Source organism: Syngnathus acus, chromosome 15 (assembly GCF_901709675.1).
Source record: "Syngnathus acus chromosome 15, fSynAcu1.2, whole genome shotgun sequence".
Lineage (NCBI taxonomy): Eukaryota > Metazoa > Chordata > Actinopteri > Syngnathiformes > Syngnathidae > Syngnathus > Syngnathus acus.
This window is the reverse complement of record NC_051100.1, coordinates 3867701-4148828: the sequence shown is the minus strand read 5'-3', so window position 1 is coordinate 4148828 and position 281128 is coordinate 3867701. Positions and strand designations below refer to the sequence as shown.

At 43.5% G+C, this 281128-nt stretch overlaps 15 protein-coding genes, 1 long non-coding RNA gene and 1 other non-coding gene across 41 annotated transcripts in view; 7 read left to right on the top strand and 10 right to left on the bottom strand.

Annotated features, from left to right (window-relative positions):
- LOC119134490 (VPS10 domain-containing receptor SorCS1-like) overlaps positions 1-50304 on the top strand; it is a 61472-nt gene extending 11168 nt beyond the window's left edge. For 2 of the 3 annotated variants that reach the window (XM_037271187.1, XM_037271188.1), the window contains exons 4-28: positions 27102-27169; positions 27792-27891; positions 28149-28307; positions 30785-30858; positions 33116-33180; positions 33562-33680; positions 34001-34090; positions 35010-35189; positions 36556-36702; positions 36787-36889; positions 37249-37325; positions 37857-37948; positions 38066-38173; positions 38429-38546; positions 38683-38816; positions 40174-40287; positions 40390-40748; positions 41013-41146; positions 41211-41334; positions 41674-41786; positions 42164-42298; positions 45525-45624; positions 45726-45834; positions 47442-47596; positions 48504-50304. In XM_037271187.1, the coding sequence (XP_037127082.1) occupies positions 27111-27169; positions 27792-27891; positions 28149-28307; positions 30785-30858; positions 33116-33180; positions 33562-33680; positions 34001-34090; positions 35010-35189; positions 36556-36702; positions 36787-36889; positions 37249-37325; positions 37857-37948; positions 38066-38173; positions 38429-38546; positions 38683-38816; positions 40174-40287; positions 40390-40748; positions 41013-41146; positions 41211-41334; positions 41674-41786; positions 42164-42298; positions 45525-45624; positions 45726-45834; positions 47442-47596; positions 48504-48562 (3027 nt within the window). In that variant the 5' untranslated portion in view covers positions 27102-27110 and the 3' untranslated portion in view covers positions 48563-50304. Of the gene's footprint in view, positions 1-15876; positions 16551-27101; positions 27170-27791; positions 27892-28148; positions 28308-30784; positions 30859-33115; positions 33181-33561; positions 33681-34000; positions 34091-35009; positions 35190-36555; positions 36703-36786; positions 36890-37248; positions 37326-37856; positions 37949-38065; positions 38174-38428; positions 38547-38682; positions 38817-40173; positions 40288-40389; positions 40749-41012; positions 41147-41210; positions 41335-41673; positions 41787-42163; positions 42299-45524; positions 45625-45725; positions 45835-47441; positions 47597-48503 lie in introns of those variants that run through there. The other variant, XM_037271185.1, reaches the window with a different exon arrangement.
- Positions 50305-56823: 6519 nt separating this feature from the next.
- On the bottom strand, positions 56824-91988 carry sorcs3b (sortilin related VPS10 domain containing receptor 3b). 2 transcript variants are annotated; one of them, XM_037271992.1, is made up of 27 exons: positions 91880-91988; positions 77909-77976; positions 75174-75273; positions 74294-74452; positions 74125-74198; positions 73698-73762; positions 72996-73114; positions 70406-70495; positions 70034-70213; positions 69794-69940; positions 68474-68576; positions 67659-67735; positions 67479-67570; positions 66449-66556; positions 66036-66153; positions 65701-65834; positions 65133-65246; positions 64851-65022; positions 62095-62281; positions 61680-61813; positions 61337-61460; positions 61046-61158; positions 60270-60404; positions 60010-60109; positions 59108-59213; positions 58851-59011; positions 56824-57258 (listed from the first exon to the last, which is right to left on the bottom strand). In XM_037271992.1, the coding sequence occupies exons 4-27, from the start codon at positions 74447-74449 to the stop codon at positions 57194-57196; spliced, it is 2874 nt and encodes a 957-aa protein (XP_037127887.1). In that variant the 5' UTR covers positions 74450-74452; positions 75174-75273; positions 77909-77976; positions 91880-91988; the 3' UTR covers positions 56824-57193. The 2 variants fall into 2 exon arrangements, with proteins under 2 accessions (XP_037127887.1, XP_037127886.1); XM_037271991.1 differs by lacking the exon at positions 91880-91988 and adding an exon at positions 89141-89798.
- A 64-nt stretch (positions 91989-92052) lies between these two features.
- LOC119134855 lies at positions 92053-94446 on the bottom strand. 2 transcript variants are annotated; one of them, XR_005100408.1, is made up of 4 exons: positions 94317-94446; positions 92654-92844; positions 92469-92589; positions 92053-92378 (listed from the first exon to the last, which is right to left on the bottom strand). It is a non-coding gene; the product is annotated as an uncharacterized LOC119134855 (long non-coding RNA). The 2 variants fall into 2 exon arrangements; XR_005100409.1 differs by having other exon boundaries at positions 94227-94440.
- Positions 94447-131844: 37398 nt separating this feature from the next.
- On the top strand, positions 131845-145356 carry LOC119134586 (E3 ubiquitin-protein ligase NEURL1-like). 2 transcript variants are annotated; one of them, XM_037271406.1, is made up of 8 exons: positions 131845-132116; positions 133691-134055; positions 134717-135038; positions 141244-141915; positions 142948-143094; positions 143665-143766; positions 143881-143891; positions 143922-145356. In XM_037271406.1, the coding sequence occupies exons 1-8, from the start codon at positions 132089-132091 to the stop codon at positions 144135-144137; spliced, it is 1863 nt and encodes a 620-aa protein (XP_037127301.1). In that variant the 5' UTR covers positions 131845-132088; the 3' UTR covers positions 144138-145356. The 2 variants fall into 2 exon arrangements, with proteins under 2 accessions (XP_037127301.1, XP_037127299.1); XM_037271404.1 differs by having other exon boundaries at positions 143881-145356.
- Positions 145357-146938: 1582 nt separating this feature from the next.
- Positions 146939-178779, bottom strand: sh3pxd2ab (SH3 and PX domains 2Ab). 2 transcript variants are annotated; one of them, XM_037271359.1, is made up of 14 exons: positions 178538-178779; positions 177049-177129; positions 173282-173357; positions 172729-172805; positions 171062-171153; positions 167309-167340; positions 161356-161484; positions 154311-154424; positions 153143-153226; positions 151045-151162; positions 150639-150964; positions 150460-150509; positions 150077-150196; positions 146939-150000 (listed from the first exon to the last, which is right to left on the bottom strand). In XM_037271359.1, exons 1-14 carry the CDS (start codon positions 178607-178609, stop codon positions 148081-148083), a joined length of 3291 nt encoding a protein of 1096 aa, XP_037127254.1. In that variant the 5' UTR covers positions 178610-178779; the 3' UTR covers positions 146939-148080. The 2 variants fall into 2 exon arrangements, with proteins under 2 accessions (XP_037127254.1, XP_037127255.1); XM_037271360.1 differs by lacking the exon at positions 153143-153226.
- trnar-ccu lies at positions 159364-159436 on the top strand. Its single transcript has one exon. It is a non-coding gene; the product is annotated as a tRNA-Arg (tRNA).
- Positions 178780-179782: 1003 nt separating the features above from the next.
- On the top strand, positions 179783-192717 carry slka (STE20-like kinase a). 4 transcript variants are annotated; one of them, XM_037272412.1, is made up of 20 exons: positions 179783-180363; positions 182073-182237; positions 183250-183298; positions 183712-183861; positions 184674-184746; positions 185015-185209; positions 185401-185482; positions 185601-185732; positions 185799-186800; positions 186879-187009; positions 187195-187318; positions 187855-188034; positions 188807-188899; positions 189705-189776; positions 190576-190705; positions 190781-190905; positions 191023-191217; positions 191482-191607; positions 191708-191821; positions 191997-192717. In XM_037272412.1, the coding sequence occupies exons 1-20, from the start codon at positions 180214-180216 to the stop codon at positions 192141-192143; spliced, it is 3435 nt and encodes a 1144-aa protein (XP_037128307.1). In that variant the 5' UTR covers positions 179783-180213; the 3' UTR covers positions 192144-192717. The 4 variants fall into 4 exon arrangements, with proteins under 4 accessions (XP_037128307.1, XP_037128309.1, XP_037128308.1 ...); XM_037272414.1 differs by lacking the exon at positions 188807-188899; XM_037272413.1 differs by lacking the exon at positions 189705-189776.
- A 360-nt stretch (positions 192718-193077) lies between these two features.
- col17a1b (collagen, type XVII, alpha 1b) lies at positions 193078-209425 on the bottom strand. 13 transcript variants are annotated; one of them, XM_037272401.1, is made up of 52 exons: positions 209099-209425; positions 207737-207801; positions 205610-205660; positions 205359-205472; positions 204897-205175; positions 204768-204824; positions 204447-204482; positions 204302-204352; positions 202961-203116; positions 202042-202725; positions 201779-201856; positions 201617-201682; positions 201219-201353; positions 201051-201143; positions 200939-200983; positions 200719-200859; positions 200214-200567; positions 199623-200180; positions 199503-199553; positions 199411-199437; positions 199272-199334; positions 199104-199199; positions 198947-198982; positions 198837-198863; positions 198400-198444; positions 198268-198330; positions 198162-198188; positions 197968-198039; positions 197812-197847; positions 197714-197749; positions 197585-197647; positions 197491-197517; positions 197350-197424; positions 197049-197129; positions 196924-196983; positions 196777-196836; positions 196680-196706; positions 196498-196548; positions 196329-196415; positions 196224-196253; positions 196010-196114; positions 195820-195939; positions 195645-195758; positions 195429-195563; positions 195257-195367; positions 195015-195179; positions 194788-194928; positions 194487-194717; positions 194182-194346; positions 194030-194110; positions 193822-193905; positions 193078-193723 (listed from the first exon to the last, which is right to left on the bottom strand). In XM_037272401.1, exons 2-52 carry the CDS (start codon positions 207789-207791, stop codon positions 193680-193682), a joined length of 5589 nt encoding a protein of 1862 aa, XP_037128296.1. In that variant the 5' UTR covers positions 207792-207801; positions 209099-209425; the 3' UTR covers positions 193078-193679. The 13 variants fall into 13 exon arrangements, with proteins under 13 accessions (XP_037128296.1, XP_037128297.1, XP_037128298.1 ...); XM_037272402.1 differs by having other exon boundaries at positions 199623-200171; XM_037272403.1 differs by having other exon boundaries at positions 199623-200171; positions 200223-200567.
- A 2542-nt stretch (positions 209426-211967) lies between these two features.
- On the top strand, positions 211968-213456 carry sfr1 (SWI5-dependent homologous recombination repair protein 1). The gene is made up of 3 exons (XM_037272420.1): positions 211968-212150; positions 212518-212865; positions 212934-213456. The coding sequence occupies exons 1-3, from the start codon at positions 212070-212072 to the stop codon at positions 213120-213122; spliced, it is 618 nt and encodes a 205-aa protein (XP_037128315.1). The 5' UTR covers positions 211968-212069; the 3' UTR covers positions 213123-213456.
- On the bottom strand, positions 213167-219961 carry cfap43 (cilia and flagella associated protein 43). The gene is made up of 22 exons (XM_037272416.1): positions 219765-219961; positions 218892-218999; positions 218703-218783; positions 218511-218636; positions 218342-218446; positions 218175-218282; positions 217874-218038; positions 217424-217630; positions 217273-217359; positions 216530-216610; positions 216282-216410; positions 216096-216215; positions 215840-215947; positions 215673-215759; positions 215509-215597; positions 215319-215442; positions 214915-215027; positions 214669-214828; positions 214442-214606; positions 213766-213843; positions 213518-213671; positions 213167-213453 (listed from the first exon to the last, which is right to left on the bottom strand). The coding sequence occupies exons 2-22, from the start codon at positions 218946-218948 to the stop codon at positions 213278-213280; spliced, it is 2520 nt and encodes an 839-aa protein (XP_037128311.1). The 5' UTR covers positions 218949-218999; positions 219765-219961; the 3' UTR covers positions 213167-213277.
- A 1-nt stretch (position 219962) lies between these two features.
- LOC119135073 (glutathione S-transferase omega-1-like) lies at positions 219963-221792 on the top strand. Its single transcript, XM_037272418.1, has 6 exons — positions 219963-220101; positions 220675-220783; positions 220845-221067; positions 221153-221254; positions 221335-221441; positions 221514-221792. Exons 1-6 carry the CDS (start codon positions 220074-220076, stop codon positions 221662-221664), a joined length of 720 nt encoding a protein of 239 aa, XP_037128313.1. The 5' UTR covers positions 219963-220073; the 3' UTR covers positions 221665-221792.
- Positions 221793-221871: 79 nt separating this feature from the next.
- On the bottom strand, positions 221872-225233 carry LOC119135072 (inositol 1,4,5-trisphosphate receptor interacting protein). Its single transcript, XM_037272417.1, has 2 exons — positions 225087-225233; positions 221872-223886 (listed from the first exon to the last, which is right to left on the bottom strand). Exon 2 carries the CDS (start codon positions 223823-223825, stop codon positions 222248-222250), a length of 1578 nt encoding a protein of 525 aa, XP_037128312.1. The 5' UTR covers positions 223826-223886; positions 225087-225233; the 3' UTR covers positions 221872-222247.
- Positions 225234-225452: 219 nt separating this feature from the next.
- fas (Fas cell surface death receptor) lies at positions 225453-227746 on the bottom strand. 2 transcript variants are annotated; one of them, XM_037272438.1, is made up of 9 exons: positions 227643-227746; positions 227434-227534; positions 227099-227236; positions 226903-227023; positions 226761-226831; positions 226594-226686; positions 226462-226508; positions 226196-226214; positions 225453-226111 (listed from the first exon to the last, which is right to left on the bottom strand). In XM_037272438.1, the coding sequence occupies exons 1-9, from the start codon at positions 227720-227722 to the stop codon at positions 225831-225833; spliced, it is 951 nt and encodes a 316-aa protein (XP_037128333.1). In that variant the 5' UTR covers positions 227723-227746; the 3' UTR covers positions 225453-225830. The 2 variants fall into 2 exon arrangements, with proteins under 2 accessions (XP_037128333.1, XP_037128334.1); XM_037272439.1 differs by lacking the exon at positions 226196-226214 and having other exon boundaries at positions 226449-226508.
- A 9027-nt stretch (positions 227747-236773) lies between these two features.
- LOC119134598 (phosphatidylinositol 3,4,5-trisphosphate 3-phosphatase and dual-specificity protein phosphatase PTEN) lies at positions 236774-247263 on the bottom strand. 2 transcript variants are annotated; one of them, XM_037271424.1, is made up of 10 exons: positions 246531-247263; positions 241731-241815; positions 241612-241656; positions 241496-241539; positions 241110-241348; positions 240331-240472; positions 239160-239228; positions 238651-238817; positions 237961-238257; positions 236774-237874 (listed from the first exon to the last, which is right to left on the bottom strand). In XM_037271424.1, exons 1-10 carry the CDS (start codon positions 246607-246609, stop codon positions 237689-237691), a joined length of 1353 nt encoding a protein of 450 aa, XP_037127319.1. In that variant the 5' UTR covers positions 246610-247263; the 3' UTR covers positions 236774-237688. The 2 variants fall into 2 exon arrangements, with proteins under 2 accessions (XP_037127319.1, XP_037127320.1); XM_037271425.1 differs by lacking the exon at positions 239160-239228.
- A 1954-nt stretch (positions 247264-249217) lies between these two features.
- LOC119134465 (bifunctional 3'-phosphoadenosine 5'-phosphosulfate synthase 2-like) lies at positions 249218-257881 on the bottom strand. Its single transcript, XM_037271151.1, has 12 exons — positions 257188-257881; positions 254734-254848; positions 253981-254216; positions 253253-253391; positions 253017-253135; positions 252182-252295; positions 251955-252066; positions 251680-251885; positions 251480-251615; positions 251126-251394; positions 250724-250953; positions 249218-250229 (listed from the first exon to the last, which is right to left on the bottom strand). The coding sequence occupies exons 1-12, from the start codon at positions 257212-257214 to the stop codon at positions 250088-250090; spliced, it is 1845 nt and encodes a 614-aa protein (XP_037127046.1). The 5' UTR covers positions 257215-257881; the 3' UTR covers positions 249218-250087.
- A 402-nt stretch (positions 257882-258283) lies between these two features.
- LOC119134466 (multiple inositol polyphosphate phosphatase 1-like) lies at positions 258284-263769 on the bottom strand. 2 transcript variants are annotated; one of them, XM_037271153.1, is made up of 6 exons: positions 263624-263769; positions 260690-261472; positions 259705-259899; positions 259538-259635; positions 259024-259154; positions 258284-258920 (listed from the first exon to the last, which is right to left on the bottom strand). In XM_037271153.1, exons 2-6 carry the CDS (start codon positions 261321-261323, stop codon positions 258515-258517), a joined length of 1464 nt encoding a protein of 487 aa, XP_037127048.1. In that variant the 5' UTR covers positions 261324-261472; positions 263624-263769; the 3' UTR covers positions 258284-258514. The 2 variants fall into 2 exon arrangements, with proteins under 2 accessions (XP_037127048.1, XP_037127047.1); XM_037271152.1 differs by lacking the exon at positions 263624-263769 and adding an exon at positions 262005-262215.
- Positions 262917-274298, top strand: zgc:91976 (uncharacterized protein LOC492359 homolog). The gene is made up of 6 exons (XM_037271154.1): positions 262917-263056; positions 270093-270879; positions 271004-271121; positions 271238-271391; positions 271785-271951; positions 272036-274298. Exons 2-6 carry the CDS (start codon positions 270278-270280, stop codon positions 272210-272212), a joined length of 1218 nt encoding a protein of 405 aa, XP_037127049.1. The 5' UTR covers positions 262917-263056; positions 270093-270277; the 3' UTR covers positions 272213-274298.
- The last annotated feature ends 6830 nt before the right edge of the window (positions 274299-281128 follow it).

Here is a 281128-nt window from a genome sequence, read left to right as displayed (position 1 = left end):
AATAAAATGTCTACAAGTCACTTTTTCAAATATAATTTCTTTCACACCTACTTTGTAGGTCAAAGGATATATATTTTTTTCGGATTGCGTTTTAAAATTTAATCATCTCGTATTTATTTCCGGTAAAGTAACAAGAAAAAGCGTCATTAAAAGTTACTTTCCGTGACTTTTAATGACCGTGACAATAATGTTGGGGGTGGTCGTCCTTGAGAGATTCGAGTTCCTTTGAAATAACATCATTTCAATATTCTCGCGTATGAACAGAATTGATTTATAAGACTGTTTTGGCTTTGTTTTTTTTTTTATTCTCCCCACCAAGCGCAATTGTTTCATCTACCTTTCAGGGGCATTTTTATTCACTCTCGGAAATTGAATTCATATTTGCATGATCACACATGTTTTTTTGATGATGAGCCAGTGGGTGGGAACAGACTTCTCATCAACATTTAAACAGCCTTGTTAAAGTGGCGAGGCTTTTTTTTTTTTTTCCTCCCCATGCCAAACTTTCCAAAGCAAGCTCAGAATGTAAAATGTCACTGACCTCTTAGAATAAGGACACCGCTTTGCACTGGAAAAGCTTTGCGTTTTTTCTAAATTTGGATTTTTTTCTTTATTGAGTTCTTCAGAGCTTTTAGCGCTGAGGGTTGAAATTTTTAATCTTCTGAGATGACAGTTTTTCAATTGAAATACTCTACTGTTAAACTTGGAGAAGCTCGAAATGGGATTTCCATCGTGTGTTTGGGATCACTGACTTGAGATGATTACATATAGATGCAAATCATGCAGTCGTAATCTAAAATAAAGAGTTTTAAAATGTAAGGATTCCGCAAGTTAAAAAAAAAAAATGACTGGGCCAAAGCAATTACAAGACTTTTAAATTTTAATAGAGATTCATTGTGTACATGTTTAATTGCTTCAGAGCGCCTCATTGTCCGCCGCGAGTGTGCGCAAGTGTGGATGGAGAGGAGGCCATGCAAGGTCCAGGTCCTGGTGTGCTTTCGGGGGATATATGATCCTAGGTGGTATTTTTTTTCTTTTGCCGCAATGCCTGTAGGAGCTCGGCGGCCCGGGGTTTCTAATTAAATGCAGTGAGAGATGTGTAAGGCGAGCGGGAGTCACATAAAGCGGCGTGCCGGAGACCGTCAAAGTACAATGAAGTCGGGGACTCCTGAATTCAAAATTCGACTTAAGTCGCAGCTGGCAGTTTACATTTTTTAATCTCGGGGACAAAACTGCTCTGCGCACCCTTGCCAAGAGATGGATAGCAAGCCTTATTATGTGAAACTATTCAATATCATTCTTGGAGCTTTATTTCTAATCAAGTTTAATATTTTCCCACTTTTGAAATGAAATGCACTTACACAGCTCTGAGGAGCACTTTGCACAGCAATGATATCGTAGCTACATTGTAACAAAACCATGCAGAAGCCGAAGAGTCTAGCAGCAGTTTTTATGAGAAGCTCACAACATATAACAACACGGAACTGCAGTCAGAGCTTTATTAGCCTTTTTCCCTGCTAGCCATCCAAGATGGCGTTTTAACGCCTCTTACCCTGACTCGCTGTCTTGCCCGTAGGTACCAAAGTGGGAGGAGGGTGCTGAAATAAACCCTTTTCACTGAAAAACTGACCGATTCATATTTTTTCCCCGTATTGTGCTCTAAAATGCCCAAAGCTATGAAAGTAGTAGCTGCAGTGATAACCGCAAGATGAACATCTTTGCATGTTGCCCGAGGAGCTAAATATAGCCAGGCTAGCTTCATTTTGAAGTTTGAAATGATGTCCTACTATTTTATAGTGCAAGTAAAACTCAATTAATTATGTATACATTTTGATTATGTAATCAAGGTATACATTGAATCTCTTTATTGTAACGATACACTGAACATATTTGTAATCGTTTTTTGGAATATACAATGTAAATTGGAGACTTCACTTCTCGAAATTGAAACTCAGCAGTCAGCACGAGCCGACAAACAAACGTTTAACTCGTTCCCGGTTAAAATGGATGTTTGACGTCTATAGCCGTCACTGGCAGTGAATGAGTGGTCATTTTTTTATATTCATGCCATGCTCTGTCGTATGTTGCAGATTTTAGTGGGCGAGCCAATAAAAACATCATATTACTTCAGCCTTCACGCGGTCCCTTATTACCCCTCTCTGACGGGGTCCCTTATTACCTCTCTCTGTGTTATTCCCTCCGGAGAAAGAACAAATGTTAAAAGGAAACCTCCGATGGATCTTTCACCATAATTCACAGCTTACACGCGGACATTTTGTGATCTGGCGGTTCATGAAATATAACCAGCGCGTTGGAAGTCACAGTCATTATCGGCACGGAACACGATTAAATGACAGAATTCGGGTCACGACTTCACTCTCATGGCTTTGATTCATGTCAGCTCGCTGTCTTGGGTTTTGAACCGTGGACCAACTTCAATCACGTTAATGAATTCATCATAGGGCGGCTGACGGAGATGCCCACACGTAGTGCATTGTTGTGACCATTGATTTTTCCTTCAAGCCCTTCTTCTTCTTCGACAGATACGCTTTCCTTTTAATGGGCCCGGTTGTGTTGCTCCGCTGAGAGAATTAAAATCTCACATACGGTCCAATTCGCAGCGGTGCACCGCTGGGACTCGCTTCTCGTTGTTAAGACAGACAGATAGATGAATGGATAGTGTATAGAAGGGTAGAGAAACACTAAAAGTGGCTTAACTTCAATGATGGGGGGGCACAACGCCAATGCCGTTCCTTCAAGTCGTAAAAGGAAGTTATCGCCGCTGTTAATAGCCAAACAACAGCAAGTAGGCAAGCAAGCAACAACATGTAACACACGTGATGACTCGGCAGTGAGTTTGCTCACTTTTGTCTCGCCTCCGAGTTGAGGCCGCGCCTCCTTTTCGGAACGGAGTGCGAAAGGGGAAAAGCCAGAAAAATCCCCGCGAAATAAAGCAAAACACAGATCGAGTGCAGTCGGACACAACCCCTCGGCACTCTGCCAAGTTTCGCAGACTCTGCCGTCTATTTAGCTTTGATATGAGGTGGAAAGGTCAGCTCCATCCTGAGATAATGCCCTCCCCTATTTTCTGCCTCTATAGTGTGGAAGCGCTGTGTTTTCAGGCGCTCTGCCATTTCAGACAGGAAGCAATGACCTTCAACGGGCTGGAGGAAGAGGTCACAACGTAGCAAGAGTCGACATTTGAGCACTTTCCACTTGATTGCAACAATATAGCTCGCACCGCTAATGTCAAAGAGACAATCCCGTTTCGAGCAGAGTGAATTATATAACTGCTTCCACTCTTTGGGGGATGAATTTTTGCAAGACTTTTCATCCATATGAGAGGGTCTGGCTCACAAGCTCTGCACCCTCCCAAAAGTGTTTGACGCGGTTGTTAAGTCAGGTTCTTCCTCACCGAATCAACCAAGCATGCTATCATGGCCTGCTTGGTGTCATGCTGGAGAAGAAAAGCGGCTTCCCCAAATGATTCCACACAAAAGTTAGAAGAATACAATTGTTCAAAATGGTAGCAAAACCCTACTTTTATCCAGATAAAACTTCTCTTTTTTTTTTCATTTCACATAGTTCCTTGGCACCATGGAATATAATTATAATATAACATAATAATAATAATATGATATATGCATCATCTAATATAATATGATATGATATAATATAGTTTTAAAATCCTTGCATGATATTAAGATAGATACTATAAAAAATATTTATGGTTTAAATGCAATGGGTCTTGTATGATGAATGAATCCACAAAATTTCTCAATACTTTTGATCGTATATCTGAAAATATATGACTGTCAGAACATTTTAGTAAGCCGTGGTAATGCTCGTCTATTCCATATTAAGTCAGAGTCTTGTCAAAGCGGGCCACGCGTGACTCGATAATTTGACGTTTAATGGGCATCGAGCGTGCCTCATTAGAGCGTTGTTATTTCCTCTGTCGTGACATGCGGTGTGTGTGTGGCAGCGACAATACTTAGATGAGAGGATTTAATGGCTTCATGAAAACAACCACGACGTGGTCGGGCTGGCCTGCTTAATATGACATGAATCAATTTACCGCGCTTCACAAAGCACTTTCAGCTCGCAGCTTTCAGGAAAAAAAAAAAAAAATGCCGAGTGATTGACACGGCGGGCATCATGCAGGGAGATGGCGTGATCATCGAAAAGAGAAACAGCTTGCTTTGAATTTGACAATGAATTTTGTTTGTGGGTTTTTTTTCCCTCCCCCCAACCACCAACCCTTGCGAAAAGATCTGCTGGAAATCATTGTCGAACAACTCAGACATTGGTTCTTTTTGTTGCTTAAGCACGCCCATGCGAACATTATATTTTATTTATGACGTCTGAAAAGTGTGCCACAGAGACGGCTCTGCCCAAAAAAAAAAAAGATACCGCCTGTTAAAGTTTCACCTCAAAATACACAGCTGAGATGTGGTAACTGTAATTAATTCAAAATGAAAAGTAATCATTATTAAAAAGTTTTAACCCTGAAAAATGGGCCGACAACCCAGAAGGTCAAGAAATGTCTGCACCGTACTCCCCCCCCTCCCCTCTGGAAACGAGCTCAATACACGGCAGCGATATTTCCACTCTGCTGTCACATCAGAAATGTTCTAAGCATCGAGTGAGCTCTCTCCCACATTGCAAACATCCCCTTCAAAATCATTTTTTTTATTCCTTTTTTTTTGTTGTGAGCGACAAAGTGTCAGCGGCGGCCCGGGTGTGCAGTTACGCCGCATACTGATGCCGCCGCAAATAGACCGCTGGCGTCACAATGCGTCTCGCACGCAATCGTCTCAGCCGAAATAAATACATTTCTAATAGGCTTGACAGCTCGCGCGTTTCTCGCACCTCTGATAAAACACCAGCCCGCAGCCTGCAAAGCCTTTGTGTGCGCTTTTCACTAAGGCGGATCTTCACAAGAGCAACGGCGAGCTCTGCCATGACAGACGAGCGTCGTAGACATCTCACGCTGCTCTTGATTGATTTATTTCTCAATCTTGGCTCGGTATCGTCAGACTCTTGCTAATTAGCAGACTTCTGACAAGGTTTTTAGAAGACCGTTTACGGCAATGACATCTTATCTGAAGGCATCGTTTGTGGCGAATTCAGTGTGAATCGTGACGTTGACGAGTCGGCATCAAAGAATGCCTCAACTTGATGCGTGCACACCTTCAGATCTCGGCTGCCAGATAATAAAACACGCAAACATTTGTTTCTGACATTCCAGACTACAAAATAAAATAAAAACGTACGTACGATTCAGGCTGATATGGTATCGGATCATTATCGGTTATGATATCGAAATCTTATCGAAAGTGGAAAAGTTATATCGGGACATCCCTAATTGTTATAGGTTCTTACTTCATTTCTTATTTAGTGACAAATTTCTCATTGACAAGCAAAATATTCAAAACGATGCATCGAGCACGCAGACATACAGTGGGGATATAAAAAGTCTACACACCCCTGTTCGACTGCCCGATTTTGTTTTTGCTAGATTGAAAAAGGAGACCGTGATAAATTATTTCAAGACTTTTCCCATCACTTATGCGACCTATAACCTGTACAACTCAACTGAAAATTAATGAGGAGAATGCAAATCATAGATAATGTGGTTGCACAATTGTGCACACCCTCTTCGACTAGTCTTTTTCCTGGCATTTCTTTCCTCCTCTAACAGCACATGCTTCAAACGATTTAACTTGCTTCCATTTTTTTTTTTTTAAATACACATAGCGCAAAAAAACCTCTATAGCCACTGTAACTGACTAAACCTTCAGAAGAGAAGCAACTCGCAGAAGGCATTGGTCGAATATCGAAACGGCATATAATGAACACCAATATGAAGGCGATGTCATTGTGACCACATCAACATCTGGCGAGTTTCAAAGAAAATGAGCACCCGGCAAATGAAAAGAGTTCTTCCAAACGATGGCCTTACTGCAAAATGGCAGCTCGCTGTGAATGGCGCTTTCATGAAAGCTGCTCCGGCGAGGCTCATTGATTAATTTTCTCTTTTGAAATAGCAGTGGCCGTAGACATGAAAGTAGACTTCTTTTATGCTGATGCAGTCAATAAATGGCCTTCTTCACGATTGTTCTCAGCCCCCCCCCCCCCCCCCCCCCCCCCTCTCGATGATGATGATGCTACCACATAAAACGTTGTCTGTCTTGAGAATGCGCACTGACACGTTCTCATTAGAGACCTGGCCTCTGTCTGAGCCATCCGATTGATTTGTTACACTTCCCCCATCTCCTCATATGCCACTCATGACAGCCGCCAGCATTTCGTGACATTATTTGGGGGGGGGTTGCATGTCAAAGTAGGCACTGTCGCAGTGCAGGTCAACTCTTCATTAACATCGACAGTATATAATGAGCTGTGCAGTAAAATTAGTAAACAAGTGCCGTGTACGGCGGTGATAGGACAGAGGCAGACGCAATCACGCCGGCTTGATAAGTGGACAGAGAATCGAAACTTCGGCCAGACAAGCGAAATGAGATGGGAAGGACACTCGCCATTTAAATTGTCTGGGCTCCGTGCTGGACATTAGTGGCCACCTCATTTCTCCTTTATTTTTTAACCAGTTCAGGCTTCATAATTCAAATATAGTGAAACTTTTCAAGGGTTTGCAATTTCTTGGGTCAGATTTGTATAATTTACACCTCCTATCAAAAATAGTGATAATGTATGCACATTTTCTTGATTCCATGTTAGGTGAGTTGAGTCATATAATTAATCTACAAGAATAAATTTCTTATCAATTTTTATCAATTTTCTTAATTTCCGTAAAAGCCTTTGAAAGGCCTTTTCACATATTGAACAGGACTCACAAACCATAAATCCAAAATGAGAACACTTGCAAGGACCTGCTGTAAGCCACATCTCACACTCAGGCGCTCACACCGAAATAACCCTATTCCTGCACACTGATACTATTGTGCCTGCAGTCATTATAATGAACTAATTCTTCATATTCTATAAACGATGCAAAAGCGGCAGCTTGTTAAAAGCCTTTGTGTGAACCTCACTTTACGTTTTGGAGTGCGCGAGGTCACCCTGACGCCGCCGGAGCAGATGTGCAGGAGTTTAGATTGCAACGTGTGATGAGTGGCACTCTCGCTGACTCGGCATACCGGCAACAATACACGCAGGGTCTCTCCAGCTAATGAGCTCTCAATATAGACAGCCTCACATTGAGCCTATGCTTTCTATCACCTATCGCATATCTCGGGAGCATATTTTTTTTCCTCTCCACATGCCGGTTGGCGGCAGACCAAGGAAGCTGATAGAAAATGTAAATCACCACCGAGCAACTCATGTGGGTCCGGTCGGTTTGTGTCACCGGATGAGAGCGACACATTCCCCGAGGGGCTCGCCAACGTAGAGATGGCGGAGTTATTTCAGTATTTGACTTTCAAACAGTCTCAGATTTACAGGCAAGGCTTTTCACATCGCTGAGTGTGACTCTGTGTATGACATTGTTAAAATAGAAAGCGCCGAGCATGAGTGCAATTGTCATCCGAAGGAGTAAGCCTCAGAGTTGAGGATAACTTTGGGGATGGGCTGTCTTATTACTGGATGCAACTTGTACAAGATTTCTAATAATGTTGTTGGACAAAAAGTGAACTTTCCTAAGAAATGTACTCATCAGTACCTTTAGGGGGTAGCTTGGTACTTGACTTTCACATCTTAGCAATAACCTATACCCTTTAGGAATTTGTTGTCGGCTGCCAAGGTCATAACTCGAGATAACCTGACATTTTCCGCTGGGAGAGGATCGATACTGAGTGGAGAAGTGGCGATTGAAAAAGATAGAAAAGCCGACGACATTTCTTATAAAAGTGCATACGTCGAACAGTTTTTTGTTTTACATATCAGCTTGTAGCCTTGCTCTCATTCAGTCTTAACTTGCTCCTCGAATAGTGGTTCTCAAAACGTGAAAATAATTGGCAATAAATGACATATTGTATCTATAGATAGCAATATGCATGCCAATAAAAAATGAAATGTACTCCATATTATTGTATTTTGTAAAAACACACAGCGATGGTATAATTAAAGGAGTTAGTTGAATAATCAAGTTTTGCCACATTTTTTCCTTGGACATGGTACTGCTCCTTTTGCTATGTGCGCCTTGGCCACCGGGGGGGGCAGACATGAGCCACACATGAAGCGTTTCGCAATTTGCATTGTTTGTTAGCATTAAGCTAAAGGATGCGTGGAATACTGTAATTCTCTTTCTTTTATATTTAGTTGGACAGTAAACCTCAACTGGGAGTGGCAAAAACACCTTGAAGCCTCTTTTTTGTTTTTTTATCCGTGTTAATATTCCGAGGAGGTCCTTGCAGAAATGTCCAGATCCAAAAAGTTTGCGAAACGCTGCGCTATAAAAGTAAACTTTAACGACACGTGTGGACAAATTATTGGCAAAAAACTGGAGACTATTTTAAATATGATTTACATCACAATCTTCCGCTATATTCTTCACCTGTCTTGTCACATTCTTCTTCTGGCTTGTCTTTTAACAGGACATGTCACACAAAAAAGATTGAGAAATATGTTGGAAAAAAACATCTGCATGCTCAAAGTGCTCAAAGCAGAACAAGATCAGCACCTTGAGACGTTTCAACTACCTGAGAGAAGCTGACAAGAAAAATCTGATAAAGTTGCCTGAATTTCTAAAAATAGATGGTTCTTTTTTTTCTATGGAAGGAAGCGTGTGTCTCCTGACTTTTTGACGCGCCCACACAGAGAGGAAGAGTCTCGTTATCACCTCACATCATCTCGCAGCCCAATGAAACAAAGCTTGCGCTGACATCTAAATATAACTCTAATGAGTCAGCCAGTCTTAAGGTTATTACCCCAGGACATTTACCTGCTTTTTAATTATTATTTTATTATTACTCCCAAACAGATGAATCTTTTGCGACCCTTAAGTAACGCCCTCCTAAGTTTTGCCGATTCATTTTCTGCACAACAGGCAGTTTTGGAATGCAAATGCAATGCTACCGATGGTAGCCTGTTAGCAACGTCATAAAATATTCATTCACACAGGAACCCTTTTTCTGCGGCGGTGCGGCAACAGCAGCAGCAGCAGCAGCAGCCTTACGCATGTGATGGAGAGCTACAAAGATAGACTCCCTCCCTTAGCCTACAGTGCTCGTCTGCCACGTCGCGTTCCTGTCAGGGAAATCACAAAGGCTCGTGAGCTCACCGTCACTTTTCAAACGCCTAACCTCACTGTCTTCCGTTTACGTCTCTCTGGCAGCACTAAATATATGAGATGCCCTCAAGTAGCTTACAAGATTTCTGTTTTGATCTGCGTGAAGTTGTGATATAAGCTTTGGTTAATAATTGATGTCGGGAAGGATGTCTCTCCGTCTCGTTCGCACGACTCAAAAGTGACATTCTTGAAAATAAGAGGGGGTCCTCCGCAGGATGAGCAAGTGCACTTTGTGAATTCTTGATGCGCCGTGTAGGAATTCGCAAAGCCTCGCCAGCCCCTCCCCATCCACCTCTCGGCGTTCTTGTTGTTGTGGAGAAAGTTCGGGGCTTTTAAGTTTTGCCACGCGTGGCCTTTCCGCTCGTCGAGGGAAAGGCTGCGCTGACCTCATTAGCGCTGGCCGCTTCGCACCTGCAGCGTGTGATCTGGAAGTTTCTTTTCAGACGGCTAAATTACCTAAATGACCTTCTCTTATTCACGCCCTGGCTAATTAAGCCAAAAGGCGATGAGGGAAAGGGGGAAATATGACTGCTTTGTGTGGGGAAACATGGCAACTGCTCGGTGTAATCAAAAGTTAACATGCTGCGAAAGAGGATTGCATCATTTACATGTTTTTTTTTTACTTTTTTAAAATTTTTTATTGATGCAATCGCTTTCTTAATGGCTTTTCACAGGGTGCAGTACAGGAGCCTAACTTTCGAGTTCAATTCATTCTTTGGCCAAGCTAGTAAATCAGTCGTCCCCTTGGAAATGATTGTAAATGCCATTAATCTTTCCCAGTTCCCGGAAAGCCCATTTGAATTATGTTTTTAACAAAATGTAATAGCACGGCACTGCTAAATGTAAATTAAAATCATTATCAAAGAGAATGTAAGGCAATAAACTTTCCTTAGTTTGAAACTTTATCTAGGTTTTCCACGCAGGAGCCCAATTGCACCACAAGTTAGCTAGCTTGAAGCTATAGCTAGCAGTGCTAGGCTAAATTGAGATTTAGAACTATAACTAACTGTAATGGCCAAACGAGTTAAACAAAAATGGCTGTCAAAAAGTTTTCCTTGTAATTTTTCGCAATTTAAAAGTGCTGCACCATACCACGTCAGCTGTTGAATATTCAACCCCCTCATGTAGCCATGCTCGCTTAGCTTAGCATGCCAACGGGATGCGTGATGAAAGAAACTAGCCCAACTTTACCTGGAGGTGACTAAACACCTCTGACAAGTGCCTAGCCTTCCCCACCAAACACGCCATCTCATTTGTTAAATTCGAACTAACGCCAAAATGTATAAAATGACACGTTTTGACACATTTTGCCAACACCTCTTCCCCTTCATAACAAACTACTAGAGCTTCGACCATTTAGTTGTGAAAAGTTGGTTTACACAGAATCCTTGATGTATTAATGACTCTTCTGGTATTTTTTTTTTTTTTTAGGAAAGACATTTTATCCAGTCATGGCTTTTCTATTTGTTGAATTAAATTGCTGGCTTTAAAAAACAACAACCTTAATTAACTTTTGTGACAGTTGAAGAGGTTTCCAATAATTATTTTTTTTAACTCCTCGTGTTTTTAATTACACAATGTACCTGGGGCATGGATAGACACAAACACAAATCCAAACACATGCAAGCCACTGTAAGTGATTACAAAAATGTAATTTGAACAATAAAAAAGAGCAATCATTTTCTTGTCATGACCTCCAGTATTCAGTACATCCAGTAAAAGAAGCTAGCCCAAAAATCTTATAATTATTTTTTTTAATTTTTTTGCTCCCCATCAATTTTACATTCCAGTGCACAAGTCAAAGATTTGCTGTATTAAATGGATTCAGCCTGCAGCAACATTTGGCCGGCACATGAAGATTTAACCTGCTGCCTCCACTGCATTTCACTGAGGCTCAATAGCATGATTGAACTCATTAAGCGTCCTACACTTGTGTTCCTCACTGATTGAAGTGGCTGTCGTCCATTTTTCAATTGACTCTTTGACTAAGCACTTTGACGCATCTTTTGCATTTCTTCCAAGGAGCTTAACATGCAGATGAAATTAAAAACGTCCTGGGAAAATATTGGGGGGAAAAAAATAATGTTTATGCTGTATCTAGTCTCAGAATTTATATTATAGTCCATTTCTAAATATTGAACATTTTGCATGTGGTCCACTCTGTCATGATAGGTTAACTGCCCTCTTTAAGATTCTCTCTCATGTTTGGATTAACATCACAACCAACATTTTTTTTTCTTTCTTTAATAGCGACTGAAGCAGTGGTTAGTTGCAGAATAAATATTTACATGTATATTTCACAACTTTCATCATATCGGGTGTTGCTGAATGTTGTCAAGCCTGACATGTCCACTCTGTCACAAATTGATTCAAATAGAAATTGTAAATGTTTAACAGTGCACAGTTGGCTTGTTAACAAAATAATGCTGCTAAGTAAAGGTCATATGCTCATTAAAAACTGTCCACCCTGTCAGCAGGCTCACATACATTAACTCTGTGCAGTTAATTTAATTTTCTTTAAAAAATGTGGCCGCTTGATTCATGCATTTTAAACAGCATAACATCTACTTCATACAAAAATGATCTTTTGGTGAAATAGGTCATTGTCAAAGGCAGCATCTGATGACATTGAGAAAATATCAAAACAGTCCAACAATTAACTACTCGGGCTTCATATTAATAACGACAGACAAAGTAGAAGCTAGGGAAAAGATGCTCCTGTGGGTGAGGCAATGACTAATACGATCTGTGCCTTTTGTTGTGTATGATGGCTGCAAGCTGAAGGCCAGCAGTCGTTTTGTCGTGTAGGAGTAATTGGGACTTCCTTTTCTTCAGATTTGATGAAATCAACAAATACAGATAGATGAAACTATCCTTTGATTTCTTTGCATGATGTTTGTTTTGCGCGTGTCCCTCACTAACCGCTACCGTCATACCGTTTGCTCACAAGTTTGCCATCAGAGAAACGAGCTGTGGGGAGCAGCACACCGTTTGTATTCAGCCTGTGTGAGAGGCAGCAAAGCAGCAATCTTCTCTTTGGAGAGAGACAATGATTCCACAGCTGCCATGTTGTGCACACAAATGTGCTGCAGGCATCAGTCCTGAAATCTGTCACCTTGCTGTGGCGAGTTGAAAAATGCGAGAAGAATAAAATAAATTTAAAAAGAGATCGTACCGCGGCTGTTTGATTTTGAATGCACGCGATGTGAATGTAAAAGCCTGCTTGCACTTTTTCATCCTCCCAATGCGGCCGCAAGACAGACAGAACGCTAAATCAACAAACAAAGAGGTTGCGCCCGCTTGATTACGTATTTAATCATTTGATGTCGTGATGACAAAACTTGAATTCCCTGTGTAACTGTCATAACTCTGAATAATGTCTATTTGCATTATCTTTTCACCCATGCAGTCTTCAGGCTTCCCCTTCAGAATCATTTTTGTGGCATTCCAAATTGTGCATGTGTTATAATGACAATCACTTGGAATCTCTTTGAAGGAAAGAAAAAAAATCATCACGTCAATCGATGTTAGATTATCGTTGCAGATTTGTAAAATTCACGTCTACTGAAATTTTTCGTATTAAGTGCCCAAAAATGGCTGCAGATGGGTTTTGAAGGTTTACCGTAACTTCAGTAATCGCTAATACTCTCTTTCAGTACTATTTTTTTGTTTCTTTATTGATTTTTGGAGGGACTTCCAAGCAAGGCACGATATGATTGTCAGCGTTGCGCAAACAAGCCACCTTTTAAAATTAATTGTCTTTTTCTCCTTCTCAGTGAGCAGCGAGGGGAGGGGTGAGCAGTTGCGCACGGAGGAGGAGGGAGAGAGCAAACACAGATCTTTTTTTGCTCTATAATTAATGTGCATTGTCATAAAAATAAAAATAAAATGAGAAAACAAACGAAAAATGGTGCCAGCAAGGACAACATGAATGGTCCAAGGATCAGTTCTAAAAATAGTTCACTAGTGATAGGACACTGTCACAGTGTTTGTCTTTACCTTATGTGGTAAAACAATTTTTTTTTTTTTTTAAATTGGCTGAAAATCAAATAATAGGTCAAACTCTAAATATTATGATCATCATCAATTATTTTTTTCAATTTAATATATGTGCAAAACTTTTGCTTCAGCCGTGGTTGTTTTTTTTTTGTGCTCTATCAATAATTAAAAAAAGATGAGTTAAGATAGTGCTCAAATCGTCAAAACAGGTCACACGCGGCCAGCACGTGTACAACCATCCATGTCTAAGCTTCAACGACAGGCGAGACAGAAAGCCATCACGACCGGCGCAGGGTAAAAACACACGTAAAAAGTCATTATTTCCTGCACGCCACCATCTCCATTTTAATAGGCCAGCTCCGCCCCAGCGCCGCATTACAGTCAAGACTCCAGCTTTTTAGCTTAGTGTTCTCCGTGATTGAAATTCCAAGTCAGCCATCAATCTGCATTATAGACTGGTTTCCCCTTGTCTGGCGCGGGCTAACTGAAACAGATTGAGACAGCTCCCGCTCGCTGCATCGCTAATGGCTGCCAATGAAAGGCATCTCTGTGCCGGTGACCCCGAATGCCGACCGGGATCAGCGACGGGGAGAACGCGACTCAGTATAAGGAGTCTCCTCGGCGTCGCTCAGCAGTCAACAGCACAGCATCCTCTATCGACTTCACGTTGCCCAGAAATAGAATCTAATCACTAGATGCAAACGGGCCACACTTCTCCTAATGGTTTACCATTATGCGCCTGGAACTGAGCCCAAAGTCGAGAAATATATCGGCGCACGCCCGGGTCGGTATATTCTTTGGCCGTAATAACGTCCCAATTATCTTCCACGGTGGTGCCGACACAGGGACGCTTTACACAGAAACGCCTCGCCCAATAAATGATGCTCACCTCTGACTTCTCATTATTTTATGTCGGGTAATAACCTGAGTGCAGGGCGTAAAAAAAAACAAGCAGTGCTTTTCAAATGAGGCGGAGAAAAACGCAAACGTAACAAAACATAAAATGGGACCCGAGACATTCCAAGACTGTCTGACTGCACTCCAAAGCAACAAGATGACACTATAAACCTAAAGCAGTGATTCTCAACTCGTGGGTCCTGGATCCAAAAGTGAGCCATTTTGGGTGGTTCAGCGGACCGCGAGTAAAAAATGACACGATTCGTATTCAGATTTTTATTCACAAATAGAGGCTTTACATTTCCTCATGATTATCACGCTCGAACGCGAAGTCAAAACTATACATAGAAAATAGAACGCAGAGGCGGCAATATTACTCACACTCAGTGTAAGTGCTTAGTGTAAGCGCTGATACTTGTATGAAAAAAGATTCAAGTGGAGTTACTGATTTAATTTCATTGCTTAAGGAGAAATAAAAATATACTCTATGCTGTGTTTAAAAATAACGGTTGTTTTTGTCACCGTGGCCTCGAGTTCATTCATTACCTGGGTGGCATAATTGACAGTAAATTGATTACTTAAGACCCACACTAATGGAAAACAAACTCGGTGCGTCGACACCTGTGGGAGGCTCAGCGATATTTCCTCAAACATCTCAAAGGAAGATTGATTGATCGAAGGTCTTTCATTATTTTGTGTGACGATGATGATGTCACCCATGATATGCTGGGACACAGTGGATCGCGAGCAGGCCCTTCAAGAGGCTTTTGGGAAATTTCATGGAACACTTTTGAAAGCAGTTGTGGGAAATAAACCGCAAATTGTGACTGTGCTTCGGTTTGCTTAATGCTAACACACAATGCAAAACGTCATAGACAGGGTAATGAATAGCATCGATAGTCGTAGCCTTATAAGCAAACGGGTATTTGAACATAAACAGCGCATCGACATGTCTTGGCAGATAATATAACAATATTCACAGGCATGTATACTTTATCATTTGCGAAGAATGACTAATCTTACAGCAGTCGACTGAGTCCCTTATAGTATTTGTGTAAGTCTTCTCCATTTGTGTCACGATGAAGTTCTTATACTGCCCCTCGGTGGCCAAGTTGCATACAACAAAAGGATATGCAATGAATCAATTGTGATGGACAAACGGTTTGATTTTAATTATGTTCGGACAATATGTTTTATACGGAACTAGTGTGATTATTTTTATTAAAACTTTCTCGGTTTTTATGTAAGAGGCAGGCAATGAATTCATAGCATTTCAATTCATTTCCGTGGGGAAAACCCTGAAGTGTTTTGAGTCCCAAGTGTGGTCATGCAACAAATTAAATTCTAATGCCAAGGCACTTCTGTATAGGTCTAATTTCCATTTGCACTTATTAGCAAATTCAGCATCAGCTGGCATCATCAAAGATAATTATTTTGTGCAACCACTTGACGAAATGAAATTTACTAAATTCAACACCATGTTTTTCAGTGCACCTCTATACCCCCCCCCCCCCCCCTACTTTTAATTAGGTAAATTAGTTCAAGTATTTTTTTCACACGTATGTATCTGTAGTCTACTCATACGTGGGTGCAACCTGCCAGTACTTGTGTCACCTTTGTTTAAATAGATGATTTCATTAAAAAATCACGCTGGCTGATGCAGAATCCAGCCTCCAGCTCCTCCTCTCTCACATCAGGAGGGGAGCACTCGTCGCCCGCACCGCCCCTCCGCACATTCACCGGCTCCACTCCACCAGGTGGATGACACACAAACGCATCACTGTTGCGCACCTCCCCAAAAATGAAGCCTATCTAACATCGTTTTAGCATGGCGCCGCGATTCGCTTTTTGCCTTTTTCTGATTTTCTCCTCCGAGTGGACGCGTGTCTTCTCCTCCCCAACTTGCACGTCGGACGTGAGGTGCAGTCCCTCGGGTCATTTGGCGCACATCAGCGCGACCCCCCGGGAGTTCCTTGGGCAAGATTTGACGCATTTTGGAGAGATTCCAGTTGGGGACTTTGTCGGATATACCGAAGGCGAAGCCAGCCCCGAAGTCACCGCTGCGCTCGCAGAAAGTTCAGCTAAAGTCGAGCCACAAGCGGCGTGGCAAGAAGACGCATGTTGTCTCCAAGAAGAAGAACAGACTAAACTTTCCCTCCCTGACGACCGAAACGACTTGGACAGCGAGGAAAATGGGGATGATGTGGATTCAACCGCGGATGAGGACCCGAGGAGGAGAAGCGCGAGGGGCGCTGAGACTTGGGCCGATTTGGGAGACGATGGCGCGCACGAAGTTCCGTACGCCGACTCGGTGGAGGTCCAGCTGGCCAGCTCCACCTTCGCCCTGGCCGGGGACACCGCGCACAACCAGGCGATGGTGCACTGGTCGGGCCAGAACAGCAGCGTGAGTGTCCGTTCCAGACGCGCTCGGAATTTACGCACGGACGTGTTTTGTTTTGACGCAGTATTGGGTGCTCACTCATGGCTCGTCTTGACACTTTTAATGGAGAAAGAATCATGTGCGCTTGTCTTAAGAGGAATTAAACGTTCGGACGCTTCTGGATTGTATTTAAAATATCAGCACATGTTTGTCAACTAATGTTTCCCAGCCAAAACGTGTCATGGCGCAACACAGTAAAAAGAGTGTAAACACATATTTGAGCTCTAAGAAGGCAAAACTACAACAAATAAATGAATGCCTGTCTGACAGTGTCAATCAAACAGAGTTCTTAATTGGAGGTGTTCCTAATGATGTGGACCATGCGTATTAATTCTCCTAGGTGAAGACCCTTTGATAATTCAGTGACTTCCATTCAGCCCATGTGATTATGTGCTTTTAAAAATTCATCAGGCCACTTGAATGAAAGCGAGGCGTTTCAGTGATGTTGATGGCCCGAAAAGCTGCCCTGTAGCCTCTTGGAGATTTTCGCGCCAGTAGAGGAGCTCAGCTCAAATCAATTCAATAGATAAAGGGCTGCGCGTGACAGTCGGGCTCAGCGGAATAGGTTTCTGCTCTTTTCTTCCTCTTCTTCTTTTTTTCGGTGTCTTTCGTAAGGAAACCAAGCAGCAGAATCAGGGCAGCAGGTCCTGGTAACCCCCTTAATAGACTTTTCGTGTACGCTGGTGAAAAGGGCACTGGGTTATCGAGGCCTCTTCAAATATGCATGAATTTGTTTTAAGGCATCTTGCTCGCTTACAACTGACACGGCCTCGCTAGATACAATCTGAGACGGACCATGTTGGTTTAAAAGCGGAATCGAGTTGGAAGGCTATGTTCGGTGATTCTCAAAATGTTCCCGCCAATAGCCCAAGTATTAATGGAAAAATGAGGCAGCATAACAATATATTTTTTTCATCTGATGCTCTTGCTCTCAAGCTATTGTTATTTTAAGCAATTTTAAATACCTAAAAAAAAAAAAAACTCATTCACTACCATTGACGGCTATAGACGTCAAAGATCCATTTTAACTGGGCTGGCAGTGAATGAGTTATGCAAGACATTTCTTTACTGTAGCGCACCTTATTTGGGAGTCAGCCAGTCCTCCTTCAAGAGTTTGTAGTTATTTCAATCCATTGGAGGCAGAGAAGGTTCCCAACTAAATTCCATAAAAGTTGTTAGTATTAAAATAAATGGCAAACACACTTTATCATTTTATTCAGAGCACCATGTGAGTCTTCTTTTCATTTCCTTGAAGTGATGTTATCCGAGACAGAATTTTCGACTTGTATCGGATCTCATTAGAGTATGTATTATCTGGAGATTGGAGCAGTGCTAGCTTTGTTACTCGTCTATTAAAATACTATTTGCGTGTGCAAGTTCAATTTTCACCCCGCTGAAGGGATGATTGCTCTTGATTTTTTAATTCTCCTCTCATCATTTCAAGGTAGCGTTGCGTGTGCACATCTATCCTGTTGCTCGCATCCAGTGTTTCCGTTTAAATATATCCGATGAGATCATAGTCGCTGCGGTAATCAAACAACACGCTTGAAGGTTTCACAAGCGAGCTAGCAGAACACCGAGAAGACGCATTTTCTCTTTTTTTTTTTTTATTCAGAAGTGAAATGTTTAATGGAGGGTGGAGTGAGTGCGGTGGGTAGGTTGGTTGAGGCCCCGCCTTAAGCATAAATGATTTACCAGCAGCAGCGCATTTCATTGCCTCTCTTGCCAAAAGGGCGATTCTCATCTATCTCAATATTGAGCGGATCTCAAAAGCTTGTGGCTTCTTATAAACTTTCATGTCAGCATATTTTGATGGCTTTATCCATCTTTTGGCTTCTTTATCATGAAGGTACAAAAAAATAAAAAATCTTTTTGCCTGCCCCGAGCAACCCTGGAGGAATCTCTAGCCATATTTTAATAAGCTGCCTTCATCTTTCAGCCTTAAACATTCAGGAGCTCCTCAATTACTGTGCTGAATTTGAAATGGTCTGTATTAGAACCAATCTTGCCGGCTTCCTCCTCAGCACTGCTTGACGTCTTGTGATGTGATGGATTCAGTGTCACAAAGTGTAACACTAACAAGGCTGAGAATCCTAATTTGTTTTTGTTTTAGTGCCAACTAGCCGCGTTCTGAACGCCGTTCAGACCCATTCCCGCCTGTCTCGTTTGCTACGATAAGTCGGTTTGGTGCTGTTTCATCATCAAAAGCTGCAAAATTGCCCTTAAATAATGCAGCCTTTGTATTTTTTAGTAGCCTTCTTAAGGGGACTATTACATCTCATTATGACTCTGTTGTGCCATCATTTTGCTAAATGAAAGAATTAATTCCACTTTTGTCAATAAATTGGATGGCTTTATTTTATGGTATCGGTCTTCATAGAGACTGCTGATATCAGTCACCGATACTTAAAGGGATGCTTTTCTTAAGTTCATATTTTTCTATAATGAATTTGATAACTTTATTATTTTGAACAATTAATGCCTTTAAAAATGCATTTTGCATTCTGTCGATTCAAAATGTATTAATTGCACTGTTTTATAAAGAATCCATATTTCTAGTTTTTGGTGATTTGATTGAGTTTAAAAGTTCAATATTTTAATGCAAGGTAAGCCTTTTAGAGCCAAACTTTTATGGTCTCTACGGGTCTTGCACGGACGGAACGCTCCAAAACACATCATATCTTGACTTTAAATCAGTCAAAGGCCAAATGCTAAGCGATCGATTCTCATGGCTCAGCAACAAAGTTAACAGCTACTGTCCAACAAGGATGAACGATCACTTAAATGCTAGGCGGAAGGGATGTTTCCGAGCGGATGCAAATGTCAGGCGGCAGTTACCTCCATGTTGAACCCTTCGCACGTAGCCAACATTTGACTCTTCAAGAACATGCTTGAAAGGATGTCGAAAAGCAATCAGCTGGCTTGGGTGATATATGGCAGCGCGTGAACTTTAGTCTTACATCATCTCGGGAAGGCAACTTGGACGGTAATGAGGGCTGACATGGAGGAGAGTGACACTTGGCAAGAGGGGGAAGATGATTCTGCTGCACATTTGCCAGTTTACGTAAAAGGGAACTCACCGATTTGTTTCTAAATATATTAATTGAAGATAATTGCTGAAAATGTGAAAGGAGAGAACTCCATTATACTTAGTTTGGTGATTATTGCCATTTGGAGCATTTCTTCCACTTCAGTGTTTATTTAGCTAGCTAGCTGTGCGTACACCACACAAATACCCTAGGTCAGAATTTACAAAACAAGTCGGTGATTAAAAAAAGAACAGATTATGAAGTGTCGTTAATACCTGAAAAAGTAAAAATGAGTTTTAACTGTCTGTAAAAACAATCCCTGGTTTGATAACTTGGCAAACGTTATTTTAAACCGAGAACTTGCTAGCGTTAGCTGAAGCGTTGATGCTATAAAATCATGTTAGCTGACTAAGAGAAAATATTAAATTAGCCGTTGATAACAACAGAAAAAAAATACAGCTTACCTCTAGGCTCTTTGTAACGATTGAATAAACACCCGCCAAGCACGAGTTGAAGTATAGCCACTGACCGAGGAACTGGCCAACTCACACCATCGATTTGCGAGAAGAGTTTTTTTCCCCTCTCTCCTTCTCTTTGTCACAGCAAAGTTGGCTATTTTGTGTCGACTGGCAAAACTCCAGCTATAATAATATGCAAATCATGTGCAAAACCAGATTGAATTTTAGGCAAACAAATTCCGTTGGAATGTACGATATGTAAACTAGATGCCAAGCCTTGAAATGAATCAAGCCTCTGTGCCTTAAGTTATTTCTGCTTCCTTTGCTGCTCCTGCCCGAGACAGCAAGGCGCATAAAGCTTTATAGATACAGTGACAATGATATACATTCAGCTCTCTGCGCTAGACAAAGAAAAACACTACATGCGGAATATGATTAGTGCTAAACATATGCAATGTTAAGTCGATTTAAAGCACAATGAAGTGCAAGAGGCTACAAAGAACGTCTCAGCGTCGCGCCAAGAATCTTTTCAACAACACAGTATGGAAATGTACTTGTAGGGAAACAGTCATTTTTTTCCCCCTCTCATTAGCCAATTAATTGTAATATCCCAGCATGCTAAAAACAGCGCTACGACATAACCAGGTAAAGCCCGTTTATCTCCAAGTGCCTTTAGGGGGAGATGATGCATAGGTTTATCCAGTTAATTCTTAATCAGCTTCTTATTATTTTATGCTTCTCACCTTCCCTGCGGTGAGCAGATCCCTCAGACTAGTGGAAGCTCATGTATATATATGCACACAGTACAGACGGCCTCTCCAGGTGTCTTTGTGATGGACAGGCTGGAGAGGGTTCCGCATCAAAGACACCCGAAAAGGAACAAGTTTATTCATTGATTTCACAAAGTTAGGTAATCCGACTGGGCGGCCGCTGCGAAGACAACGGGGAAATAAAGGGTGTACTTTTGTCGGCGGGGATCTGCTTTGAATTAAACAAAAAAGCCGCTTTGGAAACAGCGGTCGGCCGAGCTCAGCTGCGGAAAGCCACCATCCCTTCCTGCGGCGGGGTTCCCGAGCATTTCGCCATCTTGCAGTGTGTGTTGTTTATTGGCAAGCTGTGTTACCCTCAAAGGGCCTCCCGCTTCTGTGCTGAAACCCGAGCAGATAAATTCCATAAAATCAGGTTTGGATGATTTGGCTAGCGCGTAAACTGTCAAGCATGTGCTGCAGTGCTACACTCAGCTCTGTGGGAAGTAAACTTGTCTTCTTGTTGTAGGTGTGCATTTTAATGATGCTCAGTGTTCTCCAATGTTTGTTGGGCCAAGGCACATGAAGTATTGCCTTGAGATGAGAGTGGGAATACTATGTCCCCATCGGAATGAATGGGAATGTCGTTAATCCGTTCCAGCCTCGCCCCAAAACAACAACAAAAATGACTGACTTAGTAAACTGCAGCAATATTTCAAGCTCGACCAGTCTGACTTTTTTGAGGCCAATGCTGATTAGGATATTTGGCAGAAAAAATATTCTGAATAATTGGACAAATAATTTAAAAAGCATATTATTAGTAATAACTTATTTTTGGGTCCTTGAATGCTTTAAATGTTATTGTTGTAATCTGAACTGTTTTAAAATACAGATTTTTTAAATGTCTAATTTAAGATAATCATAGCAGATGAATAGGCAAGTTATTTTTACCTTCTATAATTTTCACTATGTAGAGCTGATTCTTTTTAGTGAATGAATCATCATTTTCAAACCTAATGAACTCTTATGGCGCACTACTCAGGAATCACAGTCAGCATCTAAGTGTGCGTCAGAAGAGCCGCTGTATCAAAAACTGAAAAGTCCAAATTGTTTTTGTGGCACGCTAACTTCCAATTCATAGCTGTGTATTTGTGTGTCTGCTAGACAGGTGGTCCAGCCAGGTTAGCGAGAAGTTGCTGTTCGGCTTGTTTTTTAACGCTGCTGTAATGATGTTCATCAACGCCTTAACAAAATCTGCTCTCTCCGAGATCCAGATGCAACCAATTTAGCATACAGTAATTTCCATCCAGCTGACTTTGCAAACGTAGGCGCTGTGGGCAGCCCGCTTCAGTTTGTCTGTCTAATCTGGCCTGAACTGATCAAGCCTCCCTGGAGCAGGATAAAGTCTCCACACTCAGCAGGTTCCTTCATCAACTCGCCGAGGTCCTCATTTCGAGGCGAGAAGCAAACAGTTTCGGATGACTTCTCAAGCGTGTTTGCGTTTGGGGATGCTGCTTTCACTTCATTCGCCAATTGAAGCCAGACTATCAGTCACAAGCAGCCGTAGTGGCGTGGACTTCTTGTATTGCTGCTTATTATCTTGTTTGTGTGCAACCCACTGGGTGTGCTTTGTACTACACTCCCTTCCACAAGTAACTGGAACAGTGAGGCCAATTCATTTACTTTTGATGTCGATGAAAACAACAACAGCCAAAAAAGAAAAAAAAAAATGCGGGATTGACACCAAGTAAAATGAAGTCAGGAGTCAATAGAAACATTTTGCTTGCCAATTTAATGAATGAAACAACTGCCCTGTAGCAAGATAACACACTGCCAAAACAAGTGCCCATCTGGGGAATGAATGGAAGGTTCTACTATGGCCCGAGTTAATCAACAAACTTAAAGAGTATGGCTGGATAATTTTTTGTTAAATGTACTAGAGTGCAATTTTCAAAAAGCAAAGACTGGTTGGCTTGTATATTTGTATATTTAAAACCAAAACACTTATAATAAATCTGATTATGGTAATACAGATTGCTTGTATTTGTTTAAAAAAAATGGTGGGACTGCGGGAAGAGGATCTTGGGAAAAATAAAATCTCATTAAATTGCAATATTGAGAGAAAAATATATAATCTGATTATTTTTCAAAATCGTTCAGCCCTACAGAGCATGCATTTCCCTGAGTCCCTCTGAATGATCTCCGCAAAACAAAGCAAATACCCTCACTTACGTGCTGTAATAATCATCTGCTAGCTTAATGCTAACAAAAACCCTTGACATGCTAATATAAGAATGACAGTTTTAGAACCCTTAAAGTTTTAATCAAGTACAATATTATAAGTGCTTTTTTTTTAGCTGCCCTAAAGCGACCATATATAACAAAAAGCACACTAATGGTGTACGGCTCCAATGCAGAAGATATATTGCATATAAAAAAATATCAATAAAAATGTCTTCCTGTTAATTCTAATTTACAACTTGATTATGAAACCTATTTGCATGTTGGGCGTCATCGTGAAGCTGCACCCCGCATCGGCTTTTTATTGCCATATCAATACTTTATTTTCTACACTGCGACATTGTGAAGTGGCTTCATAATTCATGCTTGCGCTGACCCGCTAACAAAAAAAAAAGAAAAGCACAGCGGGAAAGCGTGCGAGATCAAAAGAGTGCTTCAATAGAGCGCCGTGTTGAAAATATCACCCTTTGCTAATGGTTGGATGTGGTAATGTGCTCGACAAAAGTCTCCAATGTTCCACTCAGGTGTTATTAAAGTGCATTAGGAAATGTGCTGCTGCTTGGGTCTTCATTTTGGGGACTGTGCTTTCATTTTCATGTGATCATTTGATTGGAGTTTCATTCAAATAGACAATGCGGTCCCCGGTGCTTCGTTGATGTTCACATCCTTTAAAATTGCATTTACTATGTAGTTAACGTTCAACGGCCAGCCATTACCAAGCAGGATGATGTTCCAATGTCCTGTATTGGCATTTCAAGTGTTCCGGTAATTATTTTGTTTAATCTTAGAATCATAACAAAACTTTAAAGTGCCAATAATTTAATTAAACCAAGCTGCTGCACGTTAACTATGGCTCAATACTGGATTGATCGTATCAAAGTCGGCCCAGGCTTGATAATTGATATTCCAGCTCTACACGTTTTGTCAATATTGTCTGTGATTTTATAGTTGCATCTTGCAGAATTGTCGTCTTAGGGTAATAAGAAGAAGCCACAGTAATATCTGTGGAACCTGTGCTTCTCAAACTTTTCATATAATGTACGTGTGTAGTAGGCGGAAATATTTATCAAAAATTAAACTGAAACGTTGAGAGGAGCCAGATGAGGTGGCTCGGGCATCTCATCAGGATGCCTCCTGGACGCCTCCCTGGGGAGGTGTTCCGGGCATGTCCCACCGGTAGGAGACCCCGGGGACGACCCAGGACGCGCTGGAGAGACTATGGGAACGCCTTGGGATCCCCCGGGATGAGCTGGATGAAGTGGCTGGGGAGAGGGAAGTCTGGGAGTCCCTCCTGAAGCTGCTGCCCCCGCGACCCAACCCCGGATAAGCGGAAGAAGATGGATGGATGGATGGATGGATGGATGGATGGATGGATGGAAACCGAAATTGTAGTCGCAAGAAATAAAAAAATTAAAAATCCTGGAAACAGATTAACTGTGAAAAACGAAAAAAAAAAAAGAAATTCATACTATTACAAGAATGTAAAAATATGAGAAAAGGCTGTGACAATATTCACAATGTTCACTCCCACAACGGCGCAATCGCCCATTTCAACCTGCGTCCACCTATTTAAATACTAATGGAAAGAAAACACCACCCACCCTCTTAGCTTTGCATTTGCAAAATAAGGCCCAAAAAGTTCCAAGTAAAAAAGCAGTCGTAGCGCATGCACCCCAACACGCAAGGCCCCGCTAAATATTTGTCTTTTTTATTAATATTCCCGTCATCAATGCCCGCTCTGATTGCTTTCGTGAACTCATCCATCTGTTTAATTTCACTTGCCAAACGCGATGCCACTTTTATTGATGAGCCAACTTCATTCCAATGGCTGATAAGAGCGGATCAGCGGCTTACTGGGAGTTGTAATGAATTTTAATAGGTTCACCATCTCCACTTTCATTTGTCACAGGTGTTCATACTCGACTAATAGAAGCGAGACCCCCATTCCCCCTCCGCCCCAACAACACCAACCACCCACCCACGCCTTGTGCTTTATTGATAACCAAACGTCGCTCATTCTTCTCCCCGCGCAACACCTTCATTTGACGCTAGTCATCACTCCAGCCTAATCCCTTCAAACCTCCATTAAGCCTCCATTCATTCCCGTGTAATGACTGCGGTCTTCCCCGTGCATTTCACCTCCGAGGTTTAAGATTTACAAAGGATTAGAGAGCAGCGAATGTATTTGCTTGCTCGTGGATGTTGGATAATCCAGCGGATATGTTGATGATAGCGCACTTGAAAGGGTGGCGTGCGTAACAGGGTCGCCAACGTGAAAATATGACACCTTTGTTGCAAGGCAAAGGGGAAAGATGAGCTCATAAATAAGACATCGGGTTTGAATGCGGTGCCGTGCCTGTTGTGTTGTGTCGTTCCATGTTGCCGAGCTGCTTCAAACACCTGCTACTCCCGCAAACATCCACAAAGTGAATAATGCATCGGCGCATTGATGTGTTTAACATCCCTACGCCTTCCCCCCCCCCCCGTGAAAGTTTCTGCTTATGACGCACACGAGTGACATTTGGCTGGATTGCGCCCTAATGAATGCAGAAAAATAAATGACACACTTGTGGGGGGGGGTTTGAATGATTTGTCCTAGCGCGTGACTTTTTTTTCAATGAGCGTGACTTGTCCATCAGGGAGCAACACAGGGGGAGGATGGAAAGGGCATTTTATTGGAAGTGGGTTCCCACAGTTTTTCATGTGTCGCTTGAAGCTTGGAAAAGGCTCCAGGCTTCGGTTCTGAATGCTTGAATTCTTGTGCTGTGCTAGACACATATAAATAATTCTACTCTTGATTTATACGTTCTCAAAACTGCGAAAAGTAGCCCAAATTGGGTGAGATGGCTAACCCAACGCTGGGGTCCAAAAATGTTCTCTCACAAATCAAGTTTTCAAACGCAATGATATAATATGTACTATATTTCATGTAGTTCGTATTTATGAATAAAGCAACAGGTGGAAATGTAATAGCTATAAACTACAATGCATAGGTAAAAAAAAAACTCTACAATCTTTAATTGGTCAAACCTATTTTCTGGGTTGTATTAAGATTTTGAAAAAATATTGTTTTGTGGCTGTAACCAATTATTGACATTTCAGTCCATTTCATATTGATTTAAAACGCAAATAAATTGAGTGAAAAATCTGGTCAACACTTTATAGACATCAAATATAGGCTTATAAATGTGTAAATGAAGTGCAAAAAAACAGCAACTGCACAAACAGACGCGTGTGCAAATGTGCAATGGAGGGTGTGAAAAGGTGTTGTTTGAGACGCTCGGCATATTATTTATGGGAATGAATAAATAAATACTGGCATCGCGAATGTGCTATACGTTCCAGAGATGATTCTTTAAAAGTTGAGCTTGCTTAAAGTTGAGCTTGCTTAAGTAAATAAAAAGAGTTACAAGCTTGTTTCTTTACACAATGACTCATTGGTCTCGAGTGGGACATCACACGCTCTCCAAACAGTCGTAACACTTGATAATCAGAAAAGAGGAACAAGAAAGGAAGCGGAGGAGGCACAATGGAAGGCAACCCAGGAGAGCGATGCCATCAGCAGATTTTATGATTGCTCCGCGCGAGAAGAGTCCCCGCTCCAGACGTTAATTTGTACGAAAAGGTGAAGGGCAGCGCGTCGACGCACCGCCTCCGTCTTACTTTTGAGACTGTCTAACGACTGGTGGAGGGAAACCGATGTCACCGTGTTAAGAATCGCACCGACTTTTTTAGCCTCTTCCTCCTCCCATGCCGACAAAGAAATGTCGGCCATTTGCAATTTATTCCCATTAATGTCGTAAGTAATGAACAAGGAAATGGACAGCTTTACGCGCCTATAAAATAAAGGCTTGTGCATCCCGTGACAGCTTTTATGATGCTTTACTAAAAAAGATGTCCCCGATATTTACGAGGCCCGCTGTCTATGGCGCTTGAATAATGGTGTCGTTGCGGTGACGACACCAATGGATGACATTGTAACATGTCCATTAAAAGAAAAAAAAGGGCCTCCACTCAAATATGTGTGTTGTGTGTTTCTAGGTGATCCTCATGTTAACTAAATACTACGACTTCAGCTCGGGCAGAGTGACGGAAAGTTCTTTATGGAGGTAAGACCGATTCCAAACAGACCGATCAATTGGGTCAAAGAGTTGGGTCCAAAAGGGACCGAACCAGTGGCGGGTTATAATGATTAGTTAGTTTTTAGATTGCCGTGACTTTTTTTCGTCAGTTAATTTGAATTAATTTCTCGAGCAAGTTTATAATTTGAATTTTTTTATGTTTGATTTATTAGATTTTTAAAATTTTATTTTTATTACCTTTATTACAGATTTGCACATTTGCTAATTTCTTTAAAGAAGAATTCAAAAATATCAATTTTTTCTTCAGATTTTTTTTACACGTAAATGGAGTGATGCAGGCATGCTGCTTTCTTTTTTTCTTTAACATTTTAAACTCTAAAGTCGAGTACAAAAATGTCCCCCCGCAAGCACAGTAATAATAATTGTAACAATAATGAGAAGTCATCCCCTCTCTATGCACGCTACACGGGATCGTCTTGTTTATTTTGATAATTAGAGAAATATCCATTCATCTAGCAAATTGCTTGCTGAATTCTGCCGTTGCAATTTTCCGCCTGCCTGACATGCTTAATGATAGCATCAGCATCCGAAGCGCTAGGTGTTGCTCCTTCTCTCTCCCCTTCACCGTTTCCTCTTAATTGAATTTTAGATCCACAGATTACGGCAGCACATACGAGAAACTTAATGAGAAAGCCGGGCCCAAGACCATCCTCAGCTATTTGTACGTCAGTCCCAACAACAAACGCAAGGTAAGTTTTCCCGCTCTTGTGAAGAAAAAGAGGTGGTGGGGGTTAAAAATAAAAATCCCGCCTGTCAGGGCTCATCATCACTGCGCGCGAGTTGCTATCATTTTCACTGCAAAGCAGCCCCGAGGGAGTCCGCGGCACGAGTGTGTACGTGCACGAGTCGGAGCAGCACACTGCGTGAGCACGAGCGAGCCCTCCAGCACGGTAGCTGTCAGGTCGGGCGGCTGATCTCCGCCGTCTCCTTTCTCCTCTCATTTCAGATCATGCTACTGACCGACCCGGAGGTGGAGAGCAGCCTGCTCATTAGCCTTGACGAGGGGGCGTCCTATCAGAAGCACAGCTTAGCCTTTGATATCCTCAGTCTTCTTTTCCACCCCGAGCAGGAGGACTGGATCCTGGCTTACAGCCACGACCAAAAGGTAGCACCCAAAGCTGTCAGATGGCGTCAAAACTGCAGGAGGAAAAAAAAAAAAAAAAGGCAGAGTTAACACAATCGCTGGATGGGAGTAAAAGGTGATGCTGATGGTGCGCTTGTTAGTTCCACGTGAATCTTCAGTCAGGGTTTACATCGCGGGTACTATGAGGACAGCGTCGAAACTGCCGTGCCTTGAAATTGCTCAACAATTCTTCAAAAAAAGGCCTCGAGATGTTTAGTGCTAGCTTAATGCTAATACTAACACATGATGTATATTTAAAATTAATACAGATCTTAGCCTTCAGCTCAATGCTAATGGCTCCAAAGCAAAACCTGTATTGCTTTGACCCGAGCTCAAAAGTTTCTCCCAGATATGTGACTCGGCGAATTTGCAAATGCCAAAGGGCCAAAACATTCCCCACATGATGCACCCCCCACCCCCAGAGACCCACTCATTTGTATACAAGCCATTAAAAAGTCAATTTTCCAATTTTTTTCCATTTAAATTTAACCGCCTGAGTGCAGATAGTAACGCCCCAATGCACACATCCCCAAGGTACGTTGTCATATTTTCACAACACGCCACAATCGCTTTGTGTCTGTTGACCCCGTTAATCCCAAATCAGGTCTTCATGCTCGGTGACATCACAAACAAAATAAACGAGGGCGGGCTTTACCGCATCGCGACCTTGCAAACGACGTGATGTGATATTGATGCGCGCAGCCTTCGTTAGTTGGCGCCAAGCCCGCTGTCGGCTTCGCTCAGCGCGGCGGACATCAAACTGCGGCCCCCCAGCCGGCTATTGCGCGACTTGATATTGAGAGAGCCGAGCAGGCGAGGTGTGAGAAGTGAGATAAATGGTGCGGTGAGGAGATGAAAGCCTCATGGACAAACCATCCACCGCCCCAATAAAGATGCACTCGACAAGTTTGCCCTGCAGTCATTCCGTATGTCTTTGTAAAGCTCAATTTCAGCGTTTCTTTCATCACACCCGCGGCACGATTACTCTTGGATTGGTTTCATTTTCCATTTATCGATTGTCTTTTTAAAAGTTGCAAGTGGTGAAATGAGACAAAAAATGATGTGAATCCTCGTAAGAGCCTTTTGGCGCTAACAGGCAAACTGTCTGAATCGTTAAACGGGTGCTTTCACACTCCCTTTGGTTTGCTTTAGTTTGTAGCGAGAAAGCTGTCCGACCTTCATCCGAGCCGCATGGCAAATGAACCATTTACATTTGTCCCTTTAGCATCATAATGATGATGTAACCACGTGGAAAGTGTCAGACTCGTAATTTAACATGCACATGTTCTGTTCGCTTAGTATCTCTTTTAAACAAGTGAAGAAGCATGTGTTCTTGTTTTCCGACATGGAAAATTAAACCACTTTGGCCCTGCAGTGTCATTTGTGTAACACAGAAACCCCCTTTGACAGAAACTAATTTTAATGAGGCTAGAAGCAGAAGGTGAAGTCTGTTAGTTGAAAAGGTGTGTATTGTGATTTATTATGCATTTGTAAATTCAGTTTAGCTTAATGCTAACAGCAAAATGCCACGTACGGGCTAAAGACTAAAACTTTTGAAGCAAAACATGTAGACAGATATACATATATTCTTTATCTTCTGTGAAGAATGACTCATTAGTCCATGAGCTGAGTTGGAATTGAAATGTCTCATCTGTCTGTCTTACTGTATACTGCCCCCAGGTGGTCAAGGTCAACATATGTGCCTGTTTAATTGAACTGTTGAATGCTTTGTCATTCTATTTAATTATATCATCACTGGATGTTTATGTAAAGTTCAAGACTGCAACTAAAAACGCATATTAGCGACACCTACAGGACTTAAATAGAACAACAACCAGCACAATGAATATTGTCAAGTCGTGACTTTCTTACTGTGCCAACTGTCAGCTCTGACATTGTGTCGCACAGTGTGGGTTGGAATTTAAAAGCAGACATTTTTCTTTGGCTTATCCTTTTAAGCGTCACAGGGACATTGGAGCCTTTCCCGGCCGACTGTGGGCGAAAGTCACCCCGGGATTGGTCGCCAGTTAATGCAGATGTAACGATAGACAACCATTCACAACCATATTGAGCAGGAATTAATTCAATGTGTTCTACCGCTGACCTCGGAATTGAAAAAGAACACTCCTGAAAATAGAACAGCGTGAGAGGCGCCGGGGAAAAAAAGCATCTCTCGGCTCGGGTGCGGGGAAAAAAAAGTTTACAATAACGGAGAAATAATGTATTCCCTCTTGCTAATTAAGCTAGAATGCCGCTGAGTCAGTGGAAGAAGACTTCTCAAATACTGAAGCAGATCTGCATATCAAAAAGCGCCGCTTGTCGGCCGAGCATTTCATCTTTCGTGTTAAACTTGCACTAACGGCACATTTCATCTTCTCGCAGGTCTTTCTTAAAGACGATGACTCAAACAAATTCGATTTTTGTCTTAAATGTGATCTTTGAATGTTCTTCTTTTCCAGCTGTACGTCTCGGTGGAATTCGGGAGGAGGTGGCAGCTTGTGCACGACAACGTCGTCCCCAACAGATTCTACTGGTGAGCCACAAATATCCGCACGTCAATGTGAACACCAACATGCAATATTTGTTACAATGGTAGGCAAACCTTTGGTTACTGTCTACTGATAACATTGTAATGTAATAACAAGTTTGACCACTAGGTGGCAAACATCACTTAGTAGCATTTCCGCCTACCCATTTCCATTAGAGAAGAAAAGTGTCAGTCGTGATTGATTGACTCTTGAAACTTGAGACTTTTAATCCGATGACATTTATCTGTTAAAAAACAAAAAAAAAGTACAAAAACACCGTTTAGGAAAAATTGTTCATGATGAGATAATGTGTGGGAGGCACCAGGATGGCAGATCTTGCTTTGAGTAAATTATGAATGTCTCCCTCTCTTTTTTCTATTTTATTTATTTTGCATAATGTACCAAGCGTCTATTTTACACACCGAGGTTAATATTTGATGCCGCGAAGGCATCCGACTCATGAAATATCGAGTAATCACGTCCATACGCTGGCCATCCCGTGCTTTGGGTTTGATAGCTGATGAATATTCATGGCTGACCCGAGGCGTTGTCTGCGCACGCCGACGCTTTTATCAGTGTAAATAGCCAGATTAAAAGGCCCGCGATGAATGTTTCATCGCAAACACCTTTTTATTGTTGGCGCTGGGAGAAATACTCAAGGGAGAAGCTGACGACTTGTGGATTTGCTGCTCGGCTAAGAAGAAAGACGGCGGCGGCGGCGGCGTGTTAAATGACGACGGCGGCAAACTGACATTTGAGCCCGATGTTGTAAAAGAGGGAAACAGTTAAGTGCTGTCTGAGAATGCTGTTTGCGTTCTCATCAGGTAAATAAGAGAAGACATTATTGACATTTGGGTTTGCAATTAGTCTGTTTGAATTGAAAACAAAATGGCGGTGTTTTTAAATGAGGCGCATATAGGGCTTCAAAATAAGGTTTTGAATCAAGATTTGAAATTTGGATTTGAAACCAGAATTTGCTTCCAAATGAAAGTCAGGGTCAGGGATCTAAAATAGTCTTTCACACCATTTGTTGCTCTTGCCGAAGTCGACCTTGACGAAGAGCCTCGTTTTCCTGTTACATTTGATTTCTCCTCGCCAAGTAAATTCAACGGGAACATTCCCATAAATTCTCTTTAACGTTGAAGTCCCTACGAAGGAATCACACGGCTGCATCTTACACTCCCCCCCCCGAGAGAACCCAACAGAGATGATTTACACAAACGTTTTTAACATACAGTAAGTGTGTCGCTGTGTGTGTATCGCAGGTGTGTATTAGTTGCCATCCTGGGGGCAGTTTAACATCGCCGGGGTTCCATCTCGGAGCAAGGGGCTGCTGTTTACTGATAGAATAGGATGAAGGATTGGACAGAAAGTCCATTAAAAGAGATGGAGCTGGGAAGCAATTACAGAGTGCTGAGGGAGGCAGGACGCCCGCTTGTTATATTAGAGGCGCCCGCCACGGAAAATGAGAAGAAGCCGAGCCGGCCGGCCGCTGCCGTGTCAAAACAGACGCTATTAATACAACAAGTGGACACCGCTGTCAGTCGCCACATTAGCGCCGGCAGGGGAAGAAAAAAATAATAATCTCGACTAAAAGCCCCGCCAAATGACGAAATACACCTCGGCCATAAAACGCACTTCAGGTCACACGTCGCTCATTTTTATAGAGCCGCCGTTCGGATTTGTGCTCCCTCGTTATCGAAGAGAATCATCAAGCGTGACGACTAAATATGGATCGCGTCGCCTTTCCGGATATTATTTATCTAACCATGGCAGATTGCTATTTACACATTATCCATAATACAATAGCACGTTATTATTACCACAGAAAACGAATGCTCGGTTTATTTACGGAGTGAGAGAAACTGGACAATCTATTAGGTACACCAACTCAACCAAGATATGTGGCTCATATTTATAATTTCCATGAATCTCATTTGTTGTGTGACGCTGCAGGAAATTGATCGGCTGTCACCTTTCTCTTTCGGGGTCATTTAAAGACTACTCCCAGTTGCCACGGTAACAGTGTCGTATGTTTGGCCTGTTCCCCATCTGGCCTTGCGCCCCTCAAGGATTTGTTGTCACTCAACTAACTTGACTCAGATATGAGCCACGTCCTGAAATGAAAGCTCTCAGACTCTTTTTGAATTAGTCATAAAGTGTTACGAGGGCGGAGCCTTGATCATGAAGCCATTATGTTTCTGTATGTTGTATTTTGTCGGTCAATGAATTGAACCAACCTGTTCTGTTGTTCTGTTCCAGGTCCAGGTTGGGCTTGGACAAGGAGCAAGGAATGATCCACTTGGAGATCAACGTCTCCGAAGGACGTCAGTCCATAAACCTTCATTTTCAATTCCTTTAAATATTCGACTCGCTCTACACCGAACTAAAAATGTTCACTGGCCGCTCGGAATGAGCTTTATTAATTTATTTTCCAAAGGCCAGGCTGCCACTTGGCTCTTTCCTGGGCCGCGTGTTAATGTCGTGTCCCCGGGGACGGCTCGTCGGGCTGACGCTAACGATCCGGGACAGCTCTCGCCACTTTCCACATGAGAACCGGGCTCGCTCGCTCGCCAAAATTCTGCATTTTCAAAATTTCGCCTAAGCGCCGCTAAAACCTTCATCGCAGCCCACACAAGCTTGTTTGTTTGTTTGTTTTTTTTTGTCTTTGTTGTATTTTTAGCTCTCTTGTTTGCCTTTGCCCACAGGTTCGCAGTACATCACTTGTAAGCTTCAAAATTGCTCAGAGGGAAACAAGGGCAAGCCTTTCCCCGGGTTGATCATCCCCAACTCCCTGGTGGTGCAGGACGAATACGTTTTCATCCAGGTGTTGTTTTTTTTTTTTTAAGCATTGTCTGGCTTCATTAAAAGTCAATTAAAAGCCGTAAAAAGCGTCGCATTCAATTGCGTCTTAATGCACACTTGTGTTTTTCATTAAGTAAAAGGGGGCCATTATCCTGCGAGGGGAGGGGGCGAGGAGGGGCTGAGATTGAGAATCACAGCGCTCATCTCCACTACATTGCGCAAAGTGCTAATCGGCCCACATTTTTAAGCACAGCGTGACTTGTTTGACACACGCCGGGAAACATTTATAGGGAGGTTTGTCAACACTTAGTGCAAATGTGATTACCTGTGTTCTGTTTGCAGGTGCCAACAGGAGGCCGATCCGTCCATTACGTGTCCTACAGAAGAAACTCGTTCTACCCGGTTAAGCTGCCAAAGTACACTCTACCCAAAGTAAGACGACACCACACGGCATCTGGAGTGCTGAGCCGTTGGCTTGCTTTGATGTTTGCGCTCTCGCCTCAGACCGGACTCGAAAGGATTTGGCCTTGATTTGCAAAATCCGTGAAAATTTCTTGTCGACCGGTTGCGATTCTCAACATGGAAGCTGCATAAAAACAAAAGCAGCATTAGCAGAGACATGCATATGAGGGAAGATTAGTCGAAAGCTCAACCTAGGATTACTTCTGTGTCAAGACCTCTTCTGCTTTTAGAAGTCGTCTGCACAAATTGGGTGACTACAAATGTGTTTAGCTTGAAAAATTTGTTTTGCTCTCATCAACCAATAAGAGGACAGAGCGGATGAATTTGAAAGCGGATTGGTTAAAGAACACTTGACTAATTTAGTATCACATCAATTCCGTAGGGCATCTAATCCAATATCCTTTTTATGTCGGAGCAAAGTTATCTTAGCTCAACAAGTTTTATTCCTGAACAAAATTACGCATAATTTACCTGCATGGTGGCAGTCCTCTTACAGTTTAATGAAATTCATTTTGACTTAATTGTTCTGCTCGTGTTTGTGTGGCCCCCGCAACTCCAAAGGAGACTTTTGAGGCAGAAAAGCTCATTTGCATTAGTGCCGTGTTCTTACACCATTTAGTGGAGAATAATGTTGTGCATTAAGAGGGAAGATGTAAGGCGAGCGGGGGGGTGAGGGTTGTCAAGAGGGATTTGCAGGCTATTATTGCGCATATCCATCCATCTTTGTCACAAAGTCGAGGACGCACATCACCGGGCAGTGTTATTCCCAATTATCATTAGTTATCGAATGAAAAATCACAAGCCACAGCGCACGTTAATGTACCTCTTCTTTTGATGCCTTGTTACTTAGCAACCTGCACCTACTACCCCCCCCCCTCTCCCCTTTTAGGACTTGCAGATTATTAGCACCGACGACAACCAGGTGGTGGCGGCTATCCAAGACTGGCACCAAAATGACTCGTACAACCTGTATATGTCCGAGTCTCGGGGTCTCTTCTTCACGCTGATGCTGGAGGACGTGGTGAGCAGCGGCGGACCGGAAGGCAACATCATGATCGACCTTTACGAGGTGGGCGCCAACATTGATGCTTTCATTGTAATATTTGTGCTCATGGTTAACTGTTAAAAAAAAAAATACCCCAAAACTTAGGACTAAAAATGGAGACCTGATTTTTTTAGTTGGGGACCTTCTCTGCCTCCTCTCGCTGCTTTTCTTCTTCCTCTATCACACTGCATCTCTTATAAGTCGGAAACAAAAGATCACTTAAAATCGGCGCTAAAGATGAACCGGAATACAGATATTCACTGTACAAAGAAGAAAAAAAACACTCTCAACCTTGTCCCAGTAGAGAAGTCAAATAACAGGAGAAGAAAATAACTTTCCTAAAATACATTCCGGTTGAAGCGGCAACAAAAACCAAGTCTGTCTTTGACAAAAGCCGAACATCAACAGCGTCGTTTCAATTCCACATCGTTTCCGCAATAATGGAACAGATGCCGATGCACCGCAAGATTTGACTTAAAGAAGAAGCAAAAAAAAAAAAAAAAAGTCTGTGTAAGCGAGCAGGCACCAGCAAAAGCGGCGACGCTTGTAGCCGGCAGGCTGGCAAACTGGATTTTGTGCGGATGTGTGTTGACAGATGTCGAGTGAGGTCGCGCATCACCGCGTGTGCTCTACGTGTGTGCGCGTGTGTTTAAGTAGCCCCGATTAATTCTTGTTTGCATTCAAACACTTAAAGTGCCTGGCTGGGCGCCATCAGCGTGTCTTTCATTGACCACTCCGCCCACATTCATTTAGCTGCCGTGACTCAGCAGCGTGAGTGTTAAAAGAAAAAGTAGCGAGTGTAGGGTTGTCGGACTCATTCTTATCACGGTGCTGCATTGTCGTTATGCTTTCCCTCAGAGGGCCGTTACGACTGAAATCCAACAAATTGATGACAGTGAACAAAATATAAATGCAAGTCTTGTTTCCACTCCCAATTTTTCCCCCCATGTACACCAAAGGCCTGTTTCTCTTCAATATTGTTCACAAAGATTTTATGGTTGGCAGTAAAGGTGTTAGCAGACCACATAAAATGATTTGGTGGGCCAGATCTGGCCCCTGCGCCTTGAGTTTGACAACGGTCTGTAAGGGCCAGCCGTCATCTCTTTGCACATAAATTGAAAAAAATAACACGTCTGGAAATCTCACGGCTGCGCCAGATGTTGTTTTGATTCTGCAGATGGTGCAAAATCGTGCTCCCTGTCAGGAAAACGTCTTGTCTAATTGTGACATGTCTTCCTCCCCAAACCCTAGCTCCAGCTTTGCTTTACTTTCAATAATGTATGCTTGTTTTTATCCTCCCCCTCCCCAACGCACTCTTTTTTTTTTTTTCTTTTTTCAAAGGGAGGTTATTTATTTTCACCCCATTGCGCTTATGTTTCATGTCTTGCAGGTTGCTGGGATTAAAGGGGTGTTTCTGTCAAATAAAGTTGTGGAGAACCAAGTGAAAACTTACATCACGTACAACAAAGGAAGAGACTGGCGGCTTCTGCAGGCTCCGGCGACGGATCTCCAAGGCAAGCGGGTGGATTGTGAGCAAGTAAGTTGCTTGCTGTCATTGGCTGCCAGCAAAATTTCGCTCTTAGTCAATCCGCTAACAAGACGTTAATGCGTTTCCTCGCAGCCGTACTGCTCGTTACATCTGCACCTCCACGTTTCGGAGAATCCTTACACCTCTGGAAACATTGTCAGCAAAGAGACGGCGCCTGGGGTTATCATCGCATCAGGTGAAGATGAATTTGAAATAAGCCGTTTTTGCGTCACTCTTTTCGCGTCGGGATTAATATTTGGAGCCTCATGACTATATCTTGCTAGGCAAAACTGTAGATGCAAACGCCAAGACATTACAGCCATCATAGCTCCATCTGCTGGATCTTTCTTATTTATTTATTTATTTATTTATTTACTTTTATTTATTTATGCACTTTTTTAATTTATTGATTTATTTATCTATTTATTCTTTTATGAATTGATTTATTTATTTATCCCCCTGCGAGTCGCTGTTTTTCTTTAGGTAAAAAAAAAAAAAAAGTCAACCTTTTTCTCTTGTTCTTGTGTTGAGTTTTCTCATCTTTTTGATTTGCAGGTGTCGTTGGACCCGAGCTCACCACTACAAATGTCAGCATCTTCATCACATCTGACGCTGGCAACACGTGGAGAGAGGTAGACTACGATGAGGATAAACGCTTACTCAACTAGTTAGCTTAGCTCTTTACTCTCTGCCAAATAAGGAAGGTTGAAATAGTAATGATCTGTTTCTTTACTTTTGTATTAGCTATCATGATGACGTGGCCTCGAGTGTATAGAAAATGCATCCCATCACCAGCAATGACTCATATTGTGGGTACTAATAAAAGATGGCTGATGCCCAAACAAACTGACAGTCAGTTTCCAAAAGTGAAGTTGCGTCGAAGCCTCCACTTTGTCACTCCTCGTTTATATTTAGAATAAGACGCTTTCAAAAAGCCAAGAAATAAAACACACAGCTTTTTTGCCACGGGCCAGAATCATCTGTTAAGTCAACCCATCTTGATGCTCTCGTTAGTTCAAACAAGCGAGAACGAGTCTGCGTCTTGTTGTTTCTTTCGTTTGTTTTATGTATGCGAGTCTGTTACGCCTTCCCCAGCTGCTGCATGAATTCAAAAGTAAGAAAGAAAAAGTAAGATAAAGATGGCGGTATGTGTGTGTGTGGAGGCTTTTCAGGAAGAGTACAGCGTGTTCTTCCTGAATCAAGGAGGATCTCTGGTCGCTATCCGACACACACCTCTGCCTATTCGACACATTTGGTAGGTGTCCCACTCAACCATCAATCTTCTGAGTAGAGACGCTCCTCTGGCGTCACGGCTCTATTTGTAGCCGGGCTGTTTGTGATCCATCCGTTGTTGTTCTTCTTCTTCCCTTAGGCTGAGTTTTGATGAAGGCAGAAACTGGGACAAATTTAGCTTCACCTCCTCGCCGCTCTATGTGGACGGGGTGCTGGGGGAGCCCGGGGAGGACACCCTCATCATGACGTAAGAGATGAAAGTCATTGGCGTGTTGGCGCGCTGTTAATGGAGGCACAATGACATATCGGCCTTTGAAGACTTTTCCGTTCGAGTGCCTTTGAACGCGTTTAATTTTGCCCTAGATATGTCTCTTTTTTTTTTTTCCATTCGCTCGCAATTGATTAAAAGCAGCCTGTTGGCCAAAATAATTATTTTTTTATCTTAAGTGCAGCAAAAGTTCTGACCTACTTTCCCCCACCGCCTTCCACTTTTGACTCGCAGGATCTTCGGTCACTTCAGTCACCGATCCGAGTGGCAGCTGGTCAAAATTGACTTCCGGTCCATTTTCCAACGCCGCTGCACTTCGGAAGATTACACGCCGTGGCAGTTGGACAACGAGGTACGTCGGTCTTTGGGCCGACAGGCGATGCTTCCTTTGATTTGCTCTCGCCTTGAAAAGCGGGCCAAAGAAGACGACAAAGACGCAAAGAGAAGAAGAAGGCTGTGAGATGGTTCTGATTCATTATTCATTGCAGGGAGAAGTCTGCATCATGGGGATGAAGAGAATCTTCCAGAAACTGCGAGTAAACGCTCGTTGCGTCAAGGCCAGAGAACAGTACATCTCTCAGATGTCAGAGTCCTGTCCGTGCACAGAGGCCGACTTTGAGTGGTGAGCCCCCCCCCCCCCCCCTTTTCAATAGAAAACACACTCGCACTCAACTACAACACATAATAACAACATGAAGGAGCCTTTGAAAACTTTTCACTTAGTAGTCAGGGCCTCCTGTTTTGTTTTTGTCAACTTCAAAACAACAACTGGGAACTTCACTTGTGAAAAACAATAGGAAAAAACGGAGGTTAGCACGTCAAGCGGCCAGCGATTATCATTCGCTCATTTAATGAGAGGACCCACTTTTGTTGTCACGTTGTTCTCGTCCCTCACAGAAATTGGTTGTGTTCACGCCCACAACGGCGCCCTTTTCAAAATAAGCCCGCCGCGTATGTCTGAAATTACAAACATCTTGCTTAATCCGCCGTGTCGTCGAGTCATGCCAGGCAGGCGTAGCGTTGGATGAAAATGTGTGCGTGAGAGAGAGAAACATTCTCTCATCTTCTGATAGCAGACGTGTGAAGAAAAAGCTCTTTTTGTACAGTGTCTATTGGTACAAACGATGGATTAGTAAATACCATCAAACTTCAACGTCCTGGTTCTGTCTCGGCAAAATGGTTTTGGGAGACAAAACTTGGCTTTGATGGGCAGTTCATAAACAGGCTACTGATTCGGCTCATCGAAAAATCTGTTCAATGTGCACTGATGTGACGTTGACCCCGTTATGCTCACTTTTCGTCTTGAAAAATTATGATGCAGTCTTAGCTAATTCTCCTCAAGCACTATTCAAAAGGAACGTCTTGATTTGCTTTGGATTTCTGATTACGTTTGTTACTTTCAAGTGATTTCCGGGAGCGTTGAACGGAGGTAACATTTGCCCGTGTACGGTCTTTCTTCACAACAGTAAAATTTTGCAGTCCTTACATTGCTCTGTTAATTTTTTTTTTGGGCTCAGCTACGGAACAATTCTCATCTTAAAATGGTGCGCCAAGAAGAAGCATGTAATCAGCTGATGAAAAGAAGCGCCGATCTTTTCAACTGATACAAAAGAGCTCGTTTGACAGCGCTGTATTGTGGCCTCCCTCGTGTATAGTTTAGAACTTGCTCCTTGACAAGACTTAATTAGGAGCTATTTCTTTTAATGTGTTAAGTAGAAATCATGTGACAGGTTCCCTCACGTCAAGACTGTCTTGTACTTGCTTTTTTTTTTTTACTCTCTTTGATCGGGAGCAAAATGAAAGGCGCTGGCGTGCGTAGTTAACAATCTTCAACGCCATTTTGTCAAGTTCTGCCATGAAAAGAAATGTGAAAGAAAATGTGAATCTGGCTTGGTAAAGTCTTAATTACTTGTCATTCTATTGCCCTGAGTTTAATCATTGAAGTATCAAAGTTCTTCTCTGTGTTCCGTACGTGACAGCGACTACGGATTTGAGCGGCAGGTCGACGGAAGCTGCTCTCCGGCGTTCTGGTTTGTTCCCTCGGCCACATCCAGAGATTGCATCACGGGGGAGAGTTTCCTCAATTCCACAGGGTACAATGTTACCTCATTCCGCTGTCACGTCAAACAAACCGTAGCAAGGGGAGCACCGATGGTAAAGATTCGCTTGGTCGGAAATCTATTTTTCACTCTCAGATACCGCCGAGCGTTGTCTAACAACTGCACGGAGGGGACTCTGCTCAAGTACAGCCCCAGGCGGCAGAAGTGTCCCCGTCAAGTCCCCAGGGGCCTGCAGCTCTTCACCAGCGAGGGCGTGCTGGTGGCGGCGCTCAACAAGAACGTCACCTTCTTGGTCTTTCTCGAAGAGGGCCTGAGCTCAACCACGAGCGTAACGGTGGACTTTGGCGACGGCACGACCATATCCTACGTCAACATCAGCTCCATAGAGGACGGCGTCAAGCATGTCTACGGCAAAGTTGGCATCTACCAAGTTTCTGCCATAGCGAGCAACGTTCTGGGATTTGATCGGGTGACGCTCTACCTCCACGTCACTTGTGAGTCACGAGCAGAACTTCATAATGAGGGAGGAGTGATTTGTGGGTTCTGTTGAATAGAACCGACATCTCTATTCCCTCAAATATAGTGTTTGGACTCTGTTGCTAACCAAAACAGTAGCACAATTTGCCCAAACACAATATCCAACTTCCAATTGACCACAAATCTTGGTTGCATTCCCTCAAATATAGCGTTTGAACTCTGTCGCTAACCAAAACATCAGCACAATTTGGGATCATCCATTTGTGTTTTCTTGCTCAAAGGTCAGCTCGAGCAGGTGCAGCTCTCCGCTCCGTCCGTGGCCATCAAGAACAAAGCCGTCAACTTCACGACGACGCTGCGACCCGCCAACGTAGGGACAGTCACGTACTACTGGTGGTTTGACAACAAAACAGAGGTGAGATTTACCTTTCAATGGACGCCAGTGACAGCCTTCATACACTTCCTCGTTGGCCTTTCAGCCTTTGCTGAGTTTGGATGGAGGGATGTCCTTCACCTTTACCCGGGAGGGAAGTCACGTGGTCACCGTTCAGGCTTCAGTCGGGAACACCGTCCATCAAGATCACATGACAGTGGCAGTTTATGGTAAATTGTTTTACGTCTTTCTGACAGGGAAGCTATTTCTATCACTTATGTCCAAGGTCATCTGTGAGGTGGTGTTTATACGAGCTGACTGCCGCCAGGAGAGACGGGGCTAATCCTGGACTGCACCCTTTAAGCAATGTAAACTGTGCAGCAATTCACATTCAGACAATATAACCACTCACAGGCCTCTGCAAAAAAAAAAAAAAAAAGTTGAGAAACTTTTCTATGGTATTTTTGTCCATCTGTATTACACTGCCCTCTGGTGGCCAAGATGCACACACCAGATGCACAAACCTTGATGCACAAACTGTTGAATTAATGTATTTATTTGCTTTACAGATTATTTCCAGTCACATATTCTGGCCTTTTCCTCCAATCTGGATGACGCCAATCCCAGCCTGTCTGAGTGGCGGACGGACATCGGAAGGGTGGTGAAGCGCTCCGTTGTCCAGGTCAGGAATCCCACAAATGTCTTTTTCTTTCCAACTTGGGTTGGAAATCTTTTTTCAGCGCTCGTTACACGAGTCCAAAAGACAGCTGCTTATGTAAAAGACCTGCTTTGCGAGCTCTAAATATATCTCCGTGTATAAAACATTCACTTTGACCTTCTGTCTTGTCAGACTGTGACAGCAGAAGCTTAAAGCATAAATGCACTAAAAGCTGCGTTTTTTTTCCCTTCTTTTTTTTTTTTTTCCAAGCAAAGTCTGTCAGATTGAACCTGCGTGTTTGCGCTGATTTGTGCGTCCGGACTTGACAGTGCTTAGGAAAATGAGAGATGAAGCCGAAAGACGACATCTGGATGAGTTTCCGTTGTTGTTTAAAAAAAAAGGTCACGGGGATCAGCGAGGACCAGTTGCTGGTCAACGTGTTCCCAGGTCTGCCGACCACGGCCGAGATCTTCATCGTTCCTGAGAGGAGGAACAGAGGTGACGCCAGGGGTGAAAAGCGCCAACACCTGGAACAGGTATTTCTTACCTATTTATTCTCAAGTCTGGCAGCTTCTCGAAAAGTCAAAACGTGTGTGAAGAGGTGAGAAAATCAAGCAGCTCTATTTCTTACTGATCACCATTATGCTTTTTTTTACATTTCACACACGTTTCTGTTCGCAGTGTTTCCGTGAAGAAAAAAAAAAGGTTTTTTTCTGAATAATTCTCTGTGAGCGTTTCTAAACATAGAAAGCCAATTTGGATCGGGATCATCTGCTTTGCACCAACAATGTGCTTAATTAGCAAACTCCAAGGTACCTGAATCGTAATGACTTCATCAACAATCATGCCTGTGTAAGTAGGCAGAACATATTAGTGGAAAAACATTGAGTTCTGGTGTGGATGACAGAACCAGAAGAAAATATTTCAATTGTATTCAATTTATAATCGCTTTAATTCAAAATGATCATCACATCGTGGTCATTCATCCTTGCGATATGAACAAGATTACGTTTGTCACACTGAAGCTTGTCATCTTACTTGCCACATTATTAGGTACACCTAATGACCGCTAACAGAAGCGAGAGCTATATAAGAAAAAAATGTGTTAAATATTTGTGGCGGACTCGAGGACAATTGCAGGACACCTGTAAATATGATTTCTTTTTTTAATCATTACTACACTCAGTATAACACATTTCTTCCGTTCATTCAATCTGTTGATTAATATTTCAACAGTATTTCAAAGGAACAGGTGTCCCTAATGTAATGACCTGGAATTGTCCATTCACATGTAATGCGCTTTCTTAACACTAGAGAGCAATGTCGTTCCATATAGAACCACAGGAGACGACGAATCTCAGCTCTGGCCCATTGAAACTGTCTAGAGGTGCAAATGAGTGTGAAATATTGTTTGGCTGTGTGTGCCCTGTAATAAATTGGCGACCATTCCAGGGTGTACCCAGCATCTCACCTCAAAGTCAGCTGCTGGGATAGACTCCAGATTGGCCGTGACCCCAATGAGGACAAGCGCCATGGAGAATGAACGGATGGATAGTAAAAGCAGTAATTCCAATCTTCTACAGACGTCCTCTGTTGTGAAAGCGATCAATAAAATGGCGACATAAGCTAATTTTTTACCCTGCGAGCAGGTTAGACGTCGGTGTGGCCTGAGTAAACACGACTGTCGGGGCTCACAGTCAGTCTCAAACGAAGTTAATAGGTATTTAATTACATTGATGCATCATATAATTGGCAGTAAGCGAGGAGGCAAACCGGGGCAGGAGGCCTGCATTGGGAATTAAAGTGATGGATTTATCCTAAGCCTGTCTGATTACCTGCTAGAAACATCAGGACAAAGGGATAAACAGAAATTGTGCAATTTCAGTAGAAATTGCGTCTCAAAGCTGAAATGTGAAAATTGGAATGTGTTTGGATGAGTCTGAATTTTTTTTTTTTTTTTTCCCCCAATCCCTTCAGTTTAAATATCTTGATTCTAAACATGGAAACCCAACACATTTTTTAAACACACATTCATGTTTGGATGTGCAGCAAGCTTATTAAAAAGTGTAATAGATTTACTGACCCTGAAATACCACGAGAACAAAAAGTAATTATTCATACTGCGTGGAGTGCTCTAATTTTAACCAGTGGGAAGATTTCAGATGGAGCGAAACGGACTTATTGAGGCATAAGATGACAACTCCGACGGGCTCTCTCGTTGTGCCACGGCCTCGTGTCGGCGACTTTAATTGTGCTGGGTCGTGCGTTTGGGACCTGGGCCTTCAGTGGGGACTAAATCTGAATACCACAGCTGTCACGTCACAATCACCGAAAGCATCAAAATATTACAAATATGCAACACAGCGGCACACCAAGAATCTTGTCGAAATTTCACACATTTAATGAGAGTCCAGGCGTGATGACCTCGTTTTTTTATCGTGGCGGTAGCGGTTTTAATTTTTCATGTTATTCTCCTAGCGGGTACTTCATATTTGCTCTGAAGCGTGTTTTGGCCTTCACAATGTTAGAACACGAACTTTTCTGAGGAGCTGTGGAACACTGTTGCCATGGCAACCCGCATCTTACCAAGAAAAGGCTAATTTTTGAAGGCTCAACTTAAAAATACCGTTTTTTTCCATGTATAATGCGCAAAATTTAACTAATTTATTGTCCTAAAATCTGGGGTGCGCATTATACATGGGTACAATTTTTTATTTTTTGACACGTCAGCTATATAAAGAGCGAGAGTTCAGTTCTCTACCTAAATGCGTATTACAGGTAATATTTTATTTCACAACACTTTGCCTTGTTCCTTTCTTCTCTGCTGTTCACTTCAAACACGCTCCATACGAACACAATGCTCTCGTATCAGACGCTTGCTCGATCACCTGCTCGTTTGCTGTCACAATGTACCCTACACAAATCCGAAACATTTCTTCGCTATCGAGTTTGCTAGCGCATGCGCAGTGATACTGACCGGCAGAATAACAACCGGTTGTTCCCAAAGATGATCTTATTTCTGAAATAATTTTACGTTTACGGACTTAAGTAGGAGTCAAAATTTGGGTGCGTATTATACATGGGTACAGGCTTTTTTCCAACATCGACATGACATTTTTAGGGTGCGTATTATACATGGGGGCGCATTATACATGGAAAAAAACGGTAATTGATATGTGAGATTTTTCAAAAATGGCTCAGTTGCGACCGCTACATTTTCTTTTAATGAAGCAGCCCTTGTTAACAGTACTCGAGTACAATTTGTGGCTACGCTACCCTCCTCTGCTCTCTAGTGGTCGCCTGAGAAGATTACGGGCAGATTACATTAACATGGCACACACAGGCTGAAATCTGATTGGACCAAAAAAAAGAACAGACTACTGGGATTTAATTACTAATACAATTTCATGCAACAAATTTTGTAATTTAGCTCGACAGTATTGAAGGTAGTTGCTCCATTAGTTTAACCCGCTGGCTGGATTTTTAAATGCGTTACAAAAGACAAAGCACATCTGTCACCATTGAAGACAAAAACTATCAATTTATTTTCAAATGTCAGTGACTCACCAAAGCAAAACGCCCTTTACCTGACAGGGCTTCCATCAGCATCAAACGTGCGCCGGCCCCGTTAGAAGCAAAAATTCATAATTCAAGCAGCTGAAGGAAATGACTAAGGCTGAAATATTGATGGTGGCGGCGGTGGAAGAAGCATGGCCGCTAACCGTTTGCCACCCCTCCCTCCCTCCCTCCCTCCCTTCACAGCTCTCTCAGGTGCTGCTAAGTGCTCTGAACCAGGACCTCGTCCAGTTCACACTCAAGGCGGGAGTGCAGGTGAACGTCTACGCCAGCAGACTGTCGCCAGGTGAGCGCGCCTGCACACCTCGGGGATGCACGGGTTCCTTTCAGGTGACCGCATCAGCCGTGTTGTTCATTTCCATTTGTTCTCAACCTTCTCCTTTGAAGCTCCTCTGGTGGACAGCAGCGATAGCAGCCACAGCAGCACTGCCATCATAATGCTGGTGTCCGTGGCGCTGATGGGGCTGGTCGTCTTTGCCATTTATAAATTTAAAAGGTACAGTACAAGCAACGCAGCAGTAAAGTCACACAGAAGGTGCCATTTTCATGACATTTGTGACAATTTAAAAAAAAAAAGAAGAAAAAAACAAATAAAACAAATAATCTTCATATCCTTTAAATTCCTCAAAAATCGGCAGTGTGCTTTATTTATGAATTTCAAATCGAAGTCGAAAAATAAATCATCCCGCCGTATAATACACGAGTGCATGATGACCAAGCAGCAGCGACAATCGTTTATGCTAACCGTGACGCAACTCGCAGCCAAGTGGCGGTGAGGCCAACTTTATCAAACGTTCATCTTCTTGCAAAGTTCCTGCTATTATCGATGTGCCTATTTTGTCATAATTGACTCATTTAAATTCATCCCGGCACCTAGCGGCAAGCACCTCGCCGCTGAACTCCCTCAAAACTTCCCCCAAGTATTTAGCCGCCACAAATCTCCGAGTTATGGACACGGGCGACACGATAATAGCTGCGGGAATTAGACGACTCCCCTCCGTCTCAATCCGCGCAATATTACAGCCAATGACAGCCTAATCAATTCTCGCCCGGCCCTGCGTGCCAAATGGGTGTCGGGGGCCCACGGTTATCAATATTCATCTGCGTGACGATGTGACGATGTGAGGCTTGACCTTTAGGAAATGCTAAACGCGGCCGCCCAAGGTGAGGCGAGAATGGCAGCAGAGGGTGACGAGATAAGTCCTGAGACAACACGTGTTGCAAAGTCAACCGTGTACAGTAAACATTGTCACTCAGCTGTGGAAATTGGCTTGTTCGACTTAAGAGAAGAAAATAAATTGTGCGTGTCGATTTCACGCCTCAATTCGATGGACATTGTGCACTTGATCTCTAAAAGAATGGCCGCCATTAGAGGAAATTTGGCACTAATATGACCCAAATGCAACAGACATGCAAAGGGAGTTTCTGGAATGTAAAAAAAAAAAAAGTTTGAGACAGCACGGCAGAGTGCGTCAGAGGGGATGAAAAATTGATTGAAGATGGAGGTGAACAATAGGAAAGTGCAAGTGCGATGCCCGGTGGACTGCAAAGTGGCCCAGTTTGCCCGCTTTCAAGCAATCCTCCGACGTCCTTAAAAATAGAGTGCCGCGCATTATGTTTAGTAGACGCATTAGCGCCGAGCACTTGATGGCAGCTCTCCATTAAGTTGCCCCCCAATGTTATTATTTTTTAAAAAGAGCCTCTTGCTTTTGGGTGAAATTTTAAGTTGAGACTATTAAGGCCTTTAACCGTTGGCGCCAAAGTTAATTTGACTTTGAAATATTTGATGTATTTTTCTCTCAAGTCGTTCTTGAAAATGTTAGCATTGTTGCCTACCATTGCTAGCTAGAACGAATAATAAGTGGTTAGGATAAAGGAAGAATAGACAGACACTCTTTTGGTTGGTGTAAAAACAAAATACAGAAAACAACACACATTCTTTCAGATGACCTGCCAAACACTTCAAGTGTCGCCGTCACGCTTCCCGCACGGCGGCTAGCGCTTTAGACCGTTAACAGTCCGCCGACCGTACGGGCCAAGCCTGCCGTTTAAAAAGTCAATTTGCCACAACGTGTCCCCTTTGACCCTTACTACCCCCCCCAGGAAGATCCCGGGCCTCAACACGTACACGGCGGAGCAGCCTGACAAAGAACAAGAGGTCGTGCCCACCGTCACCTCCGTGGCGGACACAAAAGCCGAGGCGGATAAGATGACCTCACTGGATCGCGTGGATGTACAGCTGGATTCAAAAAGTAGAGGTATGTTTTTTTTTTTATTTGATTCTGGACATGACAAGAAGCTACTACTAAAAGTCAAAAAGGAGGCCAGCAGGCAGCGTTAACGAAAAGAACATCAAGGCTAGCGTTATTGGGGCGCACCGGCCATGAATATGTTCCGACGCTATAGCATCATTATAAGAAACAAAACACCTTCGCATCCCTCACACTTAATGGCCTCGCTCCTTTATTACTCGCGTGCATAACTTAACCTTTGAATAAAAAGAGAAGCCATTCAGAAAGTTGAAGGTAATATTCTTCGCGTTGGCGCTCTTGAAAAGCTTCATTCAAATTCAGTTGACAAAAAGAAAAAATAAATCGACATTATCAGGACGTCTAAAGAGAATGCTTGGAAAAAGGAACGCTTGCAAAATCATAGACAAACTGTCACAGTCATCAATCTTTGCCTGAAGATGGGCCAATAAAACTGCAGAGCTCTTTTTTTTTTCTTATCTCTATCATTTGTATGCATCTATTAAATGCACACATCACCACAGATATATTTTTAGTGTTTGACTTTATTACTTAACTCAGTGAGTAGTTTACGGTGTCTGCCAGCAGCAGGTAGATCGAATAGGCGCTCGGGGGAGCCGAAGCGTCGAGCTACGTGAGTTATTTGTCCCAATAAAATAATTAGCGCACCGGGAGCGCGGTGAAGAGCGTGAAAGCTTTTTCATCAAGGAACATCCTCGCCGCCCTGGCTTGATTTACTCGCCTCCGCTGCAGTTGAACAGTTGACCCGTCCAAGATGAATGAATGTGTTTTCCACGCATGTGTGTGTGGGTGGGGGGGTTGATTAAGGGGGGGGGGGGGGGGCGGCAACAAAGTTCTTATGCAAATGATAGCATAAACCTCCTCCTGTGTTTGTCCTCTCTTGTCCCCTCGCCAGGCTACCTGCCATCACGTGCCGACGTCAAGCTCCCAGATGAACCGCCCCATGTGTTTTAATGTGCGGCGTCGACAGGGGGGGACGCCAAAGCAATACATCTTCCCCGGCCGGCAGTTACTTCCAGCGCGGTCACGATGAATGCTCTCGAGTGTTTTGCTACCCACGCATGGACAGAGCGGCTCACGCTGCGGCGCCGCGCCGCGCCCGCCTAATCCATCCGAGGAGACTGTACAGATTTATACGTGCCCGCTCTCCAAATGGGACTGTCTTTTTTTGACTGGAGAGTATTTTTGCAAGGACCTTCATCTTTTGATGTAAATAGTGTACAGTCCGTTCAGAATGGAAGAAAGGCGCTTCTTTCCAAAAAGTGGCAGAACACTGAGACAAAGTCGTCTTCTGGCAGTCGATGGAAAACATTTTGGCTTTGCTCTTCTGTGGACTTTGTTTGCGTTGACGCAGAAGCGTCTTATTGCGACTCCAAGACAGCGAAGGCAAGCGCCTTCATTTAGCCCGTCGCAATCTGCAAAATCTTATCTGCGAGATTGCCATCAAATGAAGGTTGGCAATATCCAGTGGAGGAAGGACAGCCGCCACTTCGACATCTGCGCGCTCCGTCGCTGCCGCCTGATGCTCAAATTATTCCGCGTCACGACAAAAGTGCGTGCGGAATGGAAGATGAAAGCTACGTGCCGATGAGACAGACATCTGTCCCATTGAGTGGACGGCAAATTTTACATTACACGTCTTCAAAAAGACATTAGTGCTGCACAAACGGATTGGTTTACAGCTTGTTTGACATGCAAACAAGGAAATGTGGTATTTTTATTTTCTCGATAGAGGGAACGGTGTGTCGTACGTTCTTGCTAAGACAGCTCAAGTGCTGTTGTGCGGCACAAATGGCTCCAGTGACAGTTTTTATGACCTTTAGGAATTCCATTCATTTGACACGCTTCCTTGTTTGTATTACATTGAACACACTCATCTTAACTCCTTCACTGCCAGCACAGTTCAAATGTCTATAGCCGTCAATGGTAGTGAATAAGTTAAAAGCTTCTTTTTTTTTTTTTTTTAAAGAGCAAATCCGTTCCTCAAGACACATTAAGTAGACAACACAATCAGATTTTGTGGCTATATCAAATAACGAATTCGGCACTTTAGTTGTGGATCTTTTCTCAAGCATAGAGGGCGCCCCAGTCCCCCAATCCACCATGTATTTGTTAGCTGCAAAAGATCCAGAGCAGAATACAATGAAAAGTATCGATCACGGCAACATACCAGCATGGAAATGTTGGACTTTTCCTCAGTACTAGGTTGGCCTTCAAGAAGCCGACGGAATAAAGGTTGCCCGTTTGTCCGACACGGCGAAGACCTATCTCCTGTCAAGCTAGCTCAGCCCACGCGGCGGCTGAGTGTGGTTAGTCTCTTTGGAATGAATGCTGGAATTCTATCAAGCCTTTTTTTTTTTTTTAAAGTGTTGTCAGCGTTATGTGTCAGTAAGACAAATGGACAAATACATTTTTTTGGTTCCCATCATGCGGTGGAGGCCCAAGAACTTATCGTGGGATGAACACTGAAGACTTTTCTGCTTGTGTTCTTTCATGTGAATACTTGTCGGGTTACTTTTGCATGATATTTTGTTGTATTCTGTTGCTGCTTTGTGCAATATTTACATTAAAAATGTATGCTGCAGTTTGTTCAGTTCTCAGTGGCGCATTCAGTTTAAGTAATGTGATGCTTATTCAGTGAGGTTGTTGGTGTTTATTTTTTTTTGCAAAAAATAAAGACGAAACGTGAAAATGACTGTATTGTGGGATGAATGCAAAAGTGCATTAACCAGCACGGTGAAGAAGAAACTTTGACTTTGCTTCGTCTCTCACCAAAAGTTACAAAAGCTTCCGCAGCGGTCCGACGACATCTGAGGACAATAAGCAGCAGGTAGCGACGGGAATCAAATGGGCCACTTCCACTGACTAGTGATGTGCATTCCAGTTCTTTTAAATGAACTGGAGCTTTAAACTCAGTTCACTCAAACGATTCGTTCAAACGAATCGTTCAACGAATCACCCACCGACACACACGCACACTGATCCTTTTTTTTTTTTTTTTATAAATCAAATAATAAAAAAATCATGGTCAAACCTTCACGGAAAGTGAAAAGTGCCACACCCGCCCTCACCCCCACTTTCTGATTGGCTGTTTGATCTGTGACGTCACTCGGACACTTTATTAGGTACACCGCCATTTTTACCCTCGTTAAACACACCTGCGTGAAAAGATTTTGGTCATTTTCACGTACCGCAGGAGCTAAAACTTTTCACGCACCTGCGCTTAACGAGGGGATCACACGGACACTCCATTAGGTACACCGCCATTTTCAAGTGTACCTAATAACAGGCCACTTTATTAGGGAAATAGCATGGTCAAAGATCACAGGTGTCAAGCTCTAGTCCTCGGGGCCGCGTTCCAACATGTTTTCCAAGTGACCCTCGTTAAGCGCAGGTGCGTGAAAAGTTTTAGCTCCTTTCACGTTCCGCAGGAGCTAAAACTTTTCACGCAGGTGCACTTAACGAGCGAATCATACAGACACTCCATTAGGTACACCGCCATTTTCAAGTGTACTTAATAACAGGCCACTTTATTAGGGAGATATCATGGACAAAGGTCACAGGTGTCAAGCTCTAGTCCTCGGGGCCGCATTCCAACATGTTTTCCAAGTGACCCTCGTTAAGCGCAGGTGCGTGAAAAGTTTTAGCTCCTTTCACGTTCCGCAGGAGCTAAAACTTTTCACGCACCTGCGCATAACGAGGGGATCACGCGGACACTCCATTAGGTACACCGCCATTTTCAAGTGTACCTAATAACAGGCCACTTTATTAGGGAAATATCATGGTCAAAGATCACAGGTGTCAAGCTCTAGTCCTCGGGGCCGCGTTCCAACATGTTTTCCAAGTGACCCTCGTTAAGCGCAGGTGCGTGAAAAGTTTTAGCTCCTTTCACGTTCCGCAGGAGCTAAAACTTTTCACGCACCTGCGCTTAACGAGGGGATCACACGGACACTCCATTAGGTACACCGCCATTTTCAAGTGTACCTAATAACAGGCCACTTTATTAGGGAAATATCATGGACAAAGGTCACAGGTGTCAAGCTCTAGTCCTCGGGGCCGCGTTCCAACATGTTTTCCAAGTGACCCTCGTTAAGCGCAGGTGCGTGAAAAGTTTTAGCTCCTTTCACGTTCCGCAGGAGCTAAAACTTTTCACGCACCTGCGCTTAACGAGGGGATCACACGGACACTCCATTAGGTACACCGCCATTTTCAAGTGTACCTAATAACAGGCCACTTTATTAGGGAAATAGCATGGTCAAAGATCACAGGTGTCAAGCTCTAGTCCTCGGGGCCGCGTTCCAACATGTTTTCCAAGTGACCCTCGTTAAGCGCAGGTGCGTGAAAAGTTTTAGCTCCTTTCACGTTCCGCAGGAGCTAAAACTTTTCACGCAGGTGCACTTAACGAGCGAATCACACAGACACTCCATTAGGTACACCGCCATTTTCAAGTGTACTTAATAACAGGCCACTTTATTAGGGAAATATCATGGACAAAGGTCACAGGTGTCAAGCTCTAGTCCTCGGGGCCGCGTTCCAACATGTTTTCCAAGTGACCCTCGTTAAGCGCAGGTGCGTGAAAAGTTTTAGCTCTTTTCACGTTCCGCAGGAGCTAAAACTTTTCACGCACCTGCGCTTAACGAGGGGATCACACGGACACTCCATTAGGTACACCGCCATTTTCAAGTGTACCTAATAACAGGCCACTTTATTAGGGAAATAGCATGGTCAAAGATCACAGGTGTCAAGCTCTAGTCCTCGGGGCCGCGTTCCAACATGTTTTCCAAGTGACCCTCGTTAAGCGCAGGTGCGTGAAAAGTTTTAGCTCCTTTCACGTTCCGCAGGAGCTAAAACTTTTCACACAGGTGCACTTAACGAGCGAATCACACAGACACTCCATTAGGTACACCGCCATTTTCAAGTGTACTTATAACAGGCCACTTTATTAGGGAAATATCATGGACAAAGGTCACAGGTGTCAAGCTCTAGTCCTCGGGGCCGCGTTCCAACATGTTTTCCAAGTGACCCTCGTTAAGCGCAGGTGCGTGAAAAGTTTTAGCTCCTTTCACGTTCCGCAGGAGCTAAAACTTTTCACGCAGGTGCACTTAACGAGCGAATCACACAGACACTCCATTAGGTACACCGCCATTTTCAAGTGTACTTAATAACAGGCCACTTTATTAGGGAAATATCATGGACAAAGGTCACAGGTGTCAAGCTCTAGTCCTCGGGGCCGCGTTCCAACATGTTTTCCAAGTGACCCTCGTTAAGCGCAGGTGCGTGAAAAGTTTTAGCTCTTTTCACGTTCCGCAGGAGCTAAAACTTTTCACGCACCTGCGCTTAACGAGGGGATCACACGGACACTCCATTAGGTACACCGCCATTTTCAAGTGTACCTAATAACAGGCCACTTTATTAGGGAAATAGCATGGTCAAAGATCACAGGTGTCAAGCTCTAGTCCTCGGGGCCGCGTTCCAACATGTTTTCCAAGTGACCCTCGTTAAGCGCAGGTGCGTGAAAAGTTTTAGCTCCTTTCACGTTCCGCAGGAGCTAAAACTTTTCACGCAGGTGCACTTAACGAGCGAATCACACAGACACTCCATTAGGTACACCGCCATTTTCAAGTGTACTTATAACAGGCCACTTTATTAGGGAAATATCATGGACAAAGGTCACAGGTGTCAAGCTCTAGTCCTCGGGGCCGCGTTCCAACATGTTTTCCAAGTGACCCTCGTTAAGCGCAGGTGCGTGAAAAGTTTTAGCTCCTTTCACGTTCCGCAGGAGCTAAAACTTTTCACGCAGGTGCACTTAACGAGCGAATCACACAGACACTCCATTAGGTACACCGCCATTTTCAAGTGTACTTAATAGGCCACTTTATTAGGGAAATATCATGGTCAAAGGTCACAGGTGTCAAGCTTTAGTCCTCGGGGCCGCATTCCAACATGTTTTCCAAGATTCCCTCGTACATACCTAATATCCTTTTAGAATTGGAACCTCACTTTGTATAAGTGGACGCATATGCAAACAATTCATTTATTCATTTTTCATTCATTTATTTTTTTTACCTCGTGTAGTGTCCCTATTGAAGTGTCCTACTGGATTCCACCCGCCCCCTAGGTAGTGGGCGTGATCCATTGGTTTGCTCCGCCAACTTGGGGTGGGGCCACCTTATGTATTTACACATAAATACTTGCATTTGTTTGCAAAGCGAGGTTCCAATTCTAAAAGTACTCGTGCCTGGGATCGAACCAAGGTCTTTCCGAGCAAGAGCGCGTGTCACTAACCAGTCGGCTATTGCGACTTGGATGCCTGTGGCCGTCTGCACTCTTTTGTACTAGTCATGTGCATTCCAGTTCTAAGGTGAACTGAATCTTTAGAATCGGTTCGCTCAAAAGAGTTGTTAAAAAGAATCGTTCACTAAATCGTTCGCTACACTTTATGTATTGATTTTTTTTTTTACCTACCTATTTAAGTGTCCATGAGGTGTACCTAATCACAGGCCACTTCATTAGGGAAAAAGCTTAAGCGAAAGTGAAGTGCCACACCCGCCCTCACCCCCACCTCCTGATTGGCTGTTTGATCTGTGACGTCTTTCAGACACTCCATTAGGTACACCGCCATTTTCAGGTGTAGCTAATAACTTTATGCATTTGTTGTACGTGTCAGGAATGTGCATTTGAAAAATAAACACAAGGAATAAAACACCAGTCAAGTTTTAACAGGTTTTAATGTTTATTAAAATAATAATAATAAAAGTAAATTTCAAACCAGCAATCTAATGTGAAATTGCAGTAGATATAATGGATAATATTTAGGCGTATATATGCATACACGTTATTTAAAAACTACTATAAGTGTTATAAAATCAAGATTACCCAACGAGAAGCATAATCTCCCCGTTGTTGCATAACGGCGCATCCCTTCATGCAATAAAGTTAGCCTTTAGCTTGGTGAAAACAAAGCATAAAAGAAGGAGTGTTTCAGTGAGTGGTTCTTTCCTTGGCAAATCGTAAATCTACATTCTGGCTTACATAGTTCACGCCAGGAGGGAGACGCAACACGTTCACTGACTGATCCGTTGATGCACGGGAAGGAAGGCAGTTCACCCATTGCCTCGTTCGCGAACGGGAAAGTCAGGATTCGTTCCCTCACTGATCCGTTCTCGCGAAGAACTGGAAATGCAAATCACTCACAGACTCGTCCACTCGTTCAGTTCGTGAACGGGAAATGCAATTCACGACTCGTTCGTGAACTGGAAGTTACGTCATTTTCTTCTTCGTTTTGTTTTACGGCAAGGTGGCACCAGCTTCAATGCGCATTACCGACACCTACTGGTTGAAATCATTCGAACTGAAAAAAGAATCACTTCCTAAAGTGATTCGTGCACTCTCGTTCACTGAAAGGATTCCTTCCTTTGAACGAATCGTTCACTCACGAGCCAACACTACCACTGACTCTCCCGCTGCGCGACAAATTAATTATCCCGTTCCCCGGGAAGAAAGTCTGCGAGTCGCACCTTGAATGACTAATGTCCCGCGCACAATAAGCCGTAGCAATCGCCCGGCGCCACAATGCGGAATTGATGAGTGTGTTTCCTTTCATCGAGTGCGACATTACGGCGGCCGAGCATCCATTAGCGATTGTTGTCGCCGTTCAATGAGATTGCACTCTGCCAGCACATCTCCAAGCAGTTAGAGGGACAGAGAGAGCAAGGGTGTCTACGAGAAGGCTCCCAGGGCGCACAAGGCAAACGGGAGTGATGAAGATCGGTGTGAGATGTTTAAAGTGCCAAGACGACAAAAGGCTGCAGGGCAATTCGGTGTGGGAGTTAATTTAGCCTTTTTGACGTGAGGAAAATATTTTGAGGAATCGTGGAGGGGAAGTCAAATGTGTTTTTTTTCATCTGAAATATAAAGGATAGACCTGAATTTAGATGCAAAATTTGAGTCTAATTAGATGACTAAACAGAGTTGACGTTGAGTGCTGTAATATTCAAGTCATATCATTCAGATGCTTCTAGCAGGAAATTACACAAGAAAGTAGCACTTTAAAGAGCTCATCAAAAGTTTTCTTCAGCTGGAAGTGGGGCCTTTGATAAGGAGGAAGGAATTATGAACAGTTCAAAATAGCAGTCAGGTTTAGTACAACACCTTCAGGTTGCTGCTAGTAAGCAAACAAAGAGACAAGTCATTATTTAACAAACCAAAAACATTTCAACATGTTTTTCGATCTTCACATCATCTCATGAGGCGATATTGACAAAGCAATTATGGATCTGGAGAGTCCTCATCATGACCTTTACTTTGAGGTGTGACTTGATGTGGTTTGTTACAAATAAATTTTTGACATTATTATTGCTGAACCATGTCATCTCATTGACAAAAACAATGACATATCTAAATAGCTCTCATCAGTTGCAGAATAGAGGGAAATAAAACAGTGCCATATAAAAATACATTTATTCTGAACGTTTTCAAAATGTACTCACAGTAAGAAAAAGGACAAACACAAAAAGTCATCAGTAATAATTAGAGATCATGCACGTTGCTTGGCCATTGCACAAGTGGACTATAGAACAAGGTGTTTCATTAATGTTTATTTCATGTGCCAAGAAAGCTTTAAAATCACTACGACAGAGAACAATTGCTCACCCTAATATACTCTTAAATATATTTTATATATTTTTTTACAATTAATTAGGGCATGCTAATGTAGTGTAAAAATGCTGACAGTAGTTGATTAGTGAGACATTGGACATGGAAACAATGAATGAGTTCAAATGAAGTTTTGAGATTTACATTCCTTCTTTTGATTTTATGTACACTTGTCGAGTTACAAAATGTCTGCAGATTCAGCTCTCAAGCTGTTTTGTCATTATGTTTGTTCAGCTTAGCTATGCTCCACGTGTGTTGAAGCTACACTTGGCCTCAAAGTGCCTTCGGGCTCACATTGGTGAATTATTCGTTGACAGAAAACTGCTATCAAACATTAATTGAATAGTATAGCTGGTTTACGAAAATCTGTTTTGCTATGTTAGCAGCCAATCGTTAGACATCGGTTTATTATTTGGTTGAAGATTTTGATGTTTAAATATTCAATGCTTGATTCTCTTATGCTTTATGTGTTTGGGATAAACAGTTAAACAGTTGGAAGTGAACACATTTTGCCTCTTAATTTAAAAACAGGGAGCTGGCGTCTTAGACAAAAACTTTCCGTAAAACATAACAAACAGGGGTTCACTGTCATGTGCGTTTTTCGCCCAATAATTATTTTAATTTTACTATATTTGTTAGCCCTAACCCTAAGCACATCTAAAGATTTTTTTCTAAATACTTTTTCCCACTAAATACCTTGTTTCCCTGAAATACTTTCTACAGTCTCGCCTGGCATATGAATCCTTATCCTTAAGTACTGTAAAGTTGTTACTCAACTCTATTTGTTGGAAGTGTGAAAACATGACTCGAAACGATTGCGACTATCAGCATGAAGGAACTATTATCAAAAAGAGAAGCCGACAAAGCACACAATTGCAGCACAATTGAAACACAACATTGTGTACTTACTGGGTTACAGTGTGTGTGTCTTTAGACGTTTGTACAGTTTGGATATTCCCTCGTTACAATTCTGTCCATATTCCTCCCCATCGATCCTGAAAAGAAGGAAGACAAATAATTACGCAACAGTCATTACAGGTGACGCTCACAACTTCTCCCCCGCACATCAAGACGAGAAATGGAAACGGAGAGGGGGCGTGGCCTATCGAAAGCGCTAGTCGCTGAAAGCGAGCCCATGAGGTCGGGGGGATAAATGTAAGTGAGGCTGTTGGGATTGTGCAGACGCAGGCGCATTTGAAAGGTGAAACTTGACAATCTCGCAGTAGTGAGCACACTTAAGGTCAAGATGAAGATTTATAAAGTGACTGTAATAATAGCGTATAAAATAAAAAGCACAAAGATAGTCACGCCAGAGTAGGGGGGGGAAAAAAACATGAAACATGCGAGTACATACTAAACAAAAATAATTACAGATCTACCGAGCTCCTCATCCTAACCTTTAGTTTGAGGTGTGACTTGATGTGGTTTGTCATGAGGATATTTCTGTCCTTGATTGTGTTTGGATGCTGATTTAATAAATGAAAAAAAAGAGTGAAAATGCCAATGAATTTAATTTTTTAAATATAATTTTTTTACAAATTAAATGCCATTTAAAAAAATATTTACTATTACTTTTTAAATACATTCCAACACTTGAAATCCACCTGTTTCTTGTGGATGACAGCAATAAAGGAAGCACTTTTAATGTCTGAGCTATTAATCGTCTGGTAATCCGAGGGGCGACCCTGCAACCGCGTGAGCCGATGATGGATCTGACGCTCCTGGCACACCTGATTGGAAACACTTCCATCTCAAAAGCAGACAAAGTGAGACTTGAGGGATTTAATGAAAAGAAAAGAAAAAAAGAAAATTAAATGTCTTTCACCCTGCGAGCCTGGGGAAAAAAATAAATAAAAATCTCGTCAACAACAGTCGCTTGGTTTCACTTTGGCGACCGCTTGGAAAGAAAGAAGCAGCACTACAAAAGGTGTGAAGAAAAAAAATAATCTGCAGCCTTCATGTCATGTGAGAGGAATGAAATGAATCCCTCTGTCAATCAAAAGTAAGCATTGCTAAGATTTTTTTTTTTTAATGTATTGGATCTCATTAGGGGGCAGCATGATGCTTATGCCTAGCACGTCTGCCTCAGTGGTGAGAGCACCCAAGCTTCCTTCCCCTTTTTTCTTCTTAGTCATTCTCGCGAGCTGCTTTTCCATGTCCGTGCCATTTCAATTTTTTTTTCCTTATTTTGATGTTGAACTATAAAATATGTAGACTTTTTATCTTTTTGGTGTACATAGTGTGCATAAGAACTGATTTCAATTTTCTTTCCTATTAAACATGTAATGAATATTGAAATTATTATTTTTTTTTTAAATCCCACCTTGGTTATTGTTTAACTGCTGTCAGGATTACAAGGGTCAAATTTCAAACGTTTGAGCACCCCTGCTTGAGAGTCAGCAGGTGTACTTTGTGAGCGAGCACGCTTTGACTAAATGACAGTCGTAAAGCCTTTTGCGGCGACAGCTTCACTCGAAATCCCATATTAACGTGTCACAAACGTTCCCGCACTGCATTTCACGCTGTCACGTCGGTGTCCACGCTGTCGTTTGCCAAGTGATGGCGTTTCGAGAGAAAACAGGTGTACCTCGTTTCCTGGCGTCCAGCTGCTTTTCCGTGAAGTCCTTCTCCGAGGGAAAGTCGGCGAGGTTGACTTTGGACATGTCGTCCTTCTGACTGACCGTGCTGATCATCTCGGGTTCCTTCTCCCGACTGTCCTCCGTCTCCACGTGGATCCAAGGGATTTTCCTTTTTTGGACGGGCACAGAGCAGGACGACCGTGAGAGGATTTGACGATAAAGGAGATGAGGATGAGATTTCCAGATTTGTGGTGGGGGGGCTTACCTTTTGAACTTGTAAATGAAGAAGGCCGCTAAGCCCACAAACACCACGCAGATCATCACCAACATGGCCGACCCGCTGTGGAGGGTGCTGGAATCCACTAGCGGCGCTAGAGAATAGATTTAAAATAAGTATTTTTTTACATTTATTCAATAATATTGTGCAGATGGGCAGAAATAATTAGAAACATCTTCATGGCAAATTTAAAAAAAATATATTTTACAACTTTTAATTTTATGATTGTAATATTTTATTTATATTGTCTTTTAAATACATTTAGCCCTTTCCCTATCTGCTTTTCTCCGCTGGCTGCTGTGAGGGAGTACCATCGATTATTCCAGCATTGCTTGAAGATGCAGCAATATCTTCACAACACAAACATGAGATTGATGGTGTTCTAACGACGACAAAACTTTCAAAAACGGATGCATCAACTCATCACATCTGTCACTCTGGGCCGGACACCACTTGACCTCCTCGGGGTGCAAAAGGAACATCTCGGCTGTCCGCAGGCTTTCCCCGGGGTCCGTCATGTTGCACTGTCATGGCTTTTTAAATGCTGACGTGCGATATTCAAAGTTTGTCCCCCTCCTCTTGCTCTTCTTAAGGAAGGACTATGAAGCGTGACCTTTTGGGGATCATCTTAAAAGGCGATGCAGGCCTTTGAACGGCGACACAAATGAAGACAGATCCATCGGCGGATGAAAAGGGTAAAGCCACATAGGACCTCGTTCACGTGCTTTCGCGATATGCTAACGACAACGCGACCTCGGCGGTCTCGAACGCCTTTCCGTCCATCACGTCATCGATCGACGACTTATAAGAAAGAAAGAGGTGCGCGGTGATGCGCACGTTGTGTCGGCTGAAAGTCGAGTATGCGGACGTGCCGTCAGAGAGCCACGTACCCAAAGTTTGCTGAGTGATGTAGACGCTGACGCGAGTGCCAACCTTCAACTCAAAGTGGACCAGGCCTTGGTTGAGGAGGCTGACAAAAATGTCAGATATCTGTTTAGAAACATAAAAAAAAAAAAAAAGTGAAGCACTGTGAGTGGCACTAATATATTTATATATATATATTTTTTTTATTTATTTATTTTATAATATAATATATATTAACATATATAAAATATATATAATGATAATATATATATGTTCCTCCTCCTACCGTCTGCAGTTCCTCCCGCGTTTGCCTCTTGTGCTCATTTGGCGTGAGCACATCGGGCAGGATGAAGAGCTCCGCCGTGGTTGGAAGTCCAGGAGACAAAGACACCAGCAACTGACTGGTGGGAACGCCAGCAACCTGACAACAAAAAATGACGTCATTTATTTTGCACTTTGAATCCCAAAACCTCCAAACTGCGAGGCAGACGCGCGATCCACTTATTTTGTGGCCAATAGTCTCAAAAAGAAAAATCTCTGTTTAATCTTTTCGATTTGATGTTTTCTGCAGCCCATTGGACAGCAAACAAGTTTAGCCTCTGGCGGACAATTACTGTTGTCGCACTGGTTTGTTTTTGCTGCCTCGGTCTATTTGATCAAAGTTGTCTGCTTACTGAATTATGCATTTTTGTGGTTCGACAAAGTCGCAAAAACTTCCTCTTGCACCTCTTCCACAGCATTTTCATCCATCCGTCTCTTCTGGGCTCAAATCCTCCTTTTGGCTAGCTTGTCAAGTTGACTTTCCGCATTTTTCCTCTCATCAGTTTCACTCGGTAAAAGCTGGCTGGTACACAACTTGCCGGCCATTGAAATGTACCCAACGTCTGCTTGCTGTCATCACAAATAAAGTAAGAAAAGAAGCCTTCCAAAAAACAGGCAAGATCTCCGTCACAGCCCATGAAACATGCCGAGCGCTGTAGCGATGGTGCACATGACCATGAAAGACTAATGACCCAGGGAGGTACGGCTGGTCCGGCGAGTCGCGGTTGGGAGTTGACGTACCTGTGACAGGGCTGTCTGCACCACGCGGCCTATGTCCTCCCGCCACTCGCGGATGTCAGGATTGTGCTCGTCAAGCGTCGGGGAAAAAGACAGCAGCAGCGACCTGAAAAACTCTAGCAAACAAAAACAAACCATTTGTTTTCACCGGCAGTATTTGACTCATTTTCCCAAAACTTGGAGTTAATTGGCATCAAGATTTTCCGTGTTTGCTCGCTGTGACATTTCATCCACGTCGGCGAGCAGACCACATGTCTTGCATATTCATGTCACCAATTAAAGTTGCACGTTAACCTTTAACGGTGATATCCCTGGAATCCTGCAGCACCGTGCTTCCAGAAGCCACCTGGACCGTGACCTTATTTGTTCCCTCCTTCTGGAACGTGTACGAGATACTCCCATCCAGCGTTATAATAGGCTGCGTTAGAAACGAGACAACAGAAAGACAATAACACATCCAGGGGCGGAGCTATGTGGAGGGCCAGGGGTGACCATGATCACCTGCTGATTGGGGTAACCTTTGTCTGAGGCTTTGAAAAAATACAAAAATATATAATCCCCAAACATCACGACAAAGGGAGGCGGTGCGGCTGAACACGGGCCGAATGTATTTGCAGAAAGAGGCGGAGCTTGTCACCTCTGAGCTGTTGGCGATCCACCAGAAGAAAGTCAACGTCCTGATGTGACTCGGCCAAACCACCGCTGTGAGATTGGTCTCCTTGCCCCTGGAGGCCACCAGAGGAACTGAAAGGTACACACGCTCAACTGGACCTGTGGTAGCAACACATATGCAAATTAGGGTCCGGGTTAGTATTATATATTATTCCAGTGAATAGTATTCAGTCATACGTATTTGTAATCGTGAGTCTCCCGCACTCATTTATTTATTATTTGTAACATCAAATAACATGGCGCCTTCCACTACAGGTCCCAAACCTGCCCCAGTCTACCATCTCACAGAACACCGGAGCTACTTCCCAAGTCTGAAAAGTACTCCATGAATAAGTGAAAAGCAGAAGAGACAACGTGTGAGTATTTGATTTTTGGCGTACTGGTGATGTGCAGATAGAGCACACAGCTGTCGGATCCCAGGCTGTTCTCGGCCGCCGCCGTCACGCGGTAAATCCCCGTGGCTCGGTAGGCGTGCTGGATGCCGTCGTCGGCCCGGCTCAGGTTGGAGTAAGTGATCCGGATGCCGTCGCCGAAGTCGAGCTGGACGCTGGTCCTCGGCGAGTCTCCCTGAGGAGGGGGCGGGGAGGGGTTGCAACACCTGTCAGCCTTGTAATGGAGCACGTCCAAGCGCTGCGCCGCTAAAGTGCTCGGCCCGAGTCGTCTCTTCAGGTGTGTCACAAAGGCTTTGTCGCTGCTAACACACACACGATGACAGGCAATCGAGTCAGAAAATACAACTCGAAATGGCTTGGAGTATTTTCCAAGTATCTCTAGGCTTTATTATTCGCTGCTGTCTTTTACGGTTAAATCAGCAGCAGCAAGGAAATATTTTCCCGTTTGCCCCCTCAGAGTATCGGAAGTAATTAAAATTGCAAACAGAGCTGAACGGGCCCTGGAACCACCTGATCAAAGTAAAATCTCATCCAATGAAATCAAAGTCAAAATCTTGGCAATTGCGTGTCAACCATCTGTCTGGTGTACCTGCTTCCAGTTGTGGCTCATTTACGTGTGCAACAAAATTTGGAGTGTGCCCAAAAGGCTGCTTGTTCAACAAACAGTTTTGTGTGGATCTAATTTATTCTAAGGCTGTAGCATTTTTAAAAAAAAATGAAAATATGTTGTGATTGTGAGACAATATGCAATTACTTTTTCCCATATTTTTTTATTTATATATTTTTTTGATAAACAAATGAATGATGTCAATTTCAATTCAATTAATTGTTCAGTAGTATTTTTCTTTCAGAACTTATTCTATTTAGTGACTGGCGAATCCCTGAAATGATCATCATCAAACTTTGCCGACCTGCTCATCCCACATTAGATGATGGCAGAGGTGGAAAGCGCTTGGCAGTTGAGTGTCAATCATCCGTCAAATCATCTGCCCAGCTTCTATTTTGGGCTAGCTTGGGTGAAATATAGAGTTGGAATTTGTCAAAATATGAGCCCCGCAGTTTGGTCAAATTGTTGCTTCCAACCAAAATGGCAGACTTCCTCTTCAATTTCACACTAAATACAAAGAAAATTCTCCAACAAAAAACTAATTTCAATAAAGGGCAGAAAAAAAGGGCCATTCATTGATCAGAACATGATTCCAAGAGGGCCTTGGCAAACCCTACAGCTCCAACCCTAATAATATTCTCTTTAATAAATTAATCAAATATATAAATAAATAAATAGGGACGTTTCACTCCCGCCTAAGTATCTTGGTAATATTCGCACACTTGAACAGTGAACAAAAACAAAGGAGAAAAAAAAAAAAGATCGCCAGATCTGTGCTGCAAGGAAAATATCCCAGAAAATAAAATTATTAAATAAAAATCAAAACGCTGAATGCGGTCACAAGGAAGAACCCGTTGTCTGCCACCAGATGCGTTTCCACAAGAGGCCAAACAAAGGCTTGCTCACAACACCACAACATTAATCATTAGTCGTCGTCACAGAAGCAATAGTTACATCACTTTGTTAATTATAATTTAGTAGGTCTTCACATGCTTGAAAATCGAATAAAAGATGCTTTTTAGGGTTTCTTACCCACAAAACAGATATTTAGAAATCATTTTTTGTATATTTCCAAGTGTGGGTTCTTGAGATTTTTTTTGTGGCTCTAGTTATTTTAGACAAGCCTACCAAATTTCATGTTGCGCTGTGATGCTGCCGAAATTTTCAAAGTGAAAAGGAAACAAAGCAATTTCACACCGCATGCTCCGGCTCCTTACTCTTACTTTCAGACAAAATATAATCAATGGCTGCTAAAAAGATCCCTAATGTTTATTCATGATAGACAAAGCCGCATGGCGTTACCATGTGTATGGGTGTTTTTTCACTTTAATTACACATCATCAATCCACGCCGACCTTCACCGAGATAATGACTACAACTTGCCTTTTCCCTCTCATTTATAGTAAATGCTTGGAGGGAGTGAACTTTGATGAAGACAAGATTTATTGTGGAGTGCTCAAACGTGACAGCATTCATCTTCTTCACGTAAACGTTCAAGAGTCCTAATTGGGCACATATGGGAAATCAAATAGCAGCAGCCCGATGTCAGCAAAAACACAGGTGCGCTATGAATGGACCGATGACGTTGCTGTGTGTATTTAGATGTCATTTTACTAGTTGTACAAGTTACTTGACCTGATTAACTCAAAGCACCTCATCCCGAGCTGCGCTGTGCATAAGGCTAATTAGCGATGCTAATCTGAGATTCTAATTTGCTTGCACTTGATAATTAGAACTTGTCAACAGGCATAACGAACCGGGCAAACATGAGACATCATACTTACACTATATGTTACTTCTAGCGCCCCCTAGGCTGGATTTTTGCATTACAACAACATAGTCCAAGAGAGCCAACATTTCTTTTTTTGCTTTGAAAGATTTTTGAAAGAGGTTACTGTCACCTTGTAAAATCTTAAATGCATATTCTATTATTGAAGTGTTTGTGCTTCGTATTTTACGTCAGGCACCACAACATATATATTTAATTTTAAAAACTTGGTTCGTTAAATACTAAAAAATAGAGCTAGACGTGAGAGGAGCATTATGTCCTCTAGTCGTGACTAAGGTAAAAAAAAATTTTTTTTATTATTATTATTTTTTTACAAAACAAGGAAAATTGTGTCAAACGGCAACTTACGTCTTGGAGATGAACCATGAACGTCACGTTGCTTCCGGCACGGGCGCTGAGCTCGCCGCTGCCGGTGGTCAAGCGAAGGCCTCGGGGCGGTCTGGAGCGACAACCCTGTCGTCTTGGCGAGTACACGTTCCTTCCGACCTCTTTGCAGTTATTGGACAGAACCTTGCGATACCTAAGAAAGCAAACCGATGACAATGACGATTAACCTGTGCTGAATTCGTGTCTCACTTCCAATTATTTTTTATTTATTTTTTGATGGACTTGATGTAAGGGAACACTGACCCGGTGCTGTTGAGGAAACTCTGGCCCGCGCTGCAACTTTTGGCCGCGCCATTTGGATCAAACCAAAAAGCGGGGGAGCACTTCCCATCGGTGCGACGTTCAAAGCCGTAGTCGCTGCGCACGGATACAAAAAAAAAAAAAAAAGCAGGACGACTTTTACAAAGCCTGCTAAAAAACCTAAACATCACGAGGAAGATTTTATAATTGTTTCATAGCGGCATATTTTAACGCCATAAATAGCGACAAGATTGTCAGACAAGCCCGATCAAACAGAATTTCTGACAGACATTTAAAATTAATTGGGTAATTCATTATTAATTGTATTCTAATAAGCTATTTGCAAATCGCAGCGGAGCGACAAAAAGTTCTCACTATAATTAGAGTCAAAAAAAGCGGTCATATTTGCGACTCTTGGAACCTGATACTGTATTAATGCATGCAAAAGGATCTGCGCGTCTTTAATTAATGTCTACTTGATAAGCGAGTCGCTTTGCAAACATGTCAGCGAAGCAATTAGCGCTAACTTTGGGAGATTGCAAGCATTTCATGGGGGCGAACAAGCAGTCACCATTCGAAGTCGTAGGCGGTGCACTGGCATGACTCTGATGAATAGATCCTGGAGTAATCCTGGGACAACATGCAGCGGTTTCCGGGCCGACGCTTCATGAAAATCTGCTTCTCACCCATCACGCACAGCTCACCCTTCAATAAAAACACATCAAAAGGTGTCGACAGTGTCATAACAAAAACAAGTGCAGGCTGGCGGCTCTGCGAGAGGGAGGGCTACAGTGCTGTGGGAGTGGCCACAATTGACTTTAGTAATTATGACCCAAGCGTCCCCAAAATGCTGCTGCTCGACTCCTAGCAGGAGTTTGTTAATGTCTCAAGTCTTGCTGTTGTTACCTTGTTGTGCAGGGACCATGTCTGGTAGTCTCCATCCATGCATCGCTGACTGAATAGACCCTTGTAGTCGATTTTCATCAGCTGCCACTCTGACCGATGGCTGAAGTGTCCAAAGAAACTGCGGGATGATGTGAAAAATGTATTTAAAATGGGGAGAATCGTTTCATAACTGTTGGATCATAACTGTTTTTGGTTGTTTCTTCCTCACATGAAATGTTAGCCTGGCCACTTGTTGCTAGGCAGAGTTCAGGAGGCCAGAATAAAATGAAATAAAGTACATTTATCTAATAAGGCGTTCATTTTTTGCTCTCTGTGGTTATATCAACATTTATTGGTGATTCTCAAGAAAGCTAGGCCTGCGCTAGCTAAAGTGAGGTTGTTTGTTTACACTGGCGCAAGTTTCCGTTGCTTACGTGATAATGTGATTGTCGGATTCCGACTCCATCAGGACTCCGTCCACGTAGAGAGGCGCCAGGGAGAAAGTGTGACGGTCCCACTTCTTGCCTTCGTCTAGACTGATCCTTCATGTGACACAATAGAGTGCGACGTTTAGGAGCACAACATCAAACAACAAGAGAAATGAGGGGGGGGGGGGGACGTGCAAGATGATCAACGCTTTTTTTGTTTGGTATCAAACAAATGAAGCACTTGGGAAGCTGCTCAAGGTGAGAACATTTCAGGACAGTCAAAAACTAAAGGATAAATGTTCCTCCCGCGTATAAGTGACAAAACGCCCGCAAAGGGAGATATGACTCAGGTTGTAGCAGTGGAAATAGATTTGGGCCGTCCTGGAAATCACCTCTTGAGCAGCTTAATCACTTTTGACAAGGGGGCGGGCGTGCGCCAGAGTAGACGACGTTACAAAGCTGCCGCAATGTGAGCGACTGAGGAGGCCGTTCCTAACGTCCCATTTCCACCTTCTTGGACGTCAGATTTACATAAAAACACTCAGGGCGTCGCATCCTAGCGCGGGCAGCTGCCTCTTACTGAATTGTCACTGCTGGAAATGATTGCGACAGTTGAGGAGCAGCAAAATGGAAAGTATTTATTCCGTATCCTCCATGTCCGGTTGAAGTGTGAGAAGACCATTTTTCCTCACTCAAAGACAATCAAGGACATAAATGGAACAACTAGGCCGCACTAGTAGAAGTAGTTATTGTATTTATTTTGTTTTTTTTATTATTTCATTTTAGTTTTTCCTTTCGAATGACTACTCTTGCATTGATGGATGGGGGAGAGCGGTGCCCCCGCGGCCACCCCTTTAGCTCCGCCAGTGCTCTAGTTGCATTGTATTACAAAAAGTGTACCTTAAGCGAGATATCAAGGACACGGAATGTCCTGTACAATGGGGCTAAACTAATTATCTAGCCCAAAAGAATGAAAAAAAAAAAACTTTCCGCGCCGGCAATTTTTGTCATCCTGTTGAGTAATAGCCGTACGCACCACAAGTGTCGAATCGGCGTGGGCGAGTGCAGCACGGCCAGCAAAGCCCCGCCGTTGTCCAGGAACCAAATGTTGTGCTCTTCATCAAAGATCTACACATAAAGAAGGCAAAACAATAGTTGTGTTAATGACATATACTTATTCTTTCAACGTTGCGTGCATTTGCGTGCGCACGCCCACCTGTCGCCAGCTATTTCCTGCATCAGACGTTATGAACATGCCAAGGTTGGCGGAGGACAATTCCGTTCCGATATTGCCTAGTTGAAAGTAGGGGGGGAGGGGGGAGACACGATATACTGAAATGCAGCATCAACTGATAAAATAGTGAATTATTTGGTGAGTTTTTGTACGTCCTCATTCCCCAACAGAGGACACATTAATGCAACTTTAGAATGTCAACGGAGATTTAAGCTCGAAGGCAAAATGAGGCGGCGTGGTATTGCGTTAAAAAAAAAAAAAGCTTTCTAAAGAACATTCACATTGTATTAAATGAAAGAAAAGTATAAACAAAAAATAACCCAATACAAATCGATTCAAATAAAATGTATTGCATAGTCAAGTTAAAAACTTAAATGTGACATGGTAAAGGGAAATAACACTTATGACTATCATTGTCATCAGCATTAAAAAAAAAAAAGACGAAGAACGATGTGTAATTCATACTTAAATCAAAATGTGGATTTTAATGAAGGTAATGGGAACAGGATCATACAGTGGACCCATCACAAACTTGTGATTTTTATATTTCAAATACTTTAACATTTAAAAAATATGCTTTTTGATATTTTGTCTAATATATATTATTTATTCATCATGATTTTGAAGGGTTCAAAAAAAGTGCTTTTCCCCCCTAGTGCTTTTATGACAGGCGTCAATTACGTAACTTTTGTCCCTGGTGAATAGTGGACGTCCAATGTAAATCAAAATCAGCAGACAGGAAAACATATTTGATCAAATATGACACAAAGATAAATAGCAAGAAGAAAATAGCCAACCTGTGGCAACAATGATTCCCGGCACCGACTTTTTGCTAGTGATGGGTCCGGACGTGTAGGGATTCTCCGACATCTCCAGATGAAGATGCAGTGAACAAAAAGGCTGTCAACAAAAGCAATAAGATTAACAATAGTGTCACATCACCTGCGGATGTAATTATGTATCATTTTTCAGCAATTAACCGGAAGCGGCCGTGCCTTCATCAGCAGAGAGAAGAAACAAAAGCCACGTTTGTTGCCCCCCCCAGAAAAAAAACAATGAGGAAATACAGGCCATTTAATTTTTCAGTTTTTTTTTTTTTAAATGCAAAGAAGCGTGTAATTAAAGTCTCTGGATGTGACGCTAAGAAACGGAAAATCATTTCCACTCCTTATGTAGCATATTGGAAAACATCAATAGGGCCACTGAGGTGAAGGCAGGCTGTGCAGGGGAGCGGGCCAGGGGTCAGGGGTCAGTATTGAGGTCATTGCTGCAACAAAGTGAAATGTGAAATATAGCTCTGGGTGAAATTCAATACACAACATATTTCATGGAGAATCCTGTAACCAACCACGACACAAATGAAATACATAAAAAAAAACAACGTATCTGTCGTCCGCTGGATCAGTTGCACTCCATTGGGTGTGCTTTAGCCAGCAATTTAGCATCATTAATGGTCAAATTAATGGCATGCTGTTGTTGGCTTGTTAACCGAAACACTAACGTTAGGCGAATAATGGGCTGTGGTGCTAACGAAGCTAATGACGCTTAGCAAAAAGGTCAACTGGGAAAAAAAAAAAGTGCACTTTTTGGTCCACAAGCAAAAATAAAAAAAATCAATTTGTTGGGTTCTTCTGATGGGCTACAATTAATTTTGTTTAGTGTGGAGATTCCACAATACCACATGACCAAGCAGTTGAAGACGACATGAGGAGAAAAAAAAAAAAAATCAAACATACGGTGTCAGTAAGGAAATAAGTTGCATATATCAGCTGATGACTCGGTGGCAACACATCTATTCTTCGTAATATAATTCAGTGTAATCTAACATTCATTAGCCTGGCGCAACTGCATTCGGTGAATTGAAGTCACCCGGGTTAATGGAAAGTCTGCCCCCCCCCAGAAACAAGCCCTAATGACACGGTGTGACTTACACGGATAATAAAACCATTCCAGCGCCCGAGCTTCCCCGTTGGTCTTAGAGGGAGGCTGGTGGCAGTGAAGCCAAAGCGCCCGCCCGCCCGCCGCGGCAAATTTGGGCCGTAAATCAAAAAGCATCTAGAGCGCATCCCACGAGGGCGAAACGTGCGACGTGAACGAGTGCATCGTGCTGGGCTCACCGTCACGCAGTGGATGCTGTTCCCGGCCACGTCGGTGGCGGGCGCCGGCAGCAGGGCCCACGTTTGACCTTTATTGTAGGTGATGAACGTTTTGACGCGGTGGTCCACCAGCTTGTTGGCCAGATACATGCCGTTGATCCCCTCCACCTGGACACGACCGTACATTCGGAAAAATTGTTGTATGAATCTCCTTTAAAAATTCTAAGCATCAAGAATAAAATAATCAAGCAAAGTGACAACCTTGTAGAAGTCGACCAGCAGGTTTCCAGTGGGTCCCCTGGTGGTCCTGAGATTTTCCAGCGAGAGGCTGAAGTAGACCCCGGGCGAGTCGGAGATGTACAGGCTGTACGTGTGGTTCTGGTTCCACTCTTGGACTGCAGCAAACACTTGCTTCTCATCTGTGCTAATGATATGCATGTCCTGTGCATAGCGATGGGATAGCATTAGCCGTGTTAGCTTGGTAACATTCCAAAGCGCTAATTGATGTATTTAAATTCAGTTCAGTGATTTCATTTCAGCTTGAAGGAACAACTGATTGATTTTTTTTTTGTATTAGGTGGCCATCTAACACAAGACATGATTAGAGCGGAAGTGTTTCTTATCGACACTTACCTTGGGCAGACAATATTTGGGCAACTGCATGCGTCTGAACGGTTCTCTCATGTAGGATACAAAGTAGCTGGCCCGTCCAGTCTTGGTCACCTTGAAAATAAAAAGGCATGAAAGAAAAGATCAAATAACCTCTTGGGAAAGAAGATGTTGTTGCAGCTTGGGGAAGCCCCACGATGTCAGATATCAATTTTTTTCATTCTTGACATTTAACATTTGAGTGGGATGCCATTTCAGATGCAGTCAGTGGACACGCCCACAACAGCTTGATTTTTTCCCCCCTGAGTTTTGAAGACTTATTTGATGTATTTGAGTTTTTTTTTTATTCAAATTTGGCAGGATTATTAGGAACACCGTGCTCTGTGGGATTTATTGGTTAAGTCGTTTATTTTCACTTCACGGAACCTTTAAGACACATGGCAACGCTTATAATACGGCAACCCAGAAATAAATGCAGAATATATATAATTGAAGCTTTTTTTTAAGGAATCTTTTTCTTGTCTGTAAATTCTCAGAATGCGACAAAGCCCCCCGAGAAGAATTCCACTGTTAAAATTTCTGCCTAACAAAGGCGAGGGTGCAACGTGAGGACGATCTCGTCGAGGAAAGTGACAAACCCCGTCGCCAAAGCGCGACGAGGGTTGCAAAAAATGCACCTTTGAGACGTGCAGGTTTGACAGTTAGAGTGGTGGAAGAAGTCGCTGGAAAGGCGAAACAAGACGCCGATGCTTTCAAGGTGTCAATAACAACTGGGGCAACTGTAGCGTTGCTAAACTTTTGACAGCGACGCAATTCATGTCTTCACTGGGTAACCTGACATAACATGAACACAACTTTGGATCTATAGAGGCTGTCTGAAAAATAAAAAAATAGAAATGGGACAGGAGGCTTTGTTTTGTCTCAAAACATACGCGAGAGAACTTTCAGGCAGCCGCGAAACAAGGGCGCCGAGCGGAAGACGTCTCCTGGAGGAGGTGTACTGTATTTTTGTTTTGCAATTTAGGACTGCCTCTCCAAATATTTCCACACGGTATCAAAAGCGAGGCGAAAATGGCAAGCACAACACAATGGCTCATCATTATCTCAATTAGTCCCAAGCTAAGTGGCGCTGAAAATGATGTTGACTTTATCTACAGCGTGTCTGGAGGACCTTAATGCACTCGCACTTTTCCCATCCACTTAGAGGGAGGCCCTGGCCAACGGCGGCCCTGCTTGCTTATTTTCCAATCAAGTAGAAGGATGGTGTTTGTCCCCCCTACACACTACATTAGGGCTCTAATGGAATAATCTATCGAAAATCAATGAGTTGCCTTTTCTCAGGCCACATATTTGAGGATGTTGCACTCGAGCGTTCTTTCTCTTCCCGCGGGAGCGTGCAGGTGTTGAAGACTGCTTCTTTGGTTGTAGCCTCAATCGATAACCTCATTACTCTTTGTCAAGTTAAATTCAAACACCCCCCCCCCCTTCCGCCGGCAATGAAAGTCACAGGAAAGTCGTCGTGCGGCGTATGGCGTCGCCTTGGCAATTTCATCTGGGCTAAATGCAATTTTATCGAATGAGCGTTTCTGAAACTCGCCGTGGTTGTATTTATTTATTTATTTACTCCCAGTCTTATGATGCAGACATTCCAATCAAGTCTGCGAATGAAGTGAAACTGGGTCAGCGCTCAAAACAGTCGTCGTTTCCTGCGACATCATTTTAAATTAAAAGATTACATCTGCGGCCAGATAAATAAATAATAATATGACAATACCATACAATTCTATTCAATTATTGAAAGAGCGAATGTCTCGTAACGGAGCGTAAACGCCAAATTTTGCCCCCCCCCCCCCTCTTCAGAATCAGACTCTCTAAATAGAGCAATTTAACAGTTTGTTTAACCAACGGAGCACGATACCGCGCAAATCGAATTCAAAGTTAACGAACGAAAAACAAAGTCAGCAATCGGCCGACAGGGATAAAGAATAGGTGACAAACGCGACAAAGTCACTTGGGAATATTTTTCCGGAAAAAGTTCCAAGGAAGTTTTTTGTTACCACGACGATGAGCGAATGAACAGTTTTTCATCTTCAAGAAGATGAACCTAAACTCGCTTAAAGACTAGAAAAGTATAAACTGCCCTTGCCACCTAAAAAAATAAAAAAAAATAAAAAAAAAATCAGCAAAACTGTGAATTCCATTGTCTCATGTATTCAGCGTAACATGCGCGAGTGAACGCATCAAGCCCGCAAACAGGAGGGTGGAAATCAATGAGAGCGGAGGTCATCTGGAAAATTTAATTCTAATAATGGCCCTGACGGCTGCTGTCTAATTGGAGTCAAACGTTAACTGAATGGCATTAAGGACACGGCATGCTTTATTCACCGCTTCTTTCTCACTTTTGTGTGTGGAAACACGCTCTGCCTTGGTGATGAGTTGAAACATAATCAAAAGGCAGAGAAGGGAACAGGTGTGTTTCGGGAAGCCATTATGAGGATTTTGATGGAAAAGCATGAATTGGATGAAGAGCGGAAGGAAAAAAGAGGAGCGGCGGGGAGTAAAGATGACCTCGGAGTGTGATAAAAAGGGCAAAGTAATTGATCGTCACGCAGACCTGAGTGAAAACGTATTCATCTTGCACGACCAGCGAATTGGTGTCCACGTGTCCCGGGAAGAGGTACTGCCTGTTGGCCTCCGTGCAGCGCTGGGCTCTGCACTTCACGTACTGAGCACCTGCGAGATGATGCCAAAGGAAATCAATCAGGAGTAAATTACGAATGTTTCGCCTCAAGTCGCGCTTGTATGCACAGGAGATGTTACAGAATTCAACGATTTGCAAAAAAAAACACACATTTGAAATGTTACAGCACTGTAGCTAGTGGTTAGCGTCGTTTCCTCGCAGTTCAAAGGCACGCGGCTAAAAGCTCCTCCCGCTTTTCAAATATTTATATGTTAGCTTCATTTAAGACAACATTTTCTGGAAGCACTTTCAGTGCCGGTTCTGCAGTGGATGTTAATTAAAAAGCTCAGCACACAGTGAACAATGCAGCAGTGACTCCCACAATAAACATTGATGCCACATGTGGCTTGTGAGCATTACCTGCCCAATGAAGACAAAGCTTGCGACTGCGCATTAAAGCGCCGTGCGGCTTTGAAAGGGCGACACGCCGGGGGACGATTTAAGTCGAAAAAAAAAACATCTAGCAACGGACAAAGAACAAGTCCCCCCTCCCCTCCCATACTTCAGGGAGCGCATCGTGAAGAAGCGGGCTAGCTACATCGCTCCGAATAAAAAGCCTCAACGTGCGCCACTCACGGCCTTCGGCGATCCGCGTCTCGATGTGGACCACGTCCGACTCTCTGTCCAGCCCCATTACGGCCCTGGCGGGAAGTAAGAGAAGATGGAGAGTCTCGTAATTGCGCAATCTCAAAGCCATAAAAACATGTTGTTGCAACCACTAAATGAGCACCGATTACATCTCCATTCAGTAAAGCCGGAAACAAACAAGGCAAAAGGAGAAAAAACAGAAGGTGACCAAAGCACAGAATTGACCTGTTTCAAATGGCTGCGCAAAAAAAAAAAAAAAACATGCATTGAAGGTACACTTGTACCTTATTACCATGTGCATGGATTAAATTGGCACTCAAACAATGCACTTGAGTGACAACATGGCAAACAAAAAGCAAAACACACTATATGAAACGCAAAATCCTAAAGCTGCCACACGTGTGTCTGATCCTACCAGTAGAATCGACCCGGCATCACGTTGTCGTGCACGAGCTGCCACCTCTTCCCGAAGTCCACGGAGCTGTACAGCTGCGAGATAATAGCGGCGGTTACAACAACGGCCAAGTAAATAGCCGGCGGCCCCCGCCGCAATCAAGCGTGACAATCGGCGCAAATTCGCCCACCTTGCTATCGTGGCTGTAGGCCAGGATCCAGTTCTCCTGCGCCGGGTGGAAGAGAAGGCTGAGAACGTTGAAGCTAATGGGATGCTTCTCGAAACTCGCCCCCTCGTCCGAGCTGATCAGAACAGCGCTCTCCACCTCCGGGTCGCTCAGCATCATTATCTGAAGTACAGAGGAGGGAAGCGACATCAGAGCGACAGTTGTCTTACGGCGGTTGAGCTGCTGAGAAGTAGAGAAGGCGTATTCTTTTGCTGTCATTTTGTTTGCTTGATAGCATGAATCATTTTCAAGTGCACCTTGACAATGTGCACCTTGACACGACATCATGAAAAAGAAAAAAAAAAATCACAAATTGTAGATTGCTAATATTGATATCACGACAGTCAGTTAAAAATAGCGAAGATAAACATATTCAATTTAAGATATTCATTCCAAATTATTGTGCTAGCTTAAAAGCATAGTTTCCCAATCATTTTTTAACTCTCTCGCAACAAACAAATAATAATGAATACTGGTCTTAATTCCCATAATTCCTTAATTCTTGATTCCCACTTCCAAGATGGCCACCCTCATGAAAGCAGGCTTCACCAATCATAAAGACTATCAAAGCTGTGCTTTGGCGCTGCTGCATCTGTGTGTTTGTAAGACTCATTGGTATTCATAATAGAGAGATTTGAACTGCAATTTGATAAAAAAAAAAAAAAAAAAGATCCAGAAGAAATAGTCATTACCATGTACTAAATCATTGAGATAAAAATCCCACAGACTTTAGTGCAGTCATAAAACTTAATATCACTCTCAGCCCACTTTTGTTCTCAGGCACCCAATTGTTAAAAAAAAAAAAAAAAAACGACGGAATGGGGAAAACAAAGGATGAGACGACCTTTTGTTTGTTGGTGGGGCACACGTAAAGGTAGCTCAGCACGGTCCTCGAGCCCACTTTGTCATTGAGCTTGGTGTAGGTGCTCCCATAGTCGCTGGACCTGCATACAAAAAACACAAGCTGCGGGTAAATAAACAAGCTCATTTATTTCCAAAACTTGTTCTATTTTCTTGAATATTTATGGAGCCCATGCTACAAGTTTAATTTGTTCAATATATATGCTTGATATATAAAACAATAAAATTGTATCTCAAATATTCTGAGTGTAAAGAATGTAGAATTAGATGTTTATGTTTATTTATTTATGATATTACATATTTTTTTGCTCCAATTCAGGAGATATTGGACTGCTCCAGGAAGGAAACAATTGCAAAGTTGCAGAAATATTCATAATTACTTTCTGTGTGTATATTGTTATACTGTCTGTCTATATGTGTTGCTCCACTCTTTGGTTGTTTTAGTGGTTTTCTCAGTTTTTTTTTGTTTCGCTTGACACTAAACAACCGGAAGTGGCGTTAAACAGTATGAAAATTGATTTCTTGGTTTTCCTTGGTGACATTATGAAAACATTCCATGCAAAAGCTAACAAATGATCTCTCGGGCTTCGCTCTGTCACACACTCCTGTCACTTTTCCATGTCCCTTCCATGTGCATAGGTCCATGACAAGGGTAAATGCGCTTGTCATCCCAATGCTCAACCCCCCCCCCCCCTTCCCCGATGAATCCGCACCATCCGTTCTACCTGAGTGCCCGCAAATATAATTTCCCGACATAATTGGATAGATATCCAAGCAATGCCTGCTATCATTGTCTGTGCATTAATCTGAAGTGTCCCATTTGCTGTTGACATTGTTTTCCAAGACTTAGCCCCTAAACACATTTGTGCGAGTTAAGTGCTGCCTTCAGACGCCACGTCGGAATGACGGAGGGAGACAAAACTATGTGACGATATCGCACCACCGAGTTGATTTAGCAGAAAAGAGGCAGTCGGTTGAAAACGCGGGAGGACTCGTGCGAGTCGCCGCATCGATCCAGATAGCGCCGCCGACTGGCTGGAAGCTATTGTGGCCATCAATCATTCACGCTCTTATCACAGAAATCATGCATGCCCACTTCTTTTCATATCTGTGTTTTTTTTTTCACCTACACCGAGCGCCTTAGGTGCGCAGTAATTTACTTGGAGGTTGCAATGCAGACACCTACGTGATGGAAGAGGCCTCCTGTACTCAAGGGGGGGTGGGGGGCAGTGTAAATCTTTGCAGCGCCTCTAGTGAAACAAATCTTCATTTGAAACTCTATGGACTGATGTGTTTCATAGTGAAATGAGTTCTCGTCATTCTGTGAGAAGGCGGGGGGGGGGGGGGGGGGGAGTGCATATTAAAAGTCTGGATTGAGTTCTGTGGCATTATCCTTGATGAAATGAATTCTTATTTATGAGCCCGACAGGCGCACACACAAAAATGTGCCCTTCGATATAATTGCGGTAGCGCACAATGACTAGTGGTGACGCAATTACTTGTGACAATGGGTGGCTGCAGACAGCAACAGGAAAAAGGTGGTGTGATGTAATACCATTTTGTTTTATTTATTATTTTAGTCAAATGCATGATCATTTTTTTCAGGTAAAACAATGACTTTGAAATTAATGTAGAAATGAATTGCATTTTTTTTTATGGGGGGGCACATTTTTCTTTCCTGCTAAGTCAACCACATGCGCCAAATATTTTTGTTTATATGGAGAGTATAGGATATTACAGCTAAGGTTGGATTGATTTATTATTTTTATGACTGTATTGCATCCATTTTCTGTGGGCAATTGGCTCACACGCACAGCTTGGAGGGAACATTGCTGAGAACTGTTTAAAATTGCATTAAAAAAATATAATGCATAATGTGTTTCTTTTAAATTAATACCCCCGCTGACTGATTAAATCAGCATCATTTGCATTAGAATTACAGAATCCTAATTATAATCATGCAGGGTGTACCTAATGATGTGACTGCTGAGTGCATGGCTTCCATATTAATTAAAATAGTTTGCTCGACTGTTGAGATGTTAGCAGTTTTTTCACCATTTTCTACTCACATTTCAAAATCCTAATTCATTTTTATAATTGAAATGTCAGCAATGTTGCACTTGCATGACTGAAAGGAAATTTGAATGTTTTCTTTTGTGCTTTGTGGAGACAGATGTGTGAGCGCTGCTGGTAGCAGCATGCAAGGCGGTCACACTACGAAGCAGATTTTTTTTTTTTTGTCAGTCCCGTGAGCAAAGTTAATGTGCAAATGGACAAAAAGCCTGCTGCCATCCATCTGCTGCCGCCGTCGCTGCCGCTGCTCCACGCGCACTCCAATTTCAAACGCTTACGACTCCTGACAGATCACGATACTTCAAGAAGTTTATTTACTCAACTGCAGAGAGTATCAGGTGTCTAGCAAAGAGTACAGTTAATTGGAGTAAAACAAAAAAGGCATCCCAAAAAAAATTGCTCACAGATTTACAGTTCGCCACTGAGCAAATTGCTTGGCTTTATTAAAACATATGTCATGTGGGCTTCCTATGTATCTTCATTCTTCATCCTCTAGCGAGCGTGTGCGAGCTATAAATCACAACGGATGGCACACCGATCTATGAATATATTTTCCTTAGCTTTGTGCTTTTGCATGTTTATCGGATTAGAAGCAGCGATGCGCCGTCACCTCGCTGCGCGTCCAAGTGATTCAAGGCAACGTACCTCCACAGAGAGCTCTCGGTAACGGCTCCCAGGTTGAAGTCGTATAGCTTAGTCAGGATGAGGATCACCTGCAACGGAAGAGAGGCATTTTGTTAGTTAGGAGGAAGTCTGCTGACCGTTTTAGTGTGAATCCTCCAACAATGAATTGGAGATTTTGTGCCATCTGTAAAGCTGTAACCAACTTGAGATCTGGTGAAATTCCCAGTATGAATCCACCAGTTTGGTTTAAAGTGACAACTTTTGGATCATTCTTGATACGCCTATAAGAAATCACTTGTCCCCATTGAAATGAATTGAAATGCCATTAATCCGTTCCTGACAGAAAAACAATATAATTTTTTGTGGTGTTTTTAGAAAGAAGCACGGGATTCTGATATATATTTTTATATACATTATTTTGCATATATATTTTTAAATATATTTTTATATATTAAATATATGGTTTTTGTTTCGTTTTTTTATGTCGTTTTAAGATAATGAATCATATAAGTCAATTTCTCACAATTCAACCCTCGTCTTTTGTATCGAGTGTCATCGCCAAGTGCATCCCAATGACAAGGCACGCTCATGTTGTGACTCGACGTCAGCGTGCTGGCACGTGAACACAATCCACGGGCGACTTGTATGCTTCATTTAGAATGACTGGGAAAAAGTCTGCACAAAACATAATTGTTCAGTGAACAATGAAAATGGCTCCGCGTTGCTTTTTTATATACTTTTCATCTGTAGCCGAACGTGATGCTTTTGGCTAATTGGAGGCTGTCCAGTCCGCCGTGCATGTTCTCTGGACAATGCCTTTCTGGGGAGTCGGAATTGTGGATCGTAAAAGGCTGCCAAGGCACAGAGGGCGCACTGAAATGCTTTGCAAACACATTATTGTCACTCCAATGATATTATAAAAGACCACCCCATGGGGATGATCATAACTCAGCCTAGGAAGTAGTGCAAGCCTGGAGGAGTAGGGGGGGGGGGGGGTTAACAGAGAGGCCGGAGGAAAGGAGGGAGTCGGAATAACAATCAGGGAGGAGAAACATGGCATATCAAGACTAAATTTCATAAAGCCTGGAAGATGGGTCGCAAGCTCAATTACAGTTAGTTTAAACACATTAACCTTGCGGGACCTGCCGAACGACTCATTAAAGCTGAAAAAAAATTCCGCGGCGCATTCGGCGGAACAAAAGACGTGTCTTTAAGACGCCTTTGAAGATGTTAAAAAGCCAATTGACCCGCCACGCTGCTTTCAAACACAGCCCGTGCGCTCGGCCGGGACGAGCCGCATTACGGGTTAATTAACCAATCGCAAAGACAGATAAGCATTTGCATAACTAAACGCATCCTGTCCGCCAGGTCCGAGGGCCCGAGTCGGAATCAATTTGGTGTAAAGACTCGGTTAAACGGCTGTGATGTCGGGCCTAAACGCCCGCTTTGAGAAAAGTGATACAGAGGAAAGATGTGATGATGGCTTTTGTCTCCTAAGTGCAACCAGCAGAAGTAAAAGCGGAATTGATTTGATCCGAGAGCGGCAAACAAATTAAGTGACTGTTAACGATTACGTTTATAGCTTTGGATTACGAGGATTTAATGGAAAGTTGCGCAAAGTTGGCTGAACAAAAGTAGAAATAGCTTCCACCCAAAATCTCTCTGCTAGTACTGCTAGTATAGTTGAGGCCATTGAAATGCACTGGAAAAATAAAAATTATCCAGAAAAATGATAAAATATATATATATAATAAAAATAAATGAAATATATAAAACTATTCAGGTAATTTATAAAATAAAAGAAACACCTCCATTATGCCTTTGCCATGAAAAATGGTGTCAACTTCTCAACTGTCTTTAATTTTAAGTTATGGATATTCTGTTATCATTTTAGAGTAGGCATCAACGTTGAGAATAAAACAGTTATGAATCATAAAAATGACATTGTTTATTGGAATAATTTAAAGCTTGTGTTCGTTATAAAAAATACATGGGCAGAGGACCTTGCATAAAAATAATCGCATATTAACTCATGCCCTGCCAGCCCAAGTGAAATGGATATTTGAGGTCTATAGCCGTCATTGGCAGTGAGTTGAATCGTGACGGCAATATCGAGGGGCGGGGGTCGCACTTGGATTAATTTTCAAAATCGTTCAGCCCTATCCTCTGCCATCATGTTTGTGTTTGGGGCTCATTAGGAAGCGGAGGCCTTTCGAATTGGGTCAGCAACGATCCACCTCGGAGAGCGACAGACTAGTGAGGCAGATGACTGTTTGCATGATTTGTCCCTGAGTGGATACATCAAGAGAACATCGCTGGAGACCGTTCCCATGTCTTAACTCTTACGGAAAGGTTCCGTAAACGTGGATATCCAGTCAATGGGGAGCCTCTAATATATATGCAAATGCAAGTGGGCCGCATCAGCAGCGCCTACAAAACAACATGACAAATGAAGTCGAATTAGTGGCAAAATGCTACGTGTTTTTGTGGCAGCCTGGCTTTTTATGTAAATAAAGGGAGAAAAACAAATCCAAAATGGCTTCCGGTATAATCGCAACGGCTTCAAGGTAAATAGCATTTCCAATGCGTCTCGTGGTTCACTTGCAAACATGAAATTAAATAAGAACCCGGCGAGGGCAAAAGTGGCGCATTTATTCATGTTTATGTTTTATTGATGTACGCAAAGGGAGCTTTTGCCCTGGGAAAGTCAGCCAATCATTTCTTCAGATGGGATCCCTCATGCAGCCTCCAAGGAGTTGGTTTTAAGTCATCCGTTTATCCAAATTTGCTATTCTGGTCTGTTTCTTTTCTCTTTCTTTGCCAGCTTTTCTTCCTCGCTTGCATCACAATTCCAATGAGGAATACACAAACACGCATGCACAGGAAAAAAAAACAAAAACATGAAAGGCCTGTCAAAGTCATGTGCACTTTGACCCCCCGCGGGCTGAGAGCCTCCATGGCAACAAGCATGTCGCAGCCGCTCATCCGAACCATCTTACAAAAACATCCCAGTATGGAGGCAGCACTGCAACACAATGACTGCTGGACCAAATCAAATCTTTCGTTAAAAAAAAAAAAAATCCAACAACAATCCTTTTTTTTTCCCTTTCCCCAAACAGAAATACTCAAATTTTTAAAGTGCTTTGGGTAGGACGTGAGAGGCATCTCAACACCACTTTTTTCCTACACGGCTCGCAATTTAGCTCTGAATCATATCGGATATATTGCCTACTATTAATAAAATGTTGCTGCACTTTCTCGAATAACTCACTTCACATGGAACCTCAAAAAGCTTCAATTCTGGCTAATTGGCCAATCTAGGAAAAATAAATAAGAGCAAAAGAACACCTGATTGTGCTTTGCCTCTTTTCTCCAAGCAGAAAAGTCATGGTAAGCGTTGCTTCCACTTTCGTGTGGTTTTCCGACCGAACCGGAGGCGCCAACTCGAGGTTCTAAATTAATTTCCAAGGGGACGAGCACCTGTGTTGAGATGAGAGATTGATACAAGCTTCTTTGCGATCAAAACATGGCAACCTTTATTTAATTTTGGTGGCATCTACAAAAGTTCACATTTACATTCTCATGAATACTCATAAGCATAACTGTATATGAATATGACGGCGCAGAATAAACATTCCATGAGAGACTCTCCGGGGTTGCCTTCAGCTTGTTCCCTCTTCTAAAAAGCAGATGACTACCAAGTAATCCTCAAGGTGTTAAGCGCCAATCAAACCCCGCTTGTAAGCTGACTTTGGGTTAGTTAAGGCGGTAGCGACTGGACTGAATTAAACATGACCGATTTCAAACGGCCATTTCTATCCATCACAGCAGCTTCAAGATGCAGTCGAGCTAGAAACCGCAGAGAAACCACCAGAAGATATTTTTGCCATACATTACCATGTCCACACGGGAGATGGGAAAAAAAAAAAAAATTCACGAGCTTCCTGACAGCCACCGTATCAGCCAATCATCAAGCCTTTGCTGTTTTTACTTGAAAAAATCTAATTATGCCAATTATCCCCCCGCCCCCATTTAGAGTTCTGCTTGACCAAATATAAAAATCGAAATTTGCTTCAGGCACTGTAAGAACGAATTATCAACTCTCTATGGTTATCGCTCCGAATAGCAACACACTGACGGTTTTCAGAGCAGGGAATTGATTGAAGATGAATATATAATAAATTTAACAAAAAAAAGTGGAGTTATCTAAATAATTCAGATCCTCGGAGAGCCTTTGTGTCCATTATCACACACTACAAGCTGGTAGAGAATCATGGCTCGCCTCACCGTGTTACCTTTCACTCGCCTCTTGGCTAAGTAATCTCTACAACGGGCTCATTAACATAATTTTTGCACACCTGAAGAATATCACAAGTCACACAATCGTTCCAAATAAATCCGTTTGCATAGATTTCATTAATAAACTTTGACGGGGTCGCTCAGCAAACGTCAGGAGGGATCGAATGTCGGCGTCCGAAATGGCATGATCGAAGGGAGGCTAATTGGACCAAATTGATTGTTTGCACTTTTCCAGGGTGAAGACGCACACGGGTAAGGCGTTTTTTCCATCAAGTGAAGCCTCACGCTCGTCCCGGGAGATGACGCGGAGACTGCTGTGCGTACGTTTGCTCATCCTTAGGAATCCTGAGCGAGGAGGCTTTGAGTTTGAGAGGCTTCAGCAATCAATTCAGTCCATTATGTGGCGGGGGAGGGGGGGGGGGGGACATTTATGAAATGGTCCCAATATTAGAGGATTTTACTTCAACGACAGCTCCATTGTGGGCAAAAAAAAACAAGAGACAATAAAAGCACAGTCTGTCATTAAACAATGTGATTGCACCATCTCGTTCTCGACCAAGAGTGAATAATATGGTTTAATGGCCACAAACATTTTTGCGTGGCTTTCTTGTCGAACAAAAGGTGCAAAACCAATTTGAAGGCAAAGCTATTCAATATGATGTTTATTTCGCCGTCATGTTGCACATATTTCTGAGGGACAAAAGGGAGACAGAAATGATTAATAATTTTGTATATTTTGTTGAATTGCCCAATTTGTAATTTGAACAAGTTTCCTGCGTTGAAATTTTGAGGTCACCCAACTTTTTTGGTTTGAGTTTGACTGTAAAAAAAAAAAAAAAATAAATAAGAAAATTAATCTCATTTAATTCAGACTTGGTGCTTCCAAATGTTTTAGCACTCGAGTTCACAAGACAATGGTCACATTATTTCAATATTCAGAGAGGTGGTGGGGGGAGGGGGATTGTTTTGAGAAAGGCTGACCTACTTTTCCCTGCTAATTTATTTTGGTACTTTCACCGTGATGTTTCACTTTTTGCTAGTTACATGACTACAACTGCAGACAAACAGCCAAATGACAAAAACAAGACTCTTGAGGGTCCCGTTGTCAAGGGAAGAATTCCTTCCAGGATTATCAATGACAGTTTGGGGGGGGCATTTTTGAGGACACAAATAACTTAGACGTTTAAATGGCGACAATCAGTGTGGGAGCATAATAGGGCTCATTTCATTAAAAGTTCAGGTTGATTTATTTCAGAAAAAAAATTAAAAATGGGAGTTACAAATGAAAAAAAATAATAATGAAAAAGTAATCGGATGGATTATGTGGATTACATGAAACGCAACATTCCTTAATAGTCGTGTACGCCAATCATAATCGCGCAAATCGCACACGGTGATGCGACAAAAAGCGACATTTCCAGGAACAGCACATTTCTGCACTTAACGCATATAAAGTTACTCAAATAATGTGTGGATAGGTAAACAATATTTTTAAAATGGTGTAAAATTCCTTTCCATTAAGCCTTTACATTTAGTTTGGCCTTGATTCAACTCTCGAGGTTGTACTGCACAGCAAAACTTTAAATGATGTGTGAAGTTCAATATGATTTGATATGTTGCGCTATTTAAATAAGGCTTATTGGCTCCACATCCCTGTTGATGAAGACTCGATCGCATTTAGCCCAATAATCGCTCATCAGGCTAATGCGTCTGTCGTGTTGTTCGCCAACAAAGCTTTGGATTTACTATTTGTCATCATATCTCAGTAACCTCAAATCCATATTCATTCCATCCTTTATGAGCACTCATTTAAACTGGAAATTTTTTGCTTTTCAAAGCAAAAGCAACCTGTCATTTTAAAGGATTTGTGCCAAGAAAAGCTATTGAGTGAACTTTTGTGTATTTTTTTTTTTTTTTAAATGCATCACTGTTTGGAAGCTCTCCATCATCATCATCATCGTTGTCATCCATTTTAGAGCCTTGTGCGGCACTTAAGGCCACCCTGTCGTGGCATATAAAAAAATATTATTTTCCCCTGCAGTTGTTAGTTTGGGCATGAAAAAAAAATGGTGCATACCAGAACTCTAAGCCATGTTTAAACATTACGGCAGAAGCAAATGCCAAAAAGTCACTTAGGCTGTATTCACACTGCAAGGTTAAAATGAGACAAATTGGATTTTTCGTTCGAAAAAAAGTGGAAAGTGTAAAATTATTTCAGGGTAAATAAATAATTATATATATATATAAAATGTGTGTGTCTAGAACACATTGCCGAGAACAAAGAGTTTTACTGTTATATATGTGTCTATTGAAATGTACACGGGTTAGCCGGTCCAGAAAATTAAATCCAGTCATTCAAGTGGAATTGGGCCCTGAAGTGTAAATCCAGCACGGCAGCCAAGCACTCATCAAGCCTTAATGAAGTCATCTCCTGATGTGACTTTCAAACTCACGAGTTTCCCAATCAAAATAATGCATAAATTTGTTTTCGCAACCTAATCACAGAGTTAGCGCCGACCAACCCGCAATCGTTATTAAACTAATTAATCATATGCATTCTTGTCAAATAGGCTTTGTGGCTTTGATTAATTAATTGAAGCATAAACGTGCGAGTTGTGAGTGTGTGTGCAGAGGCGGAAGCAAATCAAGCAGTGAACATCAAATTGAAGGTAGACCTTGATATGCACTTTGGGGTAAAACTAGTCTGAGTGCAGACAACGTTGACGTGATGCGTGCACGCAATCCCCAAGCACGAATGATTCATGAAAAGAGGGACCGTGTGCATGTGCATAAATAAAAGTGGTGTTTCTTTGAATAATTTCTACAGGGGCGGGGAGCAAGGCGGGGTCACCGTAAACCCGAAGCCGCATCATCGAAGTCAAATGTAGCCATTATGGCAGCCAACCCCGGTGGCGTCTTGTGGTCGCGGCCTCCCTCAAAACTCGGGGTTGCAGTTTTCCATCAGCGGCTTACAATCATCAGTGGGCAGCGAGGCCCCGCGAGGCTCGACGGCGGCCGGTAGGATAAATGAACATGTGTGATGTGCTGACACCCAGAGGAAGCACTGTAATGCATCAGGACCACAAAAAAAAAAAAACACCTGGAGACTGCGGCTGGACAGTTAATCGAATCTTAATCGAGATCATGATTTCGGCAGCTGCGATTAAATTTATCCACCAGGAAGCAACAAGGGATGTTATGCAAAATTATTCTTTCTTGTAATTATTCTGCACAATCATTATACACATTGTATGTGACACGAAAACCTTTTGACGGCCGTTAAAATTGTAAAACTGAATGTCTTTGATACTGTTTGCGGCCTTAAGTGATGAAAACTACGTTGCAAAAACTCGCAAACCTTCGCCCTTGAGCGGCTTTTAAATGCGCATATTCTTTATCCTCTGCAAAGACTGACCGCCCCCAGGTGGCCAAGGCACTCATATAAGGTGCAGCAGCAGCATGTGCATTGAATTGAAGCACAATTAAAAAGTTGAGCAATTACTTTGATTAGATTTAAGCGTGTCAAAACGGTTCTTTTTATTGCCACGGACTACCAAGCTTGAATGTTCTGCAAGGTTAGAAACTGAAGTCGACTCCGATCAATAGCTGTGATGATAATGTGCCAAATGGCCCCGTGTAATGTCAGCGGTGTCACCTGTGATCACAAACCCACAGGGAACCATCACGGCCCGCGGCAGTTAAACCCATCTTTATAGCAATCTTTTTTTTTTTAACGTCTGACATCTGACGCGACTTGTGAGTGACCCTCGGCTCCTTCGTCGATTCCTCGCTGCGATTGGACACTTTTAAAGTGCCTGCAATTTGGTGAAATGAATATTTTTCAATCGACTGAGTGTTGTTGACAATGTGAGACACCGGATCTCATTAGCTTGTGCAGGTGAAGCTCAGGTTGTCAAGATATGAAGCGATCTATCCCGGTGATGACGGTAATCACGAAGGCAATTTTCCAATACAGGATGTCACAGGAGCGGAATGAAATGTTAAAAGTACTCCTCGCTGATTTCTATCAACTATTCAGAATCCAAACTAGTTTCAGGTCCAGGCCATGTAAACTGAAAAGTTCACACATTAGGCAGGATTAATAAGTTAAAATATACCAGTGATGTCCATTCAAATGATTAACATTTTTTATCTGAGCTGTGACTGAACACATTGGCGTTGAATGCACTTTTCATAATCCGTGTTAGCCACCCGAAAGTCTGGCCAGACGCCTGTGTGAATTGGGAGCGCCTTCCATTTGATTTTACGGATCAAAGAGTCTCCGTGCAAGGAGGCCTGGCGTGTTAAATGGAACGGGCCCCGTCTGTCTAATGAAGCGGGCTTTAAACACAGGTGTCCTCCGGTGCCTTGCCATTTGCCCGCCTTCTTTTATTGTCTATTCATAGGAACGCGATTACATGCAAAAAAAAATAAAAAAATAGCGGCCCGGCTCTGATTGGGTATGCTTGCGTCGTCGCCGTCTCATCTGGACTCGCGGCCTCCGGCGTGGGGAAGAGACGAGAGAGCTGACAGATTGCTTTGACTCGCGCCACCTTTGGACAAAACGAGACATTTCGAGCATGCGGGGATATAAAGAGCCTCCGTCGGAAAGATATGTGGACGTTCTTTAGTGCGACATAAAAGTATAATTGCGGCAAGAGAAGCAAGAGAGAGGGCAAGGCTATCAATAAGGCTGATCTGTATCGCGGCCTTCCCACTTTGCAGGAGTAAAGGCGGCCGAGTCCCATCAGGGGCGGCAATTTACTCACATGCCAATAACGTGTTGATCGCCTGACTCACGGACGGTGTGAGGTGTGGGGAGGTGTTACTTGAGTGGGTTTCAGTCAGCAAAGTCCCCTGAGAACCACATGAGCTGATGTGCTTAGAAAGAAAAAAAAAAACTCCATGTGGTCATATCATTGCTCCTGAGCATCGACGCGAGACAGAAGATTGAAATATTGATTCAAGCAGCAAGACATCTGCAGCCAAGTGGCGCCTATTTTTTTGACACATTTAATGACTCACATGAGCTCACATCATGGTATAAATCTTTGGACTATGTTTTTAACACACGCACACACACATACTGGAGTGATGGATTGATTGATTTAGGGCATAGGCAACTGGTGGAGACACTGAAAGGCTCCTTGATTAAGTTTGAAAAAAAAAATTGTGACCCACAAGGAACGTGCTTCTATATTGTTGCCACACAAGAAAAAGTGTAATTGCACATCCACTCCAGTAGGGGCCAGTGGCAGAGAGACAACAGTTATTCTTTGTTTTAAATTGATATATCCTTTTTTTTTTTTATTATCTATAGTCGTGGCGGAGTTAAGGGGGTGAAATTTTTTATTCCCTGGGGTTACTTGTTTGTGAATTTTTGCCACTTTTCAGATCATGTGCCATTTTTGACCCGCAAAAGCTCCAAAGAGTTACCTTGTGCGCTCATAATTGGCCCAATGAAGTCCGATTAATACAGACTGTACATTAAATGGACATAAACGTGAGACATCACACAAGCAGTTAAGCATGAAGTCACGGGGGAGTTCTTGATCAATTCTCCCAATCAAGCCTGAGTCAATGCAATTAAAGTCAGAGTGCTTTCATGTGTCCAACAATCCCAGAAATCAAACCGTACTCAAAGTCTGATTTGCACACTGATTGGCATCTCTCCATTGGGTTGTCACCCCCCACCCCCTGCAGTGCGCTATCACATCTTAGCTCTAAGGCAAAGCCCCCCCCCCTCAAGATAAAAACGGACCACCGCAATGAAGCCATTTTCCTTCAAATGTCCCCCCTTAGATTGGAAATATTATCAGTCATTTACATCGGATGTAGCCCGAGCTCCGACACGGAGTCATAAAAAGCCATCAATTTTCCCACCGCAGACTCGGGAGCACTTTTGGGACTGCGGGAAGAGTTCCGAGTGTATAAATCTAAAATTATGTGCGGAGAGAGTGACAAGCCCATCAGTGATGATCCAGTGAGCAGCGTCCCCACAGAACAAAAAGGCCATCTTTGCTCAAGACGTCTCATGGCAACCGCATATTTCACCGCGTGGCCCACAAATCAGATCATATCAGTTACATTTGGGGATTTATCGACGGGCAAATAATGCGTCAACGGCATTATAAAAAGGACGTCAACCTCAAAACGGAATACAACAAGCGTGGCTTCAAATAATATCTCAATTCTTGTGAAGTCATATTTGCATTTAGGGGGGGGTAATGTAGTTCTATTTTTGCCATTTCTAGGACAGCAATATATTCAGATGTGGCCCCTGATTAATGTTGCTGCCACACACAGTTGTGCCCAGTGATCTTTGGAGATTACCTGAGGAGAAAAAAAGAAAAGAAAAGAAAAGCAGAGGAGCTCCTTTCCATTTGTGCAAGAGGTCTTTCTGAAGGATTAACACAAATCTCACAGCGGGTACAAGAAGGGCCCGGGCTATCAATTAAGTGAGACTCACGTGTCAAGTAAGATTAATTCGGCCCCAAAGGTCAAACTTTCTCGTCTTGATTAGAGTTACAGTGAGAGATGCTGCTTGATTGTTGCCATGCATAATGAATGGAGTGTGATTGCCTCCCAAACACCTGCCATCCCATAACTCTGCTGTCATAAATTCTCCAGCGGGGTTAAGTGGACATTTTAAAGTCACGTTAAATTGGATTATAATGGCGGCCAAACCAATTTTCTTTACGCACAACCACGCATTGCGCACATATTTGTCGACCGTTTTGCGACGAAATGCACTAAATGGCGCATCAACAAAAACAACACATATTGCTCCTTTCAAGACAGTATCGGGGGGGGAAATTCAGCACCATTTTGGAGTCGAATGCGCTTTTACGCACAAGGACCGTGCGTAAAGACCCGGTAAGGATAATCGCGTTGAAATGTTAATTTCATGCTCTTTTTTTTTTTTTTTACGCGTGGCAGTCAAGTGAAACTCACGCTGCTGTTGTGTCCGGACCAGTGCACCATCGCCTGGTTGTGCGCAGAATCTCCCGACAGAGCAAAGGTGGAGGTGTCCAGATAGGGATCACTTTGCCGCGGGTTAGAACCTTTGGTTTCTTCCCCCGCGCGCCGATATTCGGTTCGGTAGCTGGCAACCCCTTGGACGCTCCTTTTAAATACATATTTTCTGTCGGAAAAAGCCTCTTCTCCAATTGGCTCGGTCCCGAGTCGTGTCTTTTCACGCCACTTTTGCCCGGAGTTATCGTCCAAAACTTGGAACGAGACTCCCGCATGCGTTTTGTCACGGCCAACTCGAGACTTCAGCAGGTCAAAGCTCCTGTCCGCTGCAGAACTTATTCCTGCTTCCGCCTCAAACTTGTCGTGAAAGGCGTTGAGAAGCAGGGCAAAGAAAAGAAAGAAAGTAGCACGCGACCACAGTCCCATTGTGCTCGCTTCTTCCTCCCGGGGAGTCAGTGGCAACTTGTCAAATATTCACGGTCGCCTCTGTGCGCGTGAAAGGAGAAGAGGAGCCATTGGGCAAGGAACCGCTGCGTGTCATCCAGGACTTGCTCAAAGTGACGGAGCGGTTGGGGAGGTGCTGCTGCTGCTGCTGTTGTTGTTGCTACTGCTGCTTCTGCTGCTGCTGCGCGTCAAGCGGGCGCGCTGATGGAGGGAGTGAGCGCCCGCAGGAAGCCTCGCTGCCGCATCAGTGCATGATTGCGTGAATGCGAGGGGGGGGGGGGGGCGTACAAACACGCGTAATCATTTGTGAAATGGTTCCCTTTTCATTGTGGTGACAGGATCGTTTGAAGCTGTCACTAAACAGCAAATTCACTCCAGTGAACCCAACTGGTTGTAGATTTGCGACCAAGGCGTTGTTATGGCTCTAAGCGTATAGAGCTGCGTGCGTGCTTCTCCACTTGCTTTCCTGGTGAGACGCATCTACTTTTTATTCAAATTAATTACACCGGTACTACTAAAAGCCCCAGGACTTGTTAAGTCTCCAGAAACAAGAGCTTTGAACTCGCTCTATGATCTGTCACGCATGAGCGTGACTGCTGGTACTAAACAGTGCAAAGCATCACAAGTCTTCTTTTTCCAATATGAGCATATTTCCAGTTTTTTTTTTTTTTTTTTTTTTCTGAATCAATACTGCAATTTCAAAAGAATGACTTCAAGCAGACTTCCCCCACAGTTTAAAATAGCGGACAACTGGTCAAAATATATCAAGATCAAGAATCAGTTTTGAGTGGCCCACACTTTTCAACAGGGTGTTCCACCAGAGGCGTAGCCAGGAATTTTTCCAGTAGGGGCGCGCGCCCACAGGAAAAAAAATCGAACATCACCCACGCCGTTCGCTGATCGCTAAAACAACATCCGGGTCCGGGAGGCAAACGGTGAATGGATAACATCGCGCACATAGAATAGCGCAAGCACATTCGCGCAAGACCGAAAGAAAAAAACGGCATGAAAATGAAGAATCGAAAAAGCTCGATTTTTTTCAACCGGGGCGCAGGGAGTCCTAACCGGGGCGCCGCCCCGGCTCGCCCCGGCTTGGCTACGCCTCTGTGTTCCACCATGGTGATCAGAGAGCTGTTTTGAACCCCGATCTGACTTTTTTCGAACAGTAACCACAGCACTCGCAAACACCGTAAAAGCATCGGTTGTAATTTTGCTTGTGAAGGCAACACTTCATCACTAAAGTGACAATTGGGGCAAATTTGATCGTATTTATTCGACAATGGCGTCGCGGTGACGTCAGAAGGCGCATCCAATAGGGGAGGGGCTGGCAGAGTGATTTCAGAGTGCTATTTTAGAGGACTACTGTAATTGACATTGGGAAATTGGAGTAAGCAATAGAAAATAATTTCAAAAACAATTTAGTTGTTTTTATCTACAGTGGGTACCAAAAGCCTTTGTTTTTTTCCTCTCAGGATGTGAATTTTACACTAATGAAGAAAACAATAAGCTTGCAGCTCTGCTTAGCTTTTGCCTTTTGCATAACACAAAATGGCAGATCTTGAATTGGTGGGCAGGCACTTAAGAGACACAATTACCTGTATACAAGTCAAAATGTTCAAAATGTCGTTCTCCCTAATGGAACGGAAAGGTCACTAAAAGGGTCGGATCTTATTCTACGAACCTGCGGTTACTTCATGGAAATGAAAACATGTTTGCGTCAGCCACCCGTGAGATATAAACGCGTGTGCTTCAAGGATAACAAGCACCAACAACACCATGACAAATGTAACCGTTTGTAATTCTATAACGCAACAGCGAGTTACACACATTGAGACGTAAAGTCAATGTCGCGCCGTGACCGAAGAGGCTCCAGCCAAGGAGTCACGTTCATCAAATGAACACAACACATTCTCCCCTCACCGGGCACTTGATTAAGTACAGCGCAATCTAATGAGATCATGTACAAGAGCTCGGTCAAAAAATTAGTAGATTGCTCCCCGCGTGTAAACAGTCCAGGACACACAAGACAAACAAGAAGTTCATGTAAATTGGACAGCTATGAACCCGGCACCCTCAGACCAGAGACTTCAATCCTCTCTCTTGCACATGTGCAGTAAGAGGGAATTCAAATCACCACCACCCAATGGCATTTTACAGGGAGCTGTTATACAATTCAATTCAAAATGGAAATTGCATTCATGCATTATTGAAATAAAGTAAAGCAAAGGTTCACTTAATAAGTGCAACACTATTAATAGTTTTATTGTGGCTTACCTGAAAATGGTCCAGACATCCAAACAGATTTTGAAGGTCCACTTCCTGGTGTTATGCTCTAGACAAGTCACCAGGTGAGTCTCCACCAATCAGAGCGTGCTAGTGGGGCATACGTATATTTTGGAATTGTTTCATAATTATACATTTTTGTCAGTTGGTAACTACTTTAGAGTGAATTGTGGTTTACAAAGTATGACTTTAAAAAAAAATGTTAAAGGTTTCCCTACCTGCAAACTAGACATACCCAGATTCTGAGGTTTCCATTTTAGAATAGTTTCTTCATTCCCATTGTGACAATCAACAAGACAAATTTCTGTGTGTGCTTCTTTGATTTTGGCAACTTCTCATGCTGGTCATTTAACAGTGGTGCAATTGTGCTTTGTTTGAGTGGAGGTTGGGGTACTGTAAAAAGTCTTAATTACATTCAATTGCTCCGAGGCTCCTTTGTACTGCCCGGTTAATGAACTCTGGGTTGGAAATAGCAAAAACCTTCCGAGCACTAAGAAAAGAAAAACAAAAAAAAGAACATTCACAGTCCTTCAAATCTCACAGTCCAAAACAGCTCGACGTGCTGACACGAGGTTGTCACCTTTTAATCTTGCAGGCGACAGAGAAAGTCAAGTTAACTGAAAAAGCGCCGTCTGCCGTTGTCCTTCCTGCCGGGATCATATCTCGGTCACCATTTTTCTTGTGTTTGCGGGAGTCCCTTTCTGTAGAAAGAAATTGAGATTCATCCAAAGCGAAGGCTGCGGGCAGCAGGTGCGACTGATGGACCTCGGCCACACGGCGGACAGCTCAGTCTCTCCGCAGGCCGCCCCTCGCCGGAACGCCTCGCCAATGAGGGGGTAATTGGACTGATCGCTCTCTGTTTACTCATTATGCTGCAAAGATGAAGTGGCTTGCTCCCAAATAAAACGGCGGCAAGCTGGCAAAAGGAAGACGAGCCTCTTCCATCCGTCTCTTACCTAAAATGTGCGAGGAGACGGCAATATGCCTCACGTCAGTTTCAGTGTGTGGAATTTGCCGCTTTTTAATTGTCCTGTGATGGTTCCAATACTTGCTAGAGGTTTAACAGAATCCAAAATGAAACCATCCGACTTGTTGAGGAGACAAACATGCGCAGTGACAGTCATACTAAGTTGTATTTTGAACCATTTGGTTTTTATGCTGGTCCATCACTGAATCCAGTCCTAAAAATGTTGGCGACAGGTACCGCGCTGGAAAAAAAAGTCACGATTAATCGACTTTGACTCGACTTTCGACTACAAAAAAGTCTTTTGAGGTTGGTGACTCACCAAAGCCGGATCAGATTTTCACTCTACTGAGCCTTCCCATGGTGACGTGAACTGAACTAGACTGCTTGGAATCATGTTGTAAAAGCCGGAATTCAACTTTGGAAGCAAGCGAGAGAGGGAAAGGCAGTAAAGTACTGACTGCGCTTGTGTATGAAAGATATAAAAGTCTGTTTAGGAATGCTGCGATATCTCCTGGTGGATTGATGTTGATAACAAGGAATATCGCACATCTTCCAGGGTGGAGTACATACTTAAAAAAAAAAAAATGAAAGTGCATCAGGCAGTGTGGTTGGCTCTCCATATTTTTTTTATGTGCTCCTCTCTCCGGTGTAGATCATTAGCAAGATTATCAGATGCAATCATCTCATTCTGGTGGCGCATAACTCAGGCGGGCCGCCCGCGTCTCTTGTGAAGCAAACTCGAAAGCTTTCCGGACAAAAATCCCATTTGTGCATCTGCTGTCTGCCTTGCCGAGCTTGTTAGTCGCAACACTTGAGCGATCCCGGTGGAGGCACGAGCACCAGCCGTAATGGCCATCATCCGACAGCCCGCGCTAGCGTACGGGGGGGGGGTATGAACAGCGAGGTGCGCTTGCTTCGATGGCGATACCGGCGCTGTTAAAAAGGACTAATGTCCTTTTTCTTATTGCAAATGGCAAGTGGAAAAATAGTCTTTTTACAATCTCTTTGGGAGGACTACATTTCGGTTCGTTTGCCATTCCGGCGTAAACGTCCTCAGTGCGGCCTGTTAGTGACCGCGCGGCATTTGTGACGTGCTAGCTTTTGCCACAAACTTATCTCCCGCTTTTCACGTTTGATTGCAAATACTCGGGTGAGCATATTACCTCATCCTTATGATATTAGCTCCTCGGCGTATTGCCTCAAGGATTCCTCTGTTAATTTATGACAACTTGGAACTGAGTTTTATAGCTTGGCCATGTTGGCTTTCTTCGCTTACGTTAAAGTAATTGCTGCGATTTAAGGGACTCAGCACATCAGCTTGGACAAAAATCATATTTTGGGGTAGTGAGCTCATGAGATTTATTTTCTTACCTCAGTCGAGTCCATCATCCGCTCCAAGGAAGAATTGTACAGGCATCAGTTACATTTTGACAAGAACAATCCCACTGCTCAACTACTGACCCAGATGGAGCCGGTGACGCTTGTTTCCGCGCTGATCGGCAAAGGTGAGAAAACGCAGGTCCGGACTTGGACGCAGTGGTTGGCAACTGGTGCTGAAAGCTCCCGTCGACAGTCTTGTTAGCTTGCTTCTGTGTGTAAAAAAATAAAAACTGTTACAAGTGCTGCATGGTGAACAGTTTGGCAGTCAATCACAGTTTTTGGTCATCCTAAATCTCAACTCCGAGAATTACACTTGGTGCATTTAAAACAAACTTATAAGTTTGCCTTAAGGTTTGTGCTAGTTATGTTTTCTGTTTGATTTGTATTTTAAAGCGCTCTATCAATAATGTTGCGTTGCAGATAAGTTCGCAAGTGTTTTACAAGAGAAAAGGTGCTCGTTCACCTCATCCTGGCTTGATATTGAGACCAACAGGTACGATGAAATAATCATAAAGCGGCTCCATTAAATCTTAATGATGATGTTTATGTATCGCCTGCGGAGAGCAAACGCCATCTGCTTCCGAAAGCACTGTACATTTTCTGACCCACTTTGGGAAATGATACTACGTATCCGACTGTTTAAGCTGGGACACACACACACACATTCGATTGTTATGCAAAGGTTAGTTTGACTTGTATAAATGAACCTTTAATCTCACTTGAACCGTATCCAATTTGTTAGCGTAATTCCGCTAACAGTTGAGGGAGCCTTTTCTCTTTCCTTCCCCTCAAGGGAAAAGACATGTTAGCGCCTTTTTTCCCTCCACTGAATGGATTCCGCCATTGTTAGGCAGATAACGCCAGTGTTGAATTGCTAAAGAAAACGCTTAAGTGTAATGAAAGCAAGCGGAGATTTGAGCATAATTCCATTAGTATATTGGAGAGTGAAATTTAGAGGACGTCGTTGAGGTGAAACAATGCAGCTTTAAGAATGACTTTGGGCGACAACTTTATTTGCAAAGACAATGACAGTGCAAGCAGCAACACTAATATATATATATATATATATATATATATATATATATATATATATATATATATTAGTGTTGCTGCCAAGTTGCAAAAGATTCATTTAGAAGACCTTAAATCTTGAGGCTAAGTTGGCCAGAGAATTTCAGTTTGAGCATTTTTTACACATACATATATATAAATATAAATAAATAAAAAATTATATATATATATATATATATATATATATAGTATATATGGAGTATATATGGAGCTTTCAATGTTCCACATGGACTGAATCTACAAGTTGTCTGATTATTAAGGCAGGCAACAATTGAGACATCGTCTTGCATGACTACGCTCCATCTCGAGGGCATCGCTGCTGCTGCTGCTTGGGATGTCAGAACGTAACGTGGGAGTAATATATGCGCGCGAGTTGCAGGGAGGGCCGCATGGTAAGTAACGATAGGCGCAGATTAGATTAACAAGCGGCATGACACGGACTCTTTATGCTTCTCCCCGTTAGCCTTCGTATGATGTTCGGCAGATTTATTAGAATGCAACATGGAAAATTAAAAGGGCAAGGTGAACGTGTTGGGAATGAAAAGTGATGGGGGGGGAAAAAAAAGGGCTTCCTTCCCTTTCCCCCCACCATCATAAATAAGAAACGCTTGTATCACTTTATCGTCTTGACATATTTTATACTGACAACAGCGAGGGGGGAGAAACGCCTCCCCCATTATGGATTTTGCCCCATCATTGGGTTTCCTCGGACTTTCAGTGTGATTCCTTGTGGCTTCCCTCGCTCGCTGACAGAAAGAGGGGAAAAAAAAAAAAAAAAAAAATCGATTCTTAGCTCCGAATTCTCTGCAGCGTCTTTTTCTGAGATGTCTTATTGAACACTTTGAAAGGCCTCCAAAGGTGACGTGATCCCGGCTCCTTCACTTTTAAGGAGGCGATTGCTCCCTACCCGCGGCCTTTTTACCTCTCTCACACACACACACACACACACTCGCACCTCTTTGTCTATCCATCTTCTTTCAAGTCCATTTCTACACGCTTCTTTGCCAGCTGATGTATCACCACTCCTTCTGCACCCTTCCATCTCACCCCTTTTGAAGTCGGAGACAGCTCCAAAAAATCCAGCGTGGCTTTTAGGACAGCCGGGGGGCGGGGGTGAGGAAGATATTTCAAGAAAAGAGGGGCTTAAATTTGATTGCAAAAAAAAAAAGAGTGAGAGAGAGAGATGGAGTCCAGAATTGTATTATATATTGTCTCAAATCACCACGGTGTTAGATGAAGATGTATTGTCCACCTGCGATTGCCGACTGGGTATAATTTAGGTTAGAAATGAAAAATCCCAATACCTGAGATACGCACGAGTGGAGTGAGAACATCCGTGCTCGAGCTAGCACACCTCGGAATCACTCATTCAGCATTGAGATGTAATTGCATGATTTAAAAGCGGCAGTGTGCATACATTTTAGTCAATTGTTTTTTTGTTTTTTTTTGAGTTGTCAGATTTTTTTAAAACACTGATATCATACAATTTGAAATTCCAACCAAATTTGGAGTCAATAGACACACCATTGGGTCTCAGAGACTTCCAAGCAGTAAAATACGTGAGCTGGTTTTACAGCGTGGACATTTTTGGCTAATGTTAGCATTCAATGAGCACTTGGTGGACTTTCACTTAGCAACACGATTGAGTTAGCAAGTTTCAATTCTCTTTTGATATCTTTAACTTCTTAACTTGTTGTTGAAAATAAAATGTGGTTAACATTGATCATATTGATACATTGGCAATTTTAGTTACGATTATTATGTAGCCATATTTTTCAAACAAAACATTGGCAAGAGCTTCGCACGATAAAGTTTAGTTTTCCACCCCAAATAAACATTCACATGATGACAGCCAATTAAAATGAATCTTGTCTTTGTAAATGTTAAAATGTTAGAACATAAGCTCTTTAGCGTGAAATGTTTTGCTGCCAAAAAGCTGAGTCATATTGGAGCACAATGTTGCTTTTGATTTTGCAGTGCTTTTTGTCTTGCTAATAAAATGCATCACAATTAGAGATAAGAGCTTTTCCGCCTTCAACATCGGCCGCAAAATAAAGAAGGTTTAATCATTTATCCTACTTGAAATCATTCCTTAAGGAACATATAGTGCAAGTGAGCGAGGTAAGAAAGAAAAAAAAAAACACAGGTTGGGATCTCATCACTTCATCTGTGTGTGCCATTATCCTTTCTGACATGGCTCCGCCCCAATGCCACCTTTCACATTAATGCAGAGCAGTTGACAAATGGTGGCGGCTAGCAGACGAGGAGATCGGCTTAGTAGTGACGCTCCAAATATTCTCCCGACATCTCGTATGGAGAACCGAGCTGCCGTGTTTACAGGCGATGCCGTGAAACCCGTAGTAAAACTGGACGGGATGAAAGCGATGCGAGGAAGACATTATAAAGTTTGCCAGCTTTTTTGGTGTTTCAGCACCTGAGTAGAAATGCAATGCAGAGCAGACATGCTTTTTTTTTTTTTTTTTTTTTTTTTAAAGCCAAGGTCAGGTTGATGCGCTTCATAGAAATGCTTGAGTAATGCTTTATTCTTTGTGCTTGGGTTATTAAAAATAGAAATGTCAGCATTAGCATTGCGAACCCATCGAGGCTATTTTGTTGGGTGTGGTCGCAGACACTTCATTAGGGACGCCTGTACCAACATGGGGCTCCGTGATTTTCCATGGTCTCGGTGTACAACTGTTTTACTGTATAATGGTATTTTCATCCAAATATTTACCATAATTATGATTTTTCCCCCCTGCATGTGTGTCAGTTAGCGACGGCTTATTCGGACTTGCGTACAAAATGTTGTTACGTTTCTGCCACAGATCTAAAACAATTAAAAAAAGAATACGGCGCAAGCTAGTACAATCGAAATGTCATGTTACCCTAAATATTTGTTAAAAAAAAAATATATATATATATATACTCTTTAAAACAAGCAAAAGAAAAATTGGAGCTAACCGAGCGTGGCCTCTTCTGCAAGACTTTGACACGAACCCGTCGCAAACTAAGGACCCCCTGCAGCGATGAACGTCTCTTTGATGTACTGTACGCCACTTAGGAATTTGATGTTACTTTCATCACTGCCTTGACACTTAAAGCTTCTCGGTAGTGACTGAAATCTGTCAAAAGAAGAAGTAAAGAGGGCAAAAGTGCATCATTTCATCGGGAAATTGGCAAATATGGCCGATCTTGCCACATTTAGGTGGTCTTTGTGAATTGTATTTCTTTTTCACTGGCATCCTGTAATTGGACCACTAACATAATTGCCAAACATCACGTTACGCAATCCCACATCTCTCACGCTCTGTCAATCTCCAGGCGGTAGCTATGAATAGACGGCTAGCATTTACCAACATTAAATGTACTCATAGCTGCGCTCGCTCGTCATCTTAAAGAGAATCGACGGGCGTTGACCCCGCAAGGGCGTCTTCCCGCTGCAATGTACTTGTGACTTTTCCGGCGACTTTACAAAAAAATGCGCCATTAGTCCTGTGAAGTGGGGGCCGTCTCATTTGCGAGCGAAGCTGCAGGTTCCGTCTGGCATTCAGCTGCCTCCAAGGACACGCCAGGCACTCGCTCATGATGCGGCTCCTCCTAATGGAGAGACGCAGCCTTCATCCCCGAAAATAAAGCCGCCTCTATTTTCAGACACTCCAATAAGATGCACGGCAAAGGAGCTACAAACGGAATAGGCACCCGCATATGATGCTGTGATGGGGTTCCCACAGGTCCTGAGAATTCTTACGCTCGCAGTCTGGAAAACGCTGGAGCGGAAATCAGACTTACTACACATTCCAGATGAATAATAAAAATAACGCTCCCTCGCTAAATTCTAGCCTTAATACATGTGAATTTCACAGGAAATTATTACAGGACGTTGGCAGTCTTTTTGCGGCCGGCGAAATCCATTAATGTAGACTCAAGGACATCCAATGAGCACTTTAGCAGAGCGATGCAGCAAGCTAAAAACTTTACCTGTAAAAGTGGTTGTGCACTTAGAAAAGTGCACAAAAACACCACTCTGTAGTTAAAATGTTAAATATAAATGTATTTTGAACACAAAACTCTAATTTTGATTATTATTATAGTCATACTTCTCATACCAACTAAATTCTCCCCCATTTGCACGCTCCTTGCCCGCAGCTTCCTGATTTTTTTCTAGGCCAATGGCTGAATGCCTCCAACATGCTTGCTTGGAATTGAAAAGTCACCAGCTAATAAGAGATCACATTTCATTTGCCTGCAAAGTGAGACGTTGACGTTGCGCAATTAATCATCTGCAGACGTTTGCAGCTAAACGCATTGGAAATAAACATAATAAACAAAAAAGTGTCAAAAGAAACATTCTGGATGACTCCGTAAGTTCAGTCCGGACGTGATGGCGGTCACGTCACCTCACCTGTGTATGCGACAGGAAGTGAAAGTGTGAGGTGAGGCTTTTCTCTCCTTCCTGCCGGGATTGGCTATATTTAAAACTTTTTCTTTCTGACTAATTTGAAAGGCGCTTCCTCCAACGTCCTCTGAGCTCTTTCACACGGCGAGATCGAAAAGTGACACACTTGGGTGGGAACTCCTGTCTGGGCTTGTGTCTGTGTATGTGTGTGAGAAACATATTTACAGGTGCCGAGGACACTTGTGACAGCTTTCCAGTGAGAGCACAGAATCCATCTTCCCTCCATCACACTTCTGCTTCCAGTTCACTCGCTCTCATTCTCCCGTTGTGCAATGCTGTCAGTCAGGAGAGCGCACCTTTGCTTTCGGGAGCCATCAAAATCTAGCGGAAAATATCAGATACAAAGGAAGAGGTGAAATTACTTTTCTCACTTTGTCTTGCATAATATGAGGGGAAGAAATGTACAGCGGTACGAGGCAACACTTTTTTTTTTTTTACTTCAAGTGAACACAAGAAATTGTACAAATACTTTGATGACTGTTGATATTCAAGGAAAGTTGAAGTGAGGTGAAGGGCTTCATTTAGTCAGGCCGACAGCATTAAATGTAGTGCTTTACCGCTATCTTGTGGCATCTGCAGGCAATCGTAAACCTTTTTAGGCTTGGCTCAATTGATCGAGGATGTTTCAGGTCTTGAAAAAACATTTCGTATCCAGATTGTTAACATCTTGCATATCATTATGGCTACACGGGCTCCCCCTAGTGGTACACAAATTAATCACTGAATTAAATGCTCAAACTGTAGTTCAACTTCTTTTTGTATGGCTTTTTTATGATATATTTTACTTTAATTTTCCAGCCTTGGACTTTTACGAGACTACGGTGCACTTCCTATAAACTCTGAACAAAGTCAGAGCAGCACGGCATGGTAAGCATTTGCTAAATGCTTCATTTCAGCTGAGCACAATCTCGAAAGGGGCACCTGTTTGTGTCCCGCCTTTGCTGCCTAACACAAGGACCAATTTTTTTCCCCTCCTTTAGTAGCAGCCTACAAATAAAATGAAGCTGCATACACACATGCGCGCACACACAAACATTTAAATTAAAAGTCCTCCCTCCCAGGAAGAACAGCCAATAGCTGTGAGTCATTCTGCATTCTGTATATTTAATTACTTTTATTAAGTTCTCTGAGAAACATGACATCAATGTTTCATTGATGTTGTGGCGCAGTGGTTTTTAAGACACAGGAACAATCAATAAGGCTTTTTTTTTTTTTTTTTTTTTTTTTTTTTTAAGTCGACCGGCTTTTAAAAGGCGGACTGTAGTGTGTCTTATATTAACAATGCCAACGTTCAATTTGTTTAGTTTGTGTTGTGTGTGTTATTTTTAAAATGGGTTTATGATTAACGGTCATTTCTCCAAAGATCTTCCCAGAATGTGAAAATCCACCATCAATTATCTCCAATAATGTTATCAAACTTAAAACTGTCCTAAATAAATTATGCATTCTCTGACTGCTTTTTTGTATTAACTTTATATTTGAGTGCACAGCTTCCAGGAAGTAAGGACATGTTCTTGCTCATCTCTGCAGGAGGGAAGCACTCTCAGATGGTGCTGGATGAACAAAGATGATAAATGTACATTCGAAAGAAAAGTCCAATGTGCTTTCGGATGACCTTGGAGTCAGGTGAGCGCAGCGGATGACTCTAAATAGCATCAAGTAGGGGCCTATCAAACTCCAGCTTAAGCCCCGCCCCTTAGCTCCAAACTCTCTTCTGACCACTTCTCAAGCAAGCGGGTCACAGTGCATGCCCCCCCCCTTTCAGTTTCAACTTTTTTTGCGTGCATGTGTGTGTGTGTGTGTGTGCTGTGTATTCCTTGCACGTTGTTCTCAGGCTTTATTCCTTACACCATTAGCAAGTCACCCGTCTTCAAATCCCCCCTCCCTCTCCCCATTCCAATCGCTCTCCTGCACACGCCTGCAGGATTTACTGTAGATCCCTGATATATTATGGACCGGACCGGGGTGTAGGGTGGTAGCACACAACAAACGCTACTCGCCATTTATACGACACACTTGCAAGATCACACACTGGGGGTGATTACAGTGGTCGAACAACACCTCAAGGGAGAGGATAGCCGCTTGGCGGGAGCACAAAAAATAAAAACATTCTGAGTCAGAGTCCCCCCCCCCCACACACACACACACCACCTCCCTTTCTTCCATGTAGCGTCTTGTAACAAATTACAGCAAGCCACCACTCCCACCCATGCTGGGAGTCTATTAAATTCTGCCTTGATATAATCAAGGACTTGTGTCTGTTCTATTGGCATGATTATGCTTTTAATTGAGTTTGAGGGCAAACTTCATCAAGGCGCTTCCTATGCGCAAGCGAATAAAAGACGCTCGCATGACCGACCGCGTTATAAGTTCTATGAAGACGTTTCCGTGGTGAGGACGAGGCGTCGCTATGAAAAGTTTACGTATGGTGCTCAATATGTTGAACTGACATGCTTGAAAAAGCAAAAGATGTCAAGGTCACACGTGGGAATTATTTTTGTGTCATTGGACAAGTTAACTGTTAACTTATATGAAGACGGTTTCCATGGTGAGGACGGGACGTCGCTATGAAAAGTTGCGTGGTGCTCAACATGTTGAACTAACATGCTTGAAATAGCTAAAGATGTGAAGGTCACACATGGGAAGTATTTTTGTGTAGTTGGACAAGTTATAATATTTTTTATGTGTATAAAAAAATCAATAATATGTGAAATATGATTAAGATCGCTTGCATATTCATGGCAAGTTGTGTCAAATCCAAAAGGGTAAGCAAATTGAGTGTGGGGGATCCGCAGTATTAGCCAACAGCGTTAGCTAATGCTAAAAATATGTTTTGGCAGAGTGGCGGGTAGGATTTCTGATTTCAAAGGAACAATTAAGATCTTGCAATGTTTGAATGGATCTTCTTGGCTTTGTGCTTTATCCCCGCGAGGCGGCGTCAATCAAACTGGATGTGACTCACCCACAAAGCCAATGACGCAGAAAATCAGGTTGTTTTGCGTCTTTGATAAATATTAGCAGAGGTTTGTTGTTTATTACACTCCTAATGTCACAAAGAACTACTTTCAAACCTGGTTTGAAAAAAGAAACAACAACAACAACAAAGAAACAGCCCTGTGTGCAGTTTAAAATGAGTAAAGATAGGACATAAATTAAACGTACGTTAATTCCGTCATGGACGCACACATAATTAGCGAAGTTAATTTTATTTTTACACGGCAGTGCGGACATGGCCTCCGGGAGTTATTCCACATCAGTGTAAACAGTACACGCAAATAAGTACTGTACACACCAGCAGACATTTCAATCTTGACACTATTAATCATTTGGAGTTTGCAAGGTCGAACCGTTGCTGCTTATGCTAATTAAGCTCCATATTATTTGTGTGTGGGTGTGTGTATTTGTGTGTGTGTGTGTGTGTGGGGGGGTCAGTTTAGCCAGCATATTCATACACGCTACCCACGCTAACATTGTTGTCTGTCAAATCAAAGAATGTCTTCCCAAGAATATCTACTGAGAAAAGTATTTTCAAAACATGTAATTTGACACTTTCAGATCGCGTCCCTTTATTACGGACGATATAAGTCACTCATATACTGTACGTCGCTAAAATGACAGCGTCTGGGTAATCACTACTTTATAAAATAACAGAGTGGCCGTTGTTCCGGAACACCATTAGTCATCAGAGCAGTCATCCACTGAAGATGGTGAGGAAACAGGCTAGTAAGCTAACTTCGGAAACCATCGCTAGCCAAAAACAGATCCACACAAAAACAAGAAGTTTCCATTCATGTTTGACTGTATTTTCAAGTACATTTGAATGTATTTTAAAATACCAAAGTATTTGAAAGTACTTTTTTGAAAGTAATACATTTTTGCAAATACATAAGTTTTGTTTTTTTTAACCGCTAGCGTTAGCCTCCATCCCACCACACTTGGACAATCACTGACTTAGTTTACAATTCTCAAAACATTTGCATTTTGTCTAAATAAAATATTTCTTCGACTTAAAGTTTTATCTTCTGCATTATTCCGAGTGCATCCGGCTCGCAGTTTAGACATCATTCATATGGATGGAAAAAGACACGCTTGACCTCAGATTAGCATATATGGTAACGACTACGGCGACCCAGATGAATTTAAGATAATAGCGATCAATAGGACAGCGCTGCGGTGTCCTCGCTGCGGATGTATGCTGCCGCTGCTCCTTCTGAACACGCTTCATTTTGCGCCATGCTTTCTTTACTGTCTGGCAGAAATGAAAATGCAACCATAAAAAAAATAATAAATAAGTAAGCATCTATAAGTACGCCGCTGCACAGCAAAGAGTGATTGCTAGAGCAGGATCAGTGTTGTAAAAAAAAGAACATTCAAATGTGCCAGCATTGCTCACTTTTAAAAGACAAACATACCACTAATAAAAACACGTTCATTTTTTTAACAATTTAAACAAGAGAGACTTTCGTTCAAGTTATTTGGAGGACTATTTTTCACTTTTAATTGAGTCTTAGGCCTGTGCACCAAGTTTCGATCTTGCGAATGATTAGCGAATTAATTTCCTGTTAGCTTCCTGCTCCCTTCAAAATCAACGGACAGAAAAAGTTGAGCTTTAACTGCCCCCAAAACTAGTTTGAAATGTGAAGGAGTGATTTCTATCTTCCATAACATAGTTGGTAGCTGAAATGAGCATCACTGTGTGCTTTTTTTTCTCCTTTCTTTTCATTGTATCAAGTTGCTATGATAGCAGAATTAGCTTCTACAACACCCTGTGTGCTGGATGCACAGAATACAAAGGAGCGGGTTTGTTGCTATTCAGCACACAAACGTTAACGGCGGACATCTTGGCAAGGATCAAATTCATTGTTGTGCTGATCATGGGTTTAAGTCACAAACAACCCTACAGTTGCTTGAGCGGGACATGCCATTTCTTGACCTTCTGGACTTCACCGACCTTCATCTGAACGCATTCTCAAATGCTCTTTGCTTTTATTGCAACTCAATCGGGTGCATATTGTCTTATTTGTTCACGTTAAATAACTTTGTGCTTGAGTTTTCTGTACGCAGGATGCTAGCTGTAAACTAATTTGCGATCACTTGCAAGATCGGACGTACCGATCTGGTACCGTTACGTTATGAACCGAAAGCGAGTAATTCATTATTCTTAAGTAACACGACTCTTACTGGAATAAAGTTTTGGGCGACTATACCCACCTCCGATTATCACCGGCTATATGCGTTGGCTACATTTAACAAGTGCTAGGCTATTCTGTCAGGCGCATGACAACACCCGTAGGTACTCCAGCTCAACTTTCCTCAAGTTGCAATGAAGACAAATCCAAGTTGCGACATATCCATAATTCATTATCATTATTTCTTCCACGCTGTAAGACAGCCGCGTATTTGGAGTTCAAGGGCAAAGATGAAATGATAGCACAAAGGGCTGGGATAGCTCACAATGGTAAAATGGCATTATATCTCTTCCTTAATGTTTAATCAACGGCGTCGCCGAGCTCTCTCGGTCGACTCCATTTCAATAACTCTGCCTGCGTTTGCTCGCGGCAGCTATTCCGTATGTAGTGGGGACAATAAAGTGTTTACGCAAGCACGTGGCGGGGACTCACCTTCTTTTTGAGGACAAAAAGTCCACTTTATACGACATAAATCATTATTTTGTTGCGAGGGCTTGTAGCGAGGTGCATTTACTTTTGGGCGCATAAGAGAATTGAAATCAACATGCTGTACGTCCTCAAGTGCTAGAAACGTATTTATGTGCGTGTGTGCAGTTGTGTATATGTGACCAGCTTAGAATTGAACATTCTTTCAGAGATGTCCTAGAAACTTTCCCAGTGTATTTCCACCGCCGCCTTGCCGAGAATCGCCAATTAAAACGTCAATGCTAAAACCAGCAGCCGGGACAATAATAGACTTTTCTCCCACTGACGCAATAAGTTCCGCATGCATATTTCATAATTGCTTCACCAAGTTCAATTAATGGATTCGCTCCTCCTCTCATCCTCCAAAAGCGGCTGCAACAAACTTGGTCATCCCCTTGACGTGTCCGCGCTCGAGTGGATTTCAAAAAGCGAGACTCTTCGAATATTAGGGATAAAAAAAAACACGTATTAAAAGAACAATATGATTCTGACCGTGTCGAAATGTTTTTCTTTTAACAATGGCGTTCTTTTAGCACTTGATACTCTTCCAGTTCTGCTACCTGTCTTTTTCCACACACACTATCGAGAAAATATTATACGGCTGCTCCTGTCATCAAAGTGAGCCAAATCATCAGAAAGCAATCCTCAGTTGACTTGAGTCCATTTACTGGCAGCAATTAGGCTGTAGGATGGTCCAATTGGAACTGTAGTGGTTTCATCTGCGGAGGTAAAGCCATCTCGGTGGCTCAGGAGGTCGACAAGCCATTTCATCTTAGGACTCGCTTCCTTTTCTCTTCAGGAAAACATCGCAAATGCATTAATCAAACCAAATGTACTTGGGAGAGTACAAGGGCTCGGCTGGGAGCTGATTGGTCGGGACGTTGTAATGCCATGGCCGCACAGTATTTTTGACAAACGAGATATGTTTTTGACATACTTACGGAAAATTGACATTTTAATGGCTGGTATATAATTCGATGATTATATGGAAGGCCTGCACTCCCGTTCAGATTGAACATAAACAAGTGCAGTTGATATAAAAAGTGTACAAATGCCTGGTTTAACCTTGGTTTCATGGAAATATAACAAACTCGCCCCACAATGTATATATCATATTCACATGCATCCCTATTATAATAGGGTGTGTACACAAATGCAACCACATTATCGCAGTTATTTTACTTACACTTGACCTATATCAGCATTAATGGTGAAAAAGGTTTATCAAAAAAAAAAATCGCATTTGAATGGGGTGTGTAGACTTTTAATGTCCACTGTGAATTTTGTATGCGTCGTATCGGAGCTCCTTTTTCCACTTTCTCACTCGCTCTGCCCCCAGTTGCATGGTAACAAAAGCCAGTCTCACTTTTGTAGCAGGGAATACAGTCTGTCAATTGCATGGGCAGGACCAGCTCCTTTATAATCAGCTACCTTCAGCAAGACCAAAGAAATGGGTGTAAAGTGTGCAATAATTCTTGATCCTTGCGCTATTGAGAAGAAAACCAGGGCACAGACTTATTAATACATTCAGAGACTGTTTTAAAGGCGCAATATGTCTTTCCTCATTGTTTGCTAGTAGCGTTTTCATCAATACTCTATTTGTTTTGCACTTGTGTTGCCTGAAAAGTGTTTTGTCTTGAAGAATAAAGCCCGCTCAAGCCTGGAGGCTTATCACAATGCAGCGCGTAGCCCTCTTGCAGACTTTTAAGATTTCCAAATGGGAGGTCATTACGCTTGACGAGAAAATATCGCCATCATTTCCCTTTTGAAAGCAGCCAGCCAAACACAAAACAAACAAGGCGAGGCATCACAATATATATGAGGCAACATGGCAGAGGAAGATTATGTTCTCGGCAGGTCTTATTTAGATGTCTGCGCCGGCACATTAGCGCTTTATTCTCTCCCGCATTGTGGCAGCCGTACGGCTGGCTGACGTTTTAAACGCATCGCCGCAAGTGTGCGCTATTTACATTGCAAATGGCTCCGGCGCTAATTAGCGCACGCACGTGTACATTTTTCTTTTAAGTGCACCGGACCATTAATTCCGCATCACGCGTCGTTAAAATAAAAAGATCGTAGTTAGATTTATGAGATTAATTGCGCGTGGACCTCTCCCACGCTCTTAAAATAAGGGAGGTGGGGAAAAAGGAGACGGATGAGGCTCTATCAGGCAGTTTCCATATTGCTTCGCTTTAATGTTATGTAAAGCGCAGCTCTCTGAGTGGCAGTAAATAGTCGACTGGTACAAAAAGTGCCTGTGGCTGTGCAGTTAAAAAAAAAAAAATAGTGCTGATGGTGTTCAATCAATGGTCATGGTTGTAATAAGTGTCTCTAGCGCGGGGATGAGCGACATAAATGCCGGAGGAGGCCGCAACTTTTCATCAATCATACTGGGGGGAAACTAGGCAGACCTAGTGTAAGTGCAATTAAGACATGCCTGCCATCTAGTGGTGAGTGGTGATATTACAATGTAAAACTAGTCCCCTCCAGCATTATAGCAAATATATATTTTTTTTCAATGTTGAATATTTTTTCTGAATTTGTTTTGGATTATATCGATGGTATAAAAACGTTAGAAGTCATTTATCTTGGTCTCATTTTTTTGTATGACCAAAACCTGTCAGTTGAACAGAGGTGTGTAGACTTTTTCTACCGACTGTATTCAGCGGGGTTTTCCCCCCCCCCCCCCCAGAATCTGAGTACTTTTTCCACCTGTGCAAAGGTGAGCCCACCCCGTTGCCTTATCAGGCGCAAGTCTTATACGCGCTAACAAGGTATCAACACTGTGAATGGATTTTAAATGGCAGTGGCACGCCTCCAAAAACGCCTCCCTAAACTGTGAAGGTTAGCCGACTGGGGTCTCCCCCGCACCCCAAGTCAATTTGTGTCCCGCGTCTTGGCCTTTTAGTCCTCAAGCTGTTTGATCGAGCTGTGCCGGCGCCACCGTCTGCTCTGCCGCTTTGCCGTTTTGCTGCTCGGGTCGCTGAGCAGAGCCGGTCGCCTCACTCCGGCGGTTGGGTCGTCCTCTGAGGCCCGAGCTGTTTTCATACGGCTCATCGCTTTTTTTATTTTTTTATTATTTTTTTTAAGACGTTAGCTCTGGAAGCAAAAACATGTCAACATTGATTTAAAAAGCCAAGCTTGTGTGTTTGAGTGTAAAAATGTTTCATTTTGTTTGGAGTCTCGAAATACACAGTACACTAAAGGTTTGCCGATTTATCCACACAACCACCCAATGAAAACAAAGTTCCGCTAACTTCCTTAGCATTAGCTTGAAGACACTGGTTTTCGAGTTTTAAGCGCAAAGGAAAACAAAATATTTGTCAATCAAGCAGTTTCATTCATTTTTGTCTTTGATAAGAAATTGGTTACACTGCCACCTACTGGCCTGGCATGCACATTGCAGTGTTTCTCTATGACGTAAACAAATAACAAACAATACCAACTGAACAAAAAAGAAGTCACCCTTTCACCCATATAGTATAGTTGCCCAACTAAGTTCCATTGTGTCTGAGAGAAATAGCATCTTAATTTTCATTTTCCTTTCTTCTGATTTAACTGTGATGAATATTTTATCAGTCTTTTATTGCAACCTTCCCTCCAGTGAAGCTTTGTAAAGTTTCTTCTCCTTCAAAACGCGGTGGAGTGTTATTCCCGGCTTTTTCCAACCGAGAGGTCCGGATCCTCGCGGACACATGTTCTAGTCACAAAATGATGTCGGCGCAGTATAAATGAGTGATTCCAAAGTAAATATGTAGCATCTTCCCGCGTAGGCAACACCAGATTGACGGCTCAAATCGGCGGCTTTGCGTAATGGCTCTCGAGTTGACAATGCTGAAAAGATTTACTAGAATAATTACAAGTTGTTGCTGGAGAATAATCGCAGCAATTGTGTTTCATCTGCTTGCTGCGAGTTGAGCGGAGGAGATGGTGTTTTTAGATCCTCTAATTGCTTTTGCAACAGTAAACAGTTCAAATGGGTTCTTCTCAGAAATGATATATGCGCGCGTGGCAGGTTGTGTTTGGATTGGAGCGAACACAGAGACACGTTTATATTTGTCTATAGCGCTTATTTGTACATGCATAGTTATATTGGTAGGATGCACGATGGGCCTTGGCTTATATAGGACTTACCCTGAATGCCAGATGATCAAAAGCATGAACATTTTAAATTATCACTTTAATCGCTCAACTCGTAAGCTTCGTGTCCTTCAACGATGAACCGGAAGTTTTCCGATTCTGCGGTTTGACTTTGATTCGCGCTGTTCCGAGAAAGTACGGCTTGAATTGCTTTTAAGCTTATCGGGAGGAGGAGACCTTTGGGCTTTTCGATTATTTTTTGACATTTAAAAGATGGGAAATGCCGTATGGCCATGTTAAGAGTGTCAAATAATGAAGTAAACAACAACAAGGCCAAAGGGAGGTTTTTGATTTTCGCTCCAAACTTACATATGTCAGCTTGGGATGGATTTTTGGATTTCAAAAAGCACAGATTGTTCAATGGTTCTTCTGTTGGACTATTGTTGAATTGATCATGTTTTATATGGCTGTGAGAAATAGCAGCATTCTCTTGTTAGCATCAAGCTAATACTGTGCTTTCAGGTATAGACAGTCAGTTGCGCATTTTTGCCGCTTGAACCAAAAATAATATTTTTTCCTTTGCTACTGTTGCTTAAAGTTGGTTGTCCTCTAATTTAATCTCTCATTTTTTATTCTTCGTCAGTCACGCATTGGTTGTTGTTCTTCGGGCGCGGTGGTTTCTTGAAAATCAAATTCAAGGTACCAATTTAAAAAAATTTTTTTTTTTTTAATTTTGGTGAAAACTGCAAATTTGCATTTAAAACCAAGTCCACCTATTGTGGTTGCTCCTTTAAGGATCCGTTGAGTCCATTTGAGTGTGAAAGTCACATGCTCCTAAGACTGCTCAAAATGAAAATGGCCTTAATAAAACTTTCCTCCCTTTACTGCACACTATATAAAAAGCAACGAATTGAATAGACTGCTACCAGCCTGGAGAAGTTTGTCAGGATTCATCAAGAACTCTGGATCAGTGAATCATTAAAGAGCCCAAAAGTGGGTCAGCACCAAAACGTTAAGCATGTCAAATATATCGCGGTGAATTTTCAAGACTTAACGGAATAACTTCCCGACTCGTAATTGAAACGTCGGGGCAAATAGGTCTCGTGAACCCGGAATAACCGTTTTCACGGGGATAAGTTCACTTCGGAAGACCACCTAACACCAAGCACCTGTAATTTCCATTTATGTCAAAAATAGGCAACATTTTTATCGACTTGCTTTATTGAGACGTAACTACGGAGTCAAAGTAATGAGGCCTTTGGGGAATACGTAGCCATTATTCATAACGCCTGTCTCCGAGTACGGCGGAACGTCAGAGGGCCTTATGTTCAATAATTCTTCAAAAACTTCTTGAACACGCGTCGCGCCCAGCACGGAGCCCTTCGCCACGTTGAATACAGTTAAGAGTCAGCAACGGGGGGGGGCTGCGACGCCTGATGCGATGAGAATGAAAGTGTTTGAGGAATGGCGACGATCATCATCTGCCCCGAGACTCCGGAGCGGGCTGACATTTTGATTTCTTCCCCGGGAGCTTGATGTTAATGATTTGACTTTGGATTGGGGGGGGGGGGGGGCGTCACAGAGTTGCGGCCTTATGAGTGCAATTTCCGTCCCAGGGATGAAAGCGCATCGATTGCCCTCTGATGGTTTTATATGGGGGGGTGGGGCTGCTTTCATCCAGACAGAGACGTTATTGAACTGCGTTTGTCACTAATGTCGGCCTGATTCTGTGTAACTATATCAGCGTGAGTGCAGTCAATATGCCACACTCGCGTGTATGATAAAAGTAGTTCATTAGCGCAGATTGCCGGGCACGCCGGAGAAGTACGATCATTTCATATTTAAAATAGAAAGCAAGCCAGTGAATGAATGACGGGAAGACAGCAGGCAGGAGCGCAAATAATCATTTTCTATTCTCTCTCTAATTGATTTTTAGAATCACAATTATATCAAGCCCTCTGACTTCACGTCAGGGAAGTTTCCCTCCCCGCTGAACTCCCAGATTCCGTTTTTCCCGTCATAAAGGTCTTTCTGTGTGTCAGGCTGGATTTGGCAATCCCCCACAGTTTCTTTCACAAAGCCAGTGGGGGACTTTGCTTGAGTTATACATTTAGATTTTTATCAAATAATTCTCCTGGGAAGTCCAAACTTTTGACATTAACATGCTTTGGCGGTATCTGTGGTGAATCACTCGTAACTAAAATCAACTTGACACGATTTTCAACCCCAAGAGAATAATTTTTTGGGACTCTGAAGCGGAACCGATAAGATGCAATCTTGATGAATTGGCCGATTTTTTGGAAATTTCCATTTTTAGGCCGTACATTATTGATTATGAGGAATATTCTCAGTTTTGGTCAAAATCAAAAAAATTGTTGCAACTTTTCAGCAATATTTCCACTCAAAGTCTGAAGTGATTTATAATCCAAGTACAATAGCTCCGCTAGAAATATACAAAGACTGCATTTGATTTTCCCCACTAAATCCTCTCGGGACTACAGGAGCACGTCACGGTTGGCCCGTGCAAGCTTATTTAAATATTTTCCCTCCCTGTGTCAACTATAAGTCATCCATTTTTAATGTCTGTATAGCAGCAGCAACACCCCCAAGGGAGGCTTTACATCTCGAATAATACGTCATGATGCAGTTCACGCTATCTCATTAGAACATGGAATGTACATATGTTCAAATGTAAAGAAAAAAAAAAAGAAAAAAAAAAAAAAGAAAGCGCTCTCCAGGGAGTTTGTTATTTTATCTGATATGCATGTTAGGGAGTCATGTGTGCTTTCGAACTGTCGTCTTTGTAAAAGATTACATTCTTGCCGTCAGAGCGCAAAGATAAAAGAATGAAACATTCTCTGCATCCATGTTAACGATTTAAAATAAGATAAAAGGTTATTAGAATGACAGGATATCTGATATCTATTTATCATACTGTTGAGTTTTGTTGCCATGACGACTGGGGGTGGAGCACGAGCGACAAAGTGAGCAGATACTCAATACTCTATAATTAGAAAAGCCAACATCGGCTAATTGAACTGATTTGCATTTTCACTTGTGGAGGCAGCACTTCGTCGCCAACACTTGCAAATTTCATTTGATCACTTCGTGTCGTAGCATGCGAATACAAATCCATTTGTTATTTTTATGTAAACTCAATTTTTGCTCACATGGGAGGTACTGCACTGGTACTCGCCTTTAAACAAAAATTCAATCTAGTTAATCAATTTATACGCTCGGTTTGAAGTGAGGCAGTGTCATTCGATCTAAATGACTGAAAATTGGGCTGGCGAAGCGGGCTGGTGGGTGGGGGTTGGGGGCAGAACCCCACCAAGCAATATTCAGCACCCAAACAAAGACTGCCGAGTGTGCACGTTTGCCTGAGGGAGGCTTGACCTCTGCTCCTCGACAGTAGAAATGTAAATATGGAACATGACCGACTGGCCTCTGCAATCCAAATTAGGGCGCCGCGAGGTGAGCTAGGGGCCAGGAGGGGGCCAAGCACATTACAGTGGTATAAATATAAGCCCGTATGCGTGTCAAGAGGTTTAATTAATTCCTTCATTACAATAGTTGAGCAGAGCTGATTTGGGAAGAAGTGACAGTTCCCCTCAAAAACATCCAGAAAAAAAAAAACGAAGCGTCTACCTAATGGTCTGGATTCAAATCAGCGCAAATGATGTTTGCACAGCATGCTAAAGGCGACCACCCATAGGACGTTTTTTTTTTTTTGTTTGTTTTTATCCTGCCCAATCCAATTTGCACTTTTGTTCCTAAGCCCTCTTCTTTTTTATAGTTTTTTATTTTTTTGTTTTATTCAACCCTCACCCTCATCTCCCAACTAAGACCCACAATCTCCTCAGATCTCGAGAGGCTTAATCAGTGTCTGTGTCAGACTACTTCGTGGCAGCCTTCGGCCGCGGCGGATATTATCCATCTTTTTCTCCTAACAAATCTGTCAATCCACTCGACAGGAAATGAAAGTTTTCCATTTTGCAGACGAGCAAACGGTTTGCATCACGGCCAGACATAAATCCGAGCGTTAAAAGTAGGCCTCGGCGACACTCTGAGGTGAAGGCAAAAGAAAGTAACAACAACAAAAAGCAATATGAGGAATAAACTATTACAACACTTGCAATAGAAATGGGCTAGCGCATGCTTTGATTTGCCCCAATTTACATAAACCCTCCCAACTATGCTTTTAATAAGTGATCCTCACCCAGGGAATTGCCGGAGCGTGGCTTATTAGCATATTGCACACAAGTCGGAGTGAGAAAGACAAGAGAAAGGGAAAGGTGGCGCAGGGGCAAATTGGAAGAAGACAACCAAGAAGAAAATATGTGTCCAAATAGACCTGTTTGTTTTCAATTTTATCCAAGCTCAAATATAATCCTTTACGAGGCCCCCACTAATTAGCTAATGGCTTCGTTGCTGTATAGCGCCCCCTTGTGTTTTTTGACGATGTGGGGAGAAGGGAAAAGATGTGACAAAAAGCAGCAGAGCAAGAACCGCGGGAGGCTAATGGCTCCTCGGGGCACTGATGGACTCAGATGAAATGTTTGCCATAATCCAATATTACTTCCAAAAATATATTTGATTGCTCATGGTGCTTTACTGTCCTTTTCCCCCCGTGGTGTTTGCAAAATCTGAATAAAAGCATTTAAAGCAGTCACATGAGAATGCATTGTAGACGTCATCACGTCTTTACACACTAGAGGGGGCTAAATCATTGCATGAAGCAGATCCCTGTCACTGGGAGAGAGGGGGGAAAAAAACAGTATTGACTCAAAACAACAGGACAAAACAGAATGAGATCTTCAAGCTGAGCGCCTTTTGAAAGAGAAAGAAGTCAATTTGACTGCTCCGTGAAAGAACGAGTCCAATAAAAGAGATAGAGTGCCGCAGGTTGGCACCTCTGGGGCCTGCGAGCCATAAGAGGGAGAGCCAGCTAATTTGTCACAACCTTCATTTGCATGCGTTTCAAAAGGCACTATGCAAAAAGAAAGAAACTAATTGGTGCTTCTCTGAGTGTGCGTATGTGTGCCTGCTGGATATTGGCAGGAACAGGAGCACAGGGTATATTGTTTAATTGCCTTCCAAGGGGAGAGAGATGGGGGAAAAAAAATCTCATTAGCCAGAAGAGCAGAATTGGATTTCATAGTAAAAGACACCTGAAAATCAGCACCTGAGTGACCATGCTCACATTTTGCCGGGGGGGATAAAAAAAACAACATTCTGATTGTGAAGTTTCAATAACACTTGGAGGAGATACGCCGCCGCTCACGTACGGCTATCTTAGAGGTTTCCTCATTGATATTTGTGTCTCAATTCTTCATCCTGCAGCATATTATTTTTAATTACATACTATACGGTAGAGCCACAAAAATTTAAAGTCACTCTTAAGTGAAAATAAAACTCTTGAAATTTTTAATTGAATAATTTAAATCAATCAAATTTAAATGACTGAGAAAAAAAAAAAAAGTCAAGTATTTAAAATGAAACGTCAAAATCTTGTAAAATCAAGCCGTTCTCTCTGCTCTCAAACACTGTTAATATCAGGTCTGGATTCATCATAAAGCGATTCATTTCAAAATGCATCAGAGGTCACTGGACATTTTTCACTTGGTTCTCCAAACCCTGTGGGGTCATTTCACTGGTTGTAATGAAGCAACACTGTTCATTTTCAGCAATATCATTTGAAACATCCACACACATTGTTCTAGTTTACTCGTGTTTTCCTTTAACTCCGCAAAACATTTTACCTGTTTTAATGTAAATCTCCAGTGATTAATATCTTTCCCCGCACACTTTGTGTAGGATCTTATCTTTTAAATGAGTCACATAAAATAGAGTATTTTCATTTTGGTAACTTTCCTAGTCGGGGTGTAACATGAAAGAGGTGCGGAGGGCGTCGTTGCGTCCAGCACGTCCATGCTCACCACGTTATCTGTCGTCAGCACATCTGTCTTTACTCACAGTGTAAAAATGACTTCATCTCCGCATGTAAACACACACTCGGATTAAATCAATTCAAATCAACAACAGGCATGTGGCTGAAACAAGTGACGGGGTCTGCGCGATGAAGCCTGGAGCAGATAAAGGGAAGGTCAAAAAAATAATTAAAAGAAAGCCGTGTACTCTCCCAGACTACAGGCTAACGGCACAAAATGAGGCCCACCGTAACCCCCCTCACCCCACCCCGTCTTGTTCCTCATTAATCACACTAACAAGAATGTAGCTTCATCACCAACGAGGCAGATAAGAAATTTTCTGTGGTTTCATCCTTGGTTGTCAAGGAAACCAGTTCCAAATAGTTCATCAAACACAAAATGGGCTTTTGTTACCGGCTCCTTTTCCTGTCTAGATATTTACATCCACACGCACAACACTGTTAATATGGAGTGTGTGTGTGTATACACAGACGTATACACAGTAGTTAACATACATATACAGCATGAAGTATGCGGCTCAAATACTCTAGAAGTAGCTCTTAAGGAACCATACTTGGTGACTTAAGTGGGTGTTAAAAATGGACCAAACATTTCTCGGAGTGAGGCACCCGCCATTTCTTCTCGTCAGTTAGCTTTGCATTTAAGTGTGCTAGCTTAATGTTGGCGCATAATGGGAAACACCATAGAGAGGCTAACATATAGCATCTGTGTTTTGGCATTACGCTTTCAGCAGTCTTTTTGAACAGTGAAGCGACACACATAGAGAGATAATATAACAAGACTCACAGGAATATATTCTTGATCCTCTGTGAAGATTAATATTACTAATATTATATAATTATAATGAGCACAATTTAAGGTCCAATGTTTCCTACAGCTCTTTGAGATTATGCAAGTGCTCAGGCCTAAATCAGAAAATTTACAGCAAAGTTCCAACTTTCCCAAGTACTGTCGTTGACACGGGAGAAAAAAAAATGCGCACACACACGTCACATACACTCAAGAGGTGCTCACGGTGACGGTGACAGCTCATAAATTTGGGCGGCTTCGTACTCGCTCAGCCGAGCGTGCGAGCGTGTGATGGAGCATCTGTTAACGCAACAAATGGAAAATGAAAAAAAGAAAAGAATGGTGAACGAGACACTCTGCGCAGCCTCATCCCAAATTGTAGCTGATAATGGACACTGCCGTGGAAAATCCCAGACGAGGAAAAAGGCAGAGCGACTAGCGAGACTATCAACATTAATTTGACAGAATGGTGTTTAACCAAGAGTGACATGGGCGCAGCAGTCGTCGTTGTCGTGAAAGCGGGCGGGGCAGCGGGAGGATGGAAGACGGAGCTCATTTGTATCGAGGAGGAGGCGAGCTGTCAGCCAGCTGTGTCACTGTGCGGCCTTCACCTTGCTGACAAGCTCGCCATGGCTGCCGCACGCCACATCTGCTTCCTCAACACGCCGATCGATAACTTTGCATCCCGACGTCATTCATGCTGAATGTCACCGGGACGCTATTACACTTGCTGGACATTGTATCACCCACCCAACCCAAGGACAAAAATTACATTCCAGAACCCCCCAGAGATTGATGGAAATCGATGCAGTACCGACCATATTTATTTTATTATTTAAATATATTGTAAACCTTTATACGCAATACCGATGTAAAATATATTAGATGTTAAAATTTATCAATGGAATAATCGATAGACTAATCAATTAGAAATATTTGAGTTTTTTTGTCCACTTGGGGTTGCCATGCTCACATTCCACACAGCTGAATCTGTGACTTTGAATGGGCTTTAAAAGGCGGAGCCTAACCGGCCTGGTGAGTGACGTGGGAGTCAGTGAATGAGCATGCAGAGTTGGCTGGCTAGTCAATCTATTTTTTTTTTCTTTTCTATCTACTTATTCTACTCTATATGCAATGATAAGATTGGACACACTTGCCGTAGGAATATTAGCATATACCTCATCGGTAGTACTGCACACTGTAAAATGTCTTTTTGGGTCATCTTGACAGTGAGCAGCGTGTTAGTGTGATGGACATTGGCATCAGTGTGTGGTCTTTAGAGACGATGTATCTCTGAGGGGCGTAACAACAGCAACGAGGCTCTGTCGCTGCTGTTAATCAATGATGAGAAACACGCTGACCTTGACGCGCGATTGTTTGCCTCTAAGGACCATTTCTCCTCGACTCTCTTCTACTCTACGAAATGACACCGCGGTTGTCTTCATCTATACGGATATTACTAACACACAACAAATCATAGTTATACAACGATAGATCTCACGATTTTAAAAAGATACTTTCCAGGTGCATTTGCCAGTAGTTACACAATGTACCAAAGTTTATCATTTGTATACTTAAGTCTTGTAAAGTTGTCGTTGGCAGGACTTTTTTTTGGTTTTGAGGTTGTAGTGATTTGTGTTTGAGGGGAAAAGGCAGTGAAGGAATTTGTAACATCTAAGCATTGCGACTTTAGCTTAAAATAGTGCTGGAGGACAGCACTGGGAAAACAAATCATTTACCAATATGGCTGGTGTATAGAAACAATCTTTAATTTTTTTTATTATAGTGTAATGGGCAAAAGGCCTGGTTGTGATTAGAAGTGACAGAAACGCTATTAAAAAATAACAGTCGAGTTCCCGCTCTGAAAAGCTGACGCTAAGCAGAGCTGAAAACTCCTTCTCACTACCTCGACTTTTAACTGCAGTAAATGTCGTCCATCTTGTGTCAGCCGGCCTTCAAAAAATCGATACGATTTTTGGCGACTGGCGTTGAAGATGGGACAATTGAGAGTCACCTAAGAGGAAGAGGTGTCACAAAAAAGAAACGAATACCTGCAACGTGTCCAGCGGCACACTGATGCTACACTTATTAGCACATCAAGACAGGAAGCGTCGGAGTCGCCGCCGCGTGCTAATAAATACGCGCTAAGCGCTTTAATTATGCATTTCAGCCAAGCTTGATGGCCGCACTTATCACTGATGATAAATGTCGCATTTATTCACGCTTTGTTTACGCCCCACGCCGGTTCACATTCCGACACGGTCTCGCCCACACACTTTACAGGCTCTATATTGGTGTAAACAGTTTAGAATAGCGCGCTAACAATGGGGTCGACTACAAACAGCTGCACCGTACGACACCGTGCAGATGCGTTGTAATGCTAGTGGTATGCGCTGGGTTGACACGGTCAAAAGTTTTGGGTCACTGATATGCGCTAGGGGTTAGCATAAATGTCTTGCAGTTTGCTGAATCTGGATTTGGATCTCAGCTCAGTTTGTACCGGGTGAAGACTGACTCTAATTTCTACATAGGTCAATGTGATTGGCCCAAATGGAATCAGTTTGGACCCAAAACCAAACAGCCAATCACTTTTAAACATGATAATGATCTCAGTCATACAGTACATGCATTGTTCTATGACACTTGGGAGGCGATGTAAACACCCCGGACTAGTTGTTCCATGACACTTGGGAGGCGGTGTAAACACCCCGGTCTAGTTTCCAACCACGTCATCCAATACAATTATGTACTTAAAAAAAAAAAAGGTAAATGATTGCAAGGCCTGTAGGACGATTCTTTAATGTCAGTCTATGCTACATCAACCATGCTAAGATATCTAAGTGCTCCATCCTCATAGTTCTGCCTAATTAAATCACTGAGCTCAAGTGACTCTTGTTTTAAGGCATGTTAATCCTTCTGAAATCAAAAGTGAAACTGGATCTGCATGCGTCACACACTTACAGGCTGCAGCATTGGGTGTATTTAACAGAAGGAAATAATCCGCCTTGAGAAAGATGATTATGCTCAGTTTTGATTCAATCGACTTTCTGGGAGTTTCCTCAAGCCTGAAAAATGTGTCAATTTTAGCTAGCATGTATCCCGGTGAAAGCAGCGTCTTGACATTTCATTTTTTGGAATCATTACTGAATGAGTGCAGTGCTTATATTTAAACTGTGTGATATAACAGTAATCTACAATATTATTAAATATACTTTCTAGAACTGAAGTATCAGACTACACATCTTTCTAGGTGCTATTAGCTGTTAAATGTTTGCGAATGCCTGTGTAAGGAAATTTGTCCAATCCGGTAAATGCGTAAGCAGCTTCCACATTTGACAAAACCGATGTTGGGCTTCCTTCCAGCAAATCTCACTAACCTGTTTTCAGGGTTTGGTCATGTGACGTTCAGAATGGAGCAACTAGTTATCACATCTTTGTTTTTTAGATTTGTGTATTATTTATTGCAGATGAAATGATTACTGCGGTTGTAAAACAAAACAAGTGAAATCATTCTGTGACTCCCTGGGAAAAATACAGAAAATAAAAAATGGTCCCTTTCAGCTTCCTGGTGACAAACACATGATCGATTAAACTTCCTTTGCCTCTCTTGTGCCCGTATGTGGTCCGTGTCTTAGTGAAGCCCCTCAAGTGAGGATCAGCTGATTCTCTTGTGTTGCTTTGTGACCTTTTACAAAGCTCAATGGTGTTTTTTGTTCAATGGGAGACGCACGTTACGGCCGGCTGTCAAGACAGTGGCGCACGAGCCGCCTCCACCCCACCCCACCCCACCATACCCCATCAGGCAGCTGTCGCAGCGCCAGGCGCCGGGCTTCAAATAATCCACAGTTGCAGGAGGTGTGGCAAATTGCCCACAACGTGTTCCGACCCATGAGAGAAAAGTTGGAGGCTTTTCAAGATGGAAATCGGCGTAAAACGTGAGCCTCGCATGGATGCCATTGTGTCTAAAATAATCATTCCTGGAAATTATTGACACAGCCAGTGAGTGGTGGCTTTAAAAATATTCCCTCTTCCCATGGACCTTTATGTATTAAAAAGAAAACAGAAACAAAAAAACAGGTATGCACGCCAGACCTATACATGACAACGACAGAACTCGTGCTACGGATTGCCTTGCCAAGTTTCATTTAAGCATATTTTGAATAACTAGGCGTTGATATATGTCGGTAGAAAATAGATACGGCGCTATGCTTTGATGCCGAGGCATTCCCCCGTTGTATCGGTAAATGCTGTACGTACAGGTTTGCCTCCATGCCGTCCTGATGACTCATTAGTAATTCAAATTAAAGGTTTCATAACACAAATATTTTAAGAATCAATTATGTCATGTGTTTTTTCGATTAATGGATGAATAGGATTTAAAGGGGAAGTCCACTCATAGATATTCCGTACAATTAGATGTTCTATGTGAGGCGGACTATACGAAAAACAGTAGATTACATTTGTGGAATATGAATTAAGCCGCAAAATGAGCCATTTTCGCCAATCTCAGGGGGCGGCCATTTTGGAACTTACTGTCGACTGAAAATGTCATGAGAGTAGCTCAGGGTTCAGGTAACGGCTAAACATGGCTCGGGTTGCGAACATCACATGACCAAACTCAGAAAGCAGGTCAGGTATGACTGGAGACTCGGGGACAGAGGCTCTCCACACTTTGCTTTCTCACCACAGATACAGTATGAGGGTAATGACGTTGCATTTGTCAGAGTTACTATGTCCTGATTCTTAAAAAAAAAAAAGTGGACCGTAATGATCAAAACACAGCGCAGTGTGTTTTTTGTCCAGTGTGGACACCAAGCAGATTTACGCATTCAAGCTTGCCGCAATCACTTTGGTTTTAAAAGAGCCCCCCCCGAGACGGCACCTTATTTCACGGCCCTGGCTGCCCACGCAAGTTATGTAATCGCCAAGGCCTCAACGCAGATTCCTACAAGGAGCCCGCTGAGGGCGAGGACCATCCCACCGACTGTGAACAAGGTGTTAAAATGTCTAAAACAAACGTTTTATTTTGCAGATTTTACCGCCGCCGTCGCAAACACAGATTAGCGTTTCAAACCGCAGAGAGCAATGAAGACTGCCGTAGAGACTTTATGGAGAGCGTAGTAAGTCCATTTTATTTTCAGCTCCACCATCAGCACGCAGCCTGAAGCCAATCATGTCCATACGGAGTCATCACGGCGAGTCCGTCGAGCATCATCTGTCATAACGCATCAGCATTTTTTGCCTCCGTAATGTGAAGAAACACGGCGGCGAGTTATGGACAGGCAATCTTGAGGACTAACCCAGGTCAAGTTTTTGAAGGGCTGGTATCAACCACGTATTTACTGCCGCATTAAATTCCACGCCCATTGAACACCGCTGCTTTAAACATTTCCAATTCTGTCAAGTCAGTCATATACGCATGAAGAATTGAACTGATTGGAAATCAGTAGGAACTTCTAGTCAAGCGGAATCAAAATGGCTGACGACCTCGACAAGGCTTTTCTCTCGCATCAGAGGTTTATTGAGTTAATTCTGGTGAAAACTAGTCAGCATGCCAGCTACCAAACACATTTGGGATCTGGTTTGGGATTGTCCAGGTTACAATTTGTATGTGTAATAGACCATCTGGAAATTGGCATTTACTTCATTCAAATGTCAGCATGGCAAAAATAACGTTCAGAATTTATAGGGCCACCTGTTGACTTTGGAATGCTCTTCTTGACAGCCTGAAGTTAAAAAAAAAAAATCTTTACAACTACACGATTCCTCAGACAGTCTGACTGTTCCGACATCAATGTTTGCTGTTTAAAAACAATTTCTCTATTAAAAAAAAAGACCGAAGTCCATAGAAGACACCCGTTTCAATTTTTTAGAGCCCTGCATGTTTCGTGCGTGCTTGGAAATGGATCGGTGACGGTGACAGCTCATAAATTTGGGCGGCTTCGTACTCGCTCAGCCGAGCGTGCGAGCGTGTGATGGAGCATCTGTTAACGCAACAAATGGAAAATGAAAAAAAGAAAAGAATGGTGAACGAGACACTCTGCGCAGCCTCATCCCAAATTGTAGCTGATAATGGACACTGCCGTGGAAAATCCCAGACGAGGAAAAAGGCAGAGCGACTAGCGAGACTATCAACATTAATTTGACAGAATGGTGTTTAACCAAGAGTGACATGGGCGCAGCAGTCGTCGTTGTCGTGAAAGCGGGCGGGGCAGCGGGAGGATGGAAGACGGAGCTCATTTGTATCGAGGAGGAGGCGAGCTGTCAGCCAGCTGTGTCACTGTGCGGCCTTCACCTTGCTGACAAGCTCGCCATGGCTGCGATTTTAAAAAGATACTTTCCAGGTGCATTTGCCAGTAGTTACACAATGTACCAAAGTTTATCATTTGTATACTTAAGTCTTGTAAAGTTGTCGTTGGCAGGACTTTTTTTTGGTTTTGAGGTTGTAGTGATTTGTGTTTGAGGGGAAAAGGCAGTGAAGGAATTTGTAACATCTAAGCATTGCGACTTTAGCTTAAAATAGTGCTGGAGGACAGCACTGGGAAAACAAATCATTTACCAATATGGCTGGTGTATAGAAACAATCTTTAATTTTTTTTATTATAGTGTAATGGGCAAAAGGCCTGGTTGTGATTAGAAGTGACAGAAACGCTATTAAAAAATAACAGTCGAGTTCCCGCTCTGAAAAGCTGACGCTAAGCAGAGCTGAAAACTCCTTCTCACTACCTCGACTTTTAACTGCAGTAAATGTCGTCCATCTTGTGTCAGCCGGCCTTCAAAAAATCGATACGATTTTTGGCGACTGGCGTTGAAGATGGGACAATTGAGAGTCACCTAAGAGGAAGAGGTGTCACAAAAAAGAAACGAATACCTGCAACGTGTCCAGCGGCACACTGATGCTACACTTATTAGCACATCAAGACAGGAAGCGTCGGAGTCGCCGCCGCGTGCTAATAAATACGCGCTAAGCGCTTTAATTATGCATTTCAGCCAAGCTTGATGGCCGCACTTATCACTGATGATAAATGTCGCATTTATTCACGCTTTGTTTACGCCCCACGCCGGTTCACATTCCGACACGGTCTCGCCCACACACTTTACAGGCTCTATATTGGTGTAAACAGTTTAGAATAGCGCGCTAACAATGGGGTCGACTACAAACAGCTGCACCGTACGACACCGTGCAGATGCGTTGTAATGCTAGTGGTATGCGCTGGGTTGACACGGTCAAAAGTTTTGGGTCACTGATATGCGCTAGGGGTTAGCATAAATGTCTTGCAGTTTGCTGAATCTGGATTTGGATCTCAGCTCAGTTTGTACCGGGTGAAGACTGACTCTAATTTCTACATAGGTCAATGTGATTGGCCCAAATGGAATCAGTTTGGACCCAAAACCAAACAGCCAATCACTTTTAAACATGATAATGATCTCAGTCATACAGTACATGCATTGTTCTATGACACTTGGGAGGCGATGTAAACACCCCGGACTAGTTGTTCCATGACACTTGGGAGGCGGTGTAAACACCCCGGTCTAGTTTCCAACCACGTCATCCAATACAATTATGTACTTAAAAAAAAAAAAGGTAAATGATTGCAAGGCCTGTAGGACGATTCTTTAATGTCAGTCTATGCTACATCAACCATGCTAAGATATCTAAGTGCTCCATCCTCATAGTTCTGCCTAATTAAATCACTGAGCTCAAGTGACTCTTGTTTTAAGGCATGTTAATCCTTCTGAAATCAAAAGTGAAACTGGATCTGCATGCGTCACACACTTACAGGCTGCAGCATTGGGTGTATTTAACAGAAGGAAATAATCCGCCTTGAGAAAGATGATTATGCTCAGTTTTGATTCAATCGACTTTCTGGGAGTTTCCTCAAGCCTGAAAAATGTGTCAATTTTAGCTAGCATGTATCCCGGTGAAAGCAGCGTCTTGACATTTCATTTTTTGGAATCATTACTGAATGAGTGCAGTGCTTATATTTAAACTGTGTGATATAACAGTAATCTACAATATTATTAAATATACTTTCTAGAACTGAAGTATCAGACTACACATCTTTCTAGGTGCTATTAGCTGTTAAATGTTTGCGAATGCCTGTGTAAGGAAATTTGTCCAATCCGGTAAATGCGTAAGCAGCTTCCACATTTGACAAAACCGATGTTGGGCTTCCTTCCAGCAAATCTCACTAACCTGTTTTCAGGGTTTGGTCATGTGACGTTCAGAATGGAGCAACTAGTTATCACATCTTTGTTTTTTAGATTTGTGTATTATTTATTGCAGATGAAATGATTACTGCGGTTGTAAAACAAAACAAGTGAAATCATTCTGTGACTCCCTGGGAAAAATACAGAAAATAAAAAATGGTCCCTTTCAGCTTCCTGGTGACAAACACATGATCGATTAAACTTCCTTTGCCTCTCTTGTGCCCGTATGTGGTCCGTGTCTTAGTGAAGCCCCTCAAGTGAGGATCAGCTGATTCTCTTGTGTTGCTTTGTGACCTTTTACAAAGCTCAATGGTGTTTTTTGTTCAATGGGAGACGCACGTTACGGCCGGCTGTCAAGACAGTGGCGCACGAGCCGCCTCCACCCCACCCCACCCCACCATACCCCATCAGGCAGCTGTCGCAGCGCCAGGCGCCGGGCTTCAAATAATCCACAGTTGCAGGAGGTGTGGCAAATTGCCCACAACGTGTTCCGACCCATGAGAGAAAAGTTGGAGGCTTTTCAAGATGGAAATCGGCGTAAAACGTGAGCCTCGCATGGATGCCATTGTGTCTAAAATAATCATTCCTGGAAATTATTGACACAGCCAGTGAGTGGTGGCTTTAAAAATATTCCCTCTTCCCATGGACCTTTATGTATTAAAAAGAAAACAGAAACAAAAAAACAGGTATGCACGCCAGACCTATACATGACAACGACAGAACTCGTGCTACGGATTGCCTTGCCAAGTTTCATTTAAGCATATTTTGAATAACTAGGCGTTGATATATGTCGGTAGAAAATAGATACGGCGCTATGCTTTGATGCCGAGGCATTCCCCCGTTGTATCGGTAAATGCTGTACGTACAGGTTTGCCTCCATGCCGTCCTGATGACTCATTAGTAATTCAAATTAAAGGTTTCATAACACAAATATTTTAAGAATCAATTATGTCATGTGTTTTTTTCGATTAATGGATGAATAGGATTTAAAGGGGAAGTCCACTCATAGATATTCCGTACAATTAGATGTTCTATGTGAGGCGGACTATACGAAAAACAGTAGATTACATTTGTGGAATATGAATTAAGCCGCAAAATGAGCCATTTTCGCCAATCTCAGGGGGCGGCCATTTTGGAACTTACTGTCGACTGAAAATGTCATGAGAGTAGCTCAGGGTTCAGGTAACGGCTAAACATGGCTCGGGTTGCGAACATCACATGACCAAACTCAGAAAGCAGGTCAGGTATGACTGGAGACTCGGGGACAGAGGCTCTCCACACTTTGCTTTCTCACCACAGATACAGTATGAGGGTAATGACGTTGCATTTGTCAGAGTTACTATGTCCTGATTCTTAAAAAAAAAAAGTGGACCGTAATGATCAAAACACAGCGCAGTGTGTTTTTTGTCCAGTGTGGACACCAAGCAGATTTACGCATTCAAGCTTGCCGCAATCACTTTGGTTTTAAAAGAGCCCCCCCCGAGACGGCACCTTATTTCACGGCCCTGGCTGCCCACGCAAGTTATGTAATCGCCAAGGCCTCAACGCAGATTCCTACAAGGAGCCCGCTGAGGGCGAGGACCATCCCACCGACTGTGAACAAGGTGTTAAAATGTCTAAAACAAACGTTTTATTTTGCAGATTTTACCGCCGCCGTCGCAAACACAGATTAGCGTTTCAAACCGCAGAGAGCAATGAAGACTGCCGTAGAGACTTTATGGAGAGCGTAGTAAGTCCATTTTATTTTCAGCTCCACCATCAGCACGCAGCCTGAAGCCAATCATGTCCATACGGAGTCATCACGGCGAGTCCGTCGAGCATCATCTGTCATAACGCATCAGCATTTTTTGCCTCCGTAATGTGAAGAAACACGGCGGCGAGTTATGGACAGGCAATCTTGAGGACTAACCCAGGTCAAGTTTTTGAAGGGCTGGTATCAACCACGTATTTACTGCCGCATTAAATTCCACGCCCATTGAACACCGCTGCTTTAAACATTTCCAATTCTGTCAAGTCAGTCATATACGCATGAAGAATTGAACTGATTGGAAATCAGTAGGAACTTCTAGTCAAGCGGAATCAAAATGGCTGACGACCTCGACAAGGCTTTTCTCTCGCATCAGAGGTTTATTGAGTTAATTCTGGTGAAAACTAGTCAGCATGCCAGCTACCAAACACATTTGGGATCTGGTTTGGGATTGTCCAGGTTACAATTTGTATGTGTAATAGACCATCTGGAAATTGGCATTTACTTCATTCAAATGTCAGCATGGCAAAAATAACGTTCAGAATTTATAGGGCCACCTGTTGACTTTGGAATGCTCTTCTTGACAGCCTGAAGTTAAAAAAAAAAAATCTTTACAACTACACGATTCCTCAGACAGTCTGACTGTTCCGACATCAATGTTTGCTGTTTAAAAACAATTTCTCTATTAAAAAAAAAGACCGAAGTCCATAGAAGACACCCGTTTCAATTTTTTAGAGCCCTGCATGTTTCGTGCGTGCTTGGAAATGGATCGGTGACGGTGACAGCTCATAAATTTGGGCGGCTTCGTACTCGCTCAGCCGAGCGTGCGAGCGTGTGATGGAGCATCTGTTAACGCAACAAATGGAAAATGAAAAAAAGAAAAGAATGGTGAACGAGACACTCTGCGCAGCCTCATCCCAAATTGTAGCTGATAATGGACACTGCCGTGGAAAATCCCAGACGAGGAAAAAGGCAGAGCGACTAGCGAGACTATCAACATTAATTTGACAGAATGGTGTTTAACCAAGAGTGACATGGGCGCAGCAGTCGTCGTTGTCGTGAAAGCGGGCGGGGCAGCGGGAGGATGGAAGACGGAGCTCATTTGTATCGAGGAGGAGGCGAGCTGTCAGCCAGCTGTGTCACTGTGCGGCCTTCACCTTGCTGACAAGCTCGCCATGGCTGCGATTTTAAAAAGATACTTTCCAGGTGCATTTGCCAGTAGTTACACAATGTACCAAAGTTTATCATTTGTATACTTAAGTCTTGTAAAGTTGTCGTTGGCAGGACTTTTTTTTGGTTTTGAGGTTGTAGTGATTTGTGTTTGAGGGGAAAAGGCAGTGAAGGAATTTGTAACATCTAAGCATTGCGACTTTAGCTTAAAATAGTGCTGGAGGACAGCACTGGGAAAACAAATCATTTACCAATATGGCTGGTGTATAGAAACAATCTTTAATTTTTTTTATTATAGTGTAATGGGCAAAAGGCCTGGTTGTGATTAGAAGTGACAGAAACGCTATTAAAAAATAACAGTCGAGTTCCCGCTCTGAAAAGCTGACGCTAAGCAGAGCTGAAAACTCCTTCTCACTACCTCGACTTTTAACTGCAGTAAATGTCGTCCATCTTGTGTCAGCCGGCCTTCAAAAAATCGATACGATTTTTGGCGACTGGCGTTGAAGATGGGACAATTGAGAGTCACCTAAGAGGAAGAGGTGTCACAAAAAAGAAACGAATACCTGCAACGTGTCCAGCGGCACACTGATGCTACACTTATTAGCACATCAAGACAGGAAGCGTCGGAGTCGCCGCCGCGTGCTAATAAATACGCGCTAAGCGCTTTAATTATGCATTTCAGCCAAGCTTGATGGCCGCACTTATCACTGATGATAAATGTCGCATTTATTCACGCTTTGTTTACGCCCCACGCCGGTTCACATTCCGACACGGTCTCGCCCACACACTTTACAGGCTCTATATTGGTGTAAACAGTTTAGAATAGCGCGCTAACAATGGGGTCGACTACAAACAGCTGCACCGTACGACACCGTGCAAATGCGTTGTAATGCTAGTGGTATGCGCTGGGTTGACACGGTCAAAAGTTTTGGGTCACTGATATGCGCTAGGGGTTAGCATAAATGTCTTGCAGTTTGCTGAATCTGGATTTGGATCTCAGCTCAGTTTGTACCGGGTGAAGACTGACTCTAATTTCTACATAGGTCAATGTGATTGGCCCAAATGGAATCAGTTTGGACCCAAAACCAAACAGCCAATCACTTTTAAACATGATAATGATCTCAGTCATACAGTACATGCATTGTTCTATGACACTTGGGAGGCGATGTAAACACCCCGGACTAGTTGTTCCATGACACTTGGGAGGCGGTGTAAACACCCCGGTCTAGTTTCCAACCACGTCATCCAATACAATTATGTACTTAAAAAAAAAAAAGGTAAATGATTGCAAGGCCTGTAGGACGATTCTTTAATGTCAGTCTATGCTACATCAACCATGCTAAGATATCTAAGTGCTCCATCCTCATAGTTCTGCCTAATTAAATCACTGAGCTCAAGTGACTCTTGTTTTAAGGCATGTTAATCCTTCTGAAATCAAAAGTGAAACTGGATCTGCATGCGTCACACACTTACAGGCTGCAGCATTGGGTGTATTTAACAGAAGGAAATAATCCGCCTTGAGAAAGATGATTATGCTCAGTTTTGATTCAATCGACTTTCTGGGAGTTTCCTCAAGCCTGAAAAATGTGTCAATTTTAGCTAGCATGTATCCCGGTGAAAGCAGCGTCTTGACATTTCATTTTTTGGAATCATTACTGAATGAGTGCAGTGCTTATATTTAAACTGTGTGATATAACAGTAATCTACAATATTATTAAATATACTTTCTAGAACTGAAGTATCAGACTACACATCTTTCTAGGTGCTATTAGCTGTTAAATGTTTGCGAATGCCTGTGTAAGGAAATTTGTCCAATCCGGTAAATGCGTAAGCAGCTTCCACATTTGACAAAACCGATGTTGGGCTTCCTTCCAGCAAATCTCACTAACCTGTTTTCAGGGTTTGGTCATGTGACGTTCAGAATGGAGCAACTAGTTATCACATCTTTGTTTTTTAGATTTGTGTATTATTTATTGCAGATGAAATGATTACTGCGGTTGTAAAACAAAACAAGTGAAATCATTCTGTGACTCCCTGGGAAAAATACAGAAAATAAAAAATGGTCCCTTTCAGCTTCCTGGTGACAAACACATGATCGATTAAACTTCCTTTGCCTCTCTTGTGCCCGTATGTGGTCCGTGTCTTAGTGAAGCCCCTCAAGTGAGGATCAGCTGATTCTCTTGTGTTGCTTTGTGACCTTTTACAAAGCTCAATGGTGTTTTTTGTTCAATGGGAGACGCACGTTACGGCCGGCTGTCAAGACAGTGGCGCACGAGCCGCCTCCACCCCACCCCACCCCACCATACCCCATCAGGCAGCTGTCGCAGCGCCAGGCGCCGGGCTTCAAATAATCCACAGTTGCAGGAGGTGTGGCAAATTGCCCACAACGTGTTCCGACCCATGAGAGAAAAGTTGGAGGCTTTTCAAGATGGAAATCGGCGTAAAACGTGAGCCTCGCATGGATGCCATTGTGTCTAAAATAATCATTCCTGGAAATTATTGACACAGCCAGTGAGTGGTGGCTTTAAAAATATTCCCTCTTCCCATGGACCTTTATGTATTAAAAAGAAAACAGAAACAAAAAAACAGGTATGCACGCCAGACCTATACATGACAACGACAGAACTCGTGCTACGGATTGCCTTGCCAAGTTTCATTTAAGCATATTTTGAATAACTAGGCGTTGATATATGTCGGTAGAAAATAGATACGGCGCTATGCTTTGATGCCGAGGCATTCCCCCGTTGTATCGGTAAATGCTGTACGTACAGGTTTGCCTCCATGCCGTCCTGATGACTCATTAGTAATTCAAATTAAAGGTTTCATAACACAAATATTTTAAGAATCAATTATGTCATGTGTTTTTTCGATTAATGGATGAATAGGATTTAAAGGGGAAGTCCACTCATAGATATTCCGTACAATTAGATGTTCTATGTGAGGCGGACTATACGAAAAACAGTAGATTACATTTGTGGAATATGAATTAAGCCGCAAAATGAGCCATTTTCGCCAATCTCAGGGGGCGGCCATTTTGGAACTTACTGTCGACTGAAAATGTCATGAGAGTAGCTCAGGGTTCAGGTAACGGCTAAACATGGCTCGGGTTGCGAACATCACATGACCAAACTCAGAAAGCAGGTCAGGTATGACTGGAGACTCGGGGACAGAGGCTCTCCACACTTTGCTTTCTCACCACAGATACAGTATGAGGGTAATGACGTTGCATTTGTCAGAGTTACTATGTCCTGATTCTTAAAAAAAAAAAAGTGGACCGTAATGATCAAAACACAGCGCAGTGTGTTTTTTGTCCAGTGTGGACACCAAGCAGATTTACGCATTCAAGCTTGCCGCAATCACTTTGGTTTTAAAAGAGCCCCCCCCGAGACGGCACCTTATTTCACGGCCCTGGCTGCCCACGCAAGTTATGTAATCGCCAAGGCCTCAACGCAGATTCCTACAAGGAGCCCGCTGAGGGCGAGGACCATCCCACCGACTGTGAACAAGGTGTTAAAATGTCTAAAACAAACGTTTTATTTTGCAGATTTTACCGCCGCCGTCGCAAACACAGATTAGCGTTTCAAACCGCAGAGAGCAATGAAGACTGCCGTAGAGACTTTATGGAGAGCGTAGTAAGTCCATTTTATTTTCAGCTCCACCATCAGCACGCAGCCTGAAGCCAATCATGTCCATACGGAGTCATCACGGCGAGTCCGTCGAGCATCATCTGTCATAACGCATCAGCATTTTTTGCCTCCGTAATGTGAAGAAACACGGCGGCGAGTTATGGACAGGCAATCTTGAGGACTAACCCAGGTCAAGTTTTTGAAGGGCTGGTATCAACCACGTATTTACTGCCGCATTAAATTCCACGCCCATTGAACACCGCTGCTTTAAACATTTCCAATTCTGTCAAGTCAGTCATATACGCATGAAGAATTGAACTGATTGGAAATCAGTAGGAACTTCTAGTCAAGCGGAATCAAAATGGCTGACGACCTCGACAAGGCTTTTCTCTCGCATCAGAGGTTTATTGAGTTAATTCTGGTGAAAACTAGTCAGCATGCCAGCTACCAAACACATTTGGGATCTGGTTTGGGATTGTCCAGGTTACAATTTGTATGTGTAATAGACCATCTGGAAATTGGCATTTACTTCATTCAAATGTCAGCATGGCAAAAATAACGTTCAGAATTTATAGGGCCACCTGTTGACTTTGGAATGCTCTTCTTGACAGCCTGAAGTTAAAAAAAAAAAAAAGTCTTCACAACTACACGATTCCTCAGACAGTCTGACTGTTCCGACATCAATGTTTGCTGTTTAAAAACAATTTCTCTATTAAAAAAAAAAAAAACAGACCGAAGTCCATAGAAGACACCCGTTTCAATTTTTTTAGAGCGCTGCATGTTTCGTGCGTGCTTGGAAATGGATCCTCCCTCCAGGCTCCACCTCCGACTCCACGCGCACCTTTCATGCAAATGATGCATGCTTTGGAGCGCATGTACACTCTTCGTGTGGAGCTATTTAAACCTTATTTTGTGGCGAGCGAACGCACGGCAGCGTTTTGAGCACGCGTTGCACACTTGCATTGAAAACACGTCGCGTTGGAGGACGCGCGTTGGAAAGTGATCATTGTGGATGCGACGAGGAGGTCTGAGTGAGGAGGACCGTGAACGCACCTTGCATCCAGCAGCACCACCACCAACCAACCAGCAGTTTTAGGCATGGGTGGGCAAGTCACCAGACATGGTCGTAAGTACAAAACATGACGTCACCTACAACGCTATTGTAGTTCTTATTATAAATAGATATTAAAGTTAAAAAGGCTCCAGGCTACTCTGGAATATCACATGACGATTGCTTTGCAAATAAAACCTTCCTGAAATACAAGTTCTTACTTTCCTAAATGGTGTCAGCATACAGTTAAAGTTTTCTCCGTTTTTTTTTTTTTTTCTATTCCTACTTTGAACTATTTTATCTAAGAGTTACTTTATTGTTTATTTTTATCTTGCTTTGGATGTTTACTTAAAGGGATGCAATCAAGCAGGTAGCTTGCAGTTGCAAGGTTGCTATTTGTTGAACTGCTTAGTGTCAATTGTGTTGGAACTCATTTTATTCTTTGACCTTTTGTGTCGTTAGAAAATGAAACCATTTTATGATTTCCCTTTGAACTCTGTGGGCGTTTGACAACTTTTAAGACGTCAAAGTTTCATTATTATTCTATTTCCTGATGACGGACATTTTAGCCGCAATATTGACGCACCTATTTTTTTTACTGACTTGTATTCAGTTGAATGAGGAAGATGACAGATGCAACCCATCCTCACCAAATTTCACCTCGAGGGCGTTTTGATGTTGAGTAGCTATCAGTTCCGTGTTGGAAATGTTTGGCCACCCAACGGCCCTGTCATCTTCCAACTCAAAACTGCACGTATCAGTAATCCCTCTCAGGGTCTTGGTGATCCTCTTGTCCCACTCAAGGGCCCATCAATCACTTTGGCTCCAAACTCAGCCCGTGTCCACTGTCAGATCACTGTGATCCAAACAAGGGGAGCAATTAAGTCCATTTTGCAGGTGAGGTCGGATTGACACACGAGCTGAAGTTATCCGACCACATCGTCTGCTTTTATTTTCCACTAGACATGACGCGCAACGTGACATCACACGTGCGGTACGGTCAACGTGACTTTGACCAGGACAACTGAGCCTTGTTCTACAAAGACCAAAAATCGTGCAAAGAGTGCTCAAAAAGCACATTTGAGTGTGATTCTTGGCTAGCCCAGTCTAATGGAGATTAAATGTCAACTGTCCAAATTGCACGTGTTCATCTGCCGCGTGACACTCTTGGAATAGAAGGAGAGGTGATGTGGCACATAATCAGCCTTTACCGATCCCGGCTGTCTCGGGCAGATTGATAATTTGTCTCTGGGTGGCAAACCTCACGACACGGCAAGGTCACGCAAAGCAAAGCGAGAATGGCTTCAAAACACGAGGACGTGGTAGTTTCACGTAAAACATTTGGCTTCCTGCTTCGACTGAATGTGCGTTGGACGATTTGATATTGTTGGTGAGACGTCGACGCCTTAATGAGAGGGTGGGATCATGTGACCTTGTCCACAACACAAAGGAAAAACCGGAATCCAAAGCGTCACTGTCATTAAAATTATTAAGCGTCGTGTTTCACTTGGGCTAAACAGTCGTCCCATTGTATGGTTTCGCTATGCTGGTTTTATAGCCAAATGAATGAAATCAAAATTTCAAGCTACTGTTTTTACTAAAATGTATTGTGTATGTCTTGTTGACCCGATATTAATTGCATGTTGCAGAGCTGATCAACGGACCGGTTCCCATCACGTCTCTTCCGTCTGGCTTACTTCGCCACAAGCACAACTATGACTGCTCAGTTCCCATCACGTCTCAGTCCCCCAGCTCGCAGCTTCACCACCACTTCGAGCCGATAGACTGCCCGGGTCACATCACTACACTGCGTCACAACAAGCATGTACTGCGGTCCAGCCATCAACCCTGGTTCCCCCTCAACCAGGATCCTCTTCTCTTCCACCCGACGGTGAAGGGCTCGCAAATCGTCATGGACGAGTCGCAGAGGATTGTCCGCAGGAGAGGGAGCTTCTGTAACGCCATCGTTTTCAGCGACAGAAGCGTGGCTGTAAACGAGGTGGTCCGGCTGAAGGTGAGCCAGATCGAGCATGGTGTTCCAACGGCGAGACACCTCCAGCGTTTACTTTACTTCTAGGAACCAACGCCATGTTTTTATCATCTAAACTACTTTTCTACTTATTCGCCTTTCAGTCGCTATCCAACATCTATCAATTTTTAAATGCATGGCCATCAACCAGTTGATCCTCCATTCTTCCATCCAGCTATTAACCATCTGTAGGCCATCCATCCATCTCATTATGTCCCATGAATTTATTAATGCATCTATCATCCACCAGTTCTTCTAGGCGCCTGATCAACCATCCATTCATTATCTACTCGTTGGTAAATCCATCAACCAATCGTACGTGAACAGTATTGTCTGATTCGTGTCTCTGTGCTACTGCATTAGCATGAATAGCAATCTTTTTTTTTTTAGAGCGCCATCGTGAGAGAAAGTCATTCACACCCACTCATCTTCTCACCTCTTTTCTCTCCTCATGTGTTTTCTCACTTTTGGTATTTGTGTTGGCCAAAGAGGCGGCTCAGTATAAGTTTCCACTTCAGCGATCAGGCCATCTATGTCTCGAAAAGGGAGAGCATGGTAGATCTTGCTGTTTGAGGAATGCTCTCATCTTAGGTATGGATTTTCATCTTGCATCTATCAAATTAACTTCTTTCATGTACCTTCCCAGATCACGCATACCCACCAAGCATGGCAAGGCGCTCTGCGCATTGGTTTCACTACCCAAGACCCGTCCATGATGCACCCCAAAAGCTTGCCGAGGTATTCGTGTCCAGATCTGGCGTCAAAGAGCGATTTCTGGGCAAAACCCTTGCCAGAAGAACTTCTCAATACTGAGAGCGTCATCTCCTTCTGGATATCCAAGAAGGGCCGAGTGCTCTACCGGATCAACGAAGGCACCCCCAAACGTTTATTCAGGCAGGTTAGCTCCTATCTGCCTTTGTGGGTTTTCGTTGACGTCTACGGGAAGACCAAGGGAGTCCAGCTTCTCGGTGAGTCCATTAACTCACAAGAAACACGTGTTCGTCTGAGACTTCGTGCATATTAACAGCTGTTCCTACCTTCCTCACACCTACAAAAATAGCTCTGTGGAGGAAAGATGGTGGGAGATTTGGTAGATTGTAAACACCGCACTTTGTTAGTCACAAGAAAATCTCCCTGAAGGGATTTTTCAAAGTTTAAAGGCTTTGCAAGATGAAAGAAAACAAGCGATTGGCTCATCGGCAGTCGGCATCGTCTCGTTGATTCACTTCTCGTAAGTTGCTTTTGAGCAGCGTTTATGAAGGAACAGCTGTGGCCAATTTTTAAAAACGTTTCTCGAAAAAGAACGAATAAAAAACTGCTGCATTGTCTAACGCTTCTAGTACGTACAGTATTTATAAGCTGGTTTCTGAGAACGTCTCTGCTTCTCATCTCGCAATTAGAGGCTGTCGACACTGCAAATAAAAATAGAAAGCGGGCTCCTGTATGTTGGAGTTCAAACCATTTAACCTCATTTCTCGCCGTGCTATCTGGCGCTAGAGCGTGACTATCTGAAGGTCCGCTGGCCTCGCGCTGCGACTTGGCTCGCAGCTCTTGTCCAAGAACCAGTGAAGTGTCTTGGTCATGCTGATGATGTCAGGTCTGCTGAGGGTATTTTTTTTTTACCCTCCAAGACAATCAAGGCTGTGGAATGTCTCACTCTTGGGTTCTAAATGTGACTTAGTGGAAGTGCCTCAGGTCTATCCGGCTATCCGGTCTCTGATCAGTGCACGGTATCTTTGGTAAACCTGGATAAGATGAAAGCTGATGCCTCACTAGCGGCACTAAACATGGACTATGTGACTACCATTGTTTTCTCTTAGACCAGGAAGTTGGTCTTGTCTGACTTCATCAACTCTGACTGAATCAAAACACAAACAAGCTCAACAGTCATGTCAATGGTCTTAGCCAAGTCACTCACAGACTAACAACATTGCAGTCGAAAATGGCTTTCAAACTCGCATCTGTGCATGTTTTCTCTAGATCAGCGAGGTTGCTTTTGGTGTGTGCACACAAACGTGACACCAGCTGCAAGAACAGGCCCCGCTTTCCACCTGCTGTGAGCGACGCTATCTGATAATCAGCCCACGTCTGCAGCAGTTGTTTTCGGGGAATACAAATGGAGCGTGGCGCTATGAGTGAACTCTGCCGAGTGTAGAGAATGGCCCGGCGTGGATGACCTTGGTTGTACTTGAGATGAATGTGGCTGATAGTAGCTTAGTTAGTTTTGGGTGGGATTCGTGGACTCGGGCCATCAGGGGAAAAAAAAAACCCATCAAGGCGAAGCATTTGAAGTCTGAAACAATTGCAGATGAAATACTGTGGATGAGATCTAAAAATGTTTACTTACGCACTGACTTAGTGAGACATTAAATAGGCAAACATTATTCGAAGTTTGTTGAGCAATGTTGGCAAATTGATGTTGAAACAATGGGCAGCCACAAAGTCAAATATATTCTTGCGGTCCAATCTCGTCACAACCTTCTGAATCAGTCGTTGAGAATTATTTCACAAATCGCCCTCACGAGATGACAATCCATCATATTTGATCTCCCAAGAAACTTCAGGTATAATATTCAGGAGCTTAAGGAAAGCCGGGTGGCCGCTCCCCACATGCAAGGAGTCAAGGGTCAACCTGAGATTAGTGAGTAGGCCTGAAAGCTGAGATGTTATTGCGTAACGGAAGAAGCTAAATTCATCCGGAGAAATCAAAGTTGAGCCTCGGGGGGTTGGAAATCCCTTACGTCATCACCGACACATTCATGTCAATTAATGGTGAGTGCCCCTTGTATACGTTTTGTGCAGAACCAGCCGCTCGGTTGAACATCTAGGCGGGAACACAAAAGCGAACGCTGACATGTACCGTCAAGTGTGTTCAGCGGCTTATTTATTTGATGCACTTTGGCAAAAATGCCTCAGCAAAATATTTAAGGCCATCAGAATTATTCGAAACAGATTGGAATGAAGGTGCTAAGATTGGTTAGCGCCGTGGGTTAGCGGTTAGCATGTACAGTACGTTCTATACATTTCCTGCTTGTTCAAATGAATTTAATCTGTTAAAAAGCGATCAAATAGGTTTAGAAATATTTACGGAATCTGGGAAGAGCTAAAATACAGAGCGGGATCATATCCTCCGCGATGAACGGGTTTTCACGGCGTATTGAAAAACATTTTTGTTAGTTGGAGTTTGCATCGGTTTGGTAAATTAGGTCACACGCTACTTTCAGTTTCATTCCCGTCAAGTGGGAATGTGGGAATGTTATACATTCTTGTTGTCACAAAAAAAGTACCGTAATCTCTTTATCGTCTGGTTGCGAGTGTTTGAATTCCTGCCAAGTTACACAAGGCCCGTAAGTCAACCACATCTTTTGATAGATGCAAGAAACTCCCCTGGGAGTTTTTGGACTCGCGGTGGATGAGTCACACTTGATCACTGACACGGTGCCAGTGGTCCGCGAGGCTGAAAGCAATTGTTTCTCTTGAGACGCGGAGAAGAATCCAAACGTCTCTCTTAGCTCTCAGGTGATGAAGACGAGGCTGAGGACATCCCAATTTCTATTGAAAGCGGAGAGGACATCACCTCTTGTGTTATTTTATTCTTCTCATTCAGATGCAGAGCAGTTCGTCAACCGCAACAATAAATGCATTGTTAAATTTACACCACTTTTAAACATTTTATGGCTGGAACGCCGTTATAAACGTGCTCCATAAACCTGTCCCGGTTTCCCGTTACGATTGACAGATCCCATCATACGATTTTACGAGGACAACAAATCAAATCTCGGTGATGAAATGCGATGCTAGGTTTTTGGTGCAGTGAATAGTTTTTGTGCCTTTGCACGTTTATTTATGTTAGCATGAGTAATCCAACAGAATGGCATGGCACTATTGTTGTCATACACAGACTCTAAACTGGACGGGCAGGTCAAACGTCGTTCTTCGTTTCTATTACCATTCACCGTCGTCACCTTGTTATTGTTTCACATGTCAATAAGGGATTACTTGGCCTGTCACGTGTTTGTTGGGGGGATGACAAAATGTTAAATTTAGAGAGGTCTGATACCGAGAACAACGTTGAGTCACATGACCGCCTACTCCCTATTTTTATTACTGCTAGTACCAATTCGATTTTGTAAACAAGCTAAAACTAGTTTCGTCAATCCAAAGAATTCAGTTTTTAGGAGGTCGTCTTGGCATAAAGACACCCGAAAAATCACAAATTGCTCAATTCCGCTCCATCCCAAGCCTCCAACAACAACAAAGAGTACATTTCAGTTGTGCTGCCACGAAACGCAAAGTCATCGATCTTGAGCGCGTTTCCAGCCAAAGGCAAAAGCGGCTATCAGTGAACCAGAACGGCAAATAATGGTGTAATCATTAAGCTCGTTTCCCTCAGATTTCGTCCAATGAAGCATTGTTATTCCTTTTGGTGCTGTAAACATTCCAGGTTTGATCACTCTTTTCGAGGGAGTGGATATTAAAACCTGATTAGATCTGCCAGAATTTCAAAAGGAGCCTTTCCTAAGGTCTCCAGGAAATTACTAAAGCTTATAATCTTTTGTTGGGTCCAAAGGTTCACTTGGTTCACGTTGATACCTTTCTGGGTAAAATTCTTAACATTACCGTCGCTAAGCGATCGACCACGGCGCGTTCCGACCACAAATCCGAGTTTTGTCGCCATCGTATGAACGGAACTCCGCCATGAACTGACATTCCCCCTAAATGTATTTACAAGAGTTTTCGGTTTCGAGTGATGTCAGGCTTTGGCGTGGAATCGTCGAGGCAAAGTAAAAAACGCTTGCGAGGCAGCTGCTCGGATTTGACGGGTCCTGGCGGACTCTCCGTGAGCCAGCATTGAAACGCTAATGAAGCTTGTCACTTTTTTGGAATGGAAGAGGCTTCGCTGTACGGGGAAGATGCTGATCACTCTCGCAAGACCACGGCCTATCGTGTTTAATGACCTCTGACCTACTCCTGTCTACAACATGTGACAAAGACTCTTCTGGAGGGAGTCTGGACTTTTTTTTTTCTTGTCTAAAAGCTCATAACACGTTTTCCCCCTGTGCCTCTTGTTCTCTCTCTTCCTTTATAAGCCCCCTTTGCCTTTTTAGGCAACACCCCTCTACTCCACCCTGCTCTGCGTTCTCACTCAACATCTCTAGATCTTGTCCTGAATCGACCCCCCCCCCCCCCCCCCTCCCTCCCTCCAGGCATGTAAATCCCCACATGGACGCTGTTTAATGCAAACGGCCTTGGTGAGGTCGTCTATGAAGCGGCCCAACTCGCACTTCTAATCCTGCTGCGCCGGGCCAAGGAACAAAATGAACTCTGTGCACATTTGGTGCTTGTAAAACATGTTTGGTATTTAAATGTTGACGTTGGCTTTGAGCCAACCAAGCCCAACCCGTTTAACCAACATTCGGTACAGCTGTAGAATTATAGTGGTCTTTTTGCCATGAGGAAGCTTGGCTTGTGGTTCTGATATGATTTCTTCTCAAATAGTGCCTACGTTGGACATTTTCCAGTTGTGCAGGTGCATCGTCAAGATTTGGATTCGGCTCAGCCTCTATTATCGTAATTTTCCCTCACCTTAAACGGGTCCATCCAGTTTGTGGTTTTTGGGTTGTTAACGTTCGTCAAGGGTGGAGCGAGTCTCCTTTGTTTTTGTTCTTTTTTACTTTTCTCCATCTGCAAAAGTTGACCTGGTCCGGTATGCATTCTCCTACTTGATCGGAGCTTTTCTCACGACATTGAGCTCAAAGACCAATTCACCATTTTCAAAGCGGCCCCTCAGCCCCTCCCATCCTGCTTCGAGCCAGTCAATAGCTTCGGGCTTAGACGAACGTTATTGGCCATTATGTTTTCTACTTGTTCCTCTGTTAAGTGTTCAACCTGCCATGGCTTTTTTGTGGCTCCTCTTAAATGAGTGGAAACCACTCTTAAAGACACAGCTGTTAAACTATTACATGTCTAAACTTCACATTCAACGTGCTTTTAGAGCATTCGTGGATCATGTTGTGGAGTTAAGTGTACCCTCAGCAGACACTTAACATTTCCTTTATTTACTTTTGCCGGACTTGACAAGAAACTTACAAATGCCAAGCATAACGGCGAGTTATCTCCTTTCTGGCCAGATGATAAGAGCGCTAATAATAAGACGCCCGCGCTTGCTTGTGGACACTCTTTGCGGAGGAAGTAATTGAGTTCAAGCAGTTTTATCAGCGGCTGGCCGGAGATGTGCTGTCTCTTTATGATAAGTCGTCAGCTGACCTGCACAGTAGCCAAAATCGGTAGTCGAGTCCGATCAGGGGTGAAAGCCGCTAGCATCCAATCAGGCTAATTTTAGCATTGGGTCACAATTATCCATTAGCGAAAACGTAGTCCCAAGCCCATTTGTGCCCGCCGCTCGCAAAAAGGCAGAAACTCGCAGATACAAAGAGGACCCGCCAACCGAGTCTTGAATTCATGCATGTTATGTAAACATCAAGACCGCGGGCGAGTCTTTAAAAAAACTTCTGAAGGCTGGATGTAAACACCTTCGTTTTAAAGTGTGATCATATTCATGGCCTCTTTTTTATTGGCGCACAGACGTCGCTGTTGGGGTTTTACATTACGTTTATTATATTTATCTATTTTGTATAAAATCTAATTGCCAGTATTTTATTTGATTTACAACGTTCAGTGGGTAAAAAGGATATTAGCAATGAAAATGGAAGCTGCTCAAAAAATGTCCAACCCATCGACGAACGAGCCTTAAGACTCCACACTGAAGACAAGAGTGGGAGGCTCGTCTTCTTTTCTCATGTGCGTTACATAAACCCGTTGTGTATCTTTCTTTTTTTGTGTGCTGTTACGTAGCTGCTGACCCGGAGCTACTGTGTGTGCTTTACAATGAATATGCTTCTTTATACAGTTGGTGGTAGTTGTGCTCCAAACTGCATCATAAAGAGATGATTCAAATTCATATTTGTGCCACATGTGAGTAACAAAATAAAAAACGTAAAATATATATAAAAAATTATACGTGTATATATATATATATATATATATATATATATATATGTAAAAATATTTTTTATAAAAATCGAAATAAATAAAATTTACGAATTGAACCGGGGACTCGATCCCTACTTCCTTCAGCCCTAACGGACAACCAACAATTCTTTGTCTCCACAGACAGTGAGACACTACCACAGGATGTGTCAATCGGTTCTACCCGCTCCCGATTGACGTTCCCCAAAAAGAAGAACTCCTCTCAACTTCCGGTGCACCTGTGGAACATGTTCGAAGACGGCCCGGAGGAAGACGACCGCTACGAGCCCCAGTGCGTCGACCACACGCCGCAAAACTCTCAAAACTTGCGGCTGTGCTCCGAGCTACCCGAGCACCTGGACGACGAGCTGCGGTTTCACCACGTACACGGCGAGCACATCCGCCTGGAGGATCCTCACACGGCGGTGATGCTGAAGCACCAGGGCCCGGACAGGACGCTGGTTTTCACCAGTCGGCCTCTGGAGCAATCGGAAAGCGTCTTCATCATGGTGCACACCGCCGGGCCGGCTGAGCTGTCGTACGGCGTGACGGCTTGCAACCCGGCTGCATTGCGGCCCCAGGATCTGCCCACCGACCTGGTGTGGCTGCTGGACCGCATGGAGTTCTGGGCTGTTGACAACTTTTCCGCGCAGCTGTCGAACGAAGATATCCTGGGCTTTGAGCTGAATGCCGCCGGCGAGGTCATTGTCAGCCGCAACGGCTTCAGCTTGGGGGTGCAGCTGTGCGTGGACAACTCCAGACCGCTGTGGATGTTCTTCATGCCGCATAAGAACCTGGCGCAACTCAAAATTTTTGGTACGTTTGCTTCATCTTCAAGCTTTTATTCTTCCATTCTCCTTGACAGGGTTGAAAAGTGGTGGACATTTTCTGGAAGGATTCTGGTAAATTCCTATGCTAAGTTTAAGGGGATCTAAAAGCATGGAACCCAAGTTCTAGAATATCATCCAGCCACTTACAAGCAACATGTTTTTTTTCTTGCCGTCGTCATCTATCAGTGCTTAGGAGGTAATTTCTGTCAGGCTGGAGCTCCCCGCTGCCACAAGTGATATTTATCAGGAGGGGGTTAGCTCATAATAGCTCCTTACGATGCCCACCGTATGCATTATTAAATGTAATTGCGCTGCGCATGGAGATGCTTGGGCGTCCACCCACCGAGCGTCCCGCCACTCCTCTTCGCTTCCTCCGTTCTTGCTTCCCGCCTCCGCTCTTCGGGTTCATCCTGTGAGACGTTTTCCCACTCCAGCTGCGGAAAGGACTGTCGGGCGGCGGGACACGTCTCCGCTCACCCACACGCTGTAGGGGACTGGCGGACGCCGGTTGCCGTGGAAACGTGTGTCCAACGAGGCGAGTGACAGTTATGTCATGGCTGGGTGTCGTCAAACGGAACAGATGGGACGCCGTCGCGCCCACGCGCTGCTTCGTCTCATTGAGATTGGATCCGTTTTGTGCAAAATGTTCCTCTCTTCTTGACACGTACCGACTTGTTCTTTGCGGAAAACTCGTTATATGACAGAAATCTGCCATTTATAGCGATTGTGTGTTTCTGTGTTGTTACGTTACACTGTTCTCGCACATTTACACGATTTGCAATTTGCAAATATGTAACTGTAGTCTTCAGGCCAAAGCCATGTCTAACATATGGGGACTGGCTTGGCACCACCTTGTGGCATATTGGTGCTACTTTGCCTTTAGCATTTGGGACTAGGTCCTCTGCAATGACCGGGGATTCAAATGCTTGCTTTTTTTGTGGGTTCTATTTGATTGGTTGTTTGCAATCCAAAAACAAAAAAGTCAGCTCTGTTGTCATTCTCGTTCGTATGTTGTCAGGCTTGTCTTCGCACTCAGATGTCCAAGGCCCACCGAGATCACCTGTGTTCGCCGTCCCTTCTCTCCCAGCATCGCCTTTGTCCGCAACCAACACGGTGCCCAACATCACCTCCAGTAGACTCGTCTCCTCCAGCCAACCTTCCACAGGTTTGTCCAAACCCTCACAAGCACTTCTAAGCTCATGGCAATAACTGATTGTGCCTTCACAAAATAGCTCGGAACCTTTTAAGTCAATTTCAGTGACGTCACACCTCTAGAAATGTTGCGATATGCTTTGAATGGTGTAAAAGCCATCATATTCAACTTTTCCAAATAGTCACCCAGTTTGACAATAACAGCGCAGCAGCATTGCACGAAACGGATCCACCACGCTGACTTGTTTGCACATAAGGTCAAATATTTACAGAGCTAATAGAAAGCAGCGATGCGATGTCGAGCTGGAGCGCAAATAATAGAAGATGGCGACGAGTGTAAACATGAGGCCTCGTTGTCCGCTACGTTTGTTCATGAGAAAAAGTGAAGACCAGGTTCATAAGGAGGAGAAGCAAGTCTCAATGTGTCCAACTTGCCTTATGATTATATTTCGGCGGAGAATTAAACGCTAAAATAGATTTTTTCCTGGTTTACTAAAAGTGACTTGGATGTAAAAAAATAATATCCAATCCAGCGTGATAGGCTTTTCCTCTTTGCTGATTAGAATTTTTTGTTTTACATCAGCCTCAGACCAACCAGTCCAGCCGCGCCTAAGATCACGCCCGTCAGCCATCGTGACGCCCAGCGCCATTTTGTCATCTCAAAGGAGCCACCGCTTCAGCACAGGTTTGTGGCGTAGATTCTACTCAATGTGCGTTTCGGATTAAAAGTATTTCAGTGGCTGTCAAAGTTTCGGCAGAGTTCAAATATATATCGCCATTTTGTGTTCAACTCATTCAGATACGGAGCAGAACCCCACGCCGTCTAGCCCGAGCACCGTCAACCCCACGCCGTCTAGCCCGAGCTCCGTCGGCCCCCCGCAAGCCTCAGACGAGTGCGCCATTTGCTGCGACGACACGGTGGACACGGTGTTGTACGATTGCGGGCACCTTTGTCTGTGCTACAAGTGCGCCCTCAAGCTAAAACAGGACAAGGCGCCCTGTCCCATCTGCAGGAAGCCCATCCGAGATATCATCAGGACCTACAAATGTTCGTAGGGCGCCGACTGATTGGCGAGATCAACTCAGGTTTTCTTCGAGTAGTAAAGACTCGTGTTTTTGTGAGAGACCCGATTGGAACCCTTCCGTTTGGCAGTGCACTTACGAATAGCGCCACTTTCATGTTACAATTGTAGAAACCATCATATTCAACCAAAAAAACAATATACTCAAAACACAAAATCTAGTGAAAGCCATGAAAAATTTGATCAAATGTTTTACTCACCGAAGATGTTTAGCTTGAGTTGTCTGTAACTGTTTTATGCGCACTTGAGTCGGTCCGAGACGGGCGTTGTCTTGAGGGCTCAAGGAGGATGCAAATGAGCCAGGAAGTGGAGGAAGGTCACCTTGCCGCTGTTTAAAAGAAGCCGCCAAAGCACGCACGACTTTCTGTAATTGGGTAAAAAAAAGTTAACAGTCTGGCTTTGTTCAGGAGCTTTTAAAGGACAAGTAGACTTTTTTTTTTTTCATCATCAGGATGAGGAGGCGGGCGGACAAAGGGAAGTGACTTTGTTTACTTCACCATAACGAGGATCTTGAAACTTGGGGTGTGTCCACAATGACAAGCTTGGATTTCTTAAGAGAATATTTGAGCCACTGACAACTGCAGGGGGCCAAGTCCATTTCTTTAATGGCATGCGACTAAAACATATCATTTGTTTATTAGAGTATCATTACTGTCACCTATTGTGCCTTTTTTAAAAATAATACAAAGGCCTTCAAAGGCGTGTCCAATCATGAATTCAAGCATTTCGGCTTAAAAAGTGCACTGCTAAACTGGAATGATGAGCAGATTTTACGTTTAGTTTTAGCCGAGAAATAAATAATTATGAATCGTAAGATGTATATTAGTCTGAGGTATTTATTTTCGTCAATGTTTCTATGAAGAGTTTCAATAATGATGAATTATGGACACAACCATCCCAAAAAATATTGTTCATACCGTGTTGTACTTTAAGTTAAGCAATTGAATTCAAATGAAAACATGATTTAGCTTAGCTGCTTAGTTAGTTTCATTGAAAATCAGTGAAGCAGGTTAATTTCTGAGACCAAATTTTAATAGCCATAGTTCAACTTGTAAAAATAATTGAAAGGCCATTATCATTATAAATATTGTTATTTTAACGTTGGGGGCTGTGTTTTTGGTATTTATGTGAGGGAAGTGTTTTTCAAATTAGCCATGACGTCTCGCTCTGTTCAATAAAGTTTACATTAAAAAGAAAATGCCTCACTGTTTATTTGATGACATTATTCTTGTTTTCTACTCTAGTCTCTTAAAATTAAATATTTTAATATAAACATCTCAGTGATAATTTGTCTTGTAAATTTGTTTTATTCCCTGTTGAAAAAATGGACAAAACTTATTAGATTTCAAAAGTTCCCTTGTACAAATTCCAATGAAAAAGATGTTGAAGGCAATAAAGCCGTTAAGGCAGAACATTGGCGAGCTGCACGCTGTATCTGCAGTGCATCAAACCCAATGCTTCACTGAGTACTTGTGAAACGCCCATTTACGTACAATACATACGTACAATGTGATAAAGGAGGAGGGGGAGGCAGCGGGTCCGAATAAACAGCTGTAAATCACACTTTGACTGTTTATAGACTTGCGCTATGTAGAGCAGGCCCTGCTTTATTTACTAGCTCACAGGCCACAATGAAGCGACATGTAGGGGGTGATGCATAGGCTCCATACGTGTTTGGAAAAAAATAAAAATAAATGTCTGAAGGGGCTGCACATGCAGTTGATGGTTCTAAAATGCACTTTTTTGTTTTTTTTAACATTTCTCCAAATGCTATTTTTGAAAACTGTTTATAATGTTTGAATTATCAATATGTAATTTGCTATAGCTATTTGAAATTTGCCAAATTTTTAAAGGCCGCACATATGTGTCAACATAGAATAGATTTAGAGGATGAGCAAGATACCGACTTGACCACACAAAAACCTCCACAGACGGACATAAGTTGGCCTCCTCATAGCTTCTGAGTGTTTGGTTAAGTGTCACAATCGCTTCTTGACATACAATTTATTTTCCCATTCATGCACACGCAGTGTATTGATTTGGAATCCAAAATTGACTTAGGACATGAGATTGAAGATGCTATTTGTTGAAGATTTTGAGCTTTCACCTCGGTAATTTCAGACAGACTGAAAGGTAATGAGAATCAAAGTTCAACTTTGAGTGCAAGATGGCAATTGCCTGTTGTCATTGTAAAGCTTTTTAATCACTGTCAGTCAGTGTTTGAGGTGGGGGCGGTTGATTCAGTGACGCTCTTGTGCTGAGATGCTGCGCTCTGCTGCCCTCCAGTGGACACAATGTGAAATGGGGGAACAGTGACCAACTGTAACGTCAGTCAAAACAAATTAGAAATACGTCCTCACTGTATGAACTCTTCTTTAACGGCAGAGTGAGTAACGTAGCCAGTTTGTCTAGTTCCTTTTTTGTTAAATGACATTAAATTCAACTGACAATCGTGTCGAATTGGAGCAAACATTTGCCATTATTCCACAATTCTTGACCACGTATTCAACATTTCAAGTTAAACCAAAAGGGCACGATACTTACCAGATGTGAAAGGAGCATGGCGAACGCGAATATTGAAACCCGAAACGATTTAATAACTATAAACAACACTTTACAAAAAAACAAATGTTCCCATCCAAACAGTTAGTCTGCCGTCGTTTTTCTTTCAGTGATGCGCGCGCAGCTTTCGAAATCCGCGCTGCGCACCTGGACATAATTTAGAGCCAACGTGACGTCATACACGCAAAGTAAACATGAGTGAAAAAATAAAGGAACCGTTTAAAAAGTGCATTTATTCTCATTTTCAGGCACTTGAGTTATTGCTGCTTGTCACACAGTAAACAGTAAAACAAAAAGTGAGCATCTGAGTTAAGACTACAAGTAAAAATGTCAAATTTACTGCCCAGCAGAAATTTTTTTTCAATGTCAGGATAGATTTGGAGCATACGCGTGAAGTGGTTGTGAACAATTGTGTCAACCGTAACGGTACAAAAAGAATGAATAAATACAATTTGGGTGGAAGATAGCAAAGGGCTTTTGTTTTCCTGGTAAACCATCAAGGGATTCTATTATTATTATTATTACAAGCCATCGTTACAATTAAAGATGCTCACAAAAGAACAATTAAATGCGTTGAACATTTGACATAATTCTACCGTACAGTACAACAAAATAAAGCTATGAAAACATGCAATGAAGACAGCACCAAGATGTGACTAACACATAGCAGCAAAAAAAAGTTACGTTTGAACAGCTCAAGGCTTTGTCAGTATAATAAAATCAAACATGCAGTAAGCTTTAAATGCTTAGAAAATTCTACAAAAATGATTACAGTAATCCCCTGCATATTCGCGGTTCACTAATCCACGTTTTGTGTGTGTGTGTGGGGGGGGGGGACTCTACTTCGAGCTATTCACACTATTCTCTTAAGAAAAGATGGCACCAAAGCTCTATCTAATAGGAAAGTTTTACATTTGGGTTCGAGGAACTATGGTGAACTGATGCATCTCAAGTTTTATATGTTGAGCCTGGGCCGTTAGCAGAAGTTACGGAAGGAAAAATCTAGGAGGTCTTCCTCAGCAGTATCTGCTTCGGAACATAACATTTTAGATCAAAAGTATGAGAGGTATCAGTACTTGGCATCGGTGAGGACACAAAGAGTGAACATTAGCATTGGTATCGGTTAGCGGATATTATTTTTATTTTGGGAATCGGTCCTTATCCCCCGCGAATAGCGAGGGATTACTGTACTTCCGGTTTAGGGCGGACCGACGAACCATCGAGTTCCTCTTTTAGGTTGCTCTTTGGCTTTGCTCCTCTTGTTTCATTGTGAACTTCCTGGAGTTCTCGTACAAAATCAAAGTGTCCGTGTGAGTAGTCTTTCCAACGTGCGAGTTCTGCCAGCTCCGAGCGCACTAAGGCTTCCTCTCGAGGTAATTGGAAGGAACCCACCCTTTTCTGGGCTTGCCACTGTCCAGTACTTTGCAGTACCACCAGCCGTTGGGGTTCCTCTCCAGAACCTCCAGACTGGTCCCCTCTGGGAAGCCCATGGTCTCCTCGTCACCGTGGTAGTCGGCAATGGAGACGTAGATCTCCCTGAGGTTGTTGTGGATGATGTGGGGCTTGGGTCTTACGGTGGACACAGGGAGGGCATTCCTCTGGGAGGTACCGCCCAGGAACTCCGAACTCCCGGTGTTGGGTGGGTTCCGGCTGGGTAGGGCGATATTGTTGGACGCCAGGTTGCGGGGAACGGTGCCGAATGAGGCGTTGCGACGCACCACGGGGCTTCCGCGAGGGTGGTTGCCGGAGTTGAGGGACTCGTTTCTCCTGAGGGAGCCGACGGGGCTCGGGTTATCCCTGATGGGGGCTGAGATGAAGACCGACTGCGGTCTGACCACCTGTTGCTGCTTGCCGCCGTTCTGCTTGCGCGACCCGAACAAGCCGGTGGGTTTGGAGAAACCGCCTGGTGGTTTGGAGGGGATCGGTGGAGTGACTTTCTTTAGGTTCTGATTGAGGTTGTTCATGGCCTGAACCCTTTGCTCGTTCTTCTCCAGGCTGTTGGACTTGCTGAGGCTCCCGGGTTTGGAAGGCGTTCCGTCGGATTCCGAGCCAGCCGCGTCATCCTGCTGCCGCACGGGCTCCAAGAAGTACGTTGGGGCCCACCCCTCGGAGTCGTCCCAGCGGATGTACCACCAGCCGCTCTCCTGCTTCTCCAGCACCAGCACCTCCACGCCGGCAGGAAAGCTCAGCTCCGACTCTTGGACTTTCTCGTAAGCGTCGGTAGTGCGATAGAGGACGCAGCCTTCCGCGTCCGAGTCCCCGCGGCTGCCTTTGGAGTAGATGGAGGAGAACTCCGAGGACGTGCTCTGAGATGAAAAGGAGTCCTCGGAGGAGACGACAGAGGCGGTCTCGGAGTCCTCGCCTTTGTTTTTGCTGCCGTTCTTGAGCTGCCCCGTGGGTCGCAGCTGTCTTCTCAGCGTGCTGATGTCCATCTTGTCCCCGCTGGATGCTTTGGCCAGCTGCGGTTTAGGCCTCACCACCGGCTTGGGTTTGGAGGAGGACTTGGCGTTGGGGGATGTTTTACTTTCCTCCTGGTCTTTCTTGGGTCTGGACATATCCGGGGTGGACTCGTTGGAGGCTGATTTAGATCCGGACCCTTCTTCGTTTTTGGCTGACATTTGGTTTCCGTTCAAGTTAATCTTGAGCTTGTTGGCCGCAGATCTCCATCCTCCTGATTTGGGGTTGGCGCTCTTGCCAGTTTCGGACGAAGCGCTGGCCTTGGAGGAACTGGAGTCACGGCTGCACTGCCTCTCCGGGGTCTCCTTGAAGGGTCGGAAGCCCTCGTTCTCATAGATACACTCCTCCTCACCCTCCGCCTCTTGGCTGTCTTCAAATGACTCGCACATCCTAAAGGAGGCGCTGTGGAGCGACGAGGCCGGAGACGGTTTGGAGGACCGCTGGGATCCCTTCTCGGAAGACGTGTACTCGTTCTTCGCATCCACCAAGGAAGCTTCACCTCTCAGGAACTCAAACTCAGACTCCAGATCCAGGTCGCCAATGGCCGGGACGTCGTATTCCGGCTCCTCGTACACGGGCCTCCCGGGAGACACGGGAGAATCCGGAGCCTCACGACCGGGGCTGCTGGGTGGCGCCGTCCCCACGGAGTCCTGCTTCTTGACAGGCGGCGCCGGTGGAGGTACTTTGGGACGACATAGCGTACTCGTTCTACGATTGAGGTTGGGCTTTTTGCGTTTGTCAATGTAGGAACACGGAGCCCAGCCCTCCCGCTCTCCGATCTGGACATACCACCAACCACCGGAATTCTTCTCAATCACCTAAAACGTCACATGTGACAAACATTACATTATCCGAAAGAACCAATGAGGAAGTTGTATATTGTGTGATTTTTACCTCTGCTTTTTGGCCTCCGTTGAAACTGATCCCATCAGATATGCAAGACTGGAATTCCGCAATAGTGTAATACTCAGCTTCAACTGTAGGTGGCTCTGGTGGGGAGGGCAAAGGAAATCCCTGGGAATAAAGGGCATTTTGTTTTAACCCAGATCACAAGACCGTTAAAAAAATATATACTGAAAAGCTTCTCATATCTCTCTCATGTAGCAAAAAAAAATATTTTTAATTTCATTTAATTTTATGACGCGCTTGTGCAGTGGGAGGACACCTACTGACAAACAACCATTGATTTCATGATCAGACCGAAGAATATTCGTCAAATCACTTTATGAAAATATAACTATGTAAATACATTAATATATAACAAAAAGCTTCCCCACCAGGGTTGCATCTCTTCGGGGAGGAGGTTTTTGCCTGAGAACTGGAGAACCTATGAATCGGAGACAGAAAGAAAATATACTGTAAAAATAATGAATACATAAGCACAATGCACCTCAAGAACAATTTACAGTAAACTCAAAATTCTGGAATTATTTTAGTATAAAATGACATGACTGACCGATTTCCACCCGGTGAGGTGCAATGCGGGCCACGGCCGGCGAGGCCGGCTCCGTTTTGCCTTTGCCGTCCTGCGGCGTGCCAACAGGGCCTGGGTCACACAGGACCGGTAAGCTGATCTCCTTGCGGGCCACTTGCGGGCTCTCCGAGACTTTGGCGCTGCCGACGTCCTTCTCGCTCGGGGACGTCTTATTGAGGAGGTTACTAATCTCCATGATGTTTCCGATGATCTCCACCGGGCCGGTCACAGTCTTTTTTTGGGGGGAGGAGAGGTCCTCCATCTTCTTGAGATAAGAAGCTGGAGCCCAGCCCTCCTTATCTTGGTACCTGTGAGTAAATAACATTATTAATTGCACGCTACAAGTTTCTGTGAACTTGTCATTCCAGGTGTGTGAAGTGAAGCTCACCTGATGAACCACCAACCTTCCAAGTTCTTCTGGATCACTTCCACGACCTCGCCCTTCTCAAACGCTATTTCATCTTTGCCTTGGCTGGTGTACGGCTGCACTGTGATGTACTTCTCTTCTATGTAAGACAGCAAAACATAACAAATTTAATCATTTATAATATATTTATGATTTTACAGATTTTTGTATGGAAACAAGAATTCAAATTGAATCCAAAAATATTATTTTTGTTTTTGTGCTACTTTCCTATTCAAATCGGGCAGAAATGTCAGAAAAAATACCGCGAATCGATTTTTTTACACAAACGTCTTGGAATAAATTCCAAAGGAAAAGAGATTAAACAGCAATAGCAAACCATAAATATGTGTGGGGTGGTTAATGTATACGTCTACAAAGTGCATTTTAAAGTCAGCGTAAACAGAATGGCTATCCATTCTAATATTACGACTCTGAGCAACACATCTTGAAAGTCGACTATTATGTCGCACACCGAAGCAATCCTGAAGATACAAACGTCATGCACAGGCTGTCGTTCATTGACGTTTGTTTCCATAAAGTGCACCTTCGTCCTATGAAGTGTCCTTGGCCTTGCGCCTCTTAACTCAGCACATAATAGCCAGCCAAAGACTTGGTGCTGATTTATGCATTCCTGCAAGGCCAGCGCGTCGTGGTACAGACACCATTTCCCGTCATTATGGCAATTCCTGACCCAACCCTGCCCGACTGAGTCTCAAGAGAGCAAGACGACAAAAGTTAGACGAAGAAGATGTTGAAGCAGTGTTTGGGATCCTGCTTACCAAAAAGTCATTTTTTCTCCCATTTGCTTGCCCTTTCCCAAGGTTGTCTCAAAGTGTACAGGAAGAGGGAAAGCAATTCCCGCTACTATTTATGTTGTGGATTTTTTTAAGAAATCGCTTTTATGGGTTGTTGTAGAAAATAGAATAGTCCGAATTTAGAGTTGCGTGTCTTTGGTATATTACGGCTTTGTACCAATCACAGTAAGACTCGTGCTAATTTTCATTAGCATGTCTATGGCGATTTGCTTGATAGCATTAAGCTAGCAGACTTTCGCTAGTAGATATTAGCGCTGTTCACGGCATATACGGTATACATCAACACACATATACGTTTCCACCTTTGCTTCCCCTTTTCCAATCCAGAAACAGTATAACAATTCCCTTCCTTTTCACTTTCAAGACTAAGATCCAACGAAAGAAGATATTTTTGTATTTTTGACCTTGGGGACTCTTTTTTTTGTGTGCCCCCCCCCACCCCTCAAACAATATCCAGCTGAGCAAAAAGGGGAAACTCTGAATCAGATGTTTTGTTAACCACAACATGCATCGCCTCCATCACTGTTTGACTTGATTTGAGCGGAGTCAGCACAATCTTTCGAGTCCTCGGGTGGAAACAACGCTCCCCCTCTCTCGACTCCAGAGCGCGGTGCCAAGCGCAAATTTGGTATGAACCCAAACGCCGACCCACGCTGCTCCTCTAATGGTGACTGACCATCTTGGCCTGCCCGTGAACGTCATAAACGTTGTTTTTGATGTATCGAGATTAGTCGCAATTTGCGCCGGAGCCGAGTCAGTAACCGGCTCTAACACGGCTCTTAAATGCGGCGTCAGGCCAATGCCGCTATGTATTACCCAACAGCTTTTTGGTGCTTGGCAGGAGAGCGGTTTGGGAGAATTTGGCAGGGTTGGAAAATAACAACCCACAAAACATATTTTGTAACATAATTTCAGTTAATTGTTTGTTAGCCTGAAAGCTAGAGTTCAACTCAGCTTTCCTGGAAATATAATTGCTAGAATAAACCTGTACTTTATATCAGGATCAACATTTCATAATAAAAATTATGATTCTTTTTGGTGTGTTTTTTTTGGGGGGGGGGCAGATCAATGGCATTTGAATGCGGGACAATGGATTTGAAGCTCTCACTTGTTTTCAACGAGCGGCTTATAAAGTGCTGATTCGCATGTCAGTTAGTGGTTAGTCATGGTGGATTTACGTCAACAGGATGCGGGGTGAGACAAAGAGCGACGTCACGAGCGCACGCACACAAACAAAAACAGTGGCAACATCTGTCTCACTTCACCTCGGCTCTGCTGCCGGCTGATGACACCCCCCAGCGTCCATCTCCGGTCCAGCCTCTTCAGGTGGGACTTGTGGCGCTTAGTGACTGACGGACACAGACACGGACATGGAAAGCGAGTGCGAAGCGGCACATGTTAAAACACTCACAACACAAGACGCTATTAGCTGCACATGGAAGACAGTGGGTGGACGGTTAATAGTGGAATGATGGGAGGGTTATGAGGGACGTGTTAAACGAAGCCATCTCCTCTGCGGCTTTTAATTAGGATGTTGTTAGCATGGTTTCCCATCTTGTCATCGTGGAGCATCTGGGCCACACATTGTTGCCCTCGGGAAATGCGGCACATGACTGGAACAGCTGACATTGCCTCGTAAGCCTCAATGTGCAGGTGTACCTAATGTAATGGCCGGCCACTTTACATTTACCGTACAATTGCCCGATGTTCCGATCTCATGTCACGTTTTTGCATAGTAAGGCAATTGTGTGGCAAAAAACATCTTTTGGCAGCACTGTTAGAAAAACTCCATGTTTGTTTTGAAGCCTAATAATCATTTCCATACTCCGTTTGTTGTTTTCTCCAACAAAACGCTGCGTAAGACTTTTTTGTAAATACGCTGCAATTGCTTCACTTTTATTTCAAAAGAGTCCAAAAAGGAGAATTTTTCCACTTATTATGTGGTTTGACGGCCACGCGAGTCAGAGATTTGAGCGAGGCCATCCAAAGGTGCTTTCAGGCTGGACTGGCTACGCTACATGAGCAAAAGTAGAGGGACGCATGAAGCACGTGTCATTGTTGAACCTTGCTCGCAATCATCCGACTCATGGGGATGATTAAAGTAGTGATTCGGCGCGAACTGAAAATGGAAACGCCACCTATCATGTAAAGCCTGAGTAACATCCTGGTGTGTACAAGGCGCTACTGTACAACTCATCACCGGGTTGTGGTCGGCTCCCTCCCGGACCCCCTCCTCGCCACTGACCCAGACTTGAATCCGCGCTCTGTTCAAGCGTGCCCGCGATGGCAAGAGGACAGGGAAAGCGGTTCACGGCGGGCCGACATCAGCCGTTAGGCGAGGTCTTGTCACCGATCAAAGGCGGGAGAGGGGGGGTGGCTACAAAACGCCGTGTGTTTACGTGTTCAGGTGGGTGTGCGGTGGCGATGACTTACCTTCGCCGCTTTTGGAGGCGCCCAGCTCTAAATCGTCTCGTGTGCCGCTGTGGGAGTTGAGATAGGTGGCGGGGACCCAACCTTGCTCCTCTGAAGTGCTGACAAACCACCAGCCTGTGGGAAGAAAACACAGCAGTTGACCGACGTGGACTGACATTTACAAATTTCCCGCAATAAATTACTATTGCTGAGTTTCCAAAATGATTCCCATGGACTGAAAATTTCGGATGATGAAAACATTTCCCTGCGTGAGTCCTCACCGATGGCACCGAAAGCCTCCTATACGTAGGCGCTTTGACGCCCTGTTCTGTTTTTTGTTGTGGTAACAGAGACACAACGCACCTGACAGCTGCTTGGAGAACCATAAAGAGGATAGGAGCGTTCCGTCACAGCTGGCCCAAACTTCCAGCGCACGTGTTACTGACAAAATGTTGTGTTTAGAGGGCCTTTATTTCTACCATGGGAAGAAGAATTGGAAAAATCCCGCTGTAATGGGTTGTTACCATGGGACTGTTTGGGATCGCAGCAGCTTATTAGTGCCATCTCTGTGATTCATGTGGATGTGGTCAATGCTTTGTGCATGCTACGTTAGCAAGACAGTAGTATGGAAAGCTGTTTGAGCATTTATTCCATATTGTTGCTATCCATCTTACGGTCTACGTAATACTAAGTGCAAACTTGGAGTAAGTAAAGACATTTGTGACTATAATAAAATGATTTTTTGTTTTTCCACTACTGCATTAGGACAACTTTGGCCTACCAGAACATATTACAAAGACATATTTTTAGTGTTAGCTGCCACTCTGTCTTATGGAGTTCCACAGGGTTCTTTTTCGGGGCCCCTGCTGTTTTAAGCCCAGTTTATGAAAACGACAAAGACCATACCTTAAGGTGGATACGAAGGATATCAAATTAGCACAAACGGCTTCCGTATATTAAAACTGTTTCGCATGGAGTTTGGGTGGTTCCGTAACTTAAAGAAGGGTTCTGCTGTTGGGCGATTGCCTTGGATCACCACCCGCTGGCTCGAACTCAAGGATATAACAAGGCATGTAATGTGCTGAGACTTGCCATAAAAGCCACGGCTCAAACAAAAAGCGGCATCCATAAATCAGTCAAGAGTCCGAACAACCTAACCTCAGAAAAACAACATGTTGTCTGTGCAGGTCTAAGATTAACAAGTCCCCAAGGCCAGTCGGCCGCAGAGCAATGCTGCCGAACTCGACGGAATCACAAAGTTGCAAAGTTGCATTGACCCTCGCACACCTAAAAAAAACTCACGTCGTTTCTTGTTAAAAATTCAGCTTCAATATTTGCAGTCCATTTCCAGTACTAAAATGCTTGTCGAATGGAACATTCCATAAGGCTGGTTGACTTCCCAATTTCAAAATTAGTTTTCCTAATCACATTTAATGCCAGGTGAACAAATTGGTTGCAGGCTCAATTTGTCACCATCATAAAACCCTTCCATTAACAGTCGAGGTAATTTTTTGGAGTACATCCCAAACTGTCATTTCAAGGGCGCGAGTTATTCTTAAAGGAGTTCAATGTACACGCAAATAAATGGCAACAAGCTGTTGAGCGGCGCAGTAGCGACGAAGCAGATCCACATGGCGCAAAAATACACCGCAGATGTGGGATGACGCACGTCATCTCGGGCGATATGCGTGAGCTGTTCTGTGTCAGATCACAAGTCAATCAACGATGCATATTTCTATGTTTATCACAACCGGCTTCTCCCCTGTGTTGCAAACAACAACTTCAGACCACAAGTCTTGGAAAGAACAAATATTCAGAATGCAGCCAATTGCTGACTGGAGGCAAACATTTCTGTCCAGCGTGACAGCGCCTAAGTCAGCATGTTGAATCGATCAAAAAAAATACTCGTTGCTTTATCTGGGTCGTTGAATGCTTTTTCTGCATTGGCTTTAAGTGCATCGTCGCAGTTGGAAAGAGGTTACGAAAGCGACATTTCGAAAGAAAACTAGAGCAGGGTGCTGCGAACGCAACTCTATTTGTGTTTCATTCTTTTCTTGACATCTGGAAAATCCACACATGCTTCTTTTTCACTGTAATCCACACCAGATTGCCGCAACAGGAAACCAAATATACACAAATTGTTTCTTCGCCGTAAAGAACTGGATGATATGTAAAAGGAGACTGTGTTTCCAAACACAATTCATCAAGGGCGTTAAAGGCGCAATTTGATGTTATTAGACCCCAAAAACGTCCACAAGCTAGGAACGAAAACAAAAGCTCTACACATCTCACACGAAGCACTGATTCAGCAGCAAACCAAAGCTTTTTTTTTGTTTTGTTTTCCTGGACGTGGAATGATGAGGAATGCATCGGCGCAGCGGATATTCGACACCACTGTCAAATGGAGCGGCAGAGAACCTCGTTCATTTCCAGCTTCTGTATTTATTAACAGTAGATCCAGTATCAACACACGAGTAGGGGGAGGCTATCAGCTTCACACACACACACTTCCAGTTTTCATAAAAGACCGGGTTTCAATTACCTGGGCGCCTCGGGCGTAGCGAAAAGGGGGAGTTGTGGGAAAACGACACAACACGACTTTCAAGAATTTATGTTGACCTAAGGAGCTGCGTTCTCTCCCTGAAGAACTGTGAAAGGATCTCCTCATGGGCCCGAAAACGAAGCGCCACTTGTAGCGGGGTGGGGTGGAGGGGGTCGATGTTGAGACACAGCGAGCCTTCAATGTGTAAATGGCCACCCCTTGGAAATGTTGGTTTAACCTTCCTTGCGGACACGCTGTCTCGCTTCCCAATCGGTGATAATTAAGACGACTCGGGAACCGCTCTGACAGCCTCTCGAGAAAAGCTTAAAAGCGATAATACGTAAGGGTTGGAAAACACAAAATGAGGGTTAATGTCTTCAATTGGTCCCTGAAGACTTCTAATGGAAATCTCTAAGAATGCGCAGGAAACGCACGACGACGCGAGGCTGAGGTGTCCTCCATATGTTGCTGCGAGTTCAGCTTTGAAAAAAAAATCAAATAAAAGACACGAAGCTGTCGATTGTTAAGCAAGTTGGAGAAAACATGCTGAGTCTGCAGAAACGCAGATTGAAAGCATGCACATGAAAGTCTTGATTATCAACTGAGAACATGTGCAAAGCATGTGCGAGAGCGTCTACTGTCTTTTTGACCGGTTGGAATTTGTGCCAGATAAATGAAGAGTTGGTGTGACATAAAACGAACGCCTGCAAATTCTTATCGTCATCAAACTGTGTCGCAATTGAACAACGATCTCGACAACTCCTCTGAGGACGATGGACATTCATGCAAATATCAATTCATCACAGCCATGTCGGGGAATCTTGGAATTAATCAATCCCTGAGATCGAGTGGCAAATTGTCCAGCTGCATGTTCTTCTTTGTGTCAGTGGTGAGAAGGATTGAACGACTCATTGCGGACAGTTCCGTCCATGTGGGAACAATTGAAACAAGGCCCTGGATGAGTTTGATGGGGAAAAACCGGAGAACCCTGACAGACCCTAAACCCCTTTAGACAAATTTGGGGCTGAACTAGACTAGCTTGCAAGCCAGGTCTTCTTTATCCAGTGACCCCTTAGGAATGCTCTTCTGGAAGAATGGACAGAAATTCCCATGCACAGACACTCAAACATACTGGAGACAGTCTCCCCAGATAAGTGGACGATTATATTTCCAGTTCCTCTAACGGACAGGTAAACCTCTGACTCTGAAGCTAAACACTAATTCAAGGGGCCGCCCGAATGATGGGCGGGGCTTGAACTTGTGTGGCTTACACTGTGTGGCCTTCAAAGTGATGCTGCCGCCACCATTGTCGCGATACCAAATAAGGAATCAACATTGTCTCTCCGTGGAGTTCCAGAGAATCTAGGCCACGCTTCATCTGAGAGCCGTTCAAGTGACCCAACGCTTCCTCACCCATCTGTACATACAAATGGTACGGGATTGCAAAGGATAACTCGGAAGGCTTCCCAAACATGCGCACTAAACCTCATCTTGCCCTCAGCCAGCAGACAGACGCCGGAGACAACAGCACGGATATATTTTTACCATGTGAGACTAGAAGAGACATCCAGCGCATCCATCATGTCCTTCCAAGGGCCGGTGCGGCTTAATCTTCCAGAATTTCCTGCAGGTTCAGTCGGCACTAAGCCAGACAGCTGAACATCAAAAGCAGGTGAAGAAACTGTTTTACCTTCCAGGTTTTCTGCAGTTCTGATCTGCCAAATACTTTAGTGGGAACATTAAGACAAGTACTTGTGTCCTTAGTGACCTTTGGGGTCCCTCATATGTCTTTAGTTACTCCACCCTGATTTATTAAAGAGGGTGGGGCAGGCACTGTGCTTACAGTCGTGCCAGGGAGGGAGGGGGGGGGGGTCTTGGGGCATTCCTGGAGTTTCATTTGTCATTCATAAAGGCTGATCTACTCTTGGAATGCAGACAAGTTAAACACTGACTGGTCCTTAGAGAGAGATTTGCTAAACCGGACCGGGCACAAAGTGCCTCGGGGTGCCGTGGAGGCATTGGCAAACTGGTCGGAGGGAGAAAGTACAACAGTTCCAGGACTTGATGCACTCAATGGAGAACGTTTGAACTTATCAACACGGTTGGTAGCTTTGTTGAACATCTCTCACATAGTGTAAACGGAGGAGCGGCATCCTGGAGGATCCATTAAGCCATAGTAATGAAGCAACCTCTCTGAACCACTCACTTTGGCAGGAAATGACTTTTTCCATTTCTCTCCAAGTTTCTTCTGTGCTGCTCTCAACAAGCAACCCCCACCTCCTGCAAACTCCCACCAAGAAGACAAATAAAATAGGGTCTGCGTAATCATGCAAAGGGAGTGAGGACGGAATTATTCTACGACACATTTTTAGTGAGGATTTAGAGCTTACGTTTGGACAAAGTCAAGCTATGAGTTTCCTAGCATGGTCGTATTTTTTCTTTGCAAACAGGCAGCGTTTTTAAAAAGGTTATCAGCTGATTTACGGGAGTTACAATTTTGTACGACACTTTATCAAACATAGATTATGTACAGCCCCAGTGGCCTAATGGATAAGGCACTGGCCTCCTAAGCCAGGGATTGTGGGTTCGAGTCCCATCTGGGGTGGAAAATTCTATTTTGACTGCGGCAACCCACTCCCACAAAAAAATACACACCACTTGAAAATACGGACCGAAACAGAATTCATCTTCATTTCAACAAGTTCTACGGCGCAAACTGAAGCATCAAGCCGTTTCAGCGGAAAATACCGCTTTGGCTGGAGAAGTGGGGAAAATTGGGCTCCCTTACAGCTCTGACCTAGATTCCCTGCCTCTCTCCGATGACATGTATTATTTAATCCAAGGTGAGTGACATGTGAACACCCAGTCAGCAAAAGAATAATAAACAGCTGCTCACAAACAACACCAAAATTGGATCCAAAAAGCCTGCGAATGTCGACAGAGCAGCAGATTCTTGACCTGCATCTGCAATTAAGAGCTCAATATGTCAGAACACGTTAAGATTTTTTTGTCGTTCTCGCTTGACTTATCCTGCTTTTGGGAATCGATGCTAAATTAAATGAGCTCTGAATTCCTCTCAGCCACGTGCTCGTGTTAGTTTTGGCGGCGCCGTACGGAGTGACGTCAGCTAGCTCGCTTGGAGCGGCGTTAGCCTCCATCCATCGCGGGAGAGCTGATGAGATGTCACTCGCTGGAAACAAAATGAAACTTGGGCAACATGTTCGATCGATGAAATATGGAAATGCGAGGTTAGCATGTTTTGTTAGCATATCAGGTTGGCAAGCTCGCAATGTTTTTTTTTTTTTCATTTTCCGACCACTTTCCGATAAATGTAATTACAGACTGAATTGCCGATAGGTGTGAACGGTTCTCGATGTGCCCCTGCAATGGACTGGGGACCATTCCAGGAAGTACCCCGCCTCTCACCCAATGTCAGCTGTAATAGCCTCCATCTGCATCCTGAACCCAAACAGTGCCACAAAATGGACGAATAAATCTCAAAGGTTGCGAAATCATAACGAGGGTAAGTAGTCCATCTCATTCTCCATGGCTCATTGGACCACAGAATTTGACTTCCTCCAAAGCCACGGATGAAAGAACTCGTAGGTGTCGGCGTCTCACTGTGGCTCCCCATTGGGCTTAGATCCTACCGGAGCAGCGAGTGAAAACAAATACGCGAACCTGAGGCTCCCCACACGTGACACTTCAAAGCGATCCCATGCCACGTTCTCCTCGCTTGAGGCCGGTGTGGAGCGCCGTTTCACTCACTCTCATCGTGAAACACAAGTCCCTTCCTGGTCACTGATTTCCTCCCTCCATCTCTCTGGCTCTGAAGAACACATGAGTCCCATTACGCTTTTACTGTCTCAGCACACCATTAAAGCTCAGCGTCAAACCCTTGTGGGCCTAAATCTCCTTGGCTCATCTTGCCATTCACGCTTTAGAGTGTAACTGAGATTTTTTTTTTTACCCAAAACATATGGGTCGATACTCCTGGTGTTCATTACAAATAACCACCGCTTGATGACGTTTTTTATTCTCCTGGTCTTTAAAGTCTTATTGTCTTGACTGATTTTAATTTGCTGTGAACCATTTTGTGCAATTTTCACATCCTCTCAAGATGTCATTTTCTCAACAACATTTGCCATGGGATCGGAAAAACCTCTCGGTCCCGTCGGCTAACGTTTTCCGACGGTTAAACAGCTGACTAAGGACTTTTTGCAGCTGGCATTTGTAAATCAGGCATTTCTTGCTGGCTTTCCATTAAAGTGCGGCGGAGTAATTAATACAAGTCTGGGAGCGATTCCTCTTGCCAGAGGCGGAATGCTGGCCTCTCGCCTGAACCAACAGTGGGACAAAAACAGGGCTGACTGCAGGCCAGAAAGAGCCTCCAGATGGAAGTAAAACAGGGTGGATTCGGGACAAAGGGGACAAGGTTGTTGGGATCGCGGACGAGTGGAATGTCGGAGGTGTTTGATGATGTCTGAGCAAAGCTAAGGTTGCGCGTTTGTTTTGCTCACTCACCGCTTTCACTCTTCTCGATGACGTCGACCACCTCACCCGCTTGGAGGCTGATTTCCGCCGGCTCCTGCTTCTCGTAACTGGCCACCACCACGTATTGTTCCAGGACCATGGGCTCCGAGGCGTCCAGACCTGGAGTTGACGGGAAGAAACAGGCTGTCAGCCAGCTGCCAGCCATAGGTCCCCTGGAACGACCGCCGGGCGCCCGTTGCGCCATAGGCCGCTTTGTCACTTGAGCTCAGCCAATCACAATATTCGCAGGGCTCAGTGCATCTTTCTGAGAGTCTAGCCATAGAGGTGCATCCCCCTCCAGCCCAACATGAGGGGCAGCGGAGATGCTGGAATTCTACAAAGCGATCATCATCCCCCAAAAAAAAAGGGGGATGCTCAGGCGGAAAAAAGTCGAGAATCCATTGCGCACGTCACAGAAACCACCTCGTCCGCAGCGCCCGACGATGCCGAAACCGGGTCAGGAGAAGCCGGCGGAGACATTAACATAGTTGGAACGGGAGCCCCGATCAGATGCCGTGAGAGTCATCAAAGTGTTGAGGGCAGGACAGTTGAGAGAAGGAGAAAGAAATGGCTTCCCTTGGAAAATAAACCATCTGCTAAAAAGCCTCCTTCTCCTCAGTCGGGGCTGGAACTCGGAGGAAGAGTAGGGGGGTTGCGTACGCCAATCATAAGACTCGGCACCAGAAGCCTTAAATAGAACCAGATGAAGGGGCTGGAACAGCACTCAGAGGGATGGCCCGCTGTCTCCGTGAAACTCTAGACCTCGGCCTACGGCGTGCGGCGCAGCCAATGGAAATGTTCCTTTCTCTACCTCGCTGGGTTAACCGTGTCGACGCCAGAGTCGACTGAGTCGGTGCTTGTTTTCATAACTCGCTCGCATTCATCTGTTAACCGGCGCCAGGTTCACTCATCCCCACTCGTAAGGCAACAGCAGATGGATTTTATTTGCGAGGATGCACGGAAACGTCAGACCGCTGCCGATTGCGGGCTGCGCAGCGACTCGGAAACTAAGGCTTAATCACGAAAAGTCTCACAAATAGGTGACTGAAATAAAGCAGGGCTAACAAGAGTCAACTACCGTAATCAGTTAGCCTTTCAACAAATGTTTCTGCTGGCCGCACTGGAATGTGCTAGCTAGAGTGGGCTGTAAATATTTGAACACTTTGGATGTCATTGTTCAGAGGATAAAGACAACATGCCTGGAAGTAAAAGTTGTCTGTCTACATGTGTTTCTCCACCGTTTGTGCTCAAATATCATAATACTATAAACTAGCATAATTGCTAGCATGTCTATGGGCCTTTGTGTGTTTTGTTAGCATTAAGCTAAGTGGACCGTCTTCAGGCAAACTATGTGGTTGTTTTAATTACACAATGTCATTCTCTCAGCGATAGTTTTAGTTTGAAAATAATAATAATAATAATGAAATAAACTAAGTGTTTTCTTAAATTTCACGAGACCAGCAAAACTCCTCAAAAGATTTATGATTGCCTATTAACGACACAAGATGGCGACAAAACACAAATGACGCTCTTCAACTGATTTCAACATAGTTTCTTAGCACTAAAGAGACGCCAAAGGAATACTTTTAGTCTTTTTTGGCCTCAGCGCCAAAACAGCATTTTTTAAGCCTGTTTTTCGGCAAATAACGGAACATCAGTTCCCCCAAAACATACGCAAATAGGTGAACTTTCAAACGCTTAAGCATGAATACGCCGGGCTTCACGAAGCATTTATTTTCGTAGAAAGAGGAAGTGTGTCTTAACATGAGGATGAAAAAATATGAACGCATCAATCCAAATGAGGATTTAACTTCCATTTCTCCAACGAAATCCTCTGGCATAGCTGAAACACACTCGAGAGCAATGTTTTTTTTTTAAGTCTTCCAGATAAAAAAAAAGACATCTAACCTAATCATTCGTGAAGGTCAACTCAGCAGCTCCATCCATCTTTCAAATCCTAGCGGAGAGCCTGACACGGGATTACTGCGGTATCACAAACGTCATGTCGCATTGTGTCGGCCGTTTGCCGAAAACCACACCGCTGGAGAGAGAAAGACGACTTCTATTTGAGGTATTGTCTCCGGGTTTTCCAAGTATAATACGACGGTCGGTTACGATTCAGCATCCATTTTCCTAGATGTTCATAAGCGTTTTTGCATTCGCCGATGACTTATTGCAGCGGCTAAATGAGGACGCGAGTGCCACGCTGCTTTTCACGGCTCGTAAAACTCTGAATGTTTTCATGCGTGTGTAGGCTTTCCGGTGTAATCACTCATTTAAATTGCAGAGGGGTTCACAAATGTGGCCGTGCGCATGTTTTATGTACGATAAAGTTGCAGCTTGGGGATATTTCTAGAATCCATTATTTTACCAATCTATTAATTATTACATTCTTCTTGACTCGGCAAGTAATCAGGTAAAAGTGTGTTTTGTATTTTTTATCAACCCGCAAAATGTGAGGTGATGTTATTAGTGTCCTATTAGTGTCCACTAGGGGTCACTATTCTCACATTCTACACTGTAGTTTCTGTGACTTTGAGTGTTTATGGCTTTAAAATGGGGCCATTAAGAGACTTTGAATGAGTATGCCGAAACATCAGCGCATGGAGAAAAAAAAAAAAGTTAATATCTCAAAGTCGAGGAAATGAAATTGAGGCAGAACCACTTTGCTCCTAAATGGTTTTGTTTCAAATGCGTCAACCTCTGTTGCCGTGTGTTAAATATTCATGCACCGAGAGTATTCACTTAATGGGCCTGGAAAAGAAAAGTATTTATTTCTTGGCTCGCATCAGATGGCTCTATTAACTTCTCACTGTGTTTGTGCCTCACTCAGATTCATCCGCTCGCTTCCTGCTCTCCAGACGACCAAACACCATCCAACACCCCCACTCCAAAAAAAAAAAAAAAAAACACCCGTGTGTGCTCATCAGCGCCGCATGTCAAAATAAAATGAGCGCTAAAAACGGTGCTAATTACTCATCAATGGAGTAACATTTCTTGCGAGGAGGCAAATTTGGCAGCGCCTTTGTTTGGCTCATCAGCAGCAGATGTGCAGTGAGATTAGCAAAGGTTGCGGGACTGCTGTTCAATGTAGTGCAGATGTAGTCATGTCACTACATCACTATGTGGATCTCGGCGGGGGAAAGGTCAGACCCGGTTCTGACATTTCCAAGAACAATTCTTTGGTTAAGACAACCTTTACGAGCTTGTTAGGCGAGGTTATAAAAAGAAATTTGTTGGGTTCAATTAATCGGTAATTTGGTCGAGCAGCTTTTGATTTAGGGGGAAATAAATGTCACATTTATTGTTTCTCAATAAAACTAGTACTAGTAGGAGTCTCTATGGAGCCACTTATAGTACTTAGTGGTAATGGGGAGGGGACAATACATGAACACCAGTTTGTCAATAGCCCCTATTGTAAAAGCCCAAAAACATTTCCTGCCTTTTCTGAATGTTATTTGTTCTCTTAAAAGGTCTCCTAACATTGAATTTTTTTTTTTTAATGCAGTTATCGTGGGGGCGGGGTGTAAATATAAATAAATATAAAAATATATATATATAAATTTATATTAAATATAAATATTTTATATCGCCGGTCGCTTGCATTACACTATAATACCTGTCCATCTTTTTTTTTTAATGCAACAGAGTACAGTAAATTCAAATGGAGGGCATCATTTATGACTCAGGTTGCACGCGCTAAAAGTTGAACCTGCTTTGACCTCTACAATGAGTCGTTCTTGTTCTGTGAATCTCATCATTGTGTATGAGAAAGCAAAGAGGGTGGGGGGGGCGATCTGTTTAAATGCACACTACTCAAAGGCTTTTCATTGAGAACCAAGCTGGTCAAACAGTGCACGGTTGTCCTGCCAGATTTGCCCCTTAACGATTTCCTGAGCCAATTTGAAGTTTTATCCATCTGTAAAGACAAAACACCTCTTGACCCACCCAACATTTCACCCGTGCATCGGCTAACCCTCCTGCCCTTGCTCCAATCGTAGCGCACACACCCATGTAAACACTGACAGAGGAGCAACCACACACACGCACACACACACACACCCCAGAGGCCCCCGGAGGCCTGCATTTCAAATAAAGACAGCAAGGCTACACACACAAACGCGCTCGCTTGGGTTTAGGCGCAACACTGAAATGGTTTCCACTTGCCACGTAAACGTCCTCTCCATCTGCTTTTCGCATGCACTACACCCCCGAGCGCTCCGCTGCGCCGTTTTTTCTTCTCATTTCGTGGTGTCGACCGACTTCTCAGTTTCATAATACACACAAAATGTGTCAAATATTCCCAAAATATCAAAAGCCGCTGATCCTCGATAGAGTTCACAAAAGTAACAGGATAACTTGGATGCTTGTAAAAGTCTGACTTTTTTTGTTCTTTTGTATCAAGTCAAAGTGGACTATAATTGGATTATAAATCAAATGACTTTTAATTACACAATAAAAATCAAAATGATTTTTTTTTGTTACTGGCCACAAATCAAAATCAAACACGGCCGAAACAAGCATCGTTGTCATTCTTTGTTGCTACTTGCTAGCTGTGGTAATTGTAAAACTCTTGTTTGGGAAATAACAGAATTACACCAGACAAGTTCCAAGGTGCCATTTTAAAGCTCATCTCCGATCGATTTTGTGTTCACCGCAAATGTTTGAATGTCTCGCATTTGCCAGGTAAATACACACATCCTCGTCCGCAACCGCTCGCATTCTCAGCAAAGACTGGCGGGATACTGGCACCGTGTAATTATAGAAACCGTAAAAGATGCAAGCTCCAGCACAAAGTTTCACCGCAGTCTGGTAGCGGAGCGAGGTCAAGCGTTTCATCTGCGCTAAGCGCTAATGTCCAGCGGAGATTTACAGATCAGTTAACGCATAAACACACGGGGAGCTTAGAAGTGCAAAGCTCATTAAACGCTAATTAGGATGAAATGATGAACTTTCCAGGGCCGCCTCGATGCTTAGAGGGAATGTAGGTTACTTGACACATACACACGCGCACACAGTGCAGAAATGTTTCCATTTTGTAACAGCGCTGGAATTCCTTGTTGCATACTGCCATGGAACATATTATAAATTTAGCTTAGAAGAGTTTTTTTGGGGGGTGACAAATTTGGTCAAGTGGAGCAACTGTGCATGACTGCAAAAAGAAATTTGTGAAAAGAGTGAGGGTAGTGCTAGACTGCACACAAACACACGCACACATTCAAGTGACAACTAACAGACACAAACACACTCGGGCAGCTGCTAGCCAAATCCTTTAGCATACTTTTATTGCCGCCTCCTACGCTTGTATCCCTATGGTCAGCTGAGTCACTCACACGTTCTTCTTTCCTTGCACTCTCCTCTCACACACCCACACACACACACAGACAGACAGACACACACACACACACACACACACACACACTCTCTCCAAGTGCCAGCCTTGGCAGAGAATATATAGAGGCCCAAACAGGTGGTTCATCCAGCGCCCACCCATCGTTTTCTTATCATGGGTCAGTCAGTTCAAATATTTTTTCCAATAGAGAAAAATCAATATTCGTGCTCTGATTGAAATGTCACAAAATGGTGCAAGAGCTCTGTCTAATAGGAAAGTAGTAATCAAACATCTGTTTTGTAGTTTTGTTTTATCGTTGCTGTTTGTAACTTTATTTACATGTGTTTAGTGTTGTCATTTTTTTTTTTTTACTCGATTACAATCAGAAGTGTCATTGTGTGGAAAAATACAACTGGAAGTTTTGGTGTTAATTGGTGTCAAGGAAGTATGTTGAAGTGGTACAGTATGATCTCATGGGGGTGGAGTCAAGTTCATTGCAAAAATGCTCGGTCGGTGGTTACCCGCAAATACAATAACATTTAAAAGTCAAATAAAGTTTGAGATCGGAGAAGATTGAATACAATGGCTGAATTTCTAAAAACAGATCCTTACCCGATTTGCGTCTGCCAGAGCCCCCGCAGTCTCTGGAAAAAAAGCAACACAAGAAAGGCATGGTCATTGTCAGGCTTGAGGCTCTCAAAGCAAGACCAAGCATTGATGCAGCTTGATTAATCCAGTATGAGAATATGTCACGATCTATTTGTGGGATGGTCCCAATGCGGTTGGCACAAGCACAGCGGACCAAACCCTCATTGAGAATGCATGTAGAATTTGTCGCGATATTAAAGGGGGTGGGGAGACCACAAAGTGTGTGAAGGGTCTCAACAGTCAACAAGATGTCATTAAAATCATACTACAAAAGGCTAAGCAATTTGGGAGATTAAAAGTTGACTGCATGATATATTTCAGGATGCTGTAAAAAGAATTACTCCGTTTGAAATGAGGTCAATATTTCCAGTGTCAAACTGTTGCCATCACAAAATTTTTGTCACCGTTTAATGTTCCTATCGTAAGTGTTTCAAAGTCCCTATTGTATTAAACTGCATTTTTTTTTGTAAAACATGCTGGTAATAATAAAAGAAATGAGTTCAGCCATTAAAGATGTTACATGTTGAATGAAAAACACACTACCTTTGAAGGGAAGCCATAAGTATAGGCGCTAGCTAGCTAGGCTAGCACTAGCAGCTAATATTAGCCATCGCTGTTGAAGTGTGTTTTTGTGACAGTTTTTTTCCCCTTAGGTTTTCTCAAATTGTACAATATTTGGGTAGTCCAAATTTTGAGCCAAAATGTATTTTATTAAAGTACACGTATATATATTGAACGAGTGCGTGTAAATATGGATCGCAGCGTGCCGCGCGACGGGTTAGCATGCTGGAATGCAAAGACACTGCGGACTGATGCTAATGTGAGCTGACACCTGGCGCTCTGCAGCGGCACCGACGCTGTGGCCAGTTATGGATATGAGGGCATGTTTGAGAGCTTCTCCAACATTAGCATGCTTGGAACAACATTCAACGGTTTCATTTATGCTGGAAAATATTTGCTTGACCCTTACATTCGATTCATTTTCCTTCCACACCTCGTATTTTCTGGGTCATTTCGGAACCAGGCAAAGAAGACCCTCAAAATAATCACCTTTAAATTACGAATTACAGATGTTTTCAAAATACCAAAAGTGTATTTGGCAAATAAATAATGAACAGATTTTTATTTTGGTTCAAGCTGAGCAACACTTATTGCTTGAGTGACATCCAAACATGAACTGGATTCATGTGTTAGTTAAGATAAAGTCACACTTGGCCGACTCCCACTCTGGTTCTGGACACACAAACTAATCCCCGAGGAGACATTCCAAATGACGAACATTAGATAACGGCCCAGTCTGGCTTCATTAAAAAGACATTTTTGAATATTAGAACTCGGGGCCATAGCAAAATATTGAATTGGCTTCTGACACAACAATGTTTCCACTGGCTTGTCGGGAAGATGTGAAGTGGAAATGACGCGTGAGAGGCGTAAACATAAAATGACGGACGTGAAAGAGATGACCTGTGAATTGAGCATGTGACCTCAAGCACGGAGCTGGGAGGACATCCTTCCCGAGAGGAGGACAAAGAATGCAAACGCTGGCTCGCCGCACGCTGTTGCAATCAACACTTGGATCCCTAAAGCGTGCCAAACCATTAGCCGCGTGGAGATTACACTATAAAAAAAGTCTTATCTCAAAGCGCTGCTGATTAATATCAGGTTGAGGTTGTTTGGAGTTTCAGTCAATCAACTGTTGTAAACCGACATGTCCGTCAAGCTAGCGTCGTTATGGAGGGAGGATTGTAATAGGATTATATTGCGCGAGGTTTATCTCATTTTTTACTGGTGTGTGAGGGAGGGGAAAAATAATACAGTGGACCATGAACAAAGCCAACACAGCGTGCTTGGGTTGATTTAAGCGGACGTAGAAAGCTGAATAAAGGAACCGCTAATATTGAAACGACGTTTCCAGTGGGCGGTGGTCTCATATTTGCATGCTGAGTATTCAGAATCCACGCTGGGCTCTCATATGTTCATATCGGCGGGTCCAGATTTTGAGTATAGCCAGACAGCACCTCACACATAGACGCTGAAAGTTATTGAAAACTCCAACTGTGATGAGCGGTTTATTAGCACTGCTGAGTAGGCGAACGCTGTTTGAAATGGAGATACGGCATGCACGTGTTTAGTGGAATTATGCATACTTCCATCCAAGCTGGAGTGAGTCCCGGAGTGTCTGGATGGATGTGCGCATGGTTCCTGAAATTATTCAAATAAGTTTAAATGCAGAGGGGAAAGAATCATCTCTGTGGGGACTGGTGGAGTGTAATTTACTAGCAGTCATTAAATGCTGTGCAAAGCAGTTGGACTACAGGTTGGCCAAGGAATTATGACGAGCATAAGATAATGTGAATAGTATTATAAGCTAACATGGCTCATCACAGAGCAAATTTTAAGACAGGATAAATAACTGTATCCTTATTACTATCATTATTTTTTTTTTCATTATTAGTAGTGTGGTAGCAGTCATAATAGTATCAAAAATAGTGGCAGTAGTATTTCTGTTTTAAAGCAGATTCTGGAAATGCCCAAACACAGCTCAGGCTGGCTATTTGGCTCCCTCTATTGGCGAATTGGCGACACAGCAGTCCTTATTTTCTTTTACCATTGCTTCCCGCTAGATGGCAGAAGACGATAGGTTTTCAAAGAACGACCTACACAGCACAATAATACTGTACTGTATATATTGTATCGTTAAAGCAATAGTACGCCAAGGTGAGGCTTTATAAAATTGTTCTTTGACTTTTTTTCTCAGTGCTCAGAATTTGGGTGGCATGGTGTTTGAGACCCCCCATGTTTAAACTCTGCTGGACTGTCGACCCGCTCTTGCTTTGAAGTGGGATGATACCGCAGTACCGCTGGACTCGGAACAATGACTCAAGTGGTTTTTCCCCTTGAGTGGGCCAGGACACTGTAGCATCAACATTCATGCTCTAAGGGGTTTGAATTCACGCCTCTGCGCACTACCTAAAACAAAGCTATTCATAAATAGAAGGAGAAGAATATGACTTCAATTCAGGTTGAAACTCTTCCGACAAAAAATTGACATTTTGCAGCTCGCTAAAGTAAAGCATTGTTGTTGTTTTTATATCTTATAGTCACAGTTTTTTAAATATGGCCAAAAAGGTGATGAGGTCACGTAGAGCAGAAGAGCAATTTGTAGTAAACAGAGTAAATCAGTTTTGAATTCTCATTATTCACATTTTGACAGGGACATTTTGTTACTACTTTAATTGTTAATAGTTCAATTGTGCCTTCACATATCTAGAAATGCTCTCAAAGAGCTAGCATGTTTCTATTTAGGCTCGCATGCGAGCTAATACTAATGATTAGCTTCGAGTAAGGTTGTTGCTTTGTATTGGATCATTTAACTGCTAAATAAGATCATAGTTAACGAGAAAAAAAAACAACTGAAATTTGGGTTTTCGGGGGTTCACTGTAGGACGCTAACTTGAACGATTTGGATCTATAGCACTAAATCCACACTGTGACATCAAAGTAAGCATGACAAATGATGACACCGCTCCAAGACGTGAACTTTGCCACATTTTAACGACACCGCTCATCCTAATTGCGTTTGTTCTAGGATCAGATGTCCCCCTTGCCAGACGTTCCGTTTCATTAAAAACCATCTCCCTCATCTGGATCCAACACACACATATGATGAGAGCTCATGAGTCAGAATATGGAGAGCGCTCAGTGATAGTTACTCACTCAGTGGGAGGGTTGAGGTCCTCTGACTTGGTCTCAAAGAACTTCAGAACCTCCTCGCTTTGGGAAATGTGGGTGGGGAGCTTCAACAGAGCCTGCGGGAGGGAGGCAGAGAGCTTCTGTTTGTCACATATTTAACAGTAAAAGGTTGCATGTGTTCTGACGTAGCTTTGACTAGCAGTGAGTAAGTCGGATGAGAAGACCAGGTGGAGGTTGTGGAGGGGAAGAAACAAGGTTTCGTAACCTCGAGTCAAGCCCACAGGGATGATATAGGATAACAATCGTCTGTCTCAGCCAGCTGCTCTGGAGCCATAAACAAAACTTAAACAAAAGGGGCATCTTGACTAAATTTCATTATGGAGTCAGAACACTGCCATTAGGTCAAAAAAAGAAAATTGAATATGAAAACCAGGAAGTTGACATTGGAAAAACTAAGAAGCGGTGTCATTGTTTAAGTTGGTCATGAAGGGGAAATCCAATGACTGACACTAAAACCGCATTATATATTTTTTTCATTTAACTATTTTATTTTCACAGAAGGATCTTGTTTGGGTGCCAATAATTACATTGCCGAAATGTCATTTCTATGCCAAAACCACAGAGACATCAATGTATAAATTGAGTCACACAGTGACAGCATGAATGGAGAGCACAAATCTGAGCAATTTTTTTTTTCTATTCCACTTATTATAGTATCCTGAATTACCCCTTTGTGGGACTCCTAAACCCTTTTTTCTTTTCCCTCAGCCGAGCATTAACAATGACTTCATTTTCCTTGCTGTTTCTTTCGTACCTTTAGAACTACATAACCAAATCTCACAAACTTCGCACACAATAGAGGAATCTGACAATTTGTGTGCAGATGAGGACAGAAAGTGTCGAGTGTAGAATTTAATTCCTAAAGGAGTACTGTACGACCATCTTGTGGCATCTTGATGACAGGGAACTCTGTTGAGGTAAGGTGAGGATCTTCATTTCGATAAAAGTAGTGCTTTGCAGCCATCTTGAGGCCTCAATAGGCAATTATAAGAATTTTTCGTGACCTGCTTTCATTTCAGGCCCACTTGTGAATGTGCATTAGTGCCCCCTACAGGACTGGCGTGGGACAGCACTTAACTGTTTGCCTGCCGCAACTGCAGTCATGTCCGTTTTGTCATCAGATTGTGCCTGACGTGTGTAATATTACGGTCACTGTAGATTTCTTAATGAAAAGCAGTGACACGCTTCCTCCCTCGACTTAAAAATGACGAGAGGGTCACGTACACGCCTGTTGCGTTGACTCGGCTGATTCACTCGTGTTTTCTTTGTGTATTCTGCTCCAAGCAAGTGTGCCCCCACTTCCTTGGTTTCCTTTAAAGGCTGCCTATTTACACTGACCACAGGAAACCAGCGATGCAGATAGAGCGCTCGCTTTCCTGTCCAGGCCTGGGACGGGAAGATAAATGCCGCAAGGCCGAAAGAGTCACAGCACTTTACGCACTGCGAATAAAGCACTCAAAGAGATAACTTGTCCCTGTCACCCTCACCAACACTGACACTAAAGAGCCAGTCATTGTCTGACCTTAGAACATAAAAGTTTATAGCATTTACAGGCTATAAAATGACATTTATGGACATGTGTTTGAAGACAATTACAGCTCCGAGGACGAGATGTGCAATCTCGGTCTTACTTTGCAGTAGTTGTCCAAGTGCTTCAGTCTTTTGACGGCTACATCTCGGATGTGGCTTCGGCGAAACAGGACCTTACCTACAAACAAACCCAACACGGTTTTGTTAGTAAACAACAAGAATTAAAAATTCTAAAGAGGGTTCTCGGAAGATTTTTCGAAAACAGATTGGTGGGCTGACACAAGCCCAAAATAGCATCAGCCGGACTCGAGCAGTCCAGTTTGTCTTACAAAGGATCTCTTCATTGCTCTCTTCTGCTTTGACTCAAATTACGTTGATCAGATTAAACCACTTTCTGCTGGCAAATCGCCTTCCTACACGGCCGACAACGCGTCGCTCGGGTGGAGTGAATGATCGTAAAAGTCAAACAATGCGACATGACTGGTCGTATTAGTGTACAATAAGCTGTGGTCGTCAAAAATACGGCCGCTACATCCTTCTTCTATTCGTAGAAAATTACGTCCAGTTCAGAAATGCTGAATGAAGAATTGGATTGACTGAGATGTGAACCAGAACCCAACCATAGACAGAGTCAGATTTGTGTCGCTTGATCACCTGGCAAAAAAGGAATAATCCTCTTTTTGGGGTCCTTCTGTCCTCCTTCAATGGGAAATTTGTCAAGAATCCGCATCTGCAAAAGTGATGAAAGAAAATCACAATCGACTCCAAATCTGTCACGCTTCAACGGGACGAAGAAAAACATCAATGGCAAAGCGAGCGAGCCGTAGTCAGTCAATCGCGGTAATTTTTTGCAGATGAGCTCCGTTATGGTACATGAAGTCGATAGTTGGCGTGCGAAGAGCTACTGTGTCATCCTTCATAGTATACGAGCCACTCTGATCACAGGGGCAGCAGACAAGGTTACATCACACACTTTTTAACTGGGGGAGGAAGAAAAAAAAATTACCCTCTTAAGCACGTTCCACTTAAGAAGCTTAAAAAGCCATCAGATAAAGACCAGAGAGGCCAGCAGACCAAATCTAGCCAGCCAGACAATGCATCGGCATTTTGTAAAACGACCGCCATTGTTTCTTTAGTTTCCTCTTTTAAATATATCCAGGTGACATAAAAACTGTTTCCACATTTGTGCGTTGGGTTTTGCCTCATTCCAGATGTGCTTTGTTAAGTAGAAAAGCTTTGTCAAGCAAATTCAATAGCGAGGAATGGAGTGTTAAGATAAAAAAAAAACGACCAGGTGGACAAACAGAAAAAGTATGGACATGGTTCTGTGGTTCGATATGGTTTTGGTTTCTGCGCTTCTGCCTTTAGAAAATCCCCGTGACTTTTTAGCCTCCACTAAAATTTGGACAGTTAGGAGATGTGGTTTCCTTTGTAGACGATGACTATTGTCCTTGTGTTCAAAAGTGCGGAGTGAAACGCTGTGTCAGAAAAACATCCTTGTTTGAACGGGCAGAAATCCATTCCAAAGTCCTTACAAGTAAACCCCAAAAAAATCTGGTTCTTCTACCACACTGTTTTTCACTTTGGGATACTACGTCTGTAAAATGATGACCTCAGCCAAATAGGTTCTGTTTTCACTACTGTACTTTCGAGAACATAAAATATTATCATCAGTAAAATGTTTGTGAGCCATTATTATTAATTCTGTCATTTACTGTTGTGCTAGCATTAAGCTAGCAGACTTTAAGGCAAAGCTAAGTCGTAGCTGTTTTAAATACGCTGTGTAATTCGGTTTTGTTTTTGTTTAGTTCAATTCTGTCATTTATTGTTGTGCTAGCATTAAGCAAGCAGACTTTAAGGCAAAGCTAAGTTGTAGCTGTTTGAAATACACAATGCGTAATTCACAGTTTTGTTTTTGTTTCGTTTGAGGGTAAACTTCGGGATGGGTGAAGAATTCTCTAAATGTTTTGAACTCCTGTTTGTGTTAAAATGGACATCTGAATAGTAGTTCAACTCCTCTATTAAAGTTAAACGCCAATTGCTAGTGTTTATGAGTTCAAGCTCATCTGGTACAGGAGAAAAGCATTTGACTTAATTCACAGAGATGGCTAGACCAAATCAGGCAAATAAACAACACCGCATGGAACGAGAGACAATGGAACTTTTTGGGAAGGAATCTTAAGCAGAGGGAGTTGGGAGGAATGTTGGTGGGGGCAAGGACTCCAACTCTGACTTGGGTTTTGACATCGACTAGGCACTTGTTTACCACAGAGAGATTAGCGTGAGCTGACCTTTTCTTTCTTGGACGCGATTAGCTGTTTAGTATAAGTCGACTTTGTGATATAAGCTCGCACTCAATCACACAATGCAGGCCAGGGTAAGACCGACTCGCTTCAATTGCGCAATCCGATCATAATGCCGGCTAATGAGACTTTGGGGAGGTTTTGGGCCAAAAGGCAAAGGCAAGCCAGGTCGCACACTCCCAAATCCTCGTGTGGAATGCAGCAAAAACCCATGTGCTCCATCCACTGAGGCTGCAGGGTGTGGAGTCTCAAAACTCCCTTCTGCTTCTCTCTGCTAGCTTGACACACTGACCGCTTGAAGAAAATACTTTTTAAAAAAAAAATAAATAGATCTGTACTCAGCACTATTCTGACATGAAAATAGGTTAATGTGCTTGAGTCGGCAGATAGATTAGGGAAGGCAAAGTACTTTTAAGCTAAGCGGCAAGGAAGAAAATAAGCAAAGAGGCGGATAATATATGATGATTGTTACCCAGAGGGGCTGTATAAGCTATGCTAAGTGCACTAGCGGAGAGGTTTAAAACATTGAAACACAAAAATAATTTATCGTCTTGCGGGCTGTTATGACAGGTTTTAGAGACCGAGCGTCTACAGCACTGCCTGCTGATAATTGTCCACTGTGAGACCTTTTCTTTGTTTTCCACTGAATTGATATCTGATGAGATCATGAACACATTTGTCAGGCCTGTGTGTCAAATGGCTCTTTATTTTGCCACTGTCAGCTTCTAGAGCATAAAACAAGCAATTGTGCTCCAAAAACTGAGACGGCATCTGGAGTTGGATGGTAGGTGTTAGTTGGCCCACGCGCAAACAAAAGCTCACTTTCGGGTTTGAGGGAAGAGAAATATTCAGATACATCAGTGCAACATGATCGAGTTAAAACAGTTGAACAGTTTCTTCCTGCCAAGTTTTCGACATCAGTTTTAGAAAGAATTTGTCGGTGTTATTACGAACTACATTCCTCTTTTCTCTTGGTTTTAGTTTACTAATCCTCTCTCAATTAGTTTTCCGGTTTCTTAAGGTGCACCTGCTCAATCTCAATCAAAATATTGTCATCACCCCCCTCCGAATGTGCTTCAATAGCAGCCATCTTTGAACGCTCACACAAACGTTGACAGAAACGTGAGAGAAAATCTTGTTTCCATCAAACACAGAGACACGTTTCCGGTCTATTAGCACGGGAGCATAGAACAAAGGGTTTCCTCTGCTGTAGATCCAAAAAGGTTTGGTCCACATTGAGCCAGCAGTATAACACATTAAATATATGATTGTGAATTTATTAACACGGCTAGCTAACGCTTGACTTGGCTAGCTTGTTTTGCTACACTAGGCTCACTTGGGACTTGAAACTTTAAGACTGTATTTGAGTAATAATAACAATTTTCAGGTTTGAAGCTCTTTGATAATCGAACTCTGTCAACTGAACTGAACCGCGACCGCATCTACCCGAAAAACTACGTTTGTACCAGTATAGTGGAAAATTACGGCTAGTTGGGGGGGGCATCTATAACAAAGAAACTGCTCTTAACTTAATTCTTCCCTGGAAACGTGACTCTAGTGTTTGGTTGGGCTGCTTAATGCTTCCTTAATCCCCCAAGCAGAACATTTCAGTTCAGTCAGGTAGGCTACGCCTTTTATTTTGTTTCCATTGTAAATCTTAATGAACATTTTATCAATACCCCTCTTTCATTTTACAATGACTTGATTGGGGGGGGGAAATGGTTTCATTGTTTCTTGTTTACAGGAATTCTAAGCCAGTGATGAAAATACCGACCTGATTAGGATTTGCCTGATTTGAGCTGTGTGAGGAACTGAACCGCACCACGAGGTTTCAGAGACCCGAGTTTAGTTTTCTTCAGGCTGTTTGGCCCCCATCGACCTATAAGCCCCCCACCTATCACCCGACATTCCATCTGACATGTTTTGTTCCTCCCTGCCCTCCCTTTACGCGAATGAATGTGATGCAGCTGTTGACTGGATTTCATCTAAGCTTATTTCCAAAATGGGGGGGGGCAGGTCCATCAGTCTTTGGAGACCATCCATCATCAGAACATAAAGTAATGATCTAAAGGTCAAGCTGAAGACAACCAAAGCTGGCGAGACGTATTCATGACATACCTGTAGGTCGAAGAATTTGCTGTATCTCCTGTAGATGACATGAGACGCGGAGTCCGAGTAGGTGACATTGATAAGGTACACCTAGCGAGAGAAGCACGAACAAGACACGTATTAAATCCCTTTGGCGGAAACGCCACCGCTTGAGTGACACGCAAAAAAAAAAAAAAAGCGCTTTCCCTCCAGTCTTAACTCGAGAAGTTCGACAAAGGTCAAGTAAACTCATTAAAGTCGACGTGCTTCACTGACACATAGGAAAGCCATCGGGGATAATGCCCGGTTCAGGTGATGCCTGTAAATCTTTTTCCCCCCATTAAGATGCACGAGCATGACTCTTGTCAATCCGAAAGTCAAATTCTGAAGGGAAAAAAAAACATGCTCCAATTGTGTCAAAGCACTGACAGAAGTGAAGTGTTAAGACATCCAGAAGCTGCGCTGGGAGTAGCATTTGTGTAGCAGACAGTCACAACACACATGCCAAACATTCTCTCATAATAATTCGTGACAATATTTGCATGAACAATTAGGGGCCAAAAGACTTTTCACAGCACCTTGAGCTTTCAGAAACAGATGGCTGTGGGAACGAAACAGACATATGGAGGCAATGTGCAAGTCTTCGCTTAGGTTTATTGCGCAGGGTGAGCAACGAGGAGGAAGCGGCTCTCCGGCGGTTTGCTGATTATATACTCAGCATGTGTGGATGTATTTAATGTCGTAAAATGTCATTCATAAAAAGGGATGCCAACATTTTGTTTTTACGCATGTACAAATTCATATCTTACAAAAGTGAGCCATCCAGCAGGATTATACTCAAGCAGTTGTAAATAAGGATGAGTTGCCATGGCCTCCATGGCTGGGAGGAAGCTACCCTCGAACAGTGAGGAAGGACAAAAGACAAAGGGTTGCTTCTTTCCTCCCTCCAACCGGATAAGCATTTTCAGTTGCTTAGCTCATTGATAATGACATTTTTCCCCCCCCCTTCTTCTACTTCCCTAAAGGGGACTTCCCTCACCTCCAGCTTTTTTCCCTGGGGACTGTCAGTCTGTGCATTCTGCTTTTAAGGGCCTTGGGGAGATCCCCACTCAGCAGGAGATGGATGAGGTAATTGATCCTGACTCTCAGGTTAATTAATCCAATTTCATCCTTTGGACTAATTGACTTTTGGGGTCCCACAGAGACGTGTGTTGCTACTTAAGTCGGCAAAATGATACCAAGACCATAACATGCAGTTCAATGAGGTCATATCTGAGGATCTGAGACATACTATATATATTATACATATTTATATATATACTTACATTTCTTACATTGGAAATGAGTAACCAACACGCTACGCAAGTATTTGTTATTACAAATTCAGATGCAACCTGATAAGGACTTAAAAAAAAAAAATAGAGCATCCCATGATTCCCATCTTTTTTCCCTTGTGATTGCCAAGTTTGTTTTCAAGAGACAGCAAAACTAAGCACATCTTTCATCAACTTGAACTTACATAATGTTTGGAGGGATTTCTCCTCTTCTGCACATCCACAACATTGACGTCAAGCACTGTCCTGAGTTGCATCTCGACAGAACTCAAGTTTCACCACGACATCAAAACTACACGTCCGCCCATGAAAGCCAGAAGTTTAACTGTCAAATGTTTTTTTTTCCTAAGTTAGGTATAGGGAATAAAGTCCGTGCATCCATGAGAAGAGGTTTGTCTCTCTGCGAGCTTCTGATACATGACAGCGCAGTAAAAGTGTATAATCAAGTTCTCCACCCCCGAGAGGAGGAGGGGTTGGAAGACTACAAAAAAGGGGAGTCAAAGAAGGAAGGGTGAGTGTGCAGGGCGGTCCCATGCAACGACCTTATTGCTCCAGCTGGCCCGAGTACAATGCATGTTGAATCACAAAGTACAGGAAAATCAATCAATGCAATGATTTTATAGAGGAAAAAGTACATTCAAATAGTTTTCACAGAGAATTAGAAATTAAACAACGAATGGGTTAAAAATTAGGTGGTTTGTCGCATGGGGGCGCCATAACACAACAAAGCACAGTTAAGTGTGTGTGTGTGGGGGGGGGGGGGGGGCTATTACTTTTTTATATTTTGAAGCAAACAACACAAACTGGTGACACTGCATCGCATCACACTGAAAGCTGTTTTGAATATTTTGCCCACAAACAGTGATGGGTGCAACAAAGCTAATATTGCAATGTTATTAAGAGAAAATAGCAAGTTTGCTTTATTCGTATTGCACATTCCTCACTTTGTGAGTGGACTCACATAGACTTCAAATAAAAGCATTCAAAAATAATTACACATTTTTACATTTAAGTAGATTCAAGAAAAAATTATTATCATTGAAAAAATATAGGAAAATGATTTAATCTGACTGCAATGTATTCTATTTTTGTCTTGCTTGTGGCTATTTTTCATCCAAAAAGAGTTGTACAAAGTATTAACATCAAGGATGCATTTATTATTTAACCATTAAAAATAAAAACTTTTACGTATTAAGCTTAACGTATCATCTTCCTCAGCAAATACACTCGGTGGAAAAAAAAATCTTTGTTGAACATTCTGGTGCTATTTTATAATACTTCTGTTTCAAATATTCTGTCATGTTTGAGGCACAAGCGCAAAACATACAAAAGGGGAAAAAATGCAATAGCTGTGCCTTTATTTTGAATGCTCGTGACGGAAATGGCAAAATCCAACTTAGGCTAACTTGACACTACAGCTCGCCAAGTTGCGTTTGTGTGGTCAGCTAGCAGAAGGAGAAGCGGAAAGAAGAGAAGAAGAGAGGAGGGCGCCTCGCCTTCGTGTGCCATTTCCGCGGTGACGTTCAATGAAGGCGCGTCGACACTTTCATGACTATGCTCGTCACCGGCGTGCTGCTCTCTTCCAAACAATTTCCAACAAACAGCACCAAAGAGGAGGGAAACCTTCGCGTAACGGTCAACTCTTCCTTCTCCGCCGCTTCAGTTCCCCTCGCTCGAGGCTTCTCCTCCTCCCCATGACCGAAACGACTTGAGATGCCCGGGAATGGAAGTTGCATTTGACAGCACCGCTGCATCTTAAATGACATTCGCCCGCTTTCTAGCTTCTGCAGCTCCGCGACACGAGCGGAAATCACCGAGGCATCAATAACACCGTAATAACAGTGCCTCCCTTCCTACCAAAATGTCCTTTTTCAATTTCCGCAAGATCTTCAAGCTAGGGTCCGACAGGAAGAAGAAGCAGTACCAGCACGTCCACCGAGATCTCAACCCCGAGGACATTTGGGACATCATAGGGGAACTCGGCGATGGAGCCTTCGGCAAAGTCTACAAGGTATTTGTTATTACACCTTTACGACCCGAGATTAGGTAACCGTCCTCCATGGAGAGTCCATTGTGATTCTGTTCTGCTCTGAAAGTCAAGTAAGAACACGTGAAAATGACAGCAGCCATGATGACACACTAGCAGAGCAGACAAAAATATGACACCCAAGCAGACACCCAAGCAGAGTTGCCAAAATTTCTACTCAAGTAATAGAACGTAACACCCATGTGATGTGTCATAGATGTTTTGTATATAGTTTATCTCACGGTCACTGGATCATATTACTACAGAAGCATTTTTCTGCCACACCAGGAAAAACAGCATCACGTATTGCAAGACACATATTGAGACAGGAAGTTATTCACTCACGTTTTCTCCGATTCCAAGCTGAACTTCGGCTGCAACTATCGAATATTTAATTGCTCTACCGATTAGTCTGGAGATTCATCAATTGAAATTTGTAAACAACAAAATGTGAGATATTGTTGTCCACTTGGGGTCACCATTCTCACCTTCCACACTTGTGACTTTGAGTGTGTGTGGCTTTAATAGGCGATGTCTGGCCCGGTGAGTGACGTGGAGATGGGTGTTAACAGTGAACCAGTTTGTGTGTTGAGCGGTTCCCTGGTCGTCAGCTCATATGTATGTTCTCATTACGCTTGGACATGAATCTGGCTTTTGTGGAAAAAGTATGATTTTGCATCCATATTTGTCTAATCAAATTATTCTAGAAAAGGCCATTTATTATTCATCTCTTATTATTTAACGCAGTCTTGTAGTTTAACCTGGACGACTTTCTCCCTTGTGGCCTTTTCGGCGCCAACGCGGAAGATCCTTCCTGGAACTCTGTTGATTAAATAATACTTTTAATTGTCCAGAAATGTCCATTTGCCAGTTTGCAGTTCCTTATTAGCTGAGTAAGTGGTTGTGATGGAAGCCAGGAGTCTGTCACGAACTCACTCAAGTCGAAGTTATATATCTGCAACTGAAGACACTTGGGACAGAATATCGATGTTTTGATGTATTGTTGGGATAGAAATCGCAGAATAACGCAGGATAACAGGAGCATTAGAGTGGAGTAGTAATTGATATATTAAAAAAAAAAAAAGAAATGCTGCCATTTTGTTAAGGTTTGTTCTTCATTTAGATTGGCACCGAGAACATAACCGAGCTCACGTGGCGAGCCTGAAGGGGATCGAATTGACATACACGCCCCAGACAGCTCACGTCAAACACGTTGGTGCGATTCAGATTGCGTGTAAATATGAGAGACAGAAATTGACACTGACGTCAGGCCGTGCAGAGGGAAAGTGACGGGCCGGGGCGTGTGTTGGGATAGCATTATGTAAACATAGGATCACTTGTTCCAATCCTAACCATCCCTCCCTCCTTTTTTTCCCATCAGCACTCAAAGTGGGCCTTCAAACAAGAGGGAAAACCAGTGCAAGGAATTCTTTGCTGACAATATGTGTTGTGAACTCGGGGGGTCATTTGTGCCACACCCATGGCTGGATTTCCACTGCCTAGTTCAAGTGGTGCAAATTAGGATTTTTTTTTTTTTTGTTTTTGCTCTCAACTGGCACAATTCAGATATGGGTCAAGGCAGCATAAATAGAACCAAACGTGTGGAATCGGATATCTTTAGCTCAGAATCGGGCTTCTTCTGTGGAATTTCTGTTTTTATTGTTGTATTGATTACGCTGCTATGTTGCCTTCAGGCTCAGAACAAGTTGAACGGGACCCTCGCCGCCGCCAAAGTCATCGACACAAAGACGGAGGATGAACTGGAGGACTACATGGTGGAAATTGAGATCCTGGCCTCTTGCGACCACCAACACATCGTCAAATTGCTGGACGCCTTCTATTTCGAGGGCAAACTCTGGGTAGGTAACGCTGTGTTGCTTTGAAGCCGAGCGAACGTAGGAAGCAGATGTGCCAATTCAGCGCTTTTTTTTTCTTCCCACTTTCACCTACTTTTGCTAGAAGAAAAATCGTTCCCGTTGTAGTACACGCTTGGGAAATCTCCCACCGTGCAGAGACAAACCAAGAGGCCCCTCGGCAATTACGTCGCGGCGCTTGGTGTCATGTGACCCGTCCTCTGCGCACGGGCCACATCCCACCGCCGAGATAATGGACGTCGGAGAAAGTGCCCGTAAATAATTCAGAGCTACACTGCCGGTTGTCCCGACTGGCTTCGACTTTAACTAGCGTGGTGAATGTGTAACCGCGTTTGCGCGTGGTGTTGACAAGTTATTAATATACAAGACGGTTGTCACGGTTAAGCTATACATTTAAGACGTGTCAAGAGAAGAGTGAAAACTCGTGAGATTTAAAAGGAAGCCAAATTGAATGAGAACAAACACCTGGTCTGTCTTTGTGTGAGAGCGCTGTTTGCTACGCGCTTGTATTGATTTGGTCGCCATCACCTGATACCGAGCACGGGCTTCCATAATGCGGAAAAGTCAAACTGGCTGTCGGGTGGATTTCATCTTGTGTACGGGATGAAATTTTAGAAGCATTTATATTATTGGCAGCATAGAAACAATTCGGCGTCAAGGATGACGTCACGACACGACGATAAGAAATTATCTTATTTCATATTTTTATATAGAATGTCACTTTTTAACCAGCCGAAATACCACTACATTGTTGAAAGCCGTATGCAACGAAATTTCGTTTTGTACACACCTAGTGTTGACAAAATGACAATAAAGTTTGTCTAAGTCTAAGACTCTTGTAAAATGTCCCTCGATAATTCTCTCCCATTGATTAACTTCTTGGAACAAGGTCTAATGGATGATGTCTTTCCTTTTAATGCTCGTACTGTCCATCGTATAATAACCACTCATTTTTAAATGTGCCCCACAAGACGTTTGATTGTTCTGCTCCGTGCAGATCCTGATTGAGTTCTGCGCGGGTGGTGCCGTGGACGCCATCATGCTGGGTAAGTCGCTCATTCATCCTAAAGTTCTATTCGACTCTTTCTGGTCTATCCAGAATCCAGTTTGCCCCCCCCAGCCCAACCCGCTCTGGTTAAAGAGGCCCATTTCATGCCAGTGTGTAATTATTGTAGCTCTGATTTCGAGGAGCGTCTCCTATTTTGACACTTAAATAAAAGCATCTCTACTCTGAATGAACTTTTTTTTTATAATTGAAAACAACCATGTGCTGTTGAACGCGTCAGCCACTCAGACTCCACTTGAACACAAAACTTTTCCTCTCATACAAGCGAGTTTTGTTCTCCCGTTGCCGTGGGTTACCATCTCAGCCGATGTTTACTCAACGCCGTGATATAACAACAGACCGTAATGTGAAAGAAAATGTGACTCACCAATGGCCATCCGCGTTCTTTGGCAGAACTGGAGCGGCCCCTGACGGAACCGCAGATCCGAGTGGTGTGCAGGCAGACCCTGGAGGCTTTGGTCTACCTGCACGAGAACAAGATCATCCACAGAGACCTAAAGGCTGGCAACATTCTTCTTTCCCTAGAAGGGGAAGTCAAACTTGGTAATCTGAAATATATTTCGAAAGGCCAAAACATGAATTCATTTCCATATGATCATTCACAACTATGGACATTTTAGAGCCTTCAGAAGAGAAAGACATAAATCAACATTGGGCCAATGTGTGTCAACAAATGGGAAGAAGGATTATTCATTCCAGAGAGGATGGCTCCTCTTTCCGCAAAGCTCAAGTCGCAGATGCACAGTAGAATACGGCGTAGAACAAAAGCCGATTAATTGTTGTCTTTTGTCTCGGGTGGCTACTTAGAAGCCTCCGACTGAGCCACTTAAAGGCTTAAGGGGATGATTAGTTGAGTCGATTTTGGGGCTGCCGTCAGCGCCGCAGCACCCGGCTGAGCCTTGTGATTTTGACAAGCCGCAGAACGCCGAGTTTACGCGGGACACCGACACGTTCGCGCCGTGCTTTGTTGTTTTGGTCACGTGGCAGTGAGTGACATTTACATTCATAATGTCTGTTTCCGTGCAACTTCTACGGTGCGTCAGATGGATTGCATAATATTCCAAATGTATTCATGGTTTTCCTGTTGCACCCTTCCTGCATGAGTCACGCTATGGCAAATGGTGGCGTCTGGCAAGCAATAATTATCAAGCAGCTTGGAGGGACTTAATGATACATGTTGGCTTCCTCGCAATGTTTACGTAGCACGTGAGGCGAGAGAAACTAATAAAGCTTTGAGCATCCCTTCTGGATTATTAGCCACAGCTGTGTTTAGGACTATAAAAAAAATGATTCAGCATTGCGTCTTGGCTGAGTGAATGGAGAAAAGATTTGAAAATTCATTTCCTCCTTTTCAGCGGATTTTGGGGTTTCTGCTAAAAACACAAAGACGTTACAGAGAAGAGATTCTTTCATCGGAACGCCGTACTGGTGAGTCACTCGGTCCGAACACAAAAGGGCATTCAACCCTTTCTTCCTGATCATTGTTCAAGTAATTTGACAGCATCAATTTTCAACGCGCTTTTGCTAAAGTTGACAGAAAATAAAGGCTGAGGGAAAACTATTGCTAACCAAAACAGTAGCACCATAGCATGTAAAGTCTTAGCTGTGTTGTGTGGCAACCATTAATATAGCAGTAACCTGGTTTAATATTATTGAATACAGTCACTCTAATTGCCACTAATTTGACGCTGTGCAGGATGGCGCCAGAAGTGGTGATGTGCGAGACGTCCAAGGACCGCCCGTACGACTACAAGGCGGACATCTGGTCCCTCGGGGTGACCCTGATTGAGCTGGCGCAGATCGAGCCGCCCAATCACGAGATGAATCCCATGAGAGTGCTGCTGAAAATAGCCAAGGCCGAGCCGCCCACCCTCATGCAACCCTCCCGCTGGTGAGATGATGTGCCGGTGTTGACAGATAGCGTGTCTGTTGAGCCAGCTCCATTTCAAGAATGTCATTTTATCAAGCAAAGGTCTATTAGCATAATGCTAACATAGAATGAAGAATGTCATAGACGGGCTAACTGAAATTAGCGTGGATCTCAAAGCCTGTCTGCCTTGTGTCCTCCAAACTGTTATATAGGACACCAGAATTCAACGACTTCCTCCGCAGAGCTCTCGACAAGAATGTGGACAACCGGTGGGGTCCGTTGCAGCTTCTACAGGTGGGCGGCCGTTATCCCCGCGCTTGTATTTAGCTATTAGCGATGGGCGGATCTGCTCACGAGTCAGCTGAACGACTTTATAATTACATTCCTTGTCTCTCTCCCTCCATCCTGGCAGCATCCATTTGTCGCCAGCGTCGTGGACTGCAAACCTCTCCGAGAGCTCATCGCAGAAGCCAAGGCTGAAGTCACAGAGGAGATCGAAGACAGCAAAGAAGAGGAAGAGGAGGAAGAGCCCGATACGCCCGTGGTACAAACTATCAGTCGACTTCACTCGCATTCGTGATTGATTTTAACCTTTTGTGACTTGCTTCAGTGCGCTCCCGGACACAAACGAGCCCCGTCCGACACGAGTATGGCGAGCTCAGAGGAAGACAAAGTTCCGTCGACGCCGTCATCCACGCTGCAGTCCGTCACAGAAAAGACAGAGGTCGAGCAGGCTGGAGACGAGTCCAGTGATAAGCTCGATGAAAGTGAGCCTGACAAGACAGAGGAGGAGAAACACGACGAGGTGCCCGAGGCCGGTGATGAGGACGCCGCCTCTGGGCTGACGGAGGAGCCTGTCTCACCGGGGCTTGAGGGCCACGCCGATGAGATACCCGCTGAGCCGACCGCCTCGGAGGAACAAATCATAGATAAAGTTCAGACGCGGGAAGAAAACAGAAAGGAATCTCCACAAGAAGTAGAACTTGAAAAGGATCACGAAGAGGTGACCAAAGAAGACGAGTCAAATCAGCAGATGATCGGATCGGCAGGATCGGACGAGACGCTGGAGGATGCGCATGCCAACCTGGAGTCTGTCTCCGAGGTGGAGGTCGAGCAAGTGAGCAAGCCAGACGACATGCTTCAGCATGAACTGAGCGATACCGCCAATGGTGCTGATGTTATTTTGGAAGGCGGAGGTGACGTCGCAGCGCACATAGTGGGAGACGCAGAAACCGATTGGAGTAAGAATGATTCGATTCTAACAAAACCAGAGGAGGACATTTCCGAGTTGCCCGATCGGGACCCGGAGACAACTAACGAGATCAGACCTTCAAACGGAGTGTGTGACGACGCCATCAACACATCTGAGGATGCAGAGCTCCCGATCAAGGATGACAAAGAGGCAACGCCGGCAGAGGAGAGCACCATGCACAGCGAAACAGACTCCGAGACCAAAACGGAGCAGGGAAGCCCCGCCGTGAGCCGGCAGGATGCCGAGAAGGACTCGGACTCCGGAAGCAGCTCGGCCGCCGACAGCAGCAGCATGGACCTCAATCTGTCCATCTCCAGCTTCTTATCCAAAAGCAAAGAGAGCGGCTCAGTGTCTCTACAGGTACGTTCCACCCAAGCTCCAGATATCAGAAAAACCTTGAGCGGAAATTCATACTCGTAAAAATGTTTGACTTTGTAGGAGTCCAAACGGCAGAAGAAGACACTGAAAAAGACGCGCAAGTTCATGGTGGACGGCGTGGAGGTCAGCGTGACCACGTCCAAGATCGTGACCGACGACGACGCCAAGAATGAGGAGATGCGGTTCCTGAGGTGTGCTACACTGCCCGTCCTAAATAAGGAACGTGAGCTATTTAGCATGCATGCCTCGAAATAGTTCACGCAACCCAATTTGCTATTTTTTTTACGACGCACATCATGATGAGGACACCACACATAGCGATTTGATTTTGCAGCTTGCTGACGACATGTCCGCATGATGTGCTTTCTGTCCTCAGGAGGCAGGAGCTGCGGGAGCTGCGCCTGCTGCAGAAGGAGGAGCAGCGAGCTCAGCAGGAGCTCAGCAACAAGCTGCAGCAGCAGAGAGAGCAGATCTTGCGGCGTTTTGAACAGGAAACCACAGTGAGTCACTTCCGCCATAAGTCGGTTTAGTTTTCTTCTAAAAAAACCCGGCCAACTACTGCCTAGTGAGCTGCTTTCTTTTATAGTCGAGCTTGTATTGCAAATCTAATTTGGTGTCCTGGGATTTCTTTCATAGTCAAACTTGCATTGAAAAGGATGTTATAATTATCATTTTGACTGACTTTACTATTGTACAAATGTAAAACATGCATTGTATTGCTTTCAACTCACTGTTAACTTAGTGGGCGGAGCCGTCAGGGGATAGACCATGTCGGGAAATGCGCTTGCAGCGAACTTGCAATAAATTCCATATCCGGTTCTGTAGTCAGAAAAAGAAATCTTTACATTTCATCTTTCTGAATTTTTATCAACTATTGGTGAGAATTACAAAAAAAAGACTAATAAAATAATAATTCAGTTAATCGATGGGATAATCGATTCAAAAAATATTTGATAGTGACAGTTGAAGTTATATTTTTTCAGAAATGTTCACGCATTGGAATATGAAAGGCTTTTTGTCTTGGTATTCAATTCAGGCGAAGAAACGGCAGTACGACCAGGAGGTGGAGGGCCTGGAGAGGAAGCAGAAGCAGACCATCGAGCGGTTGGAACAGGACCACACCAGCCGGCTGCGAGACGAAGCCAAACGCATTAAAGGGGATCAGGACAAAGAGCTCTCCAAGTTCCAGAACATGCTGAAGAACAAGAAGAAAGAGGTACGTGCCGCCGCCGCCACCGCGCTTGCATGTCGGGCATGGCGGCTGCTTCTCTGGGCTGAGTCACGTGGTGGCACATTGCTGTCCTGCTCTTAGCCGCTGCACGTTTTTCGATTTGTTATTCATCCGCCTCCAGAACAGGTGAACACGCAGGTTCAATCCAGGTGAGGCATGCGGCACATCTTCATCCTCATCCTCGTTCTCGGCTGTTTTCTTATTATCGCTCTGTTGCCCACTTGGCATTGTGCTTTGCGTCGCCATGGTGGTGATGCTCTTTTTTTTTTTTTTTTGCTGTGTTCTTGCTTCTGCTGTTTGCTTCCATGATTTTATGGAGGCTATTCTGCCTCGTGTTGTCTATTTTGCAATCTTGAACTGTATATATTGACCTAACCAAATGTTTGGGGTGAGTGTGTGAGGTGGCTTGCGTCATCGGACGGGTGATCTGGTGCCACTTTTTCCTTCTTTGGTGCTGTCGGGATTTTGTGGGAATAAGGAGCAACTGACAACGGGCTCATCTTGAAACGATTCTTTGAATCTGATGATTCCAGCTTAAGTCTCTTGGCTGTTTTGGTTTTAGCTGATAAAATGCAAAAACACTTTTGGCTGACTTAGACATCTTTACAACTAATTAATCTGAAAGCACGGGTGAGGGGGAAATGCGGTGGTGGGATGCTCTCTATATCCTCTGCATGTCTTGAGGGACAATTTTAGATTTTTATTTTTTTAATTTCAAATCAACAAGCAGTTTCTGCACAAGTACAATACTTTCTAGGCCAAACAGGAAGTTGGGCAGTCACCTAAACACGTCCAAAAAGAGCTCATGAAGCGCTTAAAGGAGGACCAAACGCTTCTTAAGATGGCTGAGGTAAAAAAAAAAAAGAAAAGAAACCTTATATCTTTTCATCTCAACCTTTCCTGCTTCATCTCCTGACTTGTATTAAAATTCGACATCCATTCCTACCACACTTCATATAAATGCATAATTATTATTATTTTTTTAAACAATTTGTTATAATTACAAATGTACCAGACTGCACATCAGCAGCGACTTGGCTCATTACAGGAACATAATCCAAAAATGATTTTAATCAAATTCAATTCATCCCATTATGAGCATAATCCAGTATTGTTAGTCATCGGAAAGAAATTAAGCCACTTATTTCAGACAGTTGATAAAACGAGTGCGCTTTTTGAAGCAAAGGAATAAATAATCCTCAGTGGACTAAAAGCATGGATCTTGTTAACAAAACCTCTTTTTTTTTTTTTTTTTTTTTTTTGCAAGACGTGCGAGCTGCTATAATAGCATGACAAGACAAGCAGAGCATTCATAAATAATATAGACTAACAATTATTCACTGTGCTGCAAATTCAACGCTAATCCCAAAGTGGCAAGTAGCCTGTTCCACGATGAGTGTGTGTGCCGTGTTGTGTGTGTGTGTGTGTGTGTGTGTGTGTGTGTGTGTGTGTGTGTGTGTGTGTGTGTGTGTGTGTGTGTGTGTGTGTGTGTGTGTGTGTGTGTGTGTGTGTGTGTGTGTGTGTGTGTGTGTGTGTGTGTGTGTGTGTGTGTGGTGTGTGTGTGTGTGTGTGTGTGTGTGTGTGTGTGTGTGTAAGGTCAGCCTGCTCCTTGTCCCTGACGAGGGCGAGTGTGCGCTGTGTGCTCTCCTCCGCAGGCGGTCGCCCAGGTTATGATACAGTCTTTTCAGTTGTCCTCATGCGCACTCTTCAATGCTCAGATGCAGGATGTAAGTGCCCCCCCCCTCCCCCCACTCTCTCTTTCTTTCCCTTTCCAGCCCATACTTAGATGTGTGTGAAGTGACAGCGCGGCTTTTTCTCAAGTCAAGCAATGTGTAAGCATGGGCTCTGGTGTGTGTGTGGAGTCATCGCTGTGTGTTTTTTTGGTGTGCATTGATTCCCTCCTCTCCTCCACCAGTGTTTGTTTTATTTACGTTCGGATCGTATGGCAAATGGTGAAGCAATGGATAATTGTTATGTTAATCGTAATTTGGATATCCAAATAATCTGGATTATTTTTTCTAGAATAGCTGCCTTCCTAGGACACTTGGAAACTGAGTAAATTATAATGTAGACACTAGTTGAGAAAATAATGTCACTTTTAAAAGGGCATTCTTGGAGACCCTGGATTTCTTTTTATTTATTTATTTTTAAAGAAATTCCTTTTTTTTTTCCAACTTTTTGGATGCTTTTTTTTTTTTAATAGTTTTGTTTTAAAATGTCACTTTTGCTTCTTAGTAAACTGTCAGTAATATTGAAGTCATGTGAGCGCAAACATGTCCTTGTAGGTGTCATCTTACATGAACTGGACTTTTCTCTCCTCCATCGTGGCTCATGCGTGGTCTCTTGACTGTCTCCTGCCACTCGGTGATGTCACATCTAGTGCTGTGGATGAACCCGATTAAAACATTCACTTGACAACAGACGTGTCTTTTCTCTTTCAACTCTCACCTGTCTCTCCTTGCGTAGTTCAGCTCCTTTGTCTTTTTGTATTTGTTCATCGTGGCTTCCATTTTGCCATCTCCTCAGGAGCAGGAGTTCCTCCAGAAACAGCAGCAGGAGCTGGACGGGGAGCTGAAGAAGATCATCCAGCAGCATAAAGTGGAGATCGCCACCATTGAGAAGGATTGCCTCAACCACAAGCAGCAGATGATGAGAGGTGGGTTTGTGACGTACGTCACGCGTCGTCGCCCCACATAAGTCCAGATCTAAAATAAGACTTGCGTGTCTGCAGCACGGGAGGCGGCCATGTGGGAGCTGGAGGAGCGCCACCTGCAGGAGAAACACCAGCAGCTCAAGCAGCAGCTCAAGGACCAGTACTTCCTACAAAGGCATCAGTTGCTCAAGAGGCACGAGAAAGTAAGGAGAACCCTGAGCGGCCAACCAGATCGGGCTGCAATTTACAATTCTTTTCTTGGACTGCTTGGTCGAGCAGAATGTGACATTTTGTTCCCCTGTTTGTTTTCCTTGCCGCAGGAGATGGAGCAAATGCAGCGCTACAACCAGCGCCTGGTGGAGGAGATGAAGAACAAGCAGAACCAAGAGCGGGTCCGCCTGCCCAAGATCCAGCGCAGCGACGGAAAGACGCGCATGGCCATGTTCAAAAAGAGCCTCCGCATCACCGCCTCGGCCGTCACCACGCCGGAGCAGGAGCGAGACCGCATTAAGCAGGTAGATTTTATTTTTGGATTATAAAATCGGAAACACGCCTAAAATTGGGCTAGTCATGCCTATGAAATTTGCTTTTGTGTTACATGTCCGTTATATGAATGTATGCATACTGCCCCCTGGTGGCCAAGGCGCACAAACCAGAGAGAGAGCAATAATGTCAATTTGCATTAAAGTGCTATAAAACAGCAAACCTGTTCTATGGGGCACTGTCGAGTGGCTAGCCACCGCTAACCAGAGAAGTAATCCACCATGTGCGCTGTGCAGTTTGCTTTTCAGGAAGAGAAGCGTCAGAAGAACGAGCGTCTCCACCAGCACCAAAAACACGAGAACCAGATGAGAGATCTACAGCTGCAGTGTGACTCCAACATCAGAGAGCTGCAGCAGCTACAGGTGAGCTCAAAGCACATGTTTTAATTCTGGAAGTGGAGTAACTCACACAGGTAACTTACCTGGTCATTATCCCATGCGGTGGCCTCCATTTTGTTTTCAGAATGAGAAATGTCACCTCTTAATTGAGCACGAGACTCAAAAACTGAAAGAGCTGGATGAGGAGCACAGTCAGGAAATCAAGGAGTGGAGAGAGAACCTCAGACCCAGGAAGAAGGTAACGTTTTACATTTGGGAAAATTAAGAGAGCTTAGCTTAGTGCTAACAATGCTAAATGGGCTACTGAAAATTAGCATGGCACTTGCCTGTATTTGTTTGTTCTTTTCAATGGCTGACTCTCTTGCTTGTGTTGTTCTTTTTCAACATCTTTTGTCTTGCGCTGCCCCCTGCAGGCGCTGGAGGAGGAGTTCATGCGGAAGCTCCAGGAGCAGGAGGTCTTCTTCAAGATGAGCGGCGAGTCGGAATGCCTTAATCCCACCGCCCAGAGTCGTGTTTCCAAGTTTTACCCCATCCCGCACATGCACAGCTCCGGATCGTAGCCGCCTGCTGAAAACCGCTACGAAAACTGCGCGTATTTGGGAGATTTATTTTGCTTTTTTTTTTTATTTTTATTAAAAGCATGTTTTAATTTGAAATGTTCATACATTTTGTATACGAGTGCCTCCTAATTTCTTTTTCAGTTGCAGCCGCTCACCTCCTCCCACAAATGAATGTCTTGCTCACTGTCACTGAACAAATAAGTGGTTGCTCCCTTGTGATGATTCTCCTCCATTCATTTCAACACGTGGGTGCTGACTACTTCCTGGATCCCTGCTATTGAGTGAATCCTATCAAATGCATATCAAAGGAATGTAAACTTGCTGTCGATTTTGCACTGTTTTCGTTTGCAATATTAGAATCAATATGCAGTACAAATCATTGGAATTTTATTGCCTGCTTTTATTATTTTAAGACCACTGTCTCGATTAATCATTTTTCTGCTATATTGATGCTGTATTTCAGGGGTGGGGAACCTACTCCTGCTCAAAAAACATTAAACTCACACTGCTTTAATATTTTACTATCATTTTGGGAGCTTTTTTTTTTTTTTATATAAATGTTTCAAAGAATGAATCTGCAATTGATTTTTTTTTTTTTTGCTGAATGGAATTGCTGTATTAACAATCATCGCTGTTCTCATCATGGCCTAACTTGATTCATTTGCACCGCATGATTTTCGCACTGCTCAAGTTCTCAAACTGGAGAAATATGCTGGATTTTTATTTGAGTTTTACACCAATCATAGATCTTGATATATTTTTTAAGAATTGTAACGTGCTGAATTTTAATTGTATTGTCTCTCCACCTCAATGAAAAATAGTATATATGCAGTTCTATTGTCAGATCAAATGTATTGGGAATGTCAACCGACATATTTGTTGTAAATAAAAAATATTCATGTTTTTCTGGTGTTTTTAAATAAAAGCAAGTATGGCAGCAATTTATAATTTAATGTTTTTCCCCAAAAATGTGACGGTATAAAGTCAAAACATCAAAGTCAGTGTTCTCATATACAAAAATAAACAATCTAATCAGTCATTCCTTCAGCTTCATTTGCAGCCCTCAAGTGGAATATTGCTTTGCGTATTAATCTATAAATCTTCAAGTACAGTAAAAATCAGGTCTAAATACAGCAATTGATGTAACTTGGGTGAATGCTTATGCTAACATAAATATGTTCCATAAGGAAATTTTTGTACGGATCCCGTAGGCTTATATGGCAAATAATGGCTAAGAACAATAAAATGGAAATTTCCATAAAACAGCAATTAAGGCATTGACCTCAATACAGTAGAATACTCAAAAATGAAACATTAAACAACTTCAGTCACTTGAGCTTAATTCTACTAAGATAATATTTTCATCTAAATAAAGCTAATATTAAACATCCACATGTGAGCGATGGAAAAACGTGTCCAAAAAAACACCGGCCAGCAGCAAAGCTAAAGAGCTAATCATTACTAAAGCTTGTTTTTTTTTTTCGTTCTACTTGCATTACTTCGGTAGAGAACAGAGAAGAAAGTAGTAGCCGCATTTCAGCCGCCGTCTGCCGCAACTTCCCGCTTGATTTCTTTACCTCCTGTAACAACAAAACATAAACGTTCATCAGATTTGTTAAAAGCTCAGAATCTGGATGCAGCCTAAAAAAAAAGGGATGAATGGGAAATTTGTGACGACCTGCTTCACTCCTCTGTACGCGATGTGGAATTTGGACCGTGTACGTCCCTGGAATTCCTGGTAAACCCGGACGTCCGGCATCACCTAGAAACAAATACAATTGAGAATTCAGTGGACGCCTGGGAGGGGGGGCATGCCCCTCCTCGGACACCCCTCTGCGCGCCAACCAAATTTCATGTTTCCAATTTAAACGACTTGCGATCGATACCCTTATCTCCCTTAGGTCCTGGGTAGCCTCTTTCTCCTCTCTGTCCGGCGATTCCCGGAGGACCAGGGCTGGTGCCGTGAGCTGTGCCGAGACAAGAAGAATCAATAAAAAGCTCAGGTTAGCGTGAACCCTCCCATGAGCCGAGTTCTCACTTCGGAAGAAATCCATCAGGTCAGCCGTAACGTTGCCGTAAGCTGCAATCACACGGCTGTAACCAGGCGATCCGGGGGGGCCCGGTGGGCCGGGCGGGCCTTGTACAGCTCTTACTTGAGTCCTCCAAGGACCCTCCACAAGGTACTCCTGCAGCAGGCCTTGGTCTGTGTGAGGATAAGGACACATGGTCTTGTTTTATGGACTACCTGGTCACCTTAGAAACTAAAATTAATCCTCCGATCTGACTTGTTCAAAATTCCGCTGAGTCGTGACGTTCCTATTAAGTGCCGAGTTATCCACTCACTTTTGATATAGTCCGTGACCTTCACGGCCACGCTGCTGTAGTCCAAGGTCTCGCTCAGCTTGCTGACGTCGAGCTCGTGCCGCTGGGAGGCGTAGCGGGAGTCGCTCTGGGAGGAGCTCTGACTGTGGCTGCTGTGTGTTTGAACGTAACCCGTCTCTCCGCGATCTCCCTTTTGGCCTCTCGGGCCCGGAGGACCCGGAGGTCCGGTGAGGGCGCGTCGGACGTTGTCGGCTGATGGACGACAGTGACGTTTGTGACGTTGTGATGTTACAAACATGTAAACTGTCAGGTAGAGGCTTACTGGTCAGGTAGTTGTGAACTTCAGAACGGATGGTCTCCCGGGGGAAGGTTCCGCTGTAAGTGACGGTGCCACCCGAACCACCGGCTGGTCCTTGTGGGCCTGGAGGTCCGGGAGGGCCTGGAAGACCTCTGAAGCTAGAGCCTGTCAAACATTCATGGTTGAATTTTTTTTAACGGTACTTGAAACTTTCTGGTGCATGAGACTTTAAGTGCCAGGTCGTTATTTACCCTGCAGGTAACGCTGAAGCTCCTCCAAGCTGTACCCGCGACCACCCCCCAACACGACCCCTGGCGGTCCCTGAGGACCAGGGGCGCCAGGTTGGCCAGGAGTACCGGGAGGACCGGGAGGACCTTGGTGCACGGCGGATCCGATCCATGAACGGAAGTCTGGATCTGTGTGCCAAGAGAAGATGTTGAGTCACAAATTTGACTAAGATGGTGGACCAAGTGGATTCTGGAATCTGTTTTACTTCTAACGAGAGCCGCGTAATCGATTGAAACTGTCGCGTAGCCGGCGCCGCCTGATCCGCCTGCTCCTGGAGGTCCTGGTGGTCCAGGTGGTCCTCTGGCGATTCCTCTCTCTGATGACCAAAATGAGGTCAACACACGTGGCAGCACCAATGGTTTTGACTCTGGACTTACCGTTCATGATGTTGAAGACATATGTCGCTACCTCCTCGATATTATAAACGCTAGAAATGCCCCCTGATCCACCCGGTGGTCCGGGCGGTCCTTGAGGACCCGGTGGGCCTATCAGGTATCTCCTCACTTCTTCTCCTAGAGATTATAGAGAGATGTTCTAGCCACTACTCCACCACTCTGCTCCAAGAAAAAAAATTGACAGTGTGTTTTACTGACTCTGCAGCATGGCAATGAGACCACTGACAGTCAAGGCTCCTCCAGGTCCAGCAGGTCCAGGTGGTCCTGGGAGACCCTGAACACCAATGCTGATGCCCGAGCTGGAGCCAGAACCTGCAAACGCACAACATAGTTAGGGGGAAAAAAAATCTCAGTCTTAAAAACAAACACTCACGCTGCAAGTAGGCAACAAGACGAGCGGAGATCTCCTCCATGGAACCTGAGAAGGTTCCGGGTTGTCCAGGAGGTCCGGGTGGACCTGGAGGCCCGGGAACGCCAGATTGTCTGCTTCTACCTGCAAAGTCATATTTGTAGTAGTCACCCAAAAGGTCTTCATAGGTGGCCTTTGCGCTTCAGGACATTACTTAGGTAGTCCGTCAAGTACTGGCGCATCTCCACAGATGAACTGAAGGAGCCGGGCTGCCCAGGGGGTCCTTGAGGTCCTTGAGGACCAGGAGGCCCTGAGATGACTGAGACAAGGCGTATGTTGGTATGAGAAACTGTGCCGTCACTTGGGTTGCCATGCCAGAATTGTTCTATTCATTGTTCTCAAGTAGCTTTCAGAATGACTCGATCTACCTCGAGAAGATCCAGGAATTCCGGTGTCACCTTAAAAGCAGAGACAACAAACCTTCATTGGATGCATTGTTGGAAGCAGATCTTTTAGCTCCTTACTATCTTTACCTTTGACTCCCTGTGGTCCTGGCAGTCCAGGAGGCCCTGGTGGTCCTGGAGATCCTTGCACACTGTGTTCTCCAGTATAGGTGGACTCTGTAAGGGAGAACAAAAGCTTAGTCCACCAGACTAACTAAATTTTCAGCGCATGATCTGTTTGTAATATTCCCGAGCTGACCTCTCTCCAAGCTTCCTGGTCTTCCTGGCAAGCCGGGTTGTCCTGGTTCACCTGCAGCACCGCAGTTCATTCATTAATCGTCATCGCCAATTGCTTGATATAAAAGTGCTGCTTTGGCGCCGTCCTGTGGCATCTTGGCGCCAAGGAACGATGTTGAAGGGGAGAGGCTACATTGAACTCACCTTGGAAGCCTCTCGGTCCAGGAGAACCTAAAGAAGGATGCAAAGTTATTGACGCAAACAAGATCCAAGATGAAAGATCACTCGGTGTTGGTCCGACCTGTGGTTCCTTTCTGTCCTGCAGGCCCAGGTGGCCCCGGTGGTCCAGTATAGTAAGTTCCTGAGATTTGGAAATCAGAGCTTTGTTATCTTTTATGAAGTCTTGAAGCGCTGCTCATGTGTTCAATCTCATATTTTCATTTCGTACCAGAGCTGCCTGTAACAACAGAATCTCCTTTGTCGCCTTTGGGCCCTGGTCTTCCGTAACCTGCGGACATGTTGGAGATGGTTACAAGTCTATGGACTTCATCAGAAGCATCAGGTGATACGTACCTGGCTGACCAGGAGGTCCAGGTGGCCCAGGTGGACCCGGTGGGCCGCGTAGAGACGACGAACCGCCGGAAGCATACTGCCCTAAAACGTACCCAAAAAGAAATGTTGGTATTTTAGAACTCCTGGCCTGACCCCACATTTCCTCAACCTTCATTTCCTGTCTGTCTCTCGTGCATCCTGCTTAATTAAAACTCCCATACTCCATTGCTAAAGTTAATACGCAGAAGATAATATTACATCCAAGATAGCACTTTTTTTTTTCCTCCCTTTTTCAATCCAAACAGGAGAATTTTGAACTCACTCTCAGCTAGACTTGAGCTGAAACTCTCAGATGTCCTCACTGTTGATCCGGATTCTCCACGGTCACCTTTAGGACCTGCCAGGACCAACAACATGGTCACATTGAATCTAAAAATACTTGTGAAGACATGTGAGGACTTACCTGCAGGACCGGCAGGGCCAGCTGGACCTAAGAACATAATCGAATGTTACGAATGTGGACGTTATGATCGCGTTATTGAAAGAGGTCGTCGGACCTGATACTCCCTGAGGTCCGCGAGGCCCGGGTGGTCCAGGGATGTGCACGGTAGCAACGCCGGCTGCAAAATGATTGACAGGTAAACACATGAACGCTACAAATTAAAAACAAAAGTTAGCTTCATTACCTGCGTTAATAATTCTTCCTGCTTCACCGGTGTCACCTGAAAACAAACAATAATTATCGCACGAGTTTTGTGTTTCGGGTTTTGTGCTGGTTTTGTACCTTTAGGGCCTGGTTGACCTGGATTGCCTGGTAGTCCTTCAAGAAGAAGAAAAGAACACGCTTTCACTTCACAGATTTTTAAATATTTGGAAGTAACACTTGTGAAATGTCCAAGTCTGTTTGGTAATATTTTCAAAATAATTCCTTAAAACTCACCCGGAGGTCCAGCATCTCCTGGCGGACCAGCCGGCCCTCGAAGTCCAGGGTGGCCAGGACTGCCAAGATCACCTGTGGGCAGACATTTAAAAAAAATTCTCATCATTCATGATAAGTCTCCTGAAACTCAAAATTAAAATTCAAAATAAAACAATTAGCTATGTGGCTAACAAGAGATGCTAATTTGTTTTTACCTCTTGAGCCTTTTGAACCGTCTTGTCCTGATGATGGGAAAGAGTAAGATACAAACACATAAATCTACTGTTGTCAGAAAAAAGAATGATAAGGCCTGCCACTCACCTGCTAATCCTTTAGCTCCTTTCTCTCCAGCCGGTCCAACCAAACCAGGTAAACCGCGATCACCTGACCATACAAATGTTAGGTTTATTTTGCTTGAATCCATCTTGTTATGTTTTATTCTACAAACTCTACCTTTAAGACCAGGTGAGCCTGCTTCTCCACGGAAACCCTGAGGACCTGGTTTGAACAAACAAATCATGAGCGTGAGATTATGTCACAGCTGCTTAGCACTACTGCCAGCAGAGGGCGCCAAAGCGAAATAATTTTAGCTTAGAAATGGACAGGTAGGTGATTTTTTGATCTGCCTGAGAGGAGATAGCAAGTGAATGACAAGGAACAGCCAAAAAGTGATGAGGAGTAAAAATTAGGGTCAACTTTTCAAAGAAAAGGGGGACTTGCAAGAGAGGTGAAGAACGGCTCCTACTAAAATGAAAGAAGGTGAGGGAAGACTTGAGGAGCGAGAGCAGAAGATGCAGAAGAGAAAGATTCACTCTGACTCCTCCATTGAGGTAAAGTCCAAAGAGAAGGAAGAAGAAGAACAAGAAGAGAGCAAGACCTAAGACTCTCACCTGGTGCTCCAATGAGCCCAGAAGCACCTGCAGTGAATCATCAATGTCGAGTTAAACTGAATACTAGACTGGATGGATCATTTTGAAAATTGCTCGAGGGATGGCCTCACCTTTTGGACCGGGGACTCCGGGTTCCCCAGCATTACCTTCCGGAACGAAAACAATGAAATGCTGAAGATTGAGAAGACACTACTGTCCTACAACTCTAGAATCTTTTCCCCTGTCCGGTCCTGTTTGCTACTTGCTACGACAATTATTTTGATGTACCTTTGTCTCCTTTGGAGCCAAATCCTTGTTCACCTCTTGGTCCAGCAGGGCCTTCTCGCCCCCTCAAACCAGGAGGCCCCTCCAATCCCTGTTCACCTGTAGACACATGCTGACATTTATTAACCCAGTTGTACACAGTCCAAAGCGTGTACGTATATATTGTAATACCATGGCTTCCTTTTTGGCCTTTTGGACCTTGAGGACCTTCGTGACCAATCGGACCGGGCGCGCCTGAGGTCAAAAAGGTTTGATATTAACCAACAGACAATGTGTGAAGGTGGGTGCAAAAAAAAAAAAAAGAACTTACCTGGAAATCCGGGTTGACCCGTGTCACCTGCGACAAGTAAAACACACAGTTAGTTTGTTTAAAAGTAGCGATTTCGCGCCAAATAAATCTACCTTTAGGTCCAGGCAGTCCTCGTTCTCCTTGCATTGTGGCCGTTATGAAGGCTGGAAAATAAGTTTCATTAAATATTTAATAGTCAATTATTCATATATATGGAGTATTAAAAAGATTACCTTGGAAGGCCTGCGACTGCATTTCTCCTCTGACCATGCGCTGGATGGCCATGTGAAGAGCGGCGGCGTCCACGTAACCGCCGGTGCCGCTGGTCCAGAAGCCGTTGGCGGTCACTTGACCTTCGTGGTGGCTCACGCTGGAGGTGTGGCTGGTCGTGTGGCTACTGGAGGTGTGGCTAGACGAGGAGTCGCTGCCGCCGCCGCCAATGCTGCCGGTTCCGCCAAAACCGGTGACACCGGTGCCTGCGCCGCCACTGGAGCCCGTTCCGCTGGAGCCAGTTCCACTGGATCCGGTTCCATCAGCACCACCACCAATGTGGGTACCGCCAGTAATGATTGTAGTACGTCCAGAACTAGAGCCACCACTGACGCTGGTGCCTGCGCTACCACTTGAGCCAGTTCCAGTAGCTCCGCCCCCAGCTCCACTGCTTCCACTAGCTCCAGCACCACCTATGCTGGTTCCACTCGCTCCAGCGCCTCCAACACTGGAACCACTAGCTCCGGCGCCACCCGCACTGGTACCGCTGCTGTCACCAGCACCTCCAGCACCTCCAGCACCTCCAGCACCAGCGGCTCCAGCGGCTCCAGCACCAGCAGCTCCAGCAGCTCCAGCACCTACAGCGCCTCCAGCACCAGTGCCTCCACCACCAGCGCCACCAGCACCAGCGGCTCCAGCACCAGCTCCGGCAATGACACCACCACCCCCAGCGGAAGTACCACCCCCAGCACCAGCACCAGCAGCAACTCCGATTTGGGTTCCAGAACTAGAGTCCGAGCCTCCTCCTCCGCCTGCTCCAAACACGAATATGTCCGTCTTGGATTGGCTGCCACCGTCCACGAAGGTATTCCCGCCGAGACCCACGAGACGACTGGTTCGAGCAGAGATGATGGCCGACTCGCTTTCCAGAGTGGCCATCCGGTTCTTCAGCTTTCTCACGTCCTCAGCTAATAATGAGAAAAAATAATAATTTTGTTGAATGACATTTAAAAAGTCAATAGAATTTTTTTTTCTATAGAATTAATTACAATTAGGCATTCCCAACGGAAATGTGCCCCCAACAACAATTTGTGCTATTTTGCCGAAGACCTTCCTTACCCAACGCAATGAGGCCGAAGAGGAGTCCGAGGAGGAGCAAGAAGAGGAGCAGGAATCCCAGCAACCACTTCCACCAGGAGCAACAGGCATCAAAGCAGCAGCACCAGCCGCCTCCGCATGCGCCGCCCTTCTTGCGAAGCTCTGCGGACAAAGCTCGCCGTCAATTCAAATAAATCTCCATAAAAGTCCGAGTACGACGAAATAGAAGAGAAATACGTACGTGCGTGTGTGCCTTTGTCTTTCATTAAAACTCCCGATGATCCATCTGATGGAGTCACACATCTTTAGCTTCAGGAATAAATGCAAAAGTGCTGTTGTGGTTTCAGACTCACAATAAGCATTTCCCATCCCTGCTTTAAGTTGAGTTCCTTCGCTGTAGGTTGTGATTAACTTCTCCTTCTGGATGGAGTCGCCCGAGAGGGAACCTGAAACATCAACAAGCGGCGGTTGTTGACAATTTTGTCCACTTTATTTCTGACATGGACAAAAGTGCGCCTCACCTCCTCCTGCAGCCCGAGTGAACTGCTTGCCGCTGTCTTTGGCCAAAAGAAGCGCTTCCGTCTCCCTGGCGTTGTCCTTCTCCGAATTAACGAACATATAGTCCTTGTATGCGTCCCCGTTTTGGGATCGAGTGGCTTGGGAGGACAGATAGCAAGCAATGTGTCATTTCCTCCAATGGGAGGCCTCGGATCAGAATTCTCATTTTCACATCATAATTTGTTTTTCTATAGTAGATTATGAGATTTAAATTCTAAATCAGCATGAGATAAACATTTTTTACCATATAAATACACAATAATTCTGTACTATTCAGCATAAAGCAGCTTTACAGTAAGATGAATGAGCGTTTAACGGTAGAAAACATTTTCAACCACCAGGGGGAGACATAGCAGCTTACTTGTAGCAACTCCAGCGCCAACGACACCACCGCCAACGGCAGATACGTTTTTCTGAACTCCGTAAGCTGTCAAATAAAACAAAAAACAATCAGATAAAGGTAAACTCTCATGTTTCATCTTTTTTTTTTTTTTTTTGTTCTGGACATTTCAAACGTGCGTACTTGTCATGTTGGCATTTGCGCCGCTTGTAGTGATTGCACTGCCAGAAGAGGGCGCCAAATTATTCTGAAAGCCATACACTGTGGGGAAATATCATGAGTCTGATTACAGTGTTTCTATTCTATATTTTTTGTTTTGTTTTCATATTCAAAATAAATATTTCTTGCTTGATTTCATGTTGAGTTCTACTGATTTATTCTTATCGAAAAAAAAATTCTGTATAACTATCATGAAGACATGCATCTTGACTTTGTAACACGCTCACCTGACAGGGACGGTGCACCCAGGGCGATGGGCGTCGCTCCGCCTGACATGTTGTTGGCGCCGGCCTGGTACGAGTAACTACTGCCGGCGCCCGCCGCCGCCGCCGCCGCGGTGCCTGCGGCAGCGGGCAAGGTGGCGGTGGACCACGGGAAGGCCGGAAGCGCCGCGTCCGAGTCGTACTGGGTGGATCTCATCCCAGAGTCGTGGATGCCAGATTTCTGACTGATACTGTACTGAGATGACCTCACACCGGTGTCATAATGGCCGGACCTCAAACTGCCGCCATACTGGGAGGATACGGCGCCGGCATCGTACTGGCCTGATCTCAAACTGCCATTATACTGGGCGGATACGACACCGGTATTCAAGGACCTGATGCCGGTATCGTACTGCGCTGCTTTGACGCCGCCGTTATACTGTCCTGTCCACACTCCGGTATCATACGACATTGATCTCACACCGCCACCGTACTGGCCCGATCGCACGCCTGCGTCATACGTGACGGACCTCACGCCGATGTCCGACCTTCCCGCGTCACTATAGTGGCCCGATTTGAGACTGCCTTCATAATGGCTGGCTTTGCCGACTATGTCGAAGCGGCCGGCTGGCAGACCCGTTTCGAGCAAGCCGGATGAGTCCACGGTGTGGAAGCCATCCGATCTGGCACCGGAACCAAATGTTAACACTGTGGAAGAGGCAGAAGACATATTTGATTTTATTTCTCTATTCAAGGGAGAATGAATCAGAGACAACGAGAGACAAGAAAGTCTCAGCTGTATGACATGTCAGTCTGCCCCGTGGATTAACTTTCTCAGAAAAACAGATGTCGTGTGTGACTAACGTGCTGTAATACAAAACCCAAAGTGGGAGGGAGACAAAGTGTCTGTGCGTGGGAGTGAGTAGGGGGCGGGGTCAAATACCCGACTGCGAGGCCCGAGAGGTCACCGAGATGGTCTGGGTCTCCACGCTGGCCTTCTTGGGGTCGCCCATGATGGCCGAAGTGCTGGATGCACGCATGGGACTGGAGCTGCTGGAGCGAACCTTCAGCAGCTTCTTCACGTCATCCAGCTCCGCCCCTGCAAGTATGATTGTGTTGTAAACACTCAAGTTCTAGACAATCATTCGTCACTTCCGGGTTCTCCTAAAATTTTTTATAAAATCATAGAGTAATGATTTGAATGTAAAAAAAAAAAAGAAAAAATGTTTTTGCTATGTATTCAATGTTAGTCATTCTTGGCAGAGGATAAAGAATAAATGAGTATTGTCATAGTGTCTGTCTGCATGTTTTGCTCCAGCTTTTGTGTTCAATCCATCTAATCGCCACCTTCGGCAAAGTGACTGAAGCTCACTCACAAGTTTTTTTTTTTTTTTTAACATTCAAGCATCTCCTTGCAGTTGTGTTGTGTTCAATTACAGAGCGGGCCTGTTTGAGAGCACGCAAAATGAACATTAAAGAAGAGAACACTCCTCCCCTAACAAATAGGAAGCAGCTGGGTAATTGGACACCCGGCCCATGTGGGGTTCAGTCTTCTAAAACGGCACGGACTGCCTTCTGGGAGTCTGCCTCAGCCAGGAATAGGCCACGTTTGAGGTTTTACGGTAAATTTCGGTTACGGCGCTTTACCCTGATTCCGAGTTATGAAGTTATATCTCACATCCTGAGCTGAACGTTCATGTTGTGTTCTGGGTGATACTTCCAGCTTGCATAATGAGCCGTTCTGCACCGAGGTACAGTTAAGCTAGGCTGGGTGAAGATCCAGAGCTACTTTCAAGCAAGACAGGAGGTATGTCCATAGGGCTACACAATCATGAAGAAAAATGGTGCTACATAAATTAGCCTTGCCTTTGAAAAAAACATTTGGATGGAGTGCTGCAGTTATTCACAAGTACAGCAGGGGGCGTAGTGAGTGAGCGGGAAGCATGTGGTAAGCCGTGAGTCACTTCTACCAGCGCTGCCGCCAAATCTGGACCAGAGGCAGCAGCAGCACATTGGAAAGAAAACCCACAATGGAGTCCATCTGAGCGCCAGATTGGATATTGTGCTGTAGGTTACCGCCACGTGTTCGCCATCTCCACATAAACACGCACGAGAGAGATGCAGGAATTTGAGGGACTAAAAAAAAAAAAAAGGCAACCCTGACAGGGCCCCAACTCAGAAAGCACGATTCAACAATCCACGAGATCCCTTCAGCCAAATAAAGATGCTTTTGTTACTTTATGATACGTTATATAACAAAAAAAAAAAAGTAGAGTCGACTCACATCTGCCGGCTGTGGGAGAGGCGCTTTGCAGCCGGGCCCGGATTTCGCTTTCTGGCCGCCAACGATGGAACAAAGAAAATCCAGATTACAATCAAAAAGGGAGAATTTTCAGAATTTGCAGGTGTTGCGGAAAACGAGGGCGTACCTCTGCTCTCGCTTCTCCCTCTGGTGTTGCCCGAGCCTGGAAAAAAAAATCCCCAAAGGAAAATCCAAATTATTAGACAGACTGCTTTTACCAAATGACATTTAAATTTGAATAATAATAAAAATAATCATATTTTTTAAACCACTACAATGACAGCAAAATGACTCAAAATAGTTTTACAAATTATCCCTAAAAAGTAAAAGTAGTGCTTTGGTGCAACCATGTACCATACCCAGACTTTTTTTTTTTAATATATTTTGTATGGAGGAAAAAAAAATTGGAGTTTCCTATCAAGCTTTGAACCTTTTCAGAGTCACTTACAATAGATTCCATAGTCTTTGCGGGAAAATTCCGGCGAGGAATTAGCGCTGGAACTCCCTGGAAGAGACGCAATAGTGCATCAAGAGCGCCCCTACTGGCCGTCCCTCACCTCCACCACGAGCCACTCACCTTCGTAACCTCCCGAGCGGCTGGACCCCGCCTGCTTCCTGTCCGAGGAGGCGACGGCGCCCTGTGTTCTCTTGCCGCCGCCCGACGAGCTGACTTTGGTCACCGAGCTGACGATGTAACCGCTTCCGCCTCTTCCTCCTCCTCCTCCTCCTCCTCCTCCTCCGCTGCTGTAGCCTTCATTGTCCAGGTAGCCGGTTGCACCGTCCCCTATTCCGATGGCGTCTCCTCCCAGGTAAACACCCGAGGAGCTGTAGTTACTGCTGCTCACGCCCACCGAGGCTGCAGAACATGAAGTATTGGTGAGAAGGATGAGGGACACGCCATCACACGTATGATCTTAAGGACATTTGTGTTCATCATTTTATTTTTACTCTGTGGCGATTTGCAAAAGTGAGAAGTTTCACGTCGATTCGATTCGACTCCGAGTCAGTCGTTCGACTCATCGGTGTGTTGGTAACTCACAAGAAGTAAAGTAAGAAGTGCTGCTCTTCTGCGTTAAGATGTTCTTCTCCAAAGCTCCTCCTCCTCCTCCGCTGGTGCTGGCCATGTTCCTGTGACTCGATCCGCCGGTTCCCTCTAGCAACCAGAAGACAAACAGCAAAACACGAGAGCTGCTATTACTCATCGGGCACTTCCCTCCGAGCTGCACGCTTGTAATTACCGCGTTATGCCTTGGCCTCAACGTCAACAATTAAAGCGACGGAGACACTCACTTGGCGGGAGGGATGTCAGTCTGCCCGTGGACGTTAGGGACTCCGTCACGACTGATAGCACAAAAAGAAAAATGATTAGTTTGGGAAGAATCCGGGGAGTCGCTATACAAAGCGGCGTGTTTACTTTAACGCTAATCCCCGCGTGAGCAACTGTCCACCGAGCGAGTGCCTGATGATTATTTCGGTTTGCATTAGCGTGAGTGCTGGGATGTACTTTTAGTCTTTTAATTGGGTACCAGTCATTAAAGGTGACTTTTTTTGTTTTGCTTTGACTCAATGTTTGAGTTTCCAGGTTAAGAGAACATACTGTGCACTTCTCAAGTGGCCCCCTTAAATGGAATTGTAACATTGAGCAACCAGATTGGACAGAAATGTTGACATTATGATTTTCTGTTCAATAAAAAAAACACAAATAATAGTTTTTGTTAATTTATCTGGCAAACAAAACCATCTCAGATTAAAACATTGTTTTGTACATTACCATTTGCTAAAAAAAAATAGTTGACTGAAGATGTGCCTGATGATTATTTCCAAATCCTGAAAAGGTGCCTAATGATTATTTCCAAATCCATTAGGGTAAGCGTATTGTTGACAAACTGGAGTGCAGTTTTGGAAATTCGATTTTGATGGTTGAAGTCGGCAGCGGCCCAAAATAAAATCGCCGTCAGTTATCTTTACAAAGCTGCATTTTTGATACAGCTCTTGTGTTGGATCTTATTCGATAGTGCGGTTGCCAGGGTCAGATTTTTGGGGTTTACTGCAGTGGAGAGAAAATTGTACAGAATTTTGACAAACTTAACTGCCTCTGTCCAATAAATCATGAATAAATTCCGCCAAAATATCAGCAGAAGAATGTAAGCCTGCTCTTAAGTTGCACACTTTTGCTACGTCTACAAACAGCGTTTTTTTTTTTTTGCATAGCTGTGTTCGGTGTCCAGCGCAAATTAAGTTCCTGGACGTCACCATTAATAATCATAACGATAATACCAAGGAAAAGCTCGGCCCGTGAGTAACATCATCCCGACCCCCCCCCCCCCCCCCCCCCCATTCCTCCTCTCACAGGCTTTTATGGACTTCTCTAACTAACGGCAAACATTCTTTATCTGTTAACCACTTTGGCACGGCTGCCAACAAGGCTTCCAGACGCCAACCTCGGTGTCCATTTGTTAACTCCGCTCAGTGTTTGGCTTCCTCACACTTTTAGAATGCGTCTCTAACTTTTACCTTTTAAGCACTTTGCGTTTTACTGAGCTTAACCGACGAGAGGTGAGTATATTTAGAGGTGACACATCAAGAAAAATATGGTCTGACATTCTGCGTCCACTTGTGTTTTATCGCCAGACGGGACTTGACCTCATCGCATGTTGATTATTAAAGCAACTGAGTAAAGAGGGACGGGAGGGTTTGAATGTGAGACGAAAGGGGGGGAAATTTGAAAGGTGAGACTTTAGAAAGCATGCGAATGTGACAGTCGGCGTGGGACAAAAGCACAAGAGAAGGTGCCAGCGGGGTGGAAAGTTAACTCTAACCTGGCAGTAGCAGCTGGGGAGTGTTAGCTGGGGTCTTTGAACGCAACATCAGTTGAGAGGTTCAAGTGGCTGCTGTGGAGCCTTTGAACGTCCAAAGTTACAGAAGACTTAAAGGGGACTTGAAAGTTTCATAAAAGTTTTAAACCGAGGGGCACAATAGATTATTTAAATGATTAAACAAACTTCTATGACATCATAAAATGTCAGAATAAGCTTCCGGGAGTCCAATTTAGTTTGCATTACATCTAAGCATGTTTTTTTTTTTTGCCTTTTTATTGTGATACTTCTTTTGAAATTACAAAATGGCATTTTAAAAATGGCAATGCAAAGCAGCATCACAAACTCAGCGAGCATCCAAAAGATCAAAATCTTACTTATGCCTAAAAAACCCAACATGCCTTTCTAAATGTACAGCCGTAAAGGAATATTTAAAACATTGCCTGGCTATAATTTGGAACAAATTATTTCTATTTCCATTATTTCCGAAGGGAAAAAAAGTATTTTTCCAAACACAAACAAATCTGCGGTTGACCAGTTGGGTCGGTCCTCCGAGGTTCCACTGTATCTTATTACACCCTGAAGACTTTAGAAACCTCACCCCGTTCGTCCGCCAAGTCTCCCGAGAAGTCCGCCAGTGGCGTTAGCTCGTCCATGCCATTTTATCTGCAGACAAGATGACAGCACAACTATGACCGCACTCACGCTACCGTGCGTGCGTGCGTGCGTGCCAACGCTTGTTTTGCTTCCAATGCGGCTAAATGGCAATTGGGCTATAAAAACGAGAATCCAATGAGAAGGATGGGAAAGCACAAGAATGTCACAAGATTCACTTGAGATTCAAGGGTGGGAAAGGTCACGAGGAGAGTATGGAATTGACGCTTTCATTGGTCATTTCATGCCAATGAAACATCATCATATTCATAAAGTGTAAGTTTGGTTCGTTTCAAAAATGCGGCGAAGTTCATTTCTATATATATAAATACGATAAAGTGAATGACCAGCCTCCAAGATTAGTACATGTATGTTTTTAGAGTAAAAAAAGGCACTTGTTATTGCTGCAAAAGCCAAACGTCTTGGCTTGTCTGGATGATGGACAGTGGTGTACCACAAGGATCAACTCTAAGCATCTTTAGTTTTTAATTTGGCTTTTTGTGACACTTACTCCAAAATGTTGGACCATAATATCTATTTCAGGGCGAGAAAAAAAAAAGTCACATGACAAGCCGTAAAAGCCAAATGTCAAGGGTATAAAAGCCACATCTTTCAGTGTCCTTGTTCCATACAGACACGAATCATGTACATTTTTTCGTCCTTGAACACATTTGAACTCCCCAAGCCCTTATGAATAGCTGATAGAAGATACAAAACATGGTGAGACAGGCTCTGAAGCAGCATTATTGTGTCCGACAAAGGCTCAAAAGGCCAGATGCACACCATACAAGCCACTCACCACACCCCGGGGATATTTAATACATCCAACACTTTTCTTATTTCCTCAATTTCCTACAAATGTGCCGTTACTGTGTTTTTTTTTCCTCCACCCCACCCCAAATGCTGACCAGACACTTTTTGCTTTTAAAGAATCCACATCCTAAATTCCTTTAAGCCACCTAGTAGCCTGTTTAACTTCACCTCCTAACCTGGGAATATAAATAACATATAGAAGGGTTGCTGTCAAAGTAAGTAGGCAGAAGTCAAGTTGAGTAATATATTTAGGAGAGATGTAAATAGCCCCATAAAGAGCATGAAAAACTATCCGGGGATCATGGTAACAGACTAATTTTAACTTGATCAAAAGGGACAAAAAAAATATTTTGTGCATTTCCAGCTCAAAGCACATGCAGAGAAAGTCATTGAAAACTCACAGGGTGAAGTGATAGCTATTAACAAACATTCAGCATGGGAGGTAAAAAAGCAAAAAAGTACTTTTAAAAAGTATTTTCACTGTTTGTGTTCATACCTCCAGCCAAAGGAGTCAATCAAGTCCCCCCGTCCGCGTGGAGCTCCTTCGGGGAGGGGGGCAGCGTGCGCAAAGAAGCCCCGGGATGTTCCTAAAATAAATAAAAAAAGTCCTCTCCGCTTCTTGTTATGACTTTGTGTTGCCCGAGTAAAGTCGCAACGGAGATTTGCGGGCAGCGGTCCCGGCCGCGCCCCTCGACGTCGCTTGGCAGGCAGGTGTAGCTGTCTGCAGCTCCAAAGTCCCACAGCCGGAGCTGACACGTGAACGCGTCCGTCTGTAAACTTGAAAACAGTGAGCGAAAACTCCTACTGCGGCTCTGAAGACACAACTGCTGCCCAAATGTTTTTTTTTTTTCTTGGAGGAGGGGGTGGGAACCTTTTTTTTTTTTTTTATTAGAGTAGAGGGCGATTGTGTGCAGCGAGAAAGCTCATCCTGTTGCAACTGGATCACATCTGCTGCTTATATTGCATGGACAATAATTGGCATGCACTTTGTGGTTTGCAGACACTACTGTATTGCTCTACTGTACTTTATCACAGAGTACACATTTAGTATTTATGTGAAACCGTTTTTTGCATCAAGGCTTACTTAGGACAGTTTAACAGTATAATTACAAGCGACACCCCATGCTTAGCCAACGCATTGTTTAAAAGAAAAAAGACACTTATAGCCTGCATTGTAGAAAATGAAACGATATACAGTATAGTCCTCACCACGTTTAAACTGAAGGTTTTTGTGCCCTAAAAATAATCAAGAAAAATCAAGTTCAGTTGTTCTCGAGGGCTTTTCCTGACGTTTTGTCCAAAAATTTGGCACTTGAATTTCACTTCCCCTTGAAAGATACGTAGCCACGCATTTTCAAAAAGTTTCTACTTCTACAAAGAAAGTCTTTGCTTACATGGAGCTCAGCCTTCAAGTTAACAATGGGTTTATTCTTTGAAAGGCTTCCGACCATTTACATTTGTGCAACTTGGAGCGAAGAAGCATTCTTTATCTCTCCAGCGAGGAGCCATTAGAGCCGACGGGATCCCTGAGCCGCCACGCCCATGCGGCACTGACCTCCACCCACCCACATGACTCACGGCGAGCGTGACTCGGTTCTGCTCCACTGATGGAAAACAAATGGACTTGAGGACAGTGAGAGGGAGGGGGAGATGGGGGGGGAGGTTGATGTACTCCACTCAAATCTATGTGCAACTTTGAATAAAAAGCCTGCTGGGAAAGGAAATTAAAAAATAATAATAATAAAAAAAAAAAAGCATTCCGTGAGTGTGTAAGAAAAAAAGTTGAAAATAGTGAAAGTGTTATGTTTTTTTTCAGCTGACAGTTTGGATCCACCATGTTTATGCTCAGCGTAGCTGATAAAACACACCGCGCGGATTAGCTTTGCATAAACATATCGAGGTCCAAAGGTTTCACACGAGGCAATGATTACTTCATTACTGCAAATCTCACACTAGTAGAATGAGAATGTGGTTATGCACCGTGGGAATCCTTTTTAATGCATCAACAGGCCGCAATTATCAGACAGTAAAATCCAGAAGTATTTGGACAGTCATGGGAGTTTTTTAAAGTACCACCAAGGTTCTTTGGACCCTAAATGGGCCCTAAGTGTGCCGATTTCCAAATACTGTGTTTTGATGAGATCCAAATGAAAGGTCAAGCAAGCAAAGTTGGCCGTGCACTGCTCCAGTTTGTGCACGACAACAACATTATCTTAATTAGGAACGGGAATCTCTCCAGCAACTACTCCGATCCAGCAACTAACCCACACACAGTGCTACTGCTCCCCGCCCTCTAAAAAATTGACAGACATAATCACTCTCTCACCACCACGATTTATAATTAGAAGCGATCCCATCCCTCATCATAACTGTGGCTTATTTTCACACATATGCACTCTTGTAACAAGAGTCTGCTGAAAAACGCTCGCTATGTCATTTCCCTGCCACACTTTGGAAGCAACGCCAAATAACGCTTGAGTCTGTTTTGTTGTTGTTGTTCTGGGGCAGCTTGTTTCACACTTTGTAGGAGGGGAGAAAAAGTGATACATCACCCAGCGAGATGAAAACAAAAGCTTCTCTGTGTCTGGCCGAGGCTGTGGCCTTGCTGGATTTTAATTAACTGAATCTCAGCGTCATGCTCAATCACATGAGAGAACTTTGAAAATATTATAAATGATAAATGGTTCAACCCTAACAGAGAAAGAATGGAAAAAGTGCAGCTTGGGATGCCCATGCAGACCTGATAGAAATTTATGGGTGCTCATGACAGACACACCTGTGTCGGATGAAAAGTTGGCAACCTCACTCACATCTCACATGGATTCGAGATTCTTGATAGCCACCTTTGCCTGGCTTTGGCTGGAAAAACTCCCAACCAGTGCCTGAAAGTAAAAGTTGAAATGTTGACTCACTCATGGGAATACACTACAAAGCTTAATCGTTGAATATGTGAAATTGCACAAGTGTGTCCAGGCAGGATGATGTTACAGAAGAAAATGTAGGAGACTGGTAAAAGAACTGAGACTGGAGGTGAATCAACTGGTGGGAAGTGTTGAATCACTTCATGACCCCGCCATAGATACGAGAGTGTAACCAAGAAATAGTCTTAACACAGGGCCTAAAGCTAAAACTAAATTGTATTTTTACTTAATACTGTAGCGTGAAAGGTAACATTGTTAGAAATTTATTACAGATGCAATTTAATTTGAGCGAAACACTACCTGGATGCAAATTAACGGAGTTTTATTGGGGTTTGAGTGCGATGTACTAAATACTACATTTCCCATGACCCTCCACGGGCTTGCGTCATCAGCTTTCCACCAATCACAGACTTTGGAGGGTTTATGAAATACAAAACAAGGAAATGCGCTGCGGAAGAACTTGGTTTAAAAAAAATAGAATAACTGCTCGCAGTTTGTATTTTTTTGGAAGATTTTGAATCATTTTGACTGCGAGCTGCTTTCTTCATGGAGGTTACGCCGAAGAATGTGTCAACTAAATCGGTATATAATTGCTCACCGACGAGCCCATGTGGGATCGCTGAGACGGTAATTTGTGTGCTTTTTCACTAAACTATTTCAAGTCGTCACTGTCATTTCAGACTATTTACTTTCTAAAAAAATAAATTTAGCAGTCTAACGAAATCAATTTAAAACAGTTCATCTGTACGTGCAATGTTTTTGTGATGTCCATATCAAATAACATTAAGCTTAAATCTGTTAATACCTACATTGCGTTATACTGATAATTTCTCAGATTTTGGGAAAGCTGAAGTAAGTGTACTGCATTAATAATGTCTCTAGTCTAAAGTATTTATTTTGTATACAGCTCTTGCATTGGATCTTATTTGACGTTAACATGGAATACTGGCTTAGGCAAGTCTTGACAACACACTCTGCCATCTGGTCTCCACAGCCTCAGCAGAAGTTGAGCTCCTCCCTGAAGGAACATCTGAAAAGAACGCGCCGCTCCTTCACCTCGCCCTTCTCCGTGGCCAAGCGCCTTTGCGTGGACTATGAGGATGACCAACGAATTCCGTCATGTTCCCAGACAACGGATGACGACGTTCATAAAATTCCTCCACAGTCTGCCAACTGCCAGGAACACAGACCTGGGAGTGAAAAATGTTCCTGGAGAATTCCTGGACCGGCGCACTCCCACCCTGAAGACTTTGCGCAACGACGGGAGCGGCTTGGCAGGGAGGTGAAGGACAAGACGGAGACGTTACGCCGATTGAGGATGGTTAAGATGTATAGGAGCAAGGTGGGTCACTTGATGTGGGCGGTGGAGGAAGACATCCCGATTATTTTTCAACTTTTCTCCTTCTCTAGAACGAACTGGCGCAGCTTCAAAGCTTGATCGACAAGTGGCGGAGTTGCGTTCAGAACGCGTTGTACGAGCTCCAGTCGGACGTTCCCGTGGAAGGACGCAAAGCCAGCCTGTCTGAACTCATCGATCTCTTTGGTCTGGATGAGAAAATTCTGCACTTTGACCGCACGGAGGAGGACTTTGCTTCATGAATGTGTATCTAAATATCTAATATCCTTTGTTGACCAAACTCTTCTAAATAATAGAGCAAATGTTCAATAATATGGCATTCTTTATTTGTTGCTCGATTTATAGTTAGGGTCTATTCAAGAGAAGTGTAAATAAAACCTGGTTGCCTGCGTGAGGCTTAGTCGTATTTGATCTGCACCAGCGAAGGGACGTTCCTCATCTTCAAATGCTGCACCTCGGTGCTGAGGAAGGCCAGCTTCTCCATCTGGAACCTGGCCGTGTCCTTCAGCCGCTGCACCAGCAGGACTTCCTGGTAGCGCTGCTCCGTGTTCAGCGCTTCGTTTTCTTCCGAAGCTATTCAAAAGAAAAAAAAGGGTTGCGAAATTTCGAACAAGTCTGGAATGTGTGATTTGATTACCCGAGGCTTCGTAGATGTGTCTCATCTGCGACACAGTCACGTGCATGTCCTGGAGCTGCTTGTCCAAAACGCCGTTCTTTTGTTCCTTCATGGTCGTCTGAGCTCGGAGGTGTCTGATTTTTTGTTTGCGAGTCTTTACGTCCTTCTGATAAGCCTTTGAAAGTTTGAGAAAAAAAAAAAACATGGGGACTATGGAACTTTTTGTTCCTGGTCTGCCATATTTTTGATGTGAGCAGGCCTTGTGTTACCTTCACTTGCAGGGACTGAGCCTCCTTCAGCGATACCGTCTGCTTGCACACGCGACTGTCGCTGTCTGCCTTGAGATACTGGAAAAAAAAAAAAAGAGGTACAGAGCGCACGCTGTTAGACTTCCCGTTGCCATGTTGGTGTAAAAACAACTGCGCAATAAACATTACGACCGCACTTTATGGTTTTGTTTGTATCCAAATGTTTGAATTGTCACCGTTCCAGAGGCTTGAACAATAGCAGGAAGCAGCGCTGTTGGCCACAGGAGAACCACCTGAACGTTTTGCCAAAATAAACGGGCATCTGGGCCCGGAGCGAGCGCATTCTCATGCACAGTCATCGCCATGTTAAAAATAACACGCGTGACTCATCAGATCTTTATGGAGCCTGTTGATTCTCCAAGCGACTCGCTCGCTGTGGCCTGGACAACGTGTGGGACTATCTCCCTGTTAGGTCGAGTGTTTACTTAAGATTGATGCTCTCGCACGTGTTTAAATGGCCATAAAGAAGCAGCGGCTTTCACCTGAAGACATTGTGCTGATAAAAAAGCATTACTCATCAATCTGATCATAAATCTTTTGATGGGAGTCGAAAATTGCTTTATGACTCGCTGGCATTTATGAAAGATTGATAAAAAGTCAATAAATCCAATGGATCAAAAGGTACACAATCCAAGACCTCTTTGTGGTCCTCTGTGAGACGCAGCTTCTGGATGTCCCATTCTTTGTTCTTGAGATCCTCTATCTGCATCCTCCTCATGGTGTTGTCCCACTCCACCTGGATGATGCCCTTACGGAAGTCTTTGGTCTGCACCATGGTGGTTATCTTCAACTCGCCGAGGGTCTGATTGGACAAATCGGTCTTTAGTGAGATGTTGGTTGAACTGGTGAGTGCGTTCAACTGACCCTGATCATTTGGTTGAGTTCTTCTACTTTGCTCCTGTGGATAAGAGTGGAGTCGCTGTAGTCGGGGATGAAGTCCATGTTGGTCACCTCGACCTGGCCTTGTTTGAGCAGGAACTGGACCATGATGTCCGTCAGGAAGTTCTGCTTCTTCTCACGCAGGCTTGAAGGTATGAGACCCAATCATTTGTTTACAAGCCATCTAAAAGTCACTTTTTCGTCAAATAAAATAAATGGAGGGTCACAGACTTTTCAAGTTCTGTTGTGACAAACTCGATTTCCCGCTCGGCGGTCTCGTCCTCTTCTCGCTTCTTGAGCAGACTCGCTTGCATTTCAGCCAGAGTGGCCGCTGTGGATTTGATCTGCAGAAAAAATGTATGCACATATGCAATTTAACAATGGGAAGGTGATGACAAATGTTCCTGCTTGATTAAATCAGAAGAGCACAAAGTCAGAAATGAATGGTTGTCTGCCCAACTGTGTTTGGCGTTCCACATGGTTCAATTTTGGGGCCCCTGCCGTTTTGTTGCTTTATTATTTAAATGATGGTCATTATGGTGATAATTAGACAATTGTGTAAAATAATTTGAATTAATTGTGTAAAAATCTTTAGGGTGTGAGCTTCTGTTAGTTCTTGAATATTAAATCGTCACCTTATGCTCCGTGTCTATTTTTGTTCGGCGGATTTGACAAAACTTCTCCCACACTGGCTGGTTCAGTCCCTCTGGCATGTTTCGATGAGAGTCCAACTCATCCATGGCATTTTTCCTGTGACCTCTGAGCAGAAAGAAAATAAAAAGCTTTTATGACACTCACTCAAAAAAAGTGGTAATAATGACCAACCTTGGTCTTCGCTTGAAGAGTTTATACAGCTGATCAACATGAGCTTTATGCAGATTAGCAAACTCCTTCCTAAAGTCTTTGTCCTGAGCCTTGAGAGACATTAAATGGTGTGAATCGGCGTTTACTGGCAAAGAGGATGTTTGGTTCGCTATCAGAAGACTTACTTTGTCATCTGCCACAATGTTCTCATAACTTTCCTGGAACGATTCCACTTCTTTTTCAAACTCCTCAAGCTCTTTGCCCATTTTTATCTTGAATGGGAGAAAGAAGATTATGGAGGAATTACATGGAACTCCAGCATGATGCAAATTGGATAAAACTGTCATTTCACCCTCTGTGCAGACATTTCTTTAAGTTTTTGCGCCAGCTCCATTTCTTCATTCTTCATAATCTCTTCCATGAGCACCGAGTAATTGAGAGTTTTAATCTTCAGTTCTTCCTGTGGAATATTTTTTGGAGGAGGGGGGGCACACTTTTTACACATGCCAAATTTTTCAAAAAGTTCAACATCAGTATGGAAATGAATAATTAAAACTTTGTTTGGTATAAAAAAAATAAAAAAATGTGTGCATGCGTTGGCTGTTCACCTGACATATGGCCATGTCGGATTTAATTTTCATCTCCAAGAGCCTTTTCAAACCTTCATCAAAGCGGTCAGTGGCGTCTTTGGTAGCTTTCTGAAGGCTTTTGATTTCGTTTTCCAAGGACTGAGAATCAAAGTGGTCACTAAGAAAGTATTATGTCAAAGCAGGTGCGGTGGAAATTTGGAATACCTTTCTGTATTTCTCCTTCTCTGTGTCCAGCTCTGTGACTTTCTTTTCATATTCTTTAAATTGCTTTTTCTCTTCTTCGCTCCACTGGTTGTTAGGTTTGGCCAGAACAAACTCGGGCTGGGGTACTTCCTGTGGAGTACATTCAATAGGCACTTCCCGTTTTGGCCCGGTTGTTTTATTCAACAGAAACCGCTTGCCAACGAAGCAACTCGGGCGGGATGTCATGTCACGAGCGCAAGCAGACCCACCGCTTTCAGCAAACTGTCTTTTTTCACTTCAAGAACGCCCTCCATCATGTCATCGAGAGCCCTTTCTCGAACATCGTCGCTCTGAAATAGACAACACGTTGCGCAATATTTTTTCCATCAACTCATTCAGTGCCACTCGAGTTCAAATGGATATTTGACGTCTATAGTCGTCAATGGGAGTGAATGAGTTCAATTGCAGTGATGTGACCTAACCTCTCAAATTTAGATATTGCTCCAAAACATCACTATACAGTACCTAAAATAATAAATAAAATTTCCACTCGTGTTTCTGCCACATTTTCAGTCAATGAGTCACTGTGTGGGGCTGCCGCCATGTGACTGCCCGTCTCCGTTTGATTGTCGTCACTATTGCCGACGTTGGTTTAGTCAGACGGTCATGTGAGAGCGCCCGAGGCAGACGTTTCTTTGACAAAACAAAACAAATAAATAAACGGCAGCATTAAGATAGATCAAAACAAAAGTAGCGAGTAAAATCTAGGTCGGCGCAATGGAGTAAAAGTACTCGAAATTATCAGTAGGTGTGGTCGCATTTGGCGATTTATTAACACTCCTCAGCTTGACTCTTCCTTTTTCTTTCCAAGTGTAATTTACTACTGAGACAAGTATGCATGCAAACGTACAAAAGCTCGCTGGTTGGTCCGGTCTCCAAGCCAGGAAGAATTTGGAGCAAATCACAAAACAGGAGCTTCAAAAACAAAGCCACGTTTGTTTTGGCAGCGTACCTTGGCCGCCAAACGCTTTTGTTCCTCCTGCCTCTTCCGTTCCTCTTCCTGCTCCTCTTCAGGGGTGAGGTACTTTTCTGCCTTGATCTAATAAGAAGATTTCCTTTTTAGCCATAACAAATGTGACAGGTGAGATTGCAGATGGGGTCACCTCAGAGTCGTCCACAACAAACACCCTCTCGGGCACCTCCCGGTCATTCAGGACGGGCACCCACAGCTCCTCTTCGATCTCCAGTTCATCCAAGACCTCCTTCACTTGCTTGTTCCTCTCTTTGACGCGGCTGATCTCCTGCACTTTTTGCATATACACCTTGTCAAACTGGGTGTTGAGAGCTACCATGATTTGGTAGATCACATCCTGGATATTGGGAGGGTGGGGAAATTAGGAGAAAGACAAAAAAGAGGAATGTCCTTCTCACATGTTGTTTTTTTCCTGCTTATATTAGTTTTTATTCCATCATTTATTGAGAATATTATGATAGCATATATGAAAGTTGCCCACTAGTGAAGCCAGTCATGTTTTTATTTTTATTGCTCACGGGCTCCCTCTACTGTAAACGCAGTGCAGTACAAGCTGACTTCATCTTGACGCTATTCTCACCTGAAGCAGAACGATCTGATTTAGCTTCTGCTCGGTGGTGTGCAAGCTGAACTGGTCGTAGAGGTAAGAACATGACAGTCCCAGCTCGGCCGAGTAGCTGCTCGCTACTCCACTGCCCTCCGAGAAATCATCGGCTTCTTCCTCCGCACGTTTTTCTTGGGCTGCCTGGAAAGGTTTAGCACAGATTTTGTTAGATTATACTTTTTTTGGGGGTGACCAAGAATGGAAATTTGCAATGACTTCAGTGTCTGTATCTGTGATTTTTTTTTTTTTTAATATGAACTACGATGGTTACGCTTACCGCCAGTTCCTCCCTCCTGCAATTTTCAACTCTTCGCAGGGCAGCCAACTCGGCCTGCGGTCGCTCTTTGAGCGGGTAGTTTGTCACCTCGTGCTCCGTATGAAAAGCCTGTTAAGCACATTTTAGTTACCGTGTCAATCGAGTCGGCTTCAGAACGCGTTCCATACCTTTATAGCTCTGTCTTTAACTTTCAGAGAATCCCAGCAGTCTCTCTTGATGACATCACGCTTGTAGCATCTTTCTAAAATCTCCATCTCGATTTCGTCTCTCACCTGCGGTCAAGAATCACATCAGAAATGGCATCTGAGAAGAAGAAACATTTCAAGGCCGTGTTACCTGAGACACTTCTTCATCCAAGGCTGCATCGTACATCCTCTGCCTGTCGTCGTCCACGTTGAACTCCTTCAGCTCCAGTCGCTCGATTTCGGGGACCTGCTCGTTTTCCCTGATCATCTCTTGGATCTGACAACACGGATCCATTCCGTCAATCACTGTACATTCATAGAACATAATTGATGCCACACTCACAGTGCTGCGGATCGCCTCCATCCTGGCCCCCAGTTGCTCCTTTTTGTCTGAATAAATCGGATCATCTTCGCTTAGATGCTGCTGCATAAATAGTACAAATGAATAAATACATAACACTCGGAGGTAAAAAAAATAACTACAAGTAATTTGCAACAGTGGACAGAAGATACAAAATGGAATATGGTTTACCTCACTCTCTTTTGCCGCGTCGGGGTCAATTTCAGGAGACTCAGTATTAACATCCATGGTGGACTGAGCTTATCACATCAGGCATTCGAGACTTTAGTTCTATTGTGCCTTGGGGAAAACCATAAAAAACATAGTATAGTATCAGTATTTCACTGATTAATGTAGTCACCGGATTTTTATTGATTTATTGCTGTCTCCTGTTTCGCCACAAGAGGGCACTAAAACGAAGCTTTGAATGAGTGACTCTATTTTCGGTTAAATTAAGCCATTAGTTCCTTGCCTATTAAAATGAAAACAAAAAGTGTGCACGCAGAAGGAATAGGACACAGCATTTAAGTAAACATCTACATGTAGAAGTTAGATAAATTAGTCAGAGGGCGATGACGTCTTATCGAGTCGTATCATTGATTGTGCGAGGCGAATAAAACTCAAACACGCGACAGCTTCTTTCCTTTGTCCGCTGAGAGGAAAAATATTCTTTTGTTTAACGTTTTATTTCTGCTACTCCAAAAATGGGGGTCAATACGCACAAATAAGAGAAACTCCCGGCAGATTGGTAAAAAATAGACGTTTGTGTCGCGGTGTAAAGTCTGTCTTGACAGTATCACTATGACAACCAAAGTCATTCGCTAAAACGCGACGTCATGATGATAATTGAAAGTGATTTTGTTCAATAAATAGTTCTAGCTAACAATACGAGTTGGCATAATATGTCAGAAGTCATTTCCTGCCCCCAAATGATCAAATAAGCAAACCCTAAAACTCACTTTAACCTGTAAAATGTGGAAGATGAACACAATTAAGTTCAACACAACTTGAACATGTGTCCAAGACGAGATCAATAATAATATTGCTTGTTACTGCCTGACTTACCCGATGAAACCAAGCACGACTACAATTTACACTCCAATTTCTAAGAAGCCTAATACATTCATTGTAACCTTAACGAGACAAACTACTTCGTGAGATTCTTACGTTCAAACCAACGACACGACGACCAGTTCTTGTGTATCCTTGGCAACCAGAAATAAGAGCCCTTACCACGCCCATTTTCTCCTTCAACTGTCATTGGCTAATGCGTTTTCCCGGAAGTGAGCGCAAAATATAAACACATTTTCGCCGTTTGTGGTTTTCATACCTGCAAGATCTGCAGCAAATACGTCAAATCGTTTGACCGCAAAAATGGCAAGTGTGCAGTGTGTATCCAAAGGTAAGACGTTTAATATGTGTTTTTACCATTTAGCGAAATGTCACTTATGAAACCGAGGCTCGGCGACAATACTGGGCAACTAAAGAAATACTCCCATTGTGCTTCCAAATTTCCTTCTATGTGACGATCTGTGTTTTTCTTGACAAATGTATCTGACCTCTGTGTCACATTTATGGAGACGTTAAGGTAGAGTGGGAGTGCGCCGTTAAATTTCCTTTATTTTCATACTAGTGCGATCACTCGTTGTAATAAACAAACACGTTAATAAAATGAGATTATAATTAGGTGAGTGGCAAAAATGCGATTAACATGGAAAAATTATGTTGATGGAGTGCAACTATAAAAAGTTCCACATCATCGGGGCGTGACTCAGCATTTTTTTCAAGTGTCTTGCGTAACAATTGGGCGATTTCCCCATGACAAGATCTTTTGAAACGTCCAGTTGCAGATTTTTTTTTCTTTTCTTTTGCTTACAAATCTAGTTTGAGAAGAAAAAAACTGCCTATGATACAAGTCCCCAAGTATGAAATCAAATATAATACAGTGTTAATAACATTATAAATATTCTCTTAGGGTGTGCTGCGCCCGGACCGGTGCCAGCCGGTTCCATCAGACTGTACAGCATGAGATTTTGCCCATTTGCTCAGCGGACCCGACTGGTGCTGAATGCTAAAAACATCAAGTAAGTAAAACACGGTGTGATTTAAAACCGATCGTGACATTTTGTTTGTTTTGTACATTAGGCACGACATCGTCAACATCAACCTGAGAGACAAACCTGTTTGGTTCCTGGAGAAAAACCCTTTGGGCCAAGTCCCTACCTTGGAGACGCCGGCGGGGGAAGTGATTTACGAGTCTCCCATCACCTGTGAGTTCCTGGACGAGGTGTATCCTGAGAAGAAGCTACTTCCCGACACGCCCTTTGGAAAAGCCCAGCATAAGATGTTGCTGGAGAAATTTTCCAAGGTCACAAAATTTGGTCATGGAAAAAAATTAAACGCACAAGTCAATTTGCGGAGTATTAAGAATGGAGTTTCAATTTGTGTGACAGGTAACACCACTAACCTACAAGATTCCAATGGGCAGACTGAAAGGCGAGGACGTCTCTGGACTTCATGCTGAACTGAAGCAGAAGTTTCGCGAACTCAACAAGGTTTGTTCACAACTTTTTTTCGTACTTTGGAGTATCAAAAAATGCTGGTTGGCTTTTGTTACGTACCACATATATTCCAGGACCTGGCAAAGAAGAAAACAAAGTTCTTCGGCGGCGATTCAGTCAACATGACTGATTACATGATGTGGCCTTGGTTTGAGAGGTTGGAGGCCTTCGAGTTGAAAGAGTGAGTAGTCTTTCCAAAGAGCAAAGATAAAAATGATTTGGAGTATGAATTAAATCCCCTTTGACCTCCCAGCTGCTTGGATGATGCACCTGAGCTGAAGAAATGGGTGAAGTTCATGTCCGAGGACCCTTTTGTCAAAGTTAGCGGGCACAGCGTGGACATCTACAAGGCCTACTACAAGACCTACTTGGAGGGCAAACCCAACTTTGACTACGGCTTGTAGACGTGAGACAATCTTGACCCACGCCTTTGTTTTTTGTTTTTTTGTACAAGTGCTGAGTCACACTCCACTGATGAATAAAACCTGTTCTGGTACTCTGCATGTTGCCAGGACTGAATTTTGCAAAGTCACCTTGTTGTCTGTCGGCAATTAATCGACAAAATGCAGGTTGAAGAGGTGTCCAACAATACTATAAAAAATAAAATTCCGTTCACAGTCTAAGAAACAAGTTATTTTATTGGTTGAGGTTGAATATAATTTTGACAATAATCTATATAGCTGCCATCAAAATGAGGTATTTTGCATTCCTAGATTAGGGGTCAACAAAACACCCCACACATCGCTCAGATATTCACAAGATCCACTTCTTCAAATGAAAATCGTTTGCTGAATAGTCCACTATATGGACAAAAGTATTGGGACACTTGATCTTATAAATGACTTCGTAGACAACCAGGAGAAACTTGCAATTCATTCAGAGGAGTGTCCAAATACTTTTGATCGTATGGCGCAGCTACAGCAATACACGTCAATATATGCACCATAAATAAAAATAAGTGCTTTAAGTCTACCATTTTAATTCATTCTAATAATCCAGGCCAGATGAGGAGAGAGGAGCGTACTCTTGTAAAAGCATGGCTGCATTGCTCAACATCTCCTCCAGGTGGCGCACTGTCGTCGCGTAAAGGTCCCTCTTCAACACCAACCCTCGAAACAGATTGAGTGGAGCCGCTTTGCGGAACGTCTCCGGAAGCCGGATCTCTGGTGGCACTCTGCCGTTCCCGATCAAGACGTGATGGAGTCTCTTCTCCCGGAGGCTCCCGCGCATGAAGCCGAGCACGTCTCGCAGTCTACTCTCGGTTTTGTCGGCGGTCCACTCGGACGGTTTGTTGCGCAGCAACAGGTGCAACAGGACGGTCTTCCAGTGGTAGTTGGTCAAAGCGGTTCCCCCCGTGAGGGTCGTCTGCTTCCTGTGCAGGAAGGTGACCACCTGAAGGCAGTGCAGATGGCAGGAATGTCGAGGTAGCAATTTGGCGACGTGTTTCAGCAGATTCCTCTCGTAGACGGCAAGCGAGACAGGCCAGAACGGGTCTGGGGGTCCGTCGTTTTCCGAGGGGAAGTGTGAGACCAGATAAGCATCGGTGTCCACCAACTGGATGGCCGGTATGATGTTCACCATGACGGCTTTCCCCGAAGGGAATCGGACCTTGAGGGCGCCTGGTGCGTCCAGTCTGCGAAACGTGACCTCAAAGTCATACTTGTGGGAGATGCGCCCCCACGCTTTGGTGAGGGACACCTGAAACCACTTCATGACTCCATCCTTGGCCAAGAGCGGCCTTTGTTTGGAGCAGAGCAGCTCATCGAGATTGCGCTCCACGACCTGCCCCGTTTCGCTTTTACTGTGTAGTAAGCACAACATGTCCTCTCCCAGGTTGGCGGAACCACACAGGCATCCACCCTCATGGTCCCCGAAGCGGCTCACCTGGACGGTTCCGCAGCCTTGCCTGTCGGGAGGCACGTCGCTCGACGGTTCGCACCAGAGGTTGAGCTGGAAGTCCAGCGGATCCGGAGGCGATAACGGCACCACGAGGTCGCACGTCGGAGGCTTGCGCACTCGCCAAGACTCGAACATACTTCCGATTCCGACAAAGTCCCCCACCTCCATGTCCGCCTCTCGATCGGAAACGCTCCTGAGGGATTCCAGGAGGTCGTCGGCAAAACCCTCCACGAACTCCCTCATCCTTCCGGCGTCGTGGGACGAGTTGTAAGTCCACCGGTCGCAGAAGTGGCTCAGGATGTCCTTGTCTAGTACCACCGCGCCGGTAGAAAGCTCTTCATCCTCGTCCAGCGACCTCGAGTCCGACTCGACCATATCCACCCTGCTCATCTCAATGGCCAAGAACACCACGAAGGACACGGTGCCCCAGAAGAACCAGCTGTAACCTTCTTCCGAGCCATCATCGGCTTCCTTCTCATCCACCTGCGAGAGCTCCGCCTCCAACTTGGCTCGTTCCCTTTCCAACCTCTCCGCATGCTCCCGCATGCGTACCATCAACTCTTCATCCTGCTCTACGATGGTTTCGTTTTCTTGCGGAAACAGCGAGGGGTGGTTCAAAATGGCGGCGGCGACGACCATACACACCCTTGCGATGGCTCCCTGCATCTTCGGCTTGCTTTTGGTCAACGCATCTAAAGGGCTTCAAAACGACCTTGCAGCTCATTTCCTGGAATAGACGACAACATTTTCATTTGTAAAGACTTATTATTCTATGCCTTAAGTATCGGTGGCTGGTATCGGCAGCCTCCGCGAGTACCCGATACTTACATAACATTGTTATATTTGTAAATGGCGAATTTGTGCTTAACCAAGTGACCAGTGAATGGCGTTTTAACAGGAAAACAAAGCAGCTGCTTGTATAAAGGACTCCACCCATCGAGGGGAAGCAGACTAAATACAGCAGTGGCAGGCCATGTGACGCACTAACACACAGGAGGAAGGAAGCCTGCACATCATTTTTGTTGTTGTTGTTGATAACCTCTTGTTAACAGCAAACCTGCTAAGATTTTTCTCCCTCAGAAAAATGTAGGGGGATGTCCATATTAAGTTTATCCATCGTGAACCGTGAGAAATTAATGATGCTCGGGAAAGAGTGTTTAATATTGCAAGAGGAAGTTACATAAGATGCTTGCATAGCTTTGCTGAACTTTGCTCAACTTTGGCAAAGCAACACAGGACGTTCTACGATAACGGAATTATTAATATGATGGAAACCGCCGTCATATGGCCATTGGGTGTGCGCATCAATGAGACAAAATGGATTCTGTGTTGAATTTATAACAGAACTGGTGGACAATGACGTTGAAAATATCCCCCTCAAATATTTTGGGAATTAAAAACTGTCTTGTTTAGGATAAATGGGGGCTACATGACTGCATTTGGTCTTGATGGTTTTAGAATGAAAGAGATGAATTCTTTGAGGTGTTGCTTGGTGTAAAACGTTTTACAACCACAGGCTTAAGTAATGGGAAATTTTAGAGCCTCTGACCTTTTTCTGTTATTAAATGTCTTTAAGTATAATCATGAGCTCAAGTTTTCTGGGAGGGGAAAAAAAGGGACCACAACTCCTCCGGTTGTCCGGGCAACAAAATAGGAACACGTGGGCACAGTACTGTAGTACAACGTGATTCCAAACACATGAGTCACGTTGCAGTCCGCTACAACAAGAAATGAGTTGTGGGGAGTATTCTTGATGTGTGGTATTATTTTAAAAATATACGCTTAAGAAAAAGATAAGTAGTACATCGCATCGACGTGAGCATCATGGCAGCTTCGCACCTTGAACAAACTTTAGCGGATACGCTGCCGTATAGAAATAGTCACTACGGTGGCCGAGACATGTCAGAACAATCAAATCAGAACTTACCTTTGACGTGATATATTCTTGGTATCATGGTGGGATTCTTTACGTGGTCGTCGTTCAGGCTTGCTGACGCGATTCGGGAACGATTGCTGAATTTCTCTGACATTTCCTGTTCGGGCGCTCCACCCAGACGCGGAAGTCACGCCCAAGTTTAAGAATCACCACATTTGGCTAACAAGACACTGCGCATGCGTATATCAAATGACCTTTGAAACCTGTCATTCTGTGATTATTTTGGCTAAATATTACCTACATTGAATAAAAGGGCCTCAAAACAGGACAGTCCTGGCATTTTTATCTAACTGTAGTTCATGTTGCATTTGACTTTCGTGTTCACGTTCTTAGAAATGACAAATAATTGGAAACACATTGTTGGAATAAATGATGTTTCTTTAAAATTGCCACTTTCCTGCAGTACAGTATAGCAAAGATTTACAAAATCTGTGACAGTGCATTTTAAGGTAATCTTTTGAGTGGTTTACTTTGTTCAAAGCTGAAGTGCTGAAAGCAAAATAAATACTTTGGCACAAACACAAAAATCATGTAAACAATTCAACTCATATTGTTCTAATTAATTCATATGGATTGCACACACGGCTCCCTCCATTGCTTAACATTTTTACCTCAATCATTCCCTTAACTCCAAAAGAGACATACTGTGTACACGACAACATAGGCATAAAAAATTCCCGAGAAGTTCATCATCTGTCATGTTTGTTCTTTTAAAAAAAAAAAGTGGACCCAAATTCAATTTTGCAATAAAATAGTCTTCACCTTTTCTGCTTTTAAATTATGCCTGATATCATACAGATTTTGTACCAAAATGTTCATTGCATCCATGCCTTTTTCCTGGACCCACATCCTCAGAAGCTGCAGCGTGCACTCCTGATGATCATTCGGGTTGTCTAATCGGCAGCTCTCAATCTTGGCAGAGCTCATCCCGCTCCGCGTTGCCACATTCGTCATAGTCTTCCACCCGAGCTCTTCTGCGATAGCGGGCAGGTACCGTGAAGGGTCCGTATTCGGTACTAAAGACAAAGATGAGAAAATCACAATGGTGGAGGTACGAGGGAAAGTCGTGGTTAAATTGGAGCGCGTATAATGTTACTTACTGTTAACATGCACCACCTCCTGGGACAGAAAAATACAAAGAATCAATTAAATTGCTTCATATTCCCGGAATGAAATATCAAAATGGCTACAATCACGCTGACAAACACAAGTCGGAGAGCTCATTATTTTGTGTCGTTAAATTACCTCTAAGCTCATTAAAATACAAATGGAATACGTTGGTGTTCCTCAGGGATCTGTTTCAGGGCCACTACTAAAGTTCTGACACACATATCACAAATATGCATACAAAACTGACAGTACTCACCATTTCAAATGTCGTTGGATTGTTCGATCTCTGCCGGTTGCTCCAAACTGATCAGTCATACCACCCAAAGACGAGATTTACCATTATTAAAATGAGCAAACACTTTACATGTACACGACTAGGATTACTCACGCTGATCCCTGTTCCTTCGGAACCATAGACCAAGTATAATTATTGCCACAACTGCACAAGCTACGCCGACTCCTGTCCAGACATAAGTTCTCTCTAAAGCAAAAATAATTAAAAATATACTATTTTACCACACCTGACATATGCCAATGCAAATGTTTCAATCATACCTTTTAATTTGACATTGCACACTGTGTCATTGGTGGCTGTGCAAGCTACTTTGACACCTTCTCTACCGCACCTGTCCAAAACAAAACAAATGTTGGAGGGGTGATACAAACATCTGATAAACTGTTGGGGTGATCAACTTACTCAGTACAAGAACTGCACAGTTTACATTCTTGAGCATTGGCGCTAATGCAATAATGATGCATTTTGCACCGGCACTTGGTGTCTTGGCCTTGGGTACAGGCCGTCTCCACCTCCAGATTGGCTATGAAGGAGTATGTTGACATGAATTGAAGTAACGTCTTGAATTTTTTGGAATAGAAATATATTCAAAGTGTACCATTGATGTGTGAGCAAGACGTGCAGCGTTGGCAGGTGCTGTCATGGTTTGGGTGGTTGTTGTATGTGCCTTGCTCACACAGCTCACATTGTGTGTCTTGTGGATTGGCAGCAGTGCAGTGCGCCTTGAGACGCTGACCTGCAGGGTGAAAACATTTGTGGTAATAATAAGAGCCATCAAGTGATCTTTTATCATAAAGCTAAAGCCGAGTCATCGGATGATTCACCCCATCTGATGTAACAATTGATTACTGTGGTTGTAGTTTGTATTTTCGTACACTGCATCGTACTAATTTCTAATTGTATTTAATATACAATTTTGTATGCTTTCCTCACCTATACCACATAGGCAACAGGTTGTTGACTCATGCTGGTAGAGTCCATCAGCACACCAATCGTTGCTCCTTTTTTGCGGCCCCAGTGAGGCGTCGATGCCGCTGTCATTTGGGAGAATTCAAAAGCGAAAGTAACATTAGCACGCGGAAGCTAAAGTAGCGTGCACTTACTAAAATAGCACGTTTAAAGCATATTAAACTCTTACTTACACCGACAAATAGTTGCCGAACAAGACATAGATGAAAAAACACCTCAGAAACGGAGAGAAGGAAGAATAAGACGTCTTCATGTTATGACATGACAGTTTACTGCGCATGCGCACAATGACGACTACTTACTGCTATTCCGCGTTTAAACACTAGAGGCCGTTATTATACTTTGTAAGGAGCGTAAGAAAAAAGGCACCCATGTACATGCGGCAAATGACAAAAAGGGGTGAAAAAAGGTGTTTCGTGTGTAGTTTACAAAAACAGTAAAAAGTTACTTTCTTTTACATGGACATACACTTTTTAAAAATATTTTTTCATCAGTTTTTACCTACATGATGATCCAGTCCTTTTAAGTCGTCATGAGTTGAATTCCGAGTTGGAAAGAACTGACTTCAGTTTCCCGCACCATTGTAAAAATTGCCATTTTTTTTCTGGATGATCTAGAAGATTTACTTTTATTTTCTATAGAGCTTGTCCTTGCATTTGAGTGATGTAGTTTGTTTTATTACATTAAAACTTACACCCTTAAAAATACTGGGTTAAAAATTGGACTAACCCAGGAAGTTGGGACAAATTGAAAAACAAAATTGGGTTGTTTCCACCCAATAACCCAGGAAGGTCAAATTGACCCAACTTCCTGAAAAACTAAAATGAAAAGTAATAAATGCTCAAATAAAATGAAGCATTTTCAAATGCTCCATAAACACATTGACACAAACTAAAATGGCCTTTTTTGCATTCCAACTTTTCCGTTGACCACATTCGGAACGTTACGAGCTGAATTTTTGCTGCGGTGCTGGTCCCACGAAGGCCAAACTGAGACTGTGGCACCAGCAGAACAGGAAGTCAGGAGTCGGGCCGCTCCTGCGCTACAGGAAATAACCTCAGTGCTCATGACGCGGGTCTCTGGGGGAAAAAGCTCAGCAACTTCCACTGATCCAACGCGGTTTTGTGTTCGCTGCGGTCAAAGGCACTCTAAGTCCATGCTTCTACACATGCAGTAAATCTGTAAAGCTGCCATGTGTATGGTAAGCCGTTTGAGCCTTTTTTTTCTGATATCCAGCTTAAGGTCAGTCCATGCACTAGTTTGCCCTTTGTCCTCACTAGTCAGGCAACTAGTGAAAAAATAGAACTGGGTCTTGTTTGTAATTTTTATAGTGTCAAATTTGGACAAGAGAAATTAAGCATATGGAATACATGCTTCAACGGCTTTCCGTACATTGTGTCTCCGTGGAGAAACACGTCCAGCGGTTTGCTTAATTAGAGCTTAGTCTATCGACACGCAAATGAGATTTGTGGATGGCTGAGGGGGCATCCGTTTGGCAAAACAATGGAGAGGAGCGCCCGTTGGCTTATGGAAAGAGAAAAAGGCCGGCTGGAATATCACGTCGTGATGGATCTGTCGAGACTATTGATATTGGGGGGGAAAATCCCGAGCGGGATTTAAGAGGCTAAGCTGAGTTTGTAGGCTGGGCCACGCTGTTTTAAACCCCGCTTGTCCCGTCCTTTACCTCTCCTCTAAGCGGTTCACTTTATTAGGTACACACGGATGCTGGGTAGGATGGCTAAATCATAAGGAGAAGAGGTTCGAATATTTTGGATGGGCACACCCTCGTCCCTCCGTCTATCCGTTCTTTTTATAAACTTTCATGTCCCTCGTCCACAAAATAGGACAGACGGACAATTCCGTCCTTGGGATTGAATGCCCACCTAAGGTATTTACATTATGTTGAATGCTACAAAAACTAGTCCATCAGTTGAACTGGGTGAATTTTCCCACAATGAGAACAATAAAAGATCTAAATCTCTTCTTCTTTCAAAATATTCTTTAAGACATAAGCCAAGCAAATATATTAATCCGCCTTTTGTGATAAAATCCCTATTCGCCCACGCATGTTTGTCTTTTTTGAATGCAACTAAAACACACAATACATGCACACACACACAAAGAGCTATCACCTCCCACCTCCGCCTGGAAAATATTAACCTCATGTCACCTTTTCATCTAACTTCATGCATCACCCTGCTAGCAGGGCTCCGCACGCACGCCACATGTGCCTCCCCCCCCACCCCCATGCACTTTATTTTGTTGTTTTGGTACTGGTCCTCCTGGCTCAAACAGAAAAAAGCTCCTCAAGAAAGTCACTAGGGACATCTCCGTCCGAAGAATGCCAGAGAATTCAAGGAGTGGAGGAGGAGGACGAGGGGACCGTTTGGTTGGAGAAGACCAAACGGCAGGAAATGAGAACGCTCCCCCGTGACTGTACCGCATGTGCAATCGGAGGCCCAGATCAGTCGGAGGATTAAAGGAAAAAACAGAGAAAGTTAGCAGCTAGGAGGAGGAGGAAATGTTTGAGCGGCCTATAAATAGACGACTCATGTCGCCGATGATTGCGAGAGGCATGCGAGCATTCATTATTCAGCCTCGTTTTGCCAGCTGCAATATATAAAAAAAAAAAATTCATGTCACGACGCCACCTCAGTGGCCTCTTTGTCAAAATTGCGACATTTGTCTGTTGACGGTTTGAGCTGTTGTTATTTGTACCTTTTAAAGTACAGTATACAAGCAAATTATTATTATTTTTAATTTCATGCTTTTGGTGTAGTACCACATATTGCCACAACATGCCAGGCAGCAACGAGCTCAACTGGGAAGAACTCAGCACATTAGAGAAGGAAGAAGCAACTATTAGCTACCATTAAGTCCATTAGCTAACAAATGATGCAAAATGCTAAGCTAACGTAAATTAGCATCATTGTTACAGCAATTATAAACTTCCCAAAATCTGCTACAGTGCTGTGAAATACCGCATACTGAAAAATAAAAATATGATTGTTTATGCGATTTAGCAGCCCGGGAAAGATGTACTGCCAAATAGGTGGAGTTGAGAAATTTCCGGCCCAGCATCGCTGAATAGAATGTGTTCGACCTTGGAGGTAGCGTTGCATTAAATCACCACAAAGCACTAAGCCGCCTTGGTGGTCTGGAGATGCGGCAACGGTAATTGTCTTCCACGCACACTCAAGAAGCCATCTGCTTTGTTTGAGCATGTCCACAGACACAAAAGGGATTTAAGCAGGGCCCTCCAATAAGCCCTCAAAGATATTTCGGGAGCGAGGTGCGAGACTACCGACGCCATCGCTCCTTCTTACGAGTAGGAGATGGAGATTTTTTTTTTTTTTTACATTGAGGGAGGTGCAGGAGGCCTCATTCATAATTCAGAGGCGTCGTCGCAGCGATGCGAGAGAGCAGGACGCATCTGTCTGCATTATGCCAGCGTTGCCTCGCCGTTGCATCACCCAGTCGGCTCGTTCCATTTCCCCCCCCCCCCCCCCCCTCTCTTTTCGAGAGTTTTAATGCGCCGCCTATCAGCGTCGCTCCGGCTGCGGTCTAATTTCGGCCCTCGGATAAGAGCCTTTATTTGTCACACCGCCCTCTTTTTTTGGGCCGTTTCCTGAGCTTGGCTTGCCAAAACATGGACTGTACACCATAAAGAACGTGTAGAGGACAAGAAATGATGATCATCTAATGGATGAAGGAGCGTGTTCACTATGCATATTATGAGGGTGGAACGGGAAGCCCATCCCCCCGCTTCTCGATGCACACATGTATAGCCGCCGTTTCCACACACAAAGAGGCGCGTGTGCCTTATTACACACACATATACACACACGCGCACGCAGCTGGCTGCTGGTCCGTCTGACCTAGTTTATATCTGTAGGCCGCTCTTAATGGAGAGCCCGGCGTATTATTGTGCGACTCGGTTCCCATTTGCATTTCTGCCCCGTCACGGACAGATGGCACCAGAGGTCGAGCTGCTTCGAGGCCCTCACTCGCACTCGGCGGCAACACAATAAATCTAGCGGAAGGCCTCGCTTGATACGCACACGCGGACACAAACAAAGCGTACCTGCTTGTTTTGGAGCTCTGCTCAAGGAGATCTAATGCAGGCGTGTACGTTTGAGGCGGCAACGTTGAGAACGGAGGCGGGCACTTGGACTGGACCGGTGGCAACTGCTCGGCTTTCTTTGGCTCATATTTTCAGTGAACATAAAAAAAATCGACACTATTAGGGACTTTTATGAGGCAGATGTCGATTCCGATATTTGGCAGGATAAGAGTCCGACAAACGATTAATCAGCTGTTTAAAAAAAGTTAAAAAACTTTTTTTATTTTTTTTTTTAACAGTCACATGTTCTGCCTTACACTTTGTCCTTTAATTATTTTATTACAACAGAGAAAGGAATTTGCAAAAATTGGACAAATTTGTTTTTGGTTATGGTCAAATTTTGGTCGTGATGTTTGTACTTTTAGAATAAAGTATAGTATTTTTTTTTTTACTTGAGGCAAATAAATAATAATAATAAATTAAAAAAATAAAATACTTAAAAAAATAATTAATTGAAACTACTGTACTGGAATGCAGCACATATAATATAAATAATAATAATACACTAAAACTACTGTACTGGAATGCAGCACATATAGTACATGATGCCATGAAGAGTTGCTTATTTGGAGCCCGCCACTCAAAGCAGCCCTCATGGATCTTTTTTTTTTTTTTTTTGCTCTGATTTGACATTATATAGCACGGGGATTGGGGGCGCGGGGGGCATTGGGATTAGGATTAGCAGCTGTTTCCCCTCAAACGGCGGCAACGATACGCTGGCGCTGATGGCAAATTAATAGATGAATAGAACATGCACCAGTCGTCTCAGATAATGTGCTCAAGCTCCCGCTTTCAGAAATAGCGAGGAAGGTGTCCTTTTCGTGAACCCGCCACGGTGTGCGTGTGTGACAGGAGATCTCCACACACACACACAGACACACACTCAGTTGAGAAGTAGCAGAGTGGCAATGGGAGGCATATTGTGGCCGTGAGAACGGTTTAAAACATGATGACTTTAATCTGGCCAGTACAAAGCCAGCTCCAGATTACGCCCACTGCCTCTCAAGCGCAGATCCGGTTTAGATGACCCCCGCTTGCTAACATGAGAATACATTTGTACAAAAAATATTTTTTCAAATAAATCTTAAATGTGTAAGAGGGAATAAATGTTTTCAGAACACAAGCATTTTATAAGATCAAAGTCATTGTTTCAAATAAGGTCAAATTTGTCATTTATGGCCACCCAGTTTGTAATTAAACACCCTAAACAGTCATTAATTAGACACTAGAAGTACTTCACTACACAATAAATGCTTCTTTGGTGCAGTAGGATTCCATTTTGTCAGCGTGTAGTTATTCATTTTGACGGCGGGGGACCTGGCTAACAACTGACATCATTGTCTTGTGAAAGAAGAAATTATGCAAACAAGCTTCCTCTTGCTGAACACTGATGAAGCCACAGTACCCACCCACAAAAAGCCAAGACCTCCGCCAAGATATGAATATCGAATCAATCTGCAAAATGGCCAACTCGCTTTGGCCAAATGTCAACATGTCAATTATCTGCTCTCACGGCAGTCATGTGATAAATAACTGCCAGCTGGTGGAAGGGGGGCGGGGTCACAGGGGTCGCGTTTGTGGTGGGGGCAAGGCGTAGGGCACGGGTATCAGTTAGCGCCGTCGGGATTAGGGAGTGTCGTCGTCATCATGGGACTGATTCACATTAGCCTCCCGATGACACGAGATGAAGGAGGAGGAAGGGGGGGGGGGATTACCCACGCTCCCTCACTTCTGGATGGGAGTCAGGTAGACAACAAAGCCTGCCAAACGCAACACTTCACCCAGGATAGAAGGGAGGAAATAAAAAGTCTACACACCCCTGTCAAAGCATCAGGTATTGGAGCTATATAAAAAAAAAAAGTCTGAAAAATGTATTAAATATTAAGATATTCAGAATGATGTGATTGGAATATCTCGATATTTTGGCATTATTCACATTATCCATAAAATGTAAAGGAAACATCGAATATTTCCTATATGCAAACACATTTATTGTACATCTTTCAGACTTGGTTTATAAAATATGAGAAAAATATCAATATTCACGAGCGATTATATGCTAAATCACAAAACATGGTGCGAATGTCCCGTATATGTGCAACGTCAGTGCGCTTGGGTTAGGAAACGAAGCTGTGCTGCATTGTGCACACTGTGCTTGCTACATGTGGGCCATCTGTCCTCTTGTATGTGTGTATGTGCACATACTTACGTAGCTCTATGTACAAGGGCATATGGCATAGTACAGAACTGTATGTATTACAAAGCCTGCAGGAGAAGGACTTTCCATTGCTTTAGGTTCCAACTACTCAAAGCCAAGCTAAACATAATGCAAGTTCCTCTTGCGGACTGTGTGCGTGCGTGGGTGTGTGGGTGTTATAATAATGCTGTGCTCTTTTGCTTCCGGCTATGCTGCAGAGTGTCCTGCACAATAGATGCTATACATGCACCACATTGATCATACAGTACATGTATGTGTGTGCGTGAGTCGAGGAAGAGGAGGGGTCAAGGGCATTGACAGCAAAAAGTATTTCCATGTGTTTCCTACGCTCACGCATAAACATTGATGAGAAGATACACACACACTAGCACACACACAGTGAGTCATAAGGTGCATGAGGTTTTGACAATCAACTCAAAATACTTCGTTTATCCATCGACAAGCAGTTCAGCTTGTACAACCGCAAACGAGCTGTTGATGCCTGAATGCGCTTTGCTCACATAATGTAAAACGCCATAGTCGAGCTAATGGAAATTAGCATTGATGTACCGCTAACTTGAAAAATTTCCAAACACACGTTCAAGCAGAGCATATAACATAACACCAAAATATTGAACCAAAACATATTTAAAAGTAGTCCGATAGTTTAACGCCAGCCAAAGTGCATTAGCTTAATGCTAACATATAATGCGAAACACCAAAGTCAGGCTAATGGAAATTAGCATACATTCTCAGCATTAATATAATGAGCATGAATATACGTTAGGACTTTTTGCTTTGCATGCTTATTATTGACTCCTCCCTTTCCCTCCTCCTCCGCAGACCACCGTGAAGAAGAGGAGGAGGAATGCATGTACACACACACACACACACACACACACACATATGCCATATGTGTGAGCACCAGTGTGGGCACAGTGCACTGATCCAATATTACGCCTGTGGTCCTCGCTGTCTTTATGGGGAGACGGTGGGAGGCTGGCTAGGACTTTGTACATTCTCAAGCATATTTATTATGTGTGTGTGTGTGGGTGGGTGTGTACTTTCCACAGACCCCCTTTGCTACACGGAGGGCCAGCGTGAGTGTGTGTGCGCGGTGCTCCATGTGTGTTTAAGCTTTTTTGTTTAATTTCTACTTCCTGTTTTATTCTCGGCCTAATCCAAACGCAACACAGCTGCGCGTGGAGAGAACACGAGGGATGGGGAGATGAAGGCAGAGGGAAAGGACGGGGGGGGGGGTTGCCGGGTCCTGGTGAGTGCGGCCGTGCTACCAACAGATGGAAGGGAAATGGGGTTACCAGCTTGGATTTATCTTCTTTGTAGGCCAGACTACAACAGACACCGCCCACCCCCTCATTTTGGTCATAATACGACGTGTAAATCTGCATATTTGGTGGTCACCCCCCCCCCCCCGCCTTTACCCACAAGACTCTCGAGTCCAACAGAACCATTTTTACTATCACCCCCACTTAGTCGTAACATCAATTGTGACACTAAGAATTTACAGCCCACAAAAGTGAATAAAGTTTGGGTGGTCTAGGAGGCTTTCTTGACATTTTATGGCTTTCTAGTTTTGTGCTGACACAGATTGACAATTTGATCGCAATATTGCAGACCCAAGTTTGAGAAAGGTGGAAACTCTGTAATCCAACCTCAATGTGACCCAAATAAAAGGCCTCACTCAGCATGTAGTGACACGACCCCTTTTTTTTTGGGCCCACAATCCACCCACCCAACCCGTGGCAATCTGCCAGATTATGTAAAACAGGGTTTCCCCAAACTTTCACAGCACAACTGCAAATCAGAAGCCAACCCTTGGACCATAATCTTCTAAAATATATCATATTTAAATAACTGTGTTCTTCGTAGAATCATCACCATGACAACCCCAACTAGCATCAATGCTAAATCAAGAGTTGTGTGTGTGTGTAACAAATTTTCATCTCATGATCTGATTTACAACAAAGAAATAATTATAACAAAAAAAAAAAAGTTGTACCTGAGCCTGCGGTTTCTCTGCGGTCCGGCCGGGTTCACTGCAGCACATTCATTTTTCCACTCTAAATGTAACAAGACTGAGCTTTGATGTCACCATCAAGCGCATTGGGGGAACGTCTTAATAAAGCAGAAGGGGGATTATGTGGATGTATACGTTCATATAATCAGACATTCATAGGTTATTATCAGGAGTCTGTCGAGGAGGAGGAGGAGGGCAGCTTTCGTCAGGGTCTCGCCACTCTCTATCACAAGAGACATGCCCGCTAATCCTGTTACGCTTTCGTTGGGGAGGGAGACTCCAAAGTGGAGCAGGCCTCTTCCTCCTCTTTTCTCATTTCATGTGGACCACAGAACGCATCCACTCAACATCCTTGATCTCCAGCTTAAGGGCAATGTGCTAGTTCACTCGTTGTCCTCACCAGGAGGACAAGTTTGGTATGCTAGTTGGAAAAGGAAGAAGTGAAGTAAAATGGTGCCACTGCATGCAAATGATTTTGCTATTTATTTTTATGTGTATGCTGTAAAAATATCCATAAAAATATAATATAAATATATAAAAAATATGTAATATTTCCATGATCTGCTGCGGTGTTTTAATTCAAGTTTGTATTTGAAATTTGACAAATAAAATTTCCATTTCCTCCCCACCCACTGTTTGTTGCGTTGACCTTTAAACGCAGGAAGCCACAACTACCTGCTATGGTGTTCTTCTTAAAGATGGAGTTCAGGTACTTCCCACATACAACTAATATAAAATAGTAAAACAACACGAAGCAAATTGTTTCATGTAACAATAAATTCAATTTGTGATTTCCTCGTCAAGGTTTAAACATTTAAAGTTTCTTTTCGTTAGACTGTTTATATTAATACAAGAGACTGACCCTTACAAGAACCCATACACAGGAACTTTTAAGCCAAGAATTCATATTTGCATATCAAATATCCCAAGCACGCATCTCCCGCTGCTGTTTTTTATGTATTATATTTTTATTATCTTAGGATAAAAAAAACATTAACAATTACATGGGATGCCTTGTTCTGCATAATTTAAACGTATACACAGTGGGAACAGGAATGGCAATGCTTTTAGACATCATCACAGCCTCTTCGACCCCCCCCCCCAGGCCCAGCCCACCCCTCGAACCCACCCTTGCCCCCCCCCCCCCCCCCCCCCAAACCCACGGCCCGCATGCAGTTTGCACTGCACAAAGGCCAAAAAAAGTCACGTGAGACAGCCTGCAAAGAGCACAAGAAGCATTCACAGTAAAGGAGGAGAGGGAGGAGTAAAAGATGAGGAGGAAGAGGAGGAGGAAGGGTGAAGCAAAGTGACTGCAGCACTGGCCTTGGTTTTTGGACAGGAGAAGGAGCAGCAATGTCCCAAGTAGATCGTCCTTGACTTCAACTCCCGTCTCTCCTGATTGTGGTACTCTCTTTCTTTCCATTGTCTTTGACACACACGCACGCACACACACAAATCCTTTATATATGAATGTATATATATGTATATACATATACGTATGTATATAGATATAAACACATTTGTTTTTTTTGTTTTTTTATAGCTACAGCACCTTTTCCCCATTGGGCAACAGTGTCAATACCTTGCGCGTGGTTGATGTCCACGCAAAAAGGGGGGAGGGGGAATAAAAAGAAAAAAAAAAACAATATATTGGTCAGGATAATTCATCTTTTTTTCCCCCTAAAATTGGCATTTGACATGATGATATCCTATTGCCATCTGGGTTGGGGGGGTGGGGTTAAGGGACAAAAAGGTTCTTCTTTTAAGTTTATATTCAAGTTTACTCCTTTTTTTTTTTCTCTGTTGTATAATTTCTTCTCTTGCTGTTTGTTGTTTTTAAATTTTCTTATTTAAAAAGAGTTCACACTTTTGTGATTTGCGTGTGCTGCTCTTCGTCAAAAGGTTCGTTTTCCGGATCAGAGTCAGTGGTGTCAGAGTATCGATAATGGTCTGGCTCATTGTCGCTGACGTCCGGCGTGACGGATGTCGAAGTGCTCGCCTCGGAATTCGAAGGCTCCTCTGCGGTTTTAGTGAAATACAACTTCACCTGAGATGGGGTAGGAAAAAAACAACAACAAAAAAAACCGACATCAGTAACTGGGAGGTGGTTCAAATTTTCCCGTGACAGATTACCTTGAAGTTTGGCGAGAAGTAGCGGTTGGCTTTGTCCTTATTGGCCTTGTCCAGGTCATTTTTGGTCAGCGTCAGGATGAGGTAGTCCCTGTCGCTGCCGTCCCTGCTGCCGCCGCCCCCGCCTCCGTCCCTGCACTCGGCGTTGCTCGGCGGCTGAAGCTGTTGTTGGACCTGGCTGCCGCTCCCGCCGCCCTGCTGACTATCAGCGTTGTTCACCGCGCCATTCTCCAACTTCTCCACGCCTTCCTCCGGCCCGGGGATGAAGAAGGTGTTTACCCAGAAGTGAAACATTTTGTCCTGGAATAGAAAAGAAGCAGGTTCAAGCAAAGATGATACTTTACTCTTAAGACTTCCGCTGTATATAAAAAAAATGGACTATTAGCAATACAATTTCTGATTGACGCTTTACATATTAGAGACAGCCATTTTTAGATCAAATTAACTAGGTTGTGTAATTTTACACTTAATGTGCGGGCAGGTGCTTCAGAGACCCACCTCATTGTATACAAGCAGTTAAAAAGTCAATTTTCCATAAAATGTCTCCTTTACGTCCATGTTTGAATAATAGCATCTATAAAACAAGACCATTACTACTTGACGGGGAAAAAAAAAAAAAGAAATATCTATTTGAGGGAGCCGTTTATTTGCCTTCAAAAAAAAAATAATGCCAGCATCAGAGTATGCACTGACCTTCTTCATCATCTTGTTCTGTTTGTGGAAGAACTCCACCTTGATGTCGCCGCACACTGGCAGGGGCTGCGGGAACTCAAAGAACATGTGCTTGTCCTCGCGCCGGGTGTGGGTGGGGTTGGATGTGTGGATCTTCACTTTGAGCTGGTACACGACGAACTGGGGATCTGCAAGAGGCGGCGGCGAGGACGCCACACATACGAGGCGTGATGGTGAGCGAGGAGGCTTTTAGCGGCCAAAGACGAGCGAGGGCGCCAATGTGTTATTACGTGAGTGGATGCATGCAAATGCACCGACATTAAAAAAAAGACAAGAGCAACATGCTACACATGAGGAGACCCAAAACCAGAGATGCAGGACCCTATTCTGATAGCTTGGTGCTTTTCCTGCCAGGCAAATATGTCTGCTACCTAAAGATTGGTCCTGCCTGCGGATGCTGGATCTCTGGGGCCTGGCAAAAGAAAATGAATGGAATACAAAAAAATAAAATGGATGAAAGGCTCATTTACCCCAATGCCAATTCCCTTTCTTGAAGCCCTGAGGGGTCAGCTCGCTCCTGTTTTTAACGGTACTGTCTCCTTAAGAGAGGGGAAAAAAGGGAGACGGTGGTCACAATCGGCGCCCGACTGCAAGGGGGGGGGGGGTGTGTTCTCGAGGGAGAGCACAGCAGGCACAAACACAAGAAGAAGTGGACACAAATATTTACAGATATATTTACAAGGGGGGTGGGAGATCGCTCTGGACCAAAACACTTAAGGCAGGGGTGGGAAACTTGTAGCACAAAAATAAAACTTCAAAAGGAACAGTTACAAAACATTGAAATGATATCGCTATAATTTGTATGACACTTTTGATGTGTTGACTTTGGGCTCATCACTCAGAATAGGTCCGTCTTTTTTTCTTTTTTTTTTTAAAGCAAGAAAAAGGAGGATTAGGAATCAAAAGCCACAATCCATCCAGTTAAGAAAAAGGAAGCCACAGACATCTTTTACAGATGAGTTTTTGGACCACAGCGTTTACATACAAGACAGAATTGTGTGAGTTGGACATGTACGACGAGTTAACACAAAAGGGTTATTGTTTGCTATGCCACCATAAACAGAGCAGACATGGAAATGCACAGACAGTTCAGCCCAAAACAGGTCACTGCAATGTCACAATTGTGTTAAATATAATCATGAAATGTCAAATGTATTTTATTAATACAACTACCTGCTACATTTTTGTTTTTAGTCATTCTCGTGTTATTCCAAGCCAGGACACAAGTATTCACTTGAACTCAAATTTAAGCTCAACTGTATGTAGACTGCCCAGCAGGAATATTGCCGATTAAAAAAACGACAAAAGGAATTCAACTTCTGTCTGGTGATTTAAAGAAATGATAACAAATTAACAGTAAAGGCAGGTCTGCGATTCGGAAGCCCCACGAGGTAGCCGAGCGCTAATAATATCTAAAAAGCTTCATTAGCTAAAGGTCAAGTCGACCTTGAAGTGGAGTAAAAGCGGAGGGCCTCATCAATAAGAAGCAGGCCGCGAGTATGTCGCGCTCCAATTTGCTTCCAAAAAGGACGAGGAGCGTCCAGCGATACGAAAACGCAGCGTGGGTGGGACGATATGCGCGCGGCCGATTTGCGGCTCGGAAAAGGTCGAAACGCGAGCATATGTGCGCGGATGACTCACTGCAGGTGCCCCCGCTGAACATGGGCAGCGTCTCGAAGACCATTTTGTGGAAGAGCAGTGCCACCGGCTTGTACTCCAGCTGGTTCTTCAGTAGGTAGCTGTAGTAGTAGACATAGCGGCGCTGGCTGGGGATGGTCACTCCCTGGCAAAAAGCACCACGGGTTCAGAGAGGACAAACAAGCTGGGCAATTATATATATATGCTGTAAAATTGAGAAAAGAAAGTCACGACATAAAGCCAAATATACATACTGGGGGAGCAGCAGGTTATGTGTGTGTGCGCTCGCTCGCTGTGTTTTGCTGCTCTCTCGCTTTGGCAACAAGCGAATGACTATTATCAAATTGACATCAGTCACAATGTTACCAATGTTTTCTTTTTTTCTTCGCTGTGCAGAGATTGTGTTGCTCTCTCCCGCCCGAGTGCCGAGCCTCTCCCCCTCAAACACAAACCAGCTAAGTGTAGCACAATTCTCCCACACTCGCATTCCCAAGGCTGAGAGTAACTGCATCTTTTTTCTTTTTTACTGAAGGTAAATTGTGACTTTGTAAAACAATTTGAGTGTATGACAGTCTTTGCAGAAAGACGCCTTTAATTTTGCATGTCCAGCATTCTCGACCTCAACCTACAAGCCTCGGGCCAAACCGATTAAATGCCCGAACAAATTAATTGGATGACATTAGCTCTTTTTTTAAAGTGGCCATTTTATTAACAATTTTTCCTGCCGCCCAAAGCAGATTTGGGAAGCAAAAAAAAAAAAAGCAGCCCCCGGGCCTCCTCACCTTCTTGTCCCTTGTCCTGACTTCACCGTAAAAGTCGAGCGCCTCCTGGGCCTCCTGGAACTTGCCGCGGTGGAGGAGATAGGCGCAGATCATCACGCCGGTGCGGCCCTTGCCGGCCTTACAGTGGATGGCCGCCACGTGATTGTCGTCCTCGCTGAGCCACTGGTCCAAGTCTTCGCAGAAGGGCTTGATCAGCTCCAGCTGAGGGGGGTTGTGGTCTTCGAAGGGGTACTGTGCAACTGGAAGAGGCGAGACACACTTTGTGGTGTTTTGATTTTTTTTTTTTTTTTTTTTACAAGCCCGTGAGTCACAGTGCGGAACAATTTTTGGTCAATTTTTCCATGCACAGATGCAAAGTTTTGGCAATAGTCGACCGAGCGGCGTACCTCTGCAGTTAAATTTGGCAGCGTCGTAGTGTCTTTCTGCGCAGCTGAAATGTGAACATCCAGTCAGAAATCAGGAAAGAGTCAAGTGGAGGAGATCAACTGTGAGGGATACTTACAGGTTGTAGATTTTGTAATGGTTTTTATGCTTTGAATCCAAAAACCTGTTGACAGCGGAGAAACAAAGTTAGGGAACGAGGACGAGCAAAGAGTCGTCGGCGGGAGCGCGGCGACTCACCGTACTACGTCGTCGATATTGTTCCTGTACACGCCTTCGAGTCGCTCTGCTGGAAAGCCCATGGCGATGATGTTTGGGTAGATATCTGCTCAGGGGTCAAGGAACAGTTGAGTAGCCTTTTGTTTTTTTTTGAACGGCCGGCAATGTAACACAATGAATTATTTGTTGGGCTGTTTAACGAGACACGGCCATCGCTAGAAATGAGCAAGTACGCGAGCGCAGGCACGGGCCGGGCAGCGGACCGTGACAAAGTTTCGAGGGCGGCGTCAATAGCGCCGTGTCATTACAGTGGCGGCGAGATGAGAGCGCAGGAGCGACGCTGATCCGCATGTGTGTATTGGCGTGTTGTGACAGATGGCCTTGACGGTGAGGAGGAAGGACATGAAGAACTGCGCTCCTGCCCGAGCCTGGACCGCATGTGGGCGCACGAGAGGAGAGGCTCCATGACCTGTGTGTATTTTTAGAGCTTAAACGTTATATCAGCAAGGCCTGCAACACGAGAGTCTCTCGGTGGAGTTCAGTTTGCACGCGTCGGGGACCGCTTTTGCTAGGTTCGCCGGGTCCCCTGGGGGAAATATTGCACAGTAGACAGTTGAAACAGTTAAGGTATGGTGGAGATGATCCGCTTAGTTCTTCAAGTTCACACTAGGTACAAGAGTGAAGGAAATAAAAGGTGGATTTGAGGGTGCTTTCACAACAAGAGTTGATTTTTTTCCTGCTTCGAATTGGTTGATTGGCTTCCACACTATCCTGTTTGCATTTGTCTTGAGAATTTAAAAAAAACAAAAAAAAAACAGTTCAGGTTCAGATGAAATGATCGATTGAATATTGATTCCGAGGTCACGACAACGTTTGTTACGGTTTCTCAGAGCTGCTCTAGTGGGATTTTTGAGGCAAGACCATCTTTGAGCTAGTACGAGGCTTAAGACTTAGACTTAGACTTAGACAGAACTTTATTGTCATTTTGTCAACACTAGGTGTGTACAAAACGAAATTTCGTTGCATACGGCTTTCAGCAATGTAGAGGTATTTCGGCTGGTTAAATAAAGTGACATTCTATATAAAAATATGAAATAAGATAATTATAAAGTATAAAAATTATAAAGTAAATTATAAAGAGAAAATAGCTCGTTGGTGGCAGAGGTGAAAGAATCTCCTGAGTTAGATGGAAACAACCAGTCTTAATAAATGAGCATCTCTAAACAGCAAAAGCCTGAAGGGACGGACTTCCAATAAATATTTATCAATCATCGACATTATCATGCATCCATCCATTTTCATATCCGTAAAAATCTTCGAACCATCTTGTTAGTGAGGCGTACCTAATTTAACGGCCAGTAAACGGAAGAAAGGGGCACTGCACCGCCTTGTGCGCAGCTCGACTGCCTTTTTTCCGAATGGCATGATGTCATCCAACGGGGCTGCAGCACAGGAGGGGCGGGGGGGGAGGCTGAGGTGGGGAGGGGGGGTAGCGGGAAGCGTCAGGGCCAATTATACAGTGACACACATACGCTCTTAAAAGAGGAGCGCATCAGTGTCAGGTTGCCGTGAAGACAGAATAATGGAGTTGGCGCGAGCAAGCGCCGCCGCCTACCTGAAAGTGAAGTCTGCTCGCCGCTGCAAAGCAGAGGGATTTCACACTTTTAACCAGTGACTAAAGGGCAACCTTTTCTCACACTTCCTGAGTCCAAAATAGGGGAAGCTCAGTGTTTCTAATTGGATACGTCTCGTTTTGATGTTGAGCAGCTTTTGATTTTCTCCCCGTATCGCTGTTGAGCCGTGTTAGTGAATGTCAAGACCTTTACTGAGAAAAGTAAAGCTGGAAACACACACTTTCATCTTTGCAGATTGTGCGTGCAAACACAACTGGTTGGAGCGGAACTGCGAGACACTTTGAAAAAAAGGACAAGCGGCATCAAGAAGTGTTAAGATGAGGGGAAAAATAGAATTAGGAGCTTTAGTTTAAAATAGAATTTTGTTTCTGGGATATAAGCTGGAGTCAGTTGCCAAACGGAGTTGAGTTTGAAGTCCAGGCAGTGCTGTTAGCTGCTAGCGTTAGCCAACAGCTGGATAGACGCTAACCGGTTGGCTACCATGATTTGTTTTATATTCCTTTGAATGTTAAAACCCATTTTTAGACTCAAGAGTGCCGGGAACGCTTACACATCAGATCCCTGGGCCAGAACCGGAAATTAGGGAGGCAGAAAAAAAAAGACGAATTTTTCCAGGTGGTCATTTTTCCGCCATTTCAACTACAGGAGGGAATGAATTTACCAGCCTGTAAAAGTTAAATAAGTGGTACTTGCAACAATGCATTTCAAAAAGATGGTGACAGGTTGATTGTATTTTTAGTTGATTTTTTTTTCATGGGTATATATTTAGGTGAAAACTGCTCACTGTCAATAAAGTGCCCTGGCTTCTGTTTTCCCTCAACTGTAGCCCGCCCGCCTACGTGAGTGCATACGGCGGCAATAATCCCCAGCCGTGCATCAAAGCATTTATTAGAAGTCAAACACGGCGTTTCATAGCCTTCTCTAACCCTAACTGACAAAGTGATCCCAGTCTGACTATTTCAAGGTTGTATTTTTTATTTTTATTTTTTTAAAGCGCCACAACTCCCATGAGAGCCTCAGCCTAGGGCATGGTGGACTGGTAGAGGGGGTTGGATTCTGCAGCTGGGAGGAAATGCATATGCAAGACCCCCTGACGGAAGCTCCAAGTAGGAGGGAAACATTTTTTTTAGGAACGCCTTCTTTTTAAAGCCAGCCCTCGACTGGGTTCTAAGCATACGCCAAAATACAACTGAGCAAAGGGAGAGAGGGGGGGACAGGAAAGAGGGAGAGGAAAGGGGGCAAGCGGGGAGGGAGAATTAGAGTGGGAGTAGTCAAGAAAAAGAGCAAAGGGGGCCGATACGAGATCACTGCTTAACTCCACTTTAACGGTGTATTACATAACTTGCATATTGTTTCAGACGCAGCGCCAAAAAAAAGTGATAACAGGGCCCGTATTGTAAAAAACAAATGGAGACCTCCCCCTGCACATTAGGAGGGACATGCACCCCCCCCGTCCTTCCCTTCACCACAAGCTCTTTGCAGGCAATAATCATGGAGTCATGACACATTTCATCAGATAACATCTGACTGAAGTCTGCAAGGTACACAGTTCCGCAACAAAAACCACAGCCGACACATCAGATCGACAAAAGTTGTTCTTACAACCATGCGTGCGCACCACTGAAGGCTTTACAATCCAAAAAAAAAATCTGTAAGAGAAATTCGAGCCTCCCCCCCCCTCCCCAAAAGCCATTTGTTAATCGGTTACGCACGGGACAATTTTCTGAACTCCTGCTTTAATATCATTGCTTTCCGATATTGTCCAAAGCTCGTGTCTAGTTGGACTTTCCCAGACAGCAAACGAGTGCAGCCCAGTAATCCAATCCGAATGCCAAGAGACACTATTCATCAACAATCAGATATATCAATTAAATCGATTGACACGCCAATATCTCGTCCAGGCAACCTTCAAAAAGCACCCATTAATTTTTTTTCACATGCTATATGTGTGCTGTGGTCCATAAGGCACAAAGTCCATTATCATGGGGAAAAAAATTAAAATGGCAACATAAAACATAAAAAAAATATCTCACTAACGGCCGTACTCTTGTAATTGCAATTAAAATTTGATTTACTTAGTGTGCTAAACAAAAGGGTTAAACTGACTAGCTTCAGGGAGTCAAAGTTCTGACTTTTTAGGGATTTTAAGAAACAAATACAAATATTAATAGATGGCCAAAAGAAGCCAATGTTTGAAAAATACTTTCAAGACAATTTTGAGGTTACATTGAAGGATTAATGACTTTTTGCAATTATGCAACCACAATACACATCTAGTGGATATCGCCAACCAAAAATGATGGCAGATGCTTTTTGGCAATTTTGGTCAAATGTAAACAATAACAGTCATATGTGACAAAAAAACAATGGCAATGATAGAATTTTCACCACCACCGAGGTCTTTGAATGACAGATATAAGGACCAAAGGTCACTGGAGTGGCCAGAATAACCAAAGCTGTAAATGCTTGTGGGGGGAATATATATATATTTTTTTAAGAATGCAAAAATACGATCCTCTCAACACATGTATGTACAAATAACCATAACTCTAGTATACCTTTAGACTAGTCAGACCCCCCCACACACACACACAAATGTGGTGCTTGGGTGCCCAAATTGGTGTCAGTCTAGAATCTTCAATAGTTTTAAAGTTTCATGTTGCCTTAAAAAGTGTTACCAGAATTGGTTGAAAATCAGACTAAAACAGCAATGAAAAAAATGGTCCTCATGATTTTCAATTAAGCTATCATCATACGGCCTTAAGATAAATCTATGAAAATGACTTGACTATTGGTAAAAAAAAAAAAAAAATCGATTACCACTCCATTTTATCAAGGCTATTAGAGATCACATGCAAGTATAAACCAGATGTGTTTTTTTTACAGGAGCCTCCAAAATGCTGGAAGTAGCACCAGCCGGTTTACCTTGCATTTTGTTACACGCACGGTGTCCAGTAGGAACATTTTCTGCTGCGATACGACAGTGACATGAGTGCACGCCGCTTTGACAGATCCACCATCTTTCAAACACGCTTGATGACAGCCCGAGCTAGCCCCCCCACCCCCCCTACCCCTACCCCTGTTAGCCCCGCGCTAGCTCCCTCTCACATTTCTCATTGTAAGATGAATAATCATCATCAATGCGGCGTTATGAATGAGTCAAATAACCCAGTGCAGGAAAGGATACATGTTAAATCCAGGTCGAAGCCGTCCTCCTGGTATCTCCTTTTGTTCCGGCTGACAATTTCTTTAATAATGGCAGTCATTGCAGCGGCTGACAGGAGTCTATTATGGGGAAATGATGAAAGCAGACTTTTTGGTGGTTCGGTGGTACACGGCGGGTCCACTCGATAGGGGAGGGGAGGGGGGTCCTCCTCGGGGCTAGCCAGCCGAGCTCGTTGGGATTAGACAGGCTTCCTCTGGAACATAAAGACGGGCCTTGCTCGGCTTCTCCTCGGCGAAGGCCCGACTTTTCCAATCCCGCGGTCGCTCTTCCAAATACTCCCCAGTGAAATACATGCAGCTGTCCACAAAATAAGCCCCGGGTTCGGTCCGAAGCCAGAAGAAAACTCACTGGTAACCCCGGGAGGAAAGGGGGGGGGGGTAGGGGAGGGGAGGGGGGAGTCCGTATCCAGTCACTCGGACGGGGGGGAGGTTGGAGCTAGGCTAGCTCGCTACGATCCAAAAAAGACCTCCTTAGCGATTCAACATTGTCACCGAGCGCTCGTCGAGAACATCGCGGGGAAGGGAAAAAAGTGACAGGCTCCACCTCAGATGTATACAGACTATACAAAAATCAGCAATATGCACAGATTGCGTTGACAGCTCCGTCCCGGGGAATCATCTTTCTTTTTTACTCGCTCCAGCTGAACTCAGGCTCCCATCATGGCCTCCACCGAGGAAAAAAGAAGGTAGAGCAGGCTGGGCTTTTAGTACACGTATCCTGCCGCCTTCGCCATGTAGTCCCTCAGTTTAATTCATTCGGACTATTACAAGATTATTTGACCAGAGCTAAATTTGACAAATAATGATATAGTCTTAATTGTGATATAGAACAATATTTGAAAAGAAAGGAGGAATACAGTCTGTTATTATATGATCGCGGCGGAAGGATACGAGAGGTACGCACACGACGGCTCCCTTCTGTCAAAGTGATCACGTGTGACTATAATTAGGGAAGTTTCTCACATAAAATGTCACTTTTTTTCGCGCTTTTTCCCCCTGCTCACAACTGAGTCGCTTTATATATTAAAATAAGGGAAAATATTTATTTTAATGACGAGGTAATATTTCATTCTCACTTTAAATGACAGTAAATTGTTTCTGATTGAATTATATTTTATTATAAACAATCACCTGACATCGGTGGACACAGCGGAGTTATGGCAAGCAGATTCACCATAAAAACGCTACATTTGACAATCTGGATTTATCCTTTTTGATACCAACAACGTCTTTCATTCGTATTTACACTTTGAACAGTTTGAACTGTGTCTATGACGTCAAAACGACAGAGCTGCAACGTCACTTCCACTTTAGAACAATGACGTCACCTTTTCCCCATTCATGTGTATTGTGAATCCAATTTCAGATACCTATTTTTCATTTCGTCCTCAACTCTCAACCATAATCAGCCAGGATTGACATTAAATCAGTGCACCAAATATTTGCTCTTAGAACTTGATTATCTTAATATTAATATACTGTATTTGATGAATGTTGGCTTTGCAGTAAACCAGAGATCCAGCCTATGAAACTGAAGATCCTGAAACCGCCTCTTTAAGCATGAGAGCATTTTTATATTGTTTTCTCCATGTTGCTGCATCATTTGCGTTCACTTATATATGAGTTGTAATATACAGATGTGCGGAATTTATATTTCTGCGAGTTTCAAAGACTTTCACGTGGGGTTCAAATTTCGCATCCTCAAGCTTTTCATGATGTTCAATCAGAAACGCATGTAGAATCCATGATGACTATGTGGTCCAATGCAAAATCACATCTGGACACAGCCTGCATTTGAAACAAAGAAAGCAACACAATACACACACAATTTTTCTATTTTTAAATAACTGTCATTATGGCTTATTTAAGAATCACAGTGATCATCAACATTCATGTCAAACAACGTGAATGTGGATTGAATTAGGTTACACTCCAGAATTCCACCCCCAGCAAGTGTGCGCCACATTCTGAGAGATTTACTTCAACAGCTGTCCTTGTCGTTCCTTTGTAACACGACATGTCGGCCGCGCCGTAGTTGGGAGATTTTATTAAGTCCCAGGCAGTGCAGCTCAGCAGATTTGAAAATTGGGTTACCTGGAACATCACAGATTAAATGATCTGATCCCATGTAAGGCTAATTAAAAATCAGCTTCTTGCAGGAGAAGATGGTTGTTCTCATCAGAAGGCTCAATCCGCTTTGAGCCCGGCACGGAGCTTAATGACTGGCTGAATTAACCGTTAGGCAAACAAATGAATCCAAACACCTCCTAAGTATCTTTAACCTATTAGGGTGGCTGAGGAAGCATCACCGGTGTAGAACAGAGATGTCCAAACTTTTTAGACTGAAGAAAATCCTTTAACTCAAATGGAATAAAAATTACGACTAAATGTATGGGATAATGAGGCATGGTCCATCACTAGTCACGCCTTATATCAATAACAGTACGTTATTTGCAGGATGACAACATTTTCTTAACCTTTTAAGTACATTTCTTAATTTCCGTAATCGCATCGTAAACTGCGGACCCCCTGGACAATTTAACAGCCTTTGGAATTGTGCCTGTATCAGTTTGAGCCAACAGAGGGCGCCATTGCGTTTCTGCAAACTCAGACATTGAAATGTTATAAAACACAATAGACTACAGAATGATTGATATTAACAAATAGGTTTATTTATTACTGCATTTTACATTCACATCTCCTTCCACCTCTTAATGCTAGCGTTTGAATGCCCACTTTTACAGCAATGCAAGACATTCCTCCTACTCAATAAGACCTTGTTGGGAAACAATAAGTATTTTTGAATCAACATACCTATTGAAATATAAATTACAGTCAGTGATAATGACGTAACAGCTAGTTTACTGACACATATCCCGTGGTAAAAATCATAATTTTAGCCAATTTCTTCATGAGAATGTTTGAGCTTCTCTTAGCTGCAAGTTATAAGTGGAGGGTGGAAAAAGCACTTGCAAGCTTTATTGTACTGAGACAGGAGACATTAGCGCTTGTGTAATATAAACTTGAGGCACTTTAGGTCATGATGGCATTTCATTCACTGAATAAAAATAAACATGAGTCTTAAAATATATTAAAATATGGAATGATTAAGTTTCCCCATGTATCCTTCAGATACTATAGGAAATATCAGTTTTCAAAGTTAAAAATAGATTAGATTCTTGTGTTACTTATGGATAAAAAAAAAAAATCATAGCATCACTTGCCATTTTATTTGGTAGACTAAATAATCTTCTGTGAGTACTAAGACAGTTCCAAATATTTTATCTTAAAAGTCGGGCTCAAACATAATAAAATTGGCAAGGGAGCGCAACTGCATAATGGAATGATAAATCGGACAAGCTTAAAAGGAATGTGCTCCACTTACTTAAAAAGTACTTTGATTCGGCCCATGTGAGTTACAGTACCTCTTTACTTCTTAAATTGGTCCTAAAACTTCAGCACACCATCTGAGAATAACCTTGTCATTGTCTTGCAGTAGTAGGACAGCTTGGTGCTGGCTTACTGGTCCTTTTGCAGCGAGGTGTAGTAGTCCACCAACACCTTCCAGGCCTTGGGGGCCATGAAGCCGTCCGGTGGGTTCTCGCCACTGCGTGCAAGGTTTCTCATCTTGGTTCCGGAGATGAACTCAAAGTCGCCGTGACTAACAGGAAGAGAAACACGCAGAGTGAGAGGGAGGGCAAGGTCAGGTTACGGCCAGATTGGAGGGGGAGATATGACGGCTATAAGTAGGGGTACATCTGCAAAAATAACACGTGGGACATAAGCAAAGTACACGGGTCGGGTGTCCGCTGCCCGGCTAAGAAAAACAATGGCTGAAATTGAGGACACACATACAATTCGGTCCACAGAAAAACAAAACGAAACATGAGCTAAATTTAACGGGATATAAAAGTATAGACAACATAGCCACAGGGTTGCCCATACAGACAGTACAATTAAAATAAATAAATAAATAAAACTGAAGCAGTTCATAATCAAAATTAGTCTAATGACATAATAAACTTTAACAAAATCTACTCACCAGAAATGCTGATTGTATTAGATCGCTATAGGTGTTCTTTGCTAGTTGTCGTTAGTTGTAGCAAGTTTTTGCTCTGACCAACTAATCAGAGGATTCGACATTTATTGGCTCACCGCTCTGGGTCGAAAAAGTCCATGGCCTTCTTGGACTTGTTGTAGGCAGCCACCCTGAAGGGGATAATCTCCACCGAGGTGAGGCCCGGCGCCATGGTGAGCACCTTGCCGCCGTGCGTGGGTTCATAAAGGTCCTTCCGGGTGACCGGGTGGAGCATGCCCGCGGGGTCCCGACCGACGATGAAGAAGTTGGCTCCTGCGATCATGCGGGCCCTGCAGTGCCACTGCACCTGATGGAGACGTTGATATTCAGCCACATCACTGAGCAATATGGCCTCACAATGTGAAGTTACTGTTTTGATAAACAATCACTATAGCGCTCAGAAAAGTCGCTAACTATAGCAATCAAATTGCTACATTTGTAATAGTACTGTCAAAGCTATCAAGGCATCACCAGCTTACCTCTGTGGGTCCGGCGTACATCATGGGCGAGGGGAAGATGGCCACGACGGTGCTGGCCGGGTCCAGGACGCCCTCCTCCAAGACGGCGGCGTGCTGCTTCATGCGCCAGGGCAGGGGCACGTCGTCGTCTTTGGTCCAGCCGCCGAGCGGGTGCAGTAGGAGGACGGGGTTTTTGTAGCCGCGCTCCAGGAGACGCCGCTTGGTGTCCTGCATCAGCAGAGCGTGGCCGTTGTGCACCGGGTTGCGGAGCTGAAATGCAAATACCGCATCTGGAGGAAGATAAACACCACGCGGGTTAGTTCATATGAATATCAAATAAATGATCAAGTGTGACAACATAAAATGTGTTTTGACCTGCTTTCATGTCTTTGAACTTCTGCTTGAGCTGCCGCGGAGTTAAGCGGTATTGGTCCAGTCCGTCGTTCCATTTGATGGGCTCGAGTAGCTCCAGGTCGCCGCCGACGAGCCAGTCGCCGCCCTCCATAACCATCTACGCACAAGTTGGAGATGTCAAGATCATCATACCGTGTATGTATGTTGAGTAAATATGTCACCTTGATGTAAGGATGTTGTGGACACGTGGTTCCCCACTGCCGCGCGCAGCGTTCCTCCTTGCGGTGCTCGTAGAACTCTGGGTTCCGCAAAATGGCCACCCGGGAGCCGCCGTACTCCAGCGCGATTGCCGCACAGCCGTCCAGCTCCTGCTTGGTGTCGGTGTTGACTGGCAGGACGATGGGGACGGACATGTTGATGGCACCACCTGATATGGAAGCGGACAAAGGTGAGAATTAGTGCGAGTAGAGCGGACAAGACAGTGTAAGATGCTCACCGTCCAAGAGGCTGCCAAAGTGCAAGACCTGAAGGAACTCTCGCTCTCTCATGAAGCCCTTCAGAGGACTGGCCCAGCCCTCGGCCAAAACCTGCACCCATTGCAAGTCCAACTGTCATCAGAGAGAAAAACGAGAAATTAGATCATCAATTATACCAAATTACAGGATTGCGTCCAGTGCGGCGTGTTAAATAAGGCCAATATTGGGCAATTGAGAGACAGGTTACCTTGGTGATGCTTATGATTGGTAGCGTGCTTGCATCAGCCACAGCGAGATTGAGTCGGTTCTCCGGAACAAATAGTTCGTTGACCTCTTCCATGATCTCACTTGGCACAATGTTCTACACGAAAAGACGTGTTAGAGCACCTTAGTGAGATATTGAATGGCATTTTTTGGCTTCTTTTCAAAACACACACACACACACAAAAAAAACATTTAGAGAGCTCTCCTTGGAGCAGAATTGGTTGCTGTGGCTACGTAAAACAAAATACCACACATGACCAGCAGGTGTCGCACTAAACATTTAATGTCACATCTAACAAGTTCACCAACTTGCAAACTACCAATTCATCTGTATTACAATAAACAATATCAGATTTATATTAGCCTGCATTCAAACTACATTGAGATGTTGATATGAAATTGATGAGTAAGTAATGTGTTAAAATTCACAAATAACAACGACCAACATAGAAAGGCAACTTTTCTTTTTCATAAGCTAACTTTCAGAATCTTCACACTGATTCATTCACATGTGAGCGCATGATTTATGGTCCTGCTGTGTAATTTCAGAGTTCACCACAAAACCACATCACACATGTGGCAACGTCTTCTTGGAAATCGTTCTGTGACGCACACCGGCTGATGTTGTCTCTCGGGTTTATTTAGCAATGCACCATACGTCATGCGTGGATTACGGTCAGATGCAGGATATTTGCACACGCAATTTTACAGGACACAAATTCAACCTTGAGCATATTTGTCAAAGTCCTGCTGTTCCATTACGAGTCAAGCGGGTTAAAAAAGATGTCTCCTAGTAAGTGCCGACTTGTCACACTCACCTGCTCGCGGAGCATCTCCAGCACTTGTTGGAGGCACTCGTTCACTGAGAGCTCTTCAGTTTTCAGCAACAACTCCGGCCCCTCAGGGCGCTCGTACTCCGAGTCGATCCCTGTGAAGCCTGCCAATAAAAAAAAAAAATTGGGAAACAACTGTTGTCACACTGGAGGCGCTCCATTATTTGTCTTGAATAATCCTCGAGGACAGGGTTGAAACATTAAACATTTCAAAAGTGAACCTTTAATCTCGCCGGCTCGAGCCTTCTTGTAGAGGCCTTTGACATCTCTGCGCTCACACACCTCCAAGGGTGCGTGGATAAACACCTCGAAAAACGGTAGCCCGGCGCTCGCGTGGATTTTCCTGGCCTCGTTACGGTCCTGTGGTAACAGATATTTTTTCAAAGATAAAAAACTTCAATAAAAAAACATCAGTGAACAAACAATAAATGCAAAAATGTATTATTTATTATCATTATTTTTTGTATTATAAATTATTATTGTCAGTTTTTTGCAACATGTAGAATGTTTGGAAACTAATGTGCTTAATATCTTTTTACTTTTTGAAAAAAGAATTGCGGTTATTGTTATGAGACTTGTTCAAAGACATTCTAATTAAATTTGAGCAGCTGAGGAATACAAAACTACGCTGTGGATTACTTAGGAAAATGAAAAGACGATCATTTGCAAAATAAATCGAAAGGTGGTGTACTTAAGGAGTGGCGTTTATTTAGTCAAGTAGGCCGCAATTACAACACAAGAAAAAATATTTGTGGAAATGGTATTTGATGTCACCAATTGTTCGGAACATTTATCTACCAAGCAGCAGGCTAACTTCATTTGGACAAACGCATTTTTAAAATAACATTAAATAAAATTACGTGTGTTTTCTTTTTTAACTGGACTGGGCAAATAAATACTTGAGGTGAGGCGTTTATTTTATTCAAGATGATTTCACACATTTTCTGACCTTGGTATAGGGGGAGATGAAACTGGTGATGCAAACGAGCCCGGCATCCGCAAACAGTCGGGCCACCTCGGCGACGCGACGGATGTTTTCTTCGCGGTCCACGGCGGTGAAGCCCAAATTCTTGTTCAGGCCGTGACGAATGTTGTCGCCGTCCAACGAGTAGCAAGGGATGGCATTGGAAACCAGGAATTCTTCCAAGGCAAAACTGATGGTAGTTTTTCCTGCCCCAGACAAACCTGGTTGGAGGACCAAAGCATGTCAAATTCTCCTTGGAGAACTGCAAAGAAGGTTCTCGAGCGTTCCCTTGTCAATGCACCATTCATGGGAATTATCGTGGCTGCCTCTGGAGAAACATTTCAATCTAGACTTAAGACTTATTCCTACACTTTTCCATTTGCTTGAATCACAACTAGTAGACAAGTCATCGTCTGAATTTTTAGCCTGTTTTACTGCCACTTCCCTTTTTCCTCCCCGCTTGCTTCTCTGTCACACAAGGGAAATTAAATTCAAGTGAGACGTTGACTGTAACTCACAGCTGATGTAGGTAGGTCAAATAAAAATTGATATGAGGGAAATTCAGACATATTTTACGATTATTGAGCGACTGGGAAATGGATAGCGCCCTCTAGAGCTGACAGGCCATTATGCTTTTGCTAAATTATTGAAAGTGCTACTCAAACACAACAAGCTATCATTTGTCACCAACAAGCATGTATTGTTTAAAAAAAAAATATATATATATATATGATTTACCAGTGAGCCAGATGGTACACCCTCTGAAGCCTCCCCTGGAACCTACAACCTGTCCCCTCTTGCTGCGACTGACATGGTGGGCCTGGTAGATCACATTGGTGGACCTGTTGAGGTCCTGTAAGAGAAGACGTGAAAACACACCAGAGTTGTTTCCATCTTGTTTGAGATAGAATCGCGTCGTTTGACATAGGCATCTCACGTATCTGGATAATTTGATAATATCTAACCTTGGGTTTGAAACGCTCAGTTACGCCCTGAAATGACATTGACACATACGATGACTATGCAAACTATGACGTCCTGCTCCATCCTCTTTACATTGTCATAATTCTGTTGACATAACAGGTGGATTTACATCGATTCGTGGTTGGCATTGTCCCCTTTAGGTGTCTTTGGTTTGTCCAGGGTACACAGTGCATAAAATCCGTTAAAAAACAATAGCGGAGAGAAGATCTCGTCAAATAAAACGATGTCCGTGTAGCTTGACTTCATAACATGGGTGGGGAGCCTTTTTTATTTTCTTACGCCGCCAAAGCACATTATAAATTTGTGAAATAAAACATGAGACAACAATTGTAAAATGTTGAACATTTGTGGAGTTGGAATGTTTCGGGGACATTTTTAAAAAATTGTTTATAGACATTTTGATTTAACATCAGGCATTCCCTAATGTTTGGCCCTGGAGTAGGTTGCCTTTGGCTGTTGCATCATTTGTTTTCTTTGTTTTTGTTTTTTTAAGTGAAGCGTTGTGACTCGAACATGTCATTCCCACGACATGTTGCAAATAGTTTGTTCCTCTCCTATACTTAAAAAAAAAAAACCTGCACATTTAAACCGGTTCACTTTTCCACTCTTGGATATCCCGTCAAAAGTGCATACATTGCTTTTTGCCTTCTCCCTGCTCTTGCGCAACATCATTATATTCTAACCTTTTCCAGCGGCTATGAAAACACACTTTTTTTTCTCCCTCCCGAGTTGAGATGACAGAGTGGGTCAAAGTAGCGGGCTCGAGGTCCCGAGTCCCTCCATGGGCCAGGATGTTTTATGAAAGGGGCTGTATTGACTTGGTGTGGGGAGGTGGTGAGAGTGAGAGGCATGGAAGGAATGGAGGTGGTGGTGGTGGTGGAGGAGGGTGGACCGACTGACTGTACAATGTGTCCAGTGTGCTGCCTCCAAAGCCAGCAGAGATGATGTGGCAGCAATCGGGTCCACATGTGGCCTTCTTGTATCCACCTCTCTAGATCCTGTAAACGCGCACTACTGTATTAAACCCTCGACTGTGGTGCTCTTTGTGAAAGCGCTCGGCAGAATGTCCGTGTTACTGTGCACGGATTTCATTATCGTGTCCAGTCACACAAGTGAAGTCTTACTTGCGGTGACTCACAAAATAAACACATTTTTTTGTTCAACAGTGACAAGGAGTACTCACAGTCAATGTTTGGGGGGAAAAAATAGCTCCGAATGTTAGTTACGGGTAGTTAATATGATGAGTGTATTTATGACTTTTCTGCTGAGTCAGCATAAGTTAGTGACTGGTTAGTGTTAGCCAGCAACTCGGACGACCACTTGATCTACCCGCGTGTCAAGAATGCATTATGCCACAGTTGAGTGAAAAGCAAGTTTCAGTTATTTTCTTTTCCCCTCAAATAAAAATCAAATAACGAAACTTATCCTTCGTTTATTTTGGGAATAAAAAAAAACGGGAATCGACTATATTGATGTAATAAAAAGGCTTGTATAGTTAGGGTTAATAATTATTTTCGATTTTTCTTAAAATGTTTGACTTGTCAAACTAGATCAACTTGTGTTTCAGTCACTCTCCTTATACTGAACCATGTAAATATTGTTTTCCATTTTTATTCGCCACTGGTGATATCTCCCACCGTGTTCTCCGAAAACGTCACGAGCAGCATCTGATGCACGAGCGTGGCCAACAGTGGCCTCTTTCTCACCCCACCTTATGAATGGTGCATATTGACATGAATTCATCACAACAACAACAAGGAGCCCATTCAGAGTGCTCAACATTACACCTGATCGTACAGAGGATGACAGTGTTCAATAAGATATGAACCGAGATCTAAGAAAGTCTACGTTTGAGATTAGGTACACTTGTAATAGCTGATGAGAGTCGATACTGTAACTTTTAATGAATAAGATGCTTATTATAGGGGTTGTGTTTTGTCACCAACTCAACAAATCACCAACTATGACCACAATAAAATACTGTTACATCGATACATCATAAATGGAGTCAATATGATCCAAAAGCAGACAGCTTTTGCATTGGATTTCGTTCGCTTGTGGTGTACCTAATGAAGTGTCCGGCCGGTGTATGTCTCAGAATACAAACTTTGAACAAGTTATACCGGTTAAAAATTAAATCGATGTGTTTTGACAAATATCATCGGAGAATTGCATGACAACTTGCGGGTGATTCGTTCTGGCTCTTACCGTACGAAGCTTCTTCACTCCGGACATTTCAGACGAGGGCGACGTCGCCGATGGGCTGCTGGACACCGGGCTCGCTGCGCTTGGCTCACGGGGCCTGGAATGATGCTGCAAGTCGGTTGTCGTTAACTTTTTTTTAGGGGGGTCTCCGGTCACCAAAGGCGACGAGGGGGGGCTTTAAAAAGGGCCTCCAAGACACGTAGCATTCCGCTGGCTGGCCCAGCCTCCAGCTTGCCTTTCTCCTCCCTCCTCCACACATAATTTAGCCCAAGTTAGTGAGCCAATGCCAGAGTGGAACGACACGACTGGGCCGGCGGAACCCCCTCAAACCCGGCAACACCACAATAAAGTTGGGGTACAAGCCACTTAATTTACGCCTCTTTCACAACGGAAGCTGGGTGTAACATTTCGTTACGGGACTAATTTGGACTCTCTCCCGACAGAGTATTTTAAAAAGAACAATTTTATGGGGTCGACCGCCGCGGGCGATAACATTTACCCTCCAGCTAGCTCGACTATTAGCATCCACGACTAGCTAACGATGGACTCTCGTGCGTTAAAATACAAAAATGTATCTACTTCAAGTTAAAAACGTCGTCACGGTGGTCGCAAAACATTAGCTAACGTCACGAAGGACACGAAACCCCCATAAAAACAAGCATTTAAAAGAGAGAGAGAGTCGACAAGTCGGTGTTGTCATCCCCTCAAGACACTTGCGTTTTCACCCGATGACGTCATGAACTGGCATTGCAGAAATTCCTTTACACATCCCAAACAGTGAAAGTGACCCTGATGATCTTTTCTTTTTGCCATGACAGAAACATGTAGATACAAGCAGTTCTAAGCAATTAAAGGGTGAACTACTTCATTATTGACGCCTCAGACAAATGTGTACATTTGAGCAAAGTGTCATATTTTACAGAAGTGTTGCTTTCAATTTAGGAACATGAAGCTTGTGGGATATTCCTTGGTTCAAATAAAGAGATAATGTAATCACCGTGGTGAAGAGTATTTACTGCCTCATAGTGGCAAAGGCAGGCACACCAAAAGGAACAGCACCATGAATTGGTTTGCAGCATTAGTACAAACTACAGTACATCAGAATATTTTTTATGTAACAAATTAAATTAATCTCAAGGCACAGTTGTATTGGTTGACGTATGTGATTCTTATTACCGTTCATCCCTATTCGTTTATTTGATCCTTTTGTAACTACACTAAGTAAAAAAAAAAGTTGACACTTTATACATTAAAATTGAACATTTTTGGTCTATATATTGATTTATTTTACACGTGTTGCAAGCTTGTATTTTTTAGGCGTTTGTAGCAACTACAAGCCCTCCTTAATTAAATATCGATTAGGTCTACCAAAAAGTTCACACTCCGTCTCAAAGTCGCAGCCTTGGATCAGTTCCTTGTAGTGTTCTTTGACGTCTTTATAGAGCGGCATGGACGCCTGCTGATTCTCAGTCAAACCAGGGAACCTCGCCGGTTGCTCATTGATTAGCGGCTGCAATCTAAAGTCTCCTCCTCCGCAGTCGTACAGCGCTAGCACCAGGTTAGCCGCGTACGGTAGCACGAGGCTAGTCCGGAAAGAGCGTTGGCGCTGTGAGTCGTAGTTTGACGCCAGCAGGGGTTCGTCGTTCTTGAAAAAGCCCAGGAGGGTGTACAGTGGAAGAAGTGTCTCCCCGTGGCCTATTTGGATGGTCACGACTTCGGTCACCTGCTGGCCGGACCTAAATTGTTTTGAATTATACATTTAAATTGCCAAGTCAAGGCACCACTTTAGCCTCTCTACTTTGAAAGATACTCGCGTCTGTCGACTGAGATTTGACTTACTTCATTTCGCTGACTGCTTTGTCCAGGCGACTGACGACATCATGGAAAAGAATACAGCTGGACTTTCTGTTAATTTCATGACCGTAGCCTCTCTTCCAGAATTGCCTCAAGTCATTCGCATACTCCACAATCTGTTGACGCAAAACATGATGTCAAGTCGTTTACGTTAAGTCTACGAAGCTACCCGAGCTTGAACTTCAGCTTCGACGCAAAAACATCTTTTGTGATGTGAATAATGGCGGCTTGTGTTAACAAAGCTGATAATGAAATTGTCGTTTTAGTGGGCCAATAATTTCACTGGAAGCTCAAGCTGATGAGACCCTCAGTCCGCCTTGCCCCCGCTGAAAATTGAAAGCTATTTTAGCTAGCTAGCTAACTGCACTGCTGGCAATGTAAAACCTTACTTCATTTACATTAGTTCCTCCAGAAAAATGGTGCTCAACTTTCAAAAGTAGGAGTCCACCGTCATCCGATCTCCAATATGGTGCAGCAACGGAATATTATAGCGCCATACCATTGCGTCATCCTCATCCAAGCTCTGACACCAGGGAGAGTTGATGCTCTTGATGGCCAACTCATAAGCACAAAGGTTCATTGCGGCGTCGGCCATGTCTGCGAAGAAATGAGATGAGCCAGCCGTGAAAACTCTGAACATCTTTAACCTGAAATCAAACCACTGACCGGCTGTGATGTTCTTGGCGGGGACTCTGAGTTGGTTCGCTATCTTCTCCCGGACCCTCCTCATCTCCGGCCCCTTTTTGAACTCGTCCACCTCCGATAGGGCTAAAGGGTTGTTGACAACCTCCTTCAGAAACTTGGGGCAGAGATTGAAGTACTTCATGAGTGCGTCGTTCACCTCGTAGTCAAACGTCTGATCTGGGATGATTACAGGGAAGCGAGCAGTTAGCCGTAAGCATGAGCAACGTTTCTTTAGGGGGGAAAAAAAAAGTTGCACAATAGTTCGAATCAAAAGGCTAACCGTGGCTGTTTTGATTTTTCTTTGACTTGTCATTTATTACTAAGCAATGTTCCGCTTAGCTTTGCAGTAGAAAATGTGACAAGTTTCTTTTCCTTCTGTCGTTACATCTCAACATTTACTTAAGCTTATTTATTGATTTCTGTTATATCCCGAGGAGAAAGCAAAGGTTATAAATATTGATTAATGTGTCTTACTATCTTGTTTCTTTGTCCTACATTTTTGCCCACGAATATGCAACAGATCTACGATAATATAACCTGAATTCATGCACAACTCAGGAAGCGATGTAGACTCATAAATATAGCAGCACCTATGCTAATACAGTAGAGTAAATATTTAAATGACAAACCCTTCTAGCGCATACATATGTAATTGAAAAATAAATAACGCGACATGACACCTTTCCTAATTTGTACATTTCCATAAAAAAATACAAATCATTTATAGTTTTGGATGGTGTAAAAACACGACAAAATGTCACGTACGGCATGTGCGATCACGAGATTACAATTGCAGCATACCGGCAGGAGAGATTTCAATCGTGCTCCTCCTATTTACCTAACACAAGCATGTGGACCATGTGACTGCTAAATATTGATGTAAAATAACTTTTGTATAGTTTAAGATAAAAAAAAAAAAGAAAAGAAAACATTTATGTATTACTTTTTCTTCAAGAGAGTTGAGTACCTGGAATATCCCACAGCTCTGTCAGTCCGGCCATGAAGGCCAAAGTGCTGTTGATGCACCTGTGCTTAGAACTGCTTATAAACTTCACAAATCCCCCGCGAAGGTTCTCCTCCGAGAGCACTGTGGGGAACAGCTTGGACAGCCTGACTGCCAGATGTTTGTGATCATCCACGCCTTTCTGGGTCAACCGACCGTCCGTGTCCTCGGGATACCACATCTTCCATCGAGTCTGGATATCACACACCCAGCTCTCTTTGTCGGGCGTGGCACTTTTGACCGCCTTGTAAAGCTTTTGCATTTCCTTGAAGATCGGGCTTGTCGGGTTTCTCGTGCCGTGTCTTATAATAGCGGTCAGATGAACGGGACGGCATTTTGGAAAGGGAGGCTGCAGGATGGATGTGTTGACAGCCAGGATATCGTCCAAAAGATAGGGGTTCACTTCCTCATAGCGTCCTTTTGTGCCAAAGTATTTGGCAATCTTTGGTATACTTGGACGGGATTTGTTGAAGAAACAGCTGTAATAGCCAAGAAGAGCAAGCGAGTAAACAATGAGGATACTCCAAACGCTGATCTGCATGATTCGGCCTCGTCCAAAAAGAGTCCTGTCCTGTCCAAGAGTTTGTTTAAAAGACATTAAAAAAAAATAACACGTTGCCTTGAAGACTTGCGCAAAGCTATGACATGGACTTTGGATTGCTTATTAGCTGTCACATCCACGTGACAGACTTTGTCTGGATTTCCAGTAACTGGTTGTGTTACGTGCTTCAGGGCTCAATTTTGGATCTGGAACACAAATAGTTATCAAGATTGTTTTAAAACTTAGTCACCAAGATCAGTTTATGGACAACAATGTCATTCAACTGGAAGTAAATATAATACCACATGGCCTCGTTTACATTTCAAATCCGGATGGTAACTACTCGTCAAGGGGTTTTCAACTGTTGTTTTCCAATGGTCCACCATTAATACCAAGAAGCAACTGCTTTGGCAGAATAATATTTCATTTTGCAACATTCTGCATCTATTTTGGGAATCTAAACTACATTTGGATGGGCAAATAATTCACAAAATTAGCTGTAAAATAAATACATTTTTATTTTTTTAAAATTTAAATATTTTCCATTTCCAATTTTGTGGAACAACTGCAAAACCACTACGGACCACTAGAGGGCCGCGAACCAGCGGTCGACAATCGCTGCACTAGTCTAAAGTTGATGCGGGTGCCATATCGTAACACCTTTCTTGGTGGCATAAATATGCAGTTCAGAATGTAAAACGTGTTTTTTGTCAAGGTTTGAGTCGAGATAGGACTGACCTGACTGGTTCCAATTCCCCGTGCAGCAAGAACCGGGTAGTTGTTGAGCACGAGCAGCCTGTAAGAAAATGTAACTGGAGAGACACTTCTTTCCTCTTACTGGATGGTTGAACGAAATGTAAATACTTTCCTATTAAATTGTCAAACATTAAATAAATAGCGAGCCCATCTTGACTCGCGAGATATATTGTGTATGCTAAATAGCGTGGTGCTGCGGAAGGACGGGGAATCCTAATCTCGCGAGATCGAGTAGTGCGAGATCTCGTCCCATCTTTACATTTTATTCAGAAAAATCCCGTATGCTCCTTTTTTCTCCTCTGTAAAATCATCAGTTTTGCAAATGATGCATTTTATATTTTACAATTTTTTTTATATTTTACAATCACATGAATAGTCGAAATTTGCATTACACGGAGTGAAGCTAAATTTGAATTATTTCAAATTGTCATTGATGCATGGCTCTATTACATTAAGGATCTCGAAATTTATAACCTCTGATAAACGATGTCTATTTTTGTTGTTTTCTTCAACCCAAATGGCTTCATTTTTTTTGAGAGTCTAATGTAAGCTACATTTTTGGCCAACAGATGGCTGCAAGAATCCTCAAAACAGATCCAACTCCAGCTCTGCATTCTCTGCTTGGTTCGCACTGTTGCTGTGTTCACTTACGTCTTATGGGATCCGACATTTGAAGACTCATTTGCCCAATGAGTTAGCGCGTTGCAATTTCTTTTATTTTATTGAAACAAACACTAGAATATACTGAAATTATCATTTGAGAAGTCGAGGGTGTTTCGACACCTCGAAATAGCAAGGGAATACAGTGTTATTCCTTGGCGGATGGATGAGTTTAACAAAAACACCACATTTTCCGGGAGCACCCAAATGCAACAAACGTGACGACACCGAAGGACTCCCTACTTCTTAGTACTGTTGATGAGCGCCTACTCAGGAATAGTCCGCCAGTCAGATTTAACAGGGTGACTCGAGTACACGACATCCAGTGGTCGTCACCACTTTGAAAAGGACCGTTTCAAAGATTCAAAGGCAAGGTAATGTCACGATTTTTACGTTGAATGATGTTTTCAAACGTCGTAGGCAGTTTGGGCGAAATCGCCTCACCCATGCGTGATGATTCAGTCAACCAACGACCCACCGTAGCGCCGGTGTAACTGTCCCCGCATGAGTTTAGAAAAATCCGCGCCGCTGTCGTTAATATGTCATACACACGTTTGCTCTGTGTAATTACGACTAACTTATGCTGCTCTCTGGCCTTGTGTTATAACCTAACATTTATATTGTCACTTGGCACCATGCACTGACGATGACGCCGAATTAGTGTGACCGATGTGCCATATCCCCTTTTGCTGTTGGAGCGTGGAAAACCGTCGCTGCGTAGTGTTTTCCACTTTTACGAATGTAGTCTAACGGTTCCGAGCCGAGCGTCTTGTGTGATGTTGGCTAACCCAGCGAGCTAGCTAAACCAGCCAAGCCTCCCCCTCCATTCGTCTATTTTAGGTTTTCCAGTCTCCTAAGCTCTTAAGCCCCACAACACATCCTCACCGTCGGCCTCCAAACACGAGTGTACATTCTTTTTTAGCATGTTTATATGAACTTACCGTGAGCACCGAAGTATGTCACAGGTGTGTCAGCTAACGTTTCACGAAGACAGCGAAACACCCGCACCGAGGCTCGCCTCTTGGTAAATATTAACTTCAAGTTGTTATAATAACATCAAGTCCGTTTTACACGGTGGCAGAGACTCGTTTGTCTGGTTCTGGTGGAACAGGACGGGGCCACTTGATATTAATCAAACGTGATGACGAACAGTGCTCTATATGGACATGTGTGGAAAAATTCCAAATTTAATTGATTTACAAGACATTTCCAGCGATATGTCATTTTGCTCTGACTCTGTAGAAGAAGTGAAAATGCACCAATTTTCTAGCTGACTTCTCAAATAATTCAAAGGTCTTTTTGAAAGATTTGACACAGAACAAAAAAAAAAACCTGGCTCGGGTGCGAGAATCGATCAGTTTACACCATGTGACAGAATCATGGAAAAATATGTAAGAGAATATTGTATAGATTTGAAAAAGTATCTCTTTAATAGGACGTTAATCCACCTGATGTTTGTCGTAAAAGGTTCAGGATTCGCGTCTGTCAGTTTTTCCCCCTTCAATATGTGCATATGATCAGCGAGAACATCGAGATCCTGAGCTTCATGCATGAGACTTGTAGCAGCTTTGCTCACAATGCCTTGAGCATCTGACAGTTCCTGGCTGACAATATCGTGCTTAGTCTCTGTTGTAATTCATTGATATTTTTTTTCTGTATTTTTGTTTGCATATGTGGTGAGAAAGTAACTTTTCTCAGGCTGCACACTAACAGTGCCCTGCAGTTGTTTAAGTCCGCGGGCCAATGTAGATGTTGAGTCAAAGGGATTTATTGTTGCCAGGATGTGTCACCGCCAAAGCGAAGACTTACCCGACTGTCCGCAAGCAGGGAAGGCACGACCGTTTACTCCCCCCCCAACCCGCCCCCCCTCTGGTGGAAACAATGACTTTTCTGTCGGGGTGTCTGATGATGACTCAGCAGTGGGGAAATGGCAAATCTTCATTTACATCATTTGACAAACAGTCATCAGCACTCAACAATTGTTGGCATGGAAGAAGATTTTCTGTTACTTGAGGTTTCCTCTTCCGTTTGCGTGTTATTGTTTATCATCTGACTGACTGCTTGAAACACAAAAAAACTGGCGGCAAAGTTGGCATCAACTGTACAAACGCTCACAAAAAAATTGTGTGCAAATGCAGATTTAAAAAAAGAAAAAAGTTGTTTGAGAGTAAAAGGCATGTTGCAATTAGTAGAAGCTGACAATTTTGCTGTTCACAAATTGTTTTCATGCTGGAAGCATGCCCGTATGTGACTAGTTCAACCATGACACATTTTTATAATTTTTTGCCCCTCAGGCAGTGATTGTTTGATTACCCAATTGAAAAGAATTGTGCAAACATTCCAGCCTCGACTCGAAAGAATATTCTCTCCTCTGGAACGTTGTTACCGGAAGACGCAAACGGCGGGCAGTTAACAAAAATAGTCTAGTCACCCAAAATTGGACGATTTAGAGATTGATCATTTTGTTTCCCACCCCCAAAGAACCACAACACAAACTGGCTTAGGAATTTGTGCCATATTTAGAAACGCATGAAGTTTTCCTCTCGCTCACATGACGTCCCAGTTTCCTGTGGCCTACAATTGCATTTTGGAATTCTAGGTTAGTAAAGCTGCCTTGAACCTAATTTTGTGTACTTGAGGAAAAAGGCTGCAACAAGGTCAGCATTTTTTTGTGTGCAGAGGAATTACAAATGGCTGCCGAGTGGAGTTGTTGAAAGGAATAACAAGACACGACTTTCTTTCCTGAAATGAAGGGATCCTCCTGTTGCGACTTGAAGTCGTATGTTTATAGTCTTTATTGTCTCCTCTACCACCTCTGCATTCCTCCAGCATATCTCAAAATGGATCAGTTTGTCTCCGGTTACTGTTCGCCATTGTCCTACTTTTGAGATTTGAACACATTCCAAAATGTGAGTTGATGAAAATCACATTGGTATGCTGTTTTACTTTTCCCTCTTCCTCCCCACCTACAATTGCGTAACATCACTGAGTGTGCCGATCTGTTACACATTGGGCCAAAAACAACTCGATGCCAGTTTCTACTTTTTCCACACACTCACAAAACCATTGGCACTTTGTAAAATCACGATCGGGCCATTTGCTGGCCACATCTATAAAATGTCATTAAGTTTCATTTTATGGGCTATTTTTAAAGAGTTTATCAGGCAGAGTTTCACAAAAGTACACGTCTGGTTCCTCTAAGGAAGCGAATCTCGTGTTGCCATGTCGGAAAAACAACGTAAAGCATCGCCGACCCAACGGCAAGTTTGTGAAAATGTTACATATGGCTTCAAAGTGATCATCCACATAAACTCAAAATCGTCCAACTCCACGATGGCGATTCGATTTCAGTCATGAAAGGGTTCATCATACGAGAAACGATCAACATTCTATTCCCCCCGTCACTATGAATAATTCATCAGCGTTGATAATAAGTCTAATTGCTCACTTTAAAGCCACCGCGCAGACATTGCCGATGAAATACAAAGATGGGCTAAAAGCACGCTTAATGGCTTCCTGTTGACAACAAGTCCCACAGTGTGCCGGGCGCAACCAAACCGAGACAATCTGCAACTTGTGTCGCTTCCCCCCCCCCCCCCCGAGGCCAAACAGGCCTGACATCCTAATCAGGAGCTTCTAAAACCACAGGAGGCTTTCTTATGAGCGGTTAGCAATGGTTCCAGAGGCTTCCGCTGGAGTCACTGTCGTTTTATGGCCACTTCGCTTCAAGTTGTTGCTAAGCTCTAGAAGATGACGTGTATTTGCTTCTTTGTCACGGTTGATTGGCCTTCTGGTTTTAGCCGCTAGTCATTGTGCGTATGATATGCAATGAATCCAGAATTTCTGGCTCACCGGTCGATATTGTTACTTGCTAGCCAATCGCAGAAGTTGTTCTCCGAGTGGCAGGTGGTGCTTTTGCTTGCTGCTTTTATTAACAAATGATGCTTGACGTGTTGCATCCAACATCTCATAAATCATACCTGAACATTGATCTGTCCATCATGAGGACATGGCAACATGTGCCGTGTTGTTTTCAAATTTGATTTCTGTAGAGGTTAATCAGGCGGCGATGATTGCCAATTTTCTTGGGTTTGAGAAGTCGTTTGCCCACACGGATCAATAGAAAAGGCCTGTGTGGATAAATATAGCATGCTGGAGAGCACCTTGTCCCCTTTTTAACAGCATGTGGGTGTGGGGTTGTCAGCAACATCACATTAGCTGCTAAATCTGCCCACATTTTTGTCACACCCTTTTTTTTTTTTTTGCTGATTGAATCTACAGCACTTTATCTTTCATTTAAGGCATCATTTGCAGAGCTAGCACATCGGGTTACGAAGTTCTGCAGTGGTTTATTCGGTAAACAGCAGGAATTTGGTTGGACTTTTGTCACCTACCGTTGGATTGTTGTCATCTTTGATAGTAAGAGTAGGTTTTACGAAAGCATTCATTTCCCGGCAAGTCCAAATAATAAAAAAAGAAACACTATATATTTTTATGTTTAGTTTTTTAGTTCCCTAACAGATCCAAAGTGAAATCTCCACATATATATTTCTATTTGACCAAGTGTACTTGTGTGATATTGAGCTAGTTGAGTGTGTGTTTCATGTGTAAAGGGATACAGGTGGGAGTATTTAGTTAGCTTTTATTCCACAAGGTAAATATCCTGTAATGGGATACCATTCTTTGGCAGGAAAAAGAATGTCCTCAATCAAAGTTCCACACCCGTTGGACAATGTCGAACAAAACACTCCCTGAAATGTGGGCAAATACTTTTTTTTTTTTTTTTCACAAGAGGTTTACAGTGATTGCGGTCATTACTTTTCCAAACAAAGATTTCAGTTCTTTTTTTTTTTTAGGGAAAGAAAAGTAATTTGTAAGATATTTGTTTTATTTGATATAGGAACATTTGAGAAACATCTTGTTCTGCTAACGTTTGGATACCTTTTAGCCACCAAAGCATCACTGTCAAAATCAGTTTTGGGTTTTTATTTGACTGGCTAGCAGATCACAACATGCAACTCTTTTGTTTGTTTCTTCATTGAAGGCAGGAAGAAAAACAAATCAGACATATTCCAGGAAGCAACTGTTGAGCCCCAAATTGGGAGCTGGAGGAGCTCCAGGAGTAGGCGGCGCAGGCTCAGGCTCAAACTAGGAGGAGGAGACAGAAGGAAAGGGCCAGGGAAAAAAGAGAAGCAAAAATGAAAGCGTTGACAAGTCGAGAACAGAGAAGATGAAAGAAGTTGTTTTCAAAACAATGTCATGTCAGACATGATCTGCACTGGAACGTTTTGTTCAGTTTTCAGGGCAGGTCTCGCACAGGAAATGAAAATGTTACGCCTAAAAACAAAAAAACAAAAACGTTGCCTTCCGTCATAAAACAATTTCGACCAATCGCCTTGCAGACTCGCCAACATGGAAATACATAATTAGCCGGCGTGTCCTCGGTACAATATTTGTGAGGGGCGAAGATGCTCAATGCGCCTTCATACTCGGCCGTATTTCAGTTGCATGACACAAAAGGCAATCTCGATTCTCTTCTACCCTGCCAAGACCTTTTCAAAGCAAAATGACTCATTTGCTTCCACTCGGAGCTTCATAAAGATGAGCTGCAGATGGCGTGTTTATGTTTGTGTCAGCTTGACGTATTGTCCCCCTGGGTGGGATCGTTTCTGGTCACGTCACGTGGGCCCACCCCCCCCCAGCCAGCCTCTCGTTCAACTCGGCCCCCACTGAATTTTGTGGAGGAAAAAAAATGTAACACATGCCGAGGGAGTGCTGATTTTGTTTTTGGTTGACTCGCAGATGTCTGGCGAGTTGGTGTTTGCTGCATTCTTGACAATGTTTTTGAAAAATTGACACCACCTCATCTAGACTAATAAATCAGTCAATAATTTGAAATTTGAATATTTTTTTTTTACCTTTGGCAACAGAAAAGGAGATTTTAAAGGAAAAGTGAAAGTACAACTACTGTTGAGATTGTCACGATGACAAATTCAACTATTATTGTGCTGCTGCCAATCCGGCAAAAAAACACAACACGACTGCAAATGCATTCTAAAGAAATGTAGGATTATGAAATAAGGAGCAGGTAAACCTTGTCAAATCTGCTTTTGCGCCACGTTTTCCTTTTTATCATCTTCAGTCGCCGATAACAATGTGCTGCTCCGTGAGAGCTACGATATGACTCAAACAAAGTTCACCTTGATTTTGCTGTTGCGTTTTAAACCGCCATGACCTGTCATGTGGCTCGAAAAAATACAAATTACAAAAAAAAATTGAAAACCCCCTCTGACCACTATTCACCTTTGTGTTCTCCCGTTTGATTCTTCAACCAACACAAAATGGCTTCTACTTTCACACTGATGATTGATGTGTCCGCACAAACATGTTCCAGAATTCGTGACCCCACCCCTCCCTCCTCCTTTTGGGATTATCGTATATTTCCTGTCTCCAGTACAGTCGAGGTGAGCTTATTTCCTCAGCTCTCCAGCCGTAAGCCGATTCACGGACCAAAGGTCCTCGGCACACCGCTGAGTCATTGACAGCTAATCTCAGATCGGTCTAAGTGTTCTTTGTCTTTATCGCTGCAAAGTGTTGCAGCTGGCCTGTCACACGGCCAGGACGATTCTCTGCAAAGTTTTTTTTTAGACCCGCCTCCCTTGGGTTAACCACACGTCCGAGTCACACGCTCCTTAGTTGTTTTCCATATCTCGGTCGGAAGAAGTACGATGACAGGTGGCCCCTTCCAGCTTTCGCTTGTCCAGTGAGGTTTTGTTGGGATGTGAAATGAGCTAACAGAGACTTTCCAGGGGCGTGGACCTTCTCTTTGATTTATGGGTTCCCCCCCCCCCCATCCCCATCCTCTCATTTCCCTCCTGTCTGAGCGACCTCCAAATCCTCGACCTCTAGCCGGACCACCTCGTGTCCGTCGCGGATAATGCGCTCTGTAAACAAAACGCCCCATATGATGATAATGCAAATGGTAGATGTCAAAGTTAGATTTTATCATCTTATCATTTACAATGGGAGTGAAAAGATGAATATTTTTTTTAGGCCTGTGGGTAATCTCAGTTTACCACTTTTAATACAATATGGCCTTTGCTGTTCGAATGTGTTTTTTTCCTTCATCGTTATAGCCACATGACTGTGCGGAGATGCAAAAAAAAAAAAAAAAAAATCCCCGAAGTTTTATAATGAGTCACACATGAATAATAAAAAGAAAGGTCAAATAGCAGAACTTGGGTTATGTCGAGTTCACTGTGTTACGCACAATTTTGAAGTATGCTCTTTTTTGCGAAGATTGTAGATTTGTGGTCAAGAGTCACCTTTCGTGAACAAAGTTGCACATTAAAAGTGGTCTCGTTATCAAAGGAAGAGATTAAAAATTAAAGCATTTATCTGCTTCGACAGGTGGTGCGACAGCAAAAGCAACCAGGACTTCCCGTTGATCGTGACAACGAGGGGTCCCTCCGGGTGCCCCCGACATTCGATGCTCCTTAAACACCATGCACCGGATCTGGTGTGGACTTAAAACTGCCCTTTAAGAGCGCCGAACCTCTCCCGTCCCTTCGCCTGCCGTCCCAGCACGTGCCGAGATGACCAAGGTAGCGGCGTGGTCCGCCGAGGATGTGGCAGACTGGCTGAGCAAAGAAGGCATGCCGGAGTACATCGACGCGCTCGGCCGGCCGGACGGCGCCGCCCTCCTGCGGCTCACGCATTCCGACTTCCGCGCGCTGCCGGTCCTGCTGGTGTCGTCGGACGGCGGGCAGCGTCTGCTGGAGCGCCTGGAGACACTGCGGTTCGAGACCCACATGGAAGCGCACAGGAACGGCCACGCCAACGGCCACGCCGGCGGACTGCCCAACGGGACGGCGGAAGCGCAGAGGAACGGCGCCTTGCGGACAGCGGAGATGGTGCACATCCCCATCCCTCCGATGGAGGCCTCGCGCACGTCCTTCCCGCCCGAGTGGGGCAAGACGGGCGTGGCGTTCGTCTACGCCGTGGTGTGCTTCGTCACCACCACCATCGTGATCTCGGTGGTCCACGAGAGGGTGCCGCCCAAAGAGCACACCCCGCCGCTGCCCGACAAGTTTTTTGACCTGTTCAACAGGGTCGAATGGGCCTTCTCCATCTGCGAAATTAACGGCATGCTGCTGGTGGCGCTGTGGCTCGTCCAGTGGGCTGTCCTCAAGCACAGGTACGAGTTTGACTCTTTTGGGGATGGGGGAACCCAGCTAACTACCAGTTAATTGTCATATCCTTAAACAGAGCAAAAATGTTTCTCGCTAGAGATGAAATTTATAACTTTTTTGTTTCCCCAGGTCAATCATAGGCAGGCGCTTCTTTTTCATCGTGGGTACACTGTATTTGTATCGGTGCATCACCATGTACATCACCACTCTGCCCGTCCCCGGGATGCACTTCAAATGCTCTCCCAAGGTACGATACACACAACAATCCATGATTTGCCTCAAGGGAGGGACAAAGCCCGTGAGTCTGTCTGCAAAATCATCAACGTAGACATTGGTTGTGATGATTAACTGTGCCTCTTTCAGCTTATGGGAGACTGGGAAGCACAGATGAGGAGAGTGATGAAGATGATTGCCGGCGGAGGCCTCTCCATCACGGGCTCCCACACCATGTGCGGAGATTACCTGTACAGCGGTCACACGGTCATGCTAACGCTAACATACCTCTTCATCAAGGAGTGTAAGTGGAGATGCTCCAGCTGAAAATGTTAGTTATGAAGTGCGTGACTGAAAGTCCCAAAAAGTCACACTTCTCTAAATGTGTCATGAAATGGAGTCACACAGGAAACTGACTGCACATATTTGACTAACCGCTAACGTGCCACGTTAGCTTCATGTAAAGAAAAAAAATTGCGTAACACTATTTTCTGTTCCTCACCACGTTGGCTGCTTTAGACTTGCTTGGAGTGAACTTGCGCAAGTTTTTATCATCTGATATTTTAGTTCTCACACTGGCCGGTTGAGTGAGATTGCCTCACTGATGCAACGGCGACCTCTGGTGGCGGAAATAACAACTGGATTATTGTTCTTTTAAAGAGAGAGAGTTTTTTTTACCACTATGTTTGTTGGGCAGATTCCCCCAGACGGTTCTGGTGGTACCACTGGTTCTGCTGGACCTTGAGCGCCGTGGGAGTCTTCTGCATCCTTCTGGCGCATGACCACTACACTGTGGATGTGGTGGTGGCCTACTTCATCACTACACGCCTCTTCTGGTGGTACCACACCATGGCGAACCAGCAGGTGGGCCGGGATTTCTGTCCTGACCTTTTTTTTATGTTTAAAAAACAAAAATCTTACCCGTCCTCCATGTTTTGTGGTTGCCAGTCGCTGAAAGAGACGTCGCAGAGTAACTTTTTCTCGCGGGTGTGGTGGTACCGGCCCTTCCAGTACTTGGAGGAGAACGTCAGCGGCATCGTGCCCCGCTCCTACCAGTTGCCGCCGTGGGTACGGACCGTGCAGTGGAACCGCGGCGTCGTGTACACCCGGCTGGACGTCCAGTGACGCTCGTCACGACAGGCAGGACTGTGAATTCCAAAAGTGCTGTTTTTGTTTTTTTGAAAGGAGGAACGTACTGCTTTGATGTAGCGCAGTCCTTCCCCTCCTCCCTCTAAAAGCAGGTGATCCCTCTGTTAGTTCTCCTGTCCCTGTCCCCTCCTTTGTTTTTATTTCTGTTGTCGTTCTCTGCAGGTAGTCTCGTTTCTTTTTCTTTCTTCCAATATTTCATTCTTTTTGTGTGTCACGTTAGAATTTATAGCCTTTTAAAAAAAATAATCTCTGTAATATTAACGTATCTAAAGAGTCGTTCGCCCCCTCTTGGACTCTGCACAAAATCATATTAAATGTCTTCAGGCTTTTTCTCTTTCCCAATTATAGCTGTCCAATTAAAAAAAATCCATCTTTTTCTTTTTTCTAAAAAAAAAAAAAAAAAAGAAAATCACCACAAAGTCAAATTTTGTTTTAAATTAAGAAATTTGCTTATTTTTTTGTTGGACAGCAACTATATTTAAGTTAATGTCACCTGCGTTTGTTTTTTTCAAAATAATTTCCGTGTTTGTAATATAAACGAGTCAAAGGTGCAAATAACTATTTTTTCTAAGCATTTTATTTTTCGAAAAAAAATCCACCAAAAAAATTATCGTTTTGTTTTCTTAAAAATTTTTACTTTTTTCAAAATATCCTAAGGATCTATAACAAAATAACACAGTGCCTTTACTTGCTTGATTGTGTAACAACTTCAAGTACCGCGTGTCTTGCCTACCTTGGGCTACATTGCAGTCGCAAGGGGTCCCATTTTGTTCCCGTGAATGTAACCCCGCCCCCCCACACCAAAAAAAAAAAAACAAAAGATATCAAATGCCAGCCTTCCTGCTACGTAGATTGGGCTTCCCCAAATTACTGTTATGTCCCGCCTTTGTGTTTATTGACGCTTTTCATTCACGCTTTGATGACAGAAAATATGACTGTTATTATTGTTTTTATAATGTCCGTCTCATTTCATTTATTGAGTTAAGTCTTGAAGCAAACAACACCAGCGCTAAAGAGGGGCACATGCTTACTGCTTAATACGGAAAGTGTATTTTACTGCTCTTGTCACACACCTTGTCGATGGAAAAGCAAAGTGTGGAGAGTCTCTGTTTTGAGTACAATCAATGAATGAGTGTTCGCCATGCTGAAATTTGCCCTAAATATCAGTTTGCGTGTGCCCCTTTTAAGCATCACTTGAGAATGTTCGCAGAAGATTAAAGTAGTTTACAGAGTGGAACAGTAGCAGTGACTGAAATGCTTCTGAATGTGCTTCATACACAGTGTAGAGCTGGGGAACCTACCTCAGAGGAACTGTTAGAAAACAAAACAAAAATCTCCATTGTTGGGTCATCTGCTACGCGCCAAAAATTACCGATATTTTTGTGTGTAGTATATTTTATTTATTCTCTTTTTAAATCAAAAGTTCCCCTCTCCTGCTCTTCCCATTTAAATTTGGAGATTTTTACTCTAGTCCTCGAAACAATACTGACAAAACAATCCACGTGTGAGGCATCGCGAAAGGGACATCAAGATGGCAATGTGAACGGAACAGCAAATGTGAAAAACGTCCTGATTTAATGATCCCTTGACAGTCAAAGGCTAAAAACCTGATTATTTAATTTCAAGTTCCAACGCCTTGATACGTTACAGCTAAACTACAAATGCTTTTTTTGCTCCTTCTTCTATCGAGCTTTTCAAAGGGACTTTTTTTTGTGACTTTGCACATAGCTCAAAAAGCTTGGCAGTGTTTTTACAGACGTTGTCCTATCATCTCTTTGTTCTCCACAAGAGCACAACATGTTCCTCATGTGCAGTCATTTAGTGATTAGGCTGAAGTAATTGTCCAAATTGGACTGTAATAATGTTTGATGAAAGGCGGAGAAGACATTAGTCTCTTCGGTTTGCCAATCAAGCTTTTTTTTTTTTTTCCTGTCATTTTGTTTTTAATGATCCTTGTGTTCATCTGTACACGCAGTTTGTCCCGTTTTGTGCATATGCCATATATTTGTAAGATACGATAAATCTACATGGGGACGCCCTTGAATAAAAAGGTTTTACTATATATCGTTGCATTCTCAGTGGACTCTTTCTGGCTTTGAAGCTGAAAGAAAGACGTCATTGCAGTTCTGGAAATAGCCAGCTGGTGGCCACGTTGAGTTGCATCAGTTCAGGTAAACTTATTTTTTGTTTTCTGAATTGTTATTTGAATTGTACACTTGAGATGTTGCGCTGGGGTTTCATCTGAAGCCCCCCCCCCCCTTCCATCTTTTTTCTTTTTATTTTTCATGTTTGTCATCTTTATACTTTCAAATAGAAAGTGTGTGGGCGTGGGCCAGAGACTGTGGCTTAGCAACAGGAGCAAACAACTTTTGCATTTTGGTGACATTTTTAGCTACTGTTGTGATTTGACTCATTTTGTTTTCCTTTTTTGGTTCAGATGTGCTCGTGTTCCTAAAGAAGTGGCTGGGGAATCCACCTAAATACAGATTGACTGCATTCACTGTAGACAATGGTAAATTACATTTTTCTTCTGTATTTTATGAATTAGATCTCACAACCTTGACTGTTTGCCAGCCAATCACGAGGCACAAAATAAGCCTTTGCAATTCCCACCAATGGACAAATGAGTCTTCACGGGCCTCATGTACGTATGTTCTTGGAATGTGGAAGAGAAGCCAAGCAAGCACAGGGGGAGAACATGCAAATCACACAGGAAACCCGGATTTGACCCGAGAACCTCAGTTGGCCTTATGTAGAAAGTAACCTTTCATAAAACGAAATGTTCAACAAGGTTATAAAATCTCCTCCGTCATCATTTTCTGTGGATTATTCCCACAGTGCCCTCTCGAGTGTTTGCTTGTATACAAAGTGGCTGTTTGATTGTCCCTTGATTCCACCAAAACGAAATCCGTTCATGACCTCAGCTCTTGATAAATGGACGTTTTCCCCGAATGGCTGCTGAAAGGAATGGAAAGACGTTTTTTTTTTTTTTCCCCCCACTTTTGTGATGTTATTTATGCAGTGCGGCCTCCTTCTTTCCCTTTGCCCCGCTGGAGAATTTGCAGCTCCCTCCCCAAAGAGCCCTGAGTGCTGCACCTCCCACACATTAGTCCTGCACTCTTCCTCTTTCCTCCTCTTCCTTGATTTTTGGAGCTTATTTCATCACATAATGCTGAGGGCCGCTCTCATTTCCCAGCTTGTCTGGTTCTATTATGAAGCCTTGGCAGGTTTAATTTTGTTGGGGGGGGCGCTTTGGCATTCAGAACAGTGTCATTCATTGTAATGTGCACGGTGACAAGCGCTCAATTAAATTATTTCTTTGATAGGCTTAAATATCTCATAATAAATTAGACGGTTAGGGATTAAATTTCAATCAATGTACACAACACACATACAACTCAATGCCAGTTTGATTCACACCAAAATCAGTCAATCAATTGCATATCGTTTTCTTATTTTATTTAAACAAATAGACAAATCTGCAAATAGGTGAATCTGCAGGTGTACTCAAGCACAATGCACCAGTAAATATAGTTATAAGATCCGTAATATATTTTGCATTCAACAATAACTTACAAGTTATTTTTCGCCACAGCACCGTCTGGTGGATTATGTCAACTACTGCACCTCAAGTACAACAACCTCTGAGGTGCCAACCCAAATTACGTCCATGTTCCATGACATGTCTCCTCCGTCTGTCGGCCCCTGTCAGGTATGTTTACAAAGAACATGACACACTTTCTTTTTCACACCCACGAGTTAACACTAATAGAGTATGGCCCTCGCTCCTCGACCCCCACCCCAACTCCTCAAGGATGCCGGGGCCAAGACAAACATCAGTCTTGATTCATGGCTTCACAAGCAACTTCTATTCTCGACGGCACTGAGCTTTACTACCATACTTAGTCTGTGGAGATAATATTGTTGTTGTACAGCCAATGGACTTGTCTTTTAATGGATGGCCCATGAAAAGAAGACTGGGTGGGTGATTGGGCAATAAAACAGCCATATTGTATACAAACGTACGCAGTCCCGCATATGCAGTTGCACATTTACATTAACGCTCTTCTTCCATCTGCTTGGATTTATAAGAAGCGATAAAGAGAAAAAGCAGATGCTTTTTTCTGTCATCGCTCAGCGAATTGCTGTTGTAGCGGGCAGAACCATATCAAAGATTTTATTGGACTTCAGATGTTAGTTAAAAGCATACCGGTGAGGAGTTATGACCTGCCGAGTGTGGAAAAGCAGCCCCGACGGATGTGTCGGCACTTGGGCCAAATCTGAGGTGGTGCCAATGTCATCAAATAATTTTTATTTGATTTTTTGGCTGAATTCTTTCCACACTCACTCACTCTTTTATTAAATGGAGCATGTGTTGTAAAAAAAAAAATTCACTTTCCAAGTGATGGGAATATAATAATAACATACTCCCCATACATTTTATTCTGTCTAATGAGATCTAAAATAAACACGATCAATATATTACTTGCCTCTGTAATAGAATGTGTAGAATAATAAAGAAAATGATGACATATTTCTCTTTATTATCATCAATTCCAACTATTTCTTCCATATTATAATTCTTATATTGACACTATGTTATATACGTTTTATGAGTCATAAATGATGTGATAATCTCGTAATAAAATTTCATTTTATATATATTTTTAAATAGATATGATCATTTATTATTGTATATTATTATTCTTTTTTTCCATGACTTCTGATTTCAACTCAATTTCAATGATTTATATCATTTTTTATGCTTTCTCACTCACATAATTGTTCACATAGGCAAACCGTAATTGCATTTTGGTTAACTTTAGAAGAATTTGTCATTGGTAGTGCAATCAAATTCTTAAATGTATGATTTTTGTAACATAAAAAGTAATTGCGTTGTAATGGGGTGATGTACACGCACTCCATTCCAAGTGTCTGGAGATGACCTTGCATCCAATCAAAGTTTCAACTTCTACCAAAGACGCCGGCGGTAGAATGATGACACTCATGCACCCCCATTATTGCAAAAAAACAACAAAAAAAACCCATCTTGTCATCCCCTCACTATATACCCACACTCACTCCCAGGTATCTCAAGAGGCCATGAAATGAGCACACCAACTTCATTCTCCTCACTTTTCCAATACTCCCTTGCAGCCTCGCTGACTGACTACTTGCAATGAGAGTGCAGTTTGGGTCCATTTGGCGCCTCTACTCACTCACCGCCTGTCAATAGGCATTGTAACACTGCGGCCTCTTCTCGGCTGAGTAAAAGATGATGATGAGTGACACTCATAAGGTGAGGATGTATGTGACCCTTGTGTTAAGAAAGTGCGCAACGCTATTGGCCTGTGCATGTATCATTTCTTAAGACATAAGACTTTATGGTCAAGGAATGGCCAGGGGACACTTCAGAGCTCATCTATGTAATCATATAGCGAGTGTAGGCGGGCCACCAAGTGTGCATAACGACACCTCCGAGCATCACATGATATTCCTCCAAGGAGACAAATCATCTAAAAAAAAATCGACTCCAAACTAGAGAAACTCATTCCTCCTATCTAATTCTACAATCGTGATGGCTTGTTGTCGGGGAGGGTCAGAGTGTTCTCCTAATGGAGGCTCGCACGGTTGATTTAGTGCGCCACAAGCTAAATGCAGAGCGATCACGCCGCCGGCACGCAACGCTCGCTGGACTGTTTCCCAGCAGCCCTGCCGGACTTTGCTTCCAAATCTCTTCAGGTGCTCCCAGAGGCTGATTCATGCACCAGTTGGATAGTTTCATACGTACGGTGTGGCCGGTATATCCAGAAAGCACGGCAGTATACATTTGGTAAACTGCATCTTGGATTGCGCAACAATAAACTGCACGGCGGATTTATCGTGAATGTAATATTAAAGTCTCTCACGCTCCATCATAAAGACACGTTTGTGATATTACATTCGTGAGCTCTTGCCCTCCGGAGTACAGTCTTATTCCCGCCGAGCTCCTCCGGCGGATTAGAAGGCAAGAACGCGTCGTTGGCTACCAGGCAACTGCATCCCGTTATAATATAGCGGCGGCGTGGATGCAAAACAGGGAACCGACGATAATGACGACACGCAATATCGGCCGGGCTCGTCTTTGTCATGCAAATGTGGGAAATTGCTTTTGCGTGTCCTGAGCTCCTTGGTTGAAGGACGCTTTTCTTGAATGAACCATCAAAGCCGAAGTGGCACTTGAAGGACAGGAATGAATCGATCAGAGGAAAAAACTCTTAGTGGGGTAGACTCAATGGCGAGAAACACAAATAAGAGCAACAATGGTGGTGTGAATGTAAGGCTGAGTAATGTTGGGTGGTCTTTTTTTTTTTAAGGCCCTACTGATGGGGATTATTTTTAGACCCATGACGTTGATTGGCAGAATAATATTCCGATTAATTATTGAAAAAAATACAGTCACTTCTTTTTTTGATAAATACAATATGAGATTGGGTAACAAAAATGTTTCATTGCTAATGTGGTTTGAGTTACTTGGGCTGACTATTCAGATTAGATTGACATGGCAATTTAGCGGCTGAACCCGATTGGACCTTAACTCAACAAATATTAGACTTTAGGTTTCTAAATGTAGGTCAGTGCTTCTGCCAGGATAGACCCCGATGGCCCAATACTGACAGGTTCAGACTTGACAGCTGAAGCGAGACACAAGAGAAAACACACACACACACGGTTATGACAGACGTCAATCAAAGATGGCAGCCTGTGTCTTTTCAAAGTGACAAAACACTCATTTGTAGTTGTCAGCCCATCATGTCGCCATTCATTTTAACATGAAACTCTCGTGACATCTCATTTCTCACTCTTTTAAAACACAAACTTTGATACGTACATGAATTTACTTGTGATTGATTAATCCCAGCTATGAGGGTGTGCACACTTGTGCAACTCCGTTATTTCAGTCGTTTATTTCCACTTTCCCTCTTTCAATAATGCTGTGTAGGTTATAGGACCTATCAATAGTTATATTAGAATTTAAATCGGGATGTGTGGACTTTTCATACATTTTCCTGTCAATGTGATTTATATCTTTATTTTTATTTTTGTCCATTACCAGTAAGCCTTAAAACTGCCAATGTTATCTGACCTGTGTTGTCTGATGTACTTAAGCTCAGAACGTGTTATCCCGTGTGATGTGTTCTAGTTTTATCTGTCCAGTAGTAAAGTCTTCTTCCAGGGTGTTTTTACTAGCCCGTTCGGCCGGGAGTGACGGGAACTGGTTTCACAGGGAGCAGGGCTTTATGGTGTTGCCTTTTGACATGCTACAGGTGGCGGCCTGTTGAACGTCCAGCCCGGGCCGGAATGCGACCAGAGCGCTGCTAATTTTAGTAAAGATAACCCAAAAATGTTCGGTCATTGTTCGGCAGCAAATAGTTTTTGTAATGAGAGGGGCCGGCTTAATGACAGCAGGCCGGGGCTTTCTAGTCGGAACCCCGGGGTTGGTCCCGCCGATTTATGGCCGTCCCTCTCGCCGCGTGTCTATCTTTAGCCGCGGCGCCTTTTTATGTGGCGCTTGAAGCCGAGGCCCGTGCTGTGCCGCTGTTATCAGAGCCGGCTGCTGACAGTCGGGCCTTCCACTCCACTCTGCCGGCTCATTGCGTGCTCACCTGCTGAGATAGGTATGCGCCAAAGGAATTCAGGGCTGGCTCATTTTTTTTTATTTTTATGCCAGCAGCAGCTGGAGCGCCAGATAACCCAAACAATGCAGTTAGCTCATGATGCAATCATTAGATGACTCGGCATTAAAAGCTGTTTAAGGATTCTCTCTTGCCGACTGGTTGGGTGGCAGTGAAAGGTTTCCAGAGCATACAAACACATTTGAAAACAAGCAACCTCCACAAAAAATATATTTATCATCTCACAAGTCATGCTCAAAGGCTGAGAATGAAAAAAAAAATATTTTGACTGATATTGAGATCACGATTAATGAACACGATAATTAATTTCAAAACTATTTACAAACTCAACTTCAAATAATGTGTCAATTTTGTTTAATTGAAATGAACTTTATAAAGGTGGATTTTTCCCCCCCATCCATTTATAGATAATGTATTTGGAATTTCTTTTCCAGTCCATTATGAAGTCCAAATTTCAAGCACATATCAATGAGAGCTTCCCATTAAGCCCGTGTTGGCTCAAAATTCAAATTCTTTCCACAATTATTCTGCATCGAATCAACCGGAATGTTCTTTATTGTTCTCATTTGTCGTCGACCACTAATTCCAGCGGCCTTGGCTCTTTTGTTTACCTTTTGCATACTTTCCCCTTCTCATAACAGTCACCCCCAAGCTGAATGGTGTCTTGTAAAAGCTGAACCGCCACTTCTTGGAAGGCGTCGGAGGAGTTAGCCGGTGTCCCCCACATTTCCTGCCACGAAAGCACTGACATTCTTGTGTATGGCCTCCATATGGTACGCTTTACGTCGGCACGGCCGTGCCGTGGAGGCAAACATGCCCGACTGCTCGCCTGCTTCCTGTCTGGGCGCTCAGGTGTGTTTACGTGGTGTTAGCGTGACGTGCAGACAGAACTTGACATGTTTTTGCAACGGATGTCAGTCGAAGGGAGACACGCACGCGCTTTCACTCTCACATATAGGTTAAGATCAGCGTGGCGTGCGTCATATGTTTGAGAGAGCGAGGCGGAGGTGGCGAGAACATTCGTAGAGGCCCAAAGGCTGCAGACAGGCTGCTCCAAATGAAGCGGTAAAAATCCGATTTTACTTTTGCACCTACTGTACCGATTAAAATAGAAGTTTGACGTCTAAAGTCGTCAATGGTAGCGAATGAGTTAACGAGACGCCTATCTAAAAAGCTGCGCCGCAGATGTGTGTACGCAATCAGTAAAAGGGCATCT

What these genes read in the sequence shown, in the direction of transcription:
- sorcs3b (XM_037271991.1), bottom strand. Translation starts at nt 89,587, where the DNA reads ATGGGACTGTGGTCGCGTGCTACTTTCTTTCTTTTCTTTGCCCTGCTT. An exon ending in CCTACAGCCACGATAGCAAG is followed by an intron (nt 74,199 to 74,293) that starts GTGGGCGAATTT and finishes ATTATCTCGCAG; the next exon opens with CTGTACAGCTCCGTGGACTT. An exon ending in CATCACTCAGCAAACTTTGG is followed by an intron (nt 59,214 to 60,009) that starts GTACGTGGCTCT and finishes TCTATTCTCTAG; the next exon opens with CGCCGCTAGTGGATTCCAGC.
- LOC119134586 (XM_037271404.1), top strand. Translation starts at nt 132,089, where the DNA reads ATGGGTGGGCAAGTCACCAGACATGGTC. An exon ending in CAAGGGAGTCCAGCTTCTCG is followed by an intron (nt 135,039 to 141,243) that starts GTGAGTCCATTA and finishes TTGTCTCCACAG; the next exon opens with ACAGTGAGACACTACCACAG. An exon ending in CTCCAGCCAACCTTCCACAG is followed by an intron (nt 143,095 to 143,664) that starts GTTTGTCCAAAC and finishes GTTTTACATCAG; the next exon opens with CCTCAGACCAACCAGTCCAG.
- sh3pxd2ab (XM_037271359.1), bottom strand. Translation starts at nt 178,609, where the DNA reads ATGCAACTCAGGACAGTGCTTGACGTCAATGTTGTGGATGTGCAGAAG. An exon ending in GAAATCCCTCCAAACATTAT is followed by an intron (nt 177,130 to 178,537) that starts GTAAGTTCAAGT and finishes TTCTCTCGCTAG; the next exon opens with GTGTACCTTATCAATGTCAC. An exon ending in CTCTGGCAGACGCAAATCGG is followed by an intron (nt 161,485 to 167,308) that starts GTAAGGATCTGT and finishes CGTCAACTCCAG; the next exon opens with GTCTGGACGCCTCGGAGCCC.
- slka (XM_037272412.1), top strand. Translation starts at nt 180,214, where the DNA reads ATGTCCTTTTTCAATTTCCGCAAGATCTTCAAGCTAGGGTCCGACAGG. An exon ending in GAGGAGATGCGGTTCCTGAG is followed by an intron (nt 187,010 to 187,194) that starts GTGTGCTACACT and finishes TTCTGTCCTCAG; the next exon opens with GAGGCAGGAGCTGCGGGAGC. An exon ending in CGCTTCTTAAGATGGCTGAG is followed by an intron (nt 188,900 to 189,704) that starts GTAAAAAAAAAA and finishes TCTCCTCCGCAG; the next exon opens with GCGGTCGCCCAGGTTATGAT.
- col17a1b (XM_037272398.1), bottom strand. Translation starts at nt 207,791, where the DNA reads ATGGACGAGCTAACGCCACTGGCGGACTTCTCGGGAGACTTGGCGGAC. An exon ending in AGACAAAGGCACACACGCAC is followed by an intron (nt 200,860 to 200,938) that starts GTACGTATTTCT and finishes CTTTGTCCGCAG; the next exon opens with AGCTTCGCAAGAAGGGCGGC. An exon ending in AGGACTGCCTGGACCTAAAG is followed by an intron (nt 199,438 to 199,502) that starts GTAGATTTATTT and finishes TACTTGTCGCAG; the next exon opens with GTGACACGGGTCAACCCGGA.
- sfr1 (XM_037272420.1), top strand. Translation starts at nt 212,070, where the DNA reads ATGGAGGTTACGCCGAAGAATGTGTCAACTAAATCGGTATATAATTGC. An exon ending in CATGTGGGATCGCTGAGACG is followed by an intron (nt 212,151 to 212,517) that starts GTAATTTGTGTG and finishes TGGTCTCCACAG; the next exon opens with CCTCAGCAGAAGTTGAGCTC. An exon ending in TTAAGATGTATAGGAGCAAG is followed by an intron (nt 212,866 to 212,933) that starts GTGGGTCACTTG and finishes CTCCTTCTCTAG; the next exon opens with AACGAACTGGCGCAGCTTCA.
- cfap43 (XM_037272416.1), bottom strand. Translation starts at nt 218,948, where the DNA reads ATGGATGTTAATACTGAGTCTCCTGAAATTGACCCCGACGCGGCAAAA. An exon ending in TTGTTGTGGACGACTCTGAG is followed by an intron (nt 217,360 to 217,423) that starts GTGACCCCATCT and finishes TCTTCTTATTAG; the next exon opens with ATCAAGGCAGAAAAGTACCT. An exon ending in CTCAGTCCCTGCAAGTGAAG is followed by an intron (nt 213,672 to 213,765) that starts GTAACACAAGGC and finishes AAACTTTCAAAG; the next exon opens with GCTTATCAGAAGGACGTAAA.
- LOC119135073 (XM_037272418.1), top strand. Translation starts at nt 220,074, where the DNA reads ATGGCAAGTGTGCAGTGTGTATCCAAAG. An exon ending in TGTGCAGTGTGTATCCAAAG is followed by an intron (nt 220,102 to 220,674) that starts GTAAGACGTTTA and finishes ATATTCTCTTAG; the next exon opens with GGTGTGCTGCGCCCGGACCG. An exon ending in TGCTGGAGAAATTTTCCAAG is followed by an intron (nt 221,068 to 221,152) that starts GTCACAAAATTT and finishes TTTGTGTGACAG; the next exon opens with GTAACACCACTAACCTACAA.
- LOC119135072 (XM_037272417.1), bottom strand. Translation starts at nt 223,825, where the DNA reads ATGCAGGGAGCCATCGCAAGGGTGTGTATGGTCGTCGCCGCCGCCATT.
- fas (XM_037272438.1), bottom strand. Translation starts at nt 227,722, where the DNA reads ATGAAGACGTCTTATTCTTCCTTCTCTCCGTTTCTGAGGTGTTTTTTC. An exon ending in TTCGGCAACTATTTGTCGGT is followed by an intron (nt 227,535 to 227,642) that starts GTAAGTAAGAGT and finishes CCCAAATGACAG; the next exon opens with CGGCATCGACGCCTCACTGG. An exon ending in CTGTTGCCTATGTGGTATAG is followed by an intron (nt 227,237 to 227,433) that starts GTGAGGAAAGCA and finishes TTCACCCTGCAG; the next exon opens with GTCAGCGTCTCAAGGCGCAC.
- LOC119134598 (XM_037271424.1), bottom strand. Translation starts at nt 246,609, where the DNA reads ATGACTGCCATTATTAAAGAAATTGTCAGCCGGAACAAAAGGAGATAC. An exon ending in TGCCAAATTTAACTGCAGAG is followed by an intron (nt 241,349 to 241,495) that starts GTACGCCGCTCG and finishes CGCCTCTTCCAG; the next exon opens with TTGCACAGTACCCCTTCGAA. An exon ending in TCAGGACAAGGGACAAGAAG is followed by an intron (nt 240,473 to 241,109) that starts GTGAGGAGGCCC and finishes GCTTTTTGCCAG; the next exon opens with GGAGTGACCATCCCCAGCCA.
- LOC119134465 (XM_037271151.1), bottom strand. Translation starts at nt 257,214, where the DNA reads ATGTCCGGAGTGAAGAAGCTTCGTACG. An exon ending in GAGTGAAGAAGCTTCGTACG is followed by an intron (nt 254,849 to 257,187) that starts GTAAGAGCCAGA and finishes CTTCTCTTACAG; the next exon opens with GACCTCAACAGGTCCACCAA. An exon ending in CAATCATAAGCATCACCAAG is followed by an intron (nt 252,067 to 252,181) that starts GTAACCTGTCTC and finishes CTCTGATGACAG; the next exon opens with TTGGACTTGCAATGGGTGCA.
- LOC119134466 (XM_037271153.1), bottom strand. Translation starts at nt 261,323, where the DNA reads ATGTCTTTTAAACAAACTCTTGGACAGGACAGGACTCTTTTTGGACGA. An exon ending in TGGATGAGGATGACGCAATG is followed by an intron (nt 259,155 to 259,537) that starts GTATGGCGCTAT and finishes TTGCGTCAACAG; the next exon opens with ATTGTGGAGTATGCGAATGA. An exon ending in AAAGCAGTCAGCGAAATGAA is followed by an intron (nt 258,921 to 259,023) that starts GTAAGTCAAATC and finishes AAAACAATTTAG; the next exon opens with GTCCGGCCAGCAGGTGACCG.
- zgc:91976 (XM_037271154.1), top strand. Translation starts at nt 270,278, where the DNA reads ATGACCAAGGTAGCGGCGTGGTCCGCCGAGGATGTGGCAGACTGGCTG. An exon ending in ACTTCAAATGCTCTCCCAAG is followed by an intron (nt 271,122 to 271,237) that starts GTACGATACACA and finishes TGCCTCTTTCAG; the next exon opens with CTTATGGGAGACTGGGAAGC. An exon ending in ATACCTCTTCATCAAGGAGT is followed by an intron (nt 271,392 to 271,784) that starts GTAAGTGGAGAT and finishes TTTGTTGGGCAG; the next exon opens with ATTCCCCCAGACGGTTCTGG.